Source organism: Cygnus atratus, chromosome Z, assembly GCF_013377495.2.
Source record: "Cygnus atratus isolate AKBS03 ecotype Queensland, Australia chromosome Z, CAtr_DNAZoo_HiC_assembly, whole genome shotgun sequence".
Lineage (NCBI taxonomy): Eukaryota > Metazoa > Chordata > Aves > Anseriformes > Anatidae > Cygnus > Cygnus atratus.
Window position 1 is genome coordinate 18,446,415 of NC_066396.1, and position 273,977 is coordinate 18,720,391.

Sequence of the window (273,977 nt, forward strand, 5' to 3'; positions counted from 1 at the left end):
TAAGAAAGCCAATGGTATTGTTCTTGGCTGCTTGAGGCAAAGTATCACCAGCAGGTCAAGGGAGGTGATCGTTCTGATCTACTCAGCACTGGTGAGGTCACCTAGAGCACTGTGTCCAGAGATGTGGACAGACTGTAGAGGGCCCAGTGCAGGGCCACCAAGATGATGAGAGAAGATGAGCCTATGAGGAGAGGCTGAGAGAGCTGGGACTGTTCAGCCTGGAGATGAGGGGGCTCGGGGGAGGGATCTCAGTGTGTATAAATACCTGAAGGGGGTGGGGGTTGCAAAGAGGACGGAGTCAGGCTCTTCCCAGCAGTGTTCAGTGACCAGATGAGACAGTGGGCACAAACTTGAGATTCCATCCAAACATCAGGAACTTGCACTTCACTGTGCGGGTGAGGGAGCCCTGGCACAGGCTGCCCGGAGAGGCTGTGGGGTCTCCTCCTTGGAGATCTCCAGAAGCCCCTGGATGTGGTCCTGGGCAGCCTGCTCTGGGTGTCCCTGCTTGGGCAGGGGTTGGCCCAGGTGGACCAAGAGGTCCCTGCCAGCTTCAGCCCTTCTGGGATGCTGTGTTTCTGTGAACCACAGGCTACACATATAAATAGCAATGAGTTAAAAATATACCACATTTTACAGGGAAGAAGTCAAGGTTTCACATTTTGCCTGATTTCAGATGTTAAGATCTCAGAATGAGGCAGCTATACATGGACATTGATCTACCAACTGTATGCTCTATGCCTCTAAGTATTCAGCAACAGTACCTCTAAAAGTGTAGTGAAGCAGAAGCATGCTACCCACTCAAGTCCTCAAATTTCTATTACAGCAAGATAGATATTGGCCACGTGAAAGGAAATGACAGTAGAGGAGTCCATTTAGAAAAGAAGCACATCCAGGAAAGGCACCTCAGTATATGTTTAATTTGTCTCAGATTACAGAATCACAGAATGTTAGGGATTGGAAGGGACCTTGAAAGATCATCTAGACCAATCCCCCAATTAGTCTCAGTCTCGAGTTTAAATACATGTTTAAATGCTTTCTTAGACAAGGTCATAGAATGCACACACACACACAATTTCAGATATTTGTTTATTGGCTAGTTCTGGAGAAATCAGTGACTTCTCCCACTTTTAGGTATTGTGTCAAAATACTTCTGGGGCCAACACAGCTTTACAACTCATTAATGAACAAGGATAATTAACTAAGTACTGAGCACTTCTCAGTCTGAAAGTAAGGTAGTTTTTTATTTTGACAGATGAGCATCCAACAAAATATGCTTGAGTATTAACTAGCTCCTTCTCCACCACAACTCCATCCTCTCTTCTTTTGCTTGGCAAACCAATAGCATTTACATACCATCATAGGAAGGAAAGAGTTTCTGAGGGAATCCCAGAAATATATGAGTAAAGAACTGAATGTCACTGCTTTTTTTTTCCCCACTCATAAACTAAAAAAAAAAAAAAGCTTTTAACCTTTAAAAAAATGCTATTTTGAATATTTAATTCATCTTCTAAATATTTGATAAAATCAGCTGCATCAAACATGCTCATATTAGAAGACAAGCAGAGTATAAGTTATTTCCCATTCTTAGACATCAGCTTCTTCATAGTCATTTCTAAATTGATAATCAATGTTCCCATTTTCTAGCCTGTTCTGAAGACCAAGCAAGATGACCACAGAAACCAGTAACTTGGTGGCAGATGTACTGTAAATTAGCAACTTCTTAGGCAAAAAAAGATGAGTGGTCTTAACCTTCCAGACCTAAAGTTAGTGACCACGTGACTTATGAACAGCAGATGAGGTTTTAAGAATGATGAGAACTAAAGACATGACAGTTTCACATTCATTTCCAGTGATGCTTGTGCCCCTTTAACCTTGCCTATCTCTTTTCAAGCATTTTGTCACTGCTTAATTTTCCATTGACTGACACTGTTCTACTTCCTTTATCTTCCATTTTCTCCCAGTTCATCTATAAGAAATACTCAAAACATATTTAACACTGGGGGTCGGGGGCGGAGGGGATGAAAGCAATATGGGTTTTTAATATATGGGTTTTGAGCTCAAAGGGTTTTTAATATATGAAAGTAAGAGTGAATCTTTATATCTTTATCCCCTGCTTCTCTTCATTCGCAATAATTAAATCAAAGCTCAAAAGACATCTGTGGATAGAACATGCTTTGAATAGCACTACTGAGCTGCACCCGAATAGCAATGAAGACCAATCCTGACATCCTTACTTAGCTGTTGACAGTGCACAGGCCTTATGCAGACAAATTCATATAAAAGTCCAAGAGGTCTGGTTCTTGTGAGCACTAAATAAAATTCATACAAGTGTAACACTTGCCAGGTTTGCTGACACCCAGAATTAAACTGGTACCCTTAAGGGATCAGTGAACTAACTGCTGTGATCCAAACAGAATACTTCTTTGGCTATGCCCAGCTGGCTTATTAACCGGTTGATTACAACATTATGCATATTAATATAATTATTATGCAGTTATTTATATTTTCAAACATCCATCAGACACAGTAGGTGGGTAAAAGGAAACAATTCAAAATCCAATACAGACAGTATTTCTAGCAAAGTTAGTTACCATTAGCACTATGAAAACAATAAAGAATTCCAAAGAAAATGTTTCTTTTTAGTTAGAGTCATATATTTAGCCAAGATCTCTAGAAATATTTAGACAGATTTTGTACCATGATCTATGTGAGATATGGAACAATCCAGTCCCCTGGACTGGTATCTGCTGATCCCAGTCCTTGAATGACGCAAGCCAATTTACACAGCCTGGCATGTGGAGACATTAAAATCATGTAAAATAACTTATAAGAGTTATAGCTAAAGGCAGGACTTAAGACTTTATGTTGGCACTTGACAAACGGTGGATTCCATCCATCCTTGCTAGTTTAGTGAAAATAAATATGATGTTATTCTTCAGAGTTTGAATATTTTTCCTCTAGGCTAAGAAAGACAAGCTACTAACATTTCATATGATGGACTGATGCAGAAAATTGCTTTATTCTTGAAAAAAAAAAAGATACTATCTTTTGCCATGTTTCAGTTGGAAGGAACACACATATTTTGAATTTTATTGAATGGATGAAATACATTTAATCATTTGCTTTCAAGGAAAAGAAGTCACAGGAATGAGCTCTAATAACCATTATAAAAAAGCTTGCTGCTGTGCTTGCTCTTCCCAGACTCATGGCATTTCCACAGACAAGCTATCCCATCAGCCGCAACTGAAAAGAGCCTGCTCTGATCTGGGCTCAGGGCTATATGCAGGACTCTCCCTTTGTGACCTGAAAAATAAAATATGTATAAAAAACGCAAGATATATCACAGTTTTACAGAGAGAATGTCTACCACTTTTATCACACCCATCCACAGCAAAGATTGTTCTGCTTTTAACTTTATCAGGTTGACATGCTGCACAGGATGTGTAAAGATAGCCTTTTTTATAGAGTACTTTCACATTAAGAAAGAACTGAAGGCAGTATTTTCTTTTTAGGGACCAAGCTTTAACTGCCAGTATTGCATTGCATTGCAAAGTAATTTCTGTCAAAGAAAAACATTAAACCTGATCTCATGATTCTCCACTGCACTTACAACATCAGTCTCATCTGTGTTTGGAAATGTCTCTCACTGCTGAGCTTTCCCATCTGGCTGCACATGCCTTGCAGACAGTTTGCAGCTGATCCAACAATCATGAGATAGTGTTTCCAGCTGCTACATTATTACTGTTAAAAGGATCTTTTAACAGTGATCCCAACGAATAATTTATTGAAATTGAGCACATTTGAGTTTGTCTGCAGTTGTATTAAACTTTGGCAGCTAGATACTGAAAGCCAGAAGCTACCCCAGCCTGGCAGCACAAATAATGTACACAAGGCATTAACCTGGTTATACAAGTATCTCCCTTGGTAGAAGTAACTGACTTTAGAACTAAAGAAAGAAAAACTGTTTCGTATTAAACTGAGACTATTGAGATCTGTATTTACCTCACTACTCTGCCATAAGCCTCCTGTGTGATCTTGCACAATGCCAGTGCTAAGGTTTTAGGCACTCAGGGGCACAAAAAATGAGAAGCTTTTCTACTTTTACTTACTGGCTTCTTTGGGTTGATGAGTTACTGACGATCATATAATTGAGGTCATCGCCCACAGGAAAAAAAAAGACACTTTTGAGACGTAGTGTCTCTCATCTAACACAGACAAGATGAACCACATCCTAAAAGGAAGCGTGAAGGTATCAAGAAAGTCTTGGGTGAACAACTTCAAGGAATATAGATGATGTTTGTACCCACATTCTCCATGAACACAATGGGGAAATAATATTAATCCTCAGAAAAATATTATGAGGATAAGCATGTAAAGACCTGTAAGGCCCTCTGACACTGTGGAACTTACCACAATGGTACCTGATGAAGATCCTCAGGAGTGTTGTAGATGGCCAGTCTGCCCTAACTTTGTGAAGCTGCTGCTATGGATTTTTGACTAAAAGGAATTTTTTGCTGTCCTAGTGCTGAGAAATATGTGTCCCACCTAAACCTTGTAATCAGAGTTTCAGTACCACTACTAAATTATTTCTGCAGGTATTTTTTTGAGGCTTTGCTCCTTCTTAAAATATTGAAGAGTACACAATCTTTGTTAATATCAAGGACCAGGAGTTTGCAAGCCAGAGATTTCCTTACACTGTCTCCATTCAGTGTCTGTAACAATTCTGAAGGAGGAGTTGCAGATGTGGTCTTTGGAGGCCTCCAAAACTGTTCACAATACTGACTGAAAACTGATTACTAGTTTCAGTCAAAAAGAAGAGAAGAGAAGAAGGAGCAGAAGAAATCAGAAAAGTTGAAATTATTCATTTCCATATTTTCTGAGTGGAGGAGGCTGGGGTTTTATTTCAATGTTTCAAGATCACATCCAGGTACTTTTCAAAGCAATTACATATTCTGATTCCTTATCCTTATCCTTTCTTTGGTCTAAAACAACTGTTCTAAGGGGAGGATGTTTACATCCAAAATGCATTTTCTTTCTAGTGAAACTAGAAGCTCTAATAGTTCTATCAGAAGCATATCAAAGATGGACTCTGCTATAAAAAGGTTACTATCTGTCACTTGTTATTCTGTTCTGAATATGGTCAGCAATAGGCAATACTAAAGTACTCAGCAGTAGTTGTTGGTGCTTCACCTGAGCATTTTCAGGATTTTCAGCATGTTGCAGGATTCAACAATGAAATTCAGTTACAGTTTATCTATTAAATTCTTTGGGTGTAAGACTCGTGTGTTGAAGAGTGTTTGAGGCTGATTTTGAACGATGTCATAATCATCCATCACAGTGTTTTTTCTGAACATATTTAGATACATTTTAAATTATTTCAAACATTCACTTGCTTACAATAAGTTAGTAAGAGTCTTCATAAGCAGAAATATATCTGTGTAAGAGCAATCTGGTCTTTTTATTCAATAAAATTATTTTCTTTTGCAGGTAAAGTAAACTGAATTCGAAACAGGATGATAACTAACCCTCCAGCATCACCAAGTTAACAACATATTTTACTTATATGGTAAATGTTTTACACCATACACTGTTCTCAAAGGTAAGAGTAGATCTAGATTTTCTTTGAAATACTACATTCAAGAACTGAGAAACCTTAATGCAGCAGTTAAGACTAATGATCATGTTACTTTCCATATCATTTCTTAGAATATCACATGCAATTATCTTAAGAGCCATAAATATCCCACAAATGAGTAGGGGTAAGGAAGAAAAAGCAGCACAGATAAGCAGCACAACACAAGGATAATCTGTAACCAGATAAATAAATGTCTTTGCTGACCTCTCTACCTTCTGTCTTTGTTTTGACTATTCTTCAATTTCCCCTTACAGTCTAGCACTGAAGTCAGGTCCCTTGTTCCAAGGACAGCATCCCAGTATAGCACACATCAGAAATTTAATAAATGCCCTCAAATGTAATAATAGGGTATAAAAAGCATTTGTAAATATCAACTATGTCTGTCAGGTTAAAAATGCAAAGCTTCTTTTGTTATATCTTGTCAATGAGTGTGAAAACCAACCATACTTGAGAAAACCCAGCCAATGTGCAAATCTGTGTTTTCCTTTTAACTTCAGATTGTCTGCTGGATCACTTCAGCTAACACTGGAAAAAGTAAAATGCAATGCATCCGACTGACAGCAAGCACCAGCAACAAAAAAGGCTTAGTGTCAAAAAACAACTGTGATATGTAGCACTACAGCTTCATGGACCAATACAGAGCTGTAAGGGAACTCCACTGCACGTCAGCATGGCACAAGGGAAACATGCTGCACTACATTGCTTCACAGCCAAAATCATTAACTAAAACTCAGACATAGAGATTTATTTCAAACTTCATTTGGAAGCTGGTTCAATATCCCGGCATGACCAGCTGTAAAACTGAAGACCCTCTTCTGGTTTGTTTTATCTAGAATGCCATCAGCCTACAGTATACTGGAAGCAACACTCAGTCCAGGCCTAGCAAACCTTAGGGAGAAGACATCCCCAACATCCTGCACCTTGGGTGGCCTTAGAAATGATAAGAGAACCCCGTCATTAAAACCAAGGAATTTTACAGAAGCAACTTACACCATTATCTTAATAAGTCAACCTTTACAATTCCATGCATCAGAATTCTGTGAATGAATGTGTGCATGTAGGTAGTGATAGCAAGTGTGGGTGACTGCTCTTTTTAACTTTATTTTACTTAAAAGTATAAGGTATGCATTTGTGAAAACATATTGATTAGACGGGAAGATAGCTAATTGAAATAGTTAAAACTATTAACTGAAATACTTGCCATAGAGTTCTGATGAATTGACAAGCATGGGATACTCCCATATTTTCACCTGATTTCCAGGAAGGCCTTGTCCAGTCATCAGTTCACTGGTTTTGGGTAACCAGAGCAAGGAACAAATCTATTGCAATTTAAAATTCTGTTTTAGTTTTCAGAAAGGCTCGACATACACCATTCAGTAGATCTGAAATGTTATCTACAATATTTAAACAAGCTGAGAAGTAGCCCCAACACAATATTTACTTATTTAGAAGGATCTTTTCATTTCTTGCAATACTTCAAAGCACAGCTGTTTTATTGTCTAAATGTGGTAATAGCCTATCAGTGTAAAACCAAAGCCCTTTAAACACATCTTCAGCTAAGTTGTCATAGCTCCAGGAATATCAACAGTTATGCTGCTTTATTCCAGCCGACAATCTGTTCTTCTGTCTCCTAATATTCAAACTCCGGAGACTGATGTTTGCCCTCTGACTCTTAGACCTCTCCCTACACCAGCACTCTGGGATGTTTCCTTCCCACTCAATGTTCTCTCCTCATGAGAGTTTTGGCCAAAACCATCATTGTCACTAAGGAAAAGAAGATAAAAAGTGTCTGGCTGTGAGACCACCTCCTCTTCAAGTACTTCTGTGTGGAGACAGAAGTGGTGAATTAAAAACAACAAACTGCTTCTGAGTCCAGCCATACACTGCGGTGCTGAATGTAGCACAATGCTACAAGAAGCAGATCCAGAGAAAATCCTGCTGTTCCTCTGTCCGCAGAACCACCCTCAAAGTCAGTGGGAGTGTGCCAAATGAGCACAGCTATACAAGAAGAGCATAGCCTAAGCATGCAGACATTTCATCATTTCACCTGAGAATCTGTAGCTGCACTTTGGACGATTTTCTCACGGTTTATGTCCCAGACACGCAAAATCCCATCTTTCATTCCACCCCCTGTAGCAAGGACTTTGGACTGCCAAGGACACCAGTTCATAGCCTGAGCAAAAAAATGAAAAAAAAAAAAAAAAAATGAAAAGAAAACATATGCCAGAACAGACTAGGAGGTTAGCTCAAAAAACAGAAAATAGATTTTGCTTAAAAGCCTAACTGGAAAAATGAACTGCAACAAACACCCATAATGTATCTTTTTTTTTTTCCACCCTATATCATTCTCCTCCTTCCATATACACACAGAATGTAGCATGCCAAACCTCCGAGCGTTCCTTCCTTTGCCATTGCTTCACGTTAGCACACACTCCATCACACATGCCCATTAAACTCTAGCTTCTCTGCTTCCCCTTCACAAGTCACAGAAGTACCAGAAGAAGCCAGCAGAATACAGTCTGACTTACTGTCTTAAAAAGCCATCACAGAAGCTTCAGCAACATGGCTTACAGGACTTAAAGAAAGATGATCTCTCCTGAGTTATTTCCTCAATATGCCTAAGGCCAAGTCTCTACCTGAAGAAAAGCTACTAAGAACTGATTTCTACCTATATCAATAACCTTCTCTAATCCTCTAACATCAGTGCTTCAAGCCAGACACAGAATTTTCTGGGAGGGTTAACAGTTCATAAATGCTAGACTTCCCCTTACTGCTGATACCTGTCCTCTCTCCCTCACAGATTGGGACTTTATAAAGTTGAAGAATCTAAATTGTCCTATTTCCAGTTTCTCAGTTCAGATCCTTTGCTACCAGCAATCATAACCTGAAATGAGAATGTCATCAGGAGGTCAAAAGAAACCTCACATTTAAAATAATTTCAGCAGAAGGAAGTTCTGAGAGACTTTTCCAGAACTCCTATTATTGAAAGGTCTTGTTTGGTAACTTTTAAGTATTGTGCCACTGAAGTTTTCTGCACAGGATGGAGGAGAGGAGCAGGCTGTAGGTTTCATTGCTGTTTGATACAACATTTACAAAGGCCTACTAATTTGGTAACATTTCCTAATCAAAGCACTAGCAAACTTATCTGCATGAGAACTGGTCTTAAAATTAACTGCATCACAGTCAGGGGAGAAGAAGCTAACAGAAATCCAAAGAAACTGAAATAATCTGAAAAATTCCATAACTGTTTACATCAACAACACAATTTCATGATATCAAATACAGAACAGAAGATGTTCCTCCTCCATATACCTTAACTGCTGAAGAATGAGGTATGGTCTTCAATGGCTGTGACTGCACTTTCACACCAGGGTCACTAGGCCAGATATTCAACGTACCATCATTAGATCCACTTGCGAGCAAGTGGTCAGTTAGTGACCATTTCAGGCTGCAAATGCTTTCTTTGTTTTGGCAAAGAGTCCCAATGTGGTGCTGAGCAACCCGAACATCATGATGATGAATAGATCCTAGTCGTGAACCACTGTAAATGACAAAACGAAGCTTACATTTAATGTTAAAGACAGCAATCTACCTCATCATATTCATGTTTCTTCAGTGGTTTCAGAAGCAAACCACATCAGAGTAAAGCATGCATGCAGTACAACAGTACAGGGGTGGCTGACAACAGAAAGGGACAAAGCGTCTGCTCAGAACCAGACAGGCGAAATACCTGCTCTTCATCATGGTTTTCATTTGCCTGAATCCATATTGCAATGTATGCCCGCTTGTTCAACACTTGACCACTCAATGTAAACTCTTTACTGTTCTTCAAAAAAAGTATTTTTGCAACATGAATTTTGCCAAGGCCAGATGTGACTCCACTCCACTCCACACTGCCTCTTTGAGGCAGTGTAAAACTGCACTGGCCTGGGAAAAGGCTTACTAGTCAGCACCACTGTGTTCTTCTGTTCTGTCCCTCCTCTTGGCCTCTTTCTCTTTCCCTCTTCCAGGTTGAATGAAAGTCTGCACCAGTCACCTCTACCTGTCACAGCATATTTCCCCTCTCTGACACTGCTACACTAGTTACCTGTTAGGAAATGGGTGCATGGTTTTATCTGTCCTCAGGGTCCACTCCCTCAGGCTGTGCTCTCCCACGGGTACCGTGGCCAGAACAGTCAGTCTACCAAAGGAAGAAAGAAATACCCTGTCTGGAAGCACAGCTACTGTTACAGTTTATCTCCTGGATGTGGGTTTTACTCATCAATGGTTACTGCCTTTCTAAGGATATTACCTACATTAAACATATACCAAAACAATAGAGCCTCCTGCTGGAAATTAACATTTCCTGTTCTGATGACACTGAAAAAATCAGCAAATTCAATACCTACTTTCTGGGTATCTCAGAAACAGGTATCTGACATTACTGCAATAGATTCATTTCAGGCAATAACAACTGGAGACCTTCCCATACTGACTCTTAAAGATTTCTCAGATGCCAGTAGAGTGATTTGGAAGCTCTGAAAATGCACAAAGTGACTGAATGCAAGAAAAGCCACTCTATTGTGCTTGGATTACCTACCTGCCAAGCTCTTGAAGTCTATAAAAGCCTGAAAGATTCCAATCAAGTAGTGCACCAGTGAATATTACGCACATCTTTATGGAAAACATCTATAAATATACATAGCAGTATATGCATTATATGCAAAGGCATGATCATTTCCCTCCTGAAGAGTTATGTAGATTTTTCCTCCCAAATAATAAGCATAAATTCTAACCGAAAGAGATGAATTGAATAGCCAAATTAAGGTTTTCAGCGATTGTAGTGATAGGAGTGGGAAGGAGCTTGGCTCCTGAGAATCCTGTTTGAAAATAAAGTTTTTGATTTGGTATAATAAGAAATCAAAACTATTTTTTTTTGACACAGAAGATAGTATCTGTTTTGCTAAAGACAAATAGAAACTAATAAAAATTTGGGACAAGTTAATTTCTGGTACTGACATTTATTTAGAGGTTCATTATTTTGAGGATGTGTTGTTGGGCAATTTTTAACCACAGGAACTAGTGTGCAATCCCAAAGTATTAGTTGTTGATATTGAAGTTTTCTGTAAGAATTCTGCTTTCATTTTAGTCATAATGAATACACATCCATGCCTTTTTTTTTTTTTTAATTATACGGATTATTTTAACTGTGCAGTAATGAACTGGTTAGATTCAAACCTAAGAAGAGAAATCTGTTAATCTGAACCTAGACTATCAACAATAACTGTAGTTCACAGATTCATGTTGAATTTTATAATCATTTTCCACTCAGAAAGATTTGTAATGCTTCTGTTGCTTTCACTCCTTTGGCCAAGCTGAAATGCACATTGAAACTAATCAGTACTGTAACAAGGTTATGCTACTTGGCATTGGCAGGTGTTGAAGCTACACCCTTGTAACTTGACCCACCCGCAGTACCTACTTCTGCAAGAGCCACAGCATTTTATTAACTGATTTTATCTGGTATCCTCGTACCCCACTCCACCTACCACACCCAATAGAATCAAAAGCCACCGCATCGTATGAAATCAAAATAAAACTACCTCTAGTGTTCTTATCAAGAGATACTTTCATTTTGAGGTTAACAATAAAGTTAGTCAACCTTTGCTATTGTTTCCGTGTTGCTATGTAACTGAAAAGATTGGCGCTGCCATGATATCAATGGAGCCTAAGTTACAGGCCCTCTCCTTCGCATAGGCTATGATTTTTGAAGACCAGACCCACTGGAGACAACACCATTTAGAGCTCAGGCTCTTCACAAAACTAGAACCATAGTCTCTACATCCTAGTGAGATTCTGCAAGTACCGACAGCTTTCTTGAAGAGTGAGAAACAAAGACTAAAGAGGTGGGCTAAATTCCCTTTGGCTTCTTTCCTGCCATGAAGGAAACCTGCATATTATTCCTGCAAAGGCCGTTAAGTCACAGGATCTATCACCTATAAGCAAAGCCAACAAAAACAACTAAAATGAAAGTTTGACACTTGTCTAAGTGAAAGCATCAGGATTCTCCTGGAAATGTGTCTTTCTAGACACCACTCACCTGCTCAGAATATAATGATTCCAGCTCAGAGCACCAACTACAGACAGGTGACCAAACATATTTCTCAACCTCTTTTTGGTTTCAACGTCCCACAGCTGCCAATCCAAAACAAACAAAATAAATACAAATTTAAGAGGAAATATATACATATATACTTATATATATATACACATATATATATTGTTCTCATAATTTGTTTGCAGGTAAACCACTGCCCAGTTCTAGTTTGACATATGGACAACTTCAAGTTAATTTATTTCACAACTAAGACAAGAAGGAGTATTTCCAAATTTTACTGTAAGAGAATGTGCATCTCTGAGATTAAAGCTATTTATTTATATGGCAGTGTTTGGACGTGCATGTTTGAAAGCACTGGCCTTCAGTACCTTCAGACTGCTGACTCAGAATTGCAGCAGGTAGATCCCCATATTTTCTAGCATCTCAGCCAAGGTCCAAAAAAACCTTTCAATAACAGGACTGCTCCTTAACAGCAGACTGAGGTGTATGGGTATAATCAGACTGAAGTCAAATTCGTGTGTGTGAGTGTGTGAATCCATAAAGAGAATTTTAGCTGAAGTTCTAAAGGCATCTGTCACTACTGGAGTGATCTTTGCAAAAGATGTACAAGAAAGAATAGGCTGTGCTGAGAAAAAATAATTTAGAGTTCCTCTTACTGTTGGAAAAAATCTGACTCTCTATGAACAGCTGAGTCATTAATTCAGTCACCAGCTCTTGAGTAGCTTCAGAGGCTCCATGCAGATAATACTGGACAGCATTTACTTAATCAATAAAGTGCATGATGATATAGGATAAGTGCTAAATTTTGTCCCCAGCAGGGTTTTTCTGTATTTCAGCCAATCTTTCTGTTTTGTTTCAATTAAAAAATAAAAATAAAAAATACGATACATATTGTCTTATGGGTATTTTAGCTAGAAATGGAGAAAAGACTGAAAAAGTAAATTACTAAGTACTTGCACTTCTCCATCACTAGTGCCAACTGCAAGGCAAGTTCCTTCTTTTATCCAAGCCAGAGATGAAATGTACTTGGAACAGGAATTCAAATCAATGCTTTCAATGCCTTGAAGAGTTCTTCCATTCCAGATATGTGCAGCAGGTCCTACAGCAACAGCAATGAGATTTTCAAGGTTCCAGTCCAGTATGTTTAGATCTAGAAGAAAGGTACTAAAAATCACTGCAAGAAGGTTGTAGGTAAGGGATGGGAGAGAGGTGCATAGTTTGGGGCAGAGAAGGTGTTGTTGTTTTGTTTATTTTTTAATAGCTATGGGAAAACTTCAGGCCATTGCTTCTATGAAACCATTACTAGCTAGTGTTCATTGAAGACACCAAATGAGAGCTAAATGAAGGAGAGTATTTCTAACAAGCCAAGGTCTTCATCAGGCTAGTGTCCACAAACTGGTATGCTTGTACAGCAGAACATGACTGACAGATTCCTCATTATTTTTTTTGCATTTATCACACTCCATTTTGGATGCTCACATCACTCTAATTTCTGCCACCAGACATGAGGGTTCTTCATCACCAGCTACAGATCCCAAAACATTCTTGTTTCAAGGTAATTCATGTTAATAAGAAAGACATAGGAGAGACTATAGCATATGTATTCTCTTCTATGTCCTTGAGCTAATGTTAACATTTATGTTGCAAGTGACAGAAGAAAAATGCAGAAACGAGTTAGGGAAATTCTGTTCCTCACCTGCAGAGCCTGCTCAGCAAGTGAATGCCGGAAATACTGTTTACACTGCCCCTGATGCTGGGTGCATTATAGATCCTGGCAAGGCAAGTCACTACATTGATTAGCTTCAAAACAGCCTGCTATGTCAGACAGGGCAGAATGACTTGGTACACAACATTTAATACCAACACAGGACTCTTTCCCTTGTCTAATGGAAATCCTCCGCTGTCCATTTATGGCAGCTTAAAAGTAATTTTACAAGACCCCTGAAGAAGATTGTTACCACAGTCCAAGGTCTGACATCATATTTTGATAACTAAAATCACTCTAAAGAACAGCTGAATCTATCAGTCAGCTGTTTGGTTAGAGTCTTGGTTGCTGCAGTCAGAAATAAGTATTAAGAAATCACTTCCAAAGACTACTTATGCTTATTCTTGGGACACACTTTGTGCGTAATCAGTGTAAATCATCCAGGTAGAAATCCAGCCTCAATATGCAGGCAAACAAACCTTTGTCCTGCTCATAGATTTACATCTAAATAACGCTTGTAAGGACATATTAAAAGTTAAAATAAAAAAAAAACAACATAGGGACACTTTTTAACAGTTACACATACAGGGTTGTTAGAATGTCAAAAGTATTAACACATATTTGGTGCTGTAGACCAGAAATCCATGCATGTTCAGGTGTAACTTGTGTATGTTTAATTTTTGCCTGTACATCACCAAACATGTAAGTGAGGATTTAGTTCAGAAGGTATCTGTCATCTAAACCATAAACAACATCAGTGACGTCTCCCTAAAACAAGAGATTTCAAAGTCTTCTTAATAAAGTTGCTGCTGCATTGACAGTCTGCTAGACATCCAAAGCTGGTATCTGAAATGTCCTTAGCTTAATTAATAAGCAGGGATAAGTATATTGGTTTGACTTTAAAGCTGTATTGATACCTATTGCTGAAGAAAGCTGCATGAGATTTAGGTAATACTGATTCTAGGGTTTGATCAGTCATCTCTATGTGCTGGGTCAGGCAGTTTTCAAAGGTGAATTGTTTTAAGAAAAATTACATTGTGCATAAGCCTTGGAGAGTTTCCATTTGATCTGAACGGGACACACACTTGCCATCTTTCTTGAAGAATACATAAGTATTCCCAACCTCTGCAAAAGCCTTTGAATAGAAGAAAGTAACTTACAGTAATCATCGCGCAAACCAGCAATATGAAGCCTCACTTCTGGCTCCAGTGGCATGGGTGGCTTCATGGTGGTAACAGCTCTAAACTCATTCTGTGTCCTTTCTTGGCATCCTGTATTTGAAGATTCACCATGCACAGTTCAGTAATGGAAGATACCACCAGTTTTTCTCATGCCTAAGCCTTTCACACTCACTATATTAGTCTGTCCATGGTCCACAGCAGTCCAGAATGGTTTGATTTATCCTGTGTAGGCCAAAACACTGTACACAAAAGTAGGTGAAAGCCACCTTTTAACAACTCTTTCAAATCTCCATGGATGTAACCTGCTCGAGTGGAGAATAGGGTCCACTATATTTTATTTAAGTTGTCTCACAGCTCAGTGCAGAACATGGTTCATTTCGTCTTTGGTTAGCTTTCTGTCGGAAGTTGTTAGTACCAGTTCATATGGACTCTCCCACCTTAAAACCCTCTCAGACAGCAACTAACCTTTTTGCTTTCTGATGTTAATCTCACATTAAAAGGTCTCTCCCACCAACACCTAACCACAGGAAAAGGTTTTTAATGCACACCCACTTTGATTACAGCACCCTAAGCTTGTGACAATACAAAAGTGAGAAACAAAAGCAATAGCAGTAAAAAACAGGTATGCGCAAGCAGAAGAGTCAGCCATTGTGGTCATTGTCTACGGTATGCTGCAACAACTGCTAAGCATCGTAGAAAAAAGGCCAGATCATTAGCACCATGAATCACTTAATGCTACATCTTTATGAGTAAGAAATTATCTTTCTGTAATATGCAGAGCAAAGAGCTGGAGACTCATATTTCTGCACTTTCCTCTATATATTGACTTCATTTTTGAACTATTCTCCAGAGAGGTATATTTAGAAAAAATGCCAAAATCTTCAGGGGCAGAATACATTATCTACCTTGACAACTAACCTTTTCTGTTCAAAACAAAAGTCAACACTCACAAGTTTTTGCACTCTGTAACATAAACACATGCATTATCATCCCATACGGAAGTCGTATCAACGACAAATTGTGGAGAACATTTCACACAGTCCTTTCCTACTTTGTCCTCAGTCTTCTTCCCTAATCCAAAATGAATTTCTGCCAAACAACTGTTTCTCCTCTCAACTGTAGTACCTCCCCCCTAAATGAAGACTGTAGATTAGCAAGAAGTAGGCCACAGTGATTTTTTTCCAGATCTAAAAGTTTGTGGAATTAAAAAATCAAGCAGGGTTGCAGGAACAACTGAGTGTGAGACCTCGCTTGCCCTATGCAATACGTAACACTCCTTTCTAACACTAAAAATGGTCTGATATCACTGAAATGAGATTTGTCTGTACAGCAATATATATTTCTAATATCTAGATTTTTGGTTATTTTTTTAAATTTGCTGTTTCTGAACCCAAATAGGACAATTCAGGAAAACTATAGCACTTAATTATAACAGTTGGAGAATGACAACTTTTGACACACTTTGAAAATGATTTTCTTCTTTAATATTGGTAGCTGGCATTAAGGATTGAGATAAAAAGGATAAAAGGATGAAATCATCTGTGTAACTCATTTTAGCTTTCTCTTCTCTCATGAGCAATTTATCTAGCCCAAAATCATATTGATATGATTTCAGCTCTATTCACGTATGTCCATATATGGACATGTGAATGTGCATAACAGACTTTCTTATTAGTGGAAATTAAGCTTAATTACAACATTTTGTGTTATTTTGCCTGAGTACTAGAAGATTATCACTGGTTTTTGATAGGATTTGGGTCTCAAATGCCTATTTCACTTCTCAAAACGAGACTCAGGAAGAGGTAAGTAGTCAGCACTGTCGCATAAGACCACTTGATCAACAAGTAGGTATGTAGAATAAAACCCAATATTCCTGACACCTATATTCATTTGCCATTAAGAAAAAAATACTGTGACTAATCCCTATACTGTTGCTATTGACTGCTCTGAACCGAGTTTTATTTGCATGGAAAAGAGTAACAAAGGAATATATACCAGTCTATCACATGCCCCCATACTTCTTCCACATGAGCTGAACTTCAGACATATAGAGGTTGTTTCTCACAGTTTTTACACGAGTATGAATCAATCTCTGAATGGAAAGAGTCCAGCACAGAAATAGCCACATCACCAAAACAAATTACCTAAGACAGAACACAGTAAAATTTTGGTTTGGTATCTAATAAACTGTTGCATACCCAAAAAAACCTCTGGGAATATCTGTATTATTTGACAGATCAGATTCTCACATCTCACCTGGCTTCCAGTCCCCTGATCATTCACACTCTCTGTATGCTCATTCAGTCCTAGGATATTTTTGGAGTGAACTAATCAACTCCCAATCAGATGAAACCAGAAGCAATGCTAGGGACAGTCTGTTCCAGCTACCTTTCCCTACAGGTAGGTGCAACAAGATTCCACCATCTCTGCATGTTTTAAACTCTCATGTACCCAGCAGTCCATCTGATACTTATCACATGCCCTGTATGCAGCACAGTCTTACAATATTTCACATATCTGAAACTCAAAAGTCAAAAGGAATTAATGTGTCTGATCGTGCCCAAAGGAGAGCCAGGTAAAATACTAGGTGTTAACCACAATGGAAGAGGTGGGTGCTATTCCTTCAAAGGCAGTGGAAACTGAAGGAGAAGTAGCCTGAAGCAGTGTAGATCTCAGCCACTTTGTATTATTCTGTAAAACTTTTTGGAACAGATGTTTTTTTCATAGTAGATGCAGCCTGCTCTATCATTCTGTTCCATGTGCATGGGGGTATTTGCTATAGTGGAACACAGGAACATACCTTTCCAGATGCAACTGCTATTTTCATAGACCTTCATGTCTACACTTTTGACCATGCTACATCCAACCTCCTGGATCACTGGAAGCTGAGTAGAACATTTCTGCCAATACATTGAAGTGAAAAGATGATTCAATGAAGAAATGTAACAAAAAGTATATTTAAATATAATGGCTAGCATAACAGCAATCAAAAGACTCAATATTCTTTACATGAAAGCTTTAGAACAACTTAACTCTTGGGTGAGAAGTCAGTAAAAAATACACAATACCATTGTCCAAATTGTATGCTCTGGCAAGAGTTATCATCTTTCCTTCCATAAAACACCAATTCACTGCTAACAATCATGCAAATTTTAATAAAGCTGTTTGAACAAGGCCATCTTACCAGTGGAAAAGTTCTTAGGCCCTGTATGTGTACATATCACCTACTAAAACTTAGTGCCTTCTTGCCCTCTTTTAATTTGTATTGGGCTAATTTTACCAGCACACAATGCTAAATTTTCTACATGTAGGCAATATGTCTGATGCCTCAGACTTGCTGATCAGTTTTGTGATTGCAGGGTCATTGATTCCAACAGGAAACCTACTAGAGTCCTCGCTCAGGCCAGGGTCCCACAGTCTGGACACCATGATCCCATTTCTTAAACCAGTATTCCAATTTGAATCCACACGTGCTAAAAATATAAACAGGGTGTCTCAGAGGAATAAGAATTTTTTATAATACTTTCCTCTCCTTGGGTGTCAGAGAAACAGATAATGCAGCAGAAAAAAATACGAAAAGAAAGATCTGAACTATTATTGGAACTCTTCCCTTCTTCAAAAAAAATAGGTTAGGCCCTATTTAGGTTTAGGCAAAATCAGGTAAAGGGTCAGATCAGTCCCATGGGATATGAATCCCTACACCAATCTCTAATAATATGCATTTCTTCACAATGTTGTTTCACTTAATTGAACACTCTGATGTTAGTTGTCTGGTCTGTAATTCATTATTTACAGTCAGGTGGAAGTGCAGCTGATGTTTTTACCAGCCACTCAGTATGCTCTTTCTCCAATGTCTGTGAAATCTATCTTTCCAAACACATCCAGTGTTACTCTTCTTCAAAACCCTGTTGTAATCATGATAAGAAATGTCTTAAATAAATATACTGGAAAAAAAGTTTAGATTTTTATATATCCCATCTGTTCTACAGCAAGCCTTCAGCTCTGAGAGACACTTTTTGCATGATTTACATAGACAACTTGGCAGAAAGCTAATCAGATTGCTTGGATCTGTGTCCCTCTAAAATAAGTACAGACATTTCTATGGAAAACCTATTGTGTGTACAGGAAAGTAATCTTTTGGCCCACAAGGAGACCACACACATTCACTGGTATGTGAAAAGATTTTATCCCACAATGTTATCTCAAAGACCCCCACATCACACTTACAGGAAGTTATTGTGGTCCTTGATGTAAAGCTCTGAATATCTTAGTTCTAACTCAACTTCTGATGTCAGTCACAGTATAATTCTAGGTACTGTAGAGATGAAAGACTGACACAGAAGAGCGAAAACAACAGCATGCACACTCATCTTTAAAAACGCATTGAAATTTAAGAACAGAAGTATGCTTTACAAATATTACTTCATAGAAAGTTTTTACCTTCTCACAAAAAGGCTTTATTAAATTTCTTTGTGAAGAAATATTACTTTGTGAAGGAAAGTGATTGCCCTGAAAAACGGGTTTCCCAGAATGATGTAAAAAGCATGGGTCCTTCTGCAACATTCAATGACCTTCGCGAGTGCAAGTATTAAAAGATAACAAATAAGCCTGTTAGCCCAGCTATTCTGATACTAATTCTTCTTCTCGGAAGTTGATCTTGACACCCTCACAAAAATTTCTCTATAATATTAATAAAAATGTATGCAGCTATGAAGCATCCTTACTTAACAGTTATAGTCAAAATGTAATCACTTGAAAACAGCTGTCATGGTCTTCAGTACTGATCTTACAACTGGTGCAATCAAGAAAAGGAGAGTACCAGTCAGGAAGAAGCATAGTGACTGACCATAAGTTTACAACTTAATATACAAATAGTTGCAATCAGATAGGACTAAAATCAGGAGGTAGCTTTGAGTGTAATATTACGGTAATAACTTTTACTAACACAGATAAGTATCACTGTGATTCACATGACAAATCAATTTTCAAGGAGTTAGTTAGCAGAAATGGATGGGTGTCTGGTGTAGAGGTTTATTAAAGGTGACCAAAAAGCAGCAGATAAAGCCTACAGAGGAAAAAACAGTGTGTCAGTGTACACTAGCAAAAAGGAATGGATATAGTGCACAGCAATAAAAAGCAGCACCAAAATGGGAGAAGATCTGAAGTCTTCATATCACATGGTAGAGATTTCTTGTGTTCATTCATCTTTGGCCAAGAATCATTAAACATTACTACCTAGCCTTTGAGTTTCCATTGTCATGATAAAAAACATTATTCACTGAAAGCTATTTTTTGGTAATTTTTTATACCATCTCATACTGTCTACGTGACCAAAAGAACCGCAACATCCTGCACGATTGAAGAAATGACCTTCTTCATGCATAGTGGTTATTAAGCCTGTGAAAAACTGAGTCATTCGTGGTCTTTATGCACATTTTTTATAATAGAGATTTTCCCTCTGAGGTCACAAATGCATCTTGAGGGCTTCATTAACTTGGTTTCAATTTTAGTTTGCAGGACGATAGGCTGACATCATTTGTTCATCAAACAAATGATGAAGCTATTGTACCTGTCATCTTTTTAGCAGACGTTTCCTAAATGGACCTCTTCTTGTTAACGTTCTCTGTGTTAATAAGGCAGCATCTGCACAACAGGTTCCAGCCCAAAGATAAGGTTAGAGAACACATCAAGAAAGCAAATATCCTACCTGTGCATTTTAATGTTGCATTACGTACCTGTTTCTTTCCCATTTTAGTTCTCCTATTATTTCTCCATCCTAAGCCTTCTGCAGTGTGACTGCAGGGTAGAGTCACAGCAGTTTTCCTCATGAAGAGTTTCTTAGGCATCTGAGGTGTCACTGAGAAAAAAATAATTTTAATGGAAACATTTTACTCAAAACCATACATAGGGATATTGTCTAGAACTTTTCAGAAAAGCATTTATTTTCCAGCAGCAATATCCTCAAAGCTGACTGGCACACTAAGTGGGACAATACAAATGCTGGCATTTGAGCTAGTCAGCCTGCTCTCCCTTTCCTTCAATGTCAAGGAAAAGAAACAGACGCTTCTACAGCACTATTCATCTTGTCCTAAAAGAGACATCTAAAAAAGATCGGATTGGTCACTCCCTTTATAAACAGTCTATATTTACTTCTATAACTGATATCCATTCACTGGCTACACCAGAACCTACTCCATACAAAATCAAAGTCTGATTTCCCACAGCCGTAAAGGCTTTCACCACTGCTGGTGGCGAGAGCATGCAGTACTTTCTGCTCTAGAAACCGAAGCAGGGAAAAATTTAGTTTAGAACATGAATTCAGCTTTAGAACGTGAATTTCCCAGAGCTGGGCATGCACTATGACCACACTGTTGAAGAGTTGTGGTACTCTGCTCAGCAGAAGATAGAATGGCACTTTGTCTCCAACAACCATGGCCTCATAGGAACACATCTGGAACAACAAAAAGCATCTTTTATTTGCTTTCTAAAGATTTCCATTATTAATTGTGAAATGTGCTTTGTTCAGTTTCCTTGCTCTTCCAGGAAACTCTTCCAGTACATGCAGCGTGTAAACCCTTCTGCATTTTCCTTTACCACTGCTGGACGTGGGAGTGAGTTCAAAGGCTTATTTAGTCTTTCTTCAGCTCCCTCTGTTGTTGATGGAGAGAAACAGCCTCTTCCAGAGTCAGTTCTCCAGACCAAATCAAAGTCCTGAAAGTATGATCTGTGCTCTGAATGACAAACAAGCCTTACCCTAAGGTGTGCTGAGGATAAGTGTCTACTGGCAGACAGGACTTTTATCAATACCTGTAGCCTTAGATATTGGAGGGGAAACTAACACAAGGCACACTTCTCCTTCAGTGGGTCATCACAGAGTGTACACAACACCACATCCAGGCATGCAGACTGGTCCAAGTTCTGCAGATGCAGCCAGGTCTGGGGTAGCCACGTGCAAGGCAAAGGAAAAGCAGAAGGAAGGAAAGGAAAGAAGTATGGGCCTGGCTTTCCTCTCTTTCCCTGTCAGCAGTGTAATTCTGCTGAAAGGATGCTGGCCCTGAGCTCACTCTGCCTGGGAAGTGCTACACAGACTGCTGCTGCTGCCCACCGCAGTAGCCACAGCCCTTGTCCACTGGGACATGGGGAAACACCATCACACAGAATTCCCTGCATGCTGCCATCCTATATGTGAAAATAATTCTTTGACTGACCTGGAGTCTTCCCAGGTGTGTTGATGGGCTGGGAGCCCCCAAGGGCACTACGGTGGGCCCTGCAGGCCCCGCGCGGCTCCTCAGCGCGGCCTCCTGCGTGCAGCTGCTGCCATCTTGTGACAATAGGGCTGCTCGCCACCGGGCCCCTGGCTACCAGCTTCCTCGTAATGGAGCTCTTAAACCTCGAGTACGCGGTCCTCTCTGAGGCGGCGGCCTGCACAAGTGGAGGGAGCCAAAACACCAGAGTCAGTCATCGCTTAACATTGCTCTGTCCCTTCACGCTGTTTCAAATCTGCGTGGGCTCAGCCCAGCTCTGAGCAGCAGGCCATGGCAATGGACGTGCGGGTGGCTGCAGACATTACCTGGGTGAAGACATGCTTGGCCTGGCCTCTGCAAGGCAAGGGCAGCCTCCCGGGCCATGGCCCCACTTCACACACAGGCCAGGGCCGCCGCTGGGTTCATCCACACAGTTCCTGTGGATGCTGGACACGGGAGTGCATTACAACAAGCTGGGTGTTTGCCACCCATTACTGGCCCCAGGAGCACACAGCAGAGCTTGAACTGACTGTGATCTGCATTCACTAAATTAAGATGTACTACAGATCTCTACGTTAGGACGAAAATGTCAGAGAGCTCAGATGAGCAACTTTTTACACCGTCACAGGTGTAATTAGTGTAAATTCAATTACTTGCTTGTGAACAGGTTCAGCTAATGACAAGGTAAAGAAGATTACTCTGGACATAGCAAGTGATGGGATTTACTTTTTCCACATCACACGGGAGAAGCAACAACTCTCAACTGCAGTAGAGTAACACAGGAGTTGTTCAAAGCTAGGAGCAGTCACAACTTCCAAGTAGTTGATCAGCACAGTATTTACCTTTCCACAAAGAAATACTCAAAGAAACTGAAGTAAGGAAGTTAAGAACTCAAAGGATCTAAGTATAAAAGATAAGTACGTGGTGAGGAAAAAAATATGGAGAAAGAAAGAAAAAAAAGGGAAAAGGAAAAGGAAACGGAAAAGGGAAAGGGGAAGGGAGAAAAGTCCTAGTTAGGTAAGTAACCTTGAATCATTTGACAGTGATATCAGGTAGAGACAATAGATAGAAACCTAAATAAGGGCTGACAAAATGTCAGGTAAAACTTGAGAAGCCTGAAGAGCAATGAATACAAGGACATAACAAGTGGCATAACTGGTCCCTATTGCTGTAATAATCGGAAATGAAGATGCAATTCTTGTTACAGTCACAGAGAAAGCCTGCAGCACAGAAGAAAACCAAATTTGTATCACTCATGCACTAGGATACAGCACTGACCTTTGAGAGACCCGAGACATTTTCAGATGTTTAGTTTAGCATCTTTGGGCTGGTCTCTCATGAGGTAAGAGCATTCAGCAAACCTATCTCAGCTGTTTGGAACCCGGCTGGTTTTCTGATCTTTTCCCAAAGAAGGACTTAGCACATTTCTGATTTCTGAATCTTCTCACCACCAGCATGCCATGCTCATGGTGTTATATTTAATGTTACACTTAATTTATTTAGCCATACTAAATTAAGATCAAATGTCAGATTTACATTTCTTACTTTTAAATCCATACATAAATGGCAATTCTTTAACAAGAGTGTCAGAGAAATTGAATAACACTGAATACAAGACTGCTTTTCAGACAGTTTTAAGGCAATATTTTAGGGCAACAAGTATCAACAACAGTAAGGAAGCACTGCAAGTATAATAGGCTTCAGAATCATTGTTGTAATATATGTAATGTAACTTCTGTAAATATTTAGAGTATATTAAGCATTACGTTTTGTTATTTTTTCATTATTTCTGACATAATGTTCTGTGCAAATTACAAGCTACCAAGATGTAACTTAAACACTAGCATCCTGTATGGATTTTCTGAAATCAAACACACTCAAACTTGCTTTTGAAGTCAGCATTAGTCATCTGTGTTTGCTTTCTGACTACAGCTTTGTTCCTTTCATCACCCAAGTCTGCACCTTTTCTGTCCCCGCTACTGAAACTCTTAGAGCTCACTGCCGGGCAGACATCAAGCCTCACATAACCCCTAGGTCAGAAGAAACATCTATATAAATACTAAAATTTCATAGTATATCACAAGCATCTCTCTGTATAGAGAACTGTATGAAACACTTTATAAAGTCTTGTTAAAATAAATGAACGTGGAGCTTAGCTATTTAGAGAACGTGGTAGAAACTGCTGAATATACCATTATCATATTGTATAAATCAAAGGTAGTTGAGGTGATATCAAAGCCCAGAAAAAGCAACAGACACTCAAATTCCAGGTTTCACCTTTGGAAAGTCTTGTTCTATTCTCATCCCTAAAAAGGTACCCTCTGATTGAAGGGAAAAAAAAAAAAAAAAAGGAGTGAAAAGAAAAACAAGAGGCTAGTTCGGACTGGGAGCAAAAGAATGTTAGACAAGCAACAAGGGCTGAAAGATGGAGATAACTTAGAAAAGCCCAAGCACAAAAATATGAGGAGAAAAAAAAAATGAAAGCTGACAGAAAGGCAATAGCAAATGGACAGAACAAAAGAAAGAAAATCTAAACAAGACATGAAGAAAAATAGAGAAAATTTTGTTTTTTCAATGAGTTGTCACCACTACATGTCAGTGTACCTTCAGAGACCAAGAGCAAGAAGCAAACACCTTTAAAACAGAAAACAATTAAAGGCATACAGAGAAGTCACCAGACTTGCATGCCTTTGAAGTAGAGGCTGTTTTTCACAGTTGCCTCAGCAAAACATCACGGGAGCTGCATGGCCAAGGTCTGAGACTCAGCTAACTCATTGTGCTCTTGTGCAGACCTTGCATCTTCTTATCACCCCACAGCTAGCAGCCAGGTAGGCAGTAGCAGTAAAAAGGCAACCTATTTTCCATCATGTTTTGTGTCTCCCCAATTAAACATATATATATATATATATATATACACACATATATATATGTATGTATTTGTGATTTTCTTCCCTTTTGCTAACCTATAAAGTTTTCTCTGCTCATGTGCTGCAAAACAGTTTTACAAAACTGCCTGTGTCACACAGCATCTCATGCAAACAGGCTTCTGCAATACTGCTCTCCTTGCTAAGGTCAGGGGCACCTGATGGGCCCAGGAGATGTGCTAGAGCTGCATTACAGACACATAAATGAGGCCCCAGGCAGTTCTCAGGACAGTGTGCAGGCAAACACTGCAGTTACTCCACACAGGTCAGCCAAACAGAGCAATCTGCATCGTTAGATGAAGCAGCACACTTTTCATTCAATTCTTTTTTCCTAGCAGGAGGCATTTTCCTACTTTACCAAGTGCTCTGGAGCCCAGCAGAGGCACTGTGAAGTGAAACATCTGCTTCTGCAATAGGGACAAAACAGCAGCGTGTCCTTTTTAGTCTGAGTTGCAAGTTTCATGTTTCAGCTCCTCCTTCGCATTCCGGGCCTGCCCCGGCTTCTCTCCCGAGTTTTCGAAAATGGAGCCTCTCACAACTACTTACCCTCTGAAATATTCAGTGCCCAAAGCCAGGGTCTTTGTTGTTTTTCTGTCGATGGTTTTGTGTACTGCAGTTCTCTGCATACTGCAACTCAGATTTTTTAAACCTAAAACCAAAGATTTTTATTCTTTCGAAGTCAAGGATTCACGAGGAAGGATCGTTTCATTGGAGAAGTACAGAGGGAAAGTAAGTTACAGCTTCATTTTATCTTTTGCTTGAATCTTTACTGAAAATCTGACATCCATTGGTAAGAAAACAAAAAGGTTGGTTGTGGGAATTTATGGCAGAGATTTGTGCTAACTTCCTGTTATGTAAACAGTAAGCTACAGAATTTTCTTTTTCTAGGCCTGCTTCCAGAATTAACTATTAGAGCTAATAAATGAAGAAAGAATTATTATAAATCAATATGATAAAATAATGGAATTCATGCATTTTAATCTTAGTTAAGAATGATAACATGGTGTGTTGAATTTTAGACGCTGATCTGAGAAATATCATTTTAATGCCTGTTCTAAATATCTGTTGTTGTTTTGTTTTGTTTTTACATGCTTATATTTAAACAAAGCTGTAAGTTTAAGTTTATCCATTTACAGGATGTTTAAAGAAGGATGTCTCAAAGTAAATACCTCCAGCAGCTATCACTCTTATCAGTTTAATGAAATTATGATCAGAGAGATTAAGTCTAGCTCTCAGGTAGCAGCTAGTGTGGCAGTGGGATATGCCACATTAAGACTTAATTGAAATCTCTGTGCCATCTCAGGTTTCTTCCTCAATGTTCTGACTTTATTTCTTCAAAGGCAACTTTGGTTGTAAACGTGGCGAGTTACTGCCAGAACACAGACAAAAACTACATCGCCCTGCAAGAACTACACAGGGAGTTTGGTCCCTCCCACTTCACTGTGCTGGCCTTTCCCTGCAACCAGTTTGGAGAATCAGAGCCTAGCTCAAGCCAGGAAATAGAGGCTTTTGCCAAAGGAAACTATGGAGTAACTTTCCCTGTTTTCCACAAAATCAAGATCCTGGGATCAGAAGCAGAGCCCGCGTTTAAATTTCTAATAGGTAACTATTTTCTTTGGTATATTGAGCTGCCTGTAACCACAGTATTCGCCCTTCATTCCAGTAGGATCTTGTTTGACAGGCCTGGTCTGAGCACACATCATAGTCTATGGAGGGAAACAGGCACTCTTTGCACACGATTTATCTCATTTGAATGTGGATATTGAGGAATAAAAAGGTCAGAAGACCCTAAAAGCATATATAGGATATATAACCACTAATTTGCATTAATTTGTCTTGTGACCTTAGGGCCCAACCTGTAAAATGGGCTTGCGCAAATATTATGAAGCCGTGTTACAGTAAACATTTACTGAGCCTCATACTCTCACAAGCAAAATGAAACTCTACTTAGCTGACCAAGAAGCTCACAAACCTAAAGCTGACTTAAAAAGCCTCCCTGAATCTTTCTGAGCTTTGGCCAGGTCTTTCATCCATACTAAACACTGATATTATGAAGGAAAGGATACTTAGGACATAACCGTTCTCTATAACATCTTTTTAACTAGAAAATGGGGTAGGAGAAGGCCCAAACTTTTATTCCATTTCCCTGCCCCAGACAGGATCACAAGTACCTAACCAATATTATAGGTGCTTCTCCAAACTGTTACAGTAGTCCTCTGAGAAACTCCAAAACCTCCCAGCCTGTTCCAGTTCTTCACAACACCTTGTCAGAAAGGGGTTGTGATAAACGTTGATGTTGTCAACATCTAAATGAAATGTCTCACACCACTTAATATTGCTTCTTGCTATATTCTCTGTGATACCTTTTATGTTCTTGAAAATTATTATCATGGCCCTCCTCATTTAGGAGTCTTTTAAGTGGTCGTCATTATTACTGCCACTGTGTTTCTTCCTACCTCCTCTTAGGCATGTCACTGAAGACGTCAGGTAAAGCCTCATCGCTCTGAGTTGCCCTGATGTCCGATGGAATTTCTGAATGCACTCTGGAGGTGCCTCTCAGTTCATTATAGAAAAGACTAGGGCAAGAAGGTATCAGAGTTGGGTGGGATGAATCCAGGCCTCGGACACAGATTCTAACTCAAGTGCAATCAGTGTCAGACATTAATAGCTATACAGAAACAGGACTGTTATATTCAGATATTCAGCTCTTACTTGACATACTGTTTGCACACAGGGAAAAGGGTTCTCCAGTACTTAAATACTTTGACATAAGGTCTTTCTTTTCCTGAGTTCCTTTGCTTCATATGCAATTACTGTGCATCTTCAATTAAAGCAGCAACTGTTTCTTTCATTTGGTTGTCTACACAATCAGAGGGTTGAACATCTTCATGCTACATCCCCTTCTGACTCTGACTGCTAGCTAGCATTTTTCCAGCACTGTCAGGTAGTCTAGTGCAAAAAGAATTCACTGGCAGTATAACATGATGCCAGAACCTTCACACAACTACTTGTTGCTTTCATAGCAGCAGGGCATTTTGCCAGTAAGACTGTGTCCGAACTTCTAGGAAAGAACAAAGTAGGATTGCTTCGAAGTAAATAGCTGAAGAATCACTGCAGGATAATGAAACAATTAGAAGAGTGAGGGAATCACTAAAATGATCCAATACCATTCTTACAGATTCTTCAAAGAAAGAGCCTCGGTGGAATTTCTGGAAGTACTTGGTTAGTCCTGAGGGTAAAGTTGTGAAATTCTGGAGACCCGAAGAGCCTGTAGAAAGTATCAAGCCAGAAGTAGCATCATTAATCAGGCAAATCATTATGAAAAAAAAGAGAAGACCTTTGAAAAAGCCATTCACTCCATGAGTCCATTCAACAGCATGGTTGTACAGCCTTACTACATTCCTGAGAAATGCTGCTAGAAGTTAAACCATCAGGTGATTTTTTTTTTTCTCTTTAATGTTAGTATTTTCAGCTACACTATGTCAATTAATGTCGGGTTGGCTCCTGCAACAGCCTTGAGAGTGAGCCACTGAGGTCAATGAGAATGGCAAGACACTCGGTACCTTGCAGGCATGGATGTTCAATCTGCATAACGTTTTTGAATGTTTCTTTGCATTTGCTAATAGCAATTTTCACCAGCAGAAAGATAGCTAAAAGGAAGAGGATTGGTGATAAATTACTCAGTATTTGCAAAGAAGACATTTTGTTTCCCATCTACCAGTGACGAATTGGTTTTGAGACAAATGCAACTGACCATACTCGCTTTGCAATATTGACAGAGGAAAATTACTGAACTGTGGAGCTTTCAACTAAGTTGTAAAAACCTGTACATAGAAAGTAATATTATTAAAAGAAAAAGAAAACAAAAAAAATGCAAAACTGTTTCCTTGCCTGCTTTATGTGGTTTGATTCATTGTACTTTTCACCTTTACAGCAACACCTTTAACCTCTTTAGCCTGCTCTGTACATTTGCAGTGCAATACAATGCCTTGACCGTGCGCACATGTCCTGCTGGATTTCCTGTCTTCTGACCTGGATGAAGGCAGGGCTTGTGGTTAGGAGGTTACAGCAGGAGTCAAAGGGCAACAAAAACCAACAGCATGGCTCTCTAACAAACATCGTCAAGCACAGCTTTCTGAGGCTATCCAATACAATGCTCCTGAGCCACCTAATAAACAAAGTCTTCAAGTAGAGACATTTGAAGGAGACAAAGGTTCATGCCTCAAGCCTTGCTCTTCTCACCTTGCAGTTTTCCCTCTCCAGCATGTAACTGCAATGCCATTTCCAGTTCTATTCTGTTGTTCTAGTTCAAACTGCCAAATATTCTGATTGATCTGTCTGATGAAGGGAGAAAATAAATTGGAATAAAGAACCCTATGCCAGCTGTTTGAAAGGAGAGTTGAGAGGACAGGAACAAAAGAAATCAGTATCTCCTATATGAAAGTGAACAGGCAAAATTAGTGCTGCTCTGTAAGACTAGCAATGACTGAAAATAATTGAATTTAAAAACAAAAAACAAAAAACTTTTGCCTGAGAAAACAGTTATTCAATTTCTTGCTGCTTGGTCAGAATCTGATATATCTATCTCTGTAGAAATGTGAGTATATGTACCATTCTAATGTAGGTACTGTTCAGTCCTGAATCTGAACAGAGTTTAATTTTTTCAAGGCTTACTGTTTAATTAGTGTTCCTCCAAAAACTCGCTATGTTTGTATTAATTGTTCTTCAAGAGACATGCCAACTATTCCAATGTAATATTTAAGGCGGATCACTGGTAAACTAAACACTTCCTTCTTAAAACAAAGTTATTCAAAGGTAAAAATAAAGCATCTTTAACTGTTTGCACAGACTTAGAAAGGAGAATAAATAAAAAGAAAATTAGAGCACTGTTATACAAGCACACATTTATCTATGCTCAAAAGTCAGCACAATAATAGATGTATGCCTATTTGTATAAATATCCACTTATAGTTTAAATTGGATATTGCATATAAAATATATATATACTAAACTAAAATCACTATGAACAGATTAAAACCTATTTATTGGACTTTTCAATAATCCCAACAACTTCAGCTAAAACTGCCTTTAAGGTTAACAGAATTCAGTCCATGAATGTTAAGGTTTCTTCAGTTCCATTTAAGCATAACCTATTGCATCCTTGATCCTAATGCTTTCTTTATTTCTATCCCTCACTCTTTAGGTCTTCTCTTTTTCTCCAACAAATACCATTAACCTGTCAGCTCCTATTTCCACAAATTTACCCAGGAGTGCAAATATTCTAAATCTACTTCAGTCACTGGACATGTCCTTGTTAATTCAAGCATTATCAGAAAATATTTGTTTGCTGAGCCCATACATCAATGTTCCAGTAAATATGAGCAATACTAAAGGAGCTCTGAAGTCATAAGATGACTTCCAAAACAAAATTTATGTCAGACCAGAACCCCTTTTTCTCATGCTCCTGTCTCTGACAAAAGATGATGATGATGTTACTTGTACTCCCTATGGAGAGCAGTCTACAGACCATGTTATCGCCTGACCTGTCTCAGTCATGGTGAAGCCAAAAAAAATGCCAAGTGTGCAAACAATTACACAGACAGATTTTGAACTCTGGCTCTGGGCAACTTATTTACCTGGATGTTGCTTCTGTCATTCTGAAACATCGCATGTGAATGACCTGTAGCCCTAGCGGCTTGATTTCTCCATTTAAAAAGCAAAAATAAATGCTATTTCTACATCTGAGCATGTCCTTAGAGCACAGTCACTAAGAAAGAAGGGCTCTGTAGAAGCACTTCAAGTCAGTCCTTGTTACAGCAATACATTTTTTATTGCTGTCTGTGGCTCTAGTTTGGTTCTACTAGTGTGGAATTGACAAACTTCTGAGCACCTATGATTCATGAGAAATTTCTTTCCCTAACACCCTTTGCTCGTTTTAAACCATTTTTTTGATTGAAGGAAGCAAGTTCCAGAGAATCAAAAGTGCTGCTTTTCTGCCAGTTCCCATTTAAGTCAACTTAGCCTAAGCTGAAGCCACACACCTCTCTTCCTGCAGAAGGACCTGCAGCTGCTAAGAAAAAGCAGAGTTTCCAAATCACCTCTGTGGTTCCACTGTCTTCTTGTTGACACCGCCCTGAATGCTCCAAAGGCCTTAGCCTTAGTTTGTAAGGCTCTGTTTAGCCTTAGGATCATGTTTAGTGGCAGAAGAAAACATACTCACATGGGGCCCTAACCTGAAACTTTTACTGAAGTTACTGAATTTACATAAATTAGTAATTTCTTTAGAAACCAATTGGATTAGCTGCGTAACTGTGTAAAATACACTTAAATATATTTTTATACATGCACACAGTTCGTGTAACCTAGCACACTTTCTTTCAGTCAGGGGAACTAGTCTAGCACAGGGCCCCACACCAGCTAAGGATGCGATGAGGTATTTATAGCAACAGTCTTATATTCTTGTCTCAACAGTGATGCAGTGATGTGCTGATGTGGCAGTGTAGTTAGTTGCTGGTATATGGAGAGCAGCTAACTAACAATACACTGCCTAATCACCACACACAGCTCTAGGATCAACCCAATTCTGGAGAGCTTCACAATGTTGTTCCCATTTCTCTTCCTAGAAGGCATTCATTTAGATGGTTTGCAAGGTACATTACTTACTTTGTTTGGGTGCTCCTGTAACAAAGAGTTCCTTTTGCATTCCATAAAGAGAAAGTGCAGAGATGAGGACAGAGGTAACATTCTGCTGCCTGTGGCAGTGTGTCTGATAGAAGCTTACAGTGTAATATGAATCAAAAGGATCCATTTCCTTCCAGCCTGTAACCTGCTAAAGAATAATATATGTCCTATTCAAACTCCTGGTGTCTCCTGGTGAGAAGATGTGCAGTTATTTAGGACATCCATGTTCAAAATTAAGCCATTAAGCAAGGGGAGAAAAAACATTTTAAAATTGACTTCCGTTTTATAAAATGGAAAGGTAATTATTGTTCAGTTATAGCCTTCGGGCAGTTAGTGAAATGTGATTTTAAGCCTTTCCTACTTCTAATTACTCAATGCAAAAAAAAAAAATCATTTAATAAGTTTTTAAAAAAATAAATAAGAAACATTTTTAATTGTTCTTTTGCTTTAAGAAAACTTCCAGAGAAATTAAAGTTGTTTGATTTTTTTTCAAACCTGAAATAATTATTGAATTAATTTCCTGCTTGTTTCAAGCATTTATAAACTTCCTACTACCTTGGTATCTAAAAGCAGAGAAAAAAACAGAATCTAAACCAACCAAAAATTCTCTTAATTCTTTGGATAACGGGAATACAACATACAACTATAATAGTGAAAATGAGCCTGACAGTCAAAAAACGGTAATAATCAAATGGACCCAAAAGTTTCCTTATATAAAAGTAGTAGCTCTCCAGTTTGATGCTAAAGGTATGTGCATCAGGATAGCAACTGCATGTTAGCTGATGTCAGAATTTCAACCAGCTAACATACACTGCCATCCCGTCACACACAGGTGCACCACCTCTCTTACTGGAAATTAGATTCAACATAAAAAACGATGGACTGGCCCTGCAGCTGGTGACAGTGCAGTAGTGACTGCTACATTCAATACAGCAGCCACCTAACAGCACACTGCCTACCAGCCACAGAGTCCGTGCAGAGTGAGATTTCTCCTGAAATGCACGTGCCTGGAGACAACTACCTAAATTCAGCATTGTTTTCCTCTTTGACTTTCATGTTTCATATATGTAAACATAAACACATATTCAAGCAGTAAATACTTAAATGGATGACACAGATAAGTTTCCGATTCAGTAAGACTTGAATTAAAGTAATTGTACAAAACCCACATGGAATGTGAGAAGTATCAGACTCCAGACTATCAAAAAGGAATTGGAAATTGTTGCAAACAGTTTCTTGCCTTGCCTTGTACCAGCACCAGTGTAGTGTGTTATCTCCACGAGTTAATTAGTGTCATACACACTTACTTCATTCCTTTTCTTCCCTGAGCATCCATGTTGGTGATTGTGGGAGCCCAGGCCTGTGACTAGATGAGCCAGGAGTGTAACTCAGTATAGTTAATGTGGTTATTTTGAAATACAAATCATTACTGATTACATCATACTGCAAATTGACTTCAGGTGTTAAGTGTTAAGGCACACTACCTTCATTCACAGAAGGATGTATAAAGACTCTATGATTCAAGGTCATGGATTTAGGCTGGATGGAGATAAAATTTTACCTACAACATCCATTTTGATGGAAAGGCCTTTGAAGTCGTGCTGAAGTCAGCCACTGAGTTAAACGCTTTGGATCAAAGCAAATTAATACAAAAAAATAATACCAAATTTGAAGACTTCCCTTTGCTTCTTAAAAGAAAGGCTTAGGTCACTGAAAATAAATCGCACCAGTCCTGAATTCTCAATACAAAACAAAACACTAAAACATTTACTTGCGGGAATGCTGCTGTTAGCAGCTACAGAGTAGCATTGGCTAATTGCTTTCTGGCTCGTTCCACAGCAAGAGGAGGCCACGTCTGAGTTTTCCAAGATGCTTGTGAATGCAACAATATGGAGTGCAGCTAGCAGCTGTTCACACCTCTGAGACAACAGCCAGCTAACAGGCACTGCCAGACTGCTACAATCTGCTGGTTTGGCCATTGGCTCCCCCTCAGCCCCCGGCAGAACCTTCTTCTCCTAGAGCCCAGTCATTGCTCACTTTAACAACACAGCTTCTCCCATGGGGTCACTTACAGAACATCTTTATTTTGGAGTGACGTTCTCAGCATGCTGGTAGCAACGTTTATATTACTGTCATATCTAAGGGTGCACTGCCTATCTCCTGCTTTGTCACTTCCAATATGGTCATTTCCTTTTACACTTTCACCCAGTCCATCACTTTATGCATTTCAGTCTCACTAGGTTTTGTGATATTTATCAAATCCCTAACGTACAAACTGCCTGTATTTTGCATTTTGCTTACTGTTAAGCATACTGTTGGTGAATATTATGTTTTTTACCGATGTTCCTACTGTATACATGAGTTCTGCGTGGTCCTTTTTATCTTTACTGCCCTCTAAATGTGGACAAGTCAGCTTGCAGTGCCAGTAAAAAGACAACATAGTAAATCTGCACAATCTCTTCAATCAAATCAAGCAATGCTTGCTTTTAAACAGCAAGTAGTCCCTCTAGTGCCAAGAGAGAATCCTGCATGGTTTTGAATCCTTCCCTCAACAAATGTCACTATCATAACTTGTGTCTTTCAAACACTTCAGATCTTGCAGTTAAGAAAGCGTGTTAAGGATTAACAGGAAAGGAAAAAATATCATTTCTTTTTTCAAAATCACTGATTTTCTACAGCCTCCTCCTTTCCCTCCCCCCACAATCAAAAAGAGCAACACTAGCGCAACGCACACACCGAGAAGCGAAGGTCTGTGCCTGCCTTTACCTCGGTCACTTTCTGTAGGCTTTGCTCTCTGCTCCGCTTCAGGTCTTTTCTGAGCGTTCTCATCACCTTTTCCTTGGAAGAAACAGAGGCACAACACTTAAGACACACACACAGCTCTCAGTAGGGCCGCAGCTCCCTCACCCTGCATCACCTGTGGCCAACCCTGGCTACTTGTGAGGTTTCACAACCCACTGAAGGGACTGGTGGTGGCCATCAACCAACTCCTTGGATGTGACCATCCCCAGGCCACCAACAGCCCCCCATGTCCCCACAAGGTGCTGGGCACCCAGAACACAGTTACCCATAGCAAATCCTCATCCGTCCTCGTCCTCCTCACAGCAGATTTCTCTAATTTCCACTCCATCTCTGCCAGGCCCGGCTGAACCCACCGCCTCAGGCGAGGTGGTGGCCTGACACATAGGAGGGGGGACAGCACAGGTGTGGGGAAGGCAAGCTGGGTGGCAACTTGTGGGCACGGAAACTTGTGGGGACGGCAATTTGTGGGCACGACGACTCGCGTCCAGCCCCTAGGCCAGCCGTCCGGCCGGGGTGCCGGTGCCGGTGCCGTCCCAGCCGCCTGGCAGTCCCCTCAATTTAAGCACCCGCGGGCGTCCCTCCCGGTCCCTCCCAGCCCAGGCCCATCCCGGCGCGGCCCGGCGCTGCCCGCCGGCGGGACGGGGCGATCCCGGGCTGCGCGGCGGCGGCGCCAAGGAGCGGCGGTGGAGGCGGGCGGCCGAGGATGGCGGCGCGGCGCGGCGGGACCCGGGCGGCCGCGGGGAGAAGCGGGGCAGAGGCGGGAGGGCCTGCCGCCACCCCCGGGACGGGCAGCGGGAGGCCGGGCCCGCGGCGGGCAGAGGTTTTGCGGTGTGGTTCCCCAAACCCGAACCTGAGCGGAGCCTGAAGGGCAGCACGAGAAACCACGCTCATGGCTGTAACTTGAAATCATTTGCCTTAATGTCGTAGACATGTTAGGGTAGAACTCGTGCAGGACCGTGTTAGGCCAGCAGGTGAGTTGCTTACTCACTTGTTTTACAGTCACTCATAGTCACTTAGTCACCCATTTCACCCCCAAGGACATGACTATAGGTTTGGTGGGAAAGCAGTTAAAGATATTTTTGCTGGAAGACAGGTTTAGTTCCAAATCCAAAGAAACAGGAAAAAAAAAAAAAAAAGAGTTACCACCACGTATAAGTTCCATATGTTACCCAATATAAGTTCAGAACAGTACTTTTTCAGCCTCTGTAATAGGTACGAAATTTTGGAGCTATGCCACTTGAGTTTTCAACCAGCAAAAGCTGAGAGTCACACAGCATGTAAAAGAGCTCATTTTCCCCCGTTCTAGCTTTTGTGTCTTAGAATCAACATTAGAGGTGTTAATTTCTAAGAGTATGAAGTGGGATGCCACTTATAGAAATGTGGTCAAAGTTTCCTTCTCTTACAGCTTCACTCTTTTCCCCCAGGAGAAGAGAGATTTTTCTGACTTCCCAGTTGGAAACGTCCTGTTTGACAAAAGAAGAGCTCTCCTGCAAAAATCTGCTCATGTAAAGTCCCGCTTTCCCAATCAGTTCAATTCCTGTAGCTGCCTGTGTAACACCTGGAAAAGAACATCATACAAGCAAGATAATGGAGGGGAATATTTTTATTAATACCTTAGTTCTCGGCAAAACTTATATATCAGAGATAGAGCTATTATGACAAATCAATGTAAAACGTTCAAAAGTACCATTTTATTATCTCACTGTTTATCAGTAAGGACAGAGCTAAGGACACCCAGGCTACAAAGCGGCTGAATCACTCAAGATCATTTTAATGCTTGCTGTGAAACAAACAATACACACAGCATTGCAGGACTTCCATCACAAAGGCTTGTTTGCAATACTTCAGGTGTTCGTTTAACTGAATATGAACTCTTCCTACAAGAGTAACATTCAACAAACATTGCCAGAGAGTGTTTCTCTACACAGCCACTGCCTAACAGCAGCTGCTGGCATGCACTGCAAAACCAGCTCCTTTTAATACACAGTGAATCAGCAAAACTCAAACGAAGCGTATCAAACAGTTACCTATTAGACCGGTGTCTGGGCCTCTAATGAAGCTTTTGCTTAGTGAAACTTACTGAGAAGTTTCTTTCAGATGAGCAAATCTGTAGCAATGCAATTTTACATGGGACTAATTTGTCTCACAGTGCAAGGAAAGGGTTTGCAGTCTGAGAACTATATGGTTGCAAACTGGAATAAAAGCCAGAAGTCTTTCAAAGTCAACAAGCTTCTGTTTCAGCAAAGTAGAATTAGGACTAATCAAACTTCAGTGGAAAAAATGTTAAAAAATATTTAACAACCTTTATCCAAAATAATTATTATAAAGCAGTTTTCCAGTTGTCATAGTCAAGTCAAATATGTTCCTAATTTTATTAAAAAGTGAGAGCTATAACCTGATGGGAAAGTGTGTAAATCAGTTTTCTAGAAACAGAAGTCCCTTGTTGAATATGATACTGTTAACCCCACTTGCTGATACTTTCAGTATGCTTTGTCCTGTGGAATCAACTCTAAGTTCTGTTGAGAGCCTGTTTGTGTGCATCCCCTGCACACAGACCTGGTGAATGAATCAAGGGCCAGCACACACATAGGCCTTAGTCATTTTTTCTATGCATCATCTTCGTTACACCAGGCCTGAGTTTACTCATCTTGTAGCTTAAACTGTTCTCCTTGCAGCTTGAGAAAAATAAATTAGTTGCAGACGAAGGGCAGTGCACAAACTATTCCCAGCAGCTGGTGGGTGACACCTGGTAACTTGTTAGGACTCTTGATGATAATGTGGCTGCTACCTGAGAATCCAAGAGGGAAAAGAAGGTGAGATTAGCAGAGGAAGGCATTAAAGACTAAGTAATGTGACCCACTGCAACTGGTTTTACAAGCAGTGATTCCTGCCCATCAACTTTCAACTCGTGCATACAGATACTGTGAACAAATTTTAAGAAAAGATTTGGAGGTTTTTCTATAAAAGCTTCTGAACACTGATTGACAAGTGGAAAACACACAAAGATATTCTGTATTTGCTGGTAGCTTTAAAATAACTAGATCCTGAAATAAGTCAATAGTAGAAAAAATCCAAACATAAGCAGGAGTGCCATAGTGTGGCACATTCACTCCTGCAATTGTGAATTGCTTTGTGTTTGTTAAAATTGATGTATTAGAATGTTGGGTAGGTTTTGTAACATCAAGGATATCCTTAAAACTCACTTCTTCACCTGAAGTGCCTGCTATTTAGCAAGTGATGTGATAGGTGAGAGCTCTGTTGTCACCTAGAGACTGGGCCTGAATTTTAAAAAAACACAGTTTTGTTTTCAGACAGTTGTTCACAGCTGAGCTGTGAAGCTTATAGAAGCCATATAGTTTCTATACAGCTGTATAGCTTCTGAAGTGTTTCCAGCACTTCACTAAAGTTTCTTCGAAGTGAAATAGAATCACAGAATCATTAGGGTTGGAAAAGACCTCCAAGATCATCTGGTCCAACCATCCCCCTACCACCGATTATCACCCACTAAACCGTGTCCCTAAGCACCACGTCCAGCCTTTCCTTGAACACCCCCAGGGACAGTGACTCCACCACCTCCCTGGGCAACCTGTCCCAGTTCCTGACTGCTCTTTCTGAGAAGAAATGTCTCCTAATTTCCAACCTGAACCTCCCCTGGTGCAACTTGAGGCCATTTCTCTCTACTTCCATCACTAGTTATCTGCGAGAAGAGGCCAACCGCCAGTTCCCCACAACTTTCTTTCAGGGAGTTGTAGAGAGCAGTAAGGTCTCCCCTGAGCCTCCTCTTCCCGAGATTAAAAAACCCCAGTTCCCTCAGCCGCTCCTCACAGGACTTGTGTTCCAGGCCCTTCACCAGCTTTGTAGCCCTTCTCTGGACACACTCCAGGGCCTCGATGTCCTTCTTGTACTGAGGGCCCCAAAGCTGAACACAGTGCTCGAGGTGCAGCCTTGCCAGAGCAGAGTACAGGGGGACGATCACCTCCCTGGTCATGGAAAGGTCATCATGATTAAATATCTTCATTTCACTGCAGACTCATTTTAGGCTCCACATTATTGAACATACACAGAAAATTGCTAAGTTATTTCACTTACATGCTGGAAATGTGGATTTCCAGTGCTCAGTTTGCAGTTCATTGTAAAAACATTCCCCTCACAAACTGTGTAATTTGTCCCTGATGGCAGTAGATGGTGCTGATATGTTGTGCTTGGTACATCCTTGAAAAAAAGGATCATCAAAGCACCATCTCAATCACATAGTAATTTATGTTTTTTCTCTTCTCCTTATCCTTGAGGTCTCTTCATTCTAGTTTGTCATCAGCATCAGCAGACTCAGAATTTACTGAGATAAAATACCAGTTTATAATTTGAAGGTGAGATGTGGACATCAATAACAAGCTTCACAAGGTTTTCAGAGAATTAAGCAGTGGCTGAAACAAGACTTTTCAGGAAAAGTTGGATTCCTCACACACAGACTGCTGACCAAGCACCAGCAAGAGCAGTAGAGGTTCAGGTATCTCAGGATGTGGTAGTGAGGGTGCTCTTTGCCAAATGCTTGCTGACAAGAAATGATGCTAGCTTATGCTGAGTTCTGACAATTAGAAAGTTCACAAGAAGAAGTCATAGAAAATTGTCTTAAAGCAATCGAATCACAGAACATCCTGAGGTGGAAGGAACCCACAAGGATCACTGAGTCCAACTCCTGGCTCCACACAGGACCACCCAAACATCAGACCATCTGTCTGAGAGCATTGTCCAAATGCTTCTTGAACTCTGTCAGGCTTGGTGCTGTGACCACTGCCCTGGGGAGCCTGTCCCAGTGCCCGACCACCCTCTGGGCGCAGAGCCTTTCCCTAACACCCAGCCTGACCCTCCCCTGTCCGAGCTCCATGCCGTTCTCTGGGGTCCTGTTGCTGTCCCCAGAGAGCAGAGCTCAGCACCTGCCCCTCTGCTCCCCTCGTGAGGAAGGAATAGATCAGAGGTTGTCTCTATTTCAGTGAAAGAGAAATGGAAATGAGGTTTCCAAAGGTTAGACAAACCTTCCTGCCTGAGGAGTGCAGGGACTTTAACATCGAGTGCATACAGGACTAAGCCAATTATAATTCTTTCACAACCTAATTAGTTTTCCAGAGCGGATGTAACCACTGTCTGTGATAACCAACTGGATAAACTAAGAAAGGTGTAAACAATTGTGTTAAGAGAAAAAGCGACACTTTCACAAATGGGAGAAGTAAATCCAAATAATATTTAACAAAGTTTTGAGTTGCTCTTTGAAATAGGTGGGGAAAAATTGTTGGAACCATTTTGATGAATTTTTTTTCCCTTTTGCAGTTGCAAAGCAATAAGAGATTTCAGGGAAGTAAAGCTTCAAACTTCCTGCCAGCAAGAAAAGGAGGCCTCAGCTTTGTTAGGAACTCACAGAGCAGAGGTCTTGAGATATGGAAATTTCTTAGTTTTTCTTCCTATATTATTCACTATTCTCTCTGGTTGTCAGCTAGTATCCCAGAAAGATCCCAGTCTTGTTGCCTGCTCAGTTATTTCAGTGCTGAGATACCTGTGAGTGGATTAGAGGAACAGTTCTTACCGTGGTGCAGAGCAAACTTTAAAGACTGACAGTAGTCATAGATAGTGGTTTCCATTTGCAAAAGGCACCTTTGACCCTCAGGTGTTTCTGACGGTTGTGGTAAGAAGAGAAAAGGTGGGGAAGGAAGGAAGGAACCAGGAAAGGGAAGGGATTTGCTTCAGTTCATGTGGCTGTTCTCTTCCCATCATTTCACACTTCATGAGCAGTCATTGTTTAGGTTCCAGTATGAAACATTGTTGACTAGGCAACTGGAATATTCTGGCAATGAACGCACAGCTTCATTTTAGTGTACAAATCATGGGTTATTAAGATGTCCTTCAGAGTACAAGGGTGACAAAAGTTCCTGCTTCTTTGCTGGGGCTTACCTTAGGCCATGAACTTAACATCTCAGTCTGGTAATTTGCTCATCAGACACTTCCTTTCACTTACCTTTGCCAGCACAGTGAAAGTGGCTGTGGACATACGGGGAGTGAGCTCTGGAAATGTCTGTCCACTGTGTCACCTCAGATGACCCTCAACACCTCAGACATTGAAGAAAATTTCATCTTCTATGCAGACAAGCAAGAAAGCAAATAAGCGAACAAAATAACTTGAAACTGTTCCTTATGTGCTGCATTCTGTCTGCAAGTGTGCTGCATTTTCCGGGTAGACTGACGTGAGAACGATGGAGCACCAACTTTACATTCTTCTGTCCTTTGTACACTTGTACCACACCTTCCATTACTTAAACTTCTGTTATTTCCAGTATTAAATTTAGCAATAAATAAAATAAATAAAAAAAATAAAATAAATAAAAGCCTACTTGACAAGTGTGCATAAGTAGACTAAAGATCTCTTTAGTTCAAGGAGAAATTTGTGTCAGCTCTTACGGGTTCTCATTGGTTTAAAAACAGGAAAAAATAAAAACAAGAAAAGAAGTGTACCAAGTGATAACTGCTGGGAAGGAGGCATTTTAATGAACTGTTTGACTTCTAATGCGACATCCTGTTGTCTTCCAGGATTGTTGCTTTTAATGTGACCTTTACCTTTCGTAAAACAATACATTTCACAATCAATTTCTTCAGTGTCAGAATATAGGCTAGAGCTTAGGAAAAAAAATGAGGGTTTATGATCTTTGGAAAAGAGGGCAGGCCACTCAGGAGGACCAGAAGGATGTTGTAAGGATGTGTAGGGACAAAATTAGAAAGGCCAAAGCTCATCTGGAGCTCAATCTGTCTACTGCTGTTAAAGATAACAAAAAATGTTTTTACAAATACATCAACACCAAAAGGAGGACTAAGGAGAATCTCCATCCTTTACTGGATGCGGGGGGAAACTTAGTGACGAGAGATGAGGAAAAGGCCGAGGTGCTTAATGCCTTCTTTGCCTCAGTCTTTGCCTTTAGTGGCAAGACCAGTTGTTCTCTGGATACCCGGTACCCTGAGCTGGTGGAAGGGGATGGGGAGCAGAATGTGGCCCTCACTATCCACGAGGAAATGGTTGGCGACCTGCTACAGCACTTAGATGTACGCAAGTTGATGGGGCCGGGTGGGATCCACCCAAGGGTACTGAGAGAACTGGCAGAGGAGCTGGCCAAGCCGCTTTCCATCATTTATCAGCAGTCCTGGCTATCAGGGGAGGTCCCAGTCGACTGGCGGCTAGCAAATGTGACGGCCATCTACAAGAAAGGCCAGAAGGTAGACCCGGGGAACTATAGGCCTGTTAGTTTGACATCAGTGCCAGGGAAGCTCATGGAGCAGATTATCTTGAGTGTCGTCACGTGGCACTTGCAGGGCAACCAGGCGATCAGGCCCAGTCAGCATGGGTTTATGAAAGGCAGGTCCTGCTTGACGAACCTGATCTCCTTCTATGACAAAGTGACGCGCTTGGTGGATGAGGGAAAGGCAGTAGATGTGGTCTACCTTGACTTCAGTAAGGCTTTTGACACCGTTTCCCACAACATTCTCCTCAAGAAACTGGCTGCTCGTGGCTTGGACTGGCGTACGCTTCGTTGGGTTAGAAACTGGCTGGGTAGCCAGGCCCAAAGAGTTGTGGTGAATGGAGTCAAATCCAGTTGGAGGCCGGTCACTAGTGGAGTCCCCCAGGGCTCAGTGCTGGGGCCAGTCCTCTTCAATATCTTTATCAATGATCTGGATGAGGGGATGGAGTGCACCCTCAGTAAGTTTGCAGATGACACCAAGTTAGGTGCGTGTGTTGATCTGCCCACGGGAAGGAAGGCTCTGCAGGAGGATCTGGATAGGCTGGAGCGATGGGCTGAGGTCAACTGTATGAAGTTCAACAAGGCCAAGTGCCGGGTCCTGCACCTGGGGCGCAACAACCCCAAGCAGCGCTACAGGCTGGGAGATGAGTGGTTGGAAAGCTGCCTGGCAGAGAAGGACCTGGGAGTACTGGTTGATAGTCGGCTGAATATGAGCCAGCAGTGTGCTCAGGTGGCCAAGAAGGCCAACAGCATCCTGGCTTGTATAAGAAGCAGTGTGGCCAGCAGGTCTAGAGAGGTGATTGTCCCCCTGTACTCTGCTCTGGTGAGGCCGCACCTCGAGTACTGTGTTCAGTTTTGGGTCCCTTGCTACAAGAAGGACATGGAGGTGCTCGAGTGAGTCCAGAGAAGGGCAACGAAGCTGGTGAGGGGTCTGGAGAACAAGTCTTATGAGGAGAGGCTGAGGGAGCTGGGATTGTTCAGTCTGGAGAAGAGGAGGCTCAGGGGAGACCTTATCACTCTCTACAGGTACCTTAAAGGAGGCTGTAGTGAGGTGGGGGTTGGTCTATTCTCCCACGTGCCTGGTGACAGGACGAGGGGGAATGGGCTAAAGTTGTGCCAGGGGAGGTTTAGGTTGGATATTAGGAAGAACTTCTGTACTGAAAGGGTTGTTAGGCATTGGAATGGGCTGCCCAGGGAAGTGGTTGAGTCACCATCCCTGGAGGTCTTTAAGAGACGTTTAGATGTTGAGCTTAGTGATATGCTTTAGTGGAGGACTTGTTAGTGTTAGGTCAGAGGTTGGACTGGGTGATCTTGGAGGTCTCTTCCAATCTAGATGATTCTGTGATTCTGTGATTCTGTGATAGTAATTTCTTCTTCTCTCTGTTCAGCTGGCAGATCAAGAGCTTTCCTGCTAGGTCATCCTCCTCTGTGCCTTCCTGCTTTCTCTCTCCAGTGTACACCCACTTTTTCTGTTTCTATGCACATTAAGAATCCGTTTTGGCAAGGCACTGCTACAAAGACTGTCTAAGGTAGGGCTCCCAGCACAGCAGAATCCCGCGCTTGCCCTGAGGGCTGCACACAGCATACTGCAGTTTGTTTGCCTTGGCTGCACTCCAGCCCAACTACTGAACTTCTGGGTCTGTTGCCAGCTGCCAGCTGTGTGTCTAAATGGTATTTCGACCTGGAATCCAGACATTCTGGATTAACAAACTGCCAAAATGCTGCCAAGACGTGGTTCTTTCCAAAGCTTCTCTAGCAACTTCTGTTGGTAGCACAGGACCTAGTACATTACTGGTACCAAAGTTACAACAAAATTACATTATGTAAAAGCTAATTATGTGTTTGAATAATTATGGATTGTAAAATCTCTGAGGCTTGAGGAACTTATAGATAATTCTTCTCAGGTTATCTTCTGAGACAGGGCAAGGTTTCTGATATCCTTTCCTGCATAAGGGCAATTAAATACTTAAACACTTAAAAACGACTATCATCTCTCTTTGCAAACATGTTTCAATTAATTCATTCCTGAGAGCTTCAGCTCCATCACCTGTGAATATCTGGCTACTTTTTAAGTTTTTTTTCAATCTCTTTTATTATGATGACTGAATTTACAAAGATCAAACTGAGGAAGAGAAAGTCAGAGGTCAAAGTGATTTACAAGTGATTGGCAACTTTAACATCAGTTTTGAAAGGGTGTGCTTTTTCCCATGTGTGCCCTTATTACCACTGGCTTATTCATGTGTGCTCATCCGATTTTCAGTAATATATGGGATATTGCTCTCTTTTTATAACATTTTGAAAGCATGGCTGTTGAAACAACATCGAAGCCTGTATGGTCACATCTCACTTTCTAGTGCAGGGATGCATATTGAGAAAAAGTGCTGATTACTGTCATTATCAAATGTTTTAAACTAAACTGAAAAAAAAAAAAAGGAAAGAAAAAAGAAGTCTACAAGGAAGTGTATTTACAAGCCTTTAAAAAGATCTTTGTTTTGAAACATGGGCACTTACTGTTTATATTTAAGGTGCAACTTTATCTTCAGTGAAGGTTAATGTACTACCACTGTGAAAATTAGATGAGTGGTGAGCTTCTACTCCATGATGGACAGCTGTACCCTCTAAGGAACTGTCTGAGGACTCACTAGATTGGATCATAAACTCAAAATTGACTGTGAATTACAAATGAGCTGTGAAGAAAACAGTTCCATGAAAGTCAGGTAAGTTAATTGAAGCAATTCTCCATCCAAAACTGATTTTATTTTTTTAGCAAGAGAAATATTCCTGAAATTCTGTCACAACTCTATGGCACTTCCCATGGAGAAAAGTCTCTGGTTTCAGTTCAAGCAAACAATATTCAGGGAATTGAGTCAGACTATATTTTAAGCTAAGTTTTCAATTACAATACATTTCACTGTTTTTGTTGTTGTCTTTCACTTGTTTGTTTGTTTGGTTGGTTGGTTGTTTTGGTTGGCTGGTTGGGTACTACACTCTATGAAAGCAGGTCAGTAGTTACAATTAGGTCAGTAGTTACAATTACAGATAATATCACTCGCTGTCTAGATATTGACCTTATTGTAGATGTTAAGCTGTTTCAGCTCTTCCAGCTTTTTAAAATTCTAAAAACCTTTTCTTGATATTCAAGGTGTAGGTATAGGTAAAATCATCACTGTCCACCCACAATGTGCAAAATTATCTCCCTTCACAGTAGATGCAAGTCCATTCCAGCTCATCTCAGAGGGACTGTTGCTCTCCAGTTCTGCAAAGACCTTGGTACTGCTGGATCCCAGAGCCCACTCAAAGAGCCTCTGAGATAAAGGTGTTGTTGTCTGAATTTCACCAGCAGAAACAAACTGGATAACAAAAGAAAAGAGAGGAACACAATACCAATGTACATACAAATGGAGCTATATTGGGGGCTATCAGACCAGACAATATGATAGAAATGGTAGAAAACATTTATCAATAAATGTACCTGTAGCTGCATGCATTATTAGTAACACCTGTCACACAAGCAACCCACTGTAAGAGGTTCATCTATTTTTAGCCTCATCTTTTCCTTTCTTCTTCAGTTTCTTAAACACACTTGTTCTGCACTGCATGCCCCTGGATATCCTGGAGCACATGCTGCCCGTTATTGTGATATGTGATAGCTCTACTTAGAGTTCAGAAGTATCCTTTATAGACTTGCCAGTTACATACCTCTTACCAGCTGTGCAGTCATCTGTAGAAAACCAAATGATTGCAACCAAAATGATAGAATTTTCCTAAGAGAAGAAACAACTGATTCAGGGCTTTTAGAAAGGCAAGCCCTAGTGCATCACAGGTTGGATAGTGCCTTTGTAGCATTGCTTACCTCTCACTACACAAAAGGATGCAAAATGCCCCAAGGACGTAAACAACAAATTGAAATGTGTTAGAAAACCTCCTTCATCTATTTATTTCTACCTGAGAACTGTCTGAGTTAGAGAATAACAAAAACTACTGCTTTGTTGCTGTACAGTGGGATGCATTAAGCACAGGGGGGCTAACCCACTGTACTATTTTTTTCTGTTAGAGCATAACAATATAGACCAGTTTCAAGGGAAAACTTGTCAAGTCATGTAATGTTCTCAGGCATTCAGCATGGGTCTATTATTAATAAACAGTCCTATGAACCCTTCTCAGGATTCATTTAAATTTAGAAGCACCAATACTTGAAGCAGAGAACTGATCTGCTCATTTTGAGCTAGGGTATTTTTCTGTGAATGTTATAATTTCCTTTATTGCACCCTTCATGACTGATATTTCATACAACAAAGTACTGAAATGAAAAACAACCCAAGAGGTGCATACATGCACTGTCCCCTGTCCGTCAGACATGTGCTCTTCTGCCCCTTACACCGCCTGACCCGGGATGCTGCTGGGAGGACCTGCAGTGCCAAACGACCACCCACTGACACACCTGAACAGCTACAGACCACTCGTGCCAGCGCAGAGCACAGGTGGGGACAGTGCTTGACTTTCTGCCCATCGCTGAGTAAACGCAGGGCTATGCACTTGTATCACCTACACAGGGCCAGAGCGAGAAAGACGTGCACCTCAGAGGAGATACAAGACCAAGCACAGGGGGGCTAACCCAGCATTGCAGCCTTGAAAGAGCCACCTCTAAACAAGATAAATAAGATCATAAGATAAAGATCCAGAACCCTTCCTGAGGTCTCTTCCAGCTGTTCCTTGAAAAGGCTGAGAAAGACTTGCTGTTTCTTGTCTTAGCACACTCAGGTTGGTGCTGCTTTCTACTACCTACATTTTATACAGGGGCCTCCTGGTTAAAGCAATTCCCTCAAGAAAATGGGGAGATTTAGGTCCTGCACCCTAAACTGAGGCTGAGATGCCTCAGCCCCTGCTGCCCTGACAAGTGTCTAACCTCACCTGTGGGGGCTGGTTCCTGCTGCGGGAATGTGGGATTTCTTCCTGTCCCTAGGAACATAATTGCTGCTTAGTTAGTTTTACCCAAACTAACTAGGCAAAAAGAGAAACTACGCCCCTGTGGAACCCTGATGCTTTGACTCTGGTTGTCAACCCTGTGGTTATGTTTTAGAACATGGACCTCTGTGGTCTGATCTCTTTACTGGTAGATCTGTGAAAGCAGGATTGCTGGCCCTCTGCTGCCAAATGGTCTTTCATGAAGCAGTTTCATCCATTTATTATTACCTGCAACCCTCTGCAGAGGCACTGTATGCTACCATGGTGGTTGCCTCTTGACACACTGTTGGGTTCTAGCAGTTCTTTCATTAATTCTTGCTCATTAGATCCACCGATTCTTCAGAACGTGCTTTCTCGAAATGAAACTCCTGTTGTCCTGAGCAGATTTGTTTCTACTTTGTGCCTGCTCCCCACTTTGTTTTAATTCTCCCAGCAAGTTCTTTCTTTCCAGCCTGGGTGATTTCCCCTTTGATTGATTGTGGTCTGAAAATAGTCCATTGTGTAACCTGAAAGTCCCATTATTAACGAACGTTTGGTAAATGTGGTATAGTCTGGCTGTTTGCAATATTCTCTCCTGGCATAAATTGGTTATGAGCTGGAACAAAATCAATTTACAACAGCGGAGAGAGCTTTGCTTTCTGCACTAACATTACACAAGTTTATAAGGTTATGTGGTCATCCTGAATGAGACCTTCTAGTAAAAAAAAAAAAAAAAAAAAAAAAAGTGTATCATTGAAATACAAATACAGCTCATAGATTTAGATAATTAGATACCTGCAAATTAGATTCCTATATAATTATTTTGGTATCAAAAGCCATTGAAACAGATTCCATGGAGGCACATTAACAGGCTGGTGCCTGTAGAAAATGCATGCACCCCTTCATCCCAGAAATACCAGAGCAGCTGCTCCAAAACCCAGGCTGCTGCTTTGCAGCCCCAGTCCTGCAGCTGTGTTCCTCCTTTCTATTTGTGCAAAAAAAAAAAAGAGATATCTGATGGATCACACTGCTAATCCCTTTCAACCCAACTGAAAGACCTGAATTTCTCCAGGAAAGGAAAGGAGCGGAAAGGAAAGGAAAGGAGCGGAAAGGAAAGGAAAGGAGCGGAAAGGAAAGGAGCGGAAAGGAAAGGAGCGGAAAGGAAAGGAAAGGAAAGGAAAGGAGCGGAAAGGAAAGGAGCGGAAAGGAAAGGAAAGGAAAGGAAAGGAAAGGAAAGGAAAGGAAAGGAAAGGAAAGGAAAGGAAAGGAAAGGAAAGGAAAGGAAAGGAAAGGAAAGGAAAGGAAAGGAAAGGAAAGGAAAGGAAAGGAAAGGAAAGAAAGAGAAGAAAGAGAAGAGAAGAAAGAGAAGAGAAGAGAAGAGAAGAGAAGAGAAGAGAAGAGAAGAGAAGAGAAGAGAAGAGAAGAGAAGAGAAAAGAGTAAAGAAAAGAAAAGAAAAGAAAAGAAAAGAAAAGAAAAGAAAAGAAAAGAAAAGAAGATATTGAACACAGTGCTAAAGCCAACATCTCTATCATTATCTGATGTCCAGCGGACACTCTTCAGAGACATGAGCAGAGATTATCACATCTAACCTCAGACAATTCCTTTAGAAGTATGTGGTGTGCAGTAGTCTTCTAAAGCAGCAAATCAAGTTACTGCTTCTATGTATAATAATGAAAATGCAATTATGCAATTTTTTATTACCTAATGGTTGCCTTCTTATTTGTCCCTAACTTTTGCCTTCACCTTTTTTTACCTTGGCTGTAAATATTGCTGCTATATTTCTTGCTTTTTGTGTGTCTCTCGTTGCTACTTATTGCTTGTTCTATGTTTTCAGTGTTGCCTCATTGGAAAATCTTGACCTGTGAGCATTAAAAAGCAGTGTAAATCCCTCAGTACTGTTCTTCACATACTGTTTTGTTTCTGTCTTGATGTTCACTGAAGAACTTCTGCTTGTGGTCATAATCACTTCTAAGTCTAGGCCACATGTATTTACTGCAATGTGAATGTAATTGACAAACATTCATTATCCTGAAATGATGACCCACTTCCTAATTTGCACTGTACCGAATGCTAGTAAAATGCCCCCTTTGTTACATGGGTATGTTTGCTTTGCCATAAAACATACTTGGAAGTGTTTCATTTAAACAAAGTGGTTTGATTAGCTTATGGGGCAATTTTCAACAGCATCTGACACCCCTAATATTCATTTGACTCGTTGACTCTTTCCATGTGTTGCTTAAGACTTAGAAGAAGAAGTATCCCATGACACAGAAAGCCTTATTGGTTGATCTGGAAGAAGAACATAGGCAATACCACAGATGCCAACAGACTTCTGCTTTTTTACACCCAAAGTTCCTTCTGTAATAGCAGATAGGTGTACGCAAAATGTCATGTAACAAAGCACCACTTTTGTTGCGTCCACCAATTCATGGAGAGTTGTTTAGTCAGTAAAACTGAAGAAAACAGCCTGGTATACTTGAGAATTTCATGCCTTCCCACGTGTGTAGCCTGATTCAAAGGCCATAGAAGGGAGTGACAATCCCATTTATTTCTTTGAAGGGGCTGTGGCAACTATGAACAAGCCAGGAAAAATATTAGAGAACATTCAAAGAGATTCAACAGAACCATGGGGATTTCCAAGTTGATACCTTACTAACTAATGAGGAAACAAACTACTGGGACATTAATTATTTCATAATCTTCAGACTTAACTTCAGATGCTGAATGTGTGCTAAAGTGAGTTAAAGAATTTGTGTAGCAGATGAGAACTTGCTTGTTTGCCTTTTGGGAAATTGGGAAAAGCCCTTCTAAATACTCACATCTTTAATTCTTCTAACCCAGTTGTTTGTTAAACCTTTCTGTGAGAGGTTGGTTGGGATTGGTGCTCTTTGCATTGATGGCTTAGAGAGGAAATAGTACAAAAACAATTTGATAAGGAAAAAGTTCACACGTAATACAGTTAGTTGCATTAATATCATTTTTTTCTCCTTTAAATATCTAGCCATGAAGTTCTGTGAGTTTTCTACCACCAAACAGAGCATACAAATGAGCCAAAAGGATGGACACTTTCAGGATGGACACTTTCAAAAAGTGGCTTTGGGCAGAGACTCTGAGTTTATAGAGCATGTGGCAAAACAGGACTCTGCTTTTGTGGCTCAGGGCATTTTTGACTCAAGACAAGTAGACAAGCATACTTTTAAAAGGGAGGAAGATGGGGAAGAACAAATACATTACTGAGAATTTTTTGGTTTCACTTAAAATGAACTTATGTATAAACAGACCAGTAGTAACACTGTTTCATGTATTTTGCAGCTGGTGACTTGATAAACCAAATTAAAACTTAGCTCCTGGTGCTGTGTTCACGTAATTCAATGTAAATAAAGCTGCATCTCTCTGTCTAAGCTACTGCACAGCTAACCACCATCCTTCATAAACCAGGAGGTCTCAGAAATGACCATTATGCTCCTATCCCCTCCCCTCCTTTATCCTCACCAGAGCACAGCTTGCCATCTTGCAAGTCTGAGCAAAGGGAGAGTGGCCACACTCAGGGAACACTTGCTCTTTTTCTTTTACCACTTAAACATAGGGTCCAGTTTGCCTCCACTGATGATTTTGTCCTCATGGATCCTCCATCAGTGGGCTGACAGTTTCCTTGCTCCACTAGAAAGCAGTTTTCAAGGGAAACTCTGACTGCAGACAGAGAAACAGGTAATGGGTAATGAAGACTATTTCTAATCTGGCTTTCTAACTCAGGAAAGGCTGCACGTTCAATGGAAATCCTGTGCAGAGAAATGCACTAGGAGAATTGTTGGTTGGGGTTTTTTTGCTCAAACTGAATCATTTCCAAAATTACAGTAAATGGACCTGAAGTTACAAAAGCAGATATCGGATGTGCAGCAAGGGGCAGTGGTTTGCAGTTTCTTGCTTTGTTTTGTTCTTCCAAAACCAAAACAAGCACACTGGATTTTCAAGAGCAGTTTGTAATCTGGTAGATCACAGGCTGCAGTCCAGCCTAAGGTAAGAAAAGAAGCAGTGTACCTGGATAAGGCAGCGATTCTCCCATTTTTCTAACATTTTTGTCCCCTGTTGAAGTCCGTGCTTTTGAAGTTTCATATTTTTCATTTTGCAAAAATTTTGATGTCACATATCAAAACAGAACAGAGGGCCCATCTACATCTGAATCATCTTCCTTTGCATTTTTGAAGTGCTTAGGTTTCATCCAGGAAGAAAATCATATAAAAAAAATCAAATACAAAAAAAATCAAAGAATCAAATACAGGTGAGATGAACTTTGCTTATCTAGTAACACCACACATGCTTAGCTGCAATTCAAACCTTATAACTTTTACTGAGTGTCTGTCCTTTGTTGGACGTGTTCAAACACCTTCGTAGGATCCCAGAGTCAATGTCGTAACTGCTGACTGAAAATAGTGTAACAATAAACTGAGGTGTGTCCTTGGTACAATAAACACGTTAATCTGGCTAAATCTTTCATTAACATGGAAAGAGTTTAGGATTGTAACATAATTTTTTATTGCTTTGTTTAAAGAGCTGTATACTGTTGGCAAATTATAAAGAATGTTTTTGTACTGAGGTTTAATTTTGGCATGTTAGATATCCTTTCTTACAGTAAAAAAAAAAAAAAATCACCTTACATAACCTTAATGATTATTAATATATCTTAAAAAATGTTTGACCGCTTGAAACTACAGCTCAGTCATCTATTCTTGACACTCAAATGATTATTGACAGTAGTGGAAATTGAAGAGCTTCCTTTGTCAGCTCCACCTCAGCTAAAAGAAGGTGAATCTGAGAGAATAAATTTGCTAGTTCATGCTGTATTTGTTGCCAGGATTGTAGACAATGGAGCATTTGCAAAAAAAATATTCCCAAAGGAGTTGTGATTCAGAGCTGAATTGTTTGGATAACATCCAGTGGTAAGTAATACAGGGACTACAGTATTTCATAGCACCTGCTAAACAAATAAGTGTAAATGATAATAATTCTTCTACTTCTGGGCATCAAAAAAAAAAAAAAAGTTTTGGCCAGCTTTTTGCTGATGATGTATTCATAGGCTCAACCTTTTTTTCTAAGTCACAGTTGTGTAAGAGCTCACACAAAAGCAGCAGCACAGTGTTTATAAATGCTTTCCACAGGTCACAGTTATTCTGGTAGGTGTTGATTTTGGCCTTAACCCAAAACCCCAAAATGAGGCGCAAAAACATTTAATTTTGAGGATGTTGAATCCATTGATGACAGGGAATTTTACGTATGGCAAATATTTAACGTAAAACAAATACCTAGCTGCAGATCTTGATTCCATCTGCTCTGAGATTTATTCACATTTAAATGGGATTTTCCTGTGACATGTGAAGAAGCGGACATGCTGTTCTACTCGGTCTTTTCAAAAGGTAGCACTGTACCTCAGAGACTAAAGCGAGCATTATAATTGTCCACTGCCTCAGTTTTAATGCCATACATACTGAAAACAACAGAAAGCTTTACTCTTCATAGATACTCCACTCGTTTTTTGTTTCCCTCTTTGCTTTACTTCTTCCATCAGCTGACCCCACCACCACGCTAGGGCTGTGGCAGGAGGGTGCAGGAGCTGAACACAGGGTTACGGTGTCTGAACACGGGGTTACAATGTCTGACACAACTTTTCTGGTGCTAGCCTGTGGCCTGGTGGAAGAACAAGGCGAGATGGGATGACCAGAGAGGCAGAGATGGCTACCTGAGACTACTCGTTAGCTCACAGGGACTGAAGGCCTAGAAAGAAAGGGAGAAACTTTGCCACAACGGATGGCAAGCAAAATACATTAGAAATTCTTCTAGCGGCACTGTCAACTCACCTGCCTGGTATCCTGCATTCAGAAAAGGCTTTTACAGGGCTCCCTTCTGGTGCTGTGCTGCCACACTTCTGCCCCAGCCCTCGCGGAGACGTCAGCCCTCGAGGGGCCCCTGGGTTCCTGCGGTAGCTGTGTCTGTTCCTCAGCTCACCGCGAGTCAATTTCCACTCCAGCTTCAACGTTTTCTTCTCTTGCTGTGGTTAATCCACATCTCCACGCTACAGCTCCCCATTTCCATCCCAAAGACATTTCAGACCTCAGAGAGAGGAAGCAGGGAGAAAAAAATGTCAATTTATGTGAGAATTGCTAGTGGGGGTCCACACTTGCAAATGTGTTTGGGCTCCATCTCTTCTGGCGCTGCCTATTGGGATGGATGGTGGGCTTCAGCAACCCCTGCTCGTAGCTGATGGGGAGAGCTCCAGGAGATGATGCAACTCCACTCCTTCCCCGTCACAGAGCCCTGAAATTCAGAAATGAGCACAAATTTCCACAAAATGTACAAACATTCTTAAAAATGTGTTAGATGCACCCTTGATGGAACAGAAACTAGGCTGGGTCAAGTGCCTGCTAGCTTGCTCCTCTGCCTTTAGTTGTGCGTATTCCTCCTTACCACATTACATCATACGTCTCAAGGGAAAAAAGAAGCACAAAAATGAAAAAAAAAAAAGCAACAAAAAAAAAAAAGCTGTGGGGTCAGGCAGGGGGACCTGTTCCTTAGGACAGCTTCTTCATAAAGTCTTCTGCTCCTCCTGTTTTCTGATCCACATACATTAATGTCTGGTGAAGCTAAACTGGAAGGCTAGTGGAGTCCAAGAGGAGGTTCCAGCTCTCCTGCCTTTGTGAACCCTTTTACATTCCTCCACCTCCCCACTGACAAGCGTACTTCTTCACACATAAACCAAATTCAGATGGACTTCTCCCAGAAGCCAAGTTTTCTATAAAGCCATCCAAAGCTAATTCAAATTGGATTATTAACTATCTTCCCCAAAATTATAGTAATACTGCTGAAGAAACAAAATTAATTAGTCCAGACATTTTATCAACAATATTTAGGGTAGGCCTGAGATCCAGTTGTACAGCATAAACCATAGGAAAAAAAAATACCCTTTTACAAAAAATGGGCATTGATACAGAAGTTGCCCACTTTCTTTAAAAAATAGGGTTTATTATTCACAACTCTATGAACTCAAGAGTCGCTGCTAAACAATTTGGAATATTAAAAAAATAAATAAATAAACTGAAAGATATTCCTTACGAATACCCTCTATTTTTACCAGAGAAAGTAACAATCATGAACATGAACACCTTTTTCTAGAAGAGTTCAATGATTTGAAATACATTTTTAATATGCTGATCCTGACCAACTTCTAAAGCTTTCTCACCAAAACTATTTGCTACAAAACATCCAATGTGTTTTGCAACATGCTTCCTTTCCTTCTTCTCTTCCTCACACCTCCTCTCCTTACCTCTACCTGCAATGCAGGCCAGCTAGTGTCCTCACAGAGACAGAAGAGGCAATTTCTGGTTATGAAGACTGACCTGGGCAGGTTGCAGGAGGTCAGGATTCTGCCTCTTATTTTGGCATAAACGGCTGCAGTGACCGATACCAAATGATGCTACACCTCTGTGCCTGTTTCCCACCTGTAGCTGGGGTGTGATCGTCCCCTTACACCACTCCTATTTGTCTGAAACCAAAGAGCCTCCAGGCTATCTGTTACCTTCTGTGAGCATAGGGCCCTGCAAAAAAAAGGAATGGCCATCCCGTTTGGTTAAAGGTGAAAAGTGTCTCTAGCAGGTCTCCTTCTACCTTTCCTCAGCACTATCACAAACGGGAGCTCACCCAATGTCTAGGACAACTTGGGTGTCAGGGCAAATCCCCAAGCTTTAGCCATTCGTGCTGCAAAGCACTGAGAAAAGGGCTGCTGTACGGTGCCAACCAGCTCTGCTCATCACTGATAAAAGGCTTAGAAAGGAGAATGTTTCTGCTGTTTAAGAGAGAGGATTGTTAATATCATTTAGTCACAGTAAATGCCTTCAAAGAGAATCAGCCTGCAGACTTCCAGCTGCCCTGTTTCAGCAAGCTACCCACGCAAGAGATCCCAAGGCTTTACCAAGAGTGACGACCATGCGTGAATAAACCTGAAGATGCTTCTTGATTTTATTTGCATAGTGTTTCATTGAAAAGTATAAAGTAAATATTGAAAATAAATAGTCACTTGCTATCAAAGTTTGAACAGGTGCTGGATGTGAAGCAGACTTTAAGACTGCTTCTGAAACACCTATGAAACAGCTGTGCCAAAGCAAACCACAGCCTTTTTTGACCTCACTAGCTTTAGTTGTTTGTTAAGACTGTGCAATGCAAAATGTAAATAATGGCCACTGACCAAAAGTTAATGTTTAGAAAAGATGAGGAGGGCTGCTGCTGTCATGTAAAACTGACTGCAAAATACTTGTCTTCTCCCTCAAGTTAGACATAGGTGTAATTGTCTTTATAAAAATATTCAGGAAAACAAGGTTAGAAGTGTCAGTAAAATTCCATTTCCCTGCAATCACTGGACAGAAGAACCAAACCCAACAGCAGTGGCTCACTCCTAGTGCCACAGCACCATAGCTGCTTTGTGACCTGGCCTCTACAAGACTAGAAGGCCTCCACGCCAGCCACCACCACCCAGGGGCTGTGGAAAACCCACAGGAGCACCTGGTGAATATTTCTGTGGAAGTCAGCTCCATATGAATGATGGTTGTAGGAATCTGTGTTCTTCAGAAATGGTAGCCAGCCTCACTGAATGAACTGTAGAATGGTTTGTGCTGGAAGAGACCATAGAGATCACCCAGTTCCAACCCCTCCCGTAGGCAGGGACACCTCCCACCAGACCAGGTTGCCCAAAGCCCCATCCAGCCTGGCCTTGAGCACCTCCAGGGATGGGGCATCCACGGCTTCTCTGGGCAACCTGTGCCAGTGCCTCACCTCCCTCTGAGTAAGGAATTTCTTCTCAGTAATGATTCTGTGTTTAGGAGCAAGTTCACACCAAAGAAAGTGCATTTCTATTCCTTTGTGGACAGACAATGCTTCATCCTTAAGACACATTGAACGACCTCAGCAACCCTCCAGGAAAGTGTTGTGCTGACATCTAGCCTTTGGGAATCACCTTTAGACAAGGAAACAGGCAATATTGCCAAAAAAAAAGGGCTTTCACAAGTTATAGTTATGCCAAAAGCACTGTATCTGTTCTGACATCCACACTGGTCTCCTTTTCCTTTGCTATCTCGAAGAGACCTCCTATTTACTAAAAGATAGTTCCTCCTTCTAATGCTTCTTTTTAATCAAGCTGTATCTAGAGCTTTTGTGCCATTTTTTAGTTTACTCCTAAAAATTTTTATCCAATGAAAAACCCAAATGCCCAGAATAAGGCTTATGTGGAATTGTCCTGTACCCAAGACATGGTCCTTAAACCTGTCCCCTGACACTGCCCCCAAGTTAAAAGTTGTTCTCAAATTAAAAGCTCCTCTTCAAAGTGTCCCTGTTGTCTGCAGCTCTGCACCACCACATGCCCAGAGCCACCCATCCCCAGGTCTGGCTGCAGCAGGGCAGGGAAAAGCAGAGGAAGCAGGAACAAGGCTCACAAGATGTCACCACGTCTGCTTTGGCTTAAACACCGTGCTGCTGTTGTCTTTCCATCCCGCACGTGACTTGTCGGTGTCACCACAAGGGTCAAACTGCTTTTTAATTTTTTTTCCTAGGTAACCTCAAAGTGCCCAAGGTAGGCAGGCTTCTGCTGAAGGCTTGACCAGCTCCATTCAACCACCGGACAGACAATGCACCTCCCTGGAGAGCCTGAGGAATGGAGAGTGAAGAAAAACCACATGTAAATGTGCTGTTCAGTGCACCATGCCGGCATTCAGTGGCCTTGCCCCGTGCATTGCAGCACATATCCCACCTCATGCACTAAAGCTACATCTGCTTGGACATGAGGTTTCCTAAGAATATGCGAATCTATGCCCAGTGGTGGTGGCCTCCCACCTTCTCCAGGGAACAGTGGCACATTGAGAGCACGCGGGAAAAGGACAAGCTCCATACCCTCTCCTCCCACCAGTTCCCTCCTGATGGGAAGGCAGAGCGCAGGTAAAGTCATTGTGGAGCTGCTTTAACCCATGCGAGAGGCTCGGACACTTTTTATTGGAGTTCCCGTATGGGAGCAGGTGGGTAGTTGTGAATGTAAAATAACACCTTGGTAGTTTAAAGGAAAAGTTTATATTTTAACACAAATATGTTATGGTGCTACACACCAGGTGGTGTTACGTACCAAATACCTCCTCCCTTTCCCCGTTATTTGTCTGTGTCTGATGACGCTCCTCTGAGTCTCAGCGAGAAGCACTTTGGCCTCATTAGCCAATTATCAGCCTGTCTGACTAACAAGGATGAAGACAAACGAACCAAATGACACCTGTGATCATTTTATATTACTGCTCAGAATTAGTCCAGAATATCTTTAACATGGAAGCACTACAAATAAATGTAACCAGCAGAAACTTTTAACAGGTTAACTGCAATAATACGCGAGTAAGCATGTCCCTGTAATTCTCAAAAGATGAAGTAGCAGCAAAAACAATGCTAGCAGTGATCAAACAGTGATTATTTTTGCATCCTACTGGAATTGTGCAGTTCCCATGTGTCACTATTTCTGAAGAATTAATACACTTCTGGGAATTATTAAGTTGTTTGCCCTACACATGTTGAGTTTAACTTCCTAAAACACATGGAGAAGAGCTGTACATATCCATACAAGCTGACTTAATGTTACCAGTTTAGTCCCTGATAAATCAAATGCAGCCTGGTGCAGGTTTTGTCCCTCCTGTCTGCTGCTTTCACGCATTTCTGCCAAGATGGCAAAGGTCTTCTCCTGCAAAATGAATGGCTCTGGATTTGTCCCAGGGGCGAGCCTCAGCGTCCCTCGCAAGCACCATCCCTGCTAGAAGGTGCCATGGCCGCAGGCAGGCAGGGAGGACCACAGCTAGTGCTGGACCCCGGATGTGAAGGACCCCAGATGTGAGGGGCCAAAGATACGAAGGACCATGGGCGCTCAGACCTTTGCAGTCTCCTAGGAGCCACGTACCGACACATCATGCTGATGAGAGGAGTCATTCCCCATCCTGCTGCTGTCTCTGCTTGCCAGAAGCACAGCTCTGAGGATGGGGTCATGGCTGCCCTAAGAAACATCCCACTGAGACCATGGCATGGTGCTTCCACCTTAACTGCCATACACACGAGTGTGGAAATGTTGGTTTGCTGTTAGTGTGCACAGGCTTGTACAAGAATACTGGGAAATCTGAACATTGAAAAGGGGAAAAATTGGTCTTTTCACAGATACCAAGTCTCCTTCCTGGGCAGAGCACGGTGCCTTCGTTCATTGATGTGCTGCAGAAGAAGACACCTCTGGCAGCATTTCACACGTGGCATTGGTGTCTCAACTTTCAAGCCAGTGGGTGCAAGGGAAATGTGTCTGCTTAGAAAGCCTTTAATGTCATCCACGCTTCTCTTTGCTTGAGATAACGTCACTGCACAGTAACAGCAGCATGTTTCACTGTAAAATTTCCTGCTTGAGCACATTGAGCAAAGTAAGCTTTGCATAGATGCTCAGCTTTCTGCTGGTTTTGCTCCGATGAAAGCACACATCCATACCTGGTGCAGAACGCTGTGCTTGCATTAAACCAGTACAAACCAATGGTAATGTTAAGCACTATTTAATCATCACACTGACTGCACGTATACATCGACGGCAGCACACATGAATGACACACGCGCAGCTTGTAAACACTGTGGGTTTAGCCACCACGACTGAGAGGCCGTGCTCGTTCCAACACAGGCCGCCCAGGATCCCCATTTCGCCTTGCAGTTCAAGTTTCCGCTGAGAGTTTTCTTTCCCAGCTGCAGCTCGGTGAGCAAGCCGGGCAGGTCTTCGTGTGAAGGTACCTCTGCATCCACCGTGCTCGTTAGCAAGCCGCCGGTGGCGGGTCCCCAGCTGCCAAATCTCTGTCCTCCCTGACACCCAATGCTCGGTGCAAACGCCCGAGGATGTGCAGAGCCTTCCCCTCCACTCCCCCAGCCGGGAGAAGACCCCTCGCAATGCCTCCAGCACCGGTGATACGAAATAAAAATAATAATAAAAATAATAATATTTAAAAAAAAAAAAAAAAAGCGTTCGTGCGCCATCCCGGGAGGAAAATACCGGCTCACCGCGGCACCCATCGGAAGCGGTACCCTCCGGCGGCGGTGCGCAGGGTGAAGGCGTTTCCCTGCGGGAAGGCCAGCGTGCGGATGCCGCCCTCCTCCCCGAGGGCCGCCCGCAGGCTGCCCCCCCCCGGCAGCCCCCCGCCGCCGGGGCGCGGAGCGGCGCGGCCGGTGCGCAGCCCGCGGAAGGCGCCGTGCAGGCGGGGCCGCTTGGCCGGGGGGCTGCCCGCCAGGCTGCGCAGCGCGGCGCGGCACTGCTCCGACACCGAGCGCAGCATCGGGCCCACCCCCGCCGCCCCCTCGCTGCCGGCGGCGGGAGGAGGAGGAGGAGGAAGAAGAGGAGGAGGAGGAGGAGGGGGAGGAGGAAGGGCCGCCCCGTCGGGGCACTGCGGGAGCATCAGCTTCTGCAGGGGAGAAAAAGAGACGGCGCGGCTTCAGGGGGCTGCCCCCCACTGCCGCCACCCTGCTTGGCCCCGACGCCCCCCCCACGGCCCCGAACCCGTCCCCGTCCCCCCTGCCCCGCGGCGGCAGCACTCACGTCGAGGACAGCGGCCAGCTGCCGGGCCTGGCTCGCCAGCTCCTTCAGCTGCACGTTGCTCTCCCGCAGCGTCGCCAGCTCCTCCTGCCTCTGCGCCAGGGTCTCCTGCAGCTGCGAGCACAAGATGGGGACCCCCCGCTCGGGGCACCGTGCAGCCTCCCCGTCGGGGGGGCGGCGGGCAGGGAAAGGGGCGCAGGGCCCGGAGAGAAGCCCCCGCGGCCCTACCTGGCTGTTCTCCTCCAGAGCCTCCCCCAGCGCCCGCTGGTGCCGCTCCGCCGCGTCCCGCCAGCACGGCTCGGGGGGCTCCGGGCACGTCGGGGGGCCCCGCGCCGCCGCCCCGCTCCCCGGCTGCGGGGACGTCGCCTCCTCGCCCAGGGACAGGTCGAAGTCGGGGCAGTCCAGCGGCGGCGGCATCAGGGCGGATGCTTCCAGGGGGAAAACCCGAGGGTGTTAGCGCGGGGGAGGTGGTCCCGGTCCTCTTCGCCCCGACCCCCCTGCGCCCTCCCCGTCCCGCGCATCTCCCCCCGTCGCTGTGTCCCCAGCGCGCGTTTGCGCCACCGCGGACCCTGAACCCGCTGGGATTTCTCTGCCACCCCCGCGACGACAGCCCAGGTGTGACCCCCCCACCCCAGACAGGGCTGGATGAGCATGCAGGGGATGGGCACCCAAAAAACAGATACACCAAAAGCAGGAGGAGACCGAGCGCGGCGCCCGGGCAGGGGATGAGCCCAGACGCGCGCACCTCAGATGAGTTAAAAACAGCCACTTGCCGGATATGAAATCGTCGACGGCATCTCTGAGCTCCTGGAAGTCAAACTCGGGCTCATCCCTCAGCAGCAGGCCCTGGGGGACGGGGTGCGAAAGCGACGTGAGCAGGGCCGGGGCCGGCCCCGCAGCGCTCCCGCACCGACGGCTGCCCCCTCCCCGCGGCCCCGGCCCCGGGGGCCCTGCGGCGCCGTCCCACGACCCCCGGCCTCCGTCCCCCTCTCCCCCGGCCCCGTCCCGCTGCCCCCGTCCGGGGGTTACCTGCAGCGGGGCGGCGGGGCCGGCCGGACCGACGGGGAGGACGGGGGCTCGGGCTGCCAGCTCCTGCCAGTCGCGGGTGCTGAGCGCTGGGGACAGCGAGAGACGGCGGTGAGGCCGGGCCGGGGGCCGGGGGCAGCGGGGCCGGGACGCTGCGGGCGGACTCACCGGGGGCCGGGCCGTCGGGGGCCGTCGGGGCGGTGGCGGCGGGGCCTCGGCGCGGCCGGGGCGCGGGGCCGCGGGGGCTGAGCGCCGCCGGGGGGGGCCGCGCCGGCTTCTTGGCCAGGCGGGCGGCCGGGCCCTGCACCCGGTTGGGGCAGATGCTGCCGAAAGCCCGGCGACCTCCCGGCTCCATCGCAGCCGCGCAGCCGGCGGCTCCGGCGGCCGGCCCGGGCTCCGCGCTCCGCTCGGCGCCGCCCCGAGGGTGCGGGCGGGACGCGGGGGCGCGGGGGGACGGGGACGCGCCGCGGGATGCCCGCCGGGCCGCCCGCCTTCCCTCCGGCCGGGCGCGGAAACGTCCCGGGGCCCCGCAGCCCCCCCGTCCCCCCCGTCCCGTCACCCCCGTCCCGTCCCGTCCCGCCGCCGCTCCCGCGCCCGCGGAGCCGCCCGGCACCGACACCATCGCCCCCCCGGACCCCCCCCCGCGAACGGGCATCGGGGGGCTGCGGGGCGCTTTTGTTGGACGGCAGGGCTGGGGGCTGGGGGCTGCCCGCCTTAAGCGGCGGAGGAGGGGCAGGAAAACGGCGAGCGGAGCGCGGCGCCTGGCGCTGGCTTGGTGGGAAGGCATCCCGCGGTCCTTTTGTGCGGGACAGGCGATAAAATAAAGAAATTGGGCTGTTTGGGGGCTCTACGTCTCTTCGCTTGATAACACGCCCCGCCGCACGTTACAGCGCCTGCTTGGTTAAGTACGAGAAGAGACCGACTGGAACAAGCAACAGCTTCTGTTACTTGTCTTATTGTGTAGTGTTCTCTTTTCTTTCATTGTGATGAGCGCATCTTTTTTTTCCTTTTTTTCTTTTTTTTTTTTTTTCTCTTTTTTTTCTTTTTTTTTTTTTTTTCCCAGAACCATTACCAAGTCAGCGCGCACAGTATGAAATGGAGAGTGATGCCAGCGGGCTTAACTGTTAATTAACTGCTGGGAATTAACTGCTGGCGTGATCTCGCCCTGTGCCCATGCATTTCCTCCCCCAGAAGCGCACGCTCCCCGCGAGCAGACAAAGAGCCGCAGGTGATAAGTGGGAAAGGAGTTTATTTCGCCTCCCTGTGGCTCTCCCACCCGTCCCGGCGCCGCCACCTCCGCGGACCAAACGAAAATCACGGTGCGTGATTTTGGGCATGCCATTGACGCGCGGGGCGACCCGTGCCGCCGATGCGCTGGGGGACCACGGCGAGCAAACGGTGCCCGTGTGACACCGCCGGAGCCCGAACCAACTTTTCTGGGGGGCACGCGTGGAGGGGGGACCCCCCTCAGCTGCCTCCCCGCAGCCAGGAGCACTTCTGCGCCACGTCGGGCGGCAGCACCATGGGCAGGGACTCCCCGTTGAGGGACACGAGGAGCTGCAGCTCGGCCATGCAGCCCCGCAGCAGCCCCTCCCGGTAGCCGCTGACCCGCAGGTCCAGCGGGCGGCGGTGCCGCAGCAGGCGGTCGGCCAGCCCCAGGCTGCCGGCGGCCAGCAGCGACGGGGCGTACTTGGTGAAGGCGTAGTCGGCCAGGCTCAGCTCCGCGACGCCCCTGGCCAGGATCCCGGCGTCGGAAGCCTCCCCGGCGTCGGCCCCCGGCTCCTCCATCCGCACCCGGGTGAAGTGCTCCAGGAAGAAGCTGACGGTGGGCGCCGCCAGGCTGAAGCCCAGCTTGTGCAGGACGATGCGCTCCAGGTTGCGGAGCTGCTGGCGGCTGAAGGCGTCGCAGCAGAGGGCGAGGAGCTGCTTGACGCTGGGGGGGTGCACCTCTACCTGCGGGGGAACGGGAGAAGGGCTGCCGGGGGGCGAAGGGGCGACCGGGACCCCCCCCCCCAAAAAAAAAAAAAAAGTCTGGGGCTGCGCCGTACCTGCTTGCAGGCGATGAGCAGCGCCGTCACCCCCAGGAGCTGGAAGCAGTCGGCGGCCACCGGGGTGGTGGCGAGGAAGCGGTCGAGGGTGTTGACGGCCAGGCAGAGCGCCTCGAAGGAGACCCCCAGGTGCCGGTGCACGGGGATGAGCCAGCTGACCAGCCTGCAGCGAGCCTCCGCCGTCACCTGCCGCGACGGGGGGCGACAAGAGGGGACGGGGGTGAGGACGGGACGGGAGGGGACGGGATGGACGGAGGGGATGGATGGGGATGGACGGGACGGGAGGGGACAGGACGGGACGGGACGGGATGGATGGGATGGACGGGACCCCCACCCACCCCACCAGCCCCCACCTGCGGCTGCCGGGCGAGCGGCTCCCGGGGCTGGAAGCGGCTCTCCAGCCCCTTTCGGGAGCGGTACCAGCTCTCCCCGTAGTCGCGGAAAGCCTGCAGCTCCAGCCGGCTCTCCCCGGCCGCCTCCGCCTCCGCCTCCGCCCGCCGCCGCCGCCGCCTCCGGTCGGGACGCGGCGGGCAGGAGCCGTGCCCGGAGCCGTGCCCGAGCTGCGGGGTCCCCCCGCGGCCCCCGCTCGACGCTTCCACCATGGGGGCGGCCGCGCTGCCGCCGCCGGGCCGATATTTGAGCCGGGGGGGCGGCGGGGGCGGCGCCAGCGGGTCTCCAAAACACAACGGCAGCAGCGCCGCGATCGCGCCGCGGGGACGCGAGAACGAGCAGGGCCAGGAGGAGCGGGGCAGCAGCGGTGCGGAGGCAGCCCCGGCAGAGCCTGAAGCCAGCCCAAGCCCTTTTGCACTTTGTGCTTTCCACTTGGCCCCTACCAAAAGGGACGTTCTCACTGAGAGCTTCGGCTGCTTTAGATTATGCTGCGCTGGAAGCAAATTAATGAGGACGAGACCAGGAAGCATAGCACAAGATGACAAGGGAGATATTAAGAGCGCTGCAGTTCTGCTGGGAAGCTCAGGTCTCAATTCTGGGCCTACTTATGTCAGAGAGAGCTGTTTTAGACAGGCGAAGGGAGGGAAATCAAAGCGTTCCTGTAGTCTGACCACCGGTTTACACAGCAGAGCTGAGGCCAGACACGGCAATTTTATCAGATACGGTCACACGATTCAGTGATTACAAATGATACATAGAAGGAAATTCTCCTGGGTCAAAGGAGAGCAAAGAAGTCACTGGGAAATGGTAGAGAGGGGTTCAAGCAGCCCACAAACCCAAGGGCACAAGTGAAGAGGAGATGGGAGTGATGCAGCTTAAGGGACAGGAGCAGGAAACACTCAGAGGACGTACCCAGACCACGAGGACTTCGTGCCCCTAAAACAAAGCACATGCCCCGGAGCACTGTAGCGAGCAACACCCGCGGATACCAGCTCCGTGTCTGATGCGCTTCAAGAAGAGTGACACAAGTGTATTAAAAGAAGTATTTATTAAATAATGGGAACAGAGGAGAAAGTTCATCCATCCAGGAGAACACAGGCACAAAAGCTGCTCGCATACACTGCAGAAACAGAAAGCCACTGTGGTCTTTTTCTATCCCCACTTAAATTTTATGATAACTGTGCTTATCTATACACCACAGTTTGACCTGTTTCATCAGTTTTGCAGAAAACTGTTGGCCACTTAGGACAGTAACCAATGCTCTAGTTACTACAATAAAACCCTTAACAAAAAAAGGGAAAAAAAGATACTTCTTTAAGGATTACATAGCAGGGCATGCTAGAGAAACACAAAGAATACCTCTGAACTTCAACATTAACATACATAAATGGAATAAAAAAAATACATTCACCATGGTTAAGTAAGGAAGAAAAACCTCAAGGAAAATCAACGCTCTCATCACTAGGATTTAGCCATTTTAAGACACTGACTGATGTGTGAAATTCAAACCCAAAAGAAACAGGAGCCCAACAGTTCTCCAACTACTGAAACATCTCCAATTCATATTTCTAAGGATAGAAAAAAATACCTCAACTAGAACAAAAACTAGGAAATCATTCACTTTAAATTTGGCTAGCTGGGATGCAGATTTAATTTTCATCTTCCAGGAATGCAATTTATTTTTTTTTTTTATTTATTTTTTATTTTTAATATCTACACCTCTACTACAAAAGAAAAACATGTCTAGGAATGGTGTATAAAATTGAGGTTTTAAGATCAAACTTACCTGTTTAAGTGCTTCCTTCTCTAAGTGCTGGATACTTTGCAATTAAAAAAAAAGCACTCCCCCTCTTTTCTAGGCAAGCTGGACTATGACTAGTTTATCACAATTCATAAAACGATATCAGATGTGATTACTAGTTTTTCCTCAGAGGCCCTAGGAAACTATTAGAAGAACTTCCCTCCTTGCAGTGTTGAGCGTAGGCTAGCATTCACAGGCTAGTTTTACTTTCATCTTATGCTTTTCTTTTAGCGCAGCAGTACCGGTTCTGCTATTAACCATTTAACTGGGTATCGCCATATGTTTTGCTTGGTCTCTTTCAAGATCATGCATTCCCCTCATTGTCCTTTTTGTACACTACTAACCTCTGCTGCACAAAGTCTGTTCTTTCCAGATGAAAAAATCTTCTGCACTATGCACCTGTCTGTACACATGGAGCTTCTGCTCGACTGCAATTGTTGCATGGCAAAAAGTAAGAAAAAATTTCCCCATACTGAAAGCTGTTTGTGATCTGAAATTTTCAATTCATTGTTGTAAACAGTGTAAGAGGACCTTACACTGTTCATTAAGTTACCTGGTTATGAGCTACTCATTATAAAAGAAATAACAAAGGTAGTGGTGAGTTAAACACACAAATGCACAAACAATAAGGAGCAAGTGATACAGACAATAATGAACACCTGGAGTCTTCAGCTACTGATTTTTCAGCCATTTAAGGAACTGCCCCAATATAACTGTGAAGAGAGTCAACCTGAACTTTATTAACGAGTAAGGGGTAAACACAATCATCGTGAATATTATGAGATATTTGAGGGGGCTTGTGAGACTAAGCAAAGCTTATGGCAGGATGCGTGAGGAGGCTCGTGGGAGAGCAAAGCTTATTGCAGTACCCCTGGGGGAAGGGTCTAAGGCAGGAAAAAACAAGATTAGGGTGAACGAGGATAAGAAAGCATGAGAAGACACAGAGAAGGGGGAGGGCAGGCTGCTGGTCAGTACTCATGTTTGGCTGAGCCCTGCATCTGGTCAGGGTAGTCTGTTCTGTCTTCTTATTACAGCATTTTCTTAATGTAAACCGTACAGAAAAATGAAGATATCTGTAAGATGTATTGCTTTAATACTGCAAATTCATAGCTCAACAAAAGCACACTTCAGAAACCAACATGATAAATGTTTGTCTTCTGTTTGCATCTATCTTACAGAGCTCTACCCCACTGAGATTCAGGACCCAATCTTGAATTATTAGAACAGTCTGCACCACCATTAATGGTATGATTAGTACATTAAGCAGAAACAAAGAAAACCGGATTTGGCCACAGCCATTTTTATATTGAAAATAAACTACCTCCATCATTCTTACATTCAGACAAACGGCACTGATGTAAAGGCTAAACATATTCCACATTCATCTTTAAAAATTATATAGGAAGGTAAATCATATCCAGAAATCATGCAGTCTTCCTTTGTCATGGCTGGTATCAACCCAACTAAGCATTCAAATACTTTGTTAGTGTTGGAGTGTGTGTTTCTCCTGCCATTACCACACCTATGGTTTGTTACTGATGTCCAGTTTCAGTTACCGTTCTCTGTTTTTATCAGTTCTTTGATGATGTGTAAGACCTTATCATCTAGGAAAGAGAACACAAACACAACAGTAAGCCAAAAAGAGTGAGCTTAAAAACAGATTCCCCCACAAATCCAAGAAAAATCAGAAGATGAATCAATCTAGCTATCAGCAAATTATGGCGGACTCCAAAGTAAGACAAGTAATTCCCATTTGTGGAGCAAAAGAGCAAATTATGTCCAAAGCATGTGATTAGAAAGTCTATAAAGATATTCCATGAGCTGGTTTGGGCAATTCCAGTGTTTCACAGAAGAAATGGAGAAAATGACAGTGTAACCTGCAGACACATTAGTATGTTGGAACTCATTCTGTTCAGTGTTGTGAGCATCTAGTGTTCAAAGCTTTAACTGTGCTCCTCCATCCTTTACTGCAGGGGGCCAACATGCAGCTCCCCAGCGTTATTCTAAATTGTGAGACAACTCGCATAACACTTTAATTCATCCGTACCTGAGGTTCGCCATTATACCTCGTGATTTCTGTTCTGGGAAGTTACCTCACCATTTACTACCACTATCTTGAATGTTGTTATCAGAGTTATGTTTAAAACTGAAATTGTGCACATCATCATACATCTGGGATGAGCTGCATAATATCAGTAATGACCTTTCCAATTTATTTCTCTCAAGATAATGGAATTACATTCAGGTTACACTAATCCTGCTGAGTGCAGATGCAGCATACTAATACTTTCTCTAATCAACCACAACGTTCGTGTAGCAAATACTACATTAGCAATGCAGTAATAAAGTTACCTTCAAGTGACATTTTAGGATTTTCAAGCTTCTTCTTTAAAACAGACTCAATGAGAACTCTCAGTTGTTTGAAAATTACTGCAATCTTTACAGGAGCCTGTGAAGAACAGAGAAGAAGCATTTTCACTGCTCTTGAAGACGTTTTACACAAAAACATGGATTAAAACATCACCCCACATATAAATTGAGGTTTAAAACTATATTTCTACAAACACTAGGTATATGCATATGTATAAGTATACAGATAACATACTGATGAAATAACGAGGCTGCCTTTGAATCCTCTAACCTTTATGCAAGATATGTGTTGTTTGTAGCATCACAGCCTAAAAGAACAGCAGCTGAGAAGGATAACCCAGAATATGCTCCCCTATATATCACACCAACATATGATGAATTAATTAGTTAACTGATCTCCATAACCTCATTTTTCCAATTGCTTTTTCCCAGGTTAAGCTAAAACTGTTTGTAGCTTACAGTTTTCTTTGAGTGTAGCATAGGGCCCACAGAAGCACAGATGGTTGTAGTCCAGTAGCTGGCAGGTTGGCATAAGCCCATGTTTGCCATTTAACAGAACACAAAGAGGATTTTGGCATATGACACATTAAAGTTTGTCTGCAAAAATATCTTAAGAAAATATGTTTAGATTTTCCATTCCTAAATGGAATATTTGGGGAAAAAAATAACCATCCCAAACCCAAGCAAGCAGGTATTTTCCATTTGGACTTCCTTGTTAACAAATAGTTTTCTCTGAGCTAATAAAAGCAAAGTAGGTAATATTTTAAAGATAAACAGGTACCTATATACTTGTAAGACTGCAGAGAAGGGCAATATATAATAGCACACTCATCTGCTTTCAGTACCAGCTCCATGAAAGCAAGGTTTAGCTTACAACCCCTTTCAAATACCTTCTCTGAAAGAACACTGACTTTCTTCCTGAAAAGAGGGAACTGATGTGTCACAAGCTGCACATTACTAGACTATTCTTTCTAGAGTGACTTGCAAAGATTTTATTACATGTATATAAAATTCCCATCATTCCCTTAAACTCTTTCCTTCCCTCTCTTCATCCCACACAAACAGTGTTCTAAAGCAAGACAGTACATTAACTGTGTAACACAAAAGTCCATAAAAGGCAGTTACCACTCCAACGTACCTGAAAATGGATCCAGCCGTCAACCATCAGGAGACGCTCCCGATGCTGCACTTCTATATCCCCACCAAAAAGCAAAATGGGAAAGGGTGATATTAAAGTAGTCTCTCTCAAGTATACCTTAGCATACCTCACCTGTGTATAAACAAACACGAGCATTAAAAACAAACAAAAATCCCTAAAATCTACAACATCAAATTTCAGTGCTGCTTTTAAAAGCAGGAATTGTGTTTTTGTGGTTTGTTGTTGTTGTTGTTGTTTTTCTCCCCTTTAACAACCAGGTCAAACCAAATTATTGTACACAGAACAGCTGGTGGCAATTTGTCTGCCCTATACCCCAGAAGACATCACATTTAAACACTCCTAAGTGACAGGCTTATATATTATTAGGAAATTAGCTAAAGACACATATTCTTGCTTAAATTTAAGTTTCATCTCTCTCTCCTGGTTAAGACCAGAAGCACTGGGACAACATTTTCTTTCTATTTAATAAACCAAATGAAGTAAAAAGCAGGTAAAACTCCTCCATCAGACATTCTTCACAGCAGCAGCTGACTTGCCATTCTATCTATATCCACATATACACATGCATACATGCATAAATGAGAGTACATGGGTTGACACATACAGAAAGTAAACAATGGGGCTAGACTCAACGTGTGTTATTTTCGGCTTTGGAGCCTCTCACAACCAACATGGAATAGGATGGGCAAGGAGCTCTAGTAGGACAAACAAACAAACAAGGTGCAACTTCACACAGAAGAGCAGGCTTTGTTCATTCCCCTCTTCACGGAATAACTGATTCGCCTTAGCTGCTGCCTTGCCTTAAACTACAAGGTTCTTGGAGGCATGAAATACTTTCAGCTTATCAGAAAAATATGATTGCTTCATATGTATCAAGAAGTCCAAAGCAATTTCCCTCTCCTCTACAGTGAAGTTGGCCACTAGGCAACTGCTATCAAGGTTTTGCTGTACCAGAGGTTTATCTAACTAACTCACTTCAGCAAAGAGATGACAAAATTTTGAGTTGGAATGTGGAAGAAAGTGACAGGGGAAAAAAAAAAAAAACAACTGCAATTCAGTTAGGAAGTTCAGCAGTCAAATTACAGAATTAGCTATTTCATTTTATGTTGTTACTGAGGATGAGTGAGACCTGTAACAAGCTTCAAGACCTTTGAGTCTGCTTAGAACAGTGAAAAGCACACTGTGAAGTGCAACGCAAGTATACGACTGCATTAAAGCGTTCCTATTTAAGTTAATGGTACAGTGTCAAAAATTGTCAATGATAGTGTTAAATGACACACAGAAAGGTTCTTTCGTATATAGCTGTGAGTTTCATTACAAACAGACTTGTTCAAGATGTTCAACCTTCACATTTTAGTTCAGTACCCAGCTGATTCATCTTTACGGACATTAGGAACCTTAGACACTAAGGACTCTTAAGATGAATCAGATATTCAAGCATATTTTACACTGGTGTATCTTATTTCTCCTTAGAGGCATTATGCCACCTTTACACAAAATATCAGCTACATTCACTATTTTCCCCTAGTTATCCCTTTGACAGAGTCAAAACCTTACCTTCTCCTGGTAAAGAAGCCATCCATATATCTGTAAGTCTCGATTTACAGAGGAGGGATGCACTTGTGCTTTACCCTGAGCAGTTTCTACCATGCATGCCAGTTTCTCTGTGATATCCACAGATTTTGTATATATTATTTTTCCTACATTGTCATACAGCCCTGCAGTCAACACAGCTTTAAGAAGAGCTATTTCGTGGAGAGAAAGGGATTGTGTGGCTCCATTTCCATCCCACTGATGCTGAGTTGTAGGTGCTGCAAATCCTGCTGCTCTGACCACCCTTATGAGTTCTTGCTTCACATCCTGAAATCAGATAAGTAAAACACAGAGTTTAAAAAGGTTACATGCTCCAGTCCATCAGTCCCACCCCATCTCAATTAGTTGTGCTTTCCAGTGGAAAACCTATTTCTTAGAAAAAGCACTTGTGTTTTCTGTGGCCAACTTGGAATACTGGCTGTTTTTTTATGAGGAAAGCATTATCTGGAATATAGGATTAGATATACAGTACTGGATATACAGTAAACACCAAATCTCCCAGCTGTATTTTAACTAAAAAGAAAACACACATTTACATCAAGTATTCACTTCTGCTTCGGACATCTCAGGCATTCAAACTTAACTAGAAGAGATTAATTAGAATATTTTCTTAGTAAAAATAAAAGGTCCTTTCTGTAAGATTGTGGCTCATCTCTCTAACTATGAAACAGACCTGTTCTTACATATATAAGAATGACGGTCTAAGTATTTTAATTCATAAATTTTGATTCTCTGGTGGAAGTAAGAAGTGGCTTCTCCAATGCAAGTAACTGCAAAGACATATACCAACAAGTATGCATATCCAAGAGTGCCAGTGCAGACACAGCTACCTGAATTGATGGTACATGTTTCACTAGTTCCTAGTAAGTCCACTTGTTTTAGTCTCAACTAATAGGTACTGTGATAGGTCATCACTTAAAAAGGGCAGGATATTTTCACAGGAAAATTTTAACAGTTATTTTTTGAGCACAGAGCATAATTATTTGGTTTACCTCCAGAGTTAACAGTGAAGTCCTATTAAGGAAATTTCTTCTGCAATAAGTCATTTCAGCACGATACCCCCCTTCTTGTCGAGCCTTCTTCCACCTAAGGAAAAAAAATCCCATCTTATTGCAGCAAAAATAATCACATATAGAATACAACAGCACAAAAGTGGTAGTAAGTCAAAAGGCAATACAGTGGTTTTGGTCAGCATTCTCCACTCAAAACCAGAAATAAATGGCGTTAAGAAAGATGAATGCTGCTGGTCTGATACCACTCAGGAGAATACATCTGTAACAAATTTTACAGATTCATACAAAAATAAAAGGTAATTTTCTCTCAAAATTACACCTATGTCTTGACAATTGAGATGGAAGTCAGATGTGTTTTTAAGACTGTGTGCTGTTTTACAAATGAGGAAGAAATATGTGTATCATACTCGCTAATACATACATTTTTACTTTCCAAAATACAAAATATTCAGAACACAAAACAGACAGCAAAAAAACAAAAGCAACAACAACAAAAAACATACTAGCATAAAAAGAAGCAGTGCATCTTTGGTACATGTGCAAGCATATTTTAAAGGATAAGGTACCAAAGAAGGTATCTTTTTGTGCTACAGTATCTGATAATCTATTGTCATTCTGAGGAGAAAAGCTTCCAGGGCAAGCAATTCAAGGAAAGGTATTTCATAAGGATTCTTTCAAGAACTGTATTACTTGTGTTGTTAGCTTTTAGCTAGAAGGACAACAAAACATCATTTACCCTAGATAAGCTTTGTAGATTGTTATATGGTCTGAAACTGCCATTGCTAGAGATGATTTTGCAAGATCTGCTTCATCTTTTCGACCTATCGGTGTGGTAAATGGTGATTTTTCTGTCATAACTGCAGCCAAAGTTGCCTGCAATTAATAAAGCATACATCAGTTCAGAGTATTTTATTGTAAGATTACAGGTTTACTACACAAATAACTTTGCATTTTGTTTTGTAAAACAAATATTGTTTTTGTAAAACAATACTATTGTAATAGTATTTAACAATTTGATTGATTCAGATCTTTCTTACGTTAAAGACATTGCTTACATGCTGTCTTATCTACACTGATGAAAACCTAAGTAAGTATCAAATTTCAAAACTCACCTGAAATAGTTTGTTACATGACAGAGGAATACCCAATATGATACAGCGAATATCAACAGATTAAACAACTGCTGCTTTGAGTGATACCACATTACCAGGAGAAACTGGTAAATGCAACAATTTTGATTTTCAATTTTAGCAGCTAACATACCCATGCATCCTCTTAACTTGCATTAATTTAGTATCAGCTGAAAACATAAGCTATTCCACAGCCCTCATGTAATAAATTACCAAGTCAATTAATTTGCAATAACTTTCCATCAGCATGTTCTTAGTCTGCATCAGCTGCAAGGTAATCCAGATTGGTCTCACCAAAATGCAAGAGGGCTTTTTCTACAAGTTTCATATTCCCTGGGATCATAACAGAGAAAACTGCAGTCCAAGTATGACTACCTTCTTGTCAGTACTAGCTGGGAGTTTACAAACAGTTACATTATTCCGTCCTCCATGATATCCTGGAGTCTTCACCTTAAAATACACATTTTAACTTCTTACATCATCTTTTCAAAATACCATCTCGCAAGAAATCAGATTAATTTTAATAGTTAGCTGTTTCTATACAACTACTTTTTAGAAAATATTCAGATAAAGATGTCAGTATTTGTTTACTTACCACAGGATCCAAGCAGCCAAATATAGCGCCAAATATAAGCATTTTTCCAATCTTTACATTGACAGGGAGGGCTGCAAGGTGCTGGCCCAATGGAGTCAGTTTGGGCTCATTTAACTGGCAAGCCCCTATCTTCCTTAACAGATTCATGGCATTACCAATTACTTGTGGCTGTGGCGGGTCTAATGCTTTGGAAAGGAAATCTTCAGGAGAGCCAAGGTTGCATTTCTACAGAGTGAATGCACATATGTTTTAGTATAAAATCTATTATACTAAAAATCAGATGAACACAAAGACATTAATTTAACAAACTTTTACAGTAGCTACCAAAGAAACTGGAAAGTTGTTTTTGCAACCAAACGCACACATTCCCCACCCTCTGCACCAGCCTCTTGGTTACTGGAATAGAGATGCCCACCCCCCCACACGAGTTAGGTAAACATAACTTCATTGTTCAGAGGGGGCTTAGCATAGCATGAACACTGATCAGAGAAGTGTCACCAGTAGTCACAGGTGAGCAGGACACAAACCTGCTGAGATGTTGTTCAACACCTGGGCACTAATTTGCAACCAAAGTTAAACAGTGTTTGCTACAACCCAGCACTTAAAATACAAGCACATTACAAACGCCTCACAATACAGATCTTGAAATGCAGAAGGGTGAAAAACCATCCTCATACAACAGTTCTCCCATGCATATCCTACTCACTCAGGATGCGGGAAGAGGCCACTGAATTGCTGTTTTAAGCAGACGACAGTTTGGAGGATATTTAACTGAGTTTGAACTGTCATTCAGAGGTAAACTGGAACAGTATAGGTTCCTATTCTCACTCACCAGTATGCTTTGGATTTTCCATGACACAGGTACTGAATTTCTGCCACTGTAGTGGAAGAAACGCTAACTACACCGGATTAAGGCAATCCTTGCAATCCCCTTTTTAGCTAACAAGGTCAGAAATTCCATACCAAAATCATACCATAATATGAAGGCATAATTCCTCCAATGGCACACGTAGTATTTCTGGAACTGAATATTCCATGAAACTTTCAAACCTGTAACATCATAAAAAAGACAGAATCACTGTATAGGGTTTACATGGCAAGGCAGAAAGAGGTGCTCCAGGCATGCAGCAGCAGTTCCCCTGCGGCCTGTGGAGAGGCCCCTGGCGGAGCAGGCTGTCCCCCTGCAGCCCATGGGTCCCACACGGAGCAGATCTCCACGCTGCAGCCCCCCCGTGGAGGAGCCCCCGGTGGAGCAGGTGGATGTGGCCCGGAGGAGGCTGCGGCCCATGGAGAGCCCCCGCAGGAGCAGGCCCCGGGCCGGAGCTGCAGCCTGTGGAGAGGAGCCCACGCAGGAGCAGGGGCTCTGGGGGGAGCTGCCGCCCACATGTGGGGGACCCGTGCTGGAGCAGTTTGCTCCTGGGGGATGGATGGACCCCGTGGTACGGAGCCGTGTGAGAGCAGGTCTTGAAGAGCTGCTGCCTGTGGGCAGCCCCCGCAGGCTCAGTTCGGGAAGGACGGCATCCCGTGGGAGGGACCCCACACTGTAACAGGGGCAGAGAGTGACCGTGAAGGAGCGGCGGAGACGAAGCCTCAGGGACTGACCGCAGCCCCCATTCCCTGTTCCCCTGTGCTGCCTGGAGGGAGGAGGGAGAAGAGGGTGTTTTTAGTTTGCTTTTAGTTTCTCACTGCTCTATTCTGGTAGTAATAGGCAATAAAATACATTAATCTCCCTACTATGAGGGTGTTTTGCCCATGACAATACTTGTTGAGTGAACTCTCTGTCCTTATCTCAACCGTTGAGCCTTTTCCATCATATTTTCTCCCCTTTTCCCTTTGAGCAGGGGGAGTGAGAGAGTAGCTGTGGTGGAGTTCAGCTGCCCAGCTGGGTAAAATCACCACAATCACAGGTATGCAATTTAACATTCAAATTGAAGTTACAATCTCATGTTTCACATGCTCATTCTTTGAGAATGTTCTCTCAGGTGGTGTGTTTTAATGCATGGGTAAACTGACCATTACATTAAGGCACATGTGGTAGCTTGGAAAGCAGAGCTTTAGAGAAAAGAGGGAAAGGCAGTAAGACACCAATTTTCAAAACAGATTCTTAAAATGCATAGCTCTTAAATTGAAATGAAAAGTCTTACATACTGCTGAAATGCACACTTCACTGATTATTTCAAAATACTTTCAACTGAGATGGAGGCCAAGGCAAGGTAAGGTAAGGGTCCTGTTGCTCCAGACAAGCAGGAAAAAGGTTATTCTGCTGCAGTACCAGACACTAATCCTACACTGCATCCTGACTTAATCTTTTACATCTCTTATCCACAGAGACACCATTTCAGAAACTTATAGATGTCTGAAGAGATTAAAAGATTCAATGTTGTTAAAAAAATTATTTCCACAATTTCATAATGAGGCACTTTTTCTCTCATCTTGAAAAAGATTAAGAAAACATTTACATTAGAGATAAAGAACACAACTCAAAAAATCATGAAACCAAAATTAATACTACTTTAAAACCTTATGAATAAGACATTCAGATTACCTTTATTTTTACACTTGAATCTTTATAGCTTCCATAACTAAAATTAATTTCAATGAGATTTGTTTTCCACAGAATTAATACAACGGTATTTAATTTACAAAAACAAGTTTACAGTACCTGTCTCTTGTGTACATTCGGAAGCAGAATCCATCCCTAACACGCCCAGCTCTTCCTTGTCGTTGCAGAGCACTAGCTTTACTGACAAAAGTCTCCTCCAAGGAACTCATCTGACTACTTTCATGATACCTTAAAAATTATAAGGTGAGTGCCCATTCAGATTTCAGAATAAAAATGTATGTATATTTAATTATTAATTTAAAAGCCTATATACAAATACTATATTTAAATAGTAGTAGTTCGAGAATATGATGTTTAGTTTTGAAAACTAAGCATACCTGGGAAAAATGGTACATCACAGAACCTTGGATACAACTGATTAATTAAAGTGTAAAAATTGGAAGAGGAAAGAGTTATTACATTAGCTCATCAAGCCCACCTCCCTGACAATTCAGAATTGGTCCTTCTAGCATTTTATAGGGTTTTATACATTTAAAATAGACAAAGAGCAACTTCTAAAATGTAAGATATTATAAAAAAAAGATCTACTTTACTTTTAAACCAGTGCTTAATCAAGGTAATTCTTATCTATAAAGAACTCCCCTTATTGTTCTTCACGTCATTTGAAAATCCCAAGATTCATCCCAGACTTGAACCTAAATTGCAAGCTATTCTATGAGTTCAATACATTTAGTCTGGAACTGTAGGATAATAATGATACTACAGAACTCCTGTAGTACTAGCCTGCAAGCATGCACAGTAATCACAATGTGATTTATGAAAGTCAAACTCTCACCTATTTTCTTTTGTTCTCCCAGTATCAATTACAAAGACAACATCTGGTATCGTAATACCCGTCTCTGCTATATTCGTTGCCAAAACAATCTGAAATGAAGTAACACAGCAGAAATAAAAGAATTATGGAATGTCAGTTTTTGTCCTTGTAATCACCAAATGGTTGAGGTTGGAAGGGACCTCTAGAGATCAACTAGTCCACAGTTCTATGATTCTATGATTAGTCCACCCCTCTGCCAAGCAGGATCACCTAGAGCACATTGCACAGGATGGCATCCAGGCAGGTTTTGGATATCTCCAGAGAAGGAGACTCCACAGCCTCTCTAGGCAACCTGTCCCAGTGCTCTGTCACCCTCACAGTAAAGAAGTGCCCCCTCATATTCAGCCAGAACCTCCTGTGCTTCAGTTTGTGCCCACTGCCTCTCGTCCTGTCACTGGGCACAACTTAAAAGAGATCGGCTCCTCTTGACACACTCCCTTCAGAGATTTATATTGACGAGATTACCCATTCAGTCTTCTCTTCCCAGGCTAAACATGCCCAGCTCTCTCAGCCTCTCCTCATGTGACAGATGCTCCTCACCATCCTAGTTACCCTCTGCTGCACTCACCCCAGTAGCTCCATGTCCCTCTTGTGCTGGGGAGCCCAGAACTGGACACAATACTCCAGGTGGGGCCTCACCAGGGCTCAGGAGAGGGGGAGGATCACCTTCCTTGACCTGCTGGCAACACTTCTGAATGCAGCCCAGAATACCACTGGCCTTCTTGGCCACAAAGGCACACTGCTGGCTCATGGTCAGCCTGCTGTCCACCAAGACTCCCCAGATGCCTCTCTGCAGAGCTGCTCTCCAGCAGGTCAGCCCCCACCTGTACTGGTGCTTGGGGTTATTCCTCCCTAGGTGCAGGACCCTGCACTTGCCTTTGCTGAACTTGCCCAACTCTCCAGCCTGTCCAGGTCCCTCGGAATGGCAGCCCTCTGATGTATCAGCCACTCTGCCCAGTTTTGTGTCAGCAAACTTGCCGAGGGTGCCCTCTGTTCCTTCATCCAGGTCACTGATGAGTAAGTTGAGCAAGACTGGACCCAGTACTGACCCCTGGGGGACACCGCTAGCTACAGGCCTCCAACTAGACCGCTCACTGAGCACAACCCTTGGAGCTCTGACATCCAGTCAGTTCTCAGTCTGATTCATTGTCCACTCATCCACCCCACACTTCCTGAGCTTGCCTATGAGGATGTTATGGGAGACAGTGTCAAAAGCCTAGCTGAAGTCAAGGTAGACAACATCCACCGCGCCAGTCACCCCATCACAGAAGGCTATCAGATTGGTTAAGCGTAATTTCCCCTTGGTGAATGCATGCAGACTATTCCTGATCATCTTCTCCTCCACATGCTTAGGGACGACATCCACGATGAGCTGTTCCATCACCTTTTAGGGGACAGAGGTGAGGCTGACTGGCCTGTAGTTTACTGGATCTTTCTTCTTGTCCTTTTTGAAGACTGGAGTGATACCATCTTTCTTCCAGTCCTTGGGTACCTTCCTGTTCTCCACATCCTTTCAAAGATGATGGAGAGTGGACTGCCAATAACATCTGCCAGCTCTCTTGACAGTTGTGGCTGCACCCCATTGGGGCCTATGGATTTATGGGTGTCAAGTTTGCCTAAATGATCTCTAACACGATCCTTCTTGACCAAGGGAAAATCCTTTCTCCAGACCTCCTCTCTTATCTCTAGGGTCTGAGATTCATGAGGGACGGTCTTAGCAGTGAAGACAGAAGCAAAGGCAGCATTCAGTAACTCTGCCTTCTCTGTATCCTTTGTCACCAGGGCACCCGCCCCATTCAGCAGCGGGCCCACATCTTCCCCAGCCTTCCTTTTGCTATCGATATATTTGAAGAAGTCCTTGTTGCCCTTGACATCCCTTGCCAGACTTAATTCTAAATGGGCCTTGGCCTTCCTCATTGCATCCCCGAGTACTCCAACAATGTCCCTGTATTTCTCCCAAGGGACTTGTCCCTTTTTCCATATGCTGAATACTTCCTTTTTGTGTTTGAGTTTTGCCAGGAGCTCCTTGCTCATCCATGCAGGTCTCCTGCCCACTTTGCTTGCCTTCTGGCTCATAGAAATACATCAATCTTGGGCTTGGAGGAAGTGATGCTTGAATGTTGATGAGCCCTCCTGGACCCCCCCATTCCTTCTAGGGCCCTAACCCAGGGGATTCCTCCAAGTAGGTCCCTGAAGAGGCTTAGTCCAGGAGAGCAAATCAATATTTAGAAAAAAAATTGTTAAAAGTTGTTGTTGTTGTTGTTGTTTTTTAAACTCAGAATTATTTTCCTAAACAAGCTGACAAAGCATTAAAAATGCTATGACCTGGAAAATGATTTAGTTTTCCCCAATTACTCAGGAGTCTAAATTTGTGAGAATTTCATATTCACGTTTTCTTTTATAATCCATCAAAATTACTAATAGCTAGTATTTGCCAAAACTAGTCTATTTAAATATAGTCTGGAAGTAAAATACTAATTCTGAAATAAAAAAAACTGCAATTACTAGTAAAATTATAGGAAAGCAATAATTGAAGTAGCTCTTAGAAAAATACTAGGTTTAAGAGTTTGTCTGATTACTGTCAAGATTTCACAGCACGCTAACTTCCATCTCTTACAGAGCACCAAATTAGAAGAACTGTTTCTTTCCAGTGAGAAAATTCCAGGAACAACTGGTTGTCATGTAATTATGTATGATTTGATTTTTAAAAATTCATAGTTGCACACTCATAAAAAAAATTCTTCAGTGGTGTAATTTGCTTAACATACCTTTCTAACGCCAAGTGGAGGTACTGTAAATGCAGCTGCTTGATCTTGAGTTGAAAGAACAGAATGCAAAGCTATCAATCTGTGCCTAGAATAAGAAATTATACTAATCAATATGTATGTTAAGATACAGTAAAAATTAGAGCAGAAATACTACAGCAAGTTGGAGAAAGCAACTAGAATGCACGCTGGAAAGAGCAAAACTTTGCATGACTGGTTTCAGCTAGGATAGAGTTAATTTTCCTCCTTCTAGATGGTATGGTGCTGTGTTTTTGATTTAGGATGAGAAGAATGTCGATAACACACTGATGTTCTAATTGTTGCAGAGCAGTGCTTACACCAAGCCAAGGACTTTTCAGCTTCTCGCTCTGTCCTGCCAGTGTACAGGCTGGGGGTACAGCAAGAGCTGGGAGGGGACAGACCCAGGACGGCTGACCCAAACTGGCCAAAGGGATATTCCATACCATCTGACGTCATGCTGAAAATTAATATGGGGAGAGCTGGCCAGGGTGGGGGATTTAGGCATCCATGAAACTGAGTTCTTTACATTATGCTTCTGAGATAAGGACTGTCACTGAAGCTTTGTACACAACTATACACATAGGCAACTTTTAGCCTGAGTGAGAAAAGCCTTCAGAGAAGAGAGAGTCACAGAAATTTGTAACTTCCTTTTCTTCTAAAGCTTGACACCTAAGGCCATCTACAAATCTTTTAGAATTTGACTGAAAATACTCCTTTTATGCCATAGCATTGCTACCTTTTAGTTACCTATAAAACAAATTTCAAAACTGTGTCGCTACAACCCTATGCCACTTCTCTTAGCAGATTACTTTTTGTGGATCTCTTCTAAGTAAGCAGCCATTTCTATGTAAACAGTATACCATGAAAAGCTATTTCCCAGACATACTATCCCCCATGCCCTAAAAAGTGGAAATGAAGTAGTTGAGTATTTTGTGATTAAATACGTTTGTTCAAAAAGTCAAGTCAAAAGAAAAGAGACGGTTATGAATGTACCATTTCTAAGCACTTGTCATCTTTGCTTAGATAATAAAAATGGATTTGCAGTAAAACCACCTCAAAGGTGTAACTCTCAACTTCACTTCTCAAGAATAGCAGGCTTTAACAATCAAGAAGGACGTATTCATCAAGCTAATCAATTAACTATAGAAAATATCTGTGTTACCTGTCACGCAAGCTAAATCTCCTGTCAGTTGAAATGAGATCATACAACTGTTGGATATGAGCAAGGCCTGGTAAGAAGATCAGCACAGCTCCTTCAATGTTCTTGAACTGGGGACTTCTATCTGGAAAGTGACGATACAGACACACAGTTAAAACAAACATGCATTTGCAGACAGCCTCAGTTGAGAACAGGAAATAATTCTGAGTCCTGTAGTAAATACTTTTTAGGATGTTTCATATAAAATTAAGTCAAGAATCCTTATCACTAGCTAACAGTGGGAAATAAATCCAAAGGGCAGTCACAAGTGTATAAACTTAAGAAGCAAACTGTACCTAAGTATGCAAGCAACTCCAAAATAAGTTCAAGGTTGATCTTGTAAGGATTCATATAGAAGACTGCTTGCTGTGTACGACTGCTATACTTCTGATAGTAAGGAGACAAATCAATACCAGATCCAGACTGGACTGGGACATACTCCTAGAAAGGAAGAAGAGGAAAAATCATATGCTCAGTGTTTTATAAAAAAGAGGTCAATTTGTCATTCACTTTAGCCTTCTTAAAACATAATAAGTGACATTTAATTGACAAACTTCCCATGGAAAACAGTGAGAGTTAGATTAAATCACAGACATCTACATAACCTCTGTATAGGTAGATAACTGCTACTGGTATTTGACATCCCAGATGAAAAAGGAATAAAAGTCCATGCAAGCAGTACTACACATTATGTTTTACGAGTTAAAGCAATTCACACGTCCATAATCTAATTAGTAGAATTTCAGAATTCAAATTCTGTATTGTAAGCAAACAGCTTCCCTTTTCTTCTCTCCCTTACATTCCCCTTCTCAACGAATGGTTGAAAAGAAATTTCAGAGTCAATTATGTGACAACTCCTGCAGTGTTTTGGGGAAGGAGGTAAGGGGGAGGAAGATAAATATTTGTTCTAGTAATAATAAATTGTCTATAAATATCTCGGACATACATACTTAGCATAAGGCTTCTGTGTTAAGTGGAATCATTGTAAATTATTTCACTGTTAAACCACTTCAGAAAGAAGCTTTCCACCACATATCCTTCTGTACTGGAATCTCTACAGAAATAAATTATAAAGATGGAGGAGCACTCTGGAAAGCACTTTGGCTTCAACCAAAACATGCTGTTGTGATGTTATGGAGTAACCATCACTTCAGGAAAAATCTGCAAATCACATGTAGCATGCTTTGAACATGTGTACACCAGTGTTTGATCACACCAAACTAAGTGGTCTTGCAGAAACCTCATGGGAACAAGTTAGTAGACAGGTGTCCACCCAAAATATACACAGCCTAGAGCTGAACAGTCTACAGTTGCCTGTGGTCAGAGGCATTCATACGCTTCCCTTCAAAAGTTTTAATTCAAAAACAAGTCCAGCTGTCACTGTAGAATAGTTACAAGATGAACCATAGACAGTCAATCCAAAAAGCTCTACATCTTAACATAAGTTATCCCATTTGGCATGACAAGTTGGAGGATCTCGGGAAGTTTTTTGCTAAAAGAGATGTGGCCTTGCTTTTTCTGTTCTTCTTAGTTCAATACTGAGGATAATTCTTTGGGAGAACTTATTTAAATGCTTTTTCCTCTTGCTGCGTACAGGATTAGAGCTGGGATTTTGCGAAAGAGAAACAGCAGATCTCAGTGTCAAATGTGTCAAAATTATGGCAGCAATAAGGGAGTTGAGAAAAACATAAGGACATGGCTTTAGCAAATATTTGATTTGCACTGTAGAAGTGCCATTGCGTCTTGTGTCAACTGCTGAAAGAACACTTGATATTATACAAACCAATTGCATTTAATTAACAGAGAAAAAGGTAATAAAGCAAAAATAAAACTCCTAAATTGAAATTAGAAACGCCTATTTTACCTGATACTTTGTAGTGCCTCCTCCTTTGGTAGTAACATTTATCACTACTTCCTCCTCCTCCTCCAAGAACTTCTGACAATATTCTGAGTCTTTCTCCAGAACATAGCCAGTTGCTTCAATTACGTCTTCAACATGGAAAATCTTTATTGAAAATTCACAAAAAAAAAGGCATGTCAAAATCTTATCGGCAGCTTTTTTGTTCTTTTTTTTTTTTTTGTTCATACAAAGCTGAACAGGGCATCCCTTTCCATTTTAATGGTCTAATAGATCTTGCAAACTTCAGCTTAATCTTTCTTACGCTTTTTGAACACCCAAGACTTGCTATGAATTTGTTAAAAGATGTTAAAGGATCTCTCCATATGACCACTGACATTACCTTTACTATAAGCCACGAGAAACATGCAACTTTGTCACTGCATTTTTTTGTATGTGGAGAGAGACAGGAGAATTCAGTACTTTCCTTACTACCTACATTCAATAGAGAAAAATCAAAATGTCACTGTCTTCAGATGAGAATGATTTTAATCAACTGATAATATATCAGAAAAAAAAAACAGTACAATTCTGTAGTTCAAAGCACTGAAGTTTTCAAAATGGAAAAAGGCTAGAAGCCTGTGACATAAATACTTAAGGTATTTTTCTGACCAATAATATACAATATAATTATATTTATTTCAAATACTAACTAAGCAAACACGGTATAGGTACAAAGTGCCTTTTAAAGTCAGAGAAACATTTGCCTACCTCAACAGGATAACTCCTCCCTGAAATCCTTAAAATGGGACAGTGCGAGAAATAGCTGGAAAACTTCTCGCTGTCTACAGTAGCACTCATTAAAATCAGATGCAGGTCTGAACGTTTATGCAAGATCTCTTTCAGGATAACTAGCAAGAAATCAGACTGGACACTCCTTTCATGCACCTAGAATTGGAAAAAAAACATATACTAACTTCTTAATAAAGATGGTAAGTCTAGGCCCAAAATAACTATAGTTTCTGCAGAAAAGAAAGAGCTGACAACCTCGTCTACAATAACATGAGATACACTCGAGAGAAGACCATCTTCTTGAAGTTTCCGAAGCAGAACACCTGTTGTACAGTATAGTAGTCTGGTGGCTTCTCCTGTTCTAGATTCCATACGAATTTGATAACCACACAGGGAGTTCTATAAAAGAAATAACATGACATTAAAAATACAGGAATAACTTAAAATAGTAGACAAGCAACAGACGCTCAAAATTAAGTTAAATTTAAGCACTGTTAGAACCCAACACTGCACAACCTGCTAATTAAATAGTATAGCGAATGACTGCCACATTGTTTTTTAATACATACATTTGATTTTGTTAAGAAAGGGAAAAATATATTGAAATATAGCAACCTGAGTTTCTCCAGAGCAGGAAAGAGCCGATAACCTCAGTATTCTTTTTAAGGGTTCTTGGTAGCCCTCAAATAAAAATATTTTTGCAGTGGAGGTATGGAATCCCCCTAGGGATTTCACACAAATAGACTACCATATAACATACATGACCTTGCTTTTCTTCAAATAACAGAGAACTTTGCTGGAATGGACCTCTCTCAAAGCTGGGCCAGGCTTCAAGTCAGATTAGATTACTCAGCCTTATATCCAGGGCAATTTTCCCTTACTGATGGGGACCCCCTACTAATAGGGATATCAATCTCTCTCGGCAATCTTTTTCAATGTTTGACAATCCCCATTATTAAACACTTGCTCTTAGTCACCCTTGGTAAAATTTTTTAGAAATCACATATGGATACCCAGAAGCTCAGCACTGACAATTTATAAAAGCAGCTGACACAGCAAGAAGAATTTTTCAAGAAAAAAAACAGTATCTAATTTGGTTGTGTAAGGAATAATAATGTTTTCACTTTGTACTAAGAATCCATCTTCCTAAAATTTGATCAAGATTAGAAACAGGAATCAAGATGCACCTTACCTTTCCTCCTGGTCCAGATTCACAGCCTAGCTCTTCACAAACCCTTGTAGCCAAACTCACTGCTGAGATTCTCCGTGGTTGCGTACAAAGAATATTACACTTACTTGACCCCTCATCTAGCAGCAAGTCTTCTAACAAGAAATGGGGCACCTGGGTACTCTTACCACTGCCTGTTTCACCAGCTACAACAACTACTCGATGTTTTTTAAGAGTTTCCACAATTGAATATCTGTGCTTAAACACAGGTAACTCCTGTCTCTCTTTCAAAAGCCTCTGGTATTTGGGGGAACTTTGCAGCTTTTTGAACAAAATCCTGGAAGGTTCCAAATTATCCGCTTCTGGCGTCTCAAGTGAAAGACTGCTGAAGTCCTCATCAGAAACTAAATTTTCCCAGGAATCTTCAGGACCTTCAGATACTTTCGGTTGGTTTTCAGATTGTAGCTGTTGCTGTTGCTTTAGTTTGTTTAATAATTTAGCAATAAAGTTATCACGAGGTTTGTTAGTTTCTATCTTGTTTTCTTCTTCCTTTTTCTTTTCAATATCACTCCATTCTAGCCAGACATCTCGATAGGTAGGAGGCAGCAACTGATGAACTGACTTAGGGAGAAAAACAGAAAAAATTTACTCTGTATACTACTCAGTAACGCAACTAACATTTTATGTGTAAATGAGCTTGCGTAGCAGAAGATATGATAAGGCTTGAGATACAGAACTACTTGTAAATACAGAAGCTGTGAAACCAGTTATATTAACATCAACAAGACATTTTATTCTCAGCTATCTTGCATTCTTTGCAACACTGAAAGAACAGTTTTACTACAGAATAGTTTCCTCCCCATATGCTGCAATGCCCGTGATTGTCAATAAAAGCAAAGTATTATATCATTCAAGCAAAGAACTTAATGGATAACACTTGACTAAACTGTTTTTAAAATTTAATTACAGAGACTACAATTAAAAAAAAGCAAAAGGGAGATTCCAAGCTAAAAACAGTAATATTGGTGAAAGCCTTACCTGTCCCTTGGTTAGATGATAGAGCGCCAAAGTAGCAGCTAGATGTTGTGCTTGCATACTATCTTCTGTTACAATTGTAGGACACATTGCCATTACATCATCTGATGACTTGATAACCCTGACCCTTAAAAATAGATTCACACAGGCATTTCTCTTAATTTTTGTTACCTATATAAACAGCACACCTGTTAATGTTGTTTAAAACATGAGTAAAAATCAAATACAGGAATTAATCTAAAAAAATTAATGTTTTTCAATAATCTTTTGTGAACAGACACAGCTGATCACATTTGACTGAAAGGCAGAAAAATTTCAGCAGATTACAGCAGCATATTTGTAGGGTGAAGTGAGTTCTCCCCCTTCTCCCTTGACGTTGCCTTCATTTTCCTTACAGCAGAAGTATTTGTACACATACACACCACCATTAAGGTTAGCTGCTTTGAAAGAACCAAATACTGGTGTGCCTTTGTGTAATCACTTAGCATAGACAAGCTACTGAGATGCCAGTTAAACAGATGTTAGCATCTCAGCAGATTGCTAACAGACACATGCCAGTCACATCAGCAGTAAAATTCCATATATTCTCTGAGGAACATTATGTTTAAACATCTAGTAGCTTCTACCTTGAAGCAAGAAGTTGGGATTTCCATTTTATTTAGTTCCTTCAAGAAGCACTATTCATTTGTAATGCCATGTCTACTTTGTTTGCATATGATAATATACTTTATATTATACTTTATAGTATTTTATAGCACTACATTATAGACTTAGATTTGAAAAGAAACATAAAAGTCACTGATATTGCAGTGTTTTGGTTACAAATTTATGGTAGCTGTTACACAGGTTTCTAGCTTCTGCTTTAAACAAATCCCAAAAAGGTTTTTGTTATTCATATGACTAAAACTTATGGCTTAATGTATTGCTTTGAACAAGAATGCCAGAAGTTAGTAGTCCAAAATTATTTTACAGAATTAATTTGCTTCAGAACCTTTCACACAGCAGTACAGAATTCAAAGCTAAATAAACTGATCCCCCCTTTAAGGGATCACTCAACAGAGTTTTACATTTGCTGTAATGTCCAGCTGAAGTGTTACTTCTCCAGAGCTATCCAGAGTGAAATACTTCCCTGCTGGACTGAAATCACTCGAGTTAAACACACTACATTGATATAAACCTGGACCAACATGACAAAACAGAATTTTTGAGCATTTTTATTTTTAAATAAACCAAAAGGAAAATGTAAAGGTTATGTGAAATACATACCTACATTTCCAGTATCTTCCAACTGGAACCTTTTCAAAGGCAGGATTTGGGCTCTTGGGAAAATTCTTCCTGCACCAGTCAATCAAAAATTGTTTTGGAGATTTACCAGTCCAGCTTCGAGCACTGTAATCAAAGTTTCTTACATCTAGTGGTTCTTTCTTTTTGGCTACAAGAGTAGAATGACACATACTTTAATTCTCCTAAAACTTGTACTTATTTTACATTCAAAAATGTTTTATCTGCTCTACAAGTCTGTTTTCACTAGAGAGTACTGTTTTCTGAAGTGTTCTGCAGCTCTACTAAACGAACAGAAAATACTGGTGCTGACAAATGACAGAAATTCCTGCTTTTTCAAGAAAGGAAATTAATTCCTAGCAGGAAATTAATTACAATATTCTGTTTACAATCTTCGATCATTCAGTAATTCAAGAGCTTTTACTAATATTCTGTTGTTAGGAAAATATTAACAGTTTGAAGGTTTACAATGAAAACACTTTAGAAAGATGTGAAGGTGACAATTAATGGGAATGGTCACTAGCCCTGTAGCAATGAAAAAAGAAACACAAGATTTTAGACATGACAGTATGGCAAAAATAGCTTTTAGCATCATGTGCTAAAACAGATACGGATCTTGTCAAGTTAGCTTGGTCAGCAAGACAGCCCATCTGCCATTCCCACAATGAAAAGTTGACAACTCCACACTGAAATGCTATACAACCCTTAAAAAAAGAACTGATACTGTAAATCTGTGGTACATGCCAGGCTTGTATTGAACAAGTTCCACCACACCTTTCTCTTCCTTTGCAGCACCTTCAGGTTTTTCAAGCAAACTCAGATTCAAAGTGGTTTCTTGAGGTACGGGAGCTTGAGGTAAGGGAGCTTTTTTCTTTTCGTTTTGTTGTTGGTTTGAAGTTTTCACAGCCGGATCAAATACCGGATGCTCTTCAAGCACTGCCATTTCTGTCAAAGAGAATATATAACTTATTTCTACCAATTGCTGAGCATTTTGTTCCTTAAAAAGAGAAGAATAATTACATTAATTCATATTGAGCAGTGAAAACCCAAAAGTGAAATGTTACTGACTTTTTACAGTTTGACCCACATGAAAACAGTAAGTTCAGGAAAGCTTGCAGTCCACACAGTGAGTGGCATGACAGATGATGAAATCAATTCAACCTGACTCAAGAGACCTACTTGCCTAACAAATATGCAAGTCACAAAATGAAACACAGGTAATCTGCAGGGCTTTACCTTGCTGAATTCTTCTTATTTTCTCTTGTGCCACCTTCTGGCCTTGCTTGTCTTTGTCTTGCTTGGAGATGCTTGCTTGCTCTTTTGCTTCTGAAAGTTTTGCAGCCAGGTGTACATACCTCTCATTCTATTTCAAATAGAATTATTAATCACAATTTTAATATTGTATTCTTGTCACCATTAATATCCTTCATAATAAAAAAGTAATCCTTTATACTAAGCTTAAAAAAATGTTTCTCATTTGTGCAAGTAACGAACAATTAAAACCTCTCAAAATTTTATAACCACCTTCCTAATCTCACTGAGATGTGTTTCAAAAAACCCTTCCTTCCCAGAAAAATGCATTCAATATTTTGAGCTCAGTACTAAAAAAAATAAGAGGAAAAACAATGGAGGAAAGGAAAACTACCACCATATTTCCATTCAGTTGCCTGATACCAAATCTTAATTTAAAAAAAAAAAAAAAAAACAAAAAACATGCTAGCTATTCAACCCTCAATTTTTAACAAACCAATCAACTAGTTGCAGATGTGCCGGACATATCTTTAATACAAGACATATCTTTAAGACAAGAAGAAATGGCGTTAAGTTGTGCAAGGGAAGGTTTAGGTCAAATATTATGATAAATTTCTTCACTGAAAGGGTTGTAAATTAGTGAAGAACAGGCTGCCCAGGGAAGTGGTTGAGTCGCCATCCCTATGGGTCTTCAAAAAAAAACACGTAGATGTGGTGCTTGGTGACATGGTTTAATGGTGGACTTGGCAGTGCTAGGTTAAAGGTTGGACCAGATGGTCTTAGAGGTCTTTTGCAGCCTAAATGACTCTACATCAATTTTTGAAAGTTTTTGAATGTTTCTCATGAAACATTACTCTGTCTTACTGGGTCAAACTTTTCTTCATCTGTCTCTTTCACAGACTCATTTTTCTCTTCATCACTCTGTTGCTCAGCATATCGCAAAATCCACTCCTTCATACTCACTTCTTTCTGTTTCTCTGCATTTGTCTCCTGGAAGAGCAACCAAAATTAAAAGTAATGATAGCAGTAAGTGAAACCACCAATGTTTTTTCTCAGTCAGAGTTTAGGAACTACTGCTTAAGATTTTATATAAATTAAGTTATATGACAGAGTGCTACTTGTAAATAAACAGAACAAACCCACTCTAGGAAAAAATTAAGCTATGACTTACCAAAAGTTACCACAAACAACAAATTACAGAGTCTTTTAGACTTCACATGGAAAAACATTACTTTTCAAATTACCATTCCACTGTAGTTAAAACAATGTGGATGACAGTATTATTTAAGTATATTATATTTTCAGAAGTTTTCCACGTCACTGTTGAAGTTGATGCAAATTATGGATTTTGGAAAATTTCATGCTCTCTTCCCCATTAAATACAAATAAATTTCTCAAATTACCTTAGTTTCAGGGCCATTCTCTTTCTTTTTCTTATCTACTAAGCGAGGTGGAGGTTCACATTTTGACACAGGAGAACAAAATTTTGCTCTAGGTTTCTGTTGCTGTTCGTCAAACTGCTGGCTGAAGCCTTCAGGCAAGGCATCTTCAAAACAAAAAACCAATGTCATAGAATGTGTCAATAATGATTACTGAAAAATCTTTTTAAGTGTGTTGGGAACCAACTGGAGGAACATAAAACAACAACAGTATGCCCAAAATAAAAATCAGGCTATAACATTTAAGTAAGTCAGCATTTGCTCATTGGACTTTGATAAAACTCTAAGAATCGGAAGAAAAAGACTGTAAGACTATCAAAAAATAGTAACAAAATAAGTCAGCAGCACAGCTAGGAAAACCATGATGACTACTGGTCTAAGTCAAACAATATATTTGACTACTACTTTCACGTATTTCCGTATCAGAGTTGGAACTACTGTTCTTCAATTAAAAACTGTAGTCAATTCTCTGTCACTATACTTACCATCAGGAAGGTTTAAACAAAGCCAATCAAGTGCAGAGTGAAGATCACCACCATATAAAAGTGTGTTTTTCATTGCTTCCTCAATGTGTTCAGTCTTAAAAGAAAACCTTTGCAAAGCCATATATACATCCTACAAACAAAAAAAAGTTAAACATTAAGATTTAACCTAGCAATTTAATAAAGGCTCAAACTTCTATTTCCCACATATCAGATAACTGAGATTAAACGGATAAAAAAGCATAAATTAACATATCAGAAGGCAGAATTGAAACTCCTGTCTTGAAAACAAAGCTCATAATAATTTTGAATGTAAATATATATACATATGTATAAGTAAAGGCACATCCCAGTCTCTGAATAGAGTGCATATTTTCTGTGTAGAAAGATAAATCTGCAATTTTCCAACTATGACATGGAACTAAAAACGTAGGACACAATGTCCTTAAAACATTGAGGTTAACTTCTATTCCTCTGTCTATTTGATTAGATACTCTGATTGTGGTTACTGAATGCATGGAGACATGTCTTTCCTGATAAACATGCTAACTGATTCCACCAGCTAATCATTAATGCAATTACTGGAAAATACGGTACACTGGCTTGTACTACACGCAGAAATATGAATAACAAAAAAAAGAAACTGTTTACTCTAAATCAACAATGGTCAGAGGACAACATTCTAAACTCTACCTGCAGTTTCTTAGCAGTAAGTCTTCTGGAAATCATTCCTTTGTCATCATTTTGTTTTTTATGGTCATTGATTATATCAATAATCCTTTTCTCCAAATTACTGTTTATCATTACCTGCATAAAGAAAAATAGTTGATACAAAGCAAAACACTACACCTTTTTATGATATATCCATGTTCTTCATTCCTAAGGAAATTAGAATGCAGAAATCTTTCTGCCATTCAAATCCCTGCTTTTCCAGTTTTCCATAAGTTTGGCAAAACTTTCTTATGAAAGGTACAGATTTATTTAAGTTCTATGTTGTTGTTTTCTTTTTAACCTGAAATAGAAAAAAAATCATTCCCTATTACAGAGAAGGCCCATTTATATCTTAAATAATATAGGAATTCCCTTGACATAATGTAAGGAAAAAGTAATTTAAAAAAATAATCTACTGGAAAGAACAAGGCCTCTCTCCTCAGCTCAGTAGAACTAATCTAAAATAATTTGATCATTAAGACAATCTTGTGAGACTCTCCTTCTTATCTGGATTAGGAAAAAAAATCCAGACAAAATTTTAGTATTCTTAACATCTCTAAAACATGGATGAAGCTTTAGTTGTCACTGAGATTGCCATGTAAAATCTGTATTCTTCCTCTGACAGGAAGAAAAATATACGTGCACAACAGAATCCCAAACACTGCTCTTCATAGTCCTGCATGTAATGTATAATTTGTTACTTAAAGACAGATGTTCCGCCCTACTGCTTTATCCCATTTCTCAAAGCACACTCCGAACCCCAAACAGCTCAAGCTCAAGAGACAAGGTCTAACACATGAACGTAGTTTACATGTGTAACATAACACATATAGCTGAAGAAATATTTACTCGGGTAAAAGAGTATCATGAATCGCAAAGTTCTTTTGCCTAAAGAAGATACTCACCTTAAGAATAGACTTATCTAGATTTGCAGCAGCAGCAGCACTGGAATCTACTGGTGAACTAAAACTGTAAGTTTTTGGACCTGCAAATTGCAAACAACCATCAATTACATACACAGAGTGCAGAGAACACTCTTTATGGTTTTTAAAGCAGATCCAACACGAGGCAAGTATTACACCAATATGCCAGTAACATGCATACACGTAAGAACAATAAGAACACTAAACGGTGTGGAAAGGCCATTTACCAATGAGTGGTAAAGAAACAAATGACTCAGGAGACAAAATATAAAATCCTGAGTGGCACAATGAGGAAAAATGATCGACTGCTCACTATCCATACAAGAACAGGGAATAATACTCCCCAAACAGGGAAGCTAATGGCAAGTTCAAAGCAAGCAAGAGTGATGGTTTGTTTGTTTTAATTACAAAATGCACAGCTCCATAGCAGAGCTCTGCCACTGAAGCTGTGGGTATAGGACATTTGTCTAAGCCCAAGAGGAGGCAGGATGGTTTTGCACAATGAAATCCTTTTTTTTTTTCTTTTTGGAAGGATATTGAATAGAAATACTACATGGCTCAGCAAGTCCTTTAGCCACAACTGGAGGAGGATGTAAGAGTACTCTCTGAAAGTATCACTGCATGTCTGGTCTGTTCCCACCTGGGTACCTGCGTTTGGACCCAGTCTGGGGGAGGGTACTGGGTTACACAGGTCTGTGGTCTAACCTGCTACAGTCGTTCTTACTTTTCATTTAGCAGCTGTTAGTGGAAAAATATCTGTTCACAATGCTATTTATCATCACTGAAATTGTTTAGCTTCTCACAACAACCAGCTTGATGCTAGACGCTGTTCCTTTTGAGAATGCAAGTGCTGTTTTTGGTATGGTGCAGACAGAAAGGAGCTGAGCAGCCTCGGAGCTTTCAGCACCCTGCCAGACCGCACGGCACTCCGGAGAGGGAAGCAGGGTGCTCCCTGAGGTGCTGCTGCCCCCCAGCTCCTCAGCAGGACGGCTCACCTGTGCTGGACAGTTTCTGAAGATAACCAAGTACTGTGGTGTTGGAGGTGCGGGAGACATGAAAACACAGGTATCAGAGCCCAGATTTGGAAAAGCACAGTTAAGTGGCTCAGAAGTTTAATACACGGGGCGAGGGACTGCAGGACTTTATGTTAACATGCTGGGACCTGGGATGGCCTGACCCGACCGCTGCCCGGCTCGCCTACAGCCCGCCGCACCGGCTGGCGTTACAGGCAGCCCAGCCTCCCCGGACACCCCCGGGCCCCGCTGCTCACCCAGCCCCGCTCAACTCCGTGTTTCTCCCTGAAACCCACACCTCGTTACAACCCCCAGCCCCAAAACCCGCTCCGCCTCACCTTGCTTGACGCGAGGCTCCTTGCAGGCGGGCGGCGGCCGCGGGGCCGCTCGGCCGCCCGACGCCTCAGCGGCAGCGGCAGCACCGGCCTCGGCGGCGGCCCGCGCCCGGGCGGCGGCGGTGGCGGCGGCGGCCGTGGAGGCGGCGTGGGCCGAGCCCCCGGCGCGGTGCCTCTTGTTGCGGCCGCCCATGGCGCTCCGTGCCCGCAGCGGATCCGGAACCGGCCGAGGCCCGGACGCGGACGCCCGGGGCAGGCAGGCAGGAAGGAAAGGAAGGGACGGGCGCGGGGCGGGGCGGAGCGGAGCGGGGGGAAGATGGCGGACGCCTTCGGGGACGAGCTCTTCAGCGTGTTCGAGGCGGAGCCGGCCGCCGCCAAGAGCAAGGCGGCCGCCGCCGAGGCCGCCAGGAGGACGGGGTGAGCGGGGCCGGGGGGCGGCGGGGGTCGCTGGGCACCCCCGGAGCGGGGCGGCGGTGCTGCCCCGGCCCCAACGCCGGGCACCCCGCGGGGCACGGGGCGGCCGGGAGGTGGCTTGGAAACGCGTGGTGGCTCCTCAGAGGGGGGCTTCCCCGGGTGGCGGGGCGGACACCGCCTGGTTTTGTGGAAATGTGCTCGTAAAAGGCAGGCCTCGAGGGTGCTGCGTGTGTGTGTGTGTGTGTTCGCAGAAAGCGATCGGAGGAGGCGCCGTCAGGGGCTGCGCCAGGGAAGGCCAAAAGGGAAGCCGAGGTCGATAGTACAGAAGATGCGGTTTCAGGAAAGAAACCAAAATTGGAAGACGTTGTATCAGAAGACACAAAGTAAGTATGCAGCCTGCTGTGTGAGGGAATTATAGCCAGGCGTACTTGTTAGCTGAACATCACCCGTGAATAGTCAGCGTATGTAGCCTCGCAGTGTTTTTGTGTGAAGGTGGATTTGCCTATTCATTTTCTATTAACTTTACTTATGTGAGGATGTGCTAGTAGTACAGCTTCACCAGTGATGAGCACTGGAGGGGTTTAAAATAATATTGCAGACCAGTAGTTAACCAGTGTGCAACGTTCATGTGTTGTTATTGCACATGGATCAGGAGCTTTTGGTCGAAGCCGTTGTGCTTGTTTCAGGCCTGTGGCAAGCAATAAGCAGTGAGGAGGCAGGCCTCCTTCCACCTCACTGGAAGACATAATCAGCTTCGGATACAGGAATATGAACTTGACGAGAGGGACAGAAAAAAAGACTTTTGAGGCGTGTAAGATTATAATTGCAGGACGTACTTGTGATATAAGTGTAGACGATTCTTTTAAATTTGAACACAAATGGCAGGTACCTGACATGGAGAAGAGGGAAAGCTTGGACATGTTGAAAGCTGGGGAGATAAGGCAACCAAAGGGTAGCTAGAGTGCCATTTTTGTGCTTTAGGATCTGCACACCTGTCTGTTTTCTTTTTAGAACTTCCTGACAGGTACTATGAGAGTTGTGGAAAAATAGATTGAAGGGACAGTGCAGGAGCTTTGTCAGAGCAGTCTGTCTTAAGAGATTGTTGGGAACTTGGACGTTGATGTTGGTTCAGAAACAATTAGATAAGTTCATGGAATAAAACTTCACACGGAGCTACCAAATACAGATGTGTACCTCCTAGTTCAAGATGTAGAAGACTCAACTACAGAAGTAAAATCTGTGTGCTTGCTGAGTTCTTGTACTTTTCTCTGGGTGACATATCGCTTCTGTCAGACAGAATTCATTGCTCTTATGTGGTCATTTTTTTCTCAAGTTCAAGATAAGATTTTCTGTGAGAACAGTCATGAGAAGACTTTTCAGAACATTGCAATCATAGAGTACTTGTACAGAAGCAAAGCAGAACCACAGTTAGCATTTTAAGTTAGTTTTTATATAAGTAGTATCAATAAAATGTGTACTTGTCTATTATAGTTTACTAAAGTATGTAAATACTGCGTGAGAAAACGACTGTTTTATGCCGTGGGACACTAGCTGCTTGTGGCCATGAGAGAAGGGTAAAGAAAAAGAGGGTTCTTGTCTTAAGGCAGCTGTTTGGGTTGTTTCAGGCTGTTGTTATTCGGTACCATAAAATACAGGTCTTGAATTTTGCTTTTGTATACTGAGAAAAAAAGTCCACATTTAATTGGAAAACTCCACAGGAACATGCTTTTATAAATGTGACCCAAGAGGAATTTTGTGATGCAAGTTTTTAAAATGTTTAAAATCCTAAAGTAGTAGCTAAAGTGCGCTTAGAAAATAGCAAAACATTAACTTACAGGTGTTCTTAGTACTGGTAGTAACCTCTACCAAATGTGCAGTTTAAGTTTGTGCATCCTGTTTTTAGTGCTACAGTTAAAGTAAAGGTGAAGTTCAACGTTTATCGTTTTATAAGGAAAACAGGATTCTTACATGTATTCCTTGGCAATCCTAACTCATATATTTTCAGTCTGGCAGACCTGATGCCACACGTAAAGGTGCAAGCTGTGGAAACTGTTGAAGGTTGCACACATGAGGTGAGTGCAGTGCAAATGAACATGGAAACTCTAGGCTTTTTTGTAGAAGTACATGCATTACTGCTAGTATTATACTATTGTTTGTATTTATTATTGTACTAATTATATGTCATTTGATAGTACATTTAAGATTGAACAGGCCTGTAAATAGTTTGAGCTATGCACTTGACATTGCCCATGCACAAAATACACTTTAAAATTCAACAGGATATCTTACTAGAAGCTGTTTGAATGATAAATGCAATAAAATGAGTGGTTGTGGAAAACTCAATAATATTGGTAGATTTTTGTATTTAAAAGGTATTGAGCACATTCTGAGAGCTGTTCTTGAGGAAGAGAGCCTGCAGATTATTGAAATAAGTCTGTACTCATGGTACAGTCTTACTGTTCAGCAGTGCATGGAAGTATTTTCCTAATCTGTTTCAAGAAAGAAAGACTTTCTTGTAAAGCTGGTTAGTGTTGAAAATGACATTTTGGTAAAATGGGAAAAAAAGACTTTATGTGAAAGCAAGAAAATGAAAACTATCTATTTTCAGATTATGTTAATGGAAATGATACAATTATAATACGAAAAATCAGAAGCATTAATGCTGATTTTTATTTTATTATTTTTAATCATCCTTCATCTCAAAATGATTGTCAGGAAGAGTTTCTATGAGTATTAAATATGTAAATTTTAACTTTCCTGTACTTGCATGCTCCATTTGTTTTTTCTTCTGTCTTAGAATCACTGAATCATAGAATAGTTTGGGTTGGAAGGGAACTTAAGGATCATCTAATTCCAACCCCACTGCCATGGGCAGGAACATCTTCCATCAGACCAGGTTGCTCAAAGCCCCATCCAGTCTGGCCTTGAACACTTCCAGGGATGGGGCATCCACAGCTTCTCTGGGCAACCTGTGCCAGTGCCTCATCACACTCGCAGTAAAGAATTTCTTCCTTATATCTAATCTAATCTTACTCTCTTTTAGTTTAAAGCCATTACTCCTTGTCCTATCGCTATGCTGCCTGACTTTCCTGTAATGCTTCCCCAGCTTTCCTGTAGGACCCTTTTAGGTACTGGAAGGCCGCTATAAGTTCTCTCAGGAGCCTTCTCTTCTCCAGGTTGAACAACCCCAGTTCCCTCAGTCTGTCCTTGCAGGAGAGGTGCTCCAGCCCCTTGATACCTTTGTGGCTCTCACCTGGACATGTTCTAACAGGTCCATGTCCTTGTTCTGGGGGCCCGAGAGCTGAATGCAGGGCTCCAGGCAGAGTCTCACAAGAGCAGAGCAGAGGGGGACAATCACCTCCCTCATCCTGCTGGCCACTCTGCTTTTGATGTAGCCCAGGATATGGTTCACTTTCTGGGCTGCAAATGCACGTTGCTGGCTCATGTTGAGCTTCTCATCAACTAACACCCCCAGGTCCTTCTCCTTAGGGCTACTCTCAATCAATTCTCTGACCAGCCTGTATTTGTGCTTATCTGTCTTCCAGAACTAACCCATGTTAATTAGGGTCACGTTAAAGGACCCTGTATGGTGATGCGTTTTTAATAAATCACAGAATCACAGAATCGTCTAGGTTGGAAGAGGCCTCCAAGATCACCCAGTCCAACCTCTGACCTAACACTAACAAGTCCTCCACTAAAGCATATCACTAAGCTCTACATCTGAACGTCTCTTAAAGACCTCCAGGGATGGTGACTCAACCACTTCCCTGGGCAGCCCATTCCAACGCCTAACAGCCCTTTCAGTACAGAAGTTCTTCCTAATATCCAACCTAAACCTCCCCTGGCACAACTTTAGCCCATTCCCCCTCATCCTGTCACCAGGCACGTGGGAGAATAGACCAACCCCCACCTCGCTACAGCCTCCTTTAAGGTACCTGTAGAGAGCGATGAGGTCTCCCCTGAGCCTCCTCTTCTCCAGGCTAAACAACCCCAGCTCCCTCAGCCGCTCCTCGTAAGACTTGTTCTCCAGACCCCTCACCAGCCTCGTTGCCCTTCTCTGGACTCTCTCGAGCACCTAGAAAAAAAAGAAAGAAGAAGCTGTCTGTACAATTGATGATACAGGTTTTAAAGCCAATGCATCTGCACAGTCTTTGTTATGTAGAGATGTCTGATAGAGGTTTGTCATCACAGTAACTGAAGAGGGCTTAAATATTTAGCATGAATGAATATTAGATATTAGCCAGGAACAGGAACTTAACCTGCATAAACGCATTGTCCCTGGAAAGGGAGCGTGATCAATGTGAGCTGTGTAATTGCTTTTAACCTCTGTTGGCCAGAAACTGTGACTGCATCTTGGCCTGAGGAGTTTGTTTCAAATTAGGTAAACCAGAAATATTTCACATCAGACAGCAAGGAGTATCAGAGAAATGGGTAAAGGGGTACTGTTGTCAGGAGGGTAAAGATACTGAGAGGAAGGACACTTGACACATGAGCTCATAGAACCAGTATAATAGAAATTCGTATGAGTTTTCATGCATTTTGCATTTCCTTCCTCAGCTTTTCATAGCTTGATACATCACTGGAATGGACACACAGAATTCTGCAATTGTTTTTGTTTAAAATATATTTTATAGGTTGCACTTCCAGCAGATGAAGAGTTCACAGGTCTAAAGCCAAGAACTGGAAAACCTGCAAAAGTATGTGATAGATTCCATTAATTTTTCTTTTGCATATGTTTAGTTAGTAGGTAAGGGTAGAAGAAGAATATTATACTTTGCCAGTAAGACTTGACAAAGGTTTAAAAAGATGACCTGTCGTAAGTAGGATTGATATTTGTATTTTAAATGTGGTAGAGTAAAATGAAGTGGTTGAATGGAGTGGATAGGCTTTTGTGGTTTGGTTTCTATTCTACGACATCGGGCAAAGGCTTTGGTGCTGTGCTATAGTTTCTCTCCTGACTTATTAAATTAGCGAAAATGCAGTCGTCCAGGCCAGATTTTCACTCCATACAACAACAAGATATCAGCAAAGATCTTAGGTGTGTGTGTTAGATAATTTTATGTAAATAGCAAGCCACTTCAAAATTCTGGATTAAGGTTAATTGAAATTACAAATGTCTACATGCATGATTTCATTTCTGCCTGTAGTTTGCATGCTCGTTTGGTCAGAGAATAATCAATGTAGGTAGTAGTCTGTGTTAAAAATATGTAATGTTTTTGCTTTCTTTTTAGGAATATCCATTTAGTCTTGATGCCTTTCAGAGAGAAGCGATTCTTTGTGTAGATAATAACCAGTCTGTGTTAGTGTCAGCTCATACATCAGCTGGTAAAACTGTATGTGCAGAGTAAGTAACTTTCTGACAGGCTCTAATAAGAAAATGGTGTGATGCTTTTGCTGTCATTTTGTTGAACCATCAGTAGCTGTTGTGCATCAATTCCTAGATTAAAAAGCTTGGAATTGAATTGACTGCACTAGAATATAAATAGAATATAAATAATTATTTCTTTCATCTAGCTTAGTGGGTATTGAAAGGCTTGAGTAATGTTTAAGCTTGTATTTTATATTTAAACAATCTGTCCTTATTGAGATGTTTTTCTATAGACTGAGAGAAAAATTTCTGCAATACAGATTTACATGAATTTAGAAAAAATACTTTTGTGTTCTAGCCCATATTTGCAGCTAATAAAGAAGATCATGTGTGTTTTTTTTTTTTTTTAACTTTTATGTCAGAAGTATCAGTTTGATTTAATTATCATCTTGGTGTTCATTAGGCAAGAAATGTTTAAACAAGCACATACTTTTTTATCAGGGTTTGGAGTGACTTTTCTGACCTGAGATGAAAAGTGAGATGTACGTGAAAATATGTTACGTGGGTTCAAATAATAGTAGTTTGACACAAAGCATTTATGATTAGATTTTTAGTTAAAATTAGATGTGTTCTGAAGTTCATCTAAATCAGTCAACTTGTCAGGCATTTGTCACTCTCCAAAGAGACACAAGTAGTTAAGTTTAGATTGCACTGAACTTAAACTGTTGTGAAATGCTTCATATCATTCTTCTGGTGTTTTGAATTACATTTTTTTTTTCAACCAAAAGATCTGAGGAAACTAAAAAGTCATGGATATCTTCTGGCAACTTTAACATGTTCAGTGTTTGAATACAGGTATGCAATTGCCTTGGCCTTGAGGGAAAAACAGCGTGTGATATTTACGAGTCCAATTAAAGCTTTGAGTAATCAGAAGTACCGTGAGATGTATGAAGAGTTTCAGGATGTTGGTTTGATGACTGGGGATGTCACCATTAATCCTACAGCTTCTTGTCTGGTGATGACAACAGAGGTAAGATCAGACACAAGTTCTTGATCTATCTGTGGTTTTGTACCCTTTTCTAACTGGAAAGGTCTGACAGTAATAAATTAAAATTATCATTAAAAGCCCAGTTAGGGTTAAAAAAAAAAAACAGAAAGTTCATTATTTCTCCCTTGTGCTTGATTTAACTTCAAATTATTAAAAAATTAGGTAATCCCTGTAAATTCATGCTTTTGGACTCTTACTCAGGAATTTTAAATCTCAGTTTTTGACAGCTCCTTTTTTTCCTCTTTTCTAGATCCTGAGAAGTATGCTCTACAGAGGTTCTGAGGTTATGCGAGAAGTTGCATGGGTTATTTTTGATGAAATCCACTACATGAGAGATTCAGGTAACTTATATTATGTATTTTGCATTTCATATCCGTTTTTTTGAAGAACAAAGACTTTATTAAATCTATCTTCTCTTGAAATCAGACATCTTTGTGCATAAATCATTCAGAATATGTTTTCTACTGAATTTTGTGAAATGGTTATTGTGCATAGCAATCTGCATTGTCTTTGCTGAGACAAAAGCAACTTTGAGGACATTTGTGTGTACTTATATATGAGGTGTTTGTTAGTTCTTGTTTTATTTTGTATTTAAGTATGCTGTTCTTTGGCTTCAGAGCTGAAAAACAGACTTTAATAACATAAATTTCCCATATGACTTTTACATTTTCAGAACGTGGTGTAGTTTGGGAAGAGACAATTATTTTGCTCCCTGACAATGTTCATTATGTGTTCCTTTCCGCAACTATTCCAAATGCTCGTCAGTTTGCTGAATGGATCTGTCATCTTCACAAACAGGTAATTTTGATGCGATAGACCTCTGTCCTTGTGATCTTGTGGCGTAATACTGTGTCTTTGTTTGAAAAAAAAATGGACCTACAAGCCTCTTTTTAGCCATGTTACTATGGCTTCTAACTGATGGTATAGATCACTCCTGCCTTCTTTGATAGTACACTTAGCCTTTGCGCCTGTACGGACTGTTGGTTCTACATACAGCTTTAATGTTTCTTTCTTTAATAGTTTATTTTCACCATTTATTTAGACACCAGCTTGATTTCAACAAACACTCTGAATTATGAAACACCATGAAAATACTATGATTTTCAGAGGCAGGCCTTTCAGGACGTAGATGCTTCAAAGGGCTTGTTTGCAATCCGTGAACGTTATATTCATCTCTATTTCAACAATGACAAACTTTTCTTTCATTGTTTGCATGAAAATAGGTGTGTGATTGTGAGTGGGCTGACAGCAGCATGACAAGTACTTGTCACACATTTTTATGAGCTTTCAGTTATATCTTGGATATGCTTGCTAAGTTCACACAAATTAGTAATTATTTCTCTTCCTGTTTTCTTGCTGTCCCCAGAGAGCAGAGCTCAGCACCTGCCCCTCCGCTCCCCTCGTGGGGGAGCTGCAGGCCGCCATGAGGCCTCCCCTCAGCCTGCTCTGCTCTGGGCTGAACAAATCAAGGGACCTCAGCCACTCCTCATTTGTCTTCTCTAGACCCTTTGCCATGTTTGTAGCCCTCCTTTGGACTCTCTAGTAGTTTTATGTCCTTCTTATATTGTGGCATCCAAAACTGCACACAGTTGACTAACACATCATGGTTCCTGAAACAGGCTGGAAGAGAGAGGCAAAGCTGAACTTAATGACACAGGCAGATTGAGGAGCAGTGTCCTGGAAGCAGGCAGGCAGGGCAGAAGAAAGTAGAGAGACACAGCATAGGTCCTTGGAACTGGCAGGGAGAGCAGATGTCCATCCTAGAGTGATTCCATTCCGCAACAGCAATTCCTGTAATAATAGTCCTTTCTTAATAGAAGATCTTGTCTTGCACTGAATTCTTCAGTGTCTAGGTGTTTTTTGGCCCGTAGACTATGTTGTGTGCAATTCCAGAAGATACTATTATCCCAGGCTGAAAGCAGGTGCCTTATCCTGCTGCTCAGATCTTTTTCTTATCTGCTGCTTGTTTTCTTCCTTATGTTTATGGCATTTTTATTTTTTTTTTTACCAGCTGTCAAAGCTGCATGTCTTCTGTGACTGACCATCAGTGGAGTTTATAGTTCTGGGACCTCTGTTTTCAAACCATGTCCATATGCAGGGCCCTTGCTGTTATCCCAGGCTTAAACTGTACTTAGCAAGTACTGCTCTGTTTCACATAGAGGATTTCATAATCAGCTTAAGGACAGGACCACTGCCTTTCTCAATTAGCATAGCATGGTTCATATGAGTGATATGTGCTGCTACTAGAACGCAAGAGTGAAAAGTAAGCCATAAATTCCTAGGAAATAATGTATACACATACAGACAAAATGAGAAAAGAGGAATATGATGAATATGTCCTGTTCCAGAACCTTTCAGTTAATTTTTATTCTGTTTTTTTTCAGTGATGGTTTTGCAGCAAAGAATATGTGAATTAGAATTGGGGAAGGAACTTCCACAAGAGGTTGCTCTGATCTTAAAAATAACTCCAAGCTTTGATTCTCATGTGGCTTGTGATGAAAGGAGCATAGCATAAGAGATGTTTATTCAAGCTTGGCACAAAGCTTTGACTTTGTTTTGCAGAACACTTGCCTGATTTTTTTTTAAAGCAGATTTATATAATATTTAATATTTTCTAAGGAAGTGTTTCATTTATTTTTTTCTAAACAAATGTTACATGTTAAAGCTTTTCATGTTTTAAAAAATATACAGTGTGCCTTTTTTAGGTGGTGCAAGAAATACTGCAGGCTTTTTTACAAAATAGAAATTAATAGTTCTTCCTTTAGTTTTAAAAGATGTTAGCATATTTCAAGTCTGTTTAATAATACAGAAGAGACCATTACCTATCTTTACTTTTTCTTTTTTATGAGAGGTTGTTTGTTGTCAACTTGTATTCCTCTGAAGGATTAGGAAGCTTTCATGTTCTTAAGCAACATCATTAGTATAAAATCCGTGTTCAGGAAAGAAAACTTAACTAAATTTCTTTGAGTCTTAGATTCTGGCTTTTAGAAGGATGTATTTTAAAATAAATGCATTGGACTTTCCCTCAAGCCAGTATTTTTCCAGTGCACTTAGAAATATGAAATATTTACATATATGCTGTTCTTTTTTATAGCCCTGCCATGTGATTTACACAGACTATCGACCTACTCCACTGCAGCACTATATATTCCCAGCAGGAGGAGATGGATTGCGTCTCGTCGTTGATGAAAATGTAAGGAATAGTCAGTTTGAAATTTCTTTTTCCTCACATATCAGTAACGAGTTTCGTCTTTTGCAGAAATTGGATTGACTATGCAAAGGATATTTATGTTAAAATAAAATGAAGGTCAAATGGGCAACGGTGACCTCTGAGATGTTGATTTTGGAATCATATAGAAGACACTGATTTTATTATCTAATGTCATGTACTGAGCTGAGTAATGCTTTGCTGAGATGGCGTTATCATCCTTGCTTTCTGAGGTTTCTGTTACTGTTTCTCACTTAATTTTCTTTTTTGTTTGTTTTAAAGGTAGCATTATTTAAATTTTCCTTCAGTTGAGGGGGCAAAATGATTTTGTGTCTTTAGATGATTCAGAAGTAACAATGTTTAAAATTCATTATTGACATGCACAATAGTAGCTTATGCCGTAAACAGCAGTATTGCACTTCATTGTGTAGAACATCTTCATGTAGACATTCATATAAGTCAGTTTTGCTATTGTACCATTGTATTGGGTTTACGTGGCAAGGTTTTGATAGCAGGGGGCTGCAGGAGTGGCCTCTGAGAGCAGAGCCCAGCAGCTGCCCCATGTCAGAGCAGAGCCAGCTTCAAAAAGGACCCACTGCTGGCCAAAGTTGAGCTAGTGATCAACACTGGTTGCACATCTGAGAGAGCACGCTTAACAAAATGGAAAAAACTGCTGTGCAACAGCATCTGGGAGAAGGAGTAGTGAGAACCAGCCCTGCAGGCCCCAAGGTCAGTGCAGAAGGAGGGCAGGAGGTGAGGTGCTGCAGATACAGAACAGAAGTTCCCCTTCAGCCCTTGGGGAGGAGCCCACACAGGAGGAATTCCCCTGAACTTCTCTGGGGGAGGAGGTAGAAGACAGTGGGTGGGAAGGGGAAGGTGTTTTTAGTTAGCTTCTATTTTTTCACTGTTCTAGTCTGCTAGTGATAAGCAATAAATCATATTAATCTTCTAATGCTGAATCTTTGTCTGTGGTAATTGCCGAGTGATCTCCCTGTCCTTATTTCAACCCTTGAGCCCTTTTTCATGGTATTTTTTCCCCCTTTTACTTTGAGGAGTAAGAAAGCAGTGTGGTGTAGTTCAATTGTCTGTCGGTGTGAAACCACCACAGTCACTGAGCATGTCTAACTTAGTTGATGGTGTAGTAGATAAAACGATGAACAATAACTTCAGAGACACAAATACAGTTCTGAGCTGTGACACTCAACCTAATAATGTCACTTGTAAGCTTATGCGTTGTTTTTTTGTCCTTCTGCATGTAAATGTGTGGTAATAGTACTAGATATGTAAATAAGTATGTATTTTTCAGTGGGCTATGTAAGAAGTAATTGTTTACAAAGGTTGTGTTTTATATCTAGGGAGACTTCAGAGAAGATAATTTTAACACAGCAATGCAAGTGCTTAGAGATGCAGGAGACTTAGCAAAAGGGGACCAGAAAGGCAGGAAAGGAGGAACAAAAGGTGAGTTTGAGTCTCATTCTTAAGTAACTTCTTACATTATATAACTTTTCTTTAAAAAATAAAAATAAAAGTTGCAGCTAAGTTGTGCTTCTATTTTAATTATTACTTAACAGAATAATTTTCTGCTAAAATAACTTTGAAATTCATGTGATCTCTCTACAGGTCCTTCAAATGTTTTTAAGATTGTGAAGATGATCATGGAAAGGAATTTCCAACCTGTAATTATTTTCAGCTTCAGTAAAAAAGATTGTGAAGCCTATGCACTTCAGATGACAAAGTTAGATTTCAATACAGGTACTGATAAGTAAAATATAGTTTTATTCAACAAACAATTGTAATTTGAAATGAAATATTATTCTGGGTAGTTATTTCTATTTCATTTGAGTCTTTTTGTGTAAAAACAAATATAAAATATTTATCACTTTTTAAATTAGTATTTATTTACCATTCCGGTACATCAGCCCATTTTCAGTAGGAAACTGTGGGTACACAGAGTATTTGATCATCACAATGTTTGACTGTTCCTCTATTATAAACTTTTCTTTCTCCAAAATGCTGTTCACTGTGTAATAGCAGAAGAATTTCTAGAAATGTCTGTCTAGAAATCTGAGCGTTTTCTCCAAGTTAAAACAGCTGTATAAGAAACCACTAGACTGTTCTTGCTCAACTGTTCAGTCCACTTTTCTTTCCTTACTTCCTCTCCCATCTCATCAAAGAAAAACCGTAACAGTAAACAAAGAAGATTTTTTTTTCATTTTGGATTAAGACCAAGCTTGGAAAATGAGCTTAAGTTTGTGGCTTCTTGGAAATGTTAAGAGTAGTAACAAAAGTAAGAGGTCTGTTGTAAGTCAGAATACCATTTCTTGTGTGAGAACTCTGCAGAACTCTTGCTTGCTCACTTGCTCCCCAGTCATTGCGCGTTCCGGTTCAGTGTACAGAAAGTGTGTAAGAGTTAACAAAGTAGAGTGCAGACGGGTACTGTTAGGTAGAAGACAATCGTGGAGGTTTATGAAATACATAGAACATACATAAAGCTGAGAAATACCAAGCTTAATGGTAGCTGAAATTGTGATTATTTTTGCAGGTTTGTGCTATTCTTCCTCTTCCCTAAGCATACAGTTACTGTTAGGCTCTTTAAGGCCCACATTGATTGATTGTCTGACCACAGTGTAGGTGGTTTTGTGTAGATTTCACAGCCTTCTACACTATTTTAAAATTTTACAAATTTGAGAATGTAGTAACGCTCTATTTACACGAGTTATTACAAAACCTAGAAGGCTAATAAATTACAAATTGCCTTTTCAGATGAAGAAAAAAAGATGGTTGAAGAAGTATTCAATAATGCAATTGACTGTTTGTCAGATGAAGACAAAAAGCTTCCTCAGGTGAGTGTAGACTAAATAAGCGTAGCTACTGGTCTCCTGTTTTCTGCAGCTTTCGAGACTGGGGGTCTTGTGTAGTGGGTACAGAAATCATAAACTGGATATTCTCATTGATCTCTCTGAGGTTTTCTGTCTCTTACGTTGTGAACAGGATTCAGTGACTAGGATTCCTTCTAGTTGTGATTCCAGCAAATCACATGTGATAAAACTAACCAGGGAGTTTGTACCCTGTGTTGTTTTTTTTTCCAAGTATGTTTTTAAGTACACATGAGAGCTTATACTGGGGCTAAAACTGTCTGGAAATAGTTCAAACATGGATGCAGTATGCACTTTGTCTGGTATTGACGGCTGAGCCTTTCAAAAATTGCAGTGATCCATCTGCATTGTAATTTACTCTCCAGTCACTAAGTATAGTGACTGTATCTTTACAGTAGAAAAATCCAATCTTCTAAATGGACAGAATATTACAGCATTCAGTAAATCTGAAAACTAGTTTCTTCTGCACCCCTTTCCATTACTTGCGTCCATCAGTTATTACTGTAGTGATCTTTACTATGAGCATGGCAATTCCTCCTTGAAAAAAACAACCGCTTGATTTTTGGCCGTGCCTCCTCACTTCAGATTCAAGATGTCTGTTCTGTTTTTGAACTTGAGAAGAACTGAAAATAGGAATCCGATGTATAAGGCGTTAAGTATACTGAAAAAACAGCACATAGAGGGTTTGTATCCGTATGATCTGTTGTGGTCTCTGTAGGCATTAACATCTGAAAAGCATATTCTCAGAATTAGGTGTGGGGTGGTAACCAAATGTTTGTAGTTAGATCATTAATGACAGTCTTACCTTTGTCTCTTTTTTTTTTTTTGTTCTTTGAAGACAGAACTTACGTAGCTATTTTAAAGTGTAAAGTTTTTAGAAATAGAGTAATTCAGCCATTGACAGCCTCAAGTTCCCTTTGCAGCGTTCGTAGGTGCTCAATTGACCGTTACTACACAGATCAATAAATGAAATCACTGCATTCAGTACAATAGCAATACAAAATATGCACATGCAAATCACTGTTTGGAAAAAATGATACATATATATATATAGAGAGAGAGATTAATTTAAATATTAACTGCATTTGCAAATTAGCATGTAGCTTCACAGTTGGCCTTAGCCAATTTATGACTACTGCTGAAAAAATTGGCTGTTGGCTTTACCATTCTTACCATTCCTAGTTTTAAGTAGAAAATAGTATTGAAGTGGCATATTTGTACTGGATTTGGCTAGGATAGAGTTAATTTTCTTCCTAGTAGCTGGCATGATGCTGTGTTTTGAATTTAGGATAATGCTGATACCACACTGATGTCTTAGCTGCTGCAGAGCAGTGCTTACATTAAGTCCAGAACTTTCAGCTTCTCACGCTGCCCTGCCAGTGCAGAGGCTGGGGGTGCACCAGGAGCTGGGAGGGGACAGCACCAGGACAGCTGGCCTAAGCTGGCCAAATGGGTTTCCCACACCATGTGGTGTTATACATCTAATATGGGCTGGCTGGGGTGGGCTTTTACCCATGGGCTTTTACTTCTTTTTCCCTCCAATTCTCTCCCCCATCCTGCTGCGGGGGATGGCGGGAGTAAGCAAATGGCATTGTGGTGTTGAGCTGCCTGCTGGCTTAAACCACAACATTACTGTAATCCACCATTTCTTGATTTTAAATACATGTATGCTAAGAGCAGAGGTTTTATATTTCTGGAAAGAGTATTAAAATTTCTTTACTGGTCTTGTGTTTCTTCCCAGGTTGAGCACGTACTTCCTCTTCTGAAGCGTGGAATTGGTATCCATCATGGCGGTCTGCTTCCTATCTTGAAAGAAACCATAGAAATTCTTTTCTCTGAGGGCCTAATAAAGGTACATGTTTTACATCCACATATGGGTTTTAATCTGTTCTGAACACACTGTCAGTAATTCTGACAAACCAAAGGAGTATATCTTAGCTCAGAACGTGCACTAGGGTATGGTGGAGATCTGCTTCTTGAGTGAAAAAGGGGAAAGAAGGACTCATTGCAAATGCCATTCTGAAAAATGCTTTGTGGTTTGAGCGTGCTTCTATTCAGGATTAGTATTTACCAAATGCTTTTTTAAAACATTGTATAGACTAGTTAGTAGGCAGTCTTAAATAGAACTACATACTTATAAGGAGTGGGGTTCTGTTTTGTGGATCTAGATATTGGGTTCTGCAAATGCATACATCCCCTCTGGAAGTCTTTAGGTCTTCCAGTAACACAGGTTATTTTATGTAATTAGTTACAGCTCCCTTTCCCTGAGAGTGTGTGTGTTTGCATAAATATCTCCATCTTTGTCTGGAAAAAAAACTCTTGAAGCTGTTTTTTACCATTTAGTCTGAAATGCATTGCATTAAACATCCTATAATAGTAATTAATTACAGCTCTAGTTTTAAGTGTTCAGATTTTATTTTGAAGTATTAAAACCTGCAGTGTATAATTTCAAAATTTTCAACTGTTGTATAATATGCTATAAATATGCTATATAAATATGCTATATAAATATGTATAATATGCTTGTGAAAACGCGGATTAGAGGGGCAAAAGTGTTTTCTGAAATCTTGCAAGTGCTTCTAGCATTTATTGCATTTACAGAACTTGTGTTTACTTCTGGCACATGGTCCCATATGACTAACCTTGTTTTCCTAGAAGAAATAAGGGAAGGGGGAAAGAATGGTTTTGTTCCAGTTTTTAAACACTAAATGTGCCTGTGTTGTTATGTTGACAGTACATAAGTAGTAAAATCTGGAGTTTTGTGCAATCTTTGACTATTTACATGTTTTCTTAGTCTTTGTTTTTGCTTGCTTAACTTTAGTCTGTTTATTTAGGCCTTATTTGCAACAGAGACTTTTGCTATGGGAATTAATATGCCAGCCAGGACTGTGCTGTTTACGAGTGCCTGCAAGTTTGATGGGAAAGATTTCCGATGGGTATGTGAAAAGACGTTCTGTGTGGGAATGACTCAATCACATTATTTAAACTCTTATTAAGATAAGATTCACTGTTAACATACGCACTTCAGTGTCATAGAAAATAGTTTTTTCTTTCAAAAAGTCTTCCTTGTTGTTCACTAATCAATTTATAATTAGCCTTCAAACTCCAAAGACAGGATTCCTCAGAGTATGCATGTAATTATTTAATAGTGAGTTTACATGGCAAGGTTTTGGTAGCACGGGGCTGCAGGGATTGTGAGAAGAATCCAGCAGCTGCCCCATGTTAGATAAGGGTCAGTTTCAGCCAGCTCCAAAAGGACCTGCTGCTGCCCAGAGCCAAGCCAGTAAGAGATTTTGTTTGCGCCTCTGTGAGAGCAGATTGAAGAAAGGGAAAAAATCTGCACAACAGCAGCTGTGAGAGTGAGGAGTGAGAACCAGCCCTACAGGCCCCAAGTCAGTGCAGGAGGGCCGGAGATGCTCCAGGCACGCAGCAGAAGGCACAGCAGAGAGTGACCATGAAGGAGCGGCGGAGATGAAGCATTACGGACTGACCGCAGCCCCTGTTCCCCGTTCCCCTGCACTGCTCGGGGAGGGGAGATAGAAGAGGGTGGATGGCGGGAAGGCGTTTTTAGTTTGAATTTTTAGTTTCTCACTGCTCTAGCTTGTTAGTAATGGGTAATAAAATACATTAATCTCCCTACTATGAGTCTGTTTTGCCCATGATGATAATTGGTGAGTGATCTCCCTGTCCTTATCACAACCCTTGAGCCCTTTCCATTGTATTTTCTCCTCTTTTCCCTTTGAGGAGGGAAGTGGGAGGGCAGTTGCGGTGGAGCTGGTGGAGTTGTCAGCTGCCCATCTGGGTAAAAACATGGCAGATAGATAGAGCAAAAGGGCATCAAACAGGTTAGTGCTGTATTTGCCTAAGTGCTGATTAGCCTAAGACTTCTTGCACAGTTTGTACTGAACTGTGAGATCAAGTATTTTCTTCCACGTCAGAGGGATCTGGAAAATAAGTGGGCTCAGTATCTCATGATGATCACCAAATTGAGGTTTTGACAGACCTGAGAGAAGAGATCATCTACTTCAGGGGAGTATTGATTGTTCTGTTATAGCAGAGTATTTTGGGTAGCCCACAGGATGACAGGGATGTGAGGAGGAAGAGTCAGGTTCTTAAATAGTTGGAATGCAAATAACTTAAACATTTTTAAATGTTAAAACGAGATCTGTAATTCACATGTAAATAATAATAAAGGTGTACAAATCATCACAAAAGCTTGGTAAGTGTTGATTCCTCTAAATTATTCCTCTTTCAGAGATGGGAAAAAGATGGGAAAAATAAGGTAAATGGGACATGAAACAACATATGTTTTGCAACAAACATCTCTTCAATCTCAGTTTGGGCTGTTCCGCTTCACAAGTCATTCAGTTTGATTGGATGTCTTTAAGAAATATGCAAGAAAGAATTAGCTACCTTTTTGGTATCAGATATGTGGAACTCCTGCTTTTAAATTGACATAGCATAGTTTTTGTGATCGGATGTTGCAGATGCAATATATTGTAATGATCTCCACCATGCATTTCAAACTTGAGATTTACAAGTGTGAGACATTAGTAAAAAGGGGTTAGCATGTATTGAAATGGTGCTAGGTGTTAAGGAAATCACTGTAGCAATGTATCAGTAAATGTAACTATTGAAAGCACTGGTTAAATCATCCTTTTGACGAACAGTATTCATAAGCATGGATTTATATCTTAGTACCTTAGTGATCAATTATGATGAATTTGATCTGTGATGACTCCATGTTTTATACAACTCTTCTGTTAATTTTTATACATCATGATCATGTACTATATAATTGTAAATGGCACTTTATAAGTTTGTGCTGTTTTATAATTTCTTGCTGTCTTTCTAATGTTTGTTACTTTTTTTTCCCTTTTATCTTAGATATCCTCAGGTGAATACATTCAAATGTCAGGTCGTGCAGGACGCCGAGGTATGGATGACAGAGGAATAGTAATTCTCATGGTGGATGAAAAAATGAGCCCAACAATTGGCAAACAGCTTTTGAAGGTAAGAGAGAGAGAAAAGCTGTTTTGTTGCTTTTTTTTTTCTTTTGTTTTGCTTCCAGTTTCTCAGTGATCTCAGTCAGGAGAGCCAGAATTTTATCCTCTTTTTTAGTGATGCTCTAATACTACAGTGATCTGTTTGTTTCTTCCTGATGATAGTCAATTCAAGAATATTGGTGCACTAGAAAAGTTTTGCTGAGCTCTCACAGGGATAATTAAAATGTTGGTTCTGCGGTGAAATAAAGGCTTGTTAATGGACTTTTCAATGTAATAGACTGAAAAATGAGGTTCAGTAAGATAACTCAAAAAACAAGATTACCATCAGTGACCTAAAAATGACTGGAGAAATTCATAGAGCCTGCAGGAAAATTTAAGAAGTTTGTGAAACAAGAGTGTCTAAAAACTGCTCTTGTGGTTGAAATCAGTATTAGATTATAGGGCTTCCCCAAACTATAATGGAATTTGTTACAGATTATTATGATCCTCTTTCTTTATATTTCAAATATGAGACATTGCACTCATTCTCGCTTTTATTTAAATTCCGTGGCAAAAATTATCATATTGATGCGAAATATTCTACTGTGTGTGTAGACCATCTCAGGCTGCTTACAATCCTTATGAAAATTTCTAAAAAACTGAACACTTCAGGGGCTGCTCAACACATTACTCAGGAGCTTGTACCCTTGGTAAAAAATAGTAGGTCATTTGTGGTCAAACTGCATTTACAATATTTTTAGGGTTTGTATAACTTGTGGGAATCATCTTAAAGTCAGTATCAGGATATGTTACTAAAAATATGTATTTGTAGGTCTTGTGCCAAAAAAATCAGAAGCTGGTGTTTCTCTGTATTGTTCAGACAAATTTAAGAATGAGGAAAAATACATACATGGCTGCAGTTACTTATGTATATTGCTCTGTCAGTGCTACTTCTGCACTCATAATGGACATGTGCATTAGCTCCATCTTATACACAGACAGTGTTTACCTTCTTGAAGTCAAAATTTTCATGAATTTTCGCTAGTAAAATGAGAAGTTTGAAAAATAATGGAACTCATTCATGTATTGTAGCTTTAGGCGTAGAATGTATTTCTTAATCTGTGTTTGAATGGACATATATTTATGTGTGGCAAATGTTTACACGCTAAAGCATAATTACATCTCTCCATTATATGCAGATTAACTGTATTTTTAATGATTTTTTAAAACCATTTTGTTTAAATGCAGTTTTGTGGCATACTTATTTAAGCTTCCATAACTGAAAAAAATTTAACAGCAGGAAATACAAAATGAGAGAACAAAAAAGACTTGTTATGAAGTCTTAGTTTTGTGTACTTCTAATCTCTATTTCTATAAAGAATATTTTTTAAAGTTAATTTATTTGAAATGAATATAGTTTAAGAAAAGCGAATATTTCAATTTTTTATCTCAATTTTCTATGAGATTAATCTAGAAGCTCAACCATTTAAAAGGTCTTTTTGCATTTGTAATTCCACTAGTTTGAGAACTGTAGGACTCAATCTGCATGAATTAAGACAAAAGAGGGAAATAATAAATCACTTATATTTTTTGGATACCATTAGTCCAGCGGAGGGCCACAAAGATATGGGGCCTGGAGCATCCTGTCTATGAGGAAAGGCTGAGAGGCCTGGGTCTGTTCAGCCTTGAGAAAAGAAGACTGAGAGGGGATTTTATCAATGTTTACAAATATCTTAAGTGTGGGAGACAGAGGGATTTGGCCAACCTCTTCTCAGTGGTTTGTGGGCACAGGACAAGGGGCAATGGCCACAAAGTGGATCACAGGAAGTTCCGCACCAACACGCAAAAGAACTTCTTCATGGTGAAGGTGACGGAGCACTGGAACAGGCTGCCCAGGAAGGTTGTGGAGTCTCCTTCTCTGGAGATATTCAAGGCCCGTCTGGACGCCTACCTGGGCAGCCTGCTGTAGGGAACCTGCTTTGGCAGGGGGGGTTGGACCCAGTGCTCTCTTGAGGTCCCTTTCAACCCCTACAATTCTGTGATTCTGTGATCTTGTGATCTATATTTTTTGTCTAGATTTTGAGGGGAAAGTAAAGAATATTTCCTTTATGGAAACTATAAGCCCTTTATTTTTTTTTTCTTTTGAATTATAGGGAAACAAAAAGGGAAGAATAATGGAAACCTTTTAATTTTTATTTTTAAATTTTTAATTTTTGTTATTTCTTGTTTCTTCTCCACTGATCTAAATAAATTAATGTATTTAATTAATTTGTCACGCAAGGAGCAAGGACTGAATTTAAGGTTTCTTTCAAGAAGATTGGAAAGGACTATAATGAAAATATTTATGCTTCTGAAGCTTCTCTAACTATTCAGCCAGTTGCTGAAAAGGCAGTAAAAGGAATCATTTATGAGATGAACAGTACGATATAAAAATACTAATTTTCCTTTTTAAATACAAAACATTTAGAGGATATTTCTTGTGAAAGCAGGCCAAGAATACATGCACACTAATGTCTCTTCAATATTCACATTCTGTACTCATCCTTAAGTGTGTTTAAATTAGACTTTAGTTGCTGACTGACAGTGTTTATCTGTGGTAAGACCATGATCGTGTCTTGTGGTAGTATTCTGCTGCCACATCAAGTACTGGCTTTGCTCCAGGATACGCTAACAATTTATGGGGAAAATTCAAAAGAAATAATTTAAAGAACCGTATTGGGAATAATATGACACTTCTTATGTAAGGCCACTTAGATTGTAGCTCTTCAAACCTAATGCAGGTCTGATCCAAAGCATTTCATGAACACTGGAGTGAAACATCTAAGCAGTAATGTGATCAGCTGCCTAACAGTGTGATCAGTGAAGTGAGGGCTTTGTATACGTTTCAGTACCAGCAGTGATACTGCAGCTGCGCTTGTTGGCTATGACACTGTTTATTGCGACATTGTGTACAGTACTTCAAACTTAAAATTCAAAGTTCACATCTTAAATGGAGTTCTTATGTTTGGATATTTGTAAATATTTCTTAAACTTAGTGACATGCATTTGTCTTCTGCAGTGTATCTAGGTTTTCTGTTTATCCTCAGCATTTGTTTGACCACTGCATATTTAGTAAACTGGTGATTGCATAAATCTATGAATTTATAAAAACTAAATACTTATAATACTGTTAGACAGCTTCCTGAAGACAATAAATTATAGTCTTACATTTGCATATAAAGAAATATTTTATAATAATTGTTGGGAGGGTGTAGAATTTTAAACTGCATCACATTAGTTTAGGTGGGAGGTGAAAAGCTTCTCCTGGACACTAGATGGCCTCTGAAACTGGAGCAGCGTCTCTCTAGTTGGCTTTTGGCCACGTTACAAAGCAAGTATTCTTACAGAGACAATTGGGATGCTGAACAGTGGTAATCTGTTATTTCTCTAAAAGTCAAAAATCTTAAGATAATTATGTTATGGAAATGAATTATGGAAATGAATAATTTTATAATGAAAGAAAATGTGCTAATGAAGTATGTTTTAGAGACTTGCATTTGAGTGTATCAGTGCTTTGCATTTACTTACTCCTTCACAGGAGAAGTTAGATGGACTGAAAAATTGAAAGAAAACATTCATCTAGCCAGATAAAATATACAATATTATGCTTTCCTTGTCACTTGCATATGGAACATAAAGAGCCCCAATGCCAAGCTGCAGGAGGTATTCCACTGCCTACATCTGGCTCCTTGGCAGGGCCTTCATTTATGGAGCTTGGATTACTGTGCTTATTTGGCCTGTATGCTGCTGTTAGAAATCTGCCTGGTCTTTTTGTTCTTTATTTTGATTCTTAGGTTTTATTGTAATAGCCAAATGGATTTGATAGGAGTTCAGAGAGTTTAATACGTTTCACTTTAGCTTCCTGCCTGTTGTATGATCATGGCGTAGGTATATGTTGGAAAGTTCTTTAATTTTGCAAGAGCATGAATTATTGTTCCATAATAATTGAGGCAGCATCATTAGGTTTTATGTTCTTTCATTTGTTCTGTATCACATATAGTTCAGTTCCTTTCAGATTCCAAGTTACAAGGAAAATTCTGTTCAATATGAAAAGCAATATTTACATAAAAATAAGGAGATTTATAGTGATCAGGAATAAATGCAGGATTGGAAATGGTGAGGAGATGATGTGGAGGAGTTTCAAGTATTAGAAGAGAAAGTTTCTGGAATACAAGCGATCTGATGAATTTTGGAGTGTTACTAGTTTTTCAAAGCAAAGCTACCTGTCTGCAGAAAGGGTTAATAAGCTCTTGCCACCAGTGTCATTTTATGTGGATTTTTAACTTCAGAAAGTGTAACAAACTATAAATCTTGCATGAGTTGTGAGATAATTTGAAGTTACAAGATGCTATAAAAACTACGATAAATAAGAATTCAGCAAAAACTAATGTATGGGAAAGAAAAAAACTTACACATTAGTAATTCACTTAGTCTATGTGGGGTTTTTTTGTTCCTTCTTTTGGCTCATATGGTATTGACTGATAGGCCATGTACCTGCTCCTTTATTCTTTTCTGTGTTTTAAAATAAATGAGTGTATGCACTTGAATTGGGTTCAAATATATAAAAATTTCAAAAATTGCCTAGTGCAAAAGTATGGATTCTGTTGTTTGAAGGGGTTGATTTTTTTTTCTGTTTTGTTGTTGTTAGATAAATTTAGGGCGGTCTAAAACTTGTTTGTCTGTGTTACTTCTTTAAATTATCCATATACATTAGCATTATGCTGGTTTTGTTCAGATGACTTCTTTTGAGCAACATACAGAAAACCGTTCTAATAGGTGGGAGTTTTTTCAGTTGGTAAGATTTATTCAATTGCACTGAGTTTTCACTTTGCATTTATTAGCTGTACCACATTTTTGCTGTATGATCAGGCAGGGAGCCCAGAATTAAAGCATCAAACAAGGTCCTTTTTGGAAGTGAAATGCATAGCACTGTCTGAAGTAAAGAGGCTGAGGTTGGTAGCTGTGCATGGTTGCCTCTGAAGGCAGACAGGGAGCTGTTGACAGTCTCTATCAGGAGGCTCAGGGTACAGTCAAATACAGGCAGGAACCTACATCTGAGCAGTTGTTTGTTAAGTGCAGCATTCAACAAAATCACAGCACGAGCGTGGTTGGTGAGAGGAGGATATCCTGATTGCAGAATGTCTGAATAATGTCTCAGGAGCAAAATGTAGTGGCCCGCGTTGAAATTGGGATAGAATGATAAATCTTACTAATATGTTTTTTTTTTGAAAAAGATTGCACAGAATCTTTAGTACTGCTGGCAAAATAGGAGTAAATAAAAGTCAGCAGGTTAAGCACTCCAGTCAGATTGTCATTGCATCAACATACGATGCCTTGGCTAGTATCAGCTTAACGCTTCGTCTTAATTATAGTAATGTACTTTGATTTGACTTAAAGGTTACTGGGCAAGAGGCACAATCCAGGGGATACATCAGGATTTAAAAAACTTGGTAAAGCTTAGTTTGGAAGAGAAATAGACTTCAGCTAGGGGTTGGCACTAACACTCGTTGGAAAAGCCATTGTAAAATCTGAAGAAATACATTGTCACTGGTACTATAAGGACAGTGTAAGTTTGTTTGTAATCCAGAGTTATGGCATAGATGAGGATCTCAATGAAACAAGCAAGTTTTGGATACTTTATCAAAATGTAGTTAAAAATAATTTTAATTTTTATTATTATTATTATTTTAAACTGGCAAACTCATCTTGTTCTTACAAAGCTTGGACTGCAGAAATTTTCCAGGCTTCAATTCAGGAAGATACTTAACATCCAACATTAATTTAAAGTCTGCTTAAAGTCAACAAGACTTCATTGTGAAATTGTGGAGGCGTTCAGCTGTTCAAAGGCAGACAGATTTTCAAGTGCCATCCTGAACAGGCTCATGATTTTTTAGACAACCAATACAAGCCAGCAGATAGAACTGCAAAGCAAGTAGTTCTTCCTGAGATTTGCAACCAAAATGTGGCAAGATGGGTTACATCAGATGGCACGTAAATGGTTAGTCACTCTTGGACTTTATTTCAGGGTTTTTTGGAGCCAGGAGGACTAAGCTAACTGGTATTATTTATTAATTGTGGTTGCTTGCATGTTAATACCACAAGTTACTTGGAGTTTTATTAGACCTGTCTGTGGAAAGCAGCTTTTCCCCCAGCTGTCTGTACTGGGTTTACGTGGCAAGGTTTTGGTAGCAGGGGGCTGCAGGGGTGGCCTCTGTGAGCAGAGCCCAGCAGCTGCCCCATGTCAGAGCAGAGCCAGCTCCAAAAGGGACCTGCTGCTGGCCGGAGCCGGGCCAGGGAGCAGTGATGGTTGGGCCTCTGGGAGAGAGCAGATTGAAGAAAAGGAAAAAAACAAACAAACAAAAAAAAACCTGCTGTGCAACAGCAGCTGAGAGAGCAAGGAGTGAAAGCCAGCCCTGCAGCCCCCCAGGTGAGTGCAGAGGAGGGCAGGAGGTGCTCCAGGCAGGCAGCAGCAGTTCCCCTGCGGCCTGTGGAGAGGCCCCTGGCGGAGCAGGCTGTCCCCCTGCAGCCCATGGGTCCCACATGGAGCAGATCTCCACGCTGCAGCCCCCCCGTGGAGGAGCCCCCGGTGGAGCAGGTGGATGTGGCCTGGAGGAGGCTGCGGCCCATGGAGAGCCCCCGCAGGAGCAGGCCCCGGGCCGGAGCTGCAGCCCGTGGAGAGGAGCCCACGCAGGAGCAGGGGGTCTGGGGGGAGCTGCTGCCCGTGGGGAACCCGTGCTGGAGCAGTTTGCTCCTGGGGGATGGATGGACCCCGTGGTACGGAGCCATGTGGGAGCAGTGCTTGAAGAGCTGCTGCCTTGGGGAGGGAAAAGAGGGTGGATGGGGGGAAGGTGGTTTTAGTTTGCTTCTATTTTCTCAGTGCTCTAGCCTGCTTGTGATAAGCAATAAATTATATTAATCTTGTTATGCCAAGTTCATTTTGCCCATGACAATAATTATTGAGTGAGTCCTTATCTCAACCCTTGATCCACTTTTCAACATATTTTCTCCCTCTTCCTATTCGAGGAGAGGGAGTGAGAGAGCAGTTGTGGTGGAGTTCAACTGACCAGCTGGGTAAAACCACCACAGTGACATATTTTGGAAATTTGCTTTTACTTTAGTAAATTCATCACTGCAGTGTTACAAATTTAACTACATTTCAAATTACTAAGCTAGACTTTTTGCTTTGACTTTGATGTCTTATTCTTAAGATATGTGAGATATGAAGAACAGACAAGATTCTCTGAAGATATTCTTATGCTATTTTTTTTGTTAGAAATTTACATTCTTTGTTAAGGCACACTTTAAATTAAAAATGTAATGTATATTTACTGTAGTTGTGAATTGTCGCATTAGTGACTTGATAGTAGCCTGTAGTAGTGGATCTGAAACCAGTGTTTTGAGTAACTAAACTAGCTTCTAAGTGTAGATACAGATACTGTTTGCTGTTTTCCATTTCAGCTTCCTTTGAATACATCCAGCCTGGATGGAACAAAATTACTCTCAGACATTATGCAAATACAGTTAGTATTACCAAGCCAGATCCAAAAGAATTGGTGCTGTACACGTTAAATTACTGTGCCTCTCCACTCCCAGCTCCCCCAGTTTATTTGTATTCTGGGCAGAACAATTAATGATCCTTTATAGAGAGGGTAAATATTTAAAATTTTCAAGTTATAGTAAAATATTTGTATTGTATAAAATACTTGTAGTTATAAATATTTGCTTGAGAGTTTAAATACTACTTTGTTAAATCAGGATGGTTTGGTACAAGTGCATAGGATTTTTGTTTGTTTTTTTTCTGTGACAAGTTCAGAATGATGATAAAATGTGGAGTGGAAGAACAGAATTTGGAGTGACCAGCCTGAGGTAAAACAAAGGATGTGATGGCAAGAGCTACTGTCTTAGAGAAAGTAAATGGCTGAAATATTCAGTCATTCAGAACTAATTTCTGATGGTTGCATGTAAGAGAAATCAAGATACATTGCATGGAAGAGAAACCAAGATAGGGTCTTGGTTTTTTTTTTTGTTTGTTTGTTTGTTTGTTTGTTTTAAGTCTCTTATTAGAACTGAAATTTTTGTGGAACCAAAATCTGGGTGTTTTTCATCAGCAAAGCCTGCAGAAAGCAGTCATTTGCCACCCATAGTGGCTTCTGTTTGTGTTGGTGCAACTGTTTTTGAGACAAAGCAGTGAGCCAGATTGGTAATAAATTTATGCTTAAAATAGCTGCTTAGTATTGTTTGTTAAAAAATAACCCTGCAGGAGGTGTTTTTATGTTTTTGCAGTCCTGCTAATGTAGCTCAGTATTATCCTGTTATCAGTATAACTACAGAGTCTTTTTTGATATTTCTGAGAGATCTGTTTATTCATATGGTACCTACATAATTGATATGTGAAAAAAAATGTGCTGATAATTCACTTAAGACACAAATATCTTTACAGATGTATCAAGCTGCCACTTGTGTCTTTATTTAATGAAGTCTTTCTTTTCCTGTAAACTAGTAATGGATTTCTATTGCAGAGAGTTAAGTGTACTTATTTCCACCTTAATGAGGAAAAAAAAGTGAGAGACTTTTTATGTATCATCAACTTATTTGTTATTTGCTCTTTTTGTAAAGCTGTTCTTTGTTTCCTTATTGGAAACTAATTCATTCAGCTTGTTTCTAGAAATTTTGATGAGCAAACGAAATTATCAGTTGGACAAATGGCCTAAAATATGATTTTTGTAATTATCAAAGACTTTTTTGTTGCTTAAAAGAAAGTGTGTGTGTATGTACAGAGAGCGAGTTGCCTCTTTGTTAGCTCTTAATGTCCCTGTAAGTTAGGTTCAGACAGTATTTGCCATCTTACATTCCCTGTGAAAGCTTCGCACGTGTTTTCCGTGAGAGGCTGGAGAGCAAGAAAGTGCTATGTAAAATTTGTTCCTGTCTCTGCATGGGAACAATTTTGAAAGTGTAAATATTTTTACCCACTATGAGAGAGAACAGAGAGAGTAACCCTTACCAAATGTAAGTCTCGCTCAACACTATGTGCCATGCTGCAGCAACAAGAGCCTCACATCTCCAGTTAGGCAAGGTTTCCTATTTTTAGCAGCAGTGGGGGAAAAAAGAAATCTGAAAAAGCTGTGAATATCAATTCCAGACACTAGTCTGCCTCCTCCCCAATTGTTTTATGTTTCTAATTGACATGGGCAAGAAGTAGTAGGGCTAGTAAATGCTCGGTGGCCTGCCTGATGATTCAATTCAGAGATTCCATTCTGCCATCGCTGACAGGTAAAGAAGGCACAGTGTATAGCTGCTATAATTTTCAGTTAATTCTTGACTAAATTATTTCTGTAGTGAATTGTTTATGCCCATGTTCTTCCATGTTCTTGGTTTTTAAAATTATCATCTGAAACCTATCATTCTGTTCTGACCCAAATCTTAAAAGGGTGCTCATGATAAGTTGACTTCAGACTTCTCAAATGGGGTGATTGCAAGAACACCAAGTAGGTCATTAATTTGTGAGAACTGCAGTTTGTGTATCCAGGCTGTTCTCATCTGGAGAGATAAAAATCATTCCAAAATCATTCCTCTGGCTGCCGCCTCCTCCCCCCCCTCCCCCCTTTTTTTTAATTATTCGGAAATAAATTTGTTGTTACTGCCTGTTGAAGGCTTGAAGCAGTGGACCGTTCTCTTTGAAGAGGGGATTTACTTGTAGAAAGGAGGTAGGAGTACTTGGATGGTACAGCAACAATAAAGTAATGGACACAGCATGTATTTGAAGGTGACTGTTCACAGCAGTCTTTCTTACCAGGGTTCACTGCAGCTCTAAGCAGTTAGGCTTTTGCATGGGTGGTTCTTTCCTTTCTGGTGGCTCTTTCTTTTTGTAATACAGAACCTTTTCTCTGGAAACAAGGAATAGGCTTCCACAGACCAAGAGGACTAACTAGAGGCAGGTGATTGTGTACCCTGGTCTGAAGAGGAGAAAGCTAATTAACTGTGACAGGAGGATCTATGGTAGAGGGTGAGCTAAATGTGTCAGGCACATGCTTCACGCTATTTTTAAGAAACTAATAAGGAATTTTAAGTCTGGAAGCTGTTGATACAGGGCTTGAGCAGAGAAAGGGAATGTAAGAGGAGCAAAAACTGGACAGAGAAAATATAAGTTAAACTGATGTGCCTCCTATTATACCTTAGCACCAAGGAAACCCCAGGTTGGCTGAACACTTTATACTGCATAAGCTCTTCAGTAGCAAGTTAGGAAAGGAAGGGTCACCTTATCCATTTTCCCATTATGAATACATCTCATTTTTCCTCCTCTCCTGTTCTCCTTTCCTTCCACCGTATATACAGGACAAGTGTCTTTATATAACCACCAACTTCCTCTTCAGAAATCATGCCTGTGTTTGTTATTTGACAGGGCCTGCTTCTTTAATCATGTTTAGTGTGTATTTAGTGTAGAAGGGTAACTGTATTTTGATGTTAGCTTTCCTAATGCGGCTGCATAACCCATACATTGCTATTAGGTATTGGACACAAGGACATCTGGATGATTGCTGCGCACTAAATGTGAATCTGTTCATAGCCTGGAATGGTCAGAAAAGAGTAACGTGCTAGCAGAATTCGCTGGCTGTGCTAAAGGTGAAGTAGAGTAAAGCTATTTCAGTTCTGTTTAGTTTGGAGAAGTTGCAATTCCAGTTTTCAGGAAGAAAAAAAAAAAAAAAAAAAACTTTTTTTGACTTTTGATTCTGATTTCAAGCATAAAATTGCCTAGAGATCAGCAATGAGAAAACAGGAATTTCTGAAACCCAGAGAAAAATGTGTGAGATGGACAGAAACAATTCACAATTTTTGCCAAAAAAGAATTCTTATTTTTAAGTGCTTTGTCTTTGTCTTGGTATGGTCTTGTTTTCAAATTGTAAAATGCTGGTCATGTGTTTAAAATAAAAATTGCCACATCAGCAGTTGGCTCAAATGCTGCCTTTCAAATAAGTCCGCTTTATATGATCTTTGAAGTAGCTAGCTTTCTTTTTCATTTGTTTTTAAATCACCCTTTCTTCACAGCCTTTAAAGTGAATCTGCTGGAATTGTTTGGTCTATCTTGGAATGTTTTGTGCGTATGTTGTGCTTGTGGAAAGAATGTTGTTTTCTCACTTTATGATAGTGCGAGTGTGATACGTCAATTTTATTCTTTCAAATAGCTGATCATCTTGCAAGCATACAGCTAAGTTATGCTTTAAAGTGATGTAGCACTGTGAGGAATGGACGATGGGGTTCATAGTGTGATCAGAGTAATTTCAGCGGCGTTTTGTCAGATCTCTGCTGCTCGGTAGATAGGGCGGTGACTGCGGCGAGCTGGGGGTGGGATCCAGCTGGTTTGGTTGATGCCTCGCTAAAGCCAGAAATGTTGGTGTTGGAAAGAACCTGACCCCTTCTGAACTGGTACTGGCATAATCGCTGCGTCGTTCTTTGTTGTAAATGCCATTCTTTAAATGGCGTTCTCTGTTTCAGAGAAGCAACCTTCTTAGGGAGTGGCAATTTCTATTGCATAGAACAACTGATATATTTAGAATAATGGACAAGAGCATTGGGCACGTAATCCTTGTTTCAGGTTTAAGGAAAAAGTTGTGCGTTGGTTAGCATCAGCAACAGAAGTTCTCTGACCTTCAAAAATCTGTAGAAACTTTAGATTTCCTCCACACAATGCAACTCGACTGTTGATCTTGCCCCTGTTGACACAATTCTGTTTTATCAGAATCCCATCTGAGGTAATTTCAGAACTGATGGGGTTAATTTAAATGTACATTTCATGATTTAATTTGAGATATTTTTGTTCTCTGGTGCATCTATTGATTTAAAAAAAAAAACACCCACTTGTGTATTTATCACCTACACATAGATATAATATAGAATCATTGAATGAGTCTCTAGCTACAGAAAGCAAAATATTAGATTATTTGATTTATCTTAAACTTGTTTTACATGTAATTATTTTGTTACTTCTTTGTTACAAACATTCAGTAAAGGGTTCTCTGTAACAGCTGTTTTTGCATTGGTTTTTTTGTGCTGCTTTAGATGAGGCATTAAACACCACAATTGGTGATTTCATACTTCAGAAGTTTTTGGTCTCTGTCATCTGGTCACAGTGACTTCTTATTCATTGTATCAGAATGGCTTTCTGTGCTGATACTTGAGTTTGCTTCTGCTTGGAGAGGCTGCAGTGTGGCAGTCTTCTGCCTCGGTTCTGCTGTGTGTTCTTTGAATAGCTGGTTGGTTTCATTATTATTATTGTCTCATTATTATTATAAACATTTAATTGATATCTTCCCTTTGGGTAAGAACATAAGTAAGCCATGGTCAATCAAGTGCTTCTGTCTAGACCAGTACCCTTTTTTTGGCAGCGGATGGAAGTAAATTTTCTTAGAAGAATGGGGAAGGGAAGTAGCAAGGGGATACCTCCGCAGAATAATTCCTCAGCATCTTTTAATGTTTAGGTTATTCAAAATACCTGTAAACAGGAGCTTATTTTAAATAAATAAATAAAGTCAAACTTCACAGAATCCTTGAACAGTTGAGGTTGGATGGGACCTCTGGAGGTCACCTGGTCCTGAAGCAGGGCCACCTACAGGAGGTTGTCCAGGACAATGTCCAGACAGCTTTTGTGTATCTTCACAAGCGGAGAGTCCACAGCCTCTGCGGAGCAACCTGTAAACTAATTTTAAAATGATACATTGGTTAAGTTAAAGAAGCTGCAGGCTACCTATTCTTGAACAAACTTTCCAAGATACCAGTAAGTCTTATCCCTAGAGAGAAAAAAAGGTGTGGAAATAAGTTTTTCCAGTCTGTTAAAATAATGGATTACTTTAAATAGATAATAACTATTATTTTAAAGTTAAAACAATGGAACAAAATAATGGATTATGAGAAATGTAAAATGTTTCGTCTGAACTTTTCATGTATACCATTGTAGTATAAGTATAGATGAGACATAAATGCTGTTACATGTAGGGCATAACAAAGTGGCTTAGGATTGTACGAGAGAAGTAATCTAAATTCAAGACAAGTTATGCTACCCATCAAAGCAGTTCCTTGTATCAAGGAACTACATCATAATTTATTTGATATGCTCTTGTATGCTGAAATTACTTTTTTTTTTTTTTTGCTGAACAATGTTCTTGGATCTTTTTCAGGGTTCAGCTGATCCTCTAAACAGTGCATTCCACCTCACATACAACATGGTATTGAATTTGCTTCGAGTAGAAGAAATTAACCCTGAATATATGTTAGAAAAATCATTCTATCAGTTCCAACATTACAGAGCTATTCCAGGAGTAGTTGAAAGTAAGTATTACCATGTTATACTCACTTACCAGAGTAAGTATAAAAGATACTGTGACTGTGAAGTAATCAGTGCTTCATTGTGCTTGTAAAGGGTGTGTACCTGGGTAGTTCTTGTTTTGCCTGTGAATTGTTGCCAATGCATTGTTTGCTATTTTATTACAATTTCAGGAAGAGTAATTTCCTCTGCTTAGGATCTATGTTCATCTGCACTGTCAGTCTATGACAAGAGATTTCCCCTGAGAGTTGGACAAGAATGGTTATCCCACTGCTAATCTGGAGGACAGGAAGAGGGACAATAATTTTAAAATTCTTGCAGCTTGCATGAGGTGCAGAGAAGAAAAGTCTTACTGTTTAGTGATATATAGGACTCAGCTAAAAGAAGTATAATTCTATTGTCTCATTACAATCACACAAAAAACCTAAGGCATCAAGAGTAGTAGAAGGAAAAAAAAAGTTCAGTTGAAATACAAAGCAAAATTCAGAGAGGACTGAGACACTGTTTGCATTCAAAAATTTGAGCCATGATCTTTAAATAGTGTGTTTTCATGAGCCAAAGTCAGTTTCCAAAGAACTCAGCCAATGTTTGAGAATGAGGCCTCTCTGAAAATTTAATCCAGAAGAATCTTAAGAATATAAGAGGTAGCTGCTTCCTTTGCCACCAATAAACAAGCAGTTCATCTGTTCAATTGTTAACTGAATGTCAGGAGACAGTGTGCACATGTGTGTACGTATATGTGTAGGGTTGGTAGATATGCAGAGCTGCATTTTTGTTTTGATTCTCTTTGCAGGGTTTCCGTTAGCTTGCAGGTGTGCTATTTAAGACAGTAGTAGTCAAATATACTATGTATTTCCTGAGGACCTGCCTGTTCCAACTGGCATGCCTAGATCTTTATTCTTTTTCTGGCAGTCCAGCACTAAAATTTAAATAAAGAAACTAAAAAATAACTTTTTCAAAAATATTTTCTTGGATTTTTTTAGTTTAGGCACTGTATTGGGCATTAGAATTTTGTAGTCATTTCAGTTTCAATCTAAAATACAAAGTAGAGAAGTGGTTGTTTGGGTCAATGTGCAAATTATGCCACGAGTATGAATTGCTAGCTTTTTCCTTAAAAAGCTGGCAGCTAAAAATAGGGAACACTTTCCTGAGCTGTGTCTCAAGCCCTAGTGCAGTGGGATTTCTGAGTCACCCATATGCATTCAAATAGCATGGAAGAGGGTGAGTTGGTAGAGAGGACAGAGATCTTAATAATGTGGCCTTTGTTTATGTTGACCAGTGGTGTGACCAGTGGGAGAGAAGGAAGCATGTTGCTTATAACAAGAGCTGATTTGCCTAAATAAGGTGTGAAAACACCATATTTGAAGAAGAAAATTTCAAAGTTTCAAACCAGTGAAATCAGAGCCTAAAACAGGTTACAAACAACATTGATTCTCTTGAGGGAGGTTGTCAGAAGATGTCTTTGCAGAACATTTTTTTCGTAGGAGAAAGTTGAAGAGTACTGGCACACAGTGAATACCCTCTCACAGATCTTTGCAAGTCTTTATGGGACTTCTTTGAAACCCTACAACAGTGATTCCTGAGCAATGGGGGTCCCAACTTACAGGGGAGGATCAGGCTGGGTGTTAGGGAAAGGTTCTTCACCCTTAGGGTGGTCAGGCACTGGGACAGGCTCCCCAGAGCAGTGGTCACAGGACTGGGCCTACCAGAGTTCAAGAAGTGCTTGGACAAGGCTCTCAGACATGTGGTCTGAATTTTATTTTTTTATTTTTCCTGGGTGGTCCTTTGGGAACCCAGGAGTTGAACTTGATGATTCTTGTGGGTCCCTTCCAACTTGGATATTTTACAATTCTATTACTTCTATGTTATTTCAAGCTTTTTAATAAATGGAATGTTTATTTTTGGTGTTCTTTTTTGTTTTATTTTTTGTTTTTTTTTGTTTTTAACTTTTAGTATATAATGCTTAATTTACTATAATATTTAACAGACATGTACATAGATTTCTAGATTTCCAGAAAATGCATTATTGTACATAGAAAACGTGTTGAAAGCGGTCACAAAATATTGGTTATGTAAATCTGAAAGAGAAACCTTGACTTTTAAATCTGCAAAGTTATTCACGTCCATGAGATTTTACTTTCTATTATAGAGGTGAATAAACTGGAAGAACAGTACAACAAAATAGCAATTCCCAATGAAGAAAACGTGGTCATATACTACAAAATCCGACAGCAACTTGCAAAACTGGGTAGAGAGATAGAAGAATACATTCACAAACCAAAGTATTGCTTGCCCTTTCTACAGCCAGGAAGACTGGTAAAGGTAAATTGATTTTTCTTTTTGGGGGGTTTTGTTTTCTTTTTGTTTCCAGTGTCTGTCTTCCTGAGACATTTGCCGGCTTAATTTGTCTTTGCCAGTTTACCATCTTAAGCAGTTACATGTGTCCCACTAAGCAACAATTTTTACTTTTGGTACATCTTTATTTAAACATTCAACAGTGAAAGAAAAATAAGTAGTGTTTTCAAGGTGAATAGTAGCCCATGACTGCTATTGTAAATAACAGAAATACAAAAAGATGTGCTTGTTGAGATGTAATTGTGTGTCAGTTATATATAACAACTTCTAATACTTCCAGGTGAAGAATGAAGATGATGACTTTGGATGGGGAGTGGTTGTTAACTTCTCTAAGAAATCAAATGTTAAGGTAAAATATGCATTCACTCTGTTAGAAAAACATGTACCTTACCAGTTTTGTCTTATTTTCAGAAAGTTAAATCTCCTGTTTTCTTTGTGGTTTTCCAAGACAAAAAATTTGCCCTTTCACCCCAAATTTAGAAAGGAAAAAAAAAATAAATAAATAAAAAACAGGCCTCCCCAGTGTCAAATGAAACATTATGGAAGGTAGGACAAACCCTAAGTCCTGCGTTTATTTTTTAATTTTGGTGTATTTATGGAGGAGATGCTTGCTTGCATCTGGGATAATTAGTTCAAAATTGCACTTGACACTACAAGGTTTCAAGATAGTTTGTTTCTGAGACATCCCCAGCAGTGCTGTCCTGTGATGTGCTATGTTAAGGCTTTTCCTGACGAGTGCGCAGCAGGCGGAGGGGGGCGGGGCGAGGGCGGGGCTCCCCGGCGGCCCCGCCTCCCGCTATAAGAGCGGTTGTCCGCGCGCACCGCGACAGTGATCGGGCGCTGCCGCGGCTCGGCGCATGCGTGTGGCGCTGCCGGCCGCGCGGGGACATGCGGAGCTGCGTGACGCTCTCGGGGGAATGCAAATTGCAGCAAGTCTGTCACCCACTGAATTTCTAGGGTTGGGAGACTGATCACAGAGCAGTACACAATGTCAGCTGCGGGAGTTGCTGCTCAGGAGATGAGAGTCCCATTAAAAAATGGATTTCTTCATGCTAATCAAGGTGTGGGGAGTCTGAAAACCTGCTGGGGTAGCCACAGTGGATTTGAGAATACTTCTTTAATGTGGACCCTATAGCAGTGGCATATAACTTGAATCCATCAGCAGAGCAACATTTACCATCCATTGGGCACTCTTCCAACCATGTTTCCAGAAGCAACCACAGCTTTGCTGAAAGTTGTATCCAGGTCCCATCTCAGAAATCTAGTCCAGCTCCTGTAAGTCCCAAAAATGAACAGCCAATTTCAAGATGTGAAGACTATCTTGCTCCTGGCTTTAGTAAACTGTCATTAGCTGTAGGCTATGTTTCTGAAGAAACACCTCCTCACATGCCAACAAAAAATGGGCCAATTCAGTTTCTGTGTGCATCTTCCAATGACCGTAGCTCCAGGCCACTACCCCCTCTGCCTATTTCGGAGGATCTTACTCCAGATGAGGTTGACAGAGAAGTGGAATTCCTGACTAGTTCAGATACTGACTTTTTGTTAGAAGATTATGAACTTCCTCCTTTTAAATCCAGTGCTCCGAGCCGGCGGAGCTTTAGGGGTTGTGGACAAATCAACTATGCATATTTTGATGCTCCAGCAGGACCAAAAACAGAAGATACCAACCCCACACAAAGCCTAAATGGATACACATCCAGTATTTATCCTCCCCCACAGCAGCTGCATCGACGTTTGCGAAGGTCTCATTCAGGCCCAGCTGGCTCTCTTAATAAACCAGTAGTGAGACTATCTGGGTACTTAAACAGGTCTTCTCCAAACTCTGATGAAGATAAACCAGAGATTCCACCTAGGGTTCCCATACCTCCAAGGGCTCTCAAACCAGATTACAGAAGGTGGTCAGCAGAAGTTGCTTCTAGTGCATACAGTGATGAAGATAGGCCTCCCAAAGTGCCCCCTAGAGAACCTCTGTCACGGAGTAATTCCCGTACACCGAGTCCTAAAAGCCTGCCGTCATACCTCAATGGGGTTATGCCCCCCACCCAGAGTTTTGCACCTGATCCTAAATATGTCAGCACCAAAGCTCTGCAAAGACAAAATTTTTTTTTTAAAAAAAAAAAAATATTTTTTGCAGATGACACCAAGCTAAGTGCGTGTGTCGATCTGCTCGAGGGCAGGAAGGCTCTGCAGGAGGATCTGGATAGGCTGGACCGATGGGCTGAGGTCAACTGTATGAAGTTCAACAAGGCCAAGTGCCGGGTCCTGCACCTGGGGCACAACAACCCCAAGCAGAGCTACAGGCTGGGAGATGAGTGGCTGGAAAGCTGCCTGGCCGAGAAGGACCTGGGAGTATTGGTTGATAGTCGGCTGAATATGAGCCAGCAGTGTGCTCAGGTGGCCAAGAAGGCCAACAGCATCCTGGCCTGTATAAGAAGCAGTGTGGCCAGCAGGTCTAGGGAGGTGATTGTCCCCCTGTACTCGGCTCTGGTGAGGCCGCACCTCGAGTACTGTGTTCAGTTTTGGGCCCCTCGCTACAGGAAGGACATGGACGTGCTCGAGCGAGTCCAGAGAAGGGCGACCAAGCTGGTGAGGGGTCTGGAGAACAAGTCCTACGAGGAGCGGCTGAGGGAGCTGGGCTTGTTCAGCCTGGAAAAGAGGAGGCTCAGGGGCGACCTTATCGCTCTCTACAGTTACCTTAAAGGAGGCTGTAGTGAGGTGGGGGTTGGTCTGTTCTCCCACGTGCCTGGTGACAGGACGAGGGGGAATGGGCGAAAGTTGCGACAGGGGAGTTTTAGGTTGGATGCTAGGAAGTACTTCTTTACCGAAAGGGTTATTAAGCATTGGAACGGGCTGCCCAGGGAGGTGGTGGAGTCGCCATCCCTGGAGGTCTTTAAAAGACGTTTAGATGTACAGCTTAGTGATATGGTTTAGTGGAGTACTTAGTGTTAGGTCGGAGGTTGGACTCGATGATCTTGAGGTCTCTTCCAACCTAGAAATCTGTGTCTGTGTCTGTTATTTAGTCTCAGAAAATCTGTAGAAGCTATGAAGGTTGAGAGCATAGGGAGATTGACATTTGGCCCTGTGTTAAACTGAGGAATTGTGTCTTGAGTCCTAAGAGAGTACCAGAGACAGGAAATTGCGTGTCCCCTGACTTGTTGCTATGGAGTTGAGGGTTGGCAAGTTAAAATTCAAAGAAAGCAAAATAATAGAAATGGGTCTGGGGAAACATGGAAGAAACTACAGAATGCAGTGATGCAATTTAAGCCAGATTTGTTTTTCCTTCCCCAAATCCATTCTTGTAGTTGGTCTCTCTCTAACCCCAGAGATCATGTTTCGGTCCCCATTTCAGAATTGTTTTAATAAGCTACTCTACTGGCTAAACTAAAAACTAAGTTTAAATTATATTTTTCTGTGGTAGCATTTCTGCTGTAATTTTGGCAGTAGAGCTTTGGCATTAATTACTAGAGCTAAATGAGAGGTAATCTTTGTCAAGTTCTAGTGGCGCCTGTATTTTGTGGCACCTTTTGGTGCTCCTCTAATATATGTTCACCAAGAGGAAATGAGAAAAATGTGTGCATACAGAACTTATTAAAAGAGATACTGTTTTGTATATCCATCTTCCTTTTGAAAGGCAGATTTCTCTCTTCCTCAAGTTGGAAATCTAGATTGTTACTGCTGATGCTTAAATGTTTCTTCTAGACTGCTTTTTTCATAGAACCACATGAGAAGTAAAACAGATTTCTCCCTCACCCCAGCCTTTTTCATAAAATTGCCAACTTCAGTGTCACTGAAGGCATTTCCACCTGTCATATGTTATCCACATACATATTTTGCCTTCCCTATCTAGCCTGTCTCACTGTGGTATAAGGCCTTTAGATTTGAACATTAGCTTTGAAATTACAGTATGTTCTGAAGGTGATGGCTCTGGCTCCAGCAGTACTTTTTTAGTTAAGCCACACTACACTAGCAGCTGGATTGAATTTTTCCTTCTGAGTTCTGTGGAAAGAATGACAATAGGTGCTGAAAATTATGGAACGGACTTAAAGCTGTGTAACTTTAAAATTGGTATGGAAAAATGGTTTCTATGAGCAGAGGCAAAACAATGGCTGCTTAAAAAAGCTGTTATTTCCTTATTTTAATATGTCTATTCATTCATACGTCCTGGAACATAGATGCATTTCCCCGTTACTGTTTAATGTAGTAGTTCAGTTTACTTAATGAGTATTGGGTCACTATTATGCTCTATCATTAAACTTTCATCCATTTTTAAGCTGTGACAGTTCTTTTGGATTTGCTTTCACAAATGATGTTGAATTCAGTCTGTATGACTACTCTTCTTCAGTTGTCTATTTTTCTAATGTAGTCTTTTTTCCTAGTTAGGAATACATTTTAATTAAGGGTTACAGTGTATCATTTCACTGATTAATTCTTCATTGCAAGGTGAAAGCAAAAGCACAAGTCATTGTCAGTTACGTTCATGTTTAATTGTATTTACCTGTTTTTCTAGCTTAATTTCAAGATGCAGTATTCCACAAAATTGCAAATGGCACATTATTCCGAATTGCTGTGTGTAGAAAAAAAAATGTTCTAGATTAAATTGTCTGATCAGCATAACTAAACCTATTGCTGTAGGTAAAGTTACAGAGAGCAGTAGTGACAGTAAACGTCAGTGACACTTACACTCCTCGTTTATTAGTAGGTTTGTGATACAGTTACTGACAATAACTTTCTATACATGTCCAGTTTGAGTATTTTCTGTAGCACATACGTGCTTGTGTTGGTTCGGTCTCTTCGTTCAAGTCAGCATTGTGCTTTCCATGGCGTTGGCTGGATGCTGATTCTATCTGCGTGGATATTGCTTTCAAGTACCAATTCAGGGAACAACAGTGGACTCTGCGTCTTGTACATGGCTGCAGTCAGTGCTTTCTGCAAATGTAGGGCACAGTTCAGAGGAACAGTTTCTTCCTCAGCAAGTAAATGTGTTTTTTGAAGAAATGACCTAGCTTGTAGAACAGGATAACCCCATTTTTCTGTTTAATTTACTATGACAGTTTCTTGCAGTACTTCTGAAAATCTCTTATAAATGTTGGGTGGCTCCATCCTGTTTTGCGTGCAGTGAAAGCAAAATCGTGTGTTGTAGATTTTAGAAAGAAAAATAGTCCACAGGAAAACTGAACTTGGTGAACACAGGATTTTATGAAGATTTTTCACCTCTTCCCCCCAGCCCGTATTTGGAAGGGGAGAAGCTTTTGTGCATTTTTTAAAAGATGATGACTGTCTTCAGTTCCATGTGTGTAATTCGGTTCTACTGGAACTCATAAAAATATTTTCTAATTCTAGGAGTGTATTGGAACTACTTCTGATATTCCATATCAATTTAGTCACATAAATAACATGCATTTTTTTCTTTAAAGCAGTATGTAGTAAAGGCTACAGCTTTATGAACAATACTCTTTAGCCACCGTATCTGCGTGTTTATATTCTTTAAATAGATGTCGTCGGGTGGTACGTGTGCAGTTTGGGGTGTATAAAGACTTGGCAAGATGCAGCTTCCTGGCTCCTGCAGATAAAATCTGCTATGTTTGAAAGATTTTTAAGTGATCCTTGTCGTGGGAAAAAAACTTGAATTTGTAAACCTGTAGATGAAACAGACCTCTCCCCCTAAAAAACAGCCAAGTTCAGTACTGAGAGCATGATGCAAATGCTTTGTGTTACAGTTACAGATGATGTTGGCTTACTAAGAAAGAGCTACATCTAGAAAAAAAGGCAGAAGCACCTAAAGTAGCAGATACAGTTTAAGTTACGTTGGGATGGAGGGACAGGAGAGAAGTAATTTTTTTCAAGTATATTTTTCTATGTGAGGGATCTGTTAATCCATACATAATCGATACATATTCAGTAGTTTTTATAATATACTGCATCCTTGAACTGATGCTCTGCAAAGACCAGTACCTCACGTTTTACCTTTAATAATGAATAAAATCATGCTTTTTCCTTCTGTTCTCATTGATATCTTAAAATAACTGTTCTTCTTTGTCCTCAACAGCCTAACTCTGGTGAATTGGACCCATTATATGTAGTTGAAGTGCTACTGCACTGCAGCAAGGAGAGTTTGAAAAATTCTGCTACTGAGGCTGCAAAGCCAGCCAAACCCGATGAGAAAGGAGAGATGCAGGTTTGCTATTAATGTTTATTCTCTGTTTATTAATGTTTATTATAAATGCTCTAAAAGATTTTATTTCTGAAGTATTTGCAAACTGTGGTAAAAGAGGGATAGATACATCAAGAGAAAGGAGCTGTACACCTAACTGCTTTCTTAAATGCTTGCTGATTTCACCGAAGAGAAAACAGTTATTCATATTGAAGAAATTACTTCAGCCACATTTGTTACCATATCAGAAGGGCTTTGAAAATTAGCTTCTGTCACATGAGGTATTTGAAATTGGAAGATGAAAGATGATAACTGCTACTTGAATATAGATATTAAAATGACCCATGTGTTTTATCTGCAGATAGTAAGTGTTTATAAGCTGTTTTCTGTCAGATAATCGTGCAGGATTTTGTGGGCAGTGTGCCTTTTTTCTATTAAATTTGAGAATTTAGTTGGAATTTCAATAATCCTTGAGGAGGCAATTTCAGCAGTGATGTTTGACAGACACTTTCTTAAGATTTCCTTCCATCTCTTGGAACAGAAGAATATTTTCTGATATATTTTCTTTCTCTTTTTTTTCCCTGTTCAGGACCATTAGTTTTGTGAGTCCATCTCAGTCAAAAATAAAATCGAAATTCTTAGTGAAAAAAATTGTATTATTTAAAGTTTTCAATTTGAAACCTTATATCAAGACAAACCATTATCATTTTCAGATCAGATACAATTATTCAATAGTTAGATTTACTCAGATGCTTCTTCCACAAATTCTGTTTTAAGCTTGAAATATAGCGCTGATCATTTATGGCTTCTTCATAGTTTTGATGCTAATGAATATATATATTTGATTATTGTTAATCAATCTCAATTGTTAATATTCCTAGTTATGTTTATGACAATAATTTGTCTGTTTTGGATCATAAGAGTAATCTGTTCGAGTAGAAAAGAGGCAAGAAAAGAACTGCCAAAAGTGATTGGAAATCATCATCTTGTAAAAGCTAAATACACCCGTGGAGTATATTCCATATTCATGCAGGATAGTTCAGTGCTTTATTGTGTGTATTTCAGTGGAATACAGTTAAGGAGTAAGTTCAAATCCAGTCTTAGTTGATATAAATATTGAGTGAGAGTACATTTTCACTAGATATACCTACTTCTTGTTGCATTGGACTACAAGCAATTGAAAAAATTAAATGTTTTTTTCCACTTACAGCCTTTCTCCAGACTTAACTGAACGAATACTGAATTTTCCCATTTGGCCAAACTGACTTTTATTCTGTATTAACTTTACCTCGTTACTCTTATTTTTCTGCCTCCCCATGCTCCTTTATCCACTGCTGTGTCGTTGTTTACTCAGTTTCCCTTTTCCTTTGTGAAGTTTTACAATGGAGCGATAGTCATTTACTGATTGGATACTGCATTCTTTTTGACAGGTTGTTCCAGTTTTGGTACATCTTCTCTCAGCTATCAGCAGTGTTCGACTTTACATACCAAAAGACTTGAGGCCTATTGACAACAGGCAAAGTGTGTTAAAATCTATACAAGTAAGTTCCGTTGGGCTGTTAAAGCCGTCTGATTTGATTAGTCTGGTACACTTGAATACGTGACAACTAGTTCTAAACAAATTTATCTAAAGTTTGAGTCATTAAAGGTCTTAGAAGGGGTTGGAAACCATGGATGTATGCCAGCTGTTTCTCCTTGTAAACAGTCATTTTAAATTGATTTTGAAAACTGCTGGAATATCACGTACCAAACTCTCACCTCTGCCTTTCATGTGCATATAACTGTGCCAGTTGATTTTTAAAAGTGTATTTTATTTTAGCATTACAGTTTTACTAAAAATAAACTTTTTTCCTCTTTTAGGAAGTACAGAAGAGATTTCCCGATGGAGTACCATTACTAGACCCTATTGATGACATGGGTATCAAAGATCAAGGACTGAAAAAAGTCATCCAGAAAGTAGAGGCATTTGAGCATAGGATGTATTCACATCCTCTTCACAATGATCCCAATTTGGAAACTGTATACAAACTTTGTGAAAGAAAAGCACAGGTATAAATACAAAACAAGAAGCTATAGCTATAGCTGTATCTTGCTGAAAAGAAAGGCAGTAGTAGTTCCCTTTCTTGCTTTTCTTTTTTTTTTTTTTTTTTGCAAAGCCCAGTTTTATTCCTTTTTTAAATCAAGTAAAAATTATTGAATCTTACTAACAAACTGTCCAAATCTGTGATGTGCCCTTCGTTGATAAAGCTGGGAAGTTTACCTGAAAAGAAGGCTCTTCAGAAGAAGTCATCAGGGACTAGAAGGTTACAGAGGTGCCACTAGAGTCCTTTTCACTCAATAGGCGTGGCACAACATGGTGTAGATAAAATGCTGGCAGATAATTGAAACTGATCATTTTTAATATGCTTGTGCAGAGCTTTGCTGAGGTGACGGGGCTTACTAGCTTGGGCAGAGTACTATACAAACAAACCACTGTGCTGCTCCTTCCTCACTCCCAGCCTGGAAGCATACTTTTATAGAGTTGTACCCTACTGGAGTGAAACCAGTTACACACTAAAACAGCTCCTTTTTTCTGTGCTACTCCAGAAGGCAAGTTCTCTGGGAGTCTGTCTACAGAAGCGAGGTTAGTTATGTTATGGGCAGCACAAAGTTGTGGCAAGACCTGATGGACCAAGCAGTCTTCCGTGAGGGTATCTGGGCTGTACACACTGCTGACAGGATGTTGACAATGACTTGAACTATAAGAAACTAGAGAAGCTGTAATTGCAGGAAATAATGCATTTGGTTTATATCTGATGGAGTAGTTCATGAGTAAGATGTAGTACGGGTTTCAGAAAGTCATCAGGACCAAAGATTTCTTCTGTAGTTTTTTTTCAATTTTTTTTTCCTTCCCCTTCTGGGTAAACAGCTTAACTTCCCAGACTTGCCAAATTTCCTGTGTATGAATGGATACAGTTGTAGATTTTTTGTTGTTGGTTTGGTTTGGTTTTTAACTTCGTTTTTAACCTTCTTAATAGAGTTACAAAGTCTGTATATGTCCATGTAACTAGTATGTCCATATTCTGTAGTTCTGAGGCTTTAATGTATATTAAATAATGTCTTTAAACGGTTGAATCTGTTAATCAAGCAACACTTACATTCTCTCCTTCTGACCCACCCCTAGATTGCTATGGATATCAAAGCAGCAAAGCGAGAACTGAAAAAAGCCAGAACAGTCCTCCAAATGGATGAACTCAAATGCCGCAAGCGTGTTTTGAGAAGGCTGGGGTTTGCCACATCTTCAGATGTTATTGAGATGAAAGGACGGGTTGCTTGTGAAATCAGCAGGTAATTGGTTTCTGTGCAAAGTGCTTATTGTCATGCATACACACTTTGCTGTCCTTGCTGAAATTATTTTTTCATGTTTGTTTTAATGTAATGAGACCATTAGAAGGAAGATTCTTCTTAAACTACCAAATCTGTGTTACAAAAGGAAGGTACTGATTAAATGGCACCTAAAGGACAAAATACAATGGATATTAAAATGTGGATGTTAAAATGCCAGAAAAATGGCTATTTTCTTAGAGAGTTCAGGCAATAGTATGTATTGTTTAATGTTACACGTTACGCCAGGGAATCATCTCATTTTCTGTGGTCCCACTTGCTGGTACTCTTAACAGAGCCTCTCGCAAATATGGGTGTAACAGTGATTGTCAGTAATTACCAAGTCACTGACAGGTTTAGAATACAGCTTAATTGGTTCCATAGGGCTGTTGGAACAAATCCATGGAAGCGATGTGTTTCGCTGTAAATGCTAATGCATTTAGCAGGTATATATATGTATTGAAACATATACTAAAGGTTCCATGGAAACTCATGAATTGGAGTCAGTACTTCAGGGTGTAACTCAGATATCAAGAGAATTGTGTATTTTTATAAGTTACAATGGCTATTCTACTGCTTGTCTTTTAGATAGTCTTGAGAGGTGCTAACTATATATCTAGTAAACTTTTCCCTGCAAAATTTGGTAGCAAATGGGTGAGGTGCATCAGGATTTTATCAAGTTCCTCACCTTCAACGACTGTTTGCTAATGAGTTATGTATTTCTTCATTTAAAAAAGAAAACAAAAAACAAAATATATTTTTCCCCATCTCGTGCGTTGTCTGATAAACTCCAAAAATAAAGGTGCAGTTGTATCAACAATTCGATGCATTATCCAAGTAGTAGGTTTGGATTTTGTATCAGCGTCATGCATTTCCTTTTTAGAATTTATGAAGAAGTCTTTTATTCTACAAGGAAATTGGAACAAATTTGTTCCTCTTCTCATTATCTTGGAAATATCCAGTTGAATCTCTTTGATCAGCAACATTACCAATTTTAGTCCTTTTCATAAACTGCCTAATTATCTCCTCTGTTCTTCTCAATTTCTTGATGTCCTATCTGATAAAAGCTGTTTAAAGCAACTGTTAGTATTAACTTTTATGAACTATTAAGAGAGATTATTTGTAGTCTAGATTCATTGACATCACTCTCAAAAAGCTAATACACCTATTTCTGGTGTTCCATTAAGTAAAATTAAACTACAATTTCTTAGGTCTTTTCTCTAAGCTTCCTTCTTTATTTTAGTGCTGATGAACTTCTTCTGACAGAAATGATGTTCAATGGTCTCTTCAATGACTTATCGGCAGAACAGGCAACTGCACTGCTAAGCTGTTTTGTGTTTCAAGAGAACGTGAGTTACTTCTTGAGTTCATGAATTCTAGACATTGCTGTCTACCAACAGCAGTACTTTTAAGTCAGTTCCAGAAATTGATCACAACAGTACAAGCTGTTGTGTATTTTATCATTTCCTAAGGGTTTATGACATAAACAAAAGTACTGCAACTTTAGGGCCAAAGTGTCTTTCCTTGACAAGTGACATGCTAAAGGTTGTGTAAGATAGCAGTCCTTGTAACAAATCTGTAGCTGTTTCTCCTTCATGCACTGAAGCAATATTAACAGTAGATTCTCAGCATACAACATGTGCTTGTGTGCATGCGTACACACACAAATACACCCAACAACCCACCCTTGTCTTTTAACAGATTGAATAATTTCAGGAAAAGAATCTAGCAATATCTGCTCCTTCCACTCTGGCGTGAGGGTATTTCTAATTGAGATATGCCTGTGTTGTTATTTGGATAGTGCCCTTGACCTGTTGATGAAAATGGCAATATTACATGGATTTGTAATGCAAAACCATGGACATTTAACATCTGATGCCTTTGTTTTCCCACCTGCGAGCTATATAGAGGTTTACTAGCATCAGGAAAATTCGGTAGAAATAAACTTCCGTATAGAATTTCCCTGCAGATGGCTAGCAGGATGTATCACTCAGGTTGATTTCAAAGGTGAAAAGTAGCAATGCTAACAAATAAATCTTGTTAGCAGAAGGGATGCTAAGGTAAGCCATTGTTCATAAGCAACAGAAAATTTAAGTATTAGAACAAAATACTGTGGTTCACACAGCAGTAGTACTCGAATCTAAATAGGTAGAACATAAAAACGTTGCTGCACTTGAATAGTTGTATTTTCTTACATAACCGTTCATGTTTAAGTTATTAAAATCATTTGCTTTTTATATTCTGAACAAAAAGCTTGTAACACAGATGAAGTAGTAAATGGTGAGCATTTTGGCACTTCAGAGCAATTGAACAGCAAATAAAGGGAATTCTTGCAGTGTTCAGAAAGCAAGTACTTTTTTTTCTTATTATTGTTATGTACATGAATGATTTGTTTCCTGGTTTACTTTGAAAAACAAGCACTTGAGGGATTCAGTAGATTTAAGAGTGTTTGATAATAGGCTTGAGAAGTCACAGGAAACATTTAAGATGACATTAGCATACATCGTAACTTTTGTTTTTGCATCTGATTTGATTTAGGACAAATACATGGGAGTGAATGATGTTCCGTAATATCTTCTTTTAGTGTGTGATGTTATTTAATATCTTCTTTTTCAGTCCAGTGAAATGCCAAAATTGACAGAGCAGTTGGCAGGACCACTTCGGCAAATGCAGGTAATCTGCCTATTAGAAATCTGCCTGAGCTCAGGGTTAATGCTGATGTGTTTGAAGTTTATTGTATAAAAAGCACATGATGAAGACTTGGTTTTGGACTTGGCTGGCACTGATTGCTTGTGGTTTTGCTGTGTGTAATAATAAGTTGTCTTGTTCACAATAAATCTTAATTCTAATTTAGAACATGCCTTTAAAAACTCTGTATAAGCTTGCTTACAACACTGTAGCTGTTGGCGCAGGCACATTTAAATAATAATGTGATCTGTGGTTTACTTTTCGGAATAGTTTCACACTAGAAAGGAAACTGTCTTGTGTGCAGTACCTAATACTATGCAAACATTTCCGTTGGTTAAACGCTTAATCTGTTAAAGCTTATCATAAATTTTAAATATTTTATTTTAAAGGAGTGTGCTAAGAGAATTGCCAAGGTATCAGCAGAAGCAAAACTGGAAATTGATGAAGAAAATTACTTAAATTCTTTCAGACCCAACCTCATGGATGTTGTGTATACATGGGCAAATGGAGCTAGCTTTGCTCACATTTGCAAGATGACCGATGTCTTTGAAGGTATGTTAATCAGTTCTTCTTTGGGGGGATGACAGATGCACAAAAATGTCTGAGTTCTGAATAGCCTTATAATAGATCACAGAGTTTCTTAACTCTGGTATATTGAAGTGTCTGCATGGCTAAAACCATGTGGGAAAATTGTTTACTATATATTAAAATTTATAGCTGCACTGCTGATAAATTAGAACCTGCAGAAGACTTAAGGGGTATCTTAATTTTTTTTTAATTGTCCATAAAACTCAGAAATCCTAACCATTGCAACAAATGGTAATGGTTACCTTTGCTAGTTAGAGCAAAAATAACATGTTCCAAATGCTTGCCATTAAGAAAAAAGTACAGCTCTTACACTTCTCATTGCAGTTAAGTATTTTATTTACTTGTTAAAGTTCCTCCTGCTGTCATAACAATGACAGAAGTGAGAGGTGGCAACCAGTTCTGTTTTGGATGGGTCATCGCAGCAGGCAGAGCACGTATTCAAAAAGTCTAGATGTAACCTGTCACCTGGGCTAATTTTGTTCCTAAAATTGGAGAACTAGAAACTGTCCCTTCAGGAAGGGTACTGAGGACTTTTTGTCATGTTAAAAGTAGAGTGACTTAAAGCCCAGATGCTTCCTTAAAAAACAAACCATTCAAGTGAAGGTCCCACCAGAACAAAAACCTAATTTCTTCTTTTATCAAGTATGTTGAAAGTTGCGAAGAATGGTAGGATTGGTTCCCCAGTCTTACAGTTCTGTGTGTAATGACCGATGCTGGAAATCCTTGGTGAAGTTATTACTGTCACCATTGCCTTGCTTCTCTCAGATGCTGTGTTACAAAGGGGAGGCCTTAACACAACCGCATTCGTGTGTTTAGAAATTCGCTTCCTAGACCCAGGAACCTCCTAAACCAGGTTGCCTGTGACCAACTGGAACCCTGGCAGTCTTTTACTTCTGCGTTCAGCAAGTGCCTTGTGGAAATTAATGTCTGAGCCTTACATCCGCTGCTGATACATCTTGAGTGAGGGGAACACAAAAACAGCAGTAGCTGCCTTGTGTTTTTGTATGTCTGCTCTTGACTGTTTAGAATATGCAGGGGCAGTAACATTTCCTATTTATCCTACTTTGGTTAAGGCTAGTCAGTCAGCTTTGTCCTAGTCTTTTTGGCATGCCTTCTGTTGATGAGAACAGTGCAGGCTCCTTCAAAATTAAATCCTAAGGGTGCATTTTGAGGTTAGCTCTTGTGGCAGGCATTGATGCGTGAGTCTTCCGTCCACTTTGTAATGGACTGATTTTTCTCTGCATTGTCCAGAAGGACGGAAAGCCTTTCGGACATCCCTTGTCACTTACCTAAATGCAGTGTAGTGTTACTAAATCACAAGAGTTTGTGCAGGTTACCCACGTTGCCATAGTGATTTAAAAAATAAAAACAAATACAAGTCCTTACTTTGATAAATAGAAATCCTTATATAAGGTATTTGTGTTCCCTGACTTGTTTTCCACGAAGGTTGCTCCCCTGTGGTATAGGATTTCAGTGCTGTTTTCCTCTTTGCCTTCCAGGCAATATGGTATCAGCAGGGATGAGTTGCTGAGTACAGGGAGCCCCAGCTTCACTGCTGTGCGCTGATTTCAGAAAGGAGGCAGAAAATGGGCCAGGCAATTAGAGCTCACTGGAAGCCACCCACCACTTTTGCTTTTTTAACTTGGCTTTTCATGAGCTCCCAAACCCAATAAGAAGTGTTTTTCTGGATGCCCGTGTTCTTCATGGGTGAGAGACCCATGTTTCGCTTTGTGCTGCCGCCCAGGCTAACAGGCTGTAGCAGAACTTTCTGCACAGAAGTCTGGAGCTGATGGTGTGCCATCACAAGCCATAAAGGAAGTATTAAAAATAGATGGCATTCTGTTCTTTTATCAGTAGCAATGGTCAAGTTTTGGCTTTTGGTTGCAAATAATTGCAGTGTGAAAGCTTGTATTTCTGTTAAGTGGCCATATTTTCAGGCTCCATCGTAAGCCCAGGTGCTCCAGAAATGTGCTTGCTGCAAGTAGGAGGCGCAGCGATGGGTTAGTGAAAATGAGTTGTCATTAAATTGAAATGTGGTGGGAAGAAATGGAGATTACTGTTTTACAGCAGGAGAGAAGACTGGTTGAACTGAGCTGAGTACCGTGTTAATCAGTTCCAGATTGACTTTTGTGGAAGCAAGTGTAGACAACAGGTATTAATGGTATAGTGGTCCACACATGTGGCAAGCACAGCTGCCTAAGGTAGACAATTTACTGTCTCTACCATCAAAACAACTAGGACTAATTTTTAAAAAAAAAACAGGAGCCTAGTTCAAGATGACTGATGTGGTAGTTCTTAAAGCAGCAGACTTGTGCAAGTAGCATGTTTGAGGGAGGTCTTGACAAATACTTGAACGAAAAATCTACTGGGAATTACCAAACCAAAAGTCTCCTCAGCAGAGAGGGTTAGAGGCTGCAAAAGCATTAAAACAAAACAAAAACAGGACAGGACAAACAGTAACTTCAAGGAGATGCCTGATGGGAAAAGGTACAAAACAACAAAGTGAGCTAGCCTACACATGGCTTAAGCTACATGGCTCTTCTTGCACATTTGTCTAGGTAAGTTCTGAAAGTTACTGAACAGGGCTGGAGAAAGATGTATTGCTTTGTGTCAAAGGTGGGGGGGGGGCCTCAAGCAGCCTAATTCTTTAGTGAGGTGTTGGTCAGGAGATACAAAGTGGTCAGTCCCTCACTCTTTTTATACAGGTAGCATAATTCGTTGTATGAGAAGGCTGGAGGAACTGCTTCGACAGATGTGCCAGGCTGCAAAAGCTATTGGAAACACAGAGCTGGAAAACAAGTTTGCAGAGGGTAGGTATTTAAATTCCACAATGTAAGTTATTCTATAAAGCATAAGAAAGGCAGGCCTTGGCATTGTGTTATGTGGTTTTTTTTTTGACTAATTGACTTCATGGTAAGGAACAGTCTTGCTCTCCGTATAAGGTAACAGATGTTAGAAAGCTTTACCTAATAAGTAGTTAGTGTTGTTTGTGTGCAAATGTGACTGAAAATTTAAGTACAATGAGTTTCATTTACTGCTTAACACCTGTTGTTATAGCTGTACTTGTAACAAAATAGAAGTAATTGTTTCAATTATAGTGCTAGATATTAACATTTTTTCCTTTTCCACAGGTATTACAAAAATCAAGAGAGATATTGTTTTTGCTGCAAGCCTTTACCTGTAAAGGAAGGTATATTCTGAGGACGATACAAAATCAATTCCCATTTCACATCTTCAGTCAAGACATTGTTTTAATTGTGTGTATTTAAACCACAATAATTTCAACAAGGCATGTACAAACAGCAGTGTATGTCGTAGAAGTGTTACCACATTTTTAATAAAAATTTACAGTTTGAATAGCTTTTTTGTTTTTTTTTTTTTAAGCAAGAGCTTGAACCAACAGCAATTTAAATTTTAGATATACATAACTGTAGTAAGTGTTACTATATACAGGAAAAGTGAGCATCCAAGAGCAGCAGCAGTCCCTTAAAGGCATTTACTTATATTACATAGTTGACTGATGAAATTGTTTTCCTTTCAGAGACCAAGTCAGTTGAAGTGATCATTCTTCATGGTTGATGATTGCTGCCAAAGTGATTTCCGTTTGTTGGCGTCTCATGCAGGGTTGTATGGGAATCTTCTTTTGGTTGAAACGTACATCCTCTCACTTTGAAGAAGTCAGACACATACACAACCTAAATGAACAAATTAGTGTTAAGCTCTTCCTCTTGTAAACAATGGGTAAATGCTTTTACAGGAAAATATCTTTCATACTCTAAGATAAATTAACAAAATCTAAACAGATTAAACCAACAGAAAATTGCTAGAAGAGCTTGTGCTTTTATCTGAGCAAGAGTTCAGTTTTTTGTAAGCGTCATTTATTTGCATTTCTTTAAAAGCTGGTGGCCTTGATCTCATTCTGCAGCTTGCTGTTCCCCCAGCCCCCCACATCCTTCTTCTCCAAGTCATACCAGTACAGGTGCTAGGTACAGTGCTGCATCCAGTACAGTAAGAAACCTTCTCTTGTGATCCTTTCCCTTCCGACATCACCTCTTCCCCTCCCACTGCAAACCTCAGAACTGCAGAGGGCAGCTTAAGGTGACTGAAGAAGCCATGCTCCGTACTGGGGCCTGATTTACCAACATGCTGCTTCAGCTGCACACTCGGTACATTTCAGCTTACACTTCAATGCTGAATTCACTCAATTTAGTGAGCCATTCCCAGTTCTCCAGCATGCTCATTTACTGGTTCTGGAGGTGAACACTTTCAGGTGTGTTTTTTTTTTTTTTAATTTACCTTATCTTTCAACTCCTCTTTGTTCACGGTAATGCCACTTTCTACTCATTCTTGCATAATCGAGCATCTTTTAAAAAACATCCTTTTAAGCCCCAATACCTTTTCTGTAACAGACGTACCCTGCACCTCTTTGGTCTGTGGCATTTCTCATTGCCTGCGACTCTTAGAATTTGGGGTTGTATCAGAACAACTTTGGTGTAATCCTACCCCTCCTTAACACAGAGTCATTTAATAACAGATAGCAAAGCCGTAGCAGGCCTAGGAAACCATACAAACTGCACTAGTTTGTTCTAGCAATTCAAACTAACAGAAAAAATCAGTCTGAAAACAAGCCATTCCTCCAAGGTGAGCCTCAGTTCTGGGTAACTTCACTACGCATTCAGTTAGTTCATGTCTCTGGACCAGAAGTCTCCTCCTTAATCTGACCCTTCCCCCAGTTTTCAGTTTTCCTGTTATTATACTTGGGATTTAGAACTTGTCTAGAAACAAAAGGTGTTTTATAGAGCCCCAGGTGTTTTTGTAGTTGGCTGTTTCCATCTCAGTTACTTGCACAGCTCTTGTGCTGGCACAGTTTTATTTTGTCTAACAGGGAAAAGAGCCTCTACTGCATCATTGGGCCAGAGTCTGCCTCACTACCTGCAGCAGTATTACTGCACGCAGTTCAAGGAGCTGTTCTCCCCGCTCTTGGGCAGTTTTCAAAACAATGGGAAGATAGAACAAAGCCCACTGTTCTACCATCTTGTTTATAGACGCAGCATTCAGAACACGTGCACGCACTTCGGGAGCTACTTACAATGAGTATAGCTACCAGCGCTCCCTGGATGAGTCCCGTTAAAACATCACTCCAATGATGTTTGTAATCAGAAACACGTGACAGACCCACATAGATGGATGCAGCAATCAGACCGAATTGTAGGGTGGGACGTACAAGTCTTGCCCAGTCTCCTTTCATCCTGGCCTGAAGGTAAAGCTAAAGCAAAAAAGAAAAATTGATATAAAATGCTGTAAATACAAAGCAGTTACATTAAATTGCCTTCAGTCTGTTCAGAGTTGAGTTGAAACCTGTGTTCAGAGACATGACAACATCCAGAAACATACATCTTACACACGTAGAGCCCCATCTTGCTCTAAGCAGGAAGCACAATAGCACCCTGAGTAAAATTCACATAGTCTGTGCACACAGCTGGCCAATTTTTAAGCTTTTTAAGCTTTATTCCCAGTTCCAGTCACCTTTAGTACTACCAAACTGCTAGCATAACATTCCAGCTGTAGTTACGTGTTACAACCAACAAGTATCATGATCTAGATCTAGGATCACATTCCTCAGCTGTCTGTGGTTTATTTCACTTAACCTATTCCCAGTCCTTTCCAGCTGCATACTAACCATGTTACTAGTCTGGTAAACAAATGGATGTACGCAGTTTCCATTCTTTTTCTCTCCCCCTCGGCTCTTACTTATCTTATATATGCCTGTGCTTTTGATGTGTTGTCTCAAACTCATTCCATGACACCACAAAAAAAAAAAGCAGGATCTTTACTGTGCGTCTCCTCTGTCCTATCTATGACAGAGACCTCTTATTTCAGCCCTAAGAGGAACTTCTAACTGTCCACCCTGTAAACATCACTGGGTTTATTCTGGAACATGATCTTGTTACCGACAGAGGCAGCATAGTTACTGTATTTACTGGGGAGAACAATAGAGTTGGAAGTTATATTTAACATCAAGTACGTCTTTCAATACGATCTAGGAACTCCAGGTCTAGTACAAAACCTTAATTGACAGTCTTGCAAAATCGCAGAAGCAAACTAAGACACAGACTTCAGGCGCTGAGACAACATACTAGGCTCTTGGTAAATCCCTCCGCTGCCAGCCTCAAAAGCCATGGCTACCTTTTAGAAGCACCACATTTACAGTGTCAATATGGGCATAGAGCACGCACTGTAGATGCAAAGGTGCTACTTTCCAAAGTTAAACATTTGAGGAATGTTTGGTTGGTTTCTCCGAGTAACTTGCATCATGACTTTGACATGCTGACTTTTTAAGCTATAAATGGACCGTCAAAAAGATCAACACTATCCATAACTGCTTCTCTTTAATAGCGAGGTCAGAGTGAAATCAGACTCTGAAGAAGCTTCGGCTAAGCCTGAACTGGAAAATATTTTCCTTTAAGTAGCAGCACTCCGCATATTTCTGGGGACCTTAATTTTACCACGAGGAAAAAGGGGAAACTGTTCAGCCACTTCGAGTTATCTGTCACATAGTTCTTCTAACGAAGGGTGTTGTAACGGTCTTACATTAACACTACTTCTGGATTTACTTCAAGTAGACCAGGTGTCAGAGAGAGCAGAGGTGGGTCCACAGAACACATGCTGGTAGTCTACAAAGAGCTGGCTGATGATTTGATACTGGCTGTTCTTTCCCCTTTCCCTATTCCCACTGAATTCTGCTGAAGGCAGCTAAAAATACCTTGCTGTAATAAAGTTTTTTCCATGTAAGCATTTCTGGTAGTTGGCAGAAGCATACAGTCATATTAAGAAAAAGGGTTATGCAACTGCAGATAGGTGGGAAAACTGAGTTTACTTGTGAAGGAAGACAATGAGGCAAGCCTCACAAAAAGTAAGCTTTGAAAAACTGTACCAGTCCGCAACATCAAATTACTAAAGTACTTTGAATCTCCCCTAAGCAGCATGTATTCAAGGCAAGTTTCTTATTTTCCTTTTGCATTACAAATCAGCAAGCAAGAAAGCTGGCTTTAACATTTACGTGGAGGTTTCATTTGTATGAAGAGAGCAGTCTCTAGCCATAATTAAGACCTGGAGCTGCTTAATCACCTGTAGAAGATGTGCAGTTCGCTACAGGCTTTTATCAGTCCTAGGCACTTCTTGGAGGCTTGAACAGCACCAGCTGCAGAAGCTGTACAGAAAATCCTCAAAGCCCTTCTTGCACCCCACCCCCTGCTAGGGGATGGATTTATATTGTTCCCGAATCCAGCCTGTGAAGGGTGAGAAGTCATACCACAGCGAAGCATCAGTGTGGCCGATGGCGGCTGTGTTTAATTTCAGAAGTAACAGCTGTTCTTCTGGTTACAATTGTGCTTTCTGATACTGCTCATTCGGTGGAGAGTCATTTCTCCTACAAGCCAGCTGCTGCAATGGCAGATTCCATGTTATTTTTAAGCAGGTAACTTCACATTCTCATTACTTTTAATAGGCTCGGGCAGTCATGCCCTCCCCAAAGATTGTTCCTCCTACCATGACTCAGTCTTAGACGACAGCAACAAACCTGGGCTGAAACAGGTCAGTAATGTTCAGCAAAACAAAGCAGTCAGTTCGCCTTTTGATTCCATCAAATATAAAACAAAACAAGCTTGATACCAGAAGCGTGCCTAAGAGCCCTTTACATAGCGTTACATGCATCATATACGTATGCCCTGGCATTAAACTGCATTCACACTTACTGCTGTTTTGACCCTGCTGACTAACAACGTGAGGCGATCACTTCGGACTTTACAGATCCCCTCCCTATACATGAAGCATGCCTCTGGTTGTTTGTTAGTTGTATGTTTTTTTGGGTGGTGGTGGTGTTGAGCCTGGTTTTGCTCGTATTTGAAGTCACAACACAGACAAATGGAATCAGAAACAAATCCCTGCCTTTCCTCCCTCCTCAACTGAAAAGGATTAAGCTTTCCAGGTGAAACTTTTCTTCAACAGAAGCAGCAGCAGGAACATTAGGAAACTTCACCTTTAGGAAGCTTCATCTGGTTAACATGATTGTAATGCCTCTCACCAGTGTTTCACTTGTGGCTGAGAAATTTTTGTGAGCCTACGAATGCAGCGCAAGCATCCAGAGCTGTTCTGGTAGCAACATGCTCCTATCAGTTCAGTAAAATTACTGCTGCTGTCTTCCCTGCTATCCTGTTTCTGAGCATCTCTGGTCTTTCAGAAACACCATTCAGCTGTGATCTATTTCTCTTCCCTACTCCATCCTCCAGTTTCTCATGTTTTTGTTTTTCAAAGTGCACAAATAGATTTCACAGAACCACTCTTGTAATAGGATTAAATAATCACCAACATTTCTTTCACTAGCTAATGCTTACTCTATAATGAAAATATGTTCTCTACACCACACACATCCTGAACACAAGTTTCTTCTTAATCTATGGTCTAGTACTTCATTTCTAAAAATACACACAGGAATGAAGAGAAACTCACAGCCACTTTGTGGCTTCTTGCAAGAAGCCGCAGACATGAATGGAAGGGTCTCTGCAACTGGAGAATTATTTGCTACTCAACATTTCTAGCATAATTTTCAACTATTTGCTCTTCCACCGAAGTAGTATTAATACACATACGCACGCCTGCCTGCCTAATTTTAAAGTACGGTGACTTATTTCCTAGACAGACTTTGGGGGTGTAATCTGCGGCTTCATGGGAGAATTTCCGAACAGCTAACACCTCGCGTCCCTGCCTTAAGGGCACAAAATTCTTACATCTGCTGAAACCTACTCATTCCACTGAGGTCATTTATAAAATATTAAAACTAAAGATCTGAAAAATTCTAGATCATCTTTCATTTAGTATCTTCTTGGCTTTTCTTCCAGAAACCTATTACGTAAGATTTCTGTATAGCAAAACATTTTGCGGTACGAAAGGTACAGAAAATCCTCCTGCAGTGCCAGTCCTCCTACAAGTACGGAAAGAGCAGAGAAAGTTTTGGGGTTCTTTCTTCCACTCCACCCAGGACGACTTACCGCTTGTACGTATTGACTTGTTCTGTCACTGACTGAAAATTGTTTTCTTTGACAGGATTTTGAATTTCCTGGTATCGAAAGGCCTTGTTAATCACACGCCCTACAGGTGTCCTGTTCTGCCCTAAGGAATAGCAAGATCAGTTTCCCTTTGGGGATGTAACTGTTTTCTCCCTTGTTTCATCAATCCTAATACATTCACAGCATCACAGAACTAATAGCAGACCAGAAAGGAAATGTGTTTTTCCTAGAGAAACCTTCCCCCATGACATGGGAGAATCAGAGAACACTGCTGGATTTGCCTGAGTACAAGTGGTAAGGAGCTGGAAAAAAAAAAAGTGCAGAAGATCAGTTTTCCTATGAAATAAGCCCTACTTTGAGACCACAGTAGTCCAATACTAACTTTATAAGAGCAAGTAAATAGACCACTACTCATGGTCAATCTTTGTTTTCATGGTATCTACCTGAGCATTAAGAAACAGCCCCAGCTGCTATTAATTTATTTGCTCTGTTAATGGGCACAAGATTCTACGGCAGTTGTAATAACTCTCTGGATCCATGACTGAGTACAGTTCGGAAGGCTTCTCCTTAAGAGCAAGTCAGCTGACCCAAGAAGCCCCAAGAGCCACAAAGAGTAATCAGAGTTGTGGAAACCCACCATAAGGATTTTTTCCCAAACCAAGCAGCTCTGAAATAGTTACGCATAAGCTACCTCATGTGTGTGTACACATGCATGCGGCTGGCTTTGGGATTTCTGGGGTGAGGAGAGGGGGTAAAGAGGTAGTGTGTTTTGGGTTTGTGCTGCTAATGATGAAGGGATGGAAGGAAGAAGAGAAAGCACAGGAGGCAATAATACTGCCCTTTAGACTTAAAAAGGAACCACCAGCCTCAATAGTTACGATAAAACATAGGGCAAAACTCTCCAGAAGATCTGGGGATAAGAATGTAAGAATAAAGGCTGAGAATGCAAGCACATTTGTAGGATGGGAAGGATTGTGTTTCTATGGACATCGAAGGACACCTTTCCAGGACACCATCCTCCCTCCATCCCCCTGATGGAAGGGGTCTTCCGTCAGGAAGCTTTGTGGATGACAGACAGCCAAAGCAGCAGCCCATCCTTCAGCTCCAGCAGTAAGTTAGGAAGCGTTTCCTTTCTGTAAGGAGAGGGTACTCCAATCAGCCCTTTACTACCAGCTTACACAAGACAGCTTGCAGTCCAGTATTTTCAATGCAAGCTGTTACTCAAACACAGCTCTCCAAAAGAATGGAAGTGACAACACATTCACCCGAGATTCTTGCATAACGATAAATAAGAAGCAACAGAAAGTGTTCACAGACACGTGGGTGGCCTGCCATCTCCTGTCCCACGCCTGCTCGATAATCCAGCAGCACAGACCAGGACCTCTGCCCTCCTGCACTAGACAACACTGGGGGGAAAAAATCCCCCCTTCACATCTTCCAAGCTTTCCACTTCTGCGGAGGTTTGCAGAATAGCTCTTCCCTTTCGCTTGTTACAGGAAACTCAAGATTTTCCTTTGCATAAAAGCTGTTTTGTACAAGAGCTATTATTCATATTTCAGCTAGCACTGACCCTGGAAATCAGACCAGTATAAGAAATCCAGGAAACTGAGTAAAAATTGCAATTCTCAGCACAAAAGTGTCCCAACAGAAACAAGATGTGCTGAGAAACACTGCAACTGCCACACAGACAGGCGTGCGATTATGTAAGAGCATTACATGCAAGTGCAACAGCTCCCTTTATACCCAGAGCACTGAATATAAACACAGAGCCCCAGGCATCAACCAACAAGACACTGCCTGCAAACCAGAGGTCAAATTGCAGTCTGTTTGATGTAAAGCTTGGTATTAATACGGATAGCGCCTATCTCATGTAATGTTAAACAGTAGACAATGCGAACAAAGTTTTTATTATTAACAGCACCAGAGAGATGTAGCAGAATTCACGGATCATTTGTGAGTTAGGGGTTTTGTTCATTTACTTTAGAACAAAAACAAAACCTTAAAAGACTTAAAGGTTTATTTTGCCTTTTTAGTAAGAACTCATTTTCTTAAAAATACACATTTATGACCTCTGGTTTATCTGCTCCACCATTTTATTTTGAGCGTGAAGCAAATGAAGATGAAAGAACGACTCAGAATTATTTCTCCCCTTCCAGAGAAGGAAAAGGGCATAGATCTGCGCTTACTTGAAGGGTCCACCCCTCTTACACTTTAACCATGTTTTCCATGCTGACACCCCTGTGCCAGCTCTGATGTTTAGAGCATGGTGAGCTGGTCAGAGGGCTGATCCATTGGACGGATGAATTAAGGAAATAAACTTGGCCAGACCGGGTAGAAAAGGCAACGTATGTACCAACCTGGTCTCAGACAGCTGCATGCTGCCACCGAAAGGCATTTGATACTGACAGCTCCCTCCTGTGCAGTGGGGAAACATCCTGTCATTTACTAGTTCAAAAGCCAAACTCAATTCAGAGTACAGTCAATCTACTTTATAGATACTTCCCAGTAGATAAGTAATAGCTTCAGTAATAGTAATCCTCCAGCCCCAGCTTGGCTGTACATTGCAGAAATAATTGTTTACTGACATCACTTTTACCATAAAGCAGGGTAAACAGTAACGTTTTATTCTACTGTACATACTAGCACTAGGCCCTTTTCTAATAAGAGAAATCAAATATTTTTCTGTTTTATCTACCAAGTTATGGAAGCCTCAATGGAAGGTAAGCACCATAAGGTAATGCTTTTATCTCTGTCCCACAGAACCCACTTCACAGCATCCTCAGCACTACCAACAGCCACAATTTCCAAAGCACACTGTGGAGAAGACATTTGGCTTCATTCACTTACTACAAAAAGCCTAAATACTGATATTAAACGTGTACTGGGAGGGCATACGAGTAGAAGCACGAGTGCCTTCATACTTGAGCTTCACAGCATGAACAGTTGTCCTTTATTTTTCATCTCTGCTTTGAGTAGCATGCTTGGTTCTGCCCAAAGCAGCAGCCAAAACGCTTTCAGTAGGAAATGCCTCTCCGTTAGTTTCTGAAGGCTGGGTAGTGTTCAACTTTCATGTGGGCAGGAACATATTAGGGACATTCATAGCTCTGTTCAGCAGCATTTGGGAAAGTGAAGAAACACTGCTGTGCAAATAGACATAGCTAAAATACTGTGTTAAAGGCTCCTGGGCCCTTGTTTGCGTATTGTTTCATTCAACCTCCAATCCCAACACAAACAAGATTTCAAGTCCAAAGTTTGACTGGTGCATTTAGTAGCCTAAGTACAAAAAAAAAAGAAAACAGCCTAAACCCAGCTTTCGTTTTTTGTTTAGCACATGTCCTCTCTCTGCTAAAGGATCGGGCTGTGAGCCTGGGTCACTGAAATACCACCCGCTCTCCAGCTCTTCTACAATTTCCTATTTCCTTGGGCACACAAGATGTTCTTTCCCAACAAGCTGCGGGAGAGCTCGCAAGCAACTCAAGTTACATTTTGCAGAGATTCCTCACCGCCTCCACCCTGGGCAACACAAACACATTGCCCTCCCAGGAATAGCACAGCAGCTCAGCTGGGTCTCTGCAGCACGGCTCCTCATCGCCACGTTAGGGGCAGCCAGCGACGTGCCCAGGCCACCCGCAGCCAAGCCCGGCTCCGTTACAGCAACTCGATCACTGTGCTGCACCCATTTCTGACAGCCGCCCTGGGTGCAGCGGGGTCACTCCGGCTACTGAAGACAGAGGGTGCACATTTAACAATTTACAATAGCTTTCAGACAGCAGCTTTAAAAAGTTGTTTTTTTTTTTTTTAAAACTCAGTCCAATTGTCTTCGTCTGCAGTATCTCCTTCCAAGGCAGGAGGGACAGTTTGGAAGCGAGGACGTTGATAGAAGAGGTGTTCAGCTATGCTCATCCTCCTGTTCTCCAGGCCAAGATGGAATGGTTTTGTTGACACAGGAGAGAACACGTCAGCTGTGTAATGTCAGGGAGGAGCAGCAAGGGGAGGGGATGGTGATAGCTCTTTGGGATCCAGCATCTGTTATTAGGTCACTAGGTTCCCAGATACGGCTGCTGCTCAAACTCTACATTTTCCACAAGAAGGTGCTGCTGGCAGCAGCATCACCGAGATAACAGTCCCAACGAGACCCAAACTGACCCCTCTAGCTCTGCCAAATTGGCCCTTAAACACATTCTCTACCACAGCTTCCTGGGTGACACTCTGAAAATGGATTTCAATATGGTTTCATCCATTCCTTATGTTGACAAAAATATAGAAGAAAACAGAAGTCTATCCTAGAAGTGGGCTGAAAACCGAGGCCAGAAACTGGTCCACCACAGATTGTTGTTGTGGACATGGCATCATAATATCCAGTTAAAAATGCAGCAGTGATCTTTAACATAAGAAAGCTAGAAGTGATATATGCTATTTAAACAGGCAGATTATAGAGCTATTTAACATTTCCTGAAGTTACACAAAACCCACATTTCTGTATTATCATTCTTTTAGAACTTGTTAGATAAACGTTTTATGAAACAGAATGAATACATCCTTCCTTCTCCTCGCTCCGCAGATGAGCAGGTTTCCTTTCTCAGTGCTAGGTGCCAAAGTCTGATTTGCCATAAGCAATGCTCCTGCTTCTGTTTTCATGCCAGATGGTCTCACACAGCAAGCTACACGAGATCAGTTCACAAATATTTTGTACATGAACACTGAGAATACAGACAAGGCAGCAAAGCATGGGCTCATTAGAAGTTCCTATAAAAGGCTTTAAGCTTAACGAAGCTGCTGCCTATTATGGGTGTATTTCAGCTGATAGGGTATGAAGCGGTCATTCCTTTTACTTAGATAACCCTTTAAAAGCCTACCTGCCACATGTACAAAAGGCAAAACAGTGTTAATGTAAAAACCTGGGAAAGGAATATTAAGTAACTGTAAATACTGGGGAGCAAAGCTTCCCAAGCAGTCAGGGGCCCAAGTTACATACAAGTAAACGTTTCCATTCCTGCAGTTAAAAATTCAGTTCTGCTCTCTAAGCCTGCCCCACAAACCAAAAGACAAACTAAGGAAAAATGCTCTGAATTCCCAGATGTATCTTGCCTAAGACTATTCATGGGACATGAGACTCTTCCATGTCTCCTTAACTCATCCTAAGCGTAAATTATGTATGCTCAGTTTGGAATTTTAAACCCTCCAGCTCCTATCCTTCCTTCTGCGCAGTTCAGATTACCATGTTTTTCAACTAACACTCTTCCCAGCGATTCCCTGCGCATGATCTCCTATAGATGCTCAAATCATACATTTTTCTGCTGTAGGTACCTGAAGCAAGAAAGTGAGACCATCTAGTTAACAGGCCTGCTGCTGGGGAAAGCCTCCAGGACACAAAGACACTGTAAGTCCCAACATGCCTAAGAGAACTTTAAAAACAAAATAACAACCACCAGCAGCAAGAAATCCTTCCCATCAAGGATAAAGACTGAGCTGCAGGCTATTTCCAAGTACCCTGCCCTCACTTTGGGATGGGATGTTCATCACAGGAGTATGTTTAAAGCTGCAGTTTTCTCTTCCGAAACCAGGGGAGCTGTGTGGTCACAGCTGAAATACTAGAGCCTCCACTGACCTGCGGAATTGTTCATACCACCAATGGTTTGAACAGGGCTCCCTGCGAAGTACTACGTCCCTGTAACCAGCACGGCACAACTTGTGCCAGTCCCTGTTCTTTCTTATGGTTGGGCTCCCCACTAACCCGAAAGCACTGAACTTTTCCTCAGTAGGAAGCACACAGGTTATTGCAATAGAGATGTTTCTAAAGCCCACTCAGGTACTACCACAAATAAGCACTTAAGAGATGTGGTAATGAAAACTACCTGTTAGCCAAGGAAAAAGATGTCTTAAGCAACCGCAGCATTTTGAGTTGTGCTAATATTAAATAATCTTTTTTCTCCAAAGATCAAAACCAGCATGTTTATCTCCATGAGAAGCAGAAACAATGCAAAGCGTAAAGCAGAGAATAAACACTCAATAGGAAGCGAAGCACAAATAAACACCTCCTGATTTCTTTTCTTAATCATTCTGATGTAGTTACAGGAGGATAAACTTCCTCCTTAATTCAACCCTTAAAGCATCAAGGCATCCTGCTAAGTAGGAAACAAGACCCAGAAGGATTATTACTCCACAGACACTACCGTAGCTGCTCACAAGTCAAAGCATCTAAAATATCCAAAAATTAATAATGACTGACCTCATGTTCACTTCTAACCCATCTGCACAGGTGCACAGAACACAAGATGCAGTTACAATTTGATTTATTTGTAACACAGCGATTCTGTTTTAAGTAACTGAAGCTGCAGAAATATGATTTCATAACTTTGCCTAGCGTTTTGCAAGGTGGCTTGATTCAAACCACTTTAAGCATCTCCCATTTTATGGTTGCAGCACCTGTACTATCTGTGGCAGAGATCATTTCCCATTTTATTCCTCTCAAAGCGTTCCCTCCTTTTTGAAATGCATAACCTGACAGAGTACACATGTTCAGTAGCATTCAAGAGTATGCTTTCTGCAGCATGCACACAAGGCAGATTCTTCTTGTCCTTAGGCAACCAGCATGTATACATCTGGTTATGATTATCACTGCCTATGAGTAATGCCACATGTTCACGATTCTGTCCCACTCATGACTCAGTCTGCAGCTGGAGTAAGTGTGCAAAGAGCAGATGAAGCCAGCATGAGAGTTCAGTTAACGAGCAGGTTATCAGATGCCACACGTCTGGTTTACAGCCAGTGGCAGCACTCTGCCTTGCCACATGGACAAGGTGGAGGGTGAGAAAGCAGTTTGTCCCACCTTCCTGCAGCAGCTACCGGCTTGAATACACCAGTTGTGTCTTTTATTGGAAAGACTGCATTCAATGCAAAGGTTGGTATGCAGCAGTACTGTATTAATCAGTGAAAAAACATCCTGCACAGGAGTTGTTAACCCTCTTCAGATGTCTCTCTGAAGAAAGCAGAAGTCTAATCTCCTCAAAACCTCTTACTATTTGTACTCAACCATAGCTCAGCCGGAGACACAAGACAAGAAACCGAGGTGCAGGAAAAGGGGAAGAGCACCCATCATCCTCCTCTCGCCAGGGTCTGGATATTAGAGAAAAGTCTACTGAAATCAGACGCTGTGTGAATTCAGTACACAGTTTAGAAGGGAACATGTGAGAAGGTAAACTCTTTTGAGGAGTGAGCACACAAGAAGCACAGAACTGAGGGCTACACAGCATTTTCTTGCACCATCTCCCATGTCCCAGTATTGGAGCATCAGCCACCATGCAGATGAATGCACGGCTAGACAGGTCCAACCCCGACCTTCTGAAGGGGAGCACACTTGGGAATTAGGTTCCTTTTCGTGTTTGTGATTTCAAAACTAATCTCTCTAATCTTTAACTCTGTTCTGAACGTTTTTATGAGCATTTGTCTGCCACACCTGAGTGACAAACTAATCTACAATAAATCACTGTTAAATAAATGCTAAGTTAAGAGAGTTAAGGATATTTGTACCTTTACTCGTTAAGGGTGCTGACACGAACTCTGGATTTACAGCCTTTCCAAGTGGCATACAGAGGAAGGACTTGACCCCTACTGTCCCACCTCTTTCCCCATACAGAAGGTTGTGAAGAGTGAAGGATGCATAGACACACAAACCCCATAGTTGCCTGTAACTCAGCACAGGAGTTCAGCAACTCTCCACACAAGCTTCCTGCATGGATTTAAAAGAACAGAAACAAAAAGTCTTATGCCACAGGCAACCGTAGAAAAGATTATTCAACCCACATGGAGAAATTAGCATCTTCAAAAGAAGTAATAAAAAACCTTTTTGCCAAAGGCTGCTTTTTTTTTTAAAAAATCCTAGTAGGTTAAACAAACGAGGTCTGAAGTCCAAGCTGTCCAGCACAAATACCATTATATTGTATTCACACTGTTTAAAACTAAAGGTTCTCTCAGTATTTGAGCATGCATTGAGGCATGGGGGGAGTTCTCATTACCAGATGCAAGGTTTCAAAATAGCAGCTTCCTTTCTTCTCAGTCTATACTGGGTGAGAAGTCCTCCTGACCACAACCTCCTTTCCCACAAGCTGCAGCAAGCAGGACTCATTATTCATACACGAGAGATAAAAGTTCAGACAGATTGAAATCCCCGACCAATGACTGTAATCCAGTTAGTATAGATTATAAACCATATTCATAATACAACTATTAAGTTCTCGTCTCCAAGTTTGTGCTTTAGAAAAGTTTGCAATACCACATTTTCACATTGCTCAAGAAAAACCATGCAAGAAGTTGTATCAGACACACATAATTAAACACAATGGAAGAAATCAGTATTAGGTTGCTACACAGCAATAACTGCTTCACCATATCATTGATACAGTGATTTTGATCTGTGTTTCCTGTTTTTTTGAAGTCACCTAACAGGTGGACCTATATAATTTTGGAGAATGCCAATGCCAATGAACAAGTAAAGACACTTGCTTTTTTTAAAACAAACAGTTGACAGATGAGGATCTTGTGCCATCCTGTATACATGCATAAACTTTTCAGTGTTACAAAATTTATTCTAGGAGTAATGAGTTACCCTAGCTGACTTGGACTGAAACATGTAAGGCTCTTTTTGAAGATTAGCACTCAAAGAAGCACTCATTGAAGAAGCAATGGATAACCATACATAAACAATATCAAACAATACAACACTCAAAATAATTTGCTAACAGTTTACGGCTAGGTGTGCGTTTGTTTCTTTAAGTAGGTTTTGCATGTTTTATTGTCAGACACTTCTTATTTTAGTTTCCCTTGCACAAAACAGCTCAAGCAAATATTTCTACTTTGTGCTAAATAAGATTTTTTGTTGCCATGTAAATGGAAAGAGTATACTTACTGCTAGGAAGAGCATGCAGTACATGGAGAATGATGAATGGCCAGAGTAAAATGATAGTCTGGAAGAAAAGAGATCAGACATTTCATTATTTTTCCATTTGCAACAGTCTACAATGATACTAAGTTATCTTACACAAGTGAACAGGGAAAATGCAAACATCCCCATGCTGTTACTTCAAGGATGCTATCTGTGCACAAAAGCCATCCCTAATGTCTGATGACAGTTTTTGACAAAGAGGACTGATTTCACTTTTGAGAAGCTACCCTATTTCAATGTTAAGTTGATTTCAACATCCGGTAATAACTGCCTGCCTTTTGACTAAAGTTTGAACACCAAGTGAGCACATCATCAAAACTAGAAAACAAGTGTATATTAAAGCAGTATATTTGTGTTGTGTTCTTGATAAATACCAGAACTAAAAAAGTGTAAATATCATCAATTAAAAAGTGCTTATCTGATAGTCACAGTATGGTTATGAAAATAAATGGCATACTCACCCAAAATTGAGTAGCTAAATATTGCCTGATAGTGACTACTCATATTTAAATGTTTGTACTACATATTTGTGAAACATACCATTTCATACAGGCTGATAATTGACCCACTGAAGGGGACAGGGGAAGAGGCAGGAAGACAGTTCATCAGCCAGCCAACTGCAAAAGGTGACACCTCATCTCACATCCGTAGAAGCAGCTTTATACTTGGCTATTTCATTTAAGTAGCAACACTGCCTCCAACTTCTTCTGAAAGAGAGCTTCTAGGCTGAGAGGTGTGGGTAGCCAACAGTGACAGCCCCAGGCCACCAAGGGGGGCCTTGACAGGGCCCTCGCGTCAGGGCGCGGCCGCCAAGAGGCTGCAAGTAATGGCGGAGGCCTGACAGGGCTCCCAAACCCAAGGCAAGCCGTGCACAGGACAAACCCCAGCCACTTCTTTGTCAAGAAAGGCTGGTAAAATGGAAGGAGGTTTCTGATTCAATCTTAAATCAAGAGATGAAATTATACTTCAACTATTTTTTCCTACCTTATGTGGAGCACCTACAACTGTTTAGCCATTTCACAGGCTATCCACCAGGCCTCTGACAGGCATCTGTGTAATTTAGCTGTGTAACTCACTTAAAATTTGACATACACAAACAAGGACAACTTAAAAAGTTTTCATAGCTCCCCTGGCAGCCCTCTGCCACCTCACTACTCCAGGGGCTGAACCAGGAGGAGAGCCTGGATCAATAGAAATCCCTGGTCAAGGGAAACATCTCTGCTCTTCCCACCAGGAGTAACGATGTGCAGTAAGATAATTGGGTTCAACACTCAACACTGCTTGATTGCCTTCTTTAAGAGTATTTCAATCTCATGCAGAAGTGAAACAATTTGCATGCACAGTAGTAAGAAACTGCATCAGACAGTGGAAAGAAAAATGCATGCTAAGTGTCCTGTGTAGGTCTCAAGAGTTTTTGGTTTACACTTGGTTTAAAGCACTATCAATAGCTTTCATCTTCAGAGACCCTAAACAAGCTCTCTGAAAAGAGCAAGATGATCATTGTATATATAGAGATTTCACAGACATTTCCAATTCAGGAAAACTGTACTGACAGCGTTGTTTTCAGATGTTTAAAATTCAAATCCAGGTTCTGCAGCAAAACTGCAATCTTACCATCTCCACCGTAATACTCCTTAATTCCTCAGCAGTTAATCTCTGGATGGAAGTCTGCTATGAAAGCCAGTATGACAAGAACTTGGAAGCGCTCTGTCTTTCAGAGAGAGATGTCTGAGCCACAAAGCAGCACTCAAACAGAAGACGCACAATAACGAATTCCTGAGACTTATGCCAGTATTTTTATCTTCATGGCTATTGCTGTTGTCCATAAGACAAAGCTTCCTACACCTCCTTAGGGCAACATACTGCCAATTGAAGGAATTCAGGTTATTGAATGAGAGAAGGAATAAATGCAGTTATTTTCATTCATTTTGTAATCCATATGCCATTTTAAGTGTGTTGTTAGGTATCTCTAAAACCAAGAATGCCAGCAGCTAAATGTAACATTTAGAATGTCTTGTTCCAAGTTGAAGATTACAAAATTTAAGTACAGTTTCATCAGGAATAGATAAATATGCTGTGCATGACTGAAAACTTTGGATCAATATTTTGTCCAAGTTGTATTTCTGGCAATACTTCATGTGCTAAGCACAACTTGTACATTGTGCAATCCTAGTGAAATTTCTTTGGTAATACTGCCATCCCTACACTTCCCTAGACTTTTTTTAATTAAAAAAATCTTACGATTCTTTCAAATCTTTAAACTGAAACAATGCAAAAGTTTCCTGACTATTCCTCAGCATACTTGCCATGAGCCAGCATTTAAAATTAAATAATTAAAAATAAAATCAGAATTTACTAGTTCCAAGAACACTGAAGTATTAGATCAAATTACGTTTGTAAATAAAGTGCTACAGACCATGCTCAAAAGCCCTACTTCTGGCTCATGAAGGAAGGGGCAAGTTATCTCAGTAGGAATATCGCAGCCAGCTGCATTACCTACAGGAGCTGCACAGAGCCATGTCCACAAATTTGCTAAACTCTTTACTTTGTTCATAGAAATATAGAAAGGCAAACAAGAAAAGTCTTCCCAAGAGACAGAAACAAGTCAGGGGTGGGAGACAAACACAAATCCTCAACTCCCTCAAAACACTACAGTTTGGATTTTGATTTTTGATTTGTGAAAGCTGTATTGCATTTTTAACTGCTCCCAAGCAGAGTCACTACCTACTTTCAGCACACGAAATAAACTGTTAACTTTTTTCCATTTAAACAGCTTAACAGTCTGTTTAAACTGCTCTTAAAAGTGTGGTTTCTTATGCTCATAAGAACAAGTGAATGTGTAGAAGTATTAAGCAAAGTGCACTTCTCTGCAACAGTCTGATAGAGAAATGAATAGCCTTAGTGAAGCAAGAGATCAGGAAAGAGTTGAATAAGTACAGGACAATGAAATATTAAACAGCAAGAAGTTAAAATGTTTTAGAAATATTTAGAAGTGACAGTAAAATGGAATAGCCCAGAAGCAAGGCTATTTTGTGCCACAAAAACATGATAGAGACTTGGATATGGGTATCATCTCAACTTAACTGTTGAATTATGTATGGAATGATTCCTTAACAGAAAACAGGATATCCGACAAAACATTATGCCTGTTCCTATATCATCAACACAAAAACAATCACCCACTGGATTAGCCTGCAAATCCCTTCTATCCTCAGGTTCTCCAGATTCTTCACATCTGACTCAAAGCTTCCCTTGACATTTGCATTACAGATTTCATTGATCTGGTGGGGAATAAAATGTCCAACAGAACTGCAGGCCAGCACGTTCATTTCAAGTATGCCAGACAGCTCTGCACGCTTGGCAGGGAAATATTCCTAGAATTAACACACTGAGGACCTAGTTTAATAAGGTGATAGTCCTACACACAAGCTGAACAACACATTCTTTAAAGACAACCAGCTCTGCATTCAGCAATCAACATGTTTTCACAGAACCCACTCTTCAAGGTGTCAGACTTCTACGAGAACAAGTTCCAAGGATATCAGTGAGGACTGAAAGTTCTGAGTACTTTGCGCTTCACTGCAAAGAAATGGTCAATTAAATGCACAAGCAAATCATGTATATTTAACAACATCCACAACTAAGAAGTCAGAAATCCATTTTCAAAACACGGTATTATTTACAATTACTCCACATTCTCCCTTCCCTGCCAGTAGTTAACTCCACACTGAAGTACAAAGCGTTACATTTAGAGGAAAGAGCTGCCAGAGTCTTTCCAATTTTACTGACAAAGGTGTTTCAACATGAGATTTCTGTTAAGTGTCTTCTGTTAAGTGTCTCGTACAACTCCCTAATCATATTTGGGGCAGGAGAGCAGAGCCACTCGGCTCAGCTTTAAGTAGTGGTAGATACTAAGCAAACTTTGCCAGCACTGACACAAAACATGCCAAGACTAGGTTTGTAAAAGGAAAAATGTGTAATTACCCGTCTTCAAAAAGCAGAGCAATCTCACCATTTTCTTATCTTACACAAATGAAAGTTCCCTGCTTATCCTACTGACAAAAAACAGAACTAGCAGGTTCTAGGAAGAAACAGGCAATCTTTTTCTAATTTGCAATCCCCTTCTCTCCCCCACCTCTATTATTCTTTTGCAACAAGCCCTGCAGATAGTACAAGAAGCAGGGGAAGAAAGTAACCTTTTCCTGAGGTCAGGATCAACATGAAGTGGTTTAACTCAGCTCTGAGTGCCAGAAGGCTTGTCTTCACCAAGGTCAAACGGGCTCTTAGACTCAAACTTCTGCTGGCATAGCCTGTTGGGTTCTGCTAACTCACCACCCTGGGAACCGGAGAAATACATCACAACACATGCAAGCAGGCATGGATTTTGTTGTTTTTACAGAGGGATTACATATTGGTGGAACAATCTAATTGGACAATTTCTAGTTAGCTAGCTGTTCTGCATCTGTCATTGTGGATTGTACAGGCAGCTACCAGAAGAATAAACTTTACAGCAAAGATAACCAGTAGAGAAGACCAGTAGAGAAGAAGTTCCATTAGCCTGCTGTTTTTTCTTTTCAAATGAGCAAAAACTCACCTGTGTGAATTGACTAATATTCTTTCTTCAACATCTCATCCAGGGAGCAAGAAGTTACTCAAACTCCCAACATTCTCACCATGCACAAGCACGTACGCTCTAAATTCAGCATTACCAAGTCCGATGTACTGGCACGGGGCAGTGGCATTCCATGCTCACATTGCAAAACCAAAGTTTTCTTGCGTTGCGTTTTACTTTGTCACTCGGTTTCACTTAACATCCAAAGGGAAATTTGATTTTCCCCTATATTTCTAGTTCACATCCTCCAATTAGAAAAAATCACAACCTTGTTTACTTCTTTCATAATAATTCTCTCAGAAAAAAGTAAGAGTGAAAACAGTGAGTGGGACTCAAACCAGCATTTCTAAAGGCTGGTTTGCTCTCACACGCATCAGATTACAAGCCTTTGTTCAATTAGCCATGTCTGCACAGGTTATCCACATACTTTCCTGACTCACAGGAGTGTTACCATCATTTTACATAAAGGGAATAAGAACAAAAAAGTAATCCTTGTTAAATCACAGATTTGATTAATGATCCCTCTTTAACAAACTGCTTTGGAAACAAAGCACCTGGAAAGCGTGCAGAACCTTATCTCCAGTCCAGCCCCCACCCCAAAGTTTGTAATCCTCAGCAATTAGGGGGCAAGAAAACTGTCAGCACTAAGTGGATTTCTTGCAGTACTGCTTGAGCTTTGAGCAATATACAGATACACTCATGTCAATTTGGAAGTCTTTCCCTTTCTATTGACTCGGACATAAGCTGTGCAAGTCAATGAAATTCTGCCAAAGGATAAGATGCATCTACCTGCTCCATTAGCCATAGCTAAATTACAAAAAAAAAATCAAAATAATAAATTTCACTTTGATTGCTAATGAACTGCATAGTGATAAGTATCTGAACTAATATAAAATTTAAATATATTTTTCAAGCTGACATTTGTGTATTCTTAAGCTCAGTAATACATTTAATAAACCAGTTCAGGTGCACATGAGATGCAGTACTGTAGATTACACAATTGACCAATAGATAGGAAGAAATGCCCTTTGAATAAAAAAATATAGTCTCTTTGCCACACAGTGATTCAGTATAACACTGTATGCCCAGTTCAAACTGTAACAACAAAACCAGCAGGGACAGCTATTTCTGAAAACTGTAAAGAGTGAGGAGCCATATTTTCAGTTGTAAAAATGAATGTGATCCATCACCATGCAGAAGCGCCAAGTCACATTAGGACAAAGGAGATGGAAGATCAGAAATCTGATCTGGACGGCAGAATAGTTTCTCAGTCACTTACAGCAAGTTCATCTTTCAGATCTGGGTCCCCCTATTGACAGTTAATTTCTATTGGAGAGGCAGCTTTTTGTGTTCTCTAGATCAAGTATAGCCCCCCCTCTTCATCATTCACCATGGCCTAGCAGCAACATCTAAAGTTTAATTATTTAAGAGGTTCACTGACTACCATATTTTAGCTTTTTCCTTCCATGTAACCTTCCCACAAACATTAAGTGTGGGTACCGTGATTTAGGCTCCAGTTCTCAGGAGTGGCGGATTATTTGGATAGGACTGGATGTGTTCACAAATCAGCTATGCTGCATCTTGACTAACAGTAATGACAAAGGGGTGAGAAGTACTGCTAAAGGAAACAGTTGCATCATTTGATTAATAGCAAAAATGTATCTGGAATTCATTCCATTCATCCTTTCAACTGCTTCGGTATCCAGACTTCTTAAGAACTTTTTGGCATGCATCTTTTCAGAAGTGAAAAATAGTGAATAATAGTGAATAGGTTCTGATGAAAACTCCTGAACATTTAAGCTTCTGTACAGTGACAGTGTAACAGCTCATAGGTTAAAAGCTCCATAACAGAAATAATCAGATCGTTATACACAACATACCAGTAGTACCCAAGCAAACATGTAGTTAACAAGTCTGTATAAACTTTAGAGACATTTCTGATTCATTATGTTATTGGAAACTGCCAGATTAGATAAGTAAACTAAATAGTTATGTTTGAATGAGTAAGTGCGTTTTGTTTTTCCACAAAGCTTAGTTTCAAAAATAAAGCTTTTATGAAATATTCCAGTATGACATTACTTTAGCAAAAAACAAATGCTTCATCTTAGGAATACCACCAGTACCAAGAGAGAACTAGGAAAACTAGGAACAATTGTTTAATAAAGACAGGTTAATCTGAAGCACATGTCCAGTCTTTTGGGTTACATTTAACGAAATCCAAAGCAAACCAATTGCAAAGGCTACCTAATGACACAGGAAAAAAATAATACTCATTAAAGTGCAAGCAAGTAGTGTCTGATTTTTATTTTATTTTTTAAACACAGAGTTTTAAAGGTGTTTTCCCTGCGTAGAATGGACAACATAAGAGTTTCCACCTTTATTCTGAAGTTCAACCAAACCTTCATGCAGGCTTAGCCCCATGCCAGCTGTCTGACATGGGTCCTTAGCTCCTGGGAACTGCTCTAAGAGAATTAACCACACTCACTGGCATGCATGTGCACTGCCTGTGAAAGAGCTCAAACAGACAACTCTAAACAAAGCTAAAGTAAAATTCCTGGCAAATGATTAGTCAAGGGCACCACCTTGGCAATTGTGCTGAAATAAATTATCGAGGTCAAAACAGTCAGCTCTAATTTCCTAAAGACTTCTTTGAAGATTACATTTTGTTTGCAATGGCAGACTACACATCTTGTTCTGAGTGCAGGCAGCATGGCAGCAATATATCAACTGAAGTAGGGAACTGTTTTTTTCCACAGACATCTGAGTTGTGATATAAATCACTACATTAGTAATACAATTATAGTTATGAACCTTCACAGCTGTGTTATCTGTTACCACAAATGGAGCAGAGTGACAGACTGAAATTAGAGACCTTCAACAAACTTATGGTAAACTGAACTTTAGAGAAAGCTTTTCTCACACACAGGCATCCTTGCTAGCCTCAAGTCCTCTTTTGAGTCTAACAGAGTTCAGATTGCACGGAGTGCCTTTCAAGTAGCTTGATTAGTGCAGCATGGCTTAATATTTACCACCTAAGGTTCAAAGGTTTTAGTTGAGTGTGTGCGTTCAGTAAGCTGAAGAATAGACCAGCAAGGACAGCTGCTTGGATCTGCATAGTCATCAGGTTTTCCTGTTCCTCCAAACCCAGGACTCTGACCTTACAGATCCTAACCCATCACCATTTTCAGACACCACTTTTTAAATTCTTTTAACTGACAAAAATATTTAGAGGTCAGTAGTTACAGTATTGGGGGAAACTTGAACTGCTCATCTAAAAATGCAATAAAAAACACATCCAGAAAAACTTGGAGTAGTCACAGAAAGCCTGAGCAGGCAGGCTAAGAGCCCTTTAGCACACACCCAGGACAATTACATGTGGGGGTGAACTTCACACTGTAGAAGAAGGTGTGCTGATGGGAACTAGTTTAACCAGTGGTAAACCAAGAGAGTAAGCCAACAAACTGCACTGCACACTGCCACCAAGTTTAGCACAGCTGTAAGAGCTAGGGCATTAGCAGCCTAAACAAGCGCACTGGTGTCCAGTTTATCCTTTAAATACCTACACCACTGCTCCCTTCCCCCTCTCCTTCATATTCAACCATCCTGTCAAGGGAGAGCGAAGATTCCAGGAACAATTACTAAAAATAAATGTTTTGTTCTAGTTTGAAGAAGTTTCCAAAAAACTAAAAAGAACTCTGAAAAAGCTAACAGGTGCTCAGAACTGATTTCCAACATGACATAAGATTCAACTACAAGAAAAACCAAGAGTCTTAACAGAGTCCTTTTTAATATGCACAATAGAAATACGGCAACAATTCTGTGCAGAATCAGTTCACCACTGCCCTTACTCATTGACAGATCACCTGCACTACCTTCTGTTTGCTCAGAAGCAGAGGTTATGCAAGACATTATTTATGCATGTGCATAATACACACATGCACTTAGTTGGTTAGTTAGGAACCTGCAATCACAGCTAAAAATTTTTTGCTTGAAGGACTAGTCTGTCAAAAGACTGTTTACAATAACATTCTCACAACTTTCCAGCAAAGGAGCTGAATGCCCACTTTCTGTTCCCACCGTTGCAGTGTTTACCAAGGAAGAGCAGGTTGTTTATGCCTTCCCATCTGCAGAAGGGAAGTAACTGTTCCATATCTCATACCAACAGCATGGTAATGTTTACAACCCTGGAACGAAAGAAAGCAGCTTGGTTTATATGATGATTACAATGCACTGCCACGTGTGCAATACCTCCGCTTTCTCCATTTTTAAGGCTACGAAGAAGAGCGAGTTGCTTGCTGTATGCATCTCTGGCTCTTAACAAATACTGATCCCTTCATTCTCAGCATTCAGAAACCTGAACCATCTCCCTCTGCAATGCTCAAATTGCTTTGAAATATTGTTGCTAATTTCATAAGTTTCAAAAATTTAAAGATTCTGAACTGCATACAAGCAAACTAAGTATGTGTATATATACACAGATGGGTATATATATAATTTAAAAAAAACTGAGCCCAGCAGTTAACTAGGTTTGAAATTCAATCCAGATTTTTCAGATGTAATCCACCAGGACAACAAAGTTTCATTCACAAAGGGACACATCTGGCAATTATGAAATCCAGTTCAAAACACATTTAATACACAAACAAGACAAAACCCCTTTTACTCTACGTCTTTTTAAGAGAACAGAAACAAGCCATCTCAAATGCAGATGGTTTAAGAGACATGAATGGGACACCTCCAAATCTACACCTTAACCAAGAACTTAGTAAACAAGTAAAAGCTAATGGATCAAAGGGCTCAGGAAACCACACCATGTGTTAGCCCTTCTCCTTTTACAATTCACCATAAGGTATAGCTGGAGACACAAAAGGAAAAGCAAAGTCATGAGAGCATCCCAAAGAGGAAGCTTGCCTAGGTGTTTAGAGGCCAGTGATCGATCAACTCTTTCCTACACCTGAAGAAAAGTGAAGAGTTGCTAAAGTCTTCTTTTCAGGCTTTATAAGTAAATTAGTATTAGATACAAACTATCAAGCCCAAGATGTCTCAGAACCCACTAGTCAGACCATGCAACTAGCAAACATTTCCAAAGTTCTGTAAGGATCAGAGGCATAGGAACCCAGATGCATCATATCCAGAAGGGCTTCGCTCAGGGAACTTCAGCAGCCTCAAAATCTGCTGGAATGGCAACGTGGCAGGGTACAAGCAATTCAACAGCTTTCTTTTTTTTTTTTTTTGACACTGCTGCTGGACAGGCCAAACAAGAAAGGTGCTTTGCTGAATCTATTACTCAGCAGCAAGGCTGAACTAGTTGGACACATCAGCATCACTGCATGCAGCAGCCAGGAGATATTAGGAATTCTGAGAGAACCCCACAGCACAAGAACATTCCACGCCCTTGTGCAAGGACACAAGTAGGAATAGCAAAAGACCATCTTGATTCAGTGAGCACCATCTAAGTTCAGACAAAAAAAAAAAGCATGAGATAGAAATGGACTGCCTACCCAGGACAAGTGTTGATGCATCAGCCAAGCATGCTGCAAAGGAATGTGGAAAGCCAAGAACGGAGCTGAAGTGCTGAATTCAACAGTTTATTAGAAAAAGAACTCAATGAAAGCTTCAGAGGACAAGGATTCACCCTACTATATGAAGACAGATCTCTAATGTGTAATCTAAATGATGGAGTTTGTCAGCTTTTAAAAGACGCCAGCATGTTCGTTTTCTGAAGTGACACAATACTTTAGGTGAGATTTTACCCCAAAAAATTAATTTTCACTGTCATTCACAAAAACAATCATACTAAAATACATAAAATAATTTTCTGTATCAAAAATACAGAATTGCATTAACTTCATAAACCAGTTGCCAAGTATTCTGCATAGTTTAGGATTATCTCTTAAGCTTCTATCCACTAAATTGATTAGTCCCATATAGATTTCAGAGACTTTTGTGACCAGTCTGGCACAACAAGCAAATCAGGTACACTGAACATGTGAGAAAACTGATAAAGTTAGAACAAACATGCCATTTAGAAGCTCTTTGCTTTCGAAGGTTAAGTTCATAGTAACATTAGCAACATTGGTGTTTCACATTCCTTATTGTGTTTTGGTGTTACAAACTGACTTTTCCTTCTACATTTTTGCAGGAAGTGTTTTTTAAAAAGCAGTAAATTTAAGGGAAATACGTATAATTTAAATGTAAAGTTCTAGGGAGGCATCATTTACACCAGCTGTAACTAGAACTTTCATTTCTTCTCTCCATAGCATATCATTTTCCCTGTGATTCAATTCAGAAGACAGAATAGTAGTACTACATATTTTGTACTACACCGTTTATTCTTAACACTTTGTGGATAACATGTAAGCCTAAATAGCATCAGATTCAATACACCTGACCTTTCCACAAGGCTTTTCCACGAGGCTTAAATGTGCTGTTTGTGCTGCCAAGTTTAACATGATACACGGGAGTGACAGCATAATCCTCAATTAAAATCTAAAAATACTGTAAACTGTATATAGCACCTGCTACATTGTTCAAGAATGTAGTGTTCTTTAGATTACACATGGTATTGAAAAGTTGTAAGTTTTATTTGTGTGTGCTTTGTTTCTAAATTTATTTGGAGTTTTTACTGGCTTATAGAAAGAATGGATAAAAATTTGAAAGAAAAGCCTATAGCCATACGAAGTTCCCACCTTCCAAAGAGTATTGCAAGAAGCTTTGTGTAAGGTATACATTCTGTCTTTGGGATTGGACACTACATGCAAGAAACAACACCCATTCTTAGCCTAAAGTGATACTCAGTTAAAAGACCAGCCTTTTCCATGTTCAGGCTGTCCTGATCAAAATTGTCTGCTGGATTCCAGATCCTGTTACCTAGGAGTTACCAGTGCTCTTCTACAGAAAGGCAATCAAAATGGAATTACCAACTCCTAACTGCCAAAAGGTGACAGAAGCAACCAGTTAATATCTTCACTCAACGTGTGACTACAATCTGATAATACAGTTAGGAGGCCACCACCTTGAAGCCATGAAGCACAATACATCTAAGCACAATAACTTTAGAAGTTTCCCTTTTACCCCTAGCAGAAGCCCCAAAATTTTTGCAATAATACAGTTCTGGGTTTTTGAGGGTGTTCTCACTAATAATAAAGTTTGGGGTTTTTTTGAGGGCGTTCTTGTAACTAACTAAAAGTGACTAGTTAGACACATGCTAGAAGAAAACAAGCACTTTATGTTCATTACTACACTAGACATTCAAGCTTACAAACTCACTTCAGACAGGCTAAACCAGCAAATACAATATGCTTGAGAGGACAGTAAAATACTCATCCATCTCTCCTGCTGGTGAATATCTGTGGTTTCTATTAACTCCTTCCAACAGAAGGAAGCTAACCAGCAGGAGGCATGAACAGCCTGCCACAGACAGGTTAGAGCACACTGGTTTGAGAAGTATGCCTTGCAACCAGCAAGGAATGGAGAAGTCATGATCTACCCTTTGAGTCCTCGATGCGTACTCCTCTGAGGAATTCGGGTATCTTGGAAACCAGCTCAAAGCCAGGTAAAAGTAAGCTGTAGCAAGCCAGAAGAAAAAGAAGAATTGAACAAGGGAAGCTGCAAAAGAATCGAGAAATCTGAGAACAGCACAGACTGCTCACTCATTTCCCCCCTCTACCATGTGTGTAGCCCAGCATACCTACTCCATCCTACTGGGCCCTATTTTGCCAGAGTTGAAAGATAAGATGGCCATTAGGCACGTCACTGCCTTTACATATACTAGAGACAGTACATGAAAGGCAATTTAGCAGCATTAAAGTATATACAGACATATAAGAAGTAATATGTTAATTATTATCTCCAGTGACAGGAGAACAACTTGGCTTTTTTCCTTTGAGACTTGCTTTTCTAAAAGATTCAAACAAGCAGTGCCTCCCAATAAAGAACCAACATGTGGTACCCTTCTCCAAAGTGCAATTACATTTAAAAATACATAAACCTTACTCATCCATGTTATGTATGTCGTTGACTGAAGTTTACTATTTTTGATACCAAAGGGGGAAAAAAAATCCCCCTTCACAGGCCAAGTACCCTATTTAGTTATTCTTTGTAGCCTTCTATTTGAATAAATATTAAAAGCTCTGCATGTGACTACTTGGAATTAAACATAGCAATACATTAAAAAAAAGCTTCAGAATATAGCTCTGTATGAATCATCCACTCAGAAAACTGCTGTGAATTAGCTCATATCAGCTTCCTTATCTAGCTTAAATTACATGCCAGAGAATGCCTGAAGAAACGGTTCTCCTACAAACAGGTAGGAAAGAACACTAATTTCTAATGCTAATAGATTTTAATTTAACTAGGAATTTTTAAGGTAGCTATTACCCATATGTATTTTAGAGATCTGGAACTACTATATACTTTCAAGTAATATATCTCAACTCTTATGTGCAGCTTTCAACAAATATGAATGAGATTTACTAAGCATACAACTGTTATTGTGATCCTCAGCTTAGTTTAACCGCCAGTAGTACTGGAAGTGCAAATATACTACAAAAGTTCTCAAGGAGAAGCTAAAGCTATATAAAGCTGAAGAGGACTCTTTTCAGAGTAAACAAGATACTGAAATCAACAAGAATTAACTTACCGTGTTCAGGTTAGAGAGGAAAACCTTACTGAAAGTAATCAAAATCCACTGCCACTTTACTAATGTAAACAACCAAGCAAAATTCCATGGCTTTACTTTCACACTAAAACACACACACAAGAAATTTTATAGTTGGAGTTCCAGGGATCAAAAGAGGACAGAACAAACTATGCATCTTGGGCTGTTCTAAGCACACCATGGATTTTTCACCCTGGAAGTTGTTTTCCTGTTATCATTTAAGAAACAGTAAATAAAGATTAGATGTGTCTTTGACTGTATAACTGAGCATGAAGAACTACCTCAAGTTCTACCACAACCCGGGAATGGTGTGCTCAGTTCAGAACCTATGGTTTTGTATGTGACATTATGATTGCCTTGTCTTCACTCTGTATACTAACTGCATGTTTATTTTATGCAAATGACAAGGTAAACGGTAGTTAGTTCTGCCTCTAATAATATCTAATTGATACAGAAATTCACCTTTCAGTCACAGCTCAAGAGCTTATCAATGTCCTCCAACTTCTTGGAAAACTCATTGCCAAGCTCCCTTTTCTTTTAGTGGCTTATCAACCGTCAGGTATGTGGGAACCTGCCTGCAGAACACAAACCACCCTCTCAGAGGTCAGGCCCATTTCCATGAGAAACTGCAAGTGAACTATTCTGTCGCTGCATCCTTCTGGACACTGCCGGTGCTCCTGAGTACAGATACCAGATTAGTCTCACAGCCAGTAATCCTATCATATCATAAGCCAGTGTTACACAGAACAGCAAAATGGCAACCTTAAACCAGATCCCAGAAGTGATGAACAGCATGACGGGGAGCTTAGACAGCAGGTAGGGTGTTACCCAAGAATTCTGACAACAAGCACAGTTGCAAGGACAAGTACATCAACACTGCAACCAGCAATTGTTAAACTAATATAACACTTATACCAAATTTTCTCTAAAATGCTCTGGTCAGACCTGTCTTTATCTCAGCCTGCTGAGCCCCACGTTGGACACCAAAAGAACTGCTGCTCTGAGGCAGCTCAGCACCATGCAGCCATTTGCTCATTCCCCCCACCCAACAGTGGGATAGGGAACAGAACTGAAAAGAAGGCAGAACCTCATAGGTTGAGATAAAGACAGTGTAATAAGCCAGAAAATGAAGGGAAACAAATACAATAAATACTACCTACTAATAACAACAACAATAATAGAGTACACAAAGCAAGTGATGCACAATGCAATTGCTCACCACTGGTCAACCAATGCCCATCCCATCCCTGAGCAGCAGCAACTCCCCAGGGCAGCAACCCCCCAGTTGCTTAGCCCATCATGCTTAGCAATAAGGAATGGGACACCCCTTTGGCCAGCCTGGGCCAGCTGTCCTGGCTGTGTCCCCTCCCAGCTCCTGGGGCATCCCCAGCCTCCTTGCTGGCAGGGCAGCACGAGGAGCTGAAACGTCCTGGGCTCTCTGTAAGCACTGCTCTGCAACAACTAAAACACTGGTGTGTTATTAGCATTATTCTCATCCTAAATCCAAAATGCTGCACCATACCAATGACTAGGAAGAAAATTAACTCCATCCCAGACAAAATCAGGACAGCACCTCATCTAGGATCACATTACACAAGATGTTAGTCTCTAAGAAGAGAAGGTGGTGCTAAAACAGTGGACAATCCTCCCCCTAAATCATGAAAAAATAGTTCAACACCATTTCAGGCATTACAATCAATCAATGTTGTCTCCTTTTATGCTTTACATTTGAGAGTCCTTTTAGACTCATGCAGAAATTATACTGAAGACTCATACCTATAGTAAAGTTGATTTTTGACCCCACTGATTCAATGCCATTCAGTTCCACAAACACCTGAGAAAGTACAGCTTAAGAGATCCTTTTTGTGTGAAACTTAGACAAGTACCTTCTTGCTTTTTGCATAGTAGAAGAATAAAAAGAAATATCACATTTAGTGAGCTGAAGTGAAAAAGTAGAAACGTTTTACACCTACAAAACCAGCTCAGATTGAGAGGATCAGAAGAACACAGCTTTGTAATATTCAGGCAGTTTGTAATATTCAGACGAAGACTTCCCCTCCTTGCCACAATATTATATGCAACACAAAAGTAATTTATAAATGCATGAAAGGGAAAATAGATCTTTATCTTCTTTTAATCTCAGAAGAATGCATTTCTGGCAATTAATTCTACTAACTTACCACATAAAATTTGCAAAGCTGACAAAATACCAAGACAAAAATACCAAACCACACATCCTGCCAAGATCTCGCTTCATTTCTAATCAGGCTTGACTTTGCTAGTAAATTAAGTGCTAACAAAGGACTCAGGTTTGTTGCAGGCTTGTTTGTTGGTTTGTGGGATTTTTTTTAGGGCTCTTATTATTTCATAGAGGTGGGGGAAGGAGTTGGAGAAACACGCTATTTAGAAATTCTTCGTTTGATATACTTAACGAAAATTCTGCTTTTTACTCTGACTTTTTCCGAGTTGAGGCTGACAGTCACACAGTAAGTGACCACTACAAGTTTTATTTCCTGGAACTGAAATTCAAAAGATATACCTTATTAGTGGATATTCTAACTCTGTGGGGCTACTCACAGGCAAGGAAACGTCATCCAATGACCAGTGTCTAGAGTAGCTCAGAGTAAATAAATTAAGTCTTTTGAGCACAAACAAGGCAATTAATAGCAATAAAAAAGCTGTGAATGAAGCATACTTTTCTCCTTAAAAATGAGCAGAACTTCATACAGGTTTTAAGATTACTTACTATTCTGCCTCACTACTTATTCTGGTGCACTTTCTCCTGTATTACCAACAGCTCTTCGAAACAAACTGCTCCTGGAACCTTTAAGCACCTGTTGTGCATGACTTGGAACTACACCTGGTCCTCAGACTAAATCAACACACAGCATATTCTGATGGCTGCTTAAGAATATCACATATGCTACTGGAAGATCTGTAGAAAGGACATGCTACAGAAGTTATTCTGAACCTGCTTTAGCATTTCCAAACAGTATTCAAACATTGTTTATACCAGTCACAAAATTCAGGTGTGTCAGATGCTTCCCCCTCTTTAGTTCAGTTTCAGCAAGGTAACAAAGAAAAGTCACTTAAACATTTAAGTGATTGAAATGACTAATAATGATAAAACTGAATTGATCTATTCCCTTAACAGTCCTCCATATTTTCTAAAATGGATATATTCAATTTTTATTAGCTTCCATTCCAAGCCTTAACTATTTTTTCTTGTTATTCCACACTCTTTTTTGAGGGAGACTTCAAAATTCTTCTCCTCGCTAGGTTATGTGCACATTTTAGAAACAGAAGCCAGACAAAGTTGTGCGCATCACCCATTTTTGTTGAAAAGCAGAACTGAGTACATAGTAATTTACACATTCTTCTGTATATCAATAAAACTGACTTTCACAAAGTAGAAAAAAATTCTAGTGTCAAACCCATATAGGCAGAGTTCTGAATTCATCACAAGTTTACTCTAGCAGAAGCACAATGCATGCAGTAGACACCAAACCCATCACCCCAAGGCTTTCCAGGCTAAGCAACATGTCTCACAACCAGGTCTACAAGGTTGTTAGTCACTCACCTTCCCTCATTGATTTTTGCTTTGTCTCCTTGGCAAGGGAAGTTCTCAATGTAACCCAGACTGCAGTTGATCTGTGTCCAGTCAGGCTGGCACACAGCAAGGAAGTGAGGGCGCAGTCTGCCTATGGCGTACTTGGCAATGTCCGTCAACGACTGGCTAGCAGCTGCTCCAAAAATGAAGGTCCCAATGGCTTTGTAAATAGTGGCTATGTAGTTATTTCTGACAAATGAATTTGAGTGCAAATTGTTATAAAAGACAGAGAGAGTCTCTCCTAGGATTATCTGAAAGAAAAAGAAGGACAACAGTTAAAGGAAGACAATGACTTAAGCTGACTTAGGTAGTAACAAGAGTAATCTTTTTCTCTTAAGTATGTAGTTTCAAAAAAAATTGATTAGGCTCCAGAATTAATTTTCCCAGGAATTGGTAGTAACCATTCCTAAAGCTTTTAAAAAACATTTTTTATATAAAAGTAAAAAAACATTTTGCCTTACCCCGCTTTATGCTGAGCTTTATACAAGTACACTGATTGTCAGAATATTTACTAAAACAAAGCCTTCTCAGAGAAGGATTCAACCATACTATTTAATGTGGCTCTGATCAGAAGCATTTCCTCTAGTTTTAGGTTTTATCCTACACTGAGTCTTCTTTAGCTAAGTTTCCGCTAGGCAATTTTTTTTTTCTATTTTGTCAGAAAGTTTGGTGGTGTTTTTTTTTGGTGAAGCCAGAAACTGTTCTGAAGGATCAAAATTTGACTTCTAGATGTGAAAGGCCAGTTATTTAAGCAAAGAAACCTCCATGTCTCAAGAAAAAATTATCTTTAGGGGAGAAAAAAAGCTAATGACAAGTATTACCAAGGGCTTTCAAAGTATTTTTTGTGTTCGAGGTATATGCATCATGAATATATTGTGTTGATAAGAAAACAGACATAACTTTATTTTCCTCTAACTTCTGTCTTTTGCAGAAAGCATATTTTTCCTCAAACTAAGTGTACAAAACTTCAGCCTCATTTGATATAGTTAATGCTTCACACCAGAGAGGCTGGGCATGAGCCAGCCAGTCCCATTTGATACAGAAGGGCTCTCCTCATACAGGTGATAAAATGGAAGCAGGGTTGCATACAGTTAGGTAGTTATCATTAAAAATCCTATAAGGATTAAATGATGGCTCCATCTGTCACTTGATAGAGTGACATGTCCACGATCCCAGAAAGGCAGAGCTTGAGCGAATAAGGCTGTCATTAGACATTGGCACCTGGGCAAACAAGGTAGCTGTTAGTAGCTTTGCACACTTAAGGCAGGCAGACAAGCCAATGAGGGTATGACACTGATAGTTTTTGGATTCTGCAGCCTACCAAAACATGGACTGAAACATAGAAACGATGAAACATGGACTAAAGCTGAAAAAGCTATATTTCAAGCACAGCAGAAATCAGAAAGCTCTTACACAGAATCTACCCATCCCACAGAATGTCCTCTTGGCAAAGATAGCTGAAACGAAGTGTCACAGCCATGACAATATATTGACTACTAAAGAATGAATTCCTTTTAAAGAACATGGCTAAAAAACCTGGAAGGCCACTCATCTCAGCTGAGGTGATTAAAAAAGAATTATGTCAGTGGTATCTGGACTCAGAGTATTCATCTTCAGTGATCCGTATATGCATTAAGAGTAAGACACCAACATTTGCTTCTAACATCTGAATTGAAAGCCATCTTGCCAGAAAAGCCTGATTTCACCACTAAAGGGTGGTCCCAGATGTCATAAAGGTAACTTCACTAGCTGAATGTGTATACAGGTTCATATGGAGACTAGATAAAAATCAAGGAAGTAAATTCATTAAGAAGTTCTGTGCTCACTGAAGCCTTTTCTGACTCAAAGCCACCGAGCTGCAAGTGTCTGGTAGGAAAGTATTTTGCTCTGTTCTTCCTTACTTTTCTGTTTTAACCACTGATAGAATGAAATAAGCGAGATGGACCTCAGCTGTTACCCAGTATGGCTGCTCCTTGGTAATATTGACTACCTGGTTTGAGCATAAATATGTAAAATAAAGGGGGGGATTAAAAAAATTCTGCTGCATTTATGTTCTGAAGCACAGTTTTTCCAAGAAAAGGAAAACAAGGTAAGTCAGTTCTGGTTCCCAGCCCCACGTTTCTACAGATAGGGATAAAAAAATTCTCTTCAAGAGCACAAGCTACAGGTTGACCTGTATGTTGGAACCTAGACAAAAATCCATACCTACAGTATGTATACAAGAGACTCAGACAGCTATGATATTCCCTGGTTTTAATCCATTAGCCCAGAAAAACAGCCAGCTGACATTCTGCTTTAGCTGCTCATTTTCGTGCTTTAATTTCTGACATATTCTTGGATAAGCATTTAAACATCTAAAAATCTTGTTTGGCATAAGTTTCAACACTGCTAAAGTTGTAGCTGCAATCAAAATTGATGTCACCCAGCACAAAGACATGAGTGGAATCTGAAGTTTTTTGGTAGATCTGGGCAGAGATGAAGCCCCTGTTGAAGGGCCACTGTGGGAATTTAAGTACAGTCCCACAAGATATAAAACAAGCAGCAGTAACTGCTGAGATCCAGCTTTCCACTCCACCCATGCCCAAGGGCACGCTCCTGCCACTTCTTGCATCAACACTGACACTTCTCGCATACTCTTCCAGAAGCCTTTTCACCCAAACTAGCACAAAGAAGAAAGCTATTTTCAACCAGGTTAAGGAATTCCAGTAGCTTATCCTGGTTCAGACAAGCCACTGCAGGTGGCAAAAGACAAAGCAAGAGTGGAACCTTCTGTCAATAAGGAGCTATCAGGTTGGCTCAGCTGACAGGGTGCAATTAAGTCTCAAGGATACAGAGGCACAAAATGCTTGAACCAATTTGACTAAGCTAGGGGCTGGGGTCAGAGGGAGATCCCAAACTGTCTCACTCCAGGCAACAAACACCGCTGGCAGTTGCAGAGGGATCTCTCCAGCCCTCTGACCAGATGTGAGGAGAAAGGAAGGGGGCGACAGTCCCCTTCCCCACAGAACACAGCTGAACCTCTTTAGGTGCAGCATCAAAGTGAAACCTAGAATTAATTCACACAACTGGACTCTGTTTTATCCTCACCTTCAGAGTAAGTTCAGGAAAAGACTCCCTAGCTACTTATTCTTTGTATTCTAAAGCTATGGTTGTGCTATGTTCTGATTTGAAGTCATAATATTTTGTTTTGTCTTATTCCAGAACTTTTTACCTCCAATGTATTTCCAATGGCTCTGTGGCAAATAGAAATATTGACTTAATAGGTTATGATAACTTGCCTTCTGAGTAGTAGCTCCCAGAAGAGGAAGGCTTTAGACAGACATTTAACATGAGTCTTATTCTTAACCAATAAAAACTTTCTTCATTTCCATACCTTACAAACTGTACAATTAAGTCACCTAAAAACCAAAATATGCCACTATAGTTCTGTGGTGTTCTTTTTCTGTTCTTCACTTATATTTGTTCGGCTTTAAATGAAAATTTTTTAGTTATCCTTACCAGAACACCATTTCTCCTGCTTTAGCAGCAAAGCTAAAGGCATTATTTTAAAGTTCGAGAAATCCTACAGAAAAATGTTTTATGTTTTAGAGATCTGTATTAACAGACTGTCCCTCCTTCCCACCCCCATTGAAATCAAATGCAATGAAAAAAAAAGTTTAACTTACAACAATTATACTGAAAGGAACAATTATTCCTGCTAACAACTTATAAGAAATGGTGTCCTCTTTGTATGGATACCGGATGGATTCGTCACTACAGAAAAATCCTCTCTGGAAGGGGATACGTCTTGAATTGAGAATTGCAAAAGGCAAGCCAGCTAGCAAAAAGGAATAAAAAAATACATTACAAAAGCAACATTTAAACTCTAGTGATTATTACACCCCCGCATTTCCAAGGAGCAGTGCATAAAGAGGAAGGGACATGCAGCAAGTCAGAAGGTTATGCGCTTTGTCCAAGGACTGCCTCGTCTTTGCAGCTCCCGGGAAAGACTGCTGAGCCACGTGCACAAGTTTGAGGAAGGAGAGAGAGGACAGGACTTCTTTCACCTTCACGTTTGTGGCACGTGAAGCATGAAAGCATTCCGAAACCATGACTGAGTAAACAGTTTAGCGACAGCCACCAAGTTGCTCAATTTGCTGCCACTGCCACAATTACCCACTATTCCTTTACATTGCAGTGAGCAGCCGCTGTCCCTTTATACCTTCTCCGTCCAGCTTCAGAAAGCAGGAGAGCAGAAACTGCATTTGATGAAAGCAGAAAAGGGGTGCTCCTCAGGGAGCGCAAGTGTAGAGGGAGTTTTTAGGAAGGAGCAGGGGAAGGATGACAATGTGTGCATGCAGCCTCCTCACTCCAGGCACACTGGTTAGGTCCCAGGAACAACGTGGTCACTGCACACGCTCAGCAGCCTTGGGACTTGGAGGTTTTATTCCCATTTTCCATTAAAAGAAGTTTGTCATCTTAAGCACAAGATGAAGGTGCACCATGGACTGTGTACCAAGAGACCTTCACCACTAATTGAAGCTAGGCATTTGAATGGCAGAGTTTAAAAGAAGTTCGAAAGAGGATATAAACAAAGATTTTTAAACCCTGATCCTCTGTCTGAGGCACACAAACAGATTGCAGGCACTGCTCCTACAGGGATGAATAACCTCAGAAGGCAGCTACTGTACAGAAGAAGAGAGATGGGAGACTACCAAGAACCTTCAATAAGTCTTCTTCAACTTAGGGATTTACAAGTGCTGAAGAGAGCTTGATTTTGTGCTCGAAATTCATCACATACAAGACGCATACCAGTCTGGAGATGGACAAAACAAGTAATTCTGGGGGAAGACCCTCCTTATCTACCAGTAAGGGATCACAAGGATGAAAAACAGGCTCCTTCCTGCCTGCCAGAGAGGTGCCACTGATCACACACCTCTCCTCAGAACCTCTGTGTCAGGGCACAGCCCAACTATTCCTTCCTACATACATACCAGCCACCCCCAGGTAAGTGTCTACAAACAAAAATATAGAGAGAACAGAGATGACAACACTGATATAGGGGAGAAAAAAAAATACCAATCAAATAGTGCAAAAAATTAGTGAGTAGGGAGGGAGTGGAGCTCAGAGTTATAGTCAGGCTTTACACAAATAAAAGAGAACACATTGGATACTTTCTCAAACTCCTTCCCCCTTTAATCTCCACTCAGGAAGCCCTCCAAATGAAGTCCAACTCATGGTCCAGACACAGATGAGGAACACAGTGGTTACACCAATGATTCGCTACAGTTTTTGCTGTTTACATCACACAGAAATGACTTTTAAACAAATGCTTCAGTTTCAAAACTGACAAGGGAGAATGAATGACAAACCAATGACTCATAAGGTGAAAACTTCCTTGAGGCAATGTCTGAGTGTGACGCAGTGCTGGGACACAGCTGAGTGGTTCAGGGCTTGTTGTAGTGCCCATCGCACAGAATCAAACGTGTTCTGTACTGCTGCAGTTAAACAAATCAAAGCTTCCTGCCACTTCCAGGGACGAGAAGAAACCCTGTCATTGTGAAGAGGAGTTATTTCCAGATCCATGCCTGTGGGACTACAACTGATCTGGCGCTGGAAGCCATCCAGGCACACCAACGGAGCAGAGAAGGGACAGCAGGATGGGCTGAGAGCCAAGCCAGAGCCTCTCCAAAACACTGAGCCATTCAAACACCAGCCAGCACACTGCCCTGGGAGCTGGGCTGTGCAGGACGGTGCAAGAACAGCCTTTCTACCAGGGGAAAAAAAAGAAAACATAAGCCACTACTGTTCCTTGATCCTAATAGTAAGGATAGAGAGCAGGGATTTGGAAGACATCACAACCCAGCTCTCGCTTCTGCCTTCCTCCATGGTGGTGTTACAACAGCATGCCTGTACATCAGCTGTAGGTTAGTATTTAGCTACCTTGGGCAAGGGAGGAGGCAGAAGTAGTGTGCAGCCATGAGGGAAGGTGCTGCTTGTCAACATGAGGCTATGATGTACTTCCAACACCACTTATTCTATAGAAGTGTGATGGAACAGGGAATGATTTTGCCCTACACACATACTAACAAAAAGATTCAAGACTTAGATTTTAAGATTTAAGGAAAAAATTGATTATTTATTTATTTTACAGATTTACTCTTTCAAAGTTGTTAGTTCCAATCATCCCAGTAAAGCAGTTACTCACAAAATTAGGTTCAGCCTAAAAACACAAATCACAGAATCCAAGAAGAGTTGAGGTCGGCAGGGACCTCTGGGTCCATTCAGCCCAACCCCTGCTCCAGCAGGGACACCCAGAGCAGGTTGCCCAGGATCACGTCTGGGCAGCTACCAAAACCTAACATCCCTGCTATCCTAGTCAGGTGTTGTCACTGGCATCATGTCACCATCTCTGTATAATCTCTTTTAAAGACCTGCTTTATGATTAATGGCATGAAGACGGCTTATTCCCATTTCCTCCTACCCCTACCTTACTGTTCCAAATTTGCAAGGGTGAGAAGGAGGCAAGCTTCCAGAGGGCTCAGGTTATGTTTTTAAAATGTTTTTTCTTGCAAAGAGAAGTTGTTTGAAATGTGTGCTCACTCTTCAGCAGTACTGAGATTATGCTCTAATTAGTCTGTAATTGCTTGCAACATTGTCCTACATCAAGAGCATACAAACAGAATAGTTAAGTAAACAACAAACTTTGTGTTTGCTTTGCATTTTAAGCTACTAGGAAACAACTAAAATAAGTTAGAGCGCCCTCTTTCATAGCTTCTTTCCATCACTCGAGTGCCTCAGGTGCATCTTCATTTGTCTGATGTTCCACTGCTTTAGTTTGTTAGACCAAGAGAGTAGTGTAATAAAGCAATGAAGAGCATGGTCGAAGAACTTCCATTTCACCCTAGCGCTCAAAACTTCTCTCCAGGCTTAAAAGAGAGAAGCATTCTGATCTTTGTGAACTATAATCCTTCAAGCAATATTACTGAGACAACATATAAAGTATTACGCAGCCATTTGTGTCTAGCAGTGGACTACTGAAAGACCAGAACTAGGTATTAAAATACAGAATGAGTTGTTCCATGGAGCTTTGAGAAAAGTACTACACCTACACCTGAAGGCCACTTAGTATGGGGAAGAATATCCATTAATTATGAGAGTCATAAACAGTTTCCAGAAGTCATAACCGGTAACGCTCAAGTAAGAAAGCCAGTAACACTTAAGTAAGAAAGCATCATTTCATTGAGACAGTCTTAAAAAGTTTGATATTTACCTACAGTTAATTCAAAGAGCTATGCTTTGTAACATAATACTGTTAAAAATTTTATACAGTTAGTTTCATAAAGTATTTTTTCTAGTTTCTTCCAACCGTAACTGATTAAAGAAATGATTGCAACAGACCTATCTTCTTGTTCTGAGCATGTCTCAATGCTGAAAGGAGACATGTTCCATTAAAAGCTGGGGCAGAAATTTTAATTTCCAAAAGCCAGCTTACTGGAAGTTTTATCAGATTGATGTAATGCTATCAAACCAAAACCTTCAGTCAACAGAACTACATTTGTGATTTACCATTTGCTCAGTCCAAGGTAGTTGCTAATCAGTAACCAAAAAGACATCAAGAACCAGTAAAGCACTCTCCAGGGTCTATAGCTACTCCCTCAAAACACACTCCAGACAGCAGGTTTAATTTGCTTCTTTCAAATACACATTGATTGGTTTCACTATTAGCTGGTTTAAAGGAGAAGAGAGCAAAGGAGAAATCAAACTAGAAAGACAACCACCCATTTCTGGCAAGCAAAACCATTAAGAAAATGCACCGTAACTGAAGGTTTTGCTCTGTTTTATATGACTGAGTTTGATTTTTGAAAAAATAAACAAATCCCATGTAAACAAGCCTGACACTTAGATTGAAATCCTTTCACACATATACCTTTAGTACTTCTGCAGTGTAAGTACACCACCCTGCAAGATAACACAAAGACAGGGAGAAAGTACACAGTTCAGCTTTCATACACGCACAAAAACAAGCAACACTACTGGCATAAGGGCTGCACGAGACAAACCCTCTTACTGTAATAAGTACAAAGCTAGTTAGCCCTGTATTTGTGATAGACTTTTTTTTTAAAACTCTGAAAGATATCAGTTCAGAGGACAGGAATAGGAAGATTGCTACCATGATGCAAAAGCTAAGTATGATAACTCCCATATAGGAGGACTAGACATGACTGAAGGTTAAGTGATACTGTCTTCATAATGGCACAACTATCATTAGTGTCAAGGTTGGATAACCGATGTTACAGAAGTTTAGAGCTGTTGTAGGATAAACCTACCTAGACATGAGATTTATCCACTTAGTCTACAAGTTATTTCTCAAGGAAAAGTAGTAAAAATTTCAACAGCAGATCACTGGGGCAAAGGTGGTGAACCCTACATCTTGCACAATCACACTGCCACACAGCGTTAAAAGAAAGGCCCTGCTTTTTCTACAAATATCTATTTCCCCCTAACCAAGCTACAATTTCAAAGGGCAGAGTCTGGCAAACAAAAGAGGAGAATTACTAAAAATCACTTGGACTCAGTTTTACATGAAAGTAAAAAAAAATAATTGGACTTGTCTCCTAAGTAAGTAGAGATGGCAAAGGGTCCTTAAAGGCTGTCTACTGAATATTTCTCAAATGACAATACCAAAATATCAAAAAGCATCCCTGGTGTGTACTTGTAAAAGTTTACAAGTCAACTGCAGCAGGGTGAAGAAATTGCCTAAAGGGAAAATGACAACAGGTATGTTAAGAGGTTGGGAAAAGGTTACTGGCAGGGTAATCTCAGGGATCAAGTCACAGAGCTAACGCTATGCAGTGTATAATTTATTAATGATTCTGGCATAACTAGCAGATGTACTGCTGACAAAGCTGGCAACTCTGACACAGTAGAAGATCAAGGTCATCCAGTTTTGCCTGCAAAACCACTTTAAGGACAAGAGAGATGGAGATTTGTCCATTAATGAGTTCAGAGTAATGCACTTGCAGGTTAAGCTGCTCGGATGAGCTGGGAGCTTGTCATTTCAGCATACAAGAGGGGAAAAATTGTTTCCTATAGCTGTTGTGCATCAATATAATAGAGCAGCCGTTAGACAGGTCTTTTCCAAAGGCACCAGCACTTCTTCATAGAGCTAAAAGCTGACCATTACCATACAGGTTGAAAGAGAACATCACATTACGATTGCACAGAGTTATCCTTCCTACTCTCCTCAGGAAGAACATCACATTCATCTACACTGTATTTCAGTAGCCATATTGCTGTCCTGTCTTGACCCCTCAGGTTGTCTGCAATAATTCCTAATATTTTGGTGAAGTGATCATTTGGACCTATGGATCTAAAAAAGATTGTTTTGTAGGTTGGTTGGTTTATGTTGCCTTATTTTTTAAATGCTGTTTTTTGTCTGAGAACTTCACCGTCCTCCTCGTCTCATTTCCAATGATTAATTGATCAACCACTGATACAGACCTCCTTAATACCAGAAGAAAAGAGGTGTAATAATGGGATTAGGAGAACAGAGGTGGTTGACACCAGGAAACAATGAACACATTTCAGACAAAATAGATTTATACCTCAGTGCTTCACTAGTGGGTAGCAATAATCTAGAAAGACAAAGTTAAGACTTTTCTTGAAGAGCTGAGAGAATAGTAGACAGCAAAGCCATCACCACTTTCAACCTATTAGCTAATGCCAACTTCATTAGTACTGCTTTAAACTAGGAAAGATCTAGACTTCATATGAAAAAAGCATAAACGGTATTTTGAGATTAAGTCTTCTTACACCGGAAATTGAAGACAGTCAAGACAGAAGTCAGAAGTTAATGCTTCCCCTGCATATTCTGTAGAGATCTGCTACTAAGTTCATCAGCAAAAACATTCATAGCATTTATCTGTACAACACTAGAAAACCTGCCTGGAAATATTCATTTTGCAATGACTTAGTTGAAACTTCTGAGACTTTGTTATTACTCCATATAGTTGCATTCTGTGGAGGCTTGTACCAGTATCTCACAGCTCTTTACAGATAGTTAGACTTTTGCTTCTGTTTTTCAATATTAGAACAGCTCCGCTTTCCATTTCTTTAAAGAACTTTAAAGTTCATGAGAGCACCTAGGAAGAGCCATCAATCTTCGGCTCACCTAGAGCAACTGCTGCTTTTTGTCGTTCCATTTTCTCCAGGAAAAAAAGCTGTGTAAGCAATTTACTGCCTAAGGCAGAGCAAATGAAGGTGTGATCAGGTGAGCCACAGGACAGAAGACAGACTGCTCTTTAAATAAGAGTAATTTAAGCAAAAGTCACAATTCTCTCTCCCTACATTTCCCCCTACTCCTTTTTACTCCTTTCATATGTTTTGTCAACTAAAACCTTGAAGAACAGCTCAAACACACTGACAGCTTGGCCTTCTCATAGTTGTGACCAAGCTTCACCTACAATTTTAAAAACTCTTGCCTGAAGCTCTGTCTACTATTAGGCTGCCAATTATTTTACTCTGGTTCTTACATGGCACCTTCATCACTGTATTAATAATCGCATCTGAAGGATTGAGAAAAGAAGTACAACCCAAAGTCTACACACTTAATAAGCAAGCTGCCACAATTTAAGATTTGCATCTGGTACAGGTGACTCATTCAAGCGCAGAATTGCAGTTGGTGCTCCTCTGATATTTTTGCATCCAACTCCAAATGAGCTCTGCAGGGCAGCCTTGCAACAGAAGGGGCTGAAGCTGGTGCAGAGGCTCAGAAGTGGCAGGTGTTGCATCCAATCTCACCTAAGGATTACTGATCTTCTAATCAAAGATCATCACCCTACAACATTACCCCTTCACACAGGGTTATTATGCTGGCTTTAAGCAGAGTATTCCTCAGAATAAGCATGGTTTCAAAGGCAATACTCATCACGAGTATAGAAGGTGAACAGTTAGTGTCAAGCAGAACTCATACCAGAATATGAAATTCATCAGCACTGCCCAAAAAGGTTTCCAATGCAATGGAAACTATGAGAATAACACATCGTTTTCCTATTTGAAAGGTTTTGCATAGAAGAGAAACTCTTTTGTTTAATAAATAATAAATCTATTAGTTTTAATAACCAGAGACCTAAAAATGAGGTTAAGGGATGCTAATGTGCACTCTAGTGTCAGAACGAAATTTAATTTCAATCAGTTGCAAAAGTATCAGTAGTGGGCCATAAAAAAGTTATGACATAGCAGCAAAAAACAAAATGCGTACCTCTACCAATCCGAGTCTTAGAACAGCTTAATTTCAGTTCCCTGCTTTATTAGTCTTTACCACAGTTGTAACTACATTTGTCCCTTGAGAAACATGAGTTAGCCCAGTAAGTGCTTATATCATTAATCAAATAGGAGCTTTCAATTGAAGTTTCACTAGAAAATGGATCCCTTTCACAATCACGGCAAAGAAGTTTCACTTCTTTTGTCAGAAAAGAAATCAATAGGTGGCCTATAAAGTATAGTTCTAGTTTGTAGGAAGGAAAACTTACAGCCAGATACTGATGCATATGGTGGAAGGACGTATTTCTGAAAACATTAAGCCTAATTGGTCAAAGAAACAAAACTAAGCGGGTTCCTTTTGGAAAGGCTTTGTGATACTGAAGACATCAACCTTTGCCAAACCAAAGACTTTGTTCTGTTTTATGAAGTAAAAGACAAAGTGATGTGGCAGGGGGCACCGGAATTAGGTGATCTTTAAGGTCCCTTCCAATCCAAACCATTCTATGACATAATGTAATTGTACGTCTTCAAGGAGGAGAAGTTGAGTTCCACAGACCCGTGATATTCCTTTCACTCAAAGAAAGGAATCCCAAGCAGTGGATTTAAGAAAAGCTGCACGAGTGCCCCTGAAAGCAGTGGGTCTAAGAAGAATGAGGACTGGGAGAAGAGAAAATTGATTTGTAGGTCAAGTCACCAGAAAAGACCAACTGAATGGAGCACACGCAAATAGGCATGGTTAGATCTTGCCACAAGATTGTTTCTTTTATGTAAAACTTCTTAACTTCTAGACTTCTTAACAATGGAATATCTATACCTTACTCATTATTGTACGTTCTGTGGGTTTTTTTTTTTTGGTTGTTGGGTTCCACACACACACACCTTTGAAGTTACTTTATGTTCCACTACAGGCCTATCCTACCAACTGAACCAGACAAGACCTTTCATTATTATTATGCAGAAAGATGTTGAGGCCATTTCTTACTGGACTCTGAATACAAGCAATCTTTTAGTGCAGCAAGGAACATACTCATATTTCAAGCATTTCTGCTGAGATTTCATGAGGCTTTGGGGGCTAAAGACTAGATAACTGGATCAGGGACACCTCTACATTGTTGAATGCTAAGGGAAAGGGCTATAACCACTCTACTACTCAATTAACCATTCATTTTTCACATTTCAGATATGTTTCCCTTTACTTCCCTCAACTTCTTACCACAAGTTCTTCTTTCTTGTGAAGAGAAAAAGCTGAGGTTAAGTCCAACTTAGGAACAAGAGTCTAATATGAGAAAAAAGTTTGCACAGAAGACCTACTTATCAACTTTTCTTTGCACAGTACTAGACCCTACTTTTAGCATCAACTCCTTCATTAAAAAACCTGGTCCTTCCACAACAGTCTTATCTCAAGATAACATTTTGACTAGATGTGGGATAATCAGAGCTACTGTTCAATCAGCTTTCATAAGCCAGCTTTGTCCCTGTTGAAGACATTGATTCAAACATACCACTTCCAAAAGCTTTAGCTGCCCTGAAAACAAGTCTCAAGCCTTCATTGAGACAGTTCAGAGCAAGAATCAGTCTGGATATCTGATTCTCCTGTTCTCAACCTCATCAACTTTCTTCTTTCATTCCGACTAAAAGCAAGATTGAAGTTAGAAAGCATTCAGCTGGAATCCACTTAAAATTCAGTAATTGATAAAAAACTAGATCTTTTGCTCCCTAGTTCTATATCTCACCCTAAACCTCAAGTTTTCAGTAAGCACAAAGGCTACTTTTCACCTTTTGCGAGGGGCTGAAGAACTGCCTACAGACATCTCCAGAATTGTTTCCACAACCCTATTCTCCTCCCCTTCCAAGTTTCAGCAGTGAAGTAAAATTACAATTTAAATATCCATTGTTTTGACAGGGTCCTAGCAGTTTCAGAGGCAGATTCTTTTTTACTCAGTGCAGAGCAGTTTAATTTTGCTTTTATCCTACAGTAACTTCCATCATTCTCAGAAGGAGGTGTTTTACAAGGAGCTCATCAGCTACAGAACTTGTAAGCATCACAAACTTAATCCAAGCCAACTAATAGGCATCAGTTAAGACTGCTTGCATTAGTAGACCAACACTTAAGAGAACAAGGTGGGCGAATCTAAAACCAGGACTAATAAAGCCAGTTAGGGTACTGTGTTACCTACGCACAGCAGTAATATACATCTACTACAATGACTGCCTTTCCTTCACTAGGTTATGGGAAACCTGTGTTACTTTATGGTTTGTAAAATGTTCAAATTGAAACAGAACCGATCTGGATAACAGGTATTGTTGTTGCAAACCTACAAATGCTTTAGATTTTGACAGTCATTCTCCCCCTTCCCCCCCCCCCCGCCAAAAAAAACAAACCATAGGCCAGAAATGATGGATACAATTATATATTCTAATTCCCTGCACCAAGGCACTAGAAGTTTGCTGTGCAAATCCTACAAATGTACATAAAAGCACTGAACTGAAAAGCTTCAGACAACTATTTTCCTCAAAAACTGAACTAAATACTAATGGTAACAATTATTGTGTTGACCTTACTTTTATTGCAGAGGAATAACAAACCTCTAACAAACAAACATTTAAAGCAAAATTTGAGTAAAAAAGCACATGTACAGGTTCCACAGATACCTGGTGACTTGTTTTAAATGGCTACTTCTACCTTCTAATCAGTTTAATACGTGCAGAGACAAGATGAAACTTCAGGCCAGACTACTCTGAATAGTTAGATTTTGGTTCTCTAAACCAGCTCAAACCTTACTAAAATTTGGATACAATCAGGCTTATAATATTGTTAGAAGAACTACCGCAGAGTTAAATTCTTCTTTATTAAAATCATGTGGTCTTGAAAACAGGGCCTCTTTTCTGCAAGCATCTGGATTTTCAGCCTCTGTATCCCATTTTTAAAGGTTTAAGGAATCATTACACTTTTTAAACAACAAAAAAACGAGTTCAAATTAGACTTATTTCTGTAGAAAACATACAGAACCAACACTTGCTAATTACAGGTTTGTATGCTCTGCTAAAGTGGAAGTCTTATCACAAATACTTATCAGAGTAACCCATTCTGAACAGAAGACAGATTTATTTCGTAGCATTTTGGAAGCCTGTAGTGTTTTTCTCCCCAAAGATAACAATCTAGGCTCACTAAAATGCAGCAAATTCTCATCTCCAATTTTTCTGTTCCTGAAGCAAATAAGATTAGAGACACTGCTAGTTAGAAATTAGCTCCAGATTTTCTGTGCAAACAAAGTAGCCAACTGCACCTTTCACATGTATATGCCTATATATACATATGGGATTTTGCCTTTATAACCTCTCCTACTGGCTTCAGCTCAGTCACAGTTCTGTAATCCTAGAAGGCATACATTTTACTCCCATCACCAAAGCTCCCTATATATTAGCTACTTACAGAGAAAATGGGCAGGGTGAACCCCACTGTGTAGAGGACAGTGGATGTGATGGTACTGTCATGGAACGGATACTTGATGCTGTCATCATTACAGAAAAAGCCTCTCTGATACGGTTTTATTTTGGCCAAGTTTAGAACACCAAGGGGTAAGCCAGCTGTTGGGGGAAGGAAAACAAAAAACAAAAAAAAAGAAATACATATGGTTAAATCAAAAAAAAAACATTCTTAAACATGCATGGAAGAAACTACCAAACATGCAAAACTCAAGTTTCCCAGGTCAGAGCAAGTTATCATGCAACATACACACTTAGAAAACCATTTTTACAGAATTTTTATATATCTGTTTCAGAAAGACTTTGATGTTACCCCACCAGATAGAGAAGTTAAGCATAGAACTCTAAGTCCTTTCATCAGGCAGAGTTGCCACACACACTGAACCGAGATTATGCTTAAGAACAGCATTTGCCACTCACATGACCAGCTAGTTAGTGGCCTTCTGTGCCCTTTTGTGCTCTCTCCACCCCATGACATTGGCTCATATCTGAATTACCAGCCTTGTTCTACACACTAATCTGGTCAGTGTTTACAGAAAACAAGGGCAAAAAAGATACATTTCTTTTGAGTAGGGAAGATTTCATGCAAGTATTTTTCCATGCAGGTAAGGAGAGCGAGAGAACTTCAGAGACACCAGCAGGAAACATGGACACTTGGAATAGACTGCATCTAGCAGCAATGAGGTTTTTCATTTTACAAATTGCATTTACATGAATTTGGTACACTTTAGAAGACTTCTGCATGCAAATAACAAAAAGTTTTAACATGAAAACAGAGACTCAGTTCTAAATGACAGCTCTCTAAACTTACACTGTACGTATAACACATTAACTTATTTCCTCTTCAAAGTTCACTTCCAGTACACTAGCAGTCATACCCTAAAGAAGCCATCAAGATGTCTGAAAGATACATTTGTCTGGACTTTATTTCTGTCAGAGTGAGAATTAGCTGGAGAATAGTCTTTGCAGGAGCAGTCAGCTTAAGAAACTCAAGTTTGCCATTTTACTTCCTAATTTCCCCCTTTCCTTCAGTCCTCTGAAGAAGTGGATCACCAGTGGATAATTAAGTGGATAACTGTAAAAAGCCCAAACCAAAAAAGATAAACTTTTGTTTAAAACAAGATAGAAGAGGTAAACTAAACTTTGCATGTTATGTGAATGGTGGGGAAAATACAGATGTGTATATGGACACCCTACATGTAAATTAGAAGTGCAACTACTGAAGCAGCAAAAGACCACTTGTGATATAAACAAGCCTCAGAACAAAAACACTTCAAGACATACACTTCAGTAGAGTCTGCTTTGGTTTTGGTGACACTTGTTAAGACAACTGTATCAGGCAAGTCACTTCTTACAGGGCTTTTAAATAAATTTATTCCTATATGCTTCATTAGGAGGAAAGGCATCAAGAGTGGAGAAATTTGTTCCACAAAGCATCTGAAATCCTAAGGACTGTTACACTTTACCTGAAAGGCGGAGACCCTGATGTAGCAAATCACTTCAGCAAATGCTTAACATCTCATAAAGTGAAACTACCCAAAAATGCAAATGGAAGCACTTCTTGAACTTGAAGCACCAGCCTTTTGGCGAAGTATGACGCTATACCTTCAAATCAATTGCATCTGGAGCTCTCTCCCTCTTCTGCTATAACAGAAGAGAAAGAAGTAGTCCAAGCAGACTCAGCCCTTTGAACATGAAGGAAGTCATACTGAAGAACTCAAAAGTTCACTCAGATTGGATCAAAGGAGATTGCTGCATGGCAGTCTGGAGCCAATTTTCAGCTCTCCGAAGCCATGGCAAGATTCCACTAATGTAAGTCAGAGCCCACGTTTCCTGTCCTCGTCTCTGTCACTCCGTACCCAGAACCAGGTAATGGTTTTACCGACTCGCTGTCCTATTTGATGCAGTCCTATCTTCTCAAATAGGTTGCACCAAAATACCACCAAACAGGTCGTGTGCAGAAATATCACATCCTCATGGTCTATTTAAGCAGCAGCTTGTGGTCATCAGAAACTGACTACTTAAGACACAAATACACGTTTTGCAAGAAAAGCTGCTACAGCTTAACACCAAGAAGGAGATACTCCTTCTTAACCACACAATTTCTGTCCATTACGTTTCTGGATCAACCTTTTTTTAAGCCTATATTGTCAGCTTTTTACAATATTTTTTTTGCTTGGGTTTTGTTTCTGGGTGTTTGGGTTTAGGTTCATTAAGACAGGCTATTTCCTTTTTGCCAGCTGCCAAAATATGTTCTCCAAGTGCTCTCATCAGAATCTAGAAGACCCTCCAGCAGAGCTCACTTACAAACATGGCAGGATTCCTTGCTCACCGATTCCAGGTTTCTTGCCACCAGTGCTCACAGTTCTACAGTTCTGTGTCATGGTGGTTTGCTTGTTTTTTTTTTGTTTTGTTTTTTTTTTTTAAGAAAAACATCTTTAGGAATTGGAGGAGAACCGCTATGTGCGTGTACATGAAAAAGAAGGGACCTTAACATTTTGACAAGTAGTGTTTTAAGCCTTCCAGCAAAACAAACTTTTCTTTTGAATAGTTTCTTTTTGTTGTTGTTGTGTAATTGCAGTAGGAGAGAATTACTCACTCTGTAACCTAGTTAAGACAGAAGCTTGAGGGCTTTTTATTGTTTAGTTTTTTTCCAATTAAGGAGAATTCCTGACAGTGTTATTCATTTTTATTGAGCTAAGAGAAACTCAGTTTTCATTAAACTACAAGGAAAGGAGCTCAAAATTCAGCTTTCTTTTTGTCCGACTAAATAACCTTCTTTATGTTAATTCTGTTTGTAAGAACTAGTTTGTCAGAACTACTTTTGCATAACAAAGTCATCCAAATTTTTCTGATTCCCCTACATTTAACCATTCCTTCTTACATTTGTAGGTTTGCATATTGGTTAAATCAAAGTGATTCAGTTGCATTATTAAAAGTGTTTTTAAGTACTACATAAACTATGTCATCTAGAGTTGACATTAAGAAATAACTTCTTATTTTCGGCCAGGAAACACTGGGAAGTGGCAGGGTGGGGAGGAAGAGCAGCAAACGAAGGGGACAGTTTCACATAGGTGACTGCAAAATTTGTTTGTGCAGTCTAGACCAAAAGAACATGAGGAACTCTAAGCTGGGTGGGCTTTCTACACTAACTGCCAGTTTTCATTTCTTACGTTACTGTTACAATAGATACTGCAATCTAAATGATGCCCTGCTTTCCAGCAGTAGAGCGGCCAACTTCGGGAAGCAGAGCTTAGTTGAAAGTTAACCTTCGCCAAAGAAATAGCAGCATTTTTCCCATTGCTCATTCTAAAGGGCGGGAAGACACCACTTGGTACACATAGGGAGAGAGCCCTGAAGTTTCCACAACAGAAACAAACAGTGTACGTAACAGACCAGTGTTACCATCACAGGTGCCAAGCCACCCCATGACCTTTATGCAAGCTGACTGTACGCTGAACTTTGAGGAATGCGCCTATGTGCGGATCCATTATGTGTTACCAACTGGAGGAAAGGATCACCAAGATCTAATGAACGATTAGAAGGCTAAAAGGTAGTATCGTAGACCAACCCTCATGCCTTGCCCTCTTCACAAGGTTTCTCTTCCTCTTTACCTAGCCAGCAGCAGCAACCTCTGAGGGTGCTCTTCTGGTCTAGGCAACCTGCACCTTCCTTAAGGGATCCTGATGGCTCGGTTATTACCTACCTCCCCTAAAACACAGCCTTCAGATGAAAAGGATTACTTCTCAAAGCTCCCCATGCTTCAGGCTCAGAACTGGAGTTTCTCTTTTCTGCTACTTTTCTTAGTTGATCTGGTCAACCGCTTGTCACTGACAGACTCCAGAGGTTGCCCTGCGAGCTAGTGGCAAGAAACAGGAGGCAGCTCTGAATTGCTCGTCTGGTTCCAACACACACACACACTGCAGCTGACCCCCCAAAAGCTACAGAAGTAGCAGCAAAGATGAACAGGAAAAAGGACTGTAGAGATTTGAAGCCTTTACCTGATGGCAAAACGATCTCAAAGTCATGGACCAGAGCAGAAAAGAGCACAGGATGTAGTTTGAAAGAGGCAAAACTCAGGTATTGGAACGACCGAGCAGGGGCTGGGGGAAGAAATGGCTTTAAGTTTTTGGCTGGAGCTATTAAGAACAGGGCAACACAAAGCTGAGCTAGCAACATACCTGACATTGGGCTACGCCGAAACCACAAGAAAGCTTAACTCCAGCCTGTAGGCTCAAGCCGGTTATAGCCTAGTTTCTATTGTGAACCTAGATAATTCACAGCAGTATCAATAGCCATCAGTGAACTCTTATTTATCCGTATCTGGCTGGACAACATGGTATGACAAAATCCTACAAGGAAGGAAGAAAGGGAAGTACAGGGTGGGAGACCAGAGAGGAAGTTACCGTTAGATTAGTTTTCCACCCACAGAAAATGAATGTCAGGAAGAAAACATGGAAAGGGGAAGGTGGAGTCCTTCTGTGGAAATAAAAATGTTTAACGTAGAGAAGTGTTTTTATATTATGTGCGTTTTATTAAGAAGCATTTAAACAGAAAAACAGAAGTAACTGAAGTTCCACTATCTATCCTACAAAAAGAAGTAGAATGATATACTATAATATTTTCATGGTATGTACTGCTGCATTATTATTCAGATGTGTGCTATCTACCACACTTGTAATTTTAGAGTGAAGTACCTGAGCTTAAAAGCACAGCATGACACACAGGGGTCCCTTTGGATTTGCCAGCAAGCTACACAGGATACCTTTATCACAGAAACCCAGAAGGGCTGAGGCTGGCAGGGACCTCTGGGTCCGTCTGGCCCAACCCCTGCCCGAGCAGGGACACCCAGAGCAGGCTGCCCAGGGCCACGTCCTGGCATTTTTGGAGATCTCCAAGGAGGAGACCCCACAGCCTGTCTGGGCAGCCTGTGCCAGGGCTCCCTCACCCGCACAGCACAGAAGGGCTCCTGGTGCTCGGATGGAGCCTCCTCTGTGCCAGGTTGTGCCCACTGCTTCTCATCCCATCACTGAACACTCCTGGGAAGAGCCTTGACCTGCTGGCAATGCCTCACCTAATGCAGCCAAGAAAACCATTAGCTTTCTTAGCAGCAAGGGCACCTTGCTGGCTCATGTTCAGGTATCTTTAGATAAAGAGATGAAAAAATACCCTAGCATTTATAGCTGAGCTAGCCTCTCTTACAGCTGACAGTTGCCTTAATATGTAAGACCAGCAGAGAATATTGTGTGACAGGAGGTAGCTTCAGAGTCAGAAAAACACTGTCTCTGCATTCTACTTACACTCCAAGAACCTTTTCCTAATTAAGTCTATGGACACAGTTTTAGAGCAGTCATTCATATTAAAACTATTTCTTACTTTTGCTTATTATATACTATGTATTATATTATTACACACCATTATATACCGTACTACCTAGTTGGGAATCAGGTGTGGTGGCACCAAAACTCCTAAAAGTTTCCGGCCATGTTTTTAAGAGCAACTGAAGACAGCTTAGACTGACCTCTCATCCTCCCACCCCTGCCCATATACTGTTACCCTGTCCTCATAATGGTCATAATAGCTTTTGACATTAACCTGCCTTCCAAAAAAAAAAAAAAAAAAGGAGAAAACTCACAGAATACAGATTTTTTTTCCTGGAGATCTTGCTCATCTTTCTGAGTGCATGACTTAAAAGCTAGTAGAAAGTGTAGAACAGGAACAAGTAGCCAAGGGTATGGAAGAAGGAAAGACTGGCCATAATCTCAGATCAATTTAAATGCCTCATGAAATAGCATCCCTAGCTACAGGACATTCCCCTTCCCAGTTTTAAGCAGTTGAAAGTAATTAACTACTTTTTGTAAACATCTTTTAATTAACCCAATGACCTCCTTATCTTTGGAGGTGACAATCTTCATTTTGGACTTAACGTGGCGCTAAAAGCCTCTGTGAACTGTTGATTCAAGTTCTCCATGACACTCGAGATCCCCACCTAGCCTTCGATCAGAAGGTTCTTCTCATTTAAGCCAATGAGTATATCCTAGCAGCTGGGGGAAAGGTAGTTAACCTTCAAGTAACTATGGAAAATGAGAATATTCTAGTTTGATTATTAACCCAAGTCTTCCATCATGCTATTCTGAGCTCAAAAGTGCTAGTTAAGAGAAACTGTACTGGACTGAAGTGAGACTGATGTTTATATTTCTCTACATTTATCCTGAAGAAAAGGATCATTAGATTCTGCCATGATGTTCTGACACAAAGTAAACTTTGGCCTTTGAAAAGAAACCCCCAATTTACAGCTAAACTGGGAGAAGAAGGAAGGTGTCAAACAGGAACTAAGGCTGTACTGGAAATATCTATACAGAATATGCCAAATGCCAGCCTCATAACAGACTGGTAATTGGCCACTCATTAAAAAAAAAAAGCAGTTTTCATACCATACATTCTTATTTAAGAGCTGATATTGTGAAATAACCCTGCGTCCATATAGATGTTGTCATTCTGAGCTGAACCTCACCTAGTAACCTAGCTGCTAACTTCTACTCAGGGTGAGGGAGAACTGAGATTTTTCCTGCTCTTACTCATCTATTTTTGCTTTTTATTTTCAGCCAGGACAAACATGTTTACTTTCCTGCTCATTTTAGAGCACACAATCTGGGGCTAAGGAGGTGTGTGAGAGATTTAAAGGAACTGAGACAGGTCAACATCATGCTGCTGTAGTAAATTTTGGAGAATATGTTAAAAAAAAAAAAAACTGTTCTTTGCAGGAAAGCAGTAGTGCTAAAGAGTTTCTTCCATGTGCAGTGAAGAGAAAGAAATAGTCAATGGCTCTTAGGCAGGAGGGTATGGGTGTAGAGAAAACTACAAAAAAAAAAAGGAAGACAACGACTTTAAGAAGTGTTTAGACTTTTGACACTTGAGGGATGGACAAATGGAAGGTCAATATTATTTTCAGCAGCTGAGATGAGGGAGTACCCTACAACTCACCTCCTAGTCAAAGCTGTCATGAAGCTTCCCCAGCAGACTTTCTTACTTCACTACCCCAAGGAATGCAAAATATTTTTAATACCAGCACACTGATTGCTCTGATAGTGCCTGAAGCTGCTCTACTAGGCTTCAGCAAACAAGGGAGACACGTTTCACAGACCAGACTACATTTGAATCTCACAAATAAACCTGCGGCTATAGATTACCTGCATTTTGAGTCTGACCTACGGGTTCACAGAAAAGCCAGGTGAGCAGCCTGGGCCAGCTAACAGCAGTTTCACCAAATGATTCCCTCCCCATACCTTATGCTTTTGGTTAAGAACAGGCAAGGCTGGTAGGGACAGAAGGCAACGGAAACTTTCCTCTGAGCTGGGCCAGCCTAAACACCGAATAATTTCTAGTCCACTTATTTATTGGTAGTAAACTACACCTGATTCTATAGTTTTTCTGCATTCAGCAGCAGAATCACTACATGGGAACACTAGTTCAGTTATCTACGTTATCGACCTGTTAGAATAAGTCGCAGCACTTGTTTAAAAAAAGAATTGGATGGACAAGTGAAGTGCGTTCCCTCACTTCTGCATTTCACTCTAATTATAACAAGGTGACACAATCAGCTTAAATGAACTTTTAGAAGCACCTGCTGGAGTCCAAAAACCCACAGCTGTCTCTCCTGTGAGCATCTTAGGAAGTACAAACACAAAGTAAGTGCGAGGATATATTACTGTCTCATCTCACCCCTGTCCTATTCCTTGCACCAAGGAAACCACGTGGCTCAAGAGAGCCCACTGCAGGTCAGACGCTAAGGCCGGGTGCCCTCTGCTCTGCGTCCGGTCAGTGGGTGGAGGAGGTCCAAGCCAAACAAGCCCATAGACAACCACTGGGAATTCAGCAGCAGCTCACCCAGCAGGGCAGAGGCCACTTGCTCTTACTCCTGACACCCAACAGAGGTTTAAGACCCATGGACTAACCACAAAAAGAGATTAGGGGCAGAGGGAAGAAAGGATGGGAAGGGAAGTGTCGGTAACAACTTGCATTGCAGTGCTCGAATCAAGCTGGCTGCAGCCTGAGCAAGAGAGAGCAGGTTCTCCCACTAAAACCCTCCCTGTTTAGAAGTTAAATATTTATCACTGCTTGTACCGTGTGCCCCGTAAAAGGCTTTGACCATGTTGTATAAGGAATTTAGAAGTCCATACATGCAGACCAAGTACACACCGCCTAAGACAGATTTTCTACAAACGTTCTACCTAAAGCACTGCACTTACAGATGTGGAGCACAATATAGTAAAAGAAACCAAGCCATTAACTTTGGCAACGCAGATAAGCAATTTTTTTTTTTTTAATTAAATGGCCCAAAGTTGGTGTCAACTACAAGACCAGTGTTCTTTTATAGTCCAGAAGTTATAAAGATTGAAATAACAAGACAATTATTTTTCCGTTCACTCCCACAAGACTTTCAGATGACTTCACATGCAGTTACACACCCTGATCTGAAATAACAGTCAGTCCCTAAAAAATAGGAAATCATTTGTTCAAAGTGTAAATGCTCTTTTCCCACTGAGGCCTAAGAGCATAGCAATATTCAAACGTGCTTTAACGAAGTCCTACAATGGCAGTGCTACAGAGGAACTCAGAACACCCATAAAATTGCATACTTTGTCCTGGTAGAGGACATCTCACACACACACAGCTGCATGCCGCTGTGCTTAGGAGTATTTTTGGTGTTGGGGCATTGTTTTTTCACAGTACACTGAAGTCTGTAGTGTGTAGCCACTTTGAGAACATAACCTCTGCATTAAGTTAGATCTAAATAGATTTTTTAAAAAAGAAATTATGCCCAATATACTTCACAGCTATCAGAGCAATTGTTTTGTACTGATTCAGGGGAATGCAAAGTTCTCAAGAATTTTTAAACACTGCTCAATATGCAAGTATGATGAATAATGTTGGTGTAGAGAGTCTTCCTATGCTCATGTAATAGAGCAGGGGTAGCTTGCCAGTTCTCGCAAGAATCACCACTATTTGATCTGTGGTCTTAGCATCTACATATTAATGGTCAGATTTCATTTTCCAGGGCTGATCACTGGAGTCCTAGGATTAAAGAAAAGATAGGAAGCAAGTGTGCAAGCAGAATTAATAATCGTACTTCCATTCCCAGGAATCTCATTAGCCCCAGAGCCAGTCACCACACTGGGCAGGAATATTTTAACTGGACACCAGCACTGCAGTAAAGACTCACCTAATGAAACAACACTGAAGACTTTCACTGACTCAGGGAACTGTTACAAACACACATGGGAGAAGCTGACTTGAGAAGTCGATTTTGGCTGTTTAACGGGAACAGTTCCTGACTAAAGCTATTCTCTCACCCTCTAGCTGCCGAAATAGCCCTTTCAGCCTGTGGTAAGCTGAATCCATTACCCTTTGGACACCTGAAAATATGGCAGATACAGTTAGAAACACATACTCTTCGTTACCCTAAGTATTACAGTTGCAGGAAATGCTGCACCTACCGTTAAGCTTTAGTGACTCGGTCATCCAAGACTCAACTGTGGGCTTACTGTAACAGTAATCGGCATCAAGAGAACCAAATTACAAAAGGGATAAAAATGCATTAAGACTAACCTGAGGAAGAAATTCCATCTTATTTGAACAGAAAGGCAGATGCTAACTGAGATGCTGAAACTTGGTATGTAATCGCTTCTACACTTAGGGCAAAGCTCCTGTTCAGAACCAGAACTGCTGCTGCTTCCTCCTTCCCTATGTCAGGGACCAGGTAACAAGAAGCCACAGCCTGTCTTCTATACCAGGGATGGCAAGCTAACATCTCACAGCTACTGTAAGAGACCTGTTCTACGTAATACGGCCCCAGGAAGGAGGGGCTTCCTCTGGGGGGAATATGGGATAAGGAGAAGACCTCCCACCCAAGAGCAGACACAGCAGCGGTGAAGCCCATACCAATGAATCCCTGACAAAGATCACAGTCACACTTTTCTGGCTAGCACCAGAGCAGCTACAAGATGAGGCAGGACCTCTTCAGCTATGAGGGATGAGCTAAATGATGTCATTTAGCTGTAGAAATTTCATTTTCTACAGAAAATGCATCTTCCTTCCCCATCCCTTAAACAGAAGGCACCAGCACGCTGCAAGAGCCCTTCTGTCTATTTAAGATTTAAAAAATAGGACTCAAGCATTTGGTAAGGAGCCTCACTGCTGAGAAGCATCTTCCTCTGTTCTGCCAAGAACAAGGAGTGTAGTGCCGAGTTCACGGGAAGATACTGGAAGGTGAACCAGGATTTACAAAGAGCTGTAAAAGGCAAGTGCAAGAACTTTCTGAGAACAGAGGTTAGCCAGAGGACAGGACACACTTAAGAGCAACACCAGGCAAAGCAAGAACCTGATTGCTGGCTTTGAGGCGTTCATTAGCTAGTCAGGCTCTAACCTGGGGCTCCAGGGAGGAGACAAGGGAACAGTGTCACAACTGGAATATTCACTCCCACGTGTTCAAGAAAGCAGCGTGAGAGGGAAGACCTTCTGGGTTTGAGGTGACAAGAGTTTTAGGGGAACCTAGAGCCAACCTAGTGAGTACCACCTTGCGGTCCCTGGTGGACCGGGTCATCTGAAGGCCAGTCACTTTGACATGAACGTGCTACAGCTTAACCATGATCTCATGCACGAGAGAAAAGAGATTAAGCATCCACACGATGTGGAAAATAAGGATGGTGACACAAGTATCTGTGAGTCAGAAGCAAGAGGGGAGGAGGTCTTACTTGAATGAGGGCAATCAGGAAGTGCTAACCCACATAGAAGCAGGCCTTCCCTCGCCGAATGGCAATCCATTACCATCACGTAAGGCTGCTGCCTTCACTGACAGCGAGACCAAACTCTGTCAGATGGGAATAACAGCACCTAAACCAAAAACGTTGTACGGGGTGCACGAAGCGGCCTGGCTGTCTCACTCCCCCACAACACAAACTGTGTAGGACAAGTGAACTTGCTTTTACAAGTGTCTGCTATTGAGCATACTGCCCTGTACCACAACACATTCCTGTAGTCTAAATATTCAGTGTTTTTAACAAGATAGTTATGTAAGCAATTAGTACTTGGTTTTAGTTCTCACATTATTCTGTTTGGAAGACTACAGCTTCCCCTTCCCTTACTGAAGGGAATTACGTATGTCACGAACCTACCTTTGTGTCAGGACTGCCACCACCCACACTGCCAGTAGCCTCCTGATCCCCTTCTCTTTCCGCACTGTTACCGTGTGCAGTTCAGAGAGATCAACCACCCAAGGAGCAGACAGTCCCACTGCAAAAAGAACGGCTGGACAGGCAGTAAGCTTTGGGTTGGCACCCTGAAACCAGCGCTGCGTAGGAGTCAGAGAGGGAAAGAGAGGAAAATAAATCCCTACATATACACCAAATAAATTTTAAAACTGCTGTAAAGCATAGCGACCCAAGTAACACCGTACTACGTTCCAACCTATTGCAGAAGAGTGGATGGCTAAGTTTTTTTTTTTTTTACACACACAAAAAAAAAACATTTTTAATTTTAGGATGCACATATTCTAACATTAGGCCAAGCAATCACGCCGACAAACACACTCCTTACAAACAATATCTGTACTATCACTGACAAGGCAGGGAAAATCCTAAGTTCTGTTTTACCTCATTCTTGCATTCAAGTTAGACATGAACTGCAACAAGCACTGACCAGAACCAAGTTGTCTAGGGTCTTGCTTCACAGAAAATGTTTTCCTTCGCTAATCATCTCTGCAGTACTTAATTTAGAAAAGATTTTAAAAAAAAAACTAACATGTTTTTTTCTAAGTGCACCCTGACCTAGTCTTAATGAGAATTTGGTCCAAAGGTAGGTGTATTTAGTTCTTTCACTCGTTCTAGGATGTAACCAGGTGTTTCCCGGCTTTGTTCTTTTACTTGCCTTACTGAAGGAGCCTGATCTGCAGCCAAACAATAGAACTGCAGGAACAGCAGGGTGTACATGTATAGTGCCTAATGAGGATGTCAGACAAAGCCTATTAAGTTATTCTTATAAGCTGTTGTTTTCCTGCATGACAAATTAAAGCTATATCAACAATAAGAAGTAATCCAAGTCTTGGTATCGATATAAAACCATTTTACTTTTGTTTAAATGCAACAACAGTCCCAGACATCTGAGCCATGCTATAAGAGGTGTCTCTCCATCAGTAAAGTAAGGAGGGACCAGTAATAACATAAGGGTGCAGAAGAAAGAAACCCTGCAGCCCAGGCCACTCATGCTTTCCACTGAAGGAAGAAGTTGTTGGCCGATGCCTACTGGACCACACAGACGGGAGCTTTTGCCCGTGGTGCTGCAGACCTGAGTGCAGCCATGCAGCACCCACCCACCGGCACTGCAGCACGCAGGCACAGCCTCGCTGCTCTGCTCCTAGTGACAGGCACTGCAGAAATCTGCAGCTTGTGTGTTTGCTTTTCCTAACATTATCTGGTGTTCTGATGCTTAGTAGGAAGGAATTATCATTCTGATAAGAGAAAGAGCATGTTTCTTTTCTTAGGGCACTGGAAGACTGCTTTCCCAGAATTATCTCTCCTCACCAGTTACAAAGGTGGATGGCAAGGGAGTTTCTCTGAAAGCCAAGTAAGAGTAACTCTAGATCAGTTTAACTGCCTGAAACCCAAGTCTAATAGCTTGACACCATGTTAATCAGAAGATGTTGGTCGAACCTCCTCTTTTGTGATCTGAACTTAGTGATTCTGTCTCTTTCCTCTGTACCCTCTTCAGCACTTGCTAGACCTTTCAATAAAAGCATTTAAAAGTCTCACACACACACCATCTCACAAGAAAGCTCTTTCTCTCCTCCTCCCCTTTTGGAAAACTCCGAGAGGTTGACAGAGTTGAACCTGCACAAAGAATGGTTTGAGGAACAAGCAAAAGTCACAGAGACGTGCGTATTCAGAGCCATCCACTTTCACAGCAGGGAGATTACAAGCCAGGTCACCAAAACTTGAAGTATCACCAGGTGATACTAAGTAGCCTTAATTTTCTCTGTCCAGTTCTGCTGAGAAAATGGAATTTATTGTGTGGGGCATTTTTTGCCATCTTCACTTACTATGGAGGAGGCAGGATCAGGAGAGGGAAGAGAAGACAAAAAAAGCAAGCCAAATTGCTCTGCATCAAGAATTACCCCAGGGACCACAAGCATCGTACCTGGTAGCCCTTTTCACGGCAGAAAGGGCGATCACACCAAGACTGAGACTTTGGTCCTTAACCAAAGCTGGTCTACAGAGCCTTAAACTTTCAGTACGACACAGTTAAAGAAGTTTTACCTGAGAGGTTTCATGGTCTCTCTAGCAGAGATATTAGATATCAGGTTAGCTGCAAGACACTTTATCACACAGTTACCTAGGTCACTTGAACAGATATCAAAGTGCAAGTGTAGGGGGGAGGCCAAGTTAAGATAAAAATCCAAATCAACAGGAACTGTTTTTCTTCTATCAAGAAAATTAAAACAGATTCCCCCTCTAGACATACAGGCTTAAATTCTATGTTCTTCTAAGGTCCTGTCTCAATCCTGTGGGAGCCAGGGAGAAGATGAAGAGATGAGAATCTGGTCCTGTTTGTAATATCTAGCCCATTCCTATGTTTCTGTATTTTGTCTCAACTTGAGTTCCATTGAAGCCTGTAACTCAATGCATTGTAGGTGTCAAGATGCTTCATATGATGCACTGGCCACAATGTTTCCCCTACCAGTAAGAAGCAAGCAACGCAAGGAAAAAAAAAAAGTCTGTCAACCATGGGTTATGTTACTGAATGCCACTTAGTTGCAGGTATGCAGCATTGCTATTTGAGCATCCAGAACCTATCACCAGCCTACCTAAGCAAGCTAGAACACTGCCCAGATGTTTATGTGGACAGTAGAGATGCCTCCAACCAAGACAAATGTCATGTTTGGTGGGTGGTGTTCAAACAGGTCTGGCCCACGACATGACAAGAACATGCCCAGGTTTATCACTGAACCTCTGCACTTGTTTGACTAAGAAGAAAGCTGCCAAAAACCAAGACCACGTAACACTCCCTAAGTCCCCAAGCAGCACACTGACAGATACTGAAGATGCTTCCCTGGCTCTCAGCGCCTGGAGGTCCAGAGCAGTTTTGGCTTCCCAAAGCCAAGCTGCCCCTTGCCTGATCAATAACTACCCCCGTGACTCCTACACCGTGGCACAGAAGGGAACGCTAACTGACAGCTCACACTACGGGCTGTAGTTTTAGGAAGGACTGATGGAAAAAGGATGACAAGAAAAGAGAGCCGTGAGCCAGGTGCTGTCCCTCGGGCTGCTTGAGGGGAGCACCACCCTGTGGGGCACAGCCTCCAGCCGGGACGAGGCGGGTGCGAGGGGCCCTGCGGCTCGCTGGGGAGCACCTGCAGCCCAGAGGCAGGGAGAGGCACAGCCCGGGTGCTGCAGCACCCGCCGGGACACCTGGCAGGATGAGGGGTCCCCCGGGCACAGCACCTAGCCTAGCAGCCGGGGAGAGGGCAGCGGGGTCTCTCTGAGGGGCTGCAGCCCCCTCCCCGCCGGGCAGCGGGGACCGCGGGTGGCGGTGAAGTGAGGAGGAGGAGTGAGGAGGAGGAGGAAGAGCGAGGAGGCGAAGCGACCGCAGGCAGAGGCGAGAGGCAGGCAGGGGGAGGCGGGCTGTAAGGGCAGCCCCGCTCCGGGGGCCGTGCATGCGGGGGGCGCGGAGCCGTGAGGGGAGGCAGCAGGGAGGGGGGTAGGGGGGCACGGCGAGCCCTCGCCCCCCTCCTCCGCGGCCAGGCCCGGGTCTCCCCGCGGCTCCCCGCCCGCCGACCTACCCAGCACCACGCAGACCACGTCCAGCGCCACGAAGGGCAGCCGCGTCCTGTCAAACATGCTGGCGGCGCCCCGCGGCAGCACCGGCGGCTCCGGCTCCTCCTCACGCGGTGACAGCCCGGGCCCGAGGGGCGGGAGCGCAGCGGAGGCGGGCGGGCGGCAGCAGCGCCTCAGCCGCGCCCGAGCAAATGGCGCCCGCCCCCCACCGGCAGCCGCCTCCCGCACTGCGCTACTAACACGGCCGCGCCGGCTTTAAGGGAGGGAGGGAGGGAGGCGGGCAGGGGGACGGACGAACGGCACGCACGGGCAGACGGACGGACGGGGAGAGGGAGGGAAGGAGAGGCCCGGCCCCCGCCCGCCGCCGGGACGCCCCACCCCACATGGCGCCGCCGGCAGCCCGCCTACCTCAGCGTGACGGGCAGCGCCGCCACGGGACGGGTACGGGGTTGGGATCCCGGGAAGGAGAAGGGAAGGGAAGGGGAAAGGAGAGAGAAGGGGAAGGCCGCAGCCGCCTGGGAGTGGAGAGCTGGACCTCCGGCCCCGAGCCAGGCTTCCCTCCCCATTAAATCCCCATGTCATCTCCTGTTTTCTGACAGGAGATGCTGTGAGCGGCATGGAAGAATAAAAAAGCTTGAATACACACGTTGTCATTTTAGAATCATAGCATCATTCAGGTTGGAAAAGATCTCCAAGATCATCTGGTCCAACCATCCCCCTGTTACCAATATCACCCACTAAACCATGTTCCTAAGCACCACGTCCAGCCTTTCCTTGAACACCCCCAGGGACGGTGACTCCACCACCTCCCTGGGCAACCCGTCCCAATGCCTGACTGCTCTTTGTGAGGAGAAATGTCTCCTAATTTCCAACCTGAACCTCTCCTGGCGCAACTTGAGGCCATTCCCTCTAGTCCTATCACTAGCTGCGAGAAGAGGCTGACCCCCAGCTCCCCACACCTTCCTTCCAGGTAGCTGTAGAGAGCAGTAAGGTCTCCCCTGAGCCTCCTCTTCTCCAGACTAAACAACCACAGTTCCCTCAGCCACCCCTCATAGGACTTGCTGCAAAATGCACGCTGTTTCTGTCAGCGTTGTTACCATTCTTGGGCACAAACTCACCAGTCATGCCATCAGGCACGGTTTTGCTTTGTTTTGGGAATTGCAGGTGGGGTGGACAGCATGTCCCATGCTCCAAGCACCGGGCTTTGTGCAGCTCCTTCTTCTGCACTTTCTCACCTATTCCACCCTCTAATTCTGTCAACGGGTCCGCTTTGTGTTACATCCTAAAGGCTGAATAACAGGTTTGGTGGATCCACAAGGGAAACAAGCTCTTGGGATGGAAACGTCTTGCTAAATGTGCTGTATCTTCAGTTCAAGCATGCTCTCCAAATAAGTTACATAAGTAGTTCCCTACAGAGCACCTCTATATAAAGAGCTTCTAATTAGCAGACTATAAGGGACTTCCTGACTTCACCTCAACATCCAAGAAGGAAGCCATCTACAAACCGAAATGTGCAGCTCTAGAAATTAAGGCCACCCTTGATTTATGCGAGTGTAGTGTTATTTGCAGAAATCATTCTCCTGTGCAAGTATTTCTGGATGGTCTCGTGGAGGTAGAAAGCCCAGTGTTGTCTTATAATACAGGAATTAATAGAATAAGCTGTAGCACAACGTGGCACCGGCAAAACCCTGTTTTATCTTTATGAGAACTGTTTCTGAAGGGAAGCAAGCAATCTGCTCCTCTCCTCGCAAAGAAGGAGTATTGTTCACAAGTTCCACTGTTCCTGAAATCCATAGATAAGTTTCCAACAGTTGCAAGACGGGTTAGGAAAAGGGGGGAAAAAATAGACAAAACAATGCAAACATTCCGGTGCACAATTGCCGTAATTGCTTCCTTCAACTCAAAGCATCACCTTTATCTTGCTCAGGCTAAACACCAAATGGCTGTCCTGCTCCACACCCCTATGCAGTAAATTAGACACCAAAGAGATTGCGCTGGCTGATTTAAATGGAACACTTCCCAGAAGACTTTAAGCAAGATAGTTATGACACTTAAAAACACCTGAAAATTGGGCTGTAGCAGAACAGCATTCCCAAGCAAGAGAAATTAATCACACTGTATTGTCTCGTAGTTTCTACATCCCTGTTTCACCCTTGAGAGAGCTTGCCTGAGGGAAGAGGCATCTCTGCAATCTTCTGACAGAATTCAGAAACAAAATTGGTCACACGGTTCCCCTCCAAACTTTCCATTGCACAAGGGATATGTTCCTTGCTGTCGCAACCGTATTCCCACCACCAGGCTTGCTGATGTCTTGGAAACCCCCATCTGACCACAATTTAAGGGATCAGGTTAGCTCTCTCTGTGGCAGGCATTCAGAAATCTTTTCTGGGCCTCCAAATACAGACAAGTATCAGCTGTGGAAGCACACCAACACTTTCAGCACTTTCTGACTGAACTATTACCCAGATTAGCAAAGCCCCCTTGTCACGCCAGGGTTGTGTTGGTATAAGTACCGCATCTGCAGGTATGTTACTGATTCTGCATCTTCAGATACATTGCTGATTATTTTACACAAAGATGTTTCGTGTAACTAACAAACAAATAAACAAAAACACCTTTAACATAAAATGTCTGTGGCAGCAACAGTGTCCAGGGTAGCAGATGCTTGTCCCTAGCAGCAAGGCCCTTAGATGCCCACCATTCAGTCCACCATAAACCCCTGATGTCAGATCAGAACTACCCATATGTTTGGCAAAATGTATGCTAAAGAGCATTTTTGAACTGGGATCTGAGTAAAATGAAGGCTGCAGATGAAGGTCAGAAGTGACATTTTATCCCTTCATTAAATACGTTAGTATTATTCTCTCAAATTTAGACTCACCTAAATATCTTAATTTCTTACCTCTTGTTTGGTAAGGTTACTTGTTGTTTTTTTTTTGTTTTGTTTTTGGTTTTTTTTTTTTTTGTGTGTGTGTGTGTGTTTCTAAATATGTCTCTTTTATTTCTTCTTATTATTTTATATATATATATATATTTATATATTTAATTGAGAGAACATTAAGACCAGGTTGAAGCCCTGTTCTTTTCTTTGTTTTCGTCTGGTTCTTCTATAAATCACAGTCTGCAGTATTTTGCCCATCCTCCTTAAAAGTTTTGTGTATACTAGGATTAAACTCAGGAAGTTTGTCGTTAGCCAGTAGTGGTACTTGTATGCTAATTAAATAGTGCCGGCACAACAGGACCTTTAACTGCAATTAACATTCATATAGATCAGTAACCTTAGTAAACGATGGGACTTTCCCGAGCTAGTTTCTCTGTAGCTTGATCTGGGGTGGGAGTCGATGGCTCTAAGTGGGCTGTTATCATTCAGGAAGAAGATCAGAGGATGATCGTGGATGGTTCTTGGAAGCCATCACCTCAGCGCCCAACGGAGGGATCACCAGGCCAGCCAGCAGGCGGGGAGCCATGAGGAAAGGCTGATAGCAATCCGTGCGGTATCATTATGACACATTCCTGAATACCGGCAATACCACATCAAGATGCATGTAGTAGGAGCTGAGAAAGCTCAGAGGAAGGCAAAAAGGATTATTGGGACGTCGACACGGCAGCATCGATGTAAGAGAAGTAGAAGTAAAACAGGATTTTTCAACATGGGAAGGAAGTGATGAGAGGGGAAAAGACTTTACAAAGTACAGTTCTGTAAAATCATGAAACGTGTGAAGATAAACATAAGACAACTATTCGCTATTCTGTAACAGAAAAGAGCAAGGGAGAACCTAAGTAAGGTGTCAACAGGACTCCTTTCAACATGAGAATATGGTGGAATTCATTGCCTCAGGTTGCTGTGGGGCACAAAATTACAAAGGGGACAAAAGGCATGAGGTAAGTTTGTAAGGGATACGACCACTGCTAAGCAGTGGATCTTGGTAGCTTAGGAAGTGCCAAAACCGCTAACTTCCCAAATTTAGTGGTTTGCTGGGGACAAGCCCCACATGGGCTGTTTTATGACCTTCTTCCCTAAACCTCTGCTGCTGGACCCTGTTACGTGTTATCAGGCCGGATGGACTTGATCTGAACCAGGTTTTAGTTATGTTCTAAGCCAGTGCAACACTGCAGAACACAGTACAAATAATTAGTAGAGATGAAATAGTTTAGGCTTGTTTGTAATGTTCTGTCAGGCTGACATACTTTTCTGTGGTTATTTATAATTTAACTACCAAAATCCCACTCATGCAGTAAGACCTACAGAAAAGGGCCGAGGAAGAAAGCGTGCCAAGATGGCTCTCCTAAACTCTCTTATCCCATTTGTCCAGGGCATGGGATTTACCCCCACATGAAATTAAACATGGTCCTACAGCTAGTTTTGAGACCTGGACCTCTGAAGTCAGTTGACATGCTTTGCATAGAAAGTTTCAGAAAGCAGAATTTAGGTTCCACCAACACATCTTAGCTTCACATCTCTTCTTTTGTTTGGTCTGGTCATTTAGTTGTTTTCTTTCTTTTGCTCCCATCTCTTATGTTTGTTTTTTAATCAGGGAGCAGTGGGCAATAAAGAACCTTTGTTTTCCTAATGAACAAAGCAAGAGGAGTTTCCTGTCTTCTCTCCCTTAATTCTTTGTCCTTTAAATACAGATGAAAGTAGTTTGGGCACTTCACCCCCACATCTCTATTGAACTGTGTTCTCTGTTCACCAGAAAACTGCTCTCAGGCCAGTGACTTGAGACAGTCAGTCACCTGTGGTGCTCCACTCCCTCCCGGGCAAGTTCAGATCCCTGCTGGGTTCTGCTTCCCCCAGTTTTATATCACAGTTACAAGAGCATTTCTACAAAAGCGATGAGACCTGCTCTAGTAGAAAAGACAAGTTGTTTCTAAAGATTAGCCACAGAAATAACGAATCGAGTAGATGTCACCAGACAGCATAATAATAAGAAATTAGTATTCATATTCGTGTAATGAATGAAAATTCTTTAAGCCCCAAGTACGTACCTTCACTTAAATGTATTTAATAGGATGTACCGTGCAGCCTCAGAAGATCATACAGTATACTCCAGAAAAACACTTCAGGCTGTGTCTTTGCGCAAGTTCGTTAAGCAGGGCCAGCACACACCAAACAGGTACTGCCACATGATTGTCCATACTGTTTATTTGTTAGCTCACAAACAGCGTTGCTCAGAACTAAGTAGCACTCTCCCAAACAATTCCTGGGCCTGGGTCAGGGGTTAGCACAGGCCAGGGACCTTTCCCCACGGCAAGCTCGCATGCAGCCATGCTGAATTTGAGAGGAACAAAATTTAGCTCTGCGGACATCAGCTAAGCTGTACTAATTGGCCTCAGGGCTAACTGTCCCTGTTTGCTCTTTATTGGATTTTATTATTTGTTTCAATTACAAGTATTGGTCTGGAGCAATAATAGATTATGAAGGAAAGAATCTGAAGCAAGTCTCCAGGGCACTCACAAAATGTCCATGGCTGAGAAAAAAAATATATTTATATTTAAAAAATCTTTAGATTATTCCTCCCTTCTTAGTCATGCTTTGCAGTTAAACCAGCAACCACAGCAGAGTTACCTCTAGCAGCCATAGGAATTTCAATAGATGAACTTCAACAGGATACACCAGTTGTATGGTAAAGAATTTTCCAATGATGTATCAAGAGCATGCAGTTTTGACCCACGGCACACCTAAAGCCTCAAGCCTCAGCCTCTTGTAGCTGGTTCCATATATATTTGGATGTGGATGCCCCATCCCTGGAGGTGCTCAAGGCCAGGCTGGATGGGGCTTTGGGCAACCTGGTCTGGTGGGAGGTGTCCCTGCCCATGGCAGGGGGTTGGAACTGGGTGGTCTTTAAGGTCCCTTCCAACCCATTCTGTAGCTCTGTGATTCTATGATCCATGTATCCACTTCAACAGAAACAAGGAAATAAGCTCAAAGGGAAATGCGTGTCATTGTAGCTCTTTCAGGTACATCTTCACCTGCTTCACTGGCTGATAAAAGTTGTGCATTTTGAGTGCACCCGCTAAAGTGTCTGCTCCTGCTGCTCACCCCTCCTTGGCCACAACAGCCCCTGTATGTTAAACGGGCAGCAATCCCAGTCCCTTACCACTCTGAAATGGCTTGGAACAGCACAGAACAGACAAAAGTAGACAGATGCAGGGAGGAGCGGAGCTGAGCTTTTTTCCTGGCCCAGTTGTTTTACTCCTGCTAGGTGGATGATCAGCCTGACTGCTGCCCCTCCAGTTCTACACGTCCTGCTTATTTATGTTGGAAAGCCTTCCAAACGGCAGCGGTCCCTAACTGTGTATGTTACCTAACACGACAAATTGTGCCTGCAGATGTTACTGCAACGCTCGTAACTCATAGTCATGCAAAACTACACTCCAGAACTAAGACAAAGTTAATAAAACCAGAATGGCTATGGAAATATGTCTGTAGGGGGCCTTTTGCAACATTTCTAGTAATGGTATTGTGCTGTTGGAGTTGTCAGTGTTGTTTTTCTTTGAGATCCACAAATCTGTGTATGTTTGGTTTTTTTTTTTTTCCTAGTCTTATAGAACCAAAGGAATTTATTCATTAGTTCATAACATTTCATTGTTGTTGTTTTCTTAAGACATTATAAATACATTTAATAAAATTCAGCGTTGGGCACATCTCCCTGCACTAGTATAATGCAATTACAATAGCCTAGCAAACATTATTAATTGCAACTACAAGAATAAATTACAAGGGGGCTTTGAAAGTGAAATAACAATAGGCAAAATGTCACCAAAACCATCAAGCTGGCAGAATCAAGTAAAGCAAAAATAAACCCACTTCAGTATCAATTGTTGAACATGTTTGTTTCTTGCATCTCTGAATTATTCTTCACAGAACATAATCAGCAGCAGTTCCTGCTCAAAACAAAATTAAGGGTAGGGGAGAATAAATCAACAGATAATTGTAACATTTATTATTTAGTATTCCTCTTCAAAGAATTATGTGAAGATTTGGGTCTTAATGCAATCATTATCTAATGAAAGCTTTTGCCTCTCCATCTTCTATAAAATAGTACTTAACTCCTTGAAATAGTCGTCAGAGTTCAACACAAAAAGCCACAGCTGGAGCTTTTCCCACATGCAAAGAGCTCAGTTACTGAAATCACTTCCTCTGAGTTTGCGTCCTACACGCAGGGCAGGAAACGTGGGATTTCACTTTGCTGTCTTGTCCCTTTACATGGATTCATCCCTCTGCCAGCAGTGGATTCAGTGCCTTGAGGTACAAGTCAGTGGCTCCTGTAATCTATTGCCAGAGTACAGAATGTCCAGATTATAATTAAGCCCTGACCGCTTGGTATTTACTTTTATTGCACTAATACCGAGAGGCCCCAGTGAGATTGGAGCCAATTGTGCTGTGTGCTGTGCACACTCGCAGCCATTGCCTCAAAGACCTCACAGAGCAGGGTGAGAGAAAGAAAGTATTATTTGCCACAGCAGCACAAAGAGCCTTAATTTTGCTGCTGTTCTCCTAGAGGCACTCATCCTGGGAGACACAAGGAATGAACCTGTCCTGTGTGAGTAATCAGTGCAGATGAAAGCATACAAATATCCTCTTATCTCCTGATTTATCTTTCCCTTCGACGTTGTGCTTCTTTCCCAATGAGAATAATAGCTGTGAAAATAAGAGTGAAGTCAGCACTGGGCAGGGATGCTGTAGTGTCTGGAGCACCAGAAGCACTGGAAGCAGGCAGGAGTCTTGCCTGATGTGCTCTGGCTCCTGCAGTCAGAGCAAGCACTTGGCAAAAGTGAGGAGAAGGATTATATCTGTCAGAATAACTTTTATGGGACCCAACTCTTTCAGGGATTGTTTCAAATCCACATAATGCTCTCGAGTGTTAATACCAGCATTGGGACGTTTGCATTAGCAGATAAATGTGCAAGAACACGTTTCCAGACATCTGCCTTGTGACTGCACATCTGAGCAGTCTGCTGAAACTTGGTCCAAGGTCCACGAGGTCCTTGGGCTCCTAAAATGACTTCCAAGGTTTGTAATAAATTGTGCTGCTGAACTGCACTGCAGTTAAGCAACTCTCACATGATAGAAACAATGTGTGGTGTACTGCGCTAAAACCACTCGATGTTATTTTAACTTTTCAGCCTTTGAATGTGTTCAGAAGGGAAAAGAAACATTTTACTAAAGAAATTCATACCTACAAATGTTGTGAAAAAAGAAGAAAAGATGGAAGGTGCCCCCAGTCTATCCACCTCATTACTCAAGACTAGTGGATAATTCTGGTCTTTGCCGCGCTTTGTATTAGCCAGAAGCGAGGAAGACGAGTGTAGTTGTTAAAGTGTAAGCACTCCCCGAGATTTCTCGGGAGCCCTGGCTGAATTGCTTATGTCTCTCCAGCTATGGCTGTGTTTTTTTTGGCCATGTCAGGATGAGGACTTGGATGTGTAATGCCATGGGCTGGAAGTGGTGGTGTCTAGGAGGGAGGGGTTCGTTTGCAAGCCCAAGAGGCTTTGCAGCGTGTTCAAGTTTCCCTTCCTGGTGCACACACTGGCTTGCGTCAGAGTGTGAGTCAGCGAACGGGTGGTATGGGCTTTCAAGGAGTTGGGGCTGGAGCAGGAGGACAAGCCGTGAGCCTACGTACACCACACGCCTCTGTTCCCTCCTGTCAGGTGGGGAAGATGATGTTGCTGTGCTGCAGGTGGATATTGTGAAGGCAAACCTCACAGAAACGACAAGGGGCTCAGATACCGCTGTCACGGGTATACGTTTATGGCACAGATTTAATTTGTTCCTTTCTCTAATGCAATTGTTATTATAAAATTCACAAGTAATAATCTGTTACTGGGCTTAGATAGGTGTTTTTTTTTTTTTTTTCAGTCATACTTAGGAAGAGCACAACTGCTAGATTTTGGCTGTAAATTCAGATTACTTCAGATAAGAGCCACTAAGGCACATCAGCAATAAACAGCTGGGATGGTTCCTGCTGTAAACAGCTTCTGTTCTTGTAGAACCTTTACCCGAATCAATAGGGCAAAATCTGGCTCGCGGCATGCGTACTTTGTATGACTGAAGCAATTAAAAGGCATAAAAAGGCCACACTGTTGCTAAAAATAGGCCACTGGGGAGTATCCCATCTCAGACTCAGCACTTGGCAAGAAGGTAGGTGCTGCAGTCATTTGTTATGAACCTGGCCTTTGTTGTGCTTAAGAACCTGTGAAGCGTGTGGTAAATAAACATACATTGGAGCGGCTGCCACAGGTTGGCAAAAGTACCCAAGACTGAACCTGTTCTTTATTGCCCAGCCACCTGAAATCTTAAAAAAACCCTGCTAACCACAAATCAATACAGCAAATCAATGCAGTGGCATTTCACCACTGTGTTATTCTGCTTCTAGAATAAAAGCTAAAAGGAAAGCTGTATGTGAAAGTGGGAGGGGACACGGTATGGCCAGATAAATGCACACCTACAAAGCATGTTAGACTCTGCTGAAGTGATGTGTGTGTGATGCAATGCAGTTGTAGGATTACGTCTGCTAAGTATGCCCATAGTACGGCTTGTTTTCTATCTAGCATCTTGTGCTATCCTTGCTTTAAAAGATTAACTAGATTTATAAAATTAAAAAGTAAAGTAAATAAAGACCTGTTTATAAATGAGAGATCAGCTCGATGTGGTGAAGAATCTGCTTGGCTTAATCACATTTTACGATAACTGAAAGAAGTGGTTCTGCAAGGCTGCTGAGTAAGAAAATCTCTGAGAGATTGTAGCTTTGGCTAAAAGTCTGCTCCTCCAGTTGTTGTGGAAAAGAAGGGGGGAATTCAGCTTCCCCTGTTTCCCACCTCCCAGCTGAGTGCTTTTACTGCCAGAGGTGGGCAGTGCATAATCCATCTGCTTCCTGGTTCTCTTTTAAGGGAGAGGTTTGCCTGCTCTGGCTGTCCCTGCTAGACAAGGATCGACAGCCGACAGGGGCTGGAGAACTCCTACTTTTTGCATGGTCCTGGTGTTTGAGGTAGGTGCTGAGCACTCTCTGACTCCAGGGGTGACTCCAGCTGCCTGCAGGGCCAGGTCACAACTGGTCACACAGACATTACCAACGCGCCTACCTGCCAGCACCCAAAAAGTCTGATAGGAATCTAAGACTTCAAGAACATGAGTCACGACGGATACCTGAGAGAGTTCTAAGTCTTCAGTCCTGACCTTTCCTCAATTCATTTCTTTAATTTTACTCATTGCTGAGACTTGTTTGCTGAAATGCTCAAACTGACACATGCAATTCCTCGCGATTTGGGAAGCCTCATCTTCCTCTGTAGCCTGCTTCTAGCCGAAACACGTTGTTGACTTTCCTTGTAGCTTGAACATTTGGAACACATCTGTATTCGAATCTCATAAAGCATGTGTGCACACATACCTGTATTTATCAGATTAAATAAAACTATTTTAATTGTGATTCAGTTCAGAGCTAGATTTTAGGGAGAGTGGTAGAAAAAAAAGCCAGGGTGCTGTAGAGAAATTATCATGTTGGAGGGACCTTCTGCCACCAGTGCAGCTCAAAACTACATAGATCCTAAGCCTGTGGAGTTGGGGGTGCAGCTCTGGAGACCATAACAAAGCTGTCAGCAGGAGGAGAAAGTAAGCAAAGGAAAGGCAGAGGCATCCCCTGGCATGTTTAGTTAATGAAGAGCACGTATGTGATTTTATCAATGTTGTTAGTGTTTGGTCTTGTAAGAAACGTTTAGAAATTAGAGGGTGAAGGAATGCTGTATGCATGGTAGTCAGAAGAAGTGGAGGAGCCTCATCTGAAAACAATCAGAGAAGACAAGAGCAGAGGTGAAAGGCTCAGTGGATTACTCTGAAGAAGGAGATTAGTGTCAATTACAAAAGCATTCTGAATAATATTTCACAGTGGAAGAAAACTGCGGATTGCATTCTGTTTTTATGGAAACAGGAAGAAAGATGACACAGACAGATTACAATATTCCTATATGAAGATCCTGGGTAAACTAACTCAGCGTCGGTCCTTCAGGCTTTCTCTAAAGGCATGAGAGAGTATCTAGAACAAAAACATGCTGAGAAAGGTTTGGATTCCAGAAACACGGTGACTCATGCATTTCCAAAACAGTCTTATAACGAGTTGCTGTCCAAATTTCCTACTATATTATATGTAATGCACATTCAGTGGTGCTGCTGGCATGCGTCCCTCTGAGTCAGTATTGAACCAATGCCCCAGTTCAGTTAGGCGACCACTGTGCTGCTGGAGCTTCTGTTGGTACGAACAGATGTAAAACAAATGTCCTAATTCCTTGTTAGTCATTAGCATCGACTTGCAGACAGTGGAGTCTAATTCATCTCTAATGACCGATGACCACATATAGAGACGGGTAGCTACCTTCAGCATTGCTGTGCCCGTCCAGTTGGTTATGATAATTTTCACTTGCGTTAACATTTAGCATTGTTCTGGGGAGCTGGACTCTTAAGTTATGTAAAGAGAACAGGAAGCTGGGAGGGGGAATTATTCTATGGATGTTTTCTCCTTTTTTTAAGTACCCGATGCAAAGGTATTATGTCCTAATGCTACATGATCTTTCCCGTGGATCAGATCCTCCTTGCACAGTTTCACTGGACCTTGGAGGCACAGGGAACCATGGGGTGTGGTGGGAGGGTGGTAAAGTAGAGAAAATTAAAAGTATTGGTACTGGCCTTACCCATAGAGACACAAAGGGATTCCGAGATGCCAGAAGCAAGGTAACTTGCTTACTCCACAAACCCTGGAATAGTCTTCCATGGGAATTTCTCTGTTTCCCTCTTCTTTCTACACTGAGTTTTACTGCTAATAAGAGAGCAGCATTTCAGCCTCTGGGAATTATTGACCTGTCTGTGAAAAGTTCAGTACAGCTTGAAAATGAAGTAGAGGATGGGTCACTAATAAAGTATTAGCAGCATTGAGCTTGAACTGAAACAATCATATCCAAATCTGTTGAAAGTGCGCAAAGACATCAGACAACAATCCAAAATATGAGCCTTTCTCTGTGTGTTAGATGCCATCACAGATATGAGGAAAGAATAGCAACCCTTCCCTTCCCTTCCCTTCCCTTCCCTTCCCTTCCCTTCCCTTCCCTTCCCTTCCCTTCCCTTCCCTTCCCTTCCCTTCCCTTCCCTTCCCTTCCCTTCCCTTCCCTTCCCTTCCCTTCCCTTCCCTTCCCTTCCCTTCCCTTCCCTTCCCTTCCCTTCCCTTCCCTTCCCTTCCCTTCCCTTCCCTTCCCTTCCCTTCCCTTCCCTTCCCTTCCCTTCCCTTCCCTTCCCTTCCCCTCCCTTCCTCTTCCCCTTTCCCCTTTCCCCTTTCCCCTTTCCCCTTTCCCCTTTCCCCTTTCCCCTTTCCCCTTTCCCCTTTCCTTTTTTTTTCTTTCCTGTTAATGTACTGGTAGTTTCCTTGAATGAAAGAGATCCTGAGGCTCTATGTGCCTTCCTAGCAAAACTTCTGCGCTCTGTAAATCCGTCTGCTTTATACCACATGGAAATCTGGAAATAAGAAATTATATCCTAAAGGCAATTTAATTGAATTGATAGTCTGGTCTTAAGGAGTCACATTTGAATTTTTCCCAGAGCATGTTACTTGTCTGCTGAAATAGAGTGAATTTTTCACAGTTAGGTATTGCCTAATGTGTGCTGGAAAACCACCTTTGTAGATTTGCACTGAGGCAAGTTGGTATTCGAATTTGCTGGAATGCTTTGCATATTCATATGGCCTGAGGGCTGGAAACTTTTTATCACCAGCAGAGTAGCACAGATGACAATAAAGATACAGTTCAGCCAGTGGAAAATGAGATGAAAACAATTGTTGAGACTCAAGTTTTCGTCAAAACACTTTTTTGAATGCAGAAGTACAGAAGTCTTTTGTAGAGATGTACTGATTTGCAATTATGCTCTACTGGATCCCAGAGACAGCTCAGATAAGTACAGCTTGATCCTCAGATGGACTCTAGAAGTAAATATGGCAAACACAACAGCTTTTCTTGGCTGTAATAAGAATGACATGCCATGTCCCTGCAGCTCGGAGTAAGGTGAATAACTCCTTTTCTACAGCATTTCCTTCCCTACAGCAGTCTTGCTGGCTAGGTCACAATTCATTTTTCAGCAATGATGGTTTCCACAAATCTTGCTCTTGGGGATATAACTCTCCTTCCAAGAACCTCTCCTGAATGGCAGGGCAGTAAAAATTAGACATTGTAGTGAACGGCAACCTGAATCTGGTATCTTTTCTAACCAAGAGCTAAGAAGTTTATTATCCGTTTCAGTGCTGTCTGAAATAATCCAGATAGACATCTCGCAATTGTCCTTTTTTTTTTTTTTTAATGTCCATTTTATGACACCACTCTTAGAAACATTCAGTTGTAAAAATAAGTCAAGAACAGGGCTACTGAAAGATGAAGGAAGCACATGGACGGCTTTCATGCTACCAGTTAGTTTCTGGTTCTGCAGCTGACAGGATCCATAAGCCTTCCTGATGTCTGGAGATCTCTGGGTGTGTGCAGACGGATTCCAGTGCATACAATAGTTGGAAAAAATGCTGCTGCAGCTTTGGAAAACATGTTTTTTTTCTTCACAATTATGATTCATTTATGTAACAGCAAGATGTAAACCTAAGACTGTGGTTGGCAGCACAGCAAATAATTAGGGATGCTTTACCTTGTGGAATATATTAATGAGTCATATTAAATAAAGTGTTGTGTACTCACATTAATTGAGAATATTCATGTACTCCATTATATGACATGTAAAAAAAAAAAAAGAAAAGAAATAAAAAAGAAAAGAAAAAAAAAGAAAAAAAAACACCAGAGAACAATGCAACATGCACACACCCAAGAAAGGGAAAGAAAGAAAACCTGTTGAATAAGTATCGCTATAAAAAGCAGTAAAACGTTTGCCAGAGACCTTGTAGTCTTTTACATGGATTTACAATTGTGTTTGATCCTCCTCCTCCAATTTCTCATGAGACCCTTGTCTAGCTTTGTCATTCTTTATTATGAGACTGACATCAGTCAGCTGGTTTGTAGCCAATTGCACTAATAATAAACTGGCAGGGAGATCAGGAATTACTGGAACTATTTGGTCATCTTGAAACTGAAAAAGGAGGCCTCCTCCAAAACTCTTAAAGTCAAAAAAGGAACACTCTTAAATGCCATTTCTGTAATAGTTGTCTTGCAGCAGAAAAAAGTCCATGAAGTTCAAACTGTTTCAGTTCATTTAATACTGTGCTGACCTTAGAGCTGTGAGGAAGGCCTGGCCACAGAATCTTTCTCCTCCCTCCAGGAGAGATTCATTTAATATTAGCAAACAAAAATATATATGGTTGAGGATGCAAACATTTAAAAGCATAGAAATAAGACATTAAGAACGACTTTCCACACCATATTGCCTACAGCTTTGTAAATAATGTACTCTGTTTGTTTCACAAGGTTTGCATTTGAAGATGTGACATTTAGACCACTTAGGCTCTTACATCAGCTGCAGGAGCACACTGGTGGATTTGGATGTTTGGCTGCCTCAGTTGCGCAGTTATTTGAAGACATTCAGCTCTCCTGGGCTGAGATCATTCACTTAACAGCTTTATAGTGCTAATCTGGCTCAATGGAGTAGGCTTTCTTTGGGATATCTGGCTGATTGCTTTTGAGTGTCTGGCTGAAGGGAGAGCTTGGTGGAGCTAAGAATTATCTTACTAACACTCCTGTGAATGGTAAGAAGATGGAAGCAATCACACAATGCTTTCCTCTGTCTACCTCTTTAGTTTTTTGGGGGTTGGAACTCCACACATCCTGAAGAAGCCTTTGCCATTCCATGCCATTTTTACATCCATTTCCTATTACCTCTTCTACAGCCTTGGAGTGCTACCGAAAGACACCACAACACATTTTATCTCCTTTCCAGAGGAACAGCACAGCAATCCACAGTTACACCAGGCTCAGCAGTGACGAAAGTGCACTCAGCAGGTGCCAGTTGCAGGGCACCTCCCTGGGCTGCAAATGGCCGGGAGCTGGATATAGCCTGGGGCAGCTGCAGCTGTGCGTACCTGTATTACACCCGCAGCTCCACGACTGCTCCCTCCCCTTTTACTGCCAGTAAAGGGAAACGTGCCTCTTGGGCTCGCTCACGTCATCATAGCTAGTGTATAACATAAAATCAAAATCCTTAGAGCTAGAAACGTGACCTTTTATGTTGCAGTGCGCCAGGCTGTCAAGTGGGCCGCTGCCATACGCTCGTCCTCTCGGCAGGCTGGGTATCGAGGTGCAGGCACGGTGCAGCTGGTCACAGCCCTGCACGGCCAAACTTCATGACAAAAGGGGGCTATGTGTACTTCGGGAGTTCAAGCAGCAGCATACAGATACGTGTCGTTCGTGTGGGGCCTACCCAGCTGTGCCCTCTCTCAATAGGTCAATACCAGGTTGTGGGTGCTTAGGCCTCTAGATCCCCAAAAGAGCTTTTTTCTACTCAAGTTGCACACTCAGTGGTTCCTTGGTAGCCCAGTCATCGGTGGAGGAATTGGCACCTGCTGGACTACACACCTATTCATCAGCGATAGACAAACTCTCATCAGGGACTGTTTGTAGTTAGGTTAAGCAAAACTGGATTAGTTGCTCTAAAAAGCAGTATGATACAATGGGTAAGTGCCGATGCCAACAGAGAAATACAAGCCAGAAAACTCAGTTCTGGGTCTTTTCTGACTTTATATATACTTCGGCTTAACATTTTAAAATAAATGTGGTAAGAAAAGTTCACAGTCTCCTCTCCAGCTGTCTGCTAGGTTGAGGTTTGTGGCTCTAGTCAGTAATGAAGGTAGTGAACTGCATGGAAATTCACACAACACTTTGAAAAGGGAGGATCTTTTGCAGGTCTCAGACCATTCCTTACAAGTGTTGTTGAAGAGGACAGAGCACCCTTAGTGTTTTTTTCGTCCCCAGAAATACATGACAACATGTACACACAACGGATTATTCACCAAATTTAGAGGGTTCAGCTTGGTGCATACTTTCCGTGTGGTTCAAGTGCTATAAAATACTCCACGGAGAAATGCTGCTGACAAATAACTAACACTGAACAAGCACAGAGGGGAGCAACAATGCAACTATACACAAATCACAGAGCCCTTATGTATTTTTGCACAAACATTCAGAGAAAAGCAAGATACATCCTGGGATTAAATAGCCAGTGGAGGGTATGTTAAAGGTATTATGGTTCTTCATGTATGGGTTATCATTGCACAGAAAAAAAGTAAGAAAGAAAAAAAAAAAACATAAAAAAATTCAGAGTGTGTCAGATTGTGCTTCCCGCTTATTCTGTGTTTCAGTCTGGTATTTACCTTTCCAGTGTTTTATTATAGGTAATCCTGTTATATTACATTCTGCAATATAACATGTAAACTGTGCTGCAGGTCTGACTGCACCTGAATAAAAGCTGCTGAAGTACACCCAGCTCCTTGCACGGAAAGCCGAGTCCTGCTGTTCCTGATGGAATCTTCCTGTCACTGCCAGAATCTTTTCAAGAGCAATTTCTCCAAGGCCTGAATCCGTGCCCATTGAAAGCAAAGGGAAAGATTCCTATTGATGGCAGCAGGCCCGAATAAGCCAGAGGTCTAGGCTGTCTTTGCCAGAAAATTTTGTTTATGTGCATTTTGATGACTTCTAAAGCTTCTCTTTTGTAGTTGACTTTCTTATGGAGCCTACTTTTCAGTGAATTTTTTCCAGACATTTCACATACTGTATAAAGTGGGGTTGACATGTTTCTGTTCCTGATTCAGCACAGAAGATCATTTTATCAGATTAATTTTTTAGAGACCTGCTTTAGTCAGGGTGCACTGTGAAGTACATGCAATATTAAAGCATTCTGCTGTCCAATGGCCTAATTTTCTCTGTATAAACACATGGGATGAAGGTAAAAGACTCAGTCATGTGCTAAAGAAAACGGTACACTGCCTTCACAATAAAACCATAGAAGCCAGGTTTTTAACAAGTTTACTCAACTGCTGAATTTTTCTTGCATTTTGGCTTAGGAGGTAAGTATAGACATTCCAGTGCGGATGGGGATTGAGGGCAGATTTCACTGTGGAAAGAACTGGGATAGTCTCATAAACTCCCAGGGAAGGCGTGGGAGCCTGTGGTCACACACATACTCCTTTGATGCCACTAAATGGCAATTTATTGCCAAGGTGCAAATCAGGTGAACAAACCTGACTGAAAGGAGCTCATTGGGGCACCTGAGTTATCTACGAAAATGTACAGGAAGGGCATGAAAAACTGTGCACCTTGTAGGTAAGAGTTTATTTCCGGAGACCTGGCCCATCATTTATTGCAATTGCTATGATGAGGTAGCTGCCTACCTGCAGAAAGGAAGAGCTTGTCTGTGGTATAAACAAGTGCACTCGAAGTGCAAAGACTGTCTTCTCCCGTCTTTAACTAAACTTGCTTTCTTCTTTTGGAGCAGGAACAGTACACACCGTTGCAACTCACTTTTCATACATGAATATTGTTTCAGGCCAGACTTTAACTACTTCAACTGATAACTGAACAATTAGTTCAATTCAATTAATTCAATAAATTAAAAAAATAGAAATAAAAATAATAGAATAAAAAAATACCCTCCCCCAGTATTAAGAATAGTTTTTCGTTTGTTTGTTTGTTTTTTACATCTTCAATATCCTAGCTAATATTTCAGAGAAGAAATCACAACTAGATGGAGTTTGGCTAACAGAGCTTACCCTTCAACTTCTCACTCTCCTCACTTATCAAGAGGAGACAAGATAACGCTTAAACTTGAAACACCACTGAAAAACTAGTTAGGAATTTGCTGGAACCATAAAGATGTGATTTCAAGGGCTCAGTAAAACCAGTGTCAGGAAGAAGACAGCAGTTTCCTGAGCAAGAGTAAATGGCTGACAGGAACTTTCAGAGGGGCAGGATCTGATCTTTTGCCCACTGTTGTTAATTGGGCTGCACCCATAAATAGCAGCCATATTTCCATAACAGAGGAGGAAATTAGTGATGCAACTTCTGCCTCTCCAACTAAATGACAGCGAGATTCAGCATTCAGCTGGTAAAGGGTATTGCACTCCAGGACGAGGAGGTGCCCCGTGAACACCTCTGCCAAATCCCAGATGCGCAGTGCCAGCACAAAGTAGCAGGAATCATCTTCAAAGCCTCAGCCGCCCTGTACCAGCCCTGAATACTTGAACTCTTACACAGGAAGGTGGAGGGACCTCCCTGAGGTTGCTTATGTCAACCTGACAATGTGCATCTAGGCTCTTATTGCACATCTGTATGCAGACAACCAGATATTCACTGAAGAAATCAAAAAAACAAGTTTCAGTGCAAAACAGCTTCCTCTCTGCTCCTGTAACTGTCTTGTAATTTGAACCCCCTGTGGTAATTTTGTAATACAGTCTCATTTTGCTCTAAGAGATGGAGCTTGCTGGGAAGCAGGGACAATGTCTCTGTTTTGTGTGGCATTTAGTATCCAGCCTGGAACTCAAATGTGTAGACATTTCTTCTCCCCTCATATTGCAGCTGAATGACTCTGTTGTGTTGATTTGAAATGACCTGACTAATCTCAACTTCCTCTAACAGTTTAATGAAATGTCAGAAGTGAACAAGGTCTGTGGAATTGAAAAAAGACCATTCAAACAATGATGAAAAGAAACACATGGACAGCAGTTTTTAAACAGTCTTTGGGTTATTGGAAATAATTCAATGAGCTTTAGCCAAGCTGCAATATAAACATACTAAGAAGGGACCAAAAAATGTTTTATATAAAGCTGCATTTTTCATCTGGACTGTTTAATCCACTTCAGGATTACAAAAATGAGGTATATGGGAAAAGCCACAATTAGGTAAGTTCAGAAACAGAAAAAGACCTCCCCCTGCCCCCCTCAGATCAGTTGGTGTTTGGAAATACATACTGCAGAGCAACAGTTACGTAGCCCTGGTTCCAGCATCTGAAATTACAGGAGTGAGAGGTAGTGAGGATCTGGCAAACTGAGTCCCGTTCCTTTCCAAGGAAAGCTTAATGGCATTCTCAACTGCAGAAGAAATTAAATACAGTGATCGTGGCTCCGTCCTCACTGAATACCAGCTCAGAGGGAACAGCTTTCACTGTACCCCCCCGCCAAGCACAGTACGAGGAGCTAAAACAAACAGATCGATGCTTTGCGTATCGTTCACATTTTACTTCCTATGTGGAAGTAAAACATCCTGAGAGGCAAAAATAGGCTTTCCAGAGGTTACCCACCTCCCCGTGTCACTGCAGCACATGGCAACTGCAGCTGTAGCCTGACTGTACACGGGAGGCTCTGGGAGTTCCCAGAATGCAGACTGTATCTCAAGGACCAGGGTGTCATAAATCCTCCGGGATGCCTCTCCCACCTGTAGCAGCTCCAGCGTTCACTTACACTCTCACTGCCTCTCAGCATTTCTCTGCTGTGCCAGGTTGGAGGGGCAGTCATAAATGAAGGCCACAAAGGAGTTTCAAACAACCAGAGGGATGACTGCACGTTCTTGCATGTTAATTAACAATTGCCCAAAGTCCAGCAGCCAAAGCGAGGAGATGCCAAGTCTGAGTAATGATAGAAAACTGATCACCACTGCAACCTTCGCATTCTCACGCTGATACCTTATGGAAAAAGTGACGTGATCATGTAATCAAAAGCCAACCTTTGTGCAGAAGCCTGGTGGAGAAGGGAGCAATCTGCAGGTTGGGTGAGCAAACTGTCAAGCTGACAAAGCCTTTTGCATTGCGACCAAATGCCTTTATCGTTGTATATTTTTTGTATGTGGAGCCTGAAAGTTTGAACTTTTAAAGAAAAAAAAAAAGTTACCTAAAATGCCTTTCCAAAACTCCTCTGTCTATTGATGAAACATTTGAATACTGAATGATCATTTTGCTGCACAGATCATTTGAGCTACAGGAATTAATATATTAACTGGCATCCAGGCATATATTAACCCAGACAGAATAAGAAAAACTGATTTGTCGAAGCAGACGCAGCTGTGTGTGACTGGCAAGAACAAGAGAAAACTGAGAGCTAATCCTGTAGGAGAGATTTTTGAAGACTGCTAGAAACTCAAAGGAAGGCTCTGGACCATGACGACACTAAGCAAGTGGAACAGACAATGCTAGGCCACAGAGAAAGCAATGAAGTTAGAACAACCTTGGATATGGAGAGGAATTTTCTATCTCATCATGGAAGAAGCCCCATCATCTGTCCTTCTCCTTGGAAAGTAAGTCCATTTCTGTTCAAAACAAGTCTTCCACTGAAAAACTAATTGCTTGGTCTAGGTGCTCAGACCATGCATAATCACCCAGACTTCACCAGGCAGATATGTCCACTTGGAGCTTCCTGGGAATTTTTCTGACTACTTCTGTTTTGGCAATGCCTAAAGGTCACACTGGGTTAATTCCTTATATTGCTTGAGATCTGGATTTAAGCTTGATGATATCAGCCAGACGGTTGCAGCTGCTCGAGCCTCATGCAATGAAAACTTCAGTTTGCACCACAGAGTTACCACATAATACGGAAGGCTGGATTTTCAGGGTGCAATGAGGTAGGGGTGATGCCAGACAAAGAGCCAGTAGTATTATGAAGAAAACCTTTGACTCTTCATGCATGGCTCTTGCCAGAGCTGACAGTCTTTTACCTCTCAGCTTACCCTAATGAAGCGCAAATGTAAAGACAGAATTCAATATTTCCAGCAGAATTTATTTTTCTTCTATGATAAGGTAATAAATGTCATTTCACAATGCACCGTTGGGTCAATATATTATTTTTTTTCTGCTCCATTAAATCACATTATGATTTGCTGGAACAGAACATGTAAGGAATTGGAATTATCTGGCCATCTCTGCAGGTCACATGAGCAAGCAGGATGAAGTGTGTGTGTGTGAAGAACTACATTTTGTGCTTGTATGAAAAGACACAAAACAATCTACTGTTTTGGGGGTCATTGAACTCACCAATAAATTTTAGTATATTATCTTTTAATTTAGGTTGTTGACTGTAGTCAAAGGAAAAACAAACAAACAAACAAAAAACCCTTCATTCCTATGCCCAAATTGATTCTGGCACATGTGAATAACCCAACTGCATGTAGTAAAATGAAAAAATATAGACTTTCTTATAATAAAGTGTACTTCAGATGATGACAGTATAATGAAATATTTCCTATCACTTTAATATTTATCAATTCAAATCTTAGGTGTTAAAGGCCTGTATAGGCAAGCAGTGAAGCAAGAACCTCCCTCTGCAACCCAGAGTTAAAACGGGCTTTTAGAAAGGTAAAGAGAAGTTTCATTCTAAATATTAACTGAATTAGATTTCTGTACATTGTGAAACTGGGAAGGAGACAAAGAGAAGATGAAATTAAGATACATCACCATGAACTCTGTCTTACCTAGGAATTTCTGTTAAACTACCAGATACTAATAGAAATTAACTCTGCTGAAATCAATGGACATTAACTATCAGCTTCAATAGCAAGGATTTAACTCATGGGACGAAATTAAAATGGAACATGGGAAAATATAATAAAATTGAAGTACCTGCATTAATTACAGATTGTACCTAGATTAAACACTGAATTGATAATAAATAAGCACGAGTTTCATGCAAATCGGATCAATGATTCTTGAAATCCTGCGTATTTTGTACTCTCATTGTGATGTTTGAGCGCTCTTCTATACCAAATAACTGTGGAGCTGTAGCAACATTAAAGGTGTGGAACTGTAAATTTGTAACATTTGTCAGAAGGAAGGAAAGGTTTGTTGGGAAGGAAAAAGAGGGTTTAATCTGTGATATACACTAGTGAGAACACCGAGGGAACACAGCCATCAAGTTACATATGGTGCTGACTGCCTAGACATTCAAGTGAAAAGCTTAACTCAAATTTTATGGAAGAGGTCAGACCCAGTCTTTGCACAGCAGATGAGCAGGCCAGTGCTAATGGTGTCAGCACTGCCAGATATGAGGCAATGAGGCATTGAAAAGTGTGGACAGATATGCCCTACAGAATAGGGAAACCCAGCGGTGAAGATAAGAATATACAGGGAAGATGACCAGGATGGTGCAGATAATTCTCTCTAATACACAACACATGGTGGGTGTATTCTCTAATTCTGATTAAAAGGCTGAGTCACGGTTTTGGTTGAGATAATTTTCTTCCTAGAGAAGAAAAATTCTTCCTTGCATGATGTTGTGCTTTGGACTTATGATGGAAATAGTGGTGATAACACACTGATGTGTTAGCTGTTGCAGAGCAGTGCTTGCACAGAGCCCAGGATGTTTCAGCTCCCTGTGCTGCCCTGCCAGCAAGGAGGCTGGGGGTGCCCCAGGAGCTGGGAGGGGACACAGCCAGGACAGCTGGCCCAGGCTGGCCAAAGGGGTGTCCCACACCGTGTGGTGCTGTGATCAGCAGTAACAGCTGCAATAAGGAGGAGGAAGGGGGGGGACATTTGGAGTGATGGTGTTTGTCTTCCCAATAAACCGTTAAGCGTGATGGGCCCTGCTTTCCTGGGAGTGGCTGGACACCTGCCTGCCGGTGGGGAGCAGTGAATGGATTCCTTGTTTTGCTTTGCTTGCATGCACAGCTTTTGCTTTACCTCGTAAACTGCCTTTATCTCAGGCCACAAGTTCTCACACATTTACTTTTCTGATTCTCTCTCCCATCCATCCCACCTGTGAAGACTGAGTGAGTGGCTGCGTGGTGCTGAGCTGCCTGCTGGGGCTAAACCACAGTCCTTTTTGGTGCCCAACGTGGGGACCGAAGGGTTCAGATATGATTGGACCACGGAGCACATTAGTCCAAATTTGTGGCTGTTATAGATGTTTAACTGCTATTTGGCAGGCTCCTGTGCTTGCCATGGGGCTTTCTTGCCTTACTGTACATTAAGAGTCCAGTGCTTGTTAGTGGCTGCTTTTGCTTTTGCCCTTTGCTCTGCTCCTTATCGCCTTGCTTAGCTGTGCCTGGGAACGTTTTGATAACAGCTATGGCTATGAGCCTGGGCTGGCAGCGGGCCGGGGCATGGCTGCTTTCCCTGTGCTGCTGCACTGGACAGGCTGGGACTCCAGACTGAACTCAAGTCGGAGGGACTGCAACCTGGGAGTGAGTCCACGTGGGAGAACATAGGCCCTTGAAGCATCTGTGGCCATGGAGAAGTCGCTGCTGCAGCAGGAACACCTTGCAGTGTCCGTGTCTGTGGGTAAGGCCATGCCAGAACACCTTGAAGCATCTGTCTGTGGATAACACCTCAACACGGCAGGTGTCCGAAGGGATCTCTGAAGGGATTGTGCCCAGTGGAAAAGGCCGCAGCAGACCAGGCGCACCCTGAAGCAACTGTGGCTGTGGATAAGTCCACGCTGCAGCAGGTACACATCTGAAGAAGCTGTGGCCTGTAGGTAAGTCCACACCAGAACGGATAGTCCTTGGAGCATCTGTGGCTGTAGATAAATCCATGACACAGTAGGCAGACCTCTGAAGGGACTGTGGCTTGTGGATAAGGCCATGCCAGAACAGGTACACCTCTAAGGGACTGTGGCCAATGGACAAGTGCAAGCTGGAGCAGGTGCAAGGGGAGAAGTTCATCGCAACATTTAACACTATGGCCTGGTCTCAAAGGACCAGGAGTGGAGATTGTGATGGATATGCCTTTAAACTGTTGTAAAGCACGATCCCAGTCGCATGTTATAGGAAGTCCTACAGCAGGAACCTCCTGAACCATCAGAGGACGAGCCTCAAAAGAAGCAGTGCACGTACAGCAGTGACACAACCTGAGCTGGCTTTGGTGTCCAGAAAGTCCATGTAACATACTGCTTGTCCTGTCCTGAGCAACCACCGTAACAGATCCAAGTCATGGACTAAAAGAACTCAGTGGACATTTCATGGACACTTCACAGGGGGAGTCCACAAACTAAACAAATGATGTCTGTGTATTAATTGAAGGGTGGTGATTAATGAGGATGTATTGGAAATTGTGGGACTTAGGATGATGTAAGTGGTATGGAATGAGGAGTGGGTATCATCATGGTTTTGGCTGGTATAGAGTTAACTTTTTTCCTAGAGTCTTATACGCTGCTGTGTTTTGATTTTTGATGGAAATAGTGGAGATAACAAAAAAGAGTTTTTAATTGTTGCAGAGCAGTGCTTGCACAGAGACCAGGACTTTTCTACTTCTTGTGTGGCCCTGCCAGCGAGGAGGCTGTGGGTGCACCAGGAGCTGGGAGGGGACACAGCCAGGCTGTGGACACAGCTGGCCCAGGCTGGCCAAAGGGGTGTCCCACACCATGTGGTGTCCTGCTGAACAATAAAAGCTGCAGTAACGGAGGAGGAGAGCAGCCATTTGGAGTGATGGTGTTTGTCTTCCCAAGAAACCGTTCCACACGATGAGTCCTGCTTTCCTGGGAGTGGCTGAACACCTCCTGACCATGGGAAGTTGTGAATGGATCCTTTGTTTTGTTTTGCTTGCACGTGCAGCTTTCTCTTTACCTAGTAAACTGTCTTTATCTCAGGCCACGAGTTCTTGCACTTTTACCTTTCCGATTCTCCCCTCCATCCATCCCACCTGTGAAGAGTGAGTGGCTCTGTGGTGCTGAACTGCCTGCTGGGGCTAAGCCACAACAAAGGCATGAGAAGCTCCACAGCACGACAGGAAGAGAATCTGAAATAATTACATTTCACAGAAAACAAAAGACACTTATGCAAGCCAGTGTCTTTGAAAAGTCGAAAAAGTCTAAGTTAAACAAATGAATCTGCATTACTACTCTAAAAGTTCACATTATTTCCCAGAGAAGCATGGTAGATTATCTAGGTTATGCTTTTCATTGTCTTTCTGACAAAGACAGGAACTCTTAACCTGCAATGTAATTCTCTTCCCCTACTCAACTCCTACTTCACAAACATTGCATCACTTTTCAACTTTTTTCTTCTTTTACTTTCTTCAGTAAATGCTACAGCATTGCTGAGACATCTCTTTTAATTATTCTGCATTTGCTGATTACTTTAGTACACTGAAATTCTATACAAAGAAGGTTTTTTTACTCTCTCCTATCTCAAAAGATGATATTCCACTAGCGTCCAACAGGTCCAGCATTAATGTATGATTTGGATTAAGACTGTAATGTATGATTTGGATTAAGACTCAGACTCGCAGGTGAAGGAAGGTGTCTATATGCATACACATGCACACCCTCTTAGTAAACAAGTTAAACATAAAACAGCAAAAAAAATCCCAGATTTTCCAGGTTATTACAGCTTCTTTTAAGAACCATCTATAACTTAAATTATTTCATTTAGTGCACATCTTTGAAGTGGCTAGCTTTGCATGTATTGTCTCTCTGGTCTGCAGTAATGTAGTTGAAGAGCACAGTGAGAGATCACCAGATTAAGACCCTACAAGGGAGTAAAGAACCAAGCCTGCAATGCACACTGCATCCATAAGAGCACATAATAATTCCTGACATGACAACCTCACAGCACATAAACAGCTCAGTTAACAGAGTTGAAGCGAGGTCAAGCCTGGAATTCTAATTTTAATTGAGTCTTGTTCTATTTTTTTTTCAATTCTCCTCATGTTTTTCATTTTAAGATCACCAACAACTTGTATACATATTCATTCTGAATTAAAACACTGAGACATGAGTTTATTGTTTCTCCTAGTTGGAATTCTTTAGAGGAAAAATGTTGCCAGAACGATTTAATACCATATTTAAAATTAAGAGTGCATTTTGACCCAAATGACTATAAATTAACCTTAAAAAAAAAAGAAGGGAAGACGATCATTTCTTCATTTTTCCAACAGAACAGTAGAACAATTGTAATAAAAGAGCATTTCAAACAGCCACTGAACAATACTGTAAAAGCATGTTTGGATTAAAGGTAGGGACAGTTGTTTTAAAGGAAAGAGGAGTTCTACAGCCCATGGCTGAAAGCTGAGTGTTTTGAGAAGCGAACTTTAAAAAATTAATATTTTTGAGCTTCATTAAACCTTGATGTACATTCAACAAAAAGAGTAGAACTACCCTGCCCGTATTTGAACTATTTCACTTATCTCAAAATTGTGTTTTTAGAGAAGCATAGTAGGTTTCCTTTCAAGTGCCTGGCAGATGTGCTTTGAATTTGTTCCGAAGGTGCAGCTTTTCTCAAGAAGATCGTATTGAGGACTGTTCGGATCTCATGTGTGACTGTGTTGCTCAAGCCTGTTGCCAAATGTCGCAGTACCACTTGTGACAGCCACAGGGAGAAGGGGGAGTTTTCACAATAGGAATTGTGCAATCAGATTAGCCAGTCCAAGGACGATTATAAAGATGTGAATGATCAATGCTGGCCACGTCAGCTGCCCAGCACGATGCAGGGAGATCACATAGATGAGGGATGGATACACGAATACAAAGGCCAGACCACACGTTGCTCCAGAGTATCTGAGGAAAGAGGGGAGAGAAGAAAATAAAAAGGAAAACAGAATGCTTTGTGTTAACTCTTACTTCTTCCTGTCATTTTTTCCACTCAAACCAGTGAACAGTCTAACTGAACAATGGTTATTTGCAGTCACTAACCATTGATTTCTGTTTCTTGCTGTCCTTCACTGGCATGTGATTGCCTCCCTCTGTTTCTCTCAGCACTCTGACTCTGCATACCTGCACTCTGACATGCCTCTGGTGTTCCAGTCACGTTCCCAGATGCTTCTGGGGACTGGCTCCCTGTTTTTGACTTGATGTTTTGACTTTCTTTGGGGAAAGTTGTTAACATTCAGCATAGAAAGACTGGACAATGCATCATTCGTTAGGCATCCTTTACTGTCAGAATTGCCATCTCACAGGATCCCAGCCATCTGAGTTTCATGCTAAAGCACATAAACATGGAAATGCTACTGAATCTGCACCTTTTATTTTAGATTACTTAATGAGATTCTAACAAACCATTGTCCAGACCCAAAAAAGATCAACATGCCATCCTGGAAACACGATCAACCACAGCAACTGAAACATTTAACTTCTTTTTCTAACCACTCCCTTGCTTACCAAAACCTTTCTCATTATTTTCTCATACTGTGAGTTTCCACCTACTAAGCTATACTGTAGCCAAATATGAATTATTAACTAACAACGTATTTTATTTCATGTATTTGAATATTCTCTTTATACAGTGGAAACACACCACTGTGTAGAATACACTTGCACAAACTACACACACACAAAATATGTAAGTTAGATTGTATACAGACAGTTTGTCAGATGGAAATTCTCTGCTCCAAATGCTTGATTGCAATGCACAGTGAGCAAGCACATTAGCAGAAGTCAGTGCATGATATTTATTTTCAGTTCATAACTAAACCATCTCTCTTACTGGAATAAGAAAATTTTCACTAAAATGATAGTTATAAAAAAAAGTACACGGAAAAAACAACAAAAACCCTACACCCCAAAGATTAGCTACTGAGCAAAAATGAGTTATTTTGCTACACTGGTCAGACCCAAGCTTGTCATTCCGGTTTTCTAATTGCTGATTCCTATATATTTTAAACACCTCCCTCTCCTGGTTGCTGTAGGAAAAATGAAAACTAGGAATGAATGACAATAATTACATTTATGTTGGTGTCATATGTAGAAAACAAAAGTGGTTATATAATTTCCTCTAACCTTTCTCAATTACAAAAATCCTAGGTGTTTATTAACATGGTAAATTTAAGACGTAATATAAGAAGTACAATTTTTATGTCAGTTTTGCCTTTGAAGTTATTTGCTTTCTTGGATTTTTATCACGGATTTTCTAAACAGCTTTAAATGGTCTTAACACAAGACAAAAACAGATAAACCGCACAATAACGAAGCAACTTTTATACTGACATAACATTCTTTGATGTGGATATTTACAAAGTCTTCAGATATGGCTCCACTGAAACTTGGGGAATCATCCCATTCACCTCAGATACAAAGGCACAGTTGTGGATACTTGCTTGTCAGAACTTTAAAAAACCAGAATGTTTACACTTTAAAATTGTTATTTACAACTTATAAAAGCATACGCTCTTACAGTTTCTTTTCAAAATCAAGAGGTAAACATGTAGTAACACCACAGGCAAGCTCAGTGTGCAGAGCAGCACTTACCTTATGATACCTCCTATATTTGGATAAAATCTTGCCATTACTACTCCAGCTCCTACAATGGCTATATTCAGGATGAGCACATGGAAAACACTACAGGGAAGTGAAGAAAGAATATTAAAATCTATGATGTATTTGTTACAAAATATCATCATCTTTCATTTATACTAACATTTAACTGGTATATGGATGGTGTTTCAATTTGCATGACTCACTCTATTAAAGCTAATTGATTTCACAGTAAACATAACATCTACTGAATATTCTGAGTGCCAAACTCTAAATATCTAGTGTTTTGACTCAAAATATTCTTAATGAGTAAGTATGTGTAATTTGGCAATTCTTCTGAAAACACCATACGCGGTACTCAGCACTCAAGTTATTTCAGATGGATATTCAAATACCAAAGAAACAATACTATATAACTTAATTCCCACAAGAAAGAATTAGCTTGTTCAGAAAAAGATCTGAATTGCTCAAAATGAACTAATGGAAACCAAAAGAAAAGAAAAGATATATCATTGAATGGAACACATTAGACAGAATACTAGGGAAAAACTATTACCACCACCATCACCAAAAAAACTGCCACCTTAATACTTGACCTCTAGTGTATTTTGATAGAGAACAAATGTTTAAGATGTTGGACCTAATTTAATACGAAACCTCTGTACTGCTTACACTAGATTTTAATTGATGGTGTTTTTACAAATAATTTCCTGTTACTTTCCTTTTTGCATTAAGGATTAAAAAAAAGAAGTTTTTCTGTTCTACAAACGCAGCTTTTAATGCATGAGACTAATGCAGTGTAGGCATTATGAACACAGCTCAGACTCAGGAGAGTATCACTTTTCTATAGAGAATATAAAATGTTGGCATATTTCAATATAAAGTGAAGTCAGGAAATATAAGAAAAAACACTAGGATATTTTGGTCACACAGCTGTTTCTATGAAGGAAAAGAAGAAACTGCACAGAAAACATACATACACTTAACAGTTTTTGTTTCTTCTTCAGGATGACTTGATGTCTTAAACTGTAAACTGATGCTAATTTTCCCCCTTTTATTTTTTTTAACTGTAGAAAGTATCTGCATTATGTAGGGTGTCTCTAACAATCTTTTCAAGCAGGTTACACCTGAAATGGTAGTAGTCACCACTTTCATGGCTGAAAGGCCGTGGCTGCTAGTTTTCAGGTTAGGAAGAAGGATTAGAGCTGTAGAGGAGCCTCATTAAAGTTTAGGGGAATGGTAGTAATTTATATGCAAACAAATAATTGAAGATACAGACTATTTCTAAGATTTGCCCTTCAAAAAAAATTAAATATATATTATTATGTATTATATATATTATTATATATATTATGTATATATTATATAATATATATATAAATATATATATATTATATATTTTTAAATCAAAAAGACAGAAATAACATCCTTAATTTTGTGCATGGCATTTTAACTGTGCTACAAGAACAGGTACACTTCACAGACTGAAGACAGCAGTGGGAATACAGCAGCTGAAATTATAACAAAAATATCATCTGATATGAAACTGGTAAAACTCCAAGGATCAAATTAAACCTCTGGAGTCAGACTATTAGGGAAAGATGGACCAAACATTCACTGCTTCTCTAATATTGCTAAAGATATCTAATTAACTAAACTGTTCACAAAAGTGTTTGTCATTAAAATTTACTTCCTCTCACCCCATACATATGACAGATTACAAATTTACTGTCAGATAACACAAATGAAGCCAAAAGTTTATGAGCACAGAAAATGATGGCAATTCCTTTTTTTTTTTTTTGAGATTAATTTTCAGCAAGCAAGATTAAAAGGAGTGCAGCCTTCACAATTCAGAAATGTTTTTCAAATTTGGGTCAGTTCAGAAAATTTTAGCAGAAAAACTAAAAAAAAAAAGTCAGAAATATGTCATTCTGACATGCTTTAAAACAGAAGTGATTTTGTAGTTCAAAGTTGTTGCTTTTCTAAAAATTAATTCAGGTTTCTTATAACTTCAGAAGTGTGTGTGTGTTGTGAAAAAGTGTTTTTCAAGCTCTTCATCTGGGAAAAAAATCAGGGTGGGGCGAGGGGGATGGAGCAGTGATGTGTTTTAGCTCAATTGAAAACAATTGTCTCAAAATGCTGGAGCCTCCAAAACAATGCAGTGCTTGCGCAGAACTGCTTTGCAGTTTTACTTTTTTTTTTTTTTTTTTTTAACTGCTTTGCAGCACCCTCAAGAATAATAACAAAATCAAAAAGCCTGAAAAGGATTTAAATCCATCTGTTTCAGGGCTAAAGGTTGCACTGTATTTCTCCTTGGAACATCTTTGCACCTTTTTCTACATTTTAGCAGCCCAGATTAGACCATATTTCCTGTTGTCCAATAACTTTGTTACAAAGGGATGCCTATGCATTTAACCTGTAAACCCTCCCACCATCTTTTTTTAAACCTATACAGATATTCACAGTTTATCTCACCTCCGAGATACGAAAGTCACATTCTTAAATGAAAAGACATTGGCATTTAGAAAATAAGCAAACAAAAAACACCTATCCTGCTGAATAAGTAAGAATCTCATGTCTAGGGATACTAGTAGCTGTATTATTTGAGACTGTCCATATTTTTCATAAGATTCTAAGTTTTAGGCAGGTGTGCTCCTGAAAGGACAAGCATTTCCTACAGCCAGTTACATTTTAACAGGTTCTAAATTGCTCAGTTTTAGCCTGTCACTAGCTTACAGTACATTTAATGGTCATCACACATTACAAAAGGCAGTCAGAAAAGCAGTATTTTTGGTGACATAATTGTACCACCTCTGTATATTAGAGCTATAGGGAGACAAGTATTCAGAAGATGCAATCAACTCCTCTCCTGAGGAAGTAGTAGCTACAGTTAAGCCACTGAATTATGGTAACTATATATAGTTCATTAACTTCACCATCTGGAAAGTAAGAATCACACCAAAAAGTGTGAAACCAAACCCTAGTGCAGGGGATATTTAAGAAATTAAAGAAGAAACTGATTAAAAACCCTGTCAGGTCAGAAGCAAGGAAATTAAAAGTGCTGCAGTAAGTGTGTAGTCAAAGGGTGAACACCCACTTTTAAACAATAGGGGAAACAAGAAGGCAAAGAAAAAAAAAAAGATAATTTAAGTAAGGATTTTTGAAAGGTTACTGAATCTGAAAATGCATTTCTTCCTGGAAATCTCACTCAAGTGACATCAGTCAAAAGACTGAATTACAGAAGTTTAGACGCCAGGCAGAAGCTAGGTGAAGAGCAGATAACTAAGCAGCAGAAATGTGTTTCATTGCATCAGAAGACACACATCTGTGGGAGAACTGGCAGGTCTGCTGGGCTACCATGGAGTAAAGGGAGGACAATCATTTAGGAAAGCCAAGTGATTTCTGTCCATCAGTTTATTTAACCTCTCAGAACAAGAAAGATGTTTTTAAAAGCTCTAAAAAATGATTAGATGTACAAAGTATTTTATGTATAACATATAATTAATCAAGGGAATTCTGTCACAACTATTACTGTAGCCAAGAGCCAATAACAACACTAACAAAAATTAGCTTTCTATACATCCGAGAAGATCCAGAATCTCATGAGACAGTGGATAAACCACATGCCTCTGGCTCTAAGTCACCCATTAAACTATGCCATTGCAAACATATCTCACTTTAGGAAAGAAAGTAATTTCCCAACCCATGGCATTTTGGCCTCGTTTTACACCACCAGGGAGAGAAGAGAATAAACAGTTCCTTCGATTTTGTTCCAGTATGTCCCTTTCTATGATGTAGTCTGTACACTAGCATACATTTTCCTTAATGAAAGAAGAAATCAGGAAGCATTCTCTCGTCTCTAAATCTTTCATAGGAAGCACAAAAAGGCTCAAGATTTTGTGATGATGCCTGTCAGAAGACCACTGTAGAAAACCTGATGAAGACTGTCAGAAGACCACTTCTACATATGTATTTAAGACAGGCAGAGACACAGGTGTCTGAGGCTGGTACAGAAGAGGAAGGAGAATTCTCCATCTGAGAAGCAAGGGGGCTTTAGCTCTCATAAGAGAAAGCTGATTCTTTGTCCGGAGGTAGAATTTAGACCAGTTGGGCTCTCAGAAAACAGCATCGCAGGTTTAGTGTCAGAGGATATATGATGCTAATTACTTCCCCTTTATGCTTCAGACAAGCAAGCTGTCACTGTTCAGTTGATCCATGTGAAACCTGGCAGTAGAAAAAGGTACCTGTTATATGCCTAACCTTTGAAGTTTGGAGAGGATGAGCTTGTTTGTCATGCAAGACCACAGATAAGTAGGCTACACCATGGCTAAGCACAATAAAGCACTGTTAGCAGAAAAAAAGTAGCACTGCGAGATATCTAAAAAGCATGGGAGGGAAGACATGGGGGTCGGTCTTCGGACAAAAAACTCCTCTAAATTTGAATAAATGGTTCCTCATTACAATTCAGTCATAATCCACGGCCCACCAGCAAAAGCCAGGATATGAAAAAGATGCTTTTGGTGGAAATTGGATGATAACCAATCGTCAAGGCTAAAAACTACAAAGCAGCAAACTAATACCTTGGTGCTTCATCATATCCAGTGAAAGACAAACAGTAAAGAAAAAAGGAATTATAGCAAAGAATCAAATCGATCTGGGCAATAAAGTCACTGCTAGCAAATAAAAATGATAAAAATGATAGCCCCGTAGCACCTGTGTTCACATGTGTGTATTCAGTCAACAGACAGCTTTAAGAAGCATCCATCCAGAGTTCAAGTGCATCAGGTATCCAGATCTGCAAACAACTGTTCCTATGAGGAAGTTTGGCTTTTAAGATCAGGGAGCTTCTGGTTCATGTGAAACGAGCAGCACTTCCATAAGCAACCCAGATCTTAAAAACGAAGACAGGGAAATTTACAGTGGGGACTGGGACCAAGGAAGGGGTGCTTTTTTTTTTTTTTTTGAGAAAAATTGGACAATCGCAGACAGAAGGCAGATTTATATACAACTCCCTCAGCTGCAAATACAGAAAGGATGTAATTTAATATAGAAAGGATGTAACAATGGAAATACATGTGATTCAGTGTACTGAATCACGGTGGAGTTAACCAAGGCTAGGTGGCCAACACAGATCCTCAAATGCACAAACAGTACGATTCAGCACACTGACAAATGTGCTGTATATACAGACATATGGATATACCATCAGTGAACGCTCCTGAACCCTATTTCCACAACCCTTCTTCCTGCAGAATCAGTCACAAAAAGACAAGTTTTTAAGCTGTATTTTTTTTTTGAATCTTTCTAGAAGAATGGCACAAAACCTTGCCTTCTCCTCTCCTCTTTTTCTCCTGCTTCATCCTTTCGCTTCCTTATTTACAAATTTTCACCAGTCAAGTGACTGGAAATATTTCTCTCCGTATATATACCTTATGTATACATTTAAGAGATGAAGCTTTAATCTTTGCAGATCAGCCTCCTTATTGCCTGAGAACCGTTAGCCTTTAAGGCTGAAGATTTTGATGCAAGCCAACTATATACAACAATTAGTGGAGTGATTGTTTTCCTATGCAAAAGCCATTCAACTTAATATCTCTAGCTAAGTTCTTCAGGGTGCATCTACAAACTTCACAGAGAAACATCAGTCTACATCAATAACAGCTACTTCTTCATATTTCCAAAATATGTCCCCCCAGACCAGCTCTCCCATTGCTCTTAGTTTAACTACAGATCTGTTTATAAGCATGACAGAACAGCAGAGTGATCGCAGAAATATGAAAGCATGTACCAAGTCCTTCTAGAAGAAATGACATGGGACTCTGTCACAAGGCCCACCAAAGCTCTGGAACGGGCACGGTAGGTTTTCCGTGGTGACGTATGATGATGTGTTGAGCACTGCATGTTCATACACAGGCTTTCACTACACTGCGACCATGGTTCTGTTTTTCCAGAGTAGCTGGTGGTAGCAAAACCCAGAATACGGAAATTCGTCTTGGAAAAGTGATATGGAAATGGTGCTACTGAAGAAGGATCATCAGCTTTGGCTGCTGGTGAGAACCAGTCATCAAGAGGTATTTCACAAGCTCGTCATAGGTCTTTACCATCCTCCTAGAGACAGGTCCTGTGCTTGTTACCAGTCTTCAGCTCGTCCCCATTGCACAGAAAAACAAAGGGTTGACCTTGTCAGCTATAAATATACAGAAGCTGGCACCTGGATATCACTTAAACGACATTTGTGCTATGTTTGAGATAGCTGGGATACTAAAAAGAGACGCATACAGACAAAATGTACTACTTCATCTCCATTAGTGAACTAGCTATATAAGTAGCTTCACAGAAACCATTTCTGACTTCTCAGAAATTTAAAATACCTCCCTCTAAAGAGTCTTTAAAAAAGAGAGAAAAAAAGAAAGAAAGGAAAAGAGTGAAGCTACCCACAGGACATCCTGGAGACGAGAACAATGTATTTGCATCATCACATTCGTCATACCACAAAGGCTTAAAACAGCAAGCTTGAGCTAACCCAAGCAGAGACTGGTATAAAGGTGTAGATTTTTGGAGAGGGCAGGAGGGAAATGACAACTATTCTGGTCGGGGAGTAACTGGGGGGAGGAGATGGGAAGGGGCACATCTACATAATATAAAGGACATGGCTATTTCCCAATGGCTGTGAAATCCATGTTTAGCACTTAAATCAGTTGTTTCCAATAGTAGTAGCTTGCAGAAGTTCCTAAAAGTCTCTTTAACTTTGAATTGAGTAAAATTTAGCATCAAAAAAAGCAGGCACTTATTTCACTACCTAATTTTAGGCATCCAATTTCTAGACCTTTTCATATCTATTTTAGGACCCAGAACAAACCCGAAACTTTTAACAATGTCTTCCCAGACCTATATGCTACTGCTTATGCCACAGAGGAAACGCACATTGCTTCCTGGGATATTTTTTTCCTTCCCTCCATCAACAGTAATTCACAATATAAAATAAGAAACTCTGAGATAAATACCAACTTCTCAGCTGTGACAAATTCAGCCAACACCCCAAATATAAACGTTCTAGGTTTTATTTAAAAAAAAACAAAAACAACAACAACAACAAAAAAAAACACTAAAATTGAAATCTGGATCAGCTCTTCCCTGGAGTTTAGGCAGTGTACAAATGTAAGGGTGTGGCTCATCTCTGAAATTAGCATGTGAAAAGTTATTTTTATAAGCACAGCAGCAGTCTAGATACCAGGGCTAACAACTCACTTAGCTATTAGCTGTTTAAAAACAGCCGGATGATTACTACCTATGAACAATCAAAACTCATGCTGTGCCCTGAAAGGTTAATATGCAGAACACATGCCCTTCAGAACTTAAAGACTGCTTGGTATGTTTCTGAACTGAAAAAAAAGATTTTTTTTTCCTGTACAAAAATGCATGACAAAGGAACTGTGTTGACAAAATTCCTCTGTTTATTGACAAACTGAAGAGCTAAAACAAAACATCCCTCCCCCCTCCTCCTTCCGCTCTGCCAAGCTGTAGCAGTCTATAGCTGTAGCAGGCAAGAGTTTACTTTGCATGCCTATTCAAACTTTGCCTCAACAAACATTGTGAAATTAGCTTTTGAAATGTACCTAATGCACCACAGGAAACTCCCGAAAGCTCAGCCAACTTTCTGACAACGAATACAAAAGGCTAGTTAAGTAAAATGTGCCAAGGTCTCGTCAAAGGGTAGTCTTCTTACCTTGGGTAAGCATTTCCAAAAACCTGTCTTAATAGCTGGACCCGTGCCAGATAGCCCAACAGTGGGTATACAGTCATCATCTGGAACAGCAGGAATATTCTTGCAATAAATGACATGACGTCATTGCTGGGAAAGTTATCTAGAAAATTCTAAAAAAAGGAATAATGTTACATTTATCAATGGTGGCTTGATTACCTTTATGTGCTGATTTTTAATACCTGTGTGCAAGAAAGAAATGGGTAAAAGCCAATGAATGGGTAAAAGCCACTATAATTGCAAAAACAACTCCCCAGCACAGAGTACTCTTTCTCTCTTTTACTATTGTTACACCACCAAACACCACCTAATATTTTAATATTAAAGGACTGATGCCAGCTTTCTTATTAACAGTATATTTTCTAGTCTTGGGAGCATCTTAAAACAATCAAGGTATGAAACAGCTACCTGAATTGTTATGTAAATGAATTCATATGCTCCTTTTACCTGCCATATCATATCTAGACACTAAAAATAGGTATTGAATACGTAAAATTAGATCACAAACAAATAAGGAAAGGATCGTATACTCTAAGTGTAAACATCTGAAAAACAGAGTAGTATAAGACTTAGATATCATGGAAATATATAAGTGGCTTTATAACATTTCGGATAACTACAGAAAATAAACTTAAAAAAAGAAATGAACAAAACACTTGTCATTTATTATTTAACTGTAGACTTTACTCCATGAAGTTACTTCAGATGGTTCAAAAAAAAATAATGCTTGGTTAAACAGCAGTACCAGTTCTAATTAACATACAATCTCAGGAAGCCTTTCAAAGCTCCTTTATTGGGAAATACTATGCAGGAGACATGGAACACCTTGCATAACATGGACCACCAGTTGACAACTCTTATCTTTGAAGTAGTTGAGGGTAAGGGAATTAGCCTTGCCTATAGGCAGAGAAGAGTTAAATAGCCTTCACAGCAATAATTACATGTGGTGCTGTTATCTGAAGAACTTTGCTGGCAAGGCCCACCACAGTGTTAGACTCCAAACCTATCAATAGAAAGGACTCCTATATGAATACGCTTGCATTCCCTTTTATGTTTATTATTTTTTATTTTTGGAGGGGCGGGGTGGAGCTAGTACCTGAAACTAGCCCCAACGAGTGGGATCTGCCACTGCACACACAATTAAATATAATACTTTTCAGGATTGAAGAATCTAAGGAAATTGAAGCCTGTACTGTTCATTTTGGTCTTTTCTTCATCACTTTCACAGAGCATTTATTTAATGTTTGTTTTTAGAGAACTGCTGGCAACCAGACATGAATGCTAATGAGATAGCATAAGCATTACTCATCTGCTTGTGGTAGTGCCCCTGAAGCATTAGCCAACTGACCAGAGTGAAGAACAGATGTGTCTGCTGGGGTGAATCATGAGGCAAGGAGTAGTAGGAGGTTTTTTTAAACATATTCATTTAAAAGTCAAGGGTGAATATATAGTACAGTAAAACATCTCACCTGTTCAATACATTCTTTGGATAGTGGTGGAGAAGGAAAAGATGCAAAAATTATCACTCCAACATATAGATACGTTAATCCCACCAGTAAGTAAGCAATGGAGAGGTCTCTCACCTGAGGAAAAATAAAACATTATTTTGGCCAGCACTGACACACCGAAACAGGTAACATAAAAAAAATCACTAAAATATTTCTATTGCATTTGCTAAATACTTTTAAATTTTATGTTTGTAATTATTAATTACTTTTACATTTTAACTTTTACTTTCTATTTCTTGAATGGGGATTTCAAATCTGGTCCTGGATCAGACGAGGAAACTGCAAGATAACTCAAATTTAAGCTAGGTAAGTCTTACACACCTATCTAGATATGGAAAGGATACAAGAAAAAGATATTCCAATAGATGTAGCATGTTATTACCAGATGTACAAACATACACATATAATTTAAACGTACATATTATTAAAACAAAAAGCTCCTCTCCTTTCTTGTACTCAGCTATTACTACTAAGAGCCATTGGACACAGTGACAGTTGTTAAAGACAAAGCCCACCAATGACGTATATTAAGTCTTTTGTCCAGACTAAAATTTTACGATTAAAGACATTGGCATACCCAGCTGCATATATAACAGAGGATGATGTGCAGACTCCAAAATAGAAATTAATACATCAAGCATCTGCATGAATGCTGTGATAATGGAAGACACAGCTGATTTATCATTACATAAAAATTACAAATATAACCCAAATAAAACAAAGGCATTTGTATGCAGAGAGGTATATATGTCCTTTAGCTTATTATTGTATTATATAATGCCTCTGGGCATTACATAAAATTTGCCTATCTGCTTTGTTACTAAATGTCTATAAATGCTCCAGATAAATACACTAAGTAATAGTCAAAGATTTTTAGGAGACAGTGCTGAAGCTAGGCTGATAAAACCATTTTTAAATGTGTTACATATGTTCACTTCTGAAAACTCTGACAATATTTGTAATGTATCTAGTATGTAAAAACTATTGAACTAGACAAAATTTATTGGAAGTTTGTTAGCAACGTTTAGTATTGGAATTTAAGTAGCAAATCTTCTCAAGTATTTTATAAAGTTGCAGAATTCACATACACATTTGCCTAACCTAACAGCAGTGTGCTTATAGTGTTACCTTTCTACATCAATTTATTTTTTTAGTAATAAATAAAGGCAGACCTTTTTTATAGTCAGAAACTATATTCTATATAAGTTTATGCTATGCTACAAGACACTCATTACCTTGTAGCAAACCATTTGTTCAGAGGCTGCTAACAATCAGCTTCTTAAAGGATTACTACTAATGCTTCAAAATATGACCCTATTTTCCTATGACTAAGAAGCAAATCTTATTAGCACAGGCACAGCACCAACTTTATTAGGTCTATATGTCTTCCAGACCGGGATTTTATGGCATCCAGCCAGCTCACAGAGCATGGGCTTGCTCACATCTCTGCATGGAAATGTTTCCCTGAAGTGTTCATTCACACTATCTCCTTGAGAAAAGAAGCGTATTTTACACCTTTCTGGGATCTTCTGAAGGCAGGCAGTCCCTGATGAAAATACGCACATGGTAGATTACAAGTTTCAAGAAAAGTTCTGAACTGAAAACTGGAATCTCCTGCTCATTTTGCCAGTGCAAAGAAGATCAACGCCTTTCTCCCTATCAGTCCACAAGAGACCAACGATCTTTCTGATCAGACATCAAGGTGCTGCTAATGCATAACCCCAGGGTGGCCCTTGTACGCCCTGACAGCTACACATTTCCAGCTGCAACCTCTTCCTGTTGCTGATCAGTTATATACAGCTGGAACACGCTTCTCTAGTCCATTCTCCTTGCACTGGTCACTGAGTAAGGACTACAAGCTTCATCAGAGGTTGCGCAATAAAATTTTCTTTAAATTATTCCCAGAATTTCTCCACATTGCTATGACAAATACTTGCAGCCGTGAGGTCAAGAAATCTCACAAGAAATTTATGCTACTTCTTTTGGACTGCACTTGATTAAGGGTTGCTAGTTGGTGTGCTGTTACCACTATTACTTGTGGTTATACTAGCCAGTCTGTGTTCCTACAGTTTCTCAAGAGTGTCTGCTTTAATCTGTACTAAAACTAAATGCTGACATGATTTTGATAATGTACTTTCATAGCACATGACACAATGTAGCCTTGACTCAGGTGCTGTCACAACATACAAAATACCCAGATTTTGATTTCCATAAGCAACAAAAAAAATAGTGAAAACTCAAAAAACAGTATTTATTTCTTCTCACACGTCAGCTGCACTGTTTCTGAGTAAGAAAAAGCCACTAAGAGGGTTATTTTCATAGGAGTACATGTTTGCATGTAACTGGAACACCTTTTGATTACTGTTCAGGAGACCTGGGTTCACTCCCTAAGGACCTTGACTACAAATATTGTTTAGACAGCATAATTACAGATAAAACTAAAGGACACATGGGGAGAGGTAAACGGATTATTTTTAAATAACAGAGCAATAATCACATTTGTCCATTTTAAATTTAATATTTAGACATTTATAGTTGTTTTTCTTCCGCTCTGGTGGAAGCTGCCTAAGCATAAAGAATACAACAGCCCTTGCACCTAGATTTTATAATCTAAAAATCAAATGTAGAACAGATGGATGAAAGGAGGAAGTATATGGGGGATCAGGGTGGAAGGGAAATATCGCAAACAACATGCGGGTCACAGTCCATAAAGACTGACAGCTTGCCACCTGCCAAGCCCTTCTCAGTACACCTGAAATAACAAGCAGCTTTTGAGATGGAAACTGGACAATGCGTTAGCTACAGTTACTGCCGATCAAGAGCTTTTCTGGTCAGACGCATGGGATGAAGCATTAAAAGCGTCTCTGGAAGAACACAAAATTGGGTGACTGGGGCTAGCAACAGCTGCAGAACAGAGGCAGAAATTGGCCTTCTAAAAAAAGGATGAGTGATAAATCAGGTGAAGCTAACTTTAAAAGAGCTCTGAAAGTACAAGATGTTATATTACAAGCCACAGATGAGTACCCAGACACAGGCTGGACCTGTGGCACAGGGCTGGATGCAGCACAGCAAAGGCTCTGTGGCTCCACTGGTCTTTCCTCTGAAATGCTGAAAAGAGCAGACAACTTTCAGTCCTTGTTTTCCCTGTTCCATGCCATGGGAAAACAGCTCATTTTTTCTTCAGTACCACAGTGAATGCAAGTTCATATATTCAGCTTTTGCATAGGGAAGCCCATATTGGAATCAATTCATTTCAGATTGGTAACCTCTCAAAAGGCAGATGCTGCCTCTGCAATACCTCACCTAGACCTCTGATACCTCTGATCTGTATCATAAAAACAGACATGACCTGTTCAAGTGCCAAGGGCAAGTGATAACATATAACAGGATGACAAAAGTACTTCACCAAGATCTGTAATGCTGTGCACAATCTTGGCTGGAAAGAGAAACTGATGGCAGAGCAGCACTCAAAGCTCACTCTGTTCATGGGTAATAAGCAATGTTCTAATATTGCAGAAAATAAGCAGAACCTACAGCTCCATGCCTTCTGCAGTTGCTATGTGAACAAAAACCACCCTCCTGCTTCCAGCCTTTCACCCTGATAGGTCCACAAACAATGGGTAGGAGACAGCACTAGCACAGAGAGCATGCTCCCCTGTAGCTCCTGCACAGGGCTTGTACAGATGCTCAGGAAACCAGGTCACAGAAGTGAATCAGATGGAAGTTTTCAAACCAGCTCACTGTGCAGTTGCACAAACATGCTGATAGATACAAGGGGGAAAGAGTGGGAGACAGGAGCAGGGAGAATATTACGTGGCCAGCAGGACTGCTCAACACTGAGCTGCAGATGAAAAACCATGCTCAAAGGGCTTCTCCAGGCCCTGCTGCTGACATTTGGTTTACTCCAGTGCACTTCTCCTCTCACACCCACCACTGTATGGGAATAGCAGCCAGAGGAATCCTCCCCCATGTGTGTTTTAAACTTTGGGCAGTTAGCATGCCTCTTACCAGAATGGAAGCTGCAATCGTTTTGGATTTCTGACGACATAAAAGGAATGTTATTGTGTTTCTTACTTTTTTTTTCCACCTCACCAAAGAGTGGTTCTTATGACCACTGGTTTCAGCAAGTTGTACTTTCCCAGCTTGTCAAGTTCTGTGCCTTCTCACAGAGCTCTGGTGGAAGTGACATGTTAGCGTGTTGATCCATTAAGCAGCAGAGTCTCCATCTGATCTCCATGAGACACTGATGTAAGAAAACATCTTGTTGATGTAAATGTGTAGGAAGAAGTACCCTCTATCTGTGACCAATGACAGAGGCTGAGAGCCATATACATATGTAAACTTCCCACTTAGTCCAGCAGATCAGTGAAATAATCACAAAACAGCTCTTCAGGAACATCAGTGATTCATTAACATTTGCAAAGCACTTTGCATAGGTGAAAAGCTCCTGTACAGCTACAAACAGCAAGAAACATGCCAAGACACCTCTAGCCAAATAAAACTCCCAGAAAAAACTATGTACAGATTTAGCTCTCATTGCAAATCTTTCCTGCCATACTAAAGGGTGTTCCTTCTGTGCAATTTGAATGCTCTTTTGCAGTGCAACAGTCTTGTTGAGGGCTGGGAATCCATGCTAGGGCTGACCTCGAAATCCAACTTAAACCCCAGGGAGGGCGTTTAGAAAAGCTGATTCAAATGCAGGCAGCGTTTCTTCCTTAACACAGGAAGCACAAACTGGAGGAGATTGCAGATACTACTCTTTGCAGCTCTCATTGCTTCCTTCAATATAAATGGAGGGGGCAGGGCCACAAGAAAAAGTCTTGAAAGTGGCACAGAGGCAGTAGTCCTCCTCTGTATAAAAAACTAACTGCAGAAGTGACAGTGCCTTTAAAACGTGAAAACCACAGCTAAGAAAAAACATATTTCCTTCTTCCATATTCTAATATTTTATCAGGAAAACTCACTGAGAAGAATTTGCTTAGTTTTCTTTCTTCAGAGTACTGCTAACCCACTCTTTAGTTGTTAAACTACTTTCAGAATTGTCTGTAAAACACAAGAAGCCTTCCTAGAGGAGAATTCCTTACTCCTTTTTGGAGAGGCATAACTATCAGCTGACCTTGTTTCACAGGGACAGTCATCTCACTGCATTGGCACATAATCTGAACTTTGCCTCTGAGTAATCAAAACAGATGAACCAGTCTTTGGCCCAGCTAACACTTAAAAATCTGTTTATGTTATTGTAGTTACCTTTCCAACTAAGATTCTAATGAAGCTGCACAAGAATCCTGGAAAGTACTGGAGGAAAAAAATCAAAGTAATTACAGCAGAGAGGTACTCAAACTCTGTATCATGCTTACTTCATTTTGTATTTTTAAGATGGGAAGATACTAAGAATGCAGTTTCACCTGGATGAGCAGTACGTAACATTTTAAAGGGGCAAAGGATCAGTGCAAAGACTAGGTATTGCAGAAGTTCCCAACCCAGGTTTCCAACTTTGGGGATTACCTAAATAAGTTCAAGTTTCTCTACAAACCTTGAGTTTTTACACAAACCTACTACAGCAGCTCTCAGAAAAGATGTTACCTAGAACTCAACATTATTTTTCAGTATTCCACCAGAATCAGTTCTGTGCTCAAGATTCTCCTCTATTTTTTGTTTTAAAATCGATCACTTTTCCTACAGCAACTTTGTCAGTCTTTCTGCCTCTTATGTGTAATTTGTCCATTTAATGCCAACATGACCACAAATAAACCTGGGATTCTCCTTATGGCTTTAATTTGAATACATTTGTAATGCATGTGTAACTCATTGGTAGCCAGTGAAACGCGTGTATAGCTGGTTTCTTATCAGATCAGAAGAATGATTTACATTTTCTGAAACTATTACAGTCCCTGAATCAATTTCAAGAGAAGCAGACAGGAAAAAATTAGCGTCACCTGGCAACCTATATACAAATCAGCAAAGTCTTGTGAAATTACTTACATTGTTTTCTTGATTCTTGTTGTTTTGAAGAAGAGTGATGACACAATTGTGGATGAAGAAGGCAAGTGTCAGAACTCCTGTAAGCTGGGGGAAGAGAACTCTAAACTCTAAAGGGGAGGAGAAAAAAATGTTAATAACTTGCTTCCGTGAAACAAACAATGCCAAAATTCAGAGGACATCTAATGCTGTGGAGTCTACTGGCAAAAACATGAACAGTCAAGTTGAAATGGGAAAATCTGTCTTTGAACATAGCCAACACAATATTTAATTATTACAAAATGCATGAAGACAGTGGCTACTATATAACACACTCTCCACGAACGTTTCTCACATATCAAAAAGTTTCTCAACCATCAAAGTTCATCAGGTAATCTAGGACTTACACACATAAGCTTTTTTGCTTCTCAACAGTGTAACTCCAAAGCATTTCTGAGGCGGAAATTGGTTTAACTGAAGCTGTATATATATTGGTCCCAGAAAAGGGAGATAGGAAGTTTTTAGAATGTTTTTAGAATGGCCATGAGCAGCACATCAGTTATGCTATCAGAGGAAAACTGACATCCGCAGATGGTTAGGATGTGCTTCTTTGCTTCTTCCAAAAGATGGCACAAAGAAAGGTAGAGTGACTTCTTGTCTTACCATACCCTTTTACAGCAGCTATGGTGCCTTTTTTTTTTTTTTTCTTTTTCATCTCCATGGAAATAGCATTGTTCTGCTTCTTTCCATACTTGAATGTTAACATTCTCTAGAGTTTTTTCTGGAAGTGCTGCAACTGGTCTACGAATTTACCAATGCCATAACATTATTAAAGCACCATTTTTGTTGATATTATACAAGGATATATGTACATTTTAGAGTATTACAACAAATGGAGATCCCTGAGCTAGCTAAGCTTTTGGAAAACACCAATAATATAGCAAAACACTCATCAGAGGCTCATTAACCCTTATAGATCAAATCACACAGAACTCCATGCAAACACTTCTAAACCAGATTTCTCTAAACTGCTTTGAAGTCAGCCAGGTAAACACACCCCAGGCAATTAACAAAGGACTCATCCAGGTTGCCAGAATATGCCTTCCCTAGGGCTGGATTCACTGTCTCTTCAATACCTACCTAGCATGATGTGTTACCAACAGAATTCAGAGTGCAAGCAAGTTTTGGGTGTGTTTTCCAAGCACTATTTTAACTTCAATAATAAAAATCAGACTGATGGATTCAGAATTTCTCTTAGTGCTGTGTTTTCCCCATCACTACAACGACCAGTTTTAGCTGGACTTGTATGTATTTAGCTACATACTTTGTCCATCTCCTAGCCGTACTAGCCACATTGCCAAAATAATCACACCACTGGGTGCTCCATTTCTTAGTGACCATCAGCACACATGTGATACTGTAATTAATTTTATACTAGGACTGATGAATAGATCTTTGGACCTGAACTTCAAGATGCTTAAAACCTACTTTTTTAGACTTAGGCTGGTTTCTGACTTACATGGGTTAGTGAACCATAGTTTGGTTGAATTTTCTCCAGCATAATAAAGAGTTTGTAAATATGAGTCCATTGCAAGTATTCAAGGACTGTCTGTTGTGGCAGGTCAGGTTAAAATTCTGTTTTCAGGGAATGCTCATATTGGGTTGCTCAGAGAGGTGTGTTGGCAGTGTAACCTACCTGTTATATACATATTGACCCCTGAAATTATTCACTGCAGTTCTCCTTGTCTAAATAAATCTCACATTGGAGCAAGATCAAACATTTTTGTCTGTCTACGGACTTTGAGCAGTGTATATTAGAGTATTATTTCTATTTACAGGTAGCATTAAGAATAATGTCATACAAAATAAATCAGGTCATTAATGTAGACGCTAATCACCCAGTGCTTTAAAACCCAAATTGTTACATTACAGACAAAACTAGTTTGTTAGTCCATAAAACACTGACAGGAAAGTAAATGCAGTGATGGAGGAAAACAGATAGCGCACACAGCACTGTTTCAGAAGTACCTACATCTGTTCATATGTAAATTCATATTTATGCTGCAGTAGTCAGAAGGATTCTTAGGGAATTAGGGAGATTAATAATTCATCCTCAAAGCATCTGCTCTGGCCTTGCACACAGGCATACTCGGCAAAAATTGCCTGGTTTTGAAGACTCAGCCAGAAAGGATGATCCTTTCTCCTCTTAGTGAGAAGACAAAGTTGAAGAAACTGTTCAACAGACTTTCACCTGTTTCTTGGCATTCAGATCTTTAAATAGGTTTCTAAATGCCTGGCTCAGATGAGGAAGGAATGATATTCGGCAGTTATGGAAAAATGAACAAACAGATCTGATGATAGTCAGGGACTGGGGGGACAGGGAAGGGGAGTACTGGGTTTTAAGCAGATATCTTGGCCAAAAATACACGGAATGCACTAGCTAAGCTGTTTATTCTGCTCATTATTGTGCCAGATCAATTTCAGTTCAACTACAGAGCTGAACTGACCCCAAGGGAATGGTAGGAGAAGAACAAGAATAAGTAGCTGAAAGATTACTTCAACTATCATGTGAACACACTTAAACCAGTTGATTTTTATATTAGGAATTTTACTCAGTTAATTACGATCTGTATTTTACCCACTGAGTTGTTACTCATGTTGCCACAGCGCATTACCATAATTTCAAAGATTAGGTCAGATTCTACTAGAAACGTGGAACAACTCTGGAGTTTCTTTTTTGATCCCCATGTTGCTCCAGTAATTCAAAACTCATTCTAATGTTTCAAATTATCCTTGTTATCTTCTGCAATCCTACATTCTTGGTTCTAACAACAGTTTGTATCTCATGTATGAAACTGTTAGTGCAGAGTTTATTGTGACTGGGAAACTAAAAATGCAGAAATCCACTTCATTAATGTATTTTAACTATCTTACCTGGTACAAAAAAATCGTTCTCTGTAAACCAGTTGTATTCTAAGTGGATTCCTAGGTGAGCAGCCTTTACAGTAACCAAAAGAATTAAGTAGACAACTGAAACTGTACCTAGAAAAGACAAGACCAAACGAACATCATGAGACAACAGAAAGAATTTTTTTTGTATTTATTCTTGCTCCATCCAACTAGTTACCAGTAGCCTAAACTCTTACAGTTGCTATTCATTCTTAAAAACACAATATGGTTCTAAACTTTCTTTTTCTTTCCCTCTGACCTGTAAAAGAAAGAGAGCAATGCGCTTGCACCCAATGCAGGTTTTCAGTATGATATACGTTTTCCAGATACTGCACTAGTCACAGATGAAGAAGTATCCAGCAATCACTGGTGCTGCATAGGTAGGGAGATCTCTAGACAGTAACAGATGGATTCCAGTTTCATCTGTCAGGATTTTAATCTGACATGGGACACAGCTGGCCACAGAAGCACAGCTCTTACAATGTCCATTCAGTACTCAACTGTTTAAACCAAATAGACCATTGAGAGATAATTAATGCTTACTGCAGTTGTCAACTTTACCCAGGGATCTCAAAGCTTGATAATGACATTTCGTAACTACTGATTTAAACCTTGTCATGATCATAAACTTGGAGAACCTTGATCATAATGCAGGATTTGAATTCCATCTTTTTGGTCCAGAGTCATCCAGCAATACTCTGAAAGCTACAGACTCCAGACAAGATCACACATGGGTATAAATGTCTTGCTGTGTCTGCATGTGGGATGGAGAACATACGATGCATTTGAAAGAGAGGGGCAGAAGAATGTCAGAATAACTACTCTGAAGGAAAAAACTGAAGGAAACCATGCACCAGCAATTAAGACTACTGTGATGCAACCTCCAGGCTAATAATACTGCATTATCTCCAAGGCTGCAAAACAAATCCAAGGAAATTATCATTTGATTACACAGAGTATAGTCAAGGAATTAAGTAGAGAAAAGGTTCTGTACTTGAGGATCTGCTTAACAGCTAAAATATTCCATAGTTTCAAGACTTAGATTTCTGTAAGTGTGAAGATAAGTAAGTTTTCTATTGAGATTAATTTCAGTACCTCAAAAATAGCTTTCCAATTCTTGTCCTATAAAAATTAAAGTTTGCAAAAACTAAAGAAAACCAACACCTTCTGCATTAGATAATAACCTACCGAAGTTATGAGAAAATTTATGCTTTAATCCTCACGTTAGTTCTCAAATAAAAAACAGCTGTCCATGATATGGTGCTTATTTTAAAAGCAGACACAATTACAGCTAGGTCTCACTTGATAAAATATTTTCTTACCCCTAATGTTATATCACAGATTGACAGTCTATGTAAAAGCCTTACTTTCTATACAGAAGCGCTATCACTTACTCAAAGTTCTGTGTTGTATTTTCATTTAGCAGTTTCAGAAACAGCAGATCCAAGCTCTAATTAAGAGTCACACTGGAACAGAGGACAAATAAGGCCCTCAATTATGTGTAATTACCTGTAATGGAGGTCCATTGCCTCCTTCACAATACGAGTCCATCTTCTTCAAACTGTTCTGTGCTCCACATCCTTTTCCCCCTTTCTCTTCAGCATAGGCTTCCACTGTTTTCTATATATTTTATATATATATACAAAATATATATATATATATATATATTAGTGGAGTAACTTCCACTGTTTTCTATATATTTTAGCCACAACGAACCAGTGCTTTATTAGTATTTGTTACCTACCCAGGACGTTAAACTTTGCAAAGAAGGATGGAGACTTCAGATTTAGCAGGGGCAGAAGAATGGCAATCAGGTAAAATGGTACTGTTTGTGATTTGTTCCACCACACCTCAAAGAGCTCAAAGCCTGTACTGTTGCCAGAAGAAAACACCATACTCCCGTTCTGTGGTGTGTGATCACCAGCAGCACTTGGGCAAATGACTGGAAAGGAAAAAAAAATATCCCCAGATTAAAAGGATTTTACATGCACAGAATTTTCACAGCTAAGATCCCGTAATTTCTGGAGTGTGTTTTACCCCTGGGAATAGGACCACTCAAAAGCAGTGTTCAACAATGCAGATCCTAACTTCTAGTTGTCTCCTTATGAGGGGTTCAGTGCTAAGATTTCACTGCTAGGCACGTTGTACTTCAGGCTGACAAATGCCACTGTTTTTTCAGCCAAGCACAACAGAGACATACATTTGTTTGTAGCCTGAATTGTAGAATAGGGTAATCCTTCAGGGTCACATACCCTCCTCACCTGTGTCCAATGCCTACAGGCACCTGCACAAATTGAGTCATAGCAGTGCATCTCCTCATTTGGCTATATACTTAGCATTATGATCTGTCCTTGCACACTGAAGTAAGATTATATGAACCAATGCAAGAGCATCTGTCTACAGAAGAGCCTACATGAATGCATAGTGCCCTGGGAACACGTGAACAGGATGACAAGAAATCTACAACTACCAATGGCAGGTCTAAAACTCATTTACCAAAGCAAAACACCCCATCATCTTGGTGCCATGCCAGGTGCAAGTAAGTCACAGCACGAAAATACAGCAGAAGCAGTTTAAGATGTACACCCATAATGCTGCCAAAAGGGAATGTCACACTTGTTACACAGTGGCTGATCAATGGCAGCACTTGGACAAGTGACTGGAACAAAACCAACCAACTAAAACATCCCTTTATGAAAATGAACTTATTTGCTTTTTGTTAAAATCAGCAATTCATTCTAACACATCTACAGAGTTATCTGGTGAAATATGAACCTGTCTTATGCTCTTAGTTTCTTCCTTCAAATCTTGGCATTCCACAAAGCTTTAAAGCCTCCCTCCCACACTGGCTTCATGCCTGTTCCATTGCAAAGGCAAAGGTGTATTAAGTGTTCTATCAAGCTTATTGAGACCATTATGTGATTTCCAGTTTTCTTATTTGCTTTCTCGCCTTTGCTTGTAAGGGGATTGTTTCACAGACCTTGCAAAATGCTTTGTTCTTGGTCATTTCCTTGGTATCCCCAGATGCTCTGCCATGAGTAATTTCAGCATCCAGCAGCCCTTTATTTTGTGCAGCAGCTGCATTAAATCTTCCGGTCACTGAAGGATGCTGTGGAATATGGTTACCTACTTTGTCTCTAACTTACACCCCTGCTGCCTAAGAATGGGACAAAACAGCTGAAGCAGGAGAGAGCACAAGAGAAAGAACACAGCAGCAGCTACTGGTGCCTTGCCGGTAAGGACTGCAGGAGAAACAGGATTCAACTTTAGCTCAAATGCAAATCAACTGGTTTGTCTGACTCCAAACAGCTGCTCTCCAGAAACACTGCTACAGCTAGTGTGATGCATAGCTGTATGGCTAGTTGTGAAATGTTTCCCTATTCTCACAACTGCCTAGCATAAAGAAAATTTTCTGCTTCATAACAAAGAGCTACACATCCAGTTTCTACAGAAAGGCAAAAAGATCAGATACTGACAATGTACAAGCTCCTGCCTCCACTGTGCATTATTTTCTGCCTACTTGAGAACTCTCAACAGCTTTCTTCAAACTTGACTGAAGTTTCTTGCCCTAGTTGTGCATGTCAGACTTTCCACAAAAAACAAGTGGACACTCCTGGAGTTGGACAGTTGTTTCTTTCTGTGTTCAGCAGTTAAAAAAAAAAAATGCTTACAGCTTTTTTAAAATAAAAATGTTCTTGCAGAGCTAGTGAAGAGCAAAGACACCCCAGCCAAGAATTTTCTACAGGATACAGATCTGCTGCGCCCCAGTTTCAGGGTGCAAAAGTTAAAATTCCTTAAGGCAATTCCTCATTGTGCAACAGCTAAGAAGGCTAACATTCATGGTTTTTAGGAGTACCTACCTGGGTATACACAAACTTGTAATTTGTCTTGCCTCCCTCCTCCCCTGCTGTTTTGTTTTGTTTTAAATTATTAACCTTTCTACCTGTGTGGTTATTTGTAGCAGTAAAAACCCCAGATGGAAAACACTGGTTTTTAAAAACAAAGCTATAACTTATGCTATACACTTTATAACTGAAACATGGTTAAAATCTACACATGAAAATGAGCTGATTAGCCTTTAAATTTCCTCCTCCCCGAACCAGGAAGCACAATACTAATAAATGCTTCCTACCTTGGTTACTTCCATTTGTGCCAGGAACAATATCTGTTACGTTAATATCATGAACATAGTCTAAAAAGAAAAAGAAAAGGAAAATTGTATTATCAATGTCTCAGTCCTGCTATCAGGCTCTTAGCTGTTGTCTTAAAAAGACATTTGTTAAGGAAACATTTTTGAAAATGACATAGAGATGCAATACAACAATTAGTACTCCCTACCAAACTCAGATGGATATTCTAAAACCTTCTTTTAAAAGTGTTTTGAAGTAGCCCCTCACTGCACTACTTCTTCCTCGACAGCCCTGTCCATCTATGAAGTACCCTTGCATTCCCTCTCAGCTGCTAACTCCTGTTCCTCCAACACACCTTTACATGTCCCAGCTCTTGCACAGTAAGTTAGTGAGAAGATGCAACTTGCAATCAGTTTCCTTCAGATCAGAAAAAAAAAAAAAAAAAGAAAGAAAGATTCATACAACATACCCTTCACAACCTTAGTTTCCATACAATACTGTATGGAAAAAACTTCCCCTAGTCATTTTTTTCTAATCTTTTTTTTCAGAAGAGGCTCTGAGGGATGTTTTTTTCATATTGTATTTTATGTAAGGGCTTCTCTGGAAAATGTTTTAAGTCTCACTGACTACAGTCACTTCTCATAGTATTTTGTTTCAAGCATACTCCTGTGCTACCATACAGCTCTGCCACATCAGATATTTTCAAGTTGCTGCAACTTGACTAGTATGAGAGTGTTGGACAGCAGTTTTCTTTTATTTACATATATACACACATGCACACAGAAAATGCCCATCAGCCTGGAAATTTAATTAGTGCCTCCCTGGTTAAAATTTGCTTCTGCTGCATGTGGGTGTATTGTGTACACAGAAAATCACTTGGGGAAGTAGGCCTCCAATTTTTAACGCAATTAAGAGCAGATTGTTTCTCATAACGAAAGCAAAAAGCCTTGTGGGAAGAAAATAATTTTATGCATTTTCATTTTGATTTACGATGCCCTGAATCACTATTGAGTCTCATACTTATTGATATCAGTTCAGTGTACAAAACAAAGAGAAGATGTAATTAAAAACACTCACCACCTCATCACTTCACCACTGTTTTGTATTGCTACTTAAAGAAAGTAACTACTGTGAAGCCATCAAAAGAAAGGACAATTCTTACAGAATTAGAGCACTTTAAAATTAGTTATAGATAGATAAATTATGTTTCCTCTGTACATAAAAGTGTTTTAGAACTAACAATTGCATTTGTGGTTTTATTTCTATTTCATAAAACAAAAACAGAACAGAAAAATGGGTCACCGCTGTAAAAAGGCAAAAAAAAAAAAGCATATCATATTAGGCTTACTGTCCTTGCATTCTGTACACGCTACCAATTTCTAGACCATCCTCCCTCATGATATCCATTTGTTCCCACATAAATTGTGCATGTAAATTTTTGAAAAAAGTCATCTGAATGTACTAGAATCAAATACAGTATCCTGCTTAGGATAGCTTAGAAACACATGGCTGGAAGATGCCATTGGATCAAACCTCCATCCTATTACCCATTTTACAGCTTTGTAACTGAATAGCCACAATGAAAGTTAAGACAAAAATCCAATGATTAAGGTTGTCACAGAGCAAACGACTTGAGTAAAAACACTACAAAAACTATCTTTAAGTGATAAAACAACATGCCAGACTCATGGAATAGAAGATTATTATTATTTTTTTTTAATTTAGAATAATCTTGGATTAAAATGTTAACCTTGTTAAAGAAAACCAAACTCTACAATGGAATGGCCATAAGAATGTATGAATTAGGTCAGCAGTAATATAAACCAGTTTTTAACCAATAAAGTAATGTGTGTCCTTCAGGGATGGTGGGAACTCTGCTTAGGGGGAATAAGTATCTGTGCAGTTATTTGCCTCAAAAGAGATTTGTTAATTACCTTCAAAACAGAAACTCTTAAATCTTAGTTGTGCTATTCAACACCATGAGTCAGATTTTCAAAGCTCTCGATTCCATCATTTTATTCCCACAACTCTACATACCTAATTGATTGTATCCACAAAAGCTTGTGTGTCTGTGCACGTACAAGGGTGTAACTAACCAATGTTTTCTTTTGTAGCAATGCCAGACTAAAAATTTTCTTTCACTGTCTTACAGATCATCATCCCTTCAGGGATGCTAGCAGAAATGGTCTATATGGTAGCACTGTAACTGCATTTGCTGAAATCTAGAATGAAACTAGATTTTCTTAGGTGGAGATCTTTTTCATTAACCTGGATCATTTCAACATGTCATCATATGGCTCATCTGTCATATGGCTATTCAAATAGTTACACCAGTGCAAACAAGGAGGGGGTGAAAATACAGAGTGGAAACATGCAAGCCGATTTGAGTTTGGAATGTTTAATTTTAAGCCCACCAAAGAAAACACATTATAGAAACTGTATCAGAAAGCCTGATTATTCACTTGGATGCCAGATAACTGGTACTTTGTCTTTCATTAGAAGCACACTTCAAGAGAGATTGAGAAACTGACCTTGAAACCATACATGCTTATGCCCCTAACTCCCCTAACTCCACACACAGTTACTTATTTTCACTTGACTTTTCACAAAAAGTAACAAAATCAAGATTAAGTAAACTGGACAATCCTTTCTCAGAATAAAGCAAGGTCTTGAACTTTAAATGAGACAGCTGTAAACATTAACCACACATTAATACTTACTGTATATAAACTTTCCTGTGTTGAACAGAAAGTTGGACATAAGCACCCAATAAACAACCATGGCTCCAACAAGTGATACCATAGAAAATAAGAGGCTTGTCCATTGACCAAAAGATCCAAAATAATACTTGCAAACATCTGGGAATTCCCAGTTTGAGGTATCTATTAAAGCTGAGGAAGATTAAAAGAAGATACAAATTAAATAAAAATGTTATATTAGGGTCACTGGAACTATTCATAAAAAGATGTAACTTTTTCAGAATAATCTGACAAATTCACAGTGCTTCTATGGGCTAAGAAGAGTGCTATTAAATTGAAAGTATAACACTCATTAGGAAATACCGTTCTGCTTCAAACAGGCTACTACATTAATATTGCTTGTTCTACACAAAGCTGCCATACAACTATTCTGAGTACTTTCAGAAGCACTGGAATAAGATGCAAAACGCATGCATACATTTGCAACTAAAGCCTTTTGGAGGAGTTACAGCAGAGCTGGCCAGACCATGAGGTGGTCCTGAACAATATCCTAAAATGAGCTGTCACAAGCTGGAGTAGATGATTTTAACTGCCATTATTTGAGCAAATAAGGCGGTAGTTTATGCAAAAAAGCACCAACTACAAGAGCTGCTAGATGATCTTTGAACAATAAAAGCGCACTCAAAGTAGAACTGCTGTCATTGAGGCACTCATACATGAATTGCAACCAACACAGAATGCAGAGTACGCATGCATTCAGTTGTGCACATTTTAGAGACAGCAGTATTGCAGCTTTCAGATGGCTAAATGATGATAAGGACCTCATTCCATTCTAAGCAGAAACAGACTTGGAAAGTTTATTTTTTTATGTACAAACATTAGGGTAGTACAGACATACAAGACAAGTATATGCAGCTACAGCCCATGTTGTTCCAGTGTAGAAAACAATCAGAAATACAAGCAGAGAACTGGACAGAGTTTATGGAGAAGTAGGGGACCCTCTAGTTCCACAAGTCCCTAAACAATAAATAAGCATCTGAAATTTTGCTTGCTAAGAGTTTGGGTTTGGTTATAAAACTTACGTCCCAAGGAACTGAAGAAAATTCTAGTAAAGAAGAAAATAGTTTACAGAGCTCAGATTCAGATTCCAAAAGGAGGGACATTCAAAGGAATAGCTTTTATTTGCTGGTCAGATCTAATGAATAGCAGTGATAAAGAAAAACTAAAAATCTATTAGATCTGTTTATTTCACACTTCATGGAAATATTTGCATTATGAAACTTGGCATTTCTTACGTATCATTTTCCGTGACTTCACTACTCTGTAACAGCAATAAAGTGTCAAAAGGCCCATCAGTAAGATGAGAATGATTCCAGAAGTAAATCCCGCCTGTTAAGAGGCAAAAATAGTTTACTATGTATCAGTAAGACTATAGAAAAATGAAGAGCAAGCAATGTTGCCAAAAGCATTTTCATAAGCATACATTTTTCATAGCTTTACCTGTTTTATCCCCCATGGAATACTTAATATAGATGTACCCATCATTGTATTCCATATCACAAATCTAAGACGAAAAGAAAAAAAAACAGTGAATGATTTAAAAAGAACTCTTATTCCATACTATCCTCTCAGATAAAATTGTTACACATACTATAAAAAACATTTACAAAAATGCATTTTCTGGCTACTGTATGGGAAGGTGCTTAACATACATTGTCACTATACTGGAGTTTTTACCATAGCCATCTGTGCAACTGTCAACTCTAAAAGCAGTTCCTAATGGACTGTAGATGTAGATTTCATCTGGAGCTGGAAGTACATGATCAGGAGCAGTCTAACAAATGGATGAAAAGTAAGAATTATTAGTAGCACCAAAATAACTATTAACCCAAATACAGCAAGTCAACCATTGCAGAACAAAGTATTTCCATTAAAGTGCATTTTTAAAGAAAAAAAAAGGTGGACCACATTATTTTTTTCAGCCCACTAAATACAGATCCTTGGAATCTAACTACGTAACAGAAAAATAGTTTTTCTTCTGCAAAACATCCATAACATACAGAGAGTTTAATCACTGCAGCAGTCCACTCCTTAAATCCCCCCATAAACGAGTACCCGTCTGGGCAGCCTGGACCTCTCTTCCAAAATTCATACTGTTTGTATCTTTTCTTGGATGGTAAAGACATCGCACAACAAGTTGATCACGACTTGTGATAGCACAAGACCTTGTTAAGGCACTCAGCTACTAGGTATTTACTTCAAAGCAAGCTACAGAGTGATTCTCCCTCTACATTTATCTGTGCTTCTTTTATACAACTAGGTTGTGGAAGAACCAACATGCTGGAGACCACTCAGTTAATGTGACCCTGTGTTTGCCTTACCAATGCCCTGTCTGTAGGAGACGTGAGCCTGCTATAATAATGAATCCGCTTATTCATTGCTGAAGCTTCGTCAGTGACTCGTTGCATGTCATCGTTCACACTGACTATGTTTGTAGGCTCCACATGAAATGGTCTAAAGGAGGGAAAAAGACAAAACAGAAAGGAGATGAAAACCCTTAACAACCTTGTAATATGAGAGGTAACATATAATTCAGAGCGCAGCTTAGAATCACTCTGGATGGATCGGTCACTCACTGAAACAAAGCACATGCGAATCCATCACTGCCATGAGAGAAACTGCGATACATGAAAGAACCATGCCTTTATATTATCCATATTAAAATGGCGTCTTGCACAGGTTCTACATGGCAAACTAACATCAAAATTCAGACCTAATATCCAGTCCATTAGTTCTCAACAATGAGTCACAGTAGAACTACATGTTAATAAGCTTGGCCAAGCTTATTAGTGTTTATAGCTTGTGTTGCCAGAACTAGTGATGAGGAATAGAGTTAGAAACAGAAGGCGTGAGAATGCAGAAATAGAAAGAAGACAGAGAAAAAGAGGAATGAGCAGTGGTAATGAGGACCAGCTAAAAAAAGGCTGGAAGTAATAACCTAGCCAAAAAACACTGTATAAAATTGTGTTTAATGGGGAAGGAACCAAGCCCAAATCAGCCAATATGATCATAATTATTTTTAAACCAAAGCAACCAGGAATGGAATTTGTCAGAGACACTGAACAGCAGATGTCCATTTTCAGCTCTGAATCACCTCAGGATTTCCTTTCAAATTTAATTAGATTAATTACAGAGAACAGGATTTTCACTCAGCAAGAAGTCCTACAGTTCAGAGATACACTCTCACGGAGATGTGCAGCATGCAGGTGGTCTCCCTGCCCTCTTCTCTACTTACATGTTAGACTGCAGGAATGGTCCTAGCCCCTGAAGAAGAATGCAGCCACATGCCCCAATTTTTTCTTTGCATACACATATGTATGGAGCAAGCAGAGTGAAAACTGCAGTTCCTCCTGCACTGCTCCCAAAGTTACAACACAGAAATATAGAACCTAATCAAAATACTGCAAAGATTGCAGGGGATACTGGTGACCTGTAAGCCTTGCTGCAGATTTTTGGGGTTTTGTTTTTCCTTTCACCTTTTCATTCCTAAAGGGATATCAACATCGTCCTGATCTTCCTCCAGGCAGATGGTTAAATGACTTAGAAATAAACAAACAAAAAAACAAATCAGAACCCACAAAAGTAGATATCTCAACATGTTTCACGCTACCAATGGCAAAAATCAAGTCAGCAATAAATCCAGCCATTTTACCTGTAATACCACCACCTATTTGAATTGACTGTTTTTAAGTATGCATTTCTGGCTCCGACTACAAAAGAACTTTGTCAGCCCCTCCTGCCACAGCTCTCAGTAAAGTGACAAAGATCCCATTCTCCTTTCCTGTGAATCATTAAGCATTTGCACCATCACACTATCTTCTAGATGGGAAGAAGAAAAGGAATACAGCTCTGAAATCAGTTGTGATATCTCTGGAAAAATTGATGGTAGGTCCTCAACTTTTAGCATGACTTCATTCCTGTATGCTTAATAGGTATCGCCGGTATGAATAACGGGAAAAATGCAAACTAACAGAAGCAGAAAACAAAGAAAAGTAAATTTATTCTCTACAAATTATAGTAAATAATTATTTCCTTTAGCTTAGACATCACTAATTCTTACATCTTCCTTCATCATGGAAAAAATTGCTTAGGCTTGCTAAATCATTTCCGATATACTGAAATGAAAGTGAACAGACTTTCAATTTTTAAAAAGTTCCCAACTGACTTTTTTTAAATTTTTTTTAACGTTCACAAAATGAAGGGGAGAATGATGATTTTGTGTGTGGACTTCTGGGGTGTTTCTATAACCAATTAAGAGACACACCACAACTAAACAGGAATAAATTTTAAGCAATAGTTTTAGTGCTCAAGCCTGAAGCACACATAGGTAATTCCATAGGTATTTAACAAACAGAAATGCTCATGGACTGTCAGCTCTGAAGGACTTAACTTGCTTTAGTTCAAAATTTATTGGGCTGATCCAATCATTGGACACTGCTGAAAAATATTTCATTAGAAGAGCTAAAATAAAGATTGTAGTTATGAAAACAGGAAATGTAATATGTTTGAATGCCTCCCCAAATGAGTTCTCTGTTGTTTTCACTGACGTATATTATGGAATAGAAAGTATATTTTGCTAATTATACAGCAGCTGCATAGTATAGTATGAAGAGCTTCATGAGGACTACCTCTTTCCTACCTCAAGTTAATAGTAGTACATTCCCTAAATCTTCCCTTGCTAGTGTGAAAAAGTTACATTGAGACGAAGTCTACATTTTGTTTCAAAGCAGGCAGACCTCTGGCAAAGACTTCTTTCAGCATGGTGATCAACAGCCGTTGACATGGCCATCCAAGAAAATTCTTCCAGACTGGAAGACAGTGAGTGATTATTTTCTAAAGCAAGTTAAAGCCACAGAAAATTTTGAAGGTGAAACAACATAAAACATGAATATGACATTCTATTTTATGGTGAAAGCACTACTGTTTGTTAATAACCAAATATCAAGAAAAAAAAATTGACATGTAGCAAAGATGTTATCTGTCACTAGGTGAAATCTCTTTCTCTAAAGAATTTCTTATTTTCTTCTGTATTGCGAGCATAGTCTGGATTGAACAAGCAATTTGGGATGCGATCTTCCTCTCTGACCTCCACTAGGAGCAGGTAGTGCTCTCTCTAGGATCAAGGCCACTTCCCAGCCCCAGTTATCCCCAGATCAAAGACTGGCTGTACTACAAACTCAGACGTGTCTGGGAAGCTCTCAAAGATTACCCTGAGATTTTCAAAGCCCAAGGTAGGCAGGATACAGTCTGGGCTATATTTTGTCAAACTCTTTCTAGGGACCTTAAGTCTAGCACTCAAGCGGTCTGTACATGCAGGCTTCAGCAGCTGCAACAGATTCCTAGAAAACTTTCTGATTTACACGTACAATCACATTATACCACTCATGTGGCAACATGAATATGAAAAGGATGAGGGCCAATGTAATCTGGGGGAAGGGAAGAGGTTACATGACTGGAGGCTGTGATGATTAACGCAGAACAGTGCAGACAATTAAAATGCACTGAGATAGACTACAGTATCCAATGAATTTATTACATCCACACCGACAAACACAATAACAACTTACATTTCAATAGCTAGCCTAAAAAACAATGCTCTTTTTAGCAGGACAAACACATCAGTAAAACAAAGCTGTTTTCCACAACAGAATGAGTACAGACAAGAAGCAGGATCCCATACAGGAGGTCCACACCTCCCAAACATTAGCCCCTGCACATGTACTTCAGAAACCATCCCCAGCAAACCTGCAACTACACTCATCTGCTAGTTATTTCTCACACAAAGGAACACAGTTAATGAGAATCTAATGCTGGTCTATGAAAGAGAGAAGAGGGCACTTGTCCAAACTTCCTCACAACACGATCTTTGGTAGCAATTCCTGCTAGCAAATATAATGAAAAAAAGCGCTCATAATTAAGACTGTTTCCAAATACTGTGCTGTGTAAACTTCCAGTGTTGGATTTTGAAAGGTGGCAAAGAACACAATAGGAAAATTTTTTTGGCAAGCCACATACAATCTTGCAACTGCTAGCATGTCTAAAGGTGCTACATCTCATATCTAGACATTTTCAGAAATGTACTGTAGTTTGCAGAGCAAAGAAGGAGTAGAGCAAATACCTACCTTACCCTGTCGCTGAAATATTTTTAAACATCAAACAACTGTTTCTGGGCATCTGATCAAAAGCAGTTTTCTGAGTATTAAGCCCTTACAACATATTTTTTTTATGTCATTGTGTTTTTTAGCTCTACATGATGGTACTAATACCTTTAAACTAGGCAAACTTTTCATACCCGAATAAATAGGAAAAAAACAAACAAACAAACAAAAAAACAGAAAACGCATTAGAAGATGCAACTTCTTTCCACTCCTCCAAAAAGACCAAAAGAATCTACTATAGCTTATTACACTGATTTCTTTGACTACACAGTATCAAAAATCTATCAGTTACTTTTCACGGATTTGAAAGGATTACTGTACTGAGATAAAGCTGGCAAATTCCTCTGTCTGTTGTTTTACTTAGTCACCAGATTATTACAGGAACTTTATATATGGCACAGAAGAAACTAATGAATAAAACTGGTTCACCATCGTGGAAATAAAAGTAAGAAGCAAATGTAATGAATCTATATTCATAGATTGCTATTTCTTCCTTAATCAGGAACCATCTCCTACCTGTGTAAGAACGCTACAGATGTTAGTGCACTTACCTTGAGGAAACCAATTAAAAGAACACCATTGACTTGATTTCTGCCATTCTAAGCTGTCTAATTTGTAAACTGTATGCTCATGGTGTATTCTATAAGGTCTTTACTCTCTTGGAAAAACTCAACTTTTTCCAGGTTCTTAATACCATTGTCATTATTATGACCAGCACATGACCATACAACTATCTGGAAGTATTTGATGGCAGCAGAACCAAAATAACCCTTCAGAACTCAATACTAAGTCATCTCTCTTGCTCAGAGGATATACATTCTAGTTTAACAAATAAGGAATCACAAGCTTTTCCATATCGCATTGCAAGCACTGTTATGTCTTCTCTGTCAAAGGTAAAGCTATTCTACACTACTCTTACAACAAGTAAGAAGTTTCATAATGAGGCATTGTTGGAAAGTAGTAAAATTAGGAATTAGTAAAAACGTTAGCAATAGAGAAAAGTGAAAAGCAAGCAATGGAATAAAAAGATCATGTGGGTTTGGAGAAGTAAACGTATGAATGCAGAAACTGTAGCTTTGTAGAGGTTAGTCCCTAACACTGTATACCTTTTTGTAAGTTAAGAGAAATTTGAAGATGAAAAGGAAACACTTTTGTATGAAAAAAGCTTCTCTGACTGCCACCTACAGACACTGTTTATGTTAATTTAACAACTTAATTTCACCTACTGATCTCTCCTACATTGTGGGAAAACATTATGGGACTTCAAAAACGATTGAAAAATAAAACAACAGGGAAGAAGTCTTGATCTTCTCTTATCAGGGGGCATTGTTACTTTCTTCATATGCAAAATAAGTTTTTTCATATGCAAAACATCAGATTGAGAATAAGTAGGTTTGAAAAGCAGTAAGAAGAAAAAAGAAACTCCTGTCCCTTGAATACAATAAGCATCAATAAGCCATTGCAATGAAATTTGGCCTTTTAAAAGGCCCTACAAAATGGCCAAACACACCTAACAGGGTGTGAGTAATTCAGGTCATTGTGAAGAACAGTAACACCCTCTTTAAGAGGATTAAATGTAGCTTTGTATTTTCACCAAAATACTAGAAGAATACTATACAAAATAATTTACAACTCTAATAAACAATTAGTTTATTGTTCTTATGTAAACACTGAAAAGCATGCTTTTCAAAAATCCAACATCCTCCAAGCTGTTAAGAAAACCAAACTATGTAAATGCAGTCAAACCTAAAACAGCCCAAGCAAACGGAGAGAATAGCATCAAGAAAGGCAAACAGTGATTATAAGCAAATCACACAGAACACTTCAACAGCAACCTCAATCAAAGCAAAAATAAGGACCCTGAAAATGGGTGTTAGGGGACCACACAACTATGTCTGATCACAGTTTCTGAACAGCAAATTTAAAAAAGAAGCAAACTAAGCAGAGAACATCATGTACTACTATTGCATTTGCACTGTTTGATGCTTGTATGGATGACAAACCTCTCTCCCTCAAGCTGTGATTCCTTGAAGCTCTAATGAGCAAGCGCCTCCAGTCACACTCAAAAGACTACAAAGCCCCGATCACTGCTCTGATTGTGCCCAAGGCACACCGTGATGGCCTATTCTTCCCCATTCCTTTCTCAAAAGACTGTGCCACCTCTTCTAATATGCAGAAATGAAGTTCAGCACTGTTTGGCACCACAATGATTTCCGGGCCCTTCTGATATCCCAGGTCTCGTGCCCTTCATTTTTTGTGCCTCTGCATGCTTGGAAGACAAAGGATCAGGCTGTACTAAAGAGGAGAAAGGACTTTGAGGAGGCACAAAAAGGACAAAGAGGATGGATCTGCAAAGCTGGAGGTTGTAGAGGTGGGAAAGTAATCCAAGAATACTTTACTGCTTTTGGGGAGGAAACTAAATGCCATGTGCTACAACCTTTTATGAAGTTGAGTCTCCAAACTTCAGAAATCACAAGGAAAGTAAAACACACAACAAGAAATCAACACCAAACCTTACTTTTGAAAAGTGGATCTTGGCATTTCGATATATCGCAAAGGTGCAAACTTCTCCCTTTACACTGATATCACTGCACCACCTGAAACCCTTTGCTCCTCCAACACAACAAATGCCTGCTTTAACATGAGGAGCTCCCAAAATACACATAAATTGGCAATCTTCCTATGCTGGGTGGGCCATGAGGGGCTCAGACTGCACAGGAAGAAGATAAACCAAGAATTCATTTTGCACAATTCCTTTTCCATCTTGAAAGTATCTTACTATTTTCTCATCTTTACATATACCATTCTGTACTTGCACACACCTGTATTTCACTCTTCCTCTGTGCTAACTCATACCCTTGTCCTCCCCCTCTCCTCCTTCCTTTGCTCTCAGAGAAACAAGAGATTGTTTAGCCCCTGGCTAACACACACATGGGCTCTTACAGCATACAAAATTTACCCACCCAGGCTGAGACAGCAGGAAATCACTATCCTCAAGAACTCTTGCTGAAGTGGCCACCAGTAAAAGGATTTTGTATACAACAGTGCCATCTTCAGCTTCTTCAGGAAGACTGCACTACTGAAATATGACACTGGAGGCAAATAGAAAATAAAAGAGGCAGAAGAGAACAAACAGGGTCCAAAAGGTAGCATGGGGCTATTCCGTTATGTAAAAATGTGGAGCGGGTGTGTCCAGCAAACTTATGAAAGGCAGTTCCCACTCTGATTTCAGTTTTGGTTCCAGGACCAGCAACAACTCACAGAACTCTTAACTGCAACAGCAGTGGAAGTCTCCCACCCTGACCTCCTTTGGGGAATAGAGCTGTTCAATTCTATAAAAACATGCAAAATTACTGCTTAGCTAGATAAATACTATTTTTTGCAGGCATGCCAAAAAGGATGGGCTGCTGTATTTTTCATATTTACTCAATCTCAAGAAATTCTATAGCTTTCCTAAAAACAATAGCCATCATTATTTCCTCAATACAAGCAAATAATGTATTCCTCTAGTATTACCTGTGGAATGCACACAGAGCCATTTACACATACCAACAGCTATTTATCTACAGCATCTGGCAAGCTTTCTTGTGTAGTCTCAACATTTCACTTCGTTGTGCTAAATAAAAACCATCACACGTCAGTGTACACACACTGTATTCATTCAGTTATTGAAAAGCATTTTATAAACCACATGCAAAATTCTAATTGAAGCACTCTCCTTGAAGTAACGTCAACTGAAAAGTCTTATTAACAAAACAATAAGCACATCTCTTCATCCAGTGCTTGGAGGTAATGTCATATAGAGACAAAACAGGAACTATTTGTATTCAGACACTGGATTCCAAATGTTAGTTTTCTGTCTTCATAGGATTCTGTTGCTAGAAGCAAAGATTAAACAACTCTTTACTACATAATCATTCTGTATGCTCAGTATTTGTCATACCTTTTGCATTTAAAGTCTTCTGGATTAAACTGTATATTCATGATTCCATAATTGCTTTCATCGCCTCCAACAGGAATCAAGAGAGGTTTGGTGTCCTCTTCCATATTTGATGGATTCACTTATTTTTTCTAGATTTTGACAGTTATTCTAATCTAAAGAAAGGAAAACAGAAAAACGCAGTTAAGTAAAACTGTGTACCTGTTATGAATTTAACAATGGCAGAGTCCCACAGAAGCTTCAGGAGATCCTGAGGTGAAAACAAACAGAAAGTCCATTTAATTTGTTGTTTAAGAATTCTCATTTCATAATGCAAACATCCCAGGTTAAGTACAGAAGTCACAATATTTTTATAACATACTACCCATTTAAGTGGTCAATATACCACTGTGCTCTGAATTTCTGTTACTACCACAAAAGGCAATATAAACTAAAGCATTATGATGGATACTGTCTTTATGTTGGGACTGAAAAGTTTGAAAAAAGCAACGCTCGGAATCTGAATTTCTTTTGAGCTACCGTAGCTAAGAATCAAGCCCACCACGTGGAAAGTAATGTTAAGTATATTTGTATGTAGGTCTTATTCTATAATTTTCGTTAGATTCCTTCCCAGTCCTTACTGCCCCACTTTAAGACCACTGTGATTTTTAAAAGAGTTGTATTTCCAATTTGTAACAGAACAGCTGAGAAAAATTTATCACAGTTATTAGAGCTACTGTTTCAATAATTTACTTCAGACTTTACAGCAAATACATATGCAGTTTTCCGGTGTACTTCTCATAACAATAATAAAGATCAGATTATAGCAGTCTATCATGTTCAGGCTCCTTGAATCAAAGGCAATGAGTGGTTTAATAATGCATTAATAATTAGGTGTTGTATGCATTAAGAGCAGTCCTAAAAAGCAGACTGCTTTCAAGCAAATGGAATTCTATTTGCTTAAACTGAATTGCAGACCTCACAAGGGACTTGCTGTGGTCTCATGTTCAGCTGAACAAATATAATGGCTTTAACAGCTCTCATCCCTGCTACTGCCTGAAGAATTCCTCACATATGAAGAAAAATGGTAGAGGTATCTGCTTTTTTAGGGGGACTGTTTCCTGATTTTTTAGTATGTTAGACAGGCTGATGGAAAGATGGATGGGAACTAGAGCTGGCAGAAGGAAGGATGGCACAGGATGGTAAGACAGAATGAGGTAGGTATCATCCTTCTACTTCTGAAGGAGAGGATCAAAAACAAAGGAGAGTTAGCAATTTTCAACTGAGTTGACTCCCAGGGGCCAAATAGCTGCCATTGCTAAAGGAGGCGTGCAACGATGGTGAAGAAACACATGGGATGTTGAGGGGCTGCAAAAGCACGAACATTGGTTCAAGCTGCCATGGAAGCACATTTTAGAGAACAGGCTTCTGTTGTGCGCTGAGCACAGGTGATAGCTCTCTATTCTCAACAGGAGGTAGCTACTGGAGGCTCCAGTTTCACGGAAGTGCTGCTGAAAACACTAGTCCTGCCCTTGACAGCACAAGGGCATTTGCGTGATCCCCATGTTTAACTGGACTGGGAAGACTGATCCAAAAGAAAATTAACCATGCTTTCCTGTGTTTTAAATTTAGACCAGTTTTAAGCCTGGGGCTTGTTGTCCAGCTGCACACATGTACATGCTTGTACAAAGTAAGGGGCTGATGCCATTTCACCCGGAACGGCTGACACTTCCCTCATGCCTTCAGCATACATGACACTACAGCCCAAGATACGAGAGACTTGAATGAAGTTTTAGTTTAAATGCATTATTTTGGCTTGTTCATTTTAGCTCTGTAAGAGGTCGTAAGGAGTGATCAGTGATAATAAGACAATTGTGCAAGCCTTCTTTGCAGTCCCTGGTAGCATCACCTTTTTTCATTTTTGTCGCACTCTAGTTTACGCTGAAGTCCTTTCCTTCTACAGCATTGTTGTCAGTTCTTCAGCTTTAGTTTGAATGTCTTACATTCTCTTTTTCTTCTAAACTCTTCTGGTGACTCTCAGCTTTCACATTCCTGCTCGTTTCTTCTCTATTTTCTGCCTCCTCTACACTGTCAAAATTGCTTTCCAAACCTGTCTTTACCAACCACTGTTTTCAAAGAGATTTCTTAATTGACAGCAATATTCTAATTTCCTTTCATGTGACATACTGTTCCTTTCCAAATCCCATTTACAGCTTCCCTCGTTTATTTATTTCCTACTGATTTCCCATACTTTTCTATAGCTTTTAGTCACCTCCTTTCTCTGTGCTGATTACCTTTTATGCTTTGCACACTCTCACAGTTTAATTCATCTCAGTGCACATCTACTTCCTCCAGCAGCTAACTATTTCTGAAAGAAAACTGTGGGCCCCAGAGATTTCATCCACTGCTACAACTATTCACCTGTTCCTCTGCCATTCCCAAGCCCTTCTGTATCCTTCTGACTGCACCTCAAGACAACAGTTTTTATGGCTTTATTTTTTGTTTTTATTGGTCATTTCTAGAGTTTACAGCTTCTTTCTTACTGTGTAAGATAGTAAGCATCAGGTGGAAGATGGATAATCCTGTACAGTTTTTTTATTCCATTCTATTGTCTTTTCCAGCTCAACATTCTGCATGCTTTTTATGAAGAGGCACACACCCCCATCTCTCAGAAGCTGAGATCCCTCACTCCTGCATTCTGCAGCCTCTTTGTTTGAGTTTAAATCACACTCTGGATTTAGCTATAAAAACGCAGATGAAAATTTAAGTCCATAGTGGCTGGACTGAAAATGGAAATAAACTCAAATCTCAAATTCTCATTAATGTTTTTAGCTAGAACTTTCCAGAAGACTGCGTTACTGAGATCCCTTCTTTCCCCAGGGCCCAGTTTATGGTGTGGATTAAGAAGATATTAAAGGCTAATATAAGAAACAGCTCTGAATTAAGATACTGCTTCCTTAAAACGTCCCTTAAACAGTGTCTTTGTGCTTTGCAATTCAATCTGACAAATGCAGAAAACACTGATCAGCAGTCTGACTTCCTCTGCACTATGACTACAAAGAACCCAGAACATTTTATAATATTCCATAAAGAAAAATAGTCCCTTCAAGACACAGCATGCAATAAGTTAGGCCTGAAAGCATGATTTTGGGTTAAAGCATTGTTTCTTATTTGTCTCTTAAGGGCCTACGTAAAAGCTGGATTGATGAAAAGGGTTTAAAAGTCAGAACAGATAGGTGAAGCTTATGACTAGCAAATTAATTACTTCACAAATAGATACCTTATGTGAGGACTGTAGCTGGAACCAATGTAGCTTTAAAGAAAACTGCAGGCAAAAGAGTAAAATGCAGAAAAATGAACCTGATTAACCTTCTTTTTAACTAATTTTAAACCAGTATCTCCTTTTGGCTGGATTGTATTCTCAATAAATATTTTTAATACACAGGATAGAGCCAGTTATGCTACCTGGACTAATTGCTTGACACTTTCCATTACAATAACCACTTCTCACCTCCTTACTTCGCTAGTGTCCTAGTTATCTATCTAAAGCTTTTTATACTAGATATTTGATCTCTGCTCAACTAATTCTGGAGGCTTATCTTTTAAAAACCTGTTATATGACAGGTTCTGTACACAGTCTTCAAATCTTATAAGGAAGACTGGGAAATAAAGCATAAAGAATTATTGCCAAAAATCAAAGCTGCGTAACAAACTTCATCCTGTTTGTGTATCTTATGGTACACTGTGGTCACAGTTTTCACGTGGCCACTGCTGCATTCTGAGAATTATAATGGACCTCTGGGAATTAATGTATAGCTGCTTGGAAATGGAGACAATAGCTTTAAGGACACCTGACTCATTTGTTATCACACTGGAAGAGGTAAGAGAAAGACTGAAAAGTTTCAGGGAGTGAAGACAAGGACCCAGCAGACTCATAACCTTCAATCTAACCTGGTAGCTGTGCTGTGACTTGGTCTTCTTTGCACTGGAAGACAAAACCACGTTACAGTTTGCTGGTATTGCGAACCTAAGCTTCTATCTGGTTTGTCTACAGGCATGTGTATCAATGTTTTAAGGTGAGAACCCACCTGGACAGGTTAGTACAGACTTACAGCCCAGGCTACAGAAGAAGGTTACCAAACAGGTTTATACCACAGCCGTCACAAAACTGTGTTAGTCAGTTATCCTAGTCATCCCACAAGCACAGACTGTGCTTTGCTGGTTTGTAGGACTGCTGTTCACCAAAGAACTCTTCATGGAGGGCAGGTGGAAGAAGGCAGAGAAGGGAACTACTATCACAGCCTCCAGAGTGCCATCAGGGGTGCCAGCGCAGCTGGAAATACTGGCAAAACAGCATCTGCAGCTCTGAGAGCTATTTATACAACAGCTCTATGTCAATAAAGGTGAAGTTGCTACACAGATGCTAGCACTGGTTCTGCAATAATTTCTTTGTGTAGAAAGGAGACCCGATGGACAAGCCATCACAAACAAAGCCTTAATTCTTAATTTGGAAGTCATGCATCTTAAATTATCAGAGACTTAAATCAACTTTAACTTGTTATTTTTTAACTTGCTTAATTACAACTAAAGCCTTACAGAAGCAATTTTGCCACCAAAAACTGTTCTTATGGTTATGCACAGCAGTAGTTTCCTTTGCTTCGAGATATCTAGTGGTTCCTTTAAGTATAGCTCCCTGACAACTAGATTTCACAAATCAAACTGTGACAAGTTAACCTGTTTCATTCTTATTTAAAGTCATTACTTTTATAACCCCACCTCACAATCATGATTTAAATACTACAATCCACTAATACAAGTATTTACTTCAAATAAGGAAAATGATTTTTAAAAGTTCTACTTGGCGTGACATGGTCTTCTGTTAAATTCTGAACTGAAGAATGGATGAATAAAGGTCATGGCATAAATCTAAAGTAAACTGCAGGCTATGCACATAGAAACTGTGAGAAATAAGCATGTTGTACACCGAAAAACAGGAACTTCAAAGTAAGACAGAAGAGTTTCTTGGTTCCTTTTTTGGGGCAATAGGCCCTAGCTTGAAAGGGACTGAAGAATGCTATACTGCTTCTAAGACTATAAGCATACATTCAGAGCCCCTTAAAACTGGCACAGCTTGCCACAAGTTAGCTTGTCCATACTCTCCTAGATCTGTATTGGTTGAAGATGATTAAAATGCATAACAAATGTAAATTAATAACTGCTTTGGTAAAATGCACTCTTGTCGATACAAACTGCACTGTCGTTGAGCTCCTACGTACCTTGGGCAGAACCACTGACAGATGATACCTACGTAAAATTAAAAAGAAATGGAACGATAACTTGTCTTCAACAATTAAAGCCTTTGTTACTTGCATATAGGTGTTCGCGTGAATTCTAAAGACAGAGGTATAGGAATGCAAACAACGTTAGCACCTTCGTCCTTTATCTACGTTTCTACCACCACCCTTTAAAAGGGACCGGGGCCCACGGGCTCGTTAGGACTGATTTAAGCTCTTCCACGATTTACGAATCCCCCGAAAGGCCTCCACGCCCAACACAACGCCCGCCGCTCGGTTACGTTCCTCCTCCGCGGGCTTCGCGCTGGAGCCGGGCCGCGGCCGGGCGGCTCCCCCGTGACCCCCATGCCGCCCGCCCTCCTCCCGGCACACCGTGCACGCCGGGCCGCGGCTCTCGGCCGGCCGGCACCCGCCGCTCCCGCTCTCCCGACGGCCCCGGCTCGGCGCCGCTCCCCTACCTGCGGCGGCAGCGCTCCGCGGCGGCGGCGGCGGGCAGCGGGCCGGGCCGGGCCGGAGCCGGGCTGTGCCTCCCGGCGTGCCGGGCCGCGCAGTTCCGCAGGCGGGCCCGCGGCGGAGCCGCCCGAGCGCGGCCGGGAGGAGGGAGCGGGGCGGCGCTGGCAGCGGGGCGGCGCTGGCAGCGCCCGGCTGGCCGGCGGCGGTGCCGGCCGAGGAGCGGCAGACAGCAGCGCGCCGGGTCCGGCTGCGAGCGCCCTGCGGGCGGGCGGCCCCGTGGCTGCCCCTCCTGGGCAAAGGCCGCGGCGTGGCAGCTAGCCGAGCCCCTCTGCCCGCAGCAGGCCTGCTGCTGCCATCTGGGACACGTGCTGTATGTAACGAAACGTGTCCTGCGCCTTGCTGCCTTCTCGGTTAAGCGAGGTATGGATGCACGTGCAGGTACCAAACGGCCCTGAAAAAAAAAAAAAATCGGACTTGTTAGTGGCAATTGGTCAGGTGTCCATTGCTAGGGTAGTCCCAAAGGGGGGAGAAAAACGAGGAAACCTTGAAGAAAATAGGGAGGCCTGTAGCTTGCGAAGTCTTTCTATAGCTTGTGTAGTCTTTTAGTTCACAGAACCATCGAATCATCTAGGTTGGAAGAGACCTCCAAGATCACCCAGTCCAACCTCTGACCTAACACTAACAAGTCCTCCACTAAACCATATCAGTTGGAAAATAAGGAAACAGAGAGACAGGTACATTTAATACTGATTCAAAACACAATGGTTATGTATAATATAGCACTAGTGCTCATAGAAATTCAGTGTTTTAAAATCCCTTTGTTGTTGTTGCTCCTAGTTAAATCAAGTTGGGTATATGTCCTTTTCATAGTTCAGACACTGGTTAAAGTAAAACTGTTGGGATTTTTATAGCTCACGGTAAGGGAAACTGCTGAATTGCATTGCATGTAAGGAAGACAGCAGAGATAGCTTCCCCACGTGAGAAAGATATTTCAAAGCAAGCTAGACACCAATCCCAGCCTGTACTCCTTCCTCAAGCACAGCCCAAGACAGACTGCATGGCTAAGCAGCAGGACTATTCCTGTGAGAAAACTGCTGTGTAACCTGAATTTCAGACCGCAGGAGGAAATGAGGCAGCAGAGACTACCACCACCCGTCATCACCCTGAAATTCGGCTGCATGCATGCAAGCTGAGTCAGACCAAAACTTCTACTTTGTGTAGTGCAGAAAACTCACTGTCACCTTTTGCACCTGAGCCACCCTTAAAATGCACCTTCTGGATATTTGAAGATTTTGGTCAGGGAGTCAGGAAGTCCAGGCTCCTGCTGCACTTGAGTCTGAAATGCAATGCAAACACCACATGCTGGCACTATGAAGTGAATAAAACTAAAACACACAGAAGCAGAGATGTAACTTTTCCAGCATGCGAGAAGCTAGTCTTACCCTTGCAAGGCTGCCTACTATGTCCTGTGCTATGAAAGACTTAGATAGTTATAACCATAGAAGATACATGGTTGCATTCTTGGTCATTAATTAGTCATTGAGTTATGCTAGGAAAAATGTTTTATTGCAACAATTGATTTGCCAGCAAGCAAGCCTACGAGAAGTTTAGTGATTCTCCTGTCCCCTCATAAAAAATGCTGCCAACAGCTGACTTTACAAAAGTGCATTCCATAACTGCCTTGCAGTATTTGTGTTGGGGCTATCTGTTCTGGTGACACATAACCTTCTGGGCAAAGCATGTCTTTTGCTTCATGTCTGGGTAGTGTCTAGGAAAATGGGAACTTAATTCATTTAGTATCTCTTGATACATCTGTAAGACAAAGAGAATATTAAATATAGCTATTAATAAGAGATCTGTGAAGCACTATGTTGAATCACCTATTGATTTATCTTTAAGGCATACTTTGCTCTGCAACTGCAGTTGTAAGATAATAGTAATATGCACAAATTCATAAATTGAGGCATTACAGAACTTTACAGTACATGAATAAAGATTTTTTTCTATCATTGCGGCCATAGTCGTTGTCATCTGGCTAATAAAATTACTGCTTTTTTGTTGTTGGTGGTGTTGGTGTTTTTGTTGTTTTTTTTTTTTTAACTAGATATTTATATTTCTCCAGATGTCTTTCTAGAAAAAAAAATGTGATAGCATATCAGGATATCTATATTGAACACCATAAACTCTTTTAAATGTTAACTTTTTTTTTTTTTTTATGGGTAAAGAGAAAGCATGCCTTATATATAAGTAAAACCAAGAATTTAAT

At 40.7% G+C, this 273,977-nt stretch overlaps 8 protein-coding genes across 10 annotated transcripts; 3 read left to right on the plus strand and 5 right to left on the minus strand.

Moving 5' to 3' along the window:
• Positions 1-3,166: 3,166 nt before the first annotated feature.
• On the minus strand, positions 3,167-21,938 carry CDC20B (cell division cycle 20B). The gene is made up of 9 exons (XM_050716578.1): positions 21,827-21,938; positions 20,354-20,475; positions 17,419-17,518; positions 14,598-14,708; positions 12,686-12,882; positions 11,715-11,809; positions 8,948-9,176; positions 7,683-7,808; positions 3,167-3,303 (listed from the first exon to the last, which is right to left on the minus strand). The coding sequence occupies exons 2-9, from the start codon at positions 20,462-20,464 to the stop codon at positions 3,277-3,279; spliced, it is 996 nt and encodes a 331-aa protein (XP_050572535.1). The 5' UTR covers positions 20,465-20,475; positions 21,827-21,938; the 3' UTR covers positions 3,167-3,276.
• Positions 21,939-25,260: 3,322 nt separating this feature from the next.
• On the plus strand, positions 25,261-28,667 carry GPX8 (glutathione peroxidase 8 (putative)). Its single transcript, XM_035553708.2, has 3 exons — positions 25,261-25,515; positions 26,127-26,388; positions 27,965-28,667. Exons 1-3 carry the CDS (start codon positions 25,309-25,311, stop codon positions 28,147-28,149), a joined length of 654 nt encoding a protein of 217 aa, XP_035409601.1. The 5' UTR covers positions 25,261-25,308; the 3' UTR covers positions 28,150-28,667.
• Positions 28,668-61,597: 32,930 nt separating this feature from the next.
• CCNO (cyclin O) lies at positions 61,598-63,098 on the minus strand. Its single transcript, XM_035553506.1, has 3 exons — positions 62,532-63,098; positions 62,179-62,364; positions 61,598-62,083 (listed from the first exon to the last, which is right to left on the minus strand). Exons 1-3 carry the CDS (start codon positions 63,096-63,098, stop codon positions 61,598-61,600), a joined length of 1,239 nt encoding a protein of 412 aa, XP_035409399.1.
• A 501-nt stretch (positions 63,099-63,599) lies between these two features.
• On the minus strand, positions 63,600-92,110 carry DHX29 (DExH-box helicase 29). Its single transcript, XM_035553707.2, has 27 exons — positions 91,921-92,110; positions 90,552-90,631; positions 89,629-89,742; positions 88,939-89,068; positions 88,418-88,560; positions 87,879-88,004; positions 87,000-87,126; positions 86,538-86,708; positions 85,749-85,914; positions 84,486-84,609; positions 83,472-84,068; positions 82,535-82,678; positions 82,259-82,435; positions 81,515-81,655; positions 79,947-80,091; positions 79,615-79,735; positions 78,435-78,519; positions 75,628-75,716; positions 74,892-75,020; positions 73,204-73,279; positions 72,230-72,454; positions 71,241-71,377; positions 70,484-70,577; positions 69,456-69,758; positions 67,878-68,009; positions 66,722-66,818; positions 63,600-65,973 (listed from the first exon to the last, which is right to left on the minus strand). The coding sequence occupies exons 1-27, from the start codon at positions 92,108-92,110 to the stop codon at positions 65,918-65,920; spliced, it is 4,119 nt and encodes a 1,372-aa protein (XP_035409600.1). The 3' UTR covers positions 63,600-65,917.
• Positions 92,111-92,171: 61 nt separating this feature from the next.
• Positions 92,172-141,614, plus strand: MTREX (Mtr4 exosome RNA helicase). Its single transcript, XM_035553704.2, has 27 exons — positions 92,172-92,334; positions 92,583-92,714; positions 94,337-94,403; positions 96,966-97,028; positions 97,563-97,675; positions 98,495-98,669; positions 98,938-99,028; positions 99,361-99,485; positions 101,782-101,880; positions 103,251-103,353; positions 103,516-103,647; positions 104,659-104,738; positions 106,513-106,623; positions 107,606-107,707; positions 109,659-109,784; positions 122,965-123,115; positions 125,260-125,432; positions 125,746-125,814; positions 131,512-131,640; positions 133,047-133,157; positions 133,477-133,665; positions 134,780-134,943; positions 136,223-136,328; positions 137,596-137,652; positions 138,057-138,219; positions 140,961-141,065; positions 141,387-141,614. Exons 1-27 carry the CDS (start codon positions 92,234-92,236, stop codon positions 141,437-141,439), a joined length of 3,090 nt encoding a protein of 1,029 aa, XP_035409597.1. The 5' UTR covers positions 92,172-92,233; the 3' UTR covers positions 141,440-141,614.
• On the plus strand, positions 126,211-127,559 carry LOC118251511 (ERBB receptor feedback inhibitor 1-like; the record flags this gene model as incomplete). The annotated part of the gene is given in 2 exon segments (XM_035553693.2): positions 126,211-126,574; positions 126,577-127,559. Coding segments are annotated over 2 exon segments (1,104 nt in total), but the record flags the coding sequence as incomplete, so codon positions are not given.
• On the minus strand, positions 141,489-202,943 carry PLPP1 (phospholipid phosphatase 1). Of its 2 annotated transcripts, none has more exons than XM_035553706.2 (6): positions 202,706-202,943; positions 176,808-176,959; positions 173,113-173,393; positions 156,226-156,283; positions 143,345-143,521; positions 141,489-141,950 (listed from the first exon to the last, which is right to left on the minus strand). In XM_035553706.2, the coding sequence occupies exons 1-6, from the start codon at positions 202,761-202,763 to the stop codon at positions 141,825-141,827; spliced, it is 852 nt and encodes a 283-aa protein (XP_035409599.1). In that variant the 5' UTR covers positions 202,764-202,943; the 3' UTR covers positions 141,489-141,824. The 2 variants fall into 2 exon arrangements, with proteins under 2 accessions (XP_035409599.1, XP_035409598.1); XM_035553705.2 differs by lacking the exon at positions 176,808-176,959 and adding an exon at positions 187,820-187,974.
• A 24,794-nt stretch (positions 202,944-227,737) lies between these two features.
• On the minus strand, positions 227,738-271,840 carry SLC38A9 (solute carrier family 38 member 9). 2 transcript variants are annotated; one of them, XM_035553702.2, is made up of 16 exons: positions 271,717-271,819; positions 265,989-266,140; positions 259,364-259,426; positions 258,209-258,341; positions 257,540-257,661; positions 257,328-257,391; positions 257,123-257,216; positions 255,849-256,019; positions 253,131-253,190; positions 250,743-250,940; positions 248,984-249,091; positions 246,074-246,180; positions 240,053-240,166; positions 238,548-238,696; positions 230,816-230,905; positions 227,738-229,129 (listed from the first exon to the last, which is right to left on the minus strand). In XM_035553702.2, the coding sequence occupies exons 2-16, from the start codon at positions 266,090-266,092 to the stop codon at positions 228,964-228,966; spliced, it is 1,743 nt and encodes a 580-aa protein (XP_035409595.1). In that variant the 5' UTR covers positions 266,093-266,140; positions 271,717-271,819; the 3' UTR covers positions 227,738-228,963. The 2 variants fall into 2 exon arrangements, with proteins under 2 accessions (XP_035409595.1, XP_035409596.1); XM_035553703.2 differs by lacking the exon at positions 259,364-259,426 and having other exon boundaries at positions 227,739-229,129; positions 271,717-271,840.
• Between the last annotated feature and the right edge of the window lie 2,137 nt (positions 271,841-273,977).

What these genes read in the sequence shown, in the direction of transcription:
- CDC20B (XM_050716578.1), bottom strand. Translation starts at nt 20,464, where the DNA reads ATGCCTAAGAAACTCTTCATGAGGAAAACTGCTGTGACTCTACCCTGC. An exon ending in TAGCAGTTGCATCTGGAAAG is followed by an intron (nt 14,709 to 17,418) that starts GTATGTTCCTGT and finishes CTTCAAATACAG; the next exon opens with GATGCCAAGAAAGGACACAG. An exon ending in CTAGTGATGGAGAAGTGCAA is followed by an intron (nt 11,810 to 12,685) that starts GTACTTAGTAAT and finishes TTGGATTGGCAG; the next exon opens with CTGTGGGACGTTGAAACCAA.
- GPX8 (XM_035553708.2), top strand. Translation starts at nt 25,309, where the DNA reads ATGGAGCCTCTCACAACTACTTACCCTCTGAAATATTCAGTGCCCAAA. An exon ending in TGGAGAAGTACAGAGGGAAA is followed by an intron (nt 25,516 to 26,126) that starts GTAAGTTACAGC and finishes ATTTCTTCAAAG; the next exon opens with GCAACTTTGGTTGTAAACGT. An exon ending in CGCGTTTAAATTTCTAATAG is followed by an intron (nt 26,389 to 27,964) that starts GTAACTATTTTC and finishes CCATTCTTACAG; the next exon opens with ATTCTTCAAAGAAAGAGCCT.
- CCNO (XM_035553506.1), bottom strand. Translation starts at nt 63,098, where the DNA reads ATGCTTCCTGGTCTCGTCCTCATTAATTTGCTTCCAGCGCAGCATAAT. An exon ending in CGCTCGCCCGGCAGCCGCAG is followed by an intron (nt 62,365 to 62,531) that starts GTGGGGGCTGGT and finishes CCGTCGCGGCAG; the next exon opens with GTGACGGCGGAGGCTCGCTG. An exon ending in TGCTCATCGCCTGCAAGCAG is followed by an intron (nt 62,084 to 62,178) that starts GTACGGCGCAGC and finishes GTTCCCCCGCAG; the next exon opens with GTAGAGGTGCACCCCCCCAG.
- DHX29 (XM_035553707.2), bottom strand. Translation starts at nt 92,110, where the DNA reads ATGGGCGGCCGCAACAAGAGGCACCGCGCCGGGGGCTCGGCCCACGCC. An exon ending in TTACTGCTAAGAAACTGCAG is followed by an intron (nt 89,069 to 89,628) that starts GTAGAGTTTAGA and finishes TTTTGTTTGTAG; the next exon opens with GATGTATATATGGCTTTGCA. An exon ending in TTGGCTGCTTGGATCCTGTG is followed by an intron (nt 71,378 to 72,229) that starts GTAAGTAAACAA and finishes TATTAATTGCAG; the next exon opens with GCAACTTTGGCTGCAGTTAT.
- MTREX (XM_035553704.2), top strand. Translation starts at nt 92,234, where the DNA reads ATGGCGGACGCCTTCGGGGACGAGCTCTTCAGCGTGTTCGAGGCGGAG. An exon ending in GTCTCGTCGTTGATGAAAAT is followed by an intron (nt 101,881 to 103,250) that starts GTAAGGAATAGT and finishes TTTTATATCTAG; the next exon opens with GGAGACTTCAGAGAAGATAA. An exon ending in CAGGAAAGGAGGAACAAAAG is followed by an intron (nt 103,354 to 103,515) that starts GTGAGTTTGAGT and finishes ATCTCTCTACAG; the next exon opens with GTCCTTCAAATGTTTTTAAG.
- PLPP1 (XM_035553705.2), bottom strand. Translation starts at nt 202,763, where the DNA reads ATGTTTGACAGGACGCGGCTGCCCTTCGTGGCGCTGGACGTGGTCTGC. An exon ending in CGTGGTCTGCGTGGTGCTGG is followed by an intron (nt 187,975 to 202,705) that starts GTAGGTCGGCGG and finishes TTCCCCCAACAG; the next exon opens with CTGGCTTACCCCTTGGTGTT. An exon ending in ACTGCATGCTCTTCCTAGCA is followed by an intron (nt 143,522 to 156,225) that starts GTAAGTATACTC and finishes TTTTTGCTTTAG; the next exon opens with CTTTACCTTCAGGCCAGGAT.
- SLC38A9 (XM_035553702.2), bottom strand. Translation starts at nt 266,092, where the DNA reads ATGGAAGAGGACACCAAACCTCTCTTGATTCCTGTTGGAGGCGATGAA. An exon ending in CACAGGAAAGTTTATATACA is followed by an intron (nt 253,191 to 255,848) that starts GTAAGTATTAAT and finishes TTTTCTTTTTAG; the next exon opens with ACTATGTTCATGATATTAAC. An exon ending in TTTGGAAATGCTTACCCAAG is followed by an intron (nt 230,906 to 238,547) that starts GTAAGAAGACTA and finishes ACTTCCCTGTAG; the next exon opens with TGTTTTCCATGTGCTCATCC.